The following is a 288,358-nucleotide window of genomic DNA, read 5'->3' as shown; positions in this document are numbered from 1 at the left end:
TTACTGGGTTTTATAAATGTTTTCAATGTTGCAATTCTTTGTGACATATACGACAAAAATCACACTTTTTGCTTAAAAATTTGCTTAAAACTCAACATTCAGAAAACTAAGATCATGGCATCCAGTCCCATCACTTCATGGCAAATAGATGGGGAAACAGTGGAAACAGTGACAGACTTTATCTTTTTTTGGCTCCAAAAGCACTGCAGATGGTGACTGCAGCCATGAAATTAAAAGACGCCTGGTCCTTGGAAGAAGAGCTATGACCAAACTAGACAGCATATTAAAAAGCAGAGACATTACTTTGCTGACAAAGGTCCATCTAGTCAAAGCAATGGTTTTTCCAGGAATCATGTATGGATGTGAGAGTTGAATTATAAAGAAAGCTGAGCACTGAAGAATTGATGCTTTTGAACTGTGGTATTGGAGAAGATTCTTGAGAGTCCCCTGGACTGCAAGGAGATCAAGTCAGTCAATCCTAAAGGAAATCAGTCCTGAATATTCATTGGAAGGACTGATGCTGAAGCTGAAATTCCAATACTTTGGCTACCTGATGCAAAGAACTGACTCATTGGAAAAGACCTTGATGCTGGGAAAGATTGAAGGCAGAAGGAGAAGGGCATGACAGAAGATGAGATGGTTGGATGGCATCACCGACTCGATGGATATGAGTTTGAGCAGGCCCCAGGAGTTGGTGGACAGGGAAGCCTGGCATGTTGCAGTCCAGGGTCAGACACGACTGAGTGACTGAACTGAACTGATGACGATAATTATCCGTGAGTTTCCAGGCAAATGTGTATTAAATCCTGAAAAGCAGCCTAATTCTAAAAGTGATTCATTTTTTTTGTATTTTTCAATTTTTTGATCAAGCAATGCAATAACATAATAAATATGAGTTAACAATACAGACAATAAGCAAAAAATGTATACTGACCATTTCATTATAAAAACTTAAGTATTCTAGAAATCAATTTGGAAAGAGAATATCATGCTTTTCTAACCACAGTCACTTGAATAGATACAGAGTGAAGTGATACTTAAACAGGACAAATTTGCAAATTTGAAGGATTTAATTCATTGCAAATATCAAGTGGCAGTAATTTGAATTCAACCACTAATATAATTTAACACCATTTTGTAAATATTTCAAAATAGCCATTAAAGATGCACACACATATCAAATTCTATCTCCTCACAGTGCAGCTTTGTCTATGTATCTTTCTGAGCCTGATTGAAAGCAAAAAAAACAGTGTTTGACAGAAAAAGTTTAATTTAAATAATTATTCACTTTAACTTGGGATTGAACTAATGAGGGACAGGCTAGTAAGAAAGGAAGAGAATTCTAAAGGACATAAAAACAGCAGATATAAGACTGCCACTACCCCGAGGAAGGACTGAGATAGAGTACCTAAGAGGGGAGCCTCCCTTTTCTGATCTGAAATTCAGACCTCATTAGAGAAGGCACAGGCTTGGATCACTGAAAGACAGAAATGTTCCTGTGATGCTGATCCAGTGGAACCTGCTATATATCCATCTTCTAGAGGGTGCCAGGAAAAGCTGCTTATGGGTTCCTGAGGAAGCAGCCGGCTGCTAGGTGCTGCTTACTTCGTGCACTGTAGAACCTGGGCCCTGGAACAGCTGGCAAGAGTTGCAGGAGCCTGTTGGAGACTAGAGATGGCAACCAAACTATGTCTTTGAAATGAGTATGTAGGATGTTGTTAGTCGTTCAGTTATGTCCAACTCTTTGCAATCGTATGGACTGTAGCCTGCCAGGCTCTTGTGTCCATGGAATTCTCCAGGCAAGAATACTAGAGTGGGTTATCATTCCCTTCTCCAGGGGATCTTCCCTACCCAGGGATCAAACCTGGATCTTCTGCATTGCAGGCAAATTCTTTACCATCTGAGCCAGCAGGGAAACTCAAAGGATTAGAGTTAAGAGCTAAATCTCCATCTGCCAGGATATCTGAATTTGTGTGTGTGTTAGTCGTTCAGTCATATCTGATTCTGAATCTGGAAGCAAAACTCTTTTCCCATAGTGCCTCACTAGTGCCCTCAACTGACAAAGTTTATCATTGTACCGGCTGGTAAAAAGGAAAAAAAAAAAAGAAGGCGGGGGGGGGAGCCATGGCACATTTTCACAAACAAGGAAAAGTGAATTTAGAGCTGAATTAAAACAATTCTTAATTGCAGCACAGGCTACATGGCAAGTAATATAGTGGTGGGCATATGCAACTATAAACAGAGCATACAAGCAGGGTCACATCTCCAGTGAGTGTAGTGCTCAAAGTGGTCCTTACCTACATAGATGACCCCCTAAAATTCTCTTTAATATCTGTTTTTAAAAATACCGGAATATGGAATCGACAAACAGAAGTTCACTTTGTTCTGATATTTTGCCAGCAATAGGGAGAGGAAGTACAGATCAAGAGTGAATACTCAACACCCTTGAATCCAAGGTGAGAGAATTGGAAAATTTGGAGTTGGGGGCACTGCAAGGGAAGTGCATTTATTAATTGGGTATCGATCACAAAAAATAAGGGTTCTGCTGTCTCCATGACTAGAGGCTGTTTTACAATTAGAGCACAGACATACCAAGGTTAGGCTCCTACCTCCCCATAGAGACTGGATGTGAGATGCACTGCCTTCCTTGAGGAATAAATTTCAAAGGGGATGGTTACCAGGTCCTTGAGAAAGACATTTCTATGCTGTCAAACTCTCAGAGACTTTTAAATGACTTACATCTCAAAAGAGAAGAAAAATAATCTAACAGTTAAACATGTTCTAAAGTAAATGCTCTACAAGAAGAAAGAATAGTATGGTAAATACAGATTCACTGTAGTTTTGACACTCTATAATCCACAATACCCAATATATTTTTGCAGAGCGCATGAGAATAGCTTTCAGGGAAACGAAGGAGGAGTTCTGTTAGTACAGATACTAAATAAGAAAAGCCCAAGTTCCCTGTTTACCACATAACTAAAATTCATTAGAGAAGGTCTACTCCCCACGTAATTTACCAATCAGGGTTGTGTTTTCCCCATTTTGTCTTTTCTCCTTCCTTCCTCCCTACCTTCCTTTTTTTTCTCTCTCTCTATCCTTTTTTCCTTTCTTTCAATGCAGCTATGGGTCCATCTATAGAATTATCTAGAAGATTAGATTTATAAAGTTAACCTAAGGAAAATCCCTCCTTATATCTTGTGACCTTTGGTCATAATCTTATAAATAATAATAACAGATCATGTATTTGATGAAAAGCATTTGTATCACTTAGAAAGTCACTGATATTCTCTCTATAACCTGAACAATCAGGCTGTTGCTTTGTCCAAATAATTCATCTAAGTCCTCGACAGATTTTAAGTATCACAAGCAAGTTCCCAAAGAGTATTAAAAAAGAATACATCAAATCATAGGACAGTATCATTTTTACCACTTTTATAATAAGTAACACATGTACCATTATTAAAATCAGGGTTTTAACAAGTCTTATAACACAGTCATATTTAAGTCATAAAATAGTAAAGTGTGATGCGTATCTTGCACCTGGAACTTTTAAATTGCCACATTCAGTTCAGTTCAGTCGCTCAGTCATGTCCGACTCTGCGACCCCATGAATTGCAGCGCGCCAGGCCTCCCTGCCCATCACCAACTCCCGAAGTTCACTCAGACTCACGTCCATTGAGTCAGTGATGCCATCCAGCCATCTCATCCTCGGTCGTCCCCTTTTCCTCCTGCCCCCAATCCCTCCCAGCATCAGAGTCTTTTCCAATGAGTCAGCTCTTTGCATGAGGTGGCCAAAGTACTGGAGTTTCAGCTTTAGCATCATTCCTTCCAAAGAACACCCAGGGCTGATCTCCTTCTGAATGGACTGGTTGGATCTCCTTGCAGTCCAAGGGACTCTCAAGAGTCTTCTCCAACACCACAGTTCAAAAGCATCAATTCTTCAGCACTCAGCTTTCTTCACAGTCCAACTCTCACATCCATACGTAACTACTGGAAAAACTGTAGCCTTGACTAGATGGACGTTTGTTGGCAAAGTAATGTCTCTGCTTTTGAATATGCTATCTAGGTTGGTCATAACTTTTCTTCCAAGGCGTAAGCATCTTTTAATTTCATGGCTGCAACTGGGTCTCACATTTTGGAAGTTTTGTGAATCTGTATTCCCAGTAGTTCTTATTAGATGATAGCAAAGAACTCTGGTTACATTCTAATAGTGGGTATAGTTGTGCAGCAGTTGTAGCCAAAGATGCTGTGGTGTAGGTGCATGGATATTAACATATTGTGTGGGCTGTTGCATTGACATTACCCTTGTAGCCCTGACAACATCACCTAGATTCAACTCCACTACCATTACTGCAGCTGTTATTGGAGTTTAGCTACTCTCCAGACACTCTGGGCACTCAGATGGGCACACAGAAATTCTCAGGTGATTCTCCACTAGCCACAATTCTCATTGGATGAGCGGATAGCTATTAATACATTTCCAAGTTCAAATCCTGTCAGAGAAGAGCTGTTCCACTGATTTACATCCTAGCCAGGTATCCGTTTCTCTTGGTGAGTTTCTTCTCCATAAATTGGAACCTATGTTCCAATTGAAAACATTGTTTTCAATTTTAGCAAATTTTAAAAATAAATGGAGAGGAGAGAATCAGGTGATCTTAAACTTTCTTTTGGTATGCCACCATTCCCCCACTCTGATCCAAGTTTTTTCTTTGGTTTGTTTGTTTTTTAATCATTGATAGGAGAGATGAAAGAGATTCATGTCATTTAGAGACATAAGAGATGAAACAGTAGTCTAGTATTAGCCTCTTAACTACATGGGGAAAAAACTCAGAACTGACACATCCCAGCTACTTAGTGTCAGGACAATATAAAAATAAGGTTTCACACTCCTCAACAAATGTTTACCTACAAGCACTCTAACACTGCTTGTTTTATTAAAATAAGAAGATACAGTTTATGGTTTGGAAAGTTGTCTGTGTGTGGGTGTGCATGCATGTATATTTGTAATTTAAGCAGGAAAACTTAAAAGATGTGGAGATATGGTGAAAGATAGAGGCATCCTGTTGCTTTTAATATCTTTGATGTCTGGTCTTGTCATTGTGACTACAGCTCATATCCTATCCCCTGAAATACAGTCTTCTCTTTATCTGGGTGCATTAAAGTCTCATATTTTTGACTCTTGTTTCTTAGACTTTATACTACTTTCATTGAAGGTATCTTCCTATTCCTTTTTCTTTCTCTTTCATTTAGAGATCAGGAAAGAACATTGTCTGCTTTGATTATCATAGAGAGAAAATTGCATAGAATGCATGCCTTTGCTGTCCTAGAAGCATTTTTAATCTAAACTTTTTTCAGAAAACTGGTTTTCCTAATCATGTGTTTTCCATCTACTTGGAATAATTTAAAGGAGGATATGATTATTTCTCCAATGAAGTAGAAACATCAATTTAAATAAGTAAAATTTATTGACTCCACCAAGTTCTATACATCATTGGGAAGTAATTTTTCTATTGTAACCATGATCATTTTACTAGCTTACATACATGTCCAATTTTATGGACTGACTTGAGCAAGGTTATTCAGCTCCAGAAAATTTATTGCCTCATGGAATTTTAGTCAATTCTTTCTTTATAATGTTTCCTTGTTTGTGTATTTTAATTTTACACTTCCTCAAGAAGTAATAATGTGTCTCTGTCACACAGAAGTTTTCTGCAGATTCTGACAGCATGAGCTACCAGAGACTGAGGGCTTATTTCCGCCCCCCCCCCTTTGGTGTTGAATTTTTTACATATAAATTCATCTAGCCTTCCCACTAATTCAATGAATTAAGCAATATTATTATTTCTATTTGGGCTTCCCGAGGCACTAATAGTAAAGAACCCACCTGCCAATGTAGGAGACTAAAGAGATGTATGTTCAATCCTTAGATCAGGAAGATCCCCTGGAGGAAGGCATGGCAACCCACTCCAGTATTCTTGCCTTGAGAATCCCATGGACAGAAGAGCCTGGCGGCTACAGTCCATGGATTACAAAGAGTTGGACACGACTGAAGTGCTTAGCTCTCATGCACATTATTTCTGTTTATAGTTGAGTGAACTTAAGGAACTAGATAAGATTCCTCTTGAGGTAAATGTTAGAATCAGCATTTTAGATAATATGTCATATTTCTAAATTTCTATACCATGTTTCACATATTATATTTTATATTTTTATGAGATAATCAATCAGGTGTGGCCACAAGAGAAAAGAGACAGGCTCAGGGAAACAATAGTTATTATACTAATTGGTCCTAATAGAGATAAGAGGCATAGCAGGTCTTGCAGAGCCAAATGGAGAGTAATCAGGGTAAGTGGGGGGCAAAAGACAGGAGGAGGAAGTGGTGGGCAGGGAAGAACTTGGGTGCTTAGAACAAGGCTTTAATTGGAATTTCCATAGGAAAGTCATGACAGGGAAGGGTGAACAGGTTAGGATTCACTGCTTTGAAAAACTTTTGTGGGTTTTGAATATAGAGATGATCTCTGTTGCCCCTGGATGTTCAAGGCAGAAAAATACTGCCTCCTGGAGTTTGTGGGCCAGATAAAGGATGAATTCGTTTGCAGACCAAAGATTTGCTGCTGGCTAGGCATTTTGCTGTCACCCAGACAGAGACAGCCTCTTCCCAACCAGAAAGGTTTTCTTAAGATGTCAAAACATAATATGCATAAACACAAAACATAAAATTGTATATATATAATGTATAGAAAACTGTTACATTTTTATATTTATAATATAAAGTATAAATAAATATATTTGTATATTACAGCAGTTATCCCTCTAGTTTCCTATCAAATAAAAATATATAAAATCTCCTTCAGAGTGGTATTCTCTATTCAATGTATTTGCCTATGACAAAAATCATACACAGAATAAAACTTGTGGATGATTTTAAGTTTGTATAATAATTGATTAAAAAGAAAAAAGAGTATCTAAGGTCACCTTAAGTTTTTTGAGTAGATTTCTAAAGAAAAGGAGGGAAATTATAAAAATACTAGAAGTTTGGGTTGGGTGTGAAGCAAGGTAATTTGATCAAAAATATCAGAAGTGATTTTCATTGCCAACAGAAAATACTAAAATGACAGAAAACATCTAGGTTAGACTGAGCTCCATTATAAACAGTAGAGTGGCCCACAGGCAACTCTGTCCTTTTGCATCTGAAACATGATCATAACAAAAATATTTAAGTTACAGGGGTTACCCAGTAGGTCAATTTTTATATGTTACCATCATATCCTAATTTACTGTGCCTTTTATTCAATTGACTTTCCATTTATTGTCTCAACTTTGTTTTCTTTAAGATCTGTAAGGATTTACATCGCCTTCTATCCCATTCTGCTTACATATCCATTTTGAAGCTAATGGGCCAGAATTTTCTCAGTAACTCAAGTTTTCCTCCACTACTGATAAAAGGACACCACTTCCATATAAATTCCAAAACCTGGATAAGAACCTGCACATGGGCCAACCATTTTTTTCTGGAGAGAACAAACCTCCTCACTGTCTCACCTGAGAGTCAATTCCAAGGTTTGTGAGTAGGTATACTTCCTAAACCAGAGTAAATGTGAACCCTGGGAAAAGCTGCCACTTTCTGGAGATTCAAAGTTTCAAACAAAGTAGACAGGGCTATGAGTTTGAGGAGCTAGTCTACGACTTCAATTGTCACAGAGGAATTTCACCTAATCTGAAAGATGTCTGGAGTTTAGAAGTGGATATAGACAAAAAAATTAATGTTGTCATCTGTGGCACCATCTGAGACCACTTCAAAAACTAGTAAGGTCAATGCCCTTAGAATCATAATTTTGATTTCTACAGTTTCTAGGTGAGAAACACTGGACTCATCTTCCTTTTCCATAAATATCCATACTAGCATTTGGAAAAGGTATTCCAAATTTTATTATCATGCTGATTTAAGCTGATTTCCAAATATTTAATGTCATGTGGCCATATTTCCATCCATTTTTTTCATGATCTTCAAGGAATGACAGAGAATTCCCTTCTGCCTTCCGATCCATAATTTGTCTGTGAAGAGGTATCAGGATCAGTGGTGAGGAAAGGATTCATGAGCCTTATGGGATCTACTAACATGTCATATCTGAACCCGGAGACAGTGATTCTGATTGGGATCCCTGGACTAGAGCATGTGCAGTTTTGGATTGGATTTCCCTTCTTTAGTGTGTGCCTGGTGGCTCTGCTGGGGAATGTCATTTTAATAATCATTATTGCAACAGAACGCAGTCTTCACCAACCCATGTACATCTTCTTGGCAGTGTTGGCAGCCACTGACCTAGGACTCTGTGCAGCCATTGCTCCCAAGATGTTGGCTATCTTCTGGTTTGGCTCCCATTCCATGGCTTTTGAGGCTTGCCTCACCCAACTCTTCTTCATCCACGCTTTGCAGGGCATGGAATCTGGCATACTGTTAGCCATGGCCTTTGACCGCTATATTGCCATCTGTGATCCTCTGAGGCATGCATCCATCTTCACACCTCTCTTTCTAGTCCAGATGGTACTGATGGTGGCAATTCGGACAACAGTGCTTGTTGGGATTTTACCCATTCTACTAAAACGACTGCACATTTTCCAATCGGTGGTTATTGCCCATTCCTACTGTGAGCACATGGCTGTGGTCAAGTTGGCTGCGGAAGATGTCCACATTAACAAATCATATGGGCTTTTTGTGGCCTTTGCAATTCTGGGTTTTGACCTGATTTTTGTCTTCATTTCCTACATTCTTATTTTTCGAGCTGTTTCTCATCTTCCTCAGAAGGAGGCAAGACTCAAAGCATTCAATACCTGCACTTCCCATATTGTCATCTTCCTAGAGTTTTATATCCTTGCTTTTTTTTCCTTCTTCAGCCACCGTTTTGGACATGTATCACCCTATACTCATATATTCTTATCTACCATCTATCTGCTTGTTCCCCCTGCCCTTAACCCCATTGTCTATGGTGTGAAGACCACGGAGATCCGCAGACGAGTTGCTCAGATTTGTATTATGGAGCATGACTCCTGGTAGTAATCCAAAAATAATATTATACAGGAAAAAATATATTTTTAGGTTTAAGATGAAAACTTCTTGTACCATGTCTATTTTGATGAGATTTTACATCATAATGATCTCCACTAAAGAATGCATATTCCAAAACAGGAACAATCAGACTATGAGATCAACTTAAGGTGAAAAAAATATATGTATCTCATATCTTCTTACCATCCCTTCATCTCTCCCTTCCTTTCTTCCTTTATCTTTTTGCCTTCCTTCCATCATTCTTTTCTCTTTTTTCCCTTTCTTTTCTTGTTTACAAGGAAACAAGACATAAGATTCCTTGTATCTTCCTGTAATATCAACAGGCAGTTTATCTTTTGGATGTGTAAGATTGACACAGATATATCCATTATTTAAAAAGAATAAATCTAATTTTACTTAAGCTATGCTAAGATAAGAATAAAAGATTTCAGTTCACACGTGAGAAGCAATTACTTTAGATTTTTTTAGGGAATCAGAGAGGATCTCATATAGACAGTCATGGCAAATGTGAGATTTGAATAATGTTTCATTTAAAATGATGAAATTGTGTTAAACATAACTCAGTTTTTAAAACACTATAACTTAGGTAGTTATGGAGGAGTATGTGCAGATTTGTGTGAATCTAACTTCCTTGAGCATTTGACTCATGAAAAGCAGAATCAAATATGCCTTTACCAGTTCTTCAGGCCAGAATACTGGAGTGGGTAGTCATTCCCTTCTCCAGGGGATCTTCCCAACCCAGCGATCAAACCCAGGTCTCCTGCAATGCAGGTGGATTCTTTACCAGCTGAGCTACTAGGGGAGCCCCTCATCAGTGATCAAAATTATACAAATCATTCTACATTATGAAGTTATGTATTAATATCCAAGTAATATGATACTTGACACCATTTAACAGCCCAAACACAGTCCTTTTTATTGGGTAGGTGAATAATTCCTCTTTTCAAAGTTCTCATTGACTAGCATTGCTTGTGATGGTTTTAGAAGGAGTTCATTTTCTGTCTGTATTGTTGCAACTCACTAAGAACTTATTTTTTTCCAAAAGGTCATTAGGAGACCCCAACAAATTTTGAGATGCTGCCCATTAACCTGAGCCAGTTCTGTGATGATGCACATGGAACATTTTCTTTTTTCCCCACTCTTTTTATAGCTACAGCTCAAAAAATATTACAAACCCCCCTAATATTCTGTTTAAGCCATCTCTCCCTTAGTCTCATTTTCACATCGTACCTTCCTGTCCAGTGTCTACAGCTTGAGAGCATATATGCCACCACGTGAACACCAATAAGTCTTAGCTCAGGTTTGTCATCAACCACAGCTGTTTGTCTCCTTCCCCTTGATGACCAAGGTTAAGTTCACTTCAGTTGCTCAGTCATGTCTGAGTCTCTGCAACCCCATGGACTGCAGCACACCAGGCCTCCCTGTCCATTACTAACTCCTGGAGTTTACTCAAACTCATGTCCATTGAGTCGGTGATACCATCTGACCATCTCATCCTCTGTCATCCCCTTCTCCTCCCGCCTTCAATCTTTCCCAGCATCAGGGTCTTTTCAAATGAGTCAGTTCTTTGTATCAGGTGGCCAAAATGTTGGAGTTTCAGCTTCGGCATCAGTCCTCCCAATGAATATTCAGAACTGATTTCCTTTAGGATGGACTGGTTGGATCTCTTTGCAGTCCAAGGACTCTCAAGAGTCCTCTCCAACACCACAGTTCAAAAGCATCAATTCTTCGGCACTCAGCTTTCTTTATAGACCAACTCTCATATCCATACATAACTACTGGAAAAACCATAGCTTTGACTAGATGGACCTTTGTTGGCAAAGTAATATCTTTGTTTTTTAATATGTTGTCTAGGTTGACCATAACTTTTCTTCAAAGGAACAAGTGTCTTTTAATTTCAAGGCTGAAGTCACCATCTGCAGTGATTTTGGAGCCCAAAAAGATAAAGTCTGTCATTGTTTCCACTATTTCCCCATCTATTTCCCATGAAGTCATGGGACCAGATGCCACAGTCTTAGTTTTCTGAATGTTGAGTTTCAAGCCAACTTTTTCATTCTCCTCTTTCACTTTCATCAAGAGGTTCTTTAGTTCTTCTTCACTTTCTGCCATAAGGGTGTTGTCATCTGCATATCTGAGGTTATTGATATTGATCAAGGTAATGACCTATACTATTTCTTAGAGAAGGAATAAAAGATCAAAGTTTTATTACCTCACGATGGGCTCAAACAATAAACAGGTAAGTATGACATTAGAATGGCCCTAACAAGAGTTCTCCCCCAAAGCAAACCAAAGCTAGAATTTTAGTGTATGTGGTATAACTGGGGATTGATACATGAAAAATCTTGCGAGAGAGGAAGCAAGTAAGACAGTGAAGAGAAGAAGCTAATAAAGTAATCATGACTGAGCATATTACTGCTGTAGATTGCCAGGGCTTTTTCCTGCTAGGGGTACAGGAAAAATGTAAGAAACCCACCTACAAATTGTTCCAATGGGGGACCAGAAACATGGGATATTTATTTAACAATCTCCAACTGGTTCCAAATAGGAACAGGAGTATGTCAAGGCTGTATAGTGTCACCCTGCTTATTTAATTTATATGCAGAGTACATCATGAGAAATGCTGGGCTGGAAGAAACACAAGCTGGAATCAAGATTGCTGGGAGAAGTATCAATAACCTCAGATATGCAGATGACACCACCCTTATGGCAAAAAGTGAAGAGGAACTAAAAAGCCTCTTGATGAAAGTGAAAGAGGACAGTGAAAAAGTTGGCTTAAAGCTCAACATTCAGAAAATGAAGATCATGGCATCTGATCCCATCACTTCATGGCAAATAGGTGGGAAACAGTGTCAGACTATTTTTTTGGGCTCCAAAATCACTGCAGATGGTGACTGCAGCCATGAAATTAAAAGACGCTTACTCCTTGGAAGAAAAGGTATGATCAACCTAGGTAGCATATTCAAAAGCAGAGACATAACTTTGCCAACTAAGGTCTGTCTAGTCAAGGCTGTGGTTTTTCCTGTGGTCATGTATGGATGTGAGAGTTGGACTGTGAAGAAGGCTGAGCACCGAAGAACTGATGCTTTTGAACTGTGGTGTTGGAGAAGACTCCTGAGAGTCCCTTCGACTATAAGGAGATCCAACCAGTCCATTCTGAAGGAGATCAGCCCTAGGATTTCTTTGGAGGGAATGATGCTAAAGCTGAAACTCAAATACTTTGGGCACCTCATGCGAAGAGTTGACTCATTGGAAAAGACTGTGATGCTGGGAGGGATTGGGGGCAGGAGAAGAAGGGGACGACAGAGGATGAGATGGCTGGATGGCATCACCGACTCGGTGGACATGAGTTTGGGTAAACTCCAGGAATTGGTGATGGACAGGGAGGCCTGGTGTGCTGCGATTCATGGGGTCACAAAGAGTCAGACACGACTGAGTGACTGAACTGAACTGAACTGAACTGAACTGAACTCTCCATATAAGAAAAACACGGAAGCTTTAAGTATTACCACAAGCTGGGTTGAGTGAAAAGTATCAGAAACGATTGCCAGCAATTAATTTATTTTTATTAGTTCTAAAGACACTGCCATAAAATATAGCATGGAAAGATATCACATTCTACAGAATGTGATTATTGGCAGATGCTGACAATGGTTATAATTATTTTTTGTAGATGAGAATATGAACTGATAAATGAACAGTTTGGGGGGTATTTAATTAGAGAAAAGTGTTTCTTTCTTCTATATAACTTACTATTCCATACCTGTTCCCAATCCACTTTTTTTTCTGGTATACTACCTGGAATGGATTGAGTTTTTTCCACAGTTGAGGATGGTCCAGATTAGAACCTAACCTCTTAAATTAAGAGAGGAGAAAATTGCTGTTGTGCAGAATAAGGTGTGTTGTCTTGGAAAGGAAAAGATGTATTGGTGTGTCCTGGCTCTCTCATCAATTCCTGTATACATAAGTGAAGGTGTATTGACTCCCTTGGAATCTCTATAGAAAAAGCAAACAAACAAACAATTCAAAAAACTGAGAGTAGACGATATGTATGAGATTAATGTGGGAAGAACTGAAAATAATCATTGGAGACAATGCTAAAAATGTTTGGGACCATAACATAGAACCTTTGATAGGGGGTTAATAGTGGTTTTGCATATCTACTGATGATGTAACTGGTGTGTACATCAGATATATGTGCATACAGAAGTTCCTGTGAATGCATGCATATTTCAGGTGAGGTGTATAGATGAATACAAATATGCATATGTTATCATATTCCAGAAAAAAAGGAGCTTATAGACAAATAAGATGATTGCAAGGCTGTATATGAATGAAATAGCATGTCTATTTGTATATATTTATGTGAGTAAATATCATCTGTGTGATATTTATTCTAAACAGATTTGAAGGTGTCTATATTATAAACATTAGAGGTATGAAGATGGGTATGATTTGCATGTATTAGTCCCTTGGTTTATGAATTGGTGTTTAATAATGTTTTTAAAAAAGCTAAGACAAGGGTTTAGAACTGGTTTGCATGAGGTGAAAAGTTCAATTTCTGGGCATGCTATTGCCCTTAAAGAAATGTCAATGTAAGAGGAATAGGGTGGAGAGGGAGGTGAGTTCAGGATGGAAGGGCCATATGTATATCCATGGCTGATTCCTGTCGACATAAGGCAAAAACCATCACAATATTGCAAAGCAATTATCCTTCAAAAATAAATTAATTAAAAATAAAAGTAAAGAGTGCAGACTAAAATTGAACTATAGAACAGATCACAGATGACTAAACGCCAAAGAAACTGGCAGTACAGACTGGCACATATTGTTTGAAGATAAGCATTAAGGAAAACAAACTGAAGAAAGTCTCTTGAGGTGGGAAGAATTTTGACTAAGATCAAGGAAAATGCTTTTTAAGTAGCAGGAGAATGAGCCAAAACAGCAGTAATGTGTTATTTCTTTACAAATAAAGCAGTCAGGTTTGGCTAGACTGATGCCTAGTCAGGGATTTAGTGAAAGTGAAACACCTGGCATGACAGTTTGAAATCAAGTAATGTACAACTTGAATGCCATGCTATGGAGTTAAGCCATTATCTTAAGGAACAGGCTGTTGAAGATTTTAACTGGACAAAATGAGACATCTGTTTGAAAAAGATGACTCCAAATGGGTGCAGAGTTAATGAAAATTTTGAATATGAGAGAAATTGAATATAGGCAGGTTAGTTAGAATTTTCTGCAGAGATTGAAAGTAATGAAAATATAAGACAGAAAAAAAAGACAAAGGAGATGTGCAAAGAAATATTGGTCATTGGTTGGATAACAGGTAGGAAATAGGTAATTCAAAGGTTGTGTATATAATTTAATTCAGGTCAAAAGAACAATAGTGAAGGCTACAGAGGAACAATCTAGCTGATAAGGAGATAAGGAATTATTTTGGAAAGACTTACATTTAAGGTGCATATGAAGAGAAGAGTGGTTCACAACATTGTTGCAATGTTTTCTGGAACACAGCTATAACTCAGGGATTAAGACATAGATCTGGGTGTTCTGGTTTGTGAAAACCTGTGAGGTTGGATAGGTGAAAGGAAAAAAGTGAAGCTAGATAAAAAGATAGCTTCTCTGAGTCATTTAAAAGTTGGTTTATAACATTATATAAGGTGTGCATGTACAATATTATATTTCATGTTCTGTATACACTACAGTGTGCTCACCACTTAATACTTATTTTCTGCCCATCATCATACAGTTGACCTTTGCCCATTTCACCCTTCACCCACCCTTCTTCCTTCTGGTAACCACTACTCTGTTCTCTGTTTTTCTGTTTGTTTTTGTTTTCATTTTATTTACTCATTTATTCATCTATGAATAAATATATTCCTCATATGAATGAAACAATATGGTATTTTTCTTTTTTGTTTGCCTTATTTCACTGAGCATAATACCATCAAGATCCATCCTTGTTGTCACAAATAAAAAGATTTCACCCTTTTTTTTTTTTAAACTGAAAAGTGTTTGACTATAGGTGTGTGTGTACATGTGCATGTGTATATATATATGTATATATATACACACCATATCTTTATCCATTCATCTGTTGATAGACACTTAGGCTGCTTCCATGTCTTGGTTATTGTAAATAATGCTGTGATGAACATGGGATGCATATGTAGCTTTTAATTAGCATCTTCATATTTCTTTGATACTCAGAATGGCTGGACCACATGGCAGATGGCCAACAGGCACATGAAAAGATGTTCAACATCACTAATTCTATGGGGAATATGAGTCAAAACCATAATGAGACACTACCTCATACCAATCAGAATGTATATTACCAAAAGGCAAGAGATAATAAGTGTTGGTGAGGATATGAAGAAAAGATAACACTCATACACTGCTGGTGGGAATGTAAATTGGTGGAACACTATGAAAAATTGTATGGAAATGGAGGTTACTAAAAAAAACTAAGGCTGTCTTTTTTTTTTTTTCCATTTGTAAAATCTATCAAGTCCAATCTACTGTATATTGGTTCTACGTTCTGACACTGAGTAACTCTCTAAGAATGACACTTCTCTATTAAAACCCTTCAGACAAAAAAAGGAGCTCAGTATTTATTGATATGGTCATGGATACTTATACATATTTATTTCAACTAGGATTATTTTCAATGATATATAATTCTGTTGGTGAAATATCTGACAAATAAATGTGGAAGAAAAATCATTATATCAACAAAAACTTTGGATAATTGTTTTTATCCACAGGTCTTAAGATACATGCCTAAATTCATTTTATCTCATTTGAAAAAAATTTTCCAATTTATGTTATGTGATGGAAGTAGATAAACAATAAAATTAATTACAAAATGTTCTTCTGTTTTATTACACATAAGCATTTAGGGAGGATTGCTTGTCATGAAGGTTTCATAACAACTACATTTGATGGAAAGGACATGCCCCTGCTACATTCCCACACTGACCAAGTCCTTCTCTTGCCTTGGTTTATACCTTTCCTCACTAAGCCCAATTCAGACAGGAATTCTCTCTACCTACAACCTAACATGATTTCCAGCTCCATAGGTACCAACATCAATCTCCTTGACAATGGAAGATTCGTAGCACCCACTCCCGCATTTGCTTGGTCCGAGCCCCATAAATCAAAGGGTTGATCATGGGAGGCACCAAGAAGTAGAGATTGTCAATGATAATCTGTAGGTGGGGAGCCATACGATAGCCTAAAATCTGGGCCAAGACAGAAAAGATAACAGGGGAATAAAAGAGAGCAATGACACAAAGATGAGAGCCACATGTGCTGAAAGCTTTGCCCCGTGCCTCCCAAGAGGGTATCCGAAAGACAGCATGAAGGATCAGGCCATATGACAGAATGATAAAAAACAGGTCAAATCCCACAGATGCTACAATAACCATTAGGCCATAGACAATGTGATCAGAGATGTCTCCACAGGCTATTTGCACCACAGCCATGTAGGCACAGTATGAGTATGCAATGATGTGAGTTTGGAAGCTTTCCAGTCTTTTCACCAGGATGGGTGCTGGGGTCAGCACTGCCACTGCCCTTGCCAGGACAGCCAGTGCCATCTTCACAAGCAGGTTGTTACTAAGGACAGTTGTATATCTCAGAGGATGCCAGATAGCCACAAATCTGTCAAAAGCCATAGCCAGAAGGACCCCAGACTCCATGACATAAAATGATGGGATGAAAAACATCTGTGTGAGGCAGGCATTAAAGCTGATTTCCTTGGCATTCATCCAGAAGATACCCAGCATGCGGGGCACAGTGACACTGACAAGAGACAGGTCAACAACTGACAGCATGGCCAAGAGGAGAAACATGGGCTCGTGAAGACTCTTCTCCACCCTGATGATACATAAAACGGTGGCATTGCCAATGACAGCAACAACAAATACCAAGAAAAAAGGCACAGAGAACCAGCCATGGGAAGATTCCAGTCCAGGAATTCCAGCCAGGACAAATACCAAGGGCTGAGGGATGGAGCTGTTGCAAGAGGACATCCCTCGCCAGACCTCCTCAAGGTCTGATTCCTAGAGAGAAAGAAAGGAGGGACATTTTGAAATCACTGCATCATTTGAAGCTAAAATGCTGGGTACTATAGTAATTTATGGCGATAAGCAAAATTTACCAACTAGTGAACAAATAAATGCTGCGGCTAATGGAGTTAAGGAGAGATAATTCTCAGTTACTTTCTCTGCAGGAGAGAGAAGCAGTCTCAGGGAAAAATTCTCAATAAAAACATACCAACTCTGCTGTGTAAATTCTCCTGTTGATCTGAGCCTGTTTAATATTCAATGTATATAAACCTATAGGAGAGTTTTTTTTTTTTTTTCTCTCAGAGAACAGGACCTGAAAGGAGACCCAATATATTCATTACAGGCATGACATGGGGATGTGGATGAGCCAGAAAGCATGGTTTTCACTCAAGAAGTTGAATTGCATCATCTGAAGCTCCTCAGTTCTTGAGACTGGCTTTGGTGCTTTAGAATTCTTCTCTGGAGTGTTTTTTATTTTCACAAATAACCAAGGAAATTTGCTGATCTTATATCTAAAAAATATGGTTTTCCGGAGGAATAACTGATATTTTGAAGGACAAAGGTAGAGTCAAAAATACATCAATAGATAATGATTTCATATTAAAATTATATATATATGTATTTATGTATAGCAACCATATTTAGAAGTTAATGGTAACATATTTCTATATAAATAAGATTCAGTTTAGTTCAGTTCAGTCGCTCAGTTGTGTCCGACTCTTCGCGACCCCATGAATCGCAGCACGCCAGGCCTCCCTGTCTATCACCATCTCCCGGAGTTCACTCAGACTCACGTCCATCGAGTCCCTGATGCCATCCAGCCATCTCATCCTCTGTCGTCCCCTTCTCCTCCTGCCCTCAATCCCTCCCAGCATCAGAGTCTTTTCCAATGAGTCAACTCTTCTCATGAGGTGGCCAAAGTACTGGAGCTTCAGCTTTAGCATCATTCCTTCAAAAGAAATCCCAGGGTTGATCTCCTTCAGAATGGATTGGTTGGATCTCCCTGCAGTCCAAGGGACTCTCAAGAGTCTTCTCCAACACCACAGTTCAAAAGCATCAATTCTTTGGCGCTCAGTCTTCTTCACAGTCCAACTCTCACATCCATACATGACCACAGGAAAAACCACAGCCTTGACTAGATGGACCTTAGTCAGAAAAGTAATGTCTCTGCTTTTCAATATACTATCTAGGATGGTTATAACTTTTCTTCCAAGGAGTAAGCATCTTTTAATTTCATGGCTGCAGTCACCATCTGCAGTGATTTTGGAGCCCCCAAAAATGAAGTCTGACACTGTTTCTACTGTTTCCCCATCTATTTCCCATGAAGTGATGGGACCAGATGCCATGATCTTAGTTTTCTGAATGTTGAGCTTTAAGCCAACTTTTTCGCTCTCCTCTTTCACTTTCATCAAGAGGCTTTTTAGCTCCTCTTCACTTTCTGCCATGAGGGTGGTGTCATCTGCATATCTGAGGTTATTGATATTTCTCCTGGCAATCTTGATTCCAGCTTGTGCTTCTTCTAGTCCAGTGTTTCTCATGATATACTCTGCATAGAAGTTAAATAAGCAGGGTGACAATATACAGCCTTGACATACTTCTTTTCCTATTTGGAACCAGTCTGTTGTTCCATGTCTAGTTCTAACTGTTGCTTCCTGACCTGTGTACAGATTTCTCAAGAGGCAGGTCAGGTGGTCTGGTATTCCAATCTCTTTCAGAATTTTCCACATTTTATTGTGATCCACACAGTCAAAGGCTTTGGAATTGTCAATAAAGCAGAAATAGATGTTATTCTGGAACTCTCTTGCTTTTTCGATGATCCAATACTAAATGTCACTATTAAGGTCTGGACTTCATGTTTCATTAGAAATATTCCAATTATATAGTAGTTATAAAAGGCAATCACAGAAAAAATAGAAGCTTCAACAAACAAACAAACAAATACAGAGATGGAAAAACAAAACACAAAGTCGCTTTAAAAAATTAAAGTACATGGCATGGGGGAGTGGGAGGGAGGTTCTAGAGGAAGGGAAATATGTATATATACAGTCCATGAAATTCTCCAAGCCAGCATACTGGAGTGGGTAGCCTATTCCTTTTCCAGCAGATCTTCCTGACCCAGGAATTGAACCAAGGTCTCCTGCACTGCAGGTCAATTCTTTACTAACTGAGCTATCAGGGAATCCCATGTATACGTATAGCTGATACATACTGAGGCACAGTAGAAGCCAACACAACATTGTAGAACAACTATACCACAATAAAAAAGTACAGTAATATTAATACTGTACCCTTTTTTGTTTTGACACACTTGGATTATTTTTCTTTTTGCCAATTAATTTACTCTAAATACTTAAGACCCCAAAACAGAGTGGCAAAAAGTACACAGCTTTTATACATCATAAATTGAGTTATGAAGATCTAAGTATTTCATGTATCAACCACCTTTGGTAAAAGGCAAGCTACAGCCAAATGACAGGCAGGTCTCCTAGCAGGTAACTTGGTATAGTAAAAATAATAAGGTCTTTAGATAAATGTGGCTGTGATACAATTTCAACCCTGCCACTATTTTTATGTGACTTGACCATAAAGTGTTCAAGGCTTTGAGCCTCTTTCCTCATCTCAAAAATGAGATGAGGTTTACCTTACAAAATTTGCTGTGAGAATTAAGTCCATCATTAAATCCCAACATTGTATAAAATGTACAATGTTTCTGGACTAATTCTTTTAATGTTTCTGTGCTCTACAAATGCAAATTTTCTTCTTTTTCAATAAAGTACAAAGATTAAGTGAGATACACTGAAAATAAAGTCCTTTTTTCTTTGTGGTTTTCTTGGAAAGAACAGAAATGAGGATAATAACTGGTCTTAAATGGATACCATAAGAAGGAATATGTGATGGTCCTGATAAAATATGTAGTTTTATCTTTCATCTTTTTTTCCCCCTTAGAAGTGTATTTATTTTACCATAGCTATTATCACTAGGTTCTAACGAAGCACAAATAATTTGTCAGCCTGTAAAATCCCATTTCCAAGACATCCTTCTAAAAAAACATTTTAGACAAGGTTGGAAGGGCCATAAACTTACATTCAACCTATGTACTTTTTTACCATAGTGTGTTTCCATAAATAACCTTTAATCAGTACTTTATGGATCCTTACCAGAAAGTCATTTCTTCCTGGTCTTAGCAATCCATCTCTAATACAATAGGAGACCTCATCTGAAAGCTTGAGTACTCTAGAAAGCCAGAACCCAGAAACCTGGCAGTGATAATGGAAAAGACAGTATACTTTAAGCACCATGTCAATTTATCAGCATCCAAGAGAAGGTGATTTGAAAGTTTTCATTTTGCTCATGGCCACTGAAGTCAGCATTAAACATTTCATAGAACTGCCCCAAAGTAGCCTCTTGTAACAACTTTTCATAAATCTGTCCAGTTCAATGTGTTCAAAACAAGAACTGCGCATTCTATGTCTCTGCTCAGTGTTACTGGAAAACATCTTTTGAATGTGCATTGGTGGTTTTAAAAATACACAGAGAAAAAAAATTGAAACATACATTTTCCAAGAAAAATGATATTAAAGAGTTTGTCTTTTTTAAAATTGAAGTATAGTTGATTTATATTGTTTAGTTTCAGGTGTACAGCAAAGTGATTCAGTTATATATCTATATATATCCATATATATATAGATATAGATATATCCATTTTTACATATTCCTGTTCCTTATAAGTGAGTTCATTATAGATTATTATAAAATATTAAGCATAGTCCCCCATGATTTTTTGATTCATTACCTGCTATGGGGAAAATATATATATTTAGTGTCACCAGACATAGATACCTGGCCAAATAAAGGAGGCTAAAATATTTTTAAAGGTGCATTTTAGTGCAGCAGGGGAAAGAGACCTACCACAAACTCAAAAGAAAAGACAGCCCTGTGAAATTAAACGCTCACTATCAGCAGGAGTTCTCAGGTAGAATTTAAATGGTCATCTATCAGGAATAGTATAAATAAAAATTATCCATGTGGTGGTGGCATTAGGATATTATTTGAGCTTTAAGTACTGCCAGCAACAACTATGTAAATATTAATCTGAGTAAAGGAAGCATACATTTAGATTTAAAAATTAGGAAGATACTACTTATTATTTTCTAATGAATGTCATTGGGCAATCTAAAGATTACAGAGCTCAACCATAACTGTGCAAGGGTTAGTGACTGTGGTATTTAGATGAAAAGATTTGAGAATCTCTTTATCCTCTATGACTGCGATCTCAGGATTTTGTACTCTTTTTGGTCCCCATTTTTCTCTCTTTTCCTAGCATAGTACCTGTAGATGGTTGAGAATTTGGTCATCGGAGGACTGGGACCAGCAAAGCCACTGTCCTCTTGAGGTGTGAGGAAGATCTGTTGATGTCCAGAATAAGACGACCATCTGAGCTAGAGGCAGATTTATGCTGGTTTGTCCTGGCCCTCCTGAGTCCTTACTGGCCTCTCTGTTAATCAAGGGACATTATTTAGCTTTGCTATTCTGGAGAACAAATCCTAGAGCCAATTAGTGAGGAGAGTACAGATGGATAACAATTGTTCAGAAGCACTGTAAAACTAAATGCCGGTGTGTTGTGGCATGTGGTATGGTGTGGTTTAGGAAGCCCAGGGAGGAGTAAGGATTGAATTATTTAGAATGGAAATTAAAGAACACCTGGGGCAACAACAGGCAGGGTCAAATGTGACTATAATTATATATAAATTACTATGGTTTGCTTCAAAACCAACAGTTTAAATCATTTTAATTTCCAGTGGCACTGGGACCTCCACAGACAAAACTGAAACTGAAATTAGAAGTCTTGATCCCTAGATAAAAAAATGGATCCATAAAAAGCTGGCAAAAAGTATGCAGTAAAGAAAATATTTAATTGACTAAATTAAGACCATTGTTTGGTAAATGAGATATGTGGAAAGAAAAATAACATAGAGAAGTGCGATTCAAGTAGAAGAAAGAGATGAGCTTTATAAAAAAAATTGCACAATACTAGGTTTAGAAGAGACTGAGTTTCAGAAGAACTCTTGGCAGAAGTCAAAATCTCAACTTGAGAGTAAATATAAAAGCGGAAGAAATTGCTAATAACTATTTTGTTGCAGGATGTAGTCAAATGTAAATATCCTGGAGACAATGACTGGGGCGCTGTTTATTCACTATTTCCCCACTGCCTGGCAAATTGTATAAGTCTTCAAATATTTTTTACATCAGTAAGTGCACCACACACACACACACACACACACACACACACACACACACACATAAATACACAACGGTTCTTCATCAATCATCCACTCTAAACTTTAGGCTTAGGGTAAGCAACAGTCATAAAGTGTGTGAGCTTGTCAAAGTCTTCATCAAGCCAAGTCCTAAAGTATATTCAAATCAGTTTAATTCTTTTCATCATGATGACCATCAACATGGATCAAGTTATCATTATACTGTCCTTGAAAACTTATAACCTCCTAAAAGTTTTTCTCTAGTCATTCCTTCTACTCTGTCTCAACCCAGTTGCTTCATTGCAGCCACAATGACCATTTTAAAACACAAACCTGATTATGTCACTCCCATGCTAAAATTTCCTTTTGTTTTTAGGATAAAATTGTGAATTCTCAGCATGCCTACCCCACACTCTCATGATACTCTTAGCTGTCCTCAACACTCTTCATTCCACTCTGTACTCCATCCCATGAATGGACCTCCTTCAGTTCTTCAAATGTAAGATGACTCTGCCTATCTAAATATTTCTCTTAAAATCTACCTTAAATCCACACATGTTCACATATACTGTTCTCTCTCTCTTTAACACCACCCGAACATTTTCTCTTGCTTCCCTCAGCTAGTTATCTCCCATTCAACACTTACATAAATGTCTTGTGAAAGGGAACTTTCCTTGATTCCCCTAGACCAGATCAAAACTGATGTTAGTTGCCTTTATAAAAATCTATGTTTCTACTTGATAGCACTTGATATCCAATGTAGCTATGCATTTGAACATTACTTACTTAAGTCATGTCACCTCAACCAGAATATAAACTCCCTGACACATGGATTTCTTTTCTGCTCACCTCTCATTAGAATCTATCACAACCTGGCACATTTTAGCCACTCCATCAATAACCTTTTGTTGTATGAATATATGAATAAGCTGTATATCTTCTCCCCATTGACTAGAATTTAATGCAGGGATCTTGGCTATATAATTGTGTGATTATCTTATAGACACACGCCCCAGGAAACAAACTCACTCAGAAGGACAGTGTGGATAGTGGAGTACAGTTTATTACACCGGTGGGTCCAAGGCAGAGTTTCTCCTCTTTAGCCAGGGACTCCAACTGACTTTTATGAAAACCTTATATACCTTAAGTGTACTGTGCAAGCCCACATCCCCAAATTCCTTAAACCTAGGCTGGAAAGTGTTAAACGGAGATTCAATCAGGTTACAGCCATGATTCATAATCAGAAGGGTCAGCTGGTTATATATTGTAGCCTACAGCAATGGGAGCCATAGAGATTACGAAGGTGATTGACTAGATAGGGGATTATTATATTCTTTTTGGTGACGGGAAATCTTGGTATGGAATCTGGTGTTGATCAGTCCAGGAGGCCAGTTTGGCTATAGGTATGTTATCCCCATGGCTACCAGGCATGTAGTCCAAAGTTCACTGAAACTGCAAGATGGAATTTCCTTCTTTTTCAAGATGGAGTCAGTTTGGCCTGTTCCTTTCCTCTTTCAATTATTGTTGAACATCTGCAATTTGAGAGCCATTGGTATATAACCTATAAAAGCTAACTGCTTAGTTCATATTTCCCAATCTAACATATAAACAACCTTGTTTAACATATAAAAAATATATTGCCTTGTCAGGAAATATATTTTAATTAGATTCAATGATCCATCATACTAAAAATTTTAATTAAATAAATACAACTTAAAGGTCCAGACTTTGAAATTTACCTTTTGGAAACATCCAACATAATCACAAACAGTCTTTTTTTTTTTAAATTTAAATTTTATTTTTTTACTTTACAATACTGTATTGGTTTTGGCATACATTGACATGAATCCACCACAGGTGTACATGAGTTCCCAACCCTGAACCCCCCTCCCACCACCCTCCCCATAAAGATTAAATTTCCCTAGAGATTCTCTTAAGCCTGGGAGAGATCCCTTTGTCATTGAATTTTTCTCCATTATCTTACAAAAAATATCATTAAAACCTATCTTTATATTTTTAATTCAGTACTTTAATTATAACTATCACAAAACTAGGAGCTCTGAAATATGACAAGTGAATTCTACATCTTATGGCTTCATTGATTAAGAAGCATTCATTGAACACACATGTTCATAGGACACTGAAAGGTGTTAGAGATAAAAAGTAAATAAAGGATAGTCTTTAACCATGGGATTAACTACTTTCATTTTTTAAAAAATATATACTTCATTACTTTATCGACAGGTGATGTTGAGAAAATTACTTAATCTCTCTAAGTCTAAATTCCTCATTTGTGAAATCAGACTAACATTCTGATGATTATGGTGATAATTACATAATTCAAATTACATATATGTGTGTGCAAACATGTATATATATAAATATTGTGTAAATATTAATAAAATATTAATATATATTATATATTATATATATTTATTGCAGTTGTTTTAGTTGCTAAATTGTGTCGGACTCTTTTACAACCCCATGGACTGTAGCCCACCAGGCTCTTCTGTGCATGGGATTTCCCAGGCAAGAATACTGGAGTGGGTTGCCATTTCCTTCTCCAAGGGATCTTCCTGACCCAGGAATTGAACCCACATCATCTTTATTTTTACCACTGAGCCACTAGGGAAGCGTGTGTGTGTGTGTGTGTGTGTGTGTGTGTGTGTGTGTGTGTGTGTGTACATAAATTTAAATGAGACATATATGTCTCACAAAGTCAGGCATTCAATATACAAAAATTATACATGTCTGTATAATCCACAATGTTAACTAATGTATGTTTATTAAAAGCTTACTGTGTGATACTATTTAATGTATCTTACATGCTTTCACTCATTCAATCCTTAAAAGTTTATGGAGATGGCAATGTCGCTATCCCTGTTTTATTATGTAAACAAAGCCCAGAAAGTTTTAGCAAAGTGTCTGGGTACACGAAGATAGCAAGTGGTAAAGCTGAAACATGAACCCAGGCACTCTCATTCTAGGGTCAATGCATTTAACCTCTAACTATACTGTGAGTTGAAGCAGCAAAATTACAACATATCATTTCATTTTTTACAATAATGATAGGGAGAATTTCTGTTTAGTTTGATTCAAGGAAACAATCTTTCTGAGGAGTTTAAACAGGAGCTGTATCTTGAAGGATAACTGAATCCTCTCCAGGTAAGAAAGAGGATGGGACAGAAAGAAACATTCTAAGCAAAAACACAAAGATATGAAGAGAACTACTGTTTGAATAAAAGTGAGAATTTTAATGAATAGTATAAAGAGTATACGCGATATATAAGAAGGATAAGAGAAACAGTAGGAAAGGTAATTCATAAAGCTCTGCTTTGCCATCCTGGAGCTTCATGGGTCTGACACAATTAATTGTTCGTTTTAAATTGTTAGGAGGATAACTATGGTCTCCATGTAGAGAATTTACTGAACATAATAATCAAAAGTTACTTCCTTGAAGATATCAGTGGAAGCTGTTGAAATGATACAATGGAAATGATAAAAGCTTAAATAATGGCATTTAATAGTCAAAGAGGAATGGAGAGGAATGGAGAACTTAGATGTTAACCTCTATGAAGCTCTGAGACTAAAGAGATGGCAAATAGTGAGAAAAGAAAAAAAGTACAAATAATACTTTAGGAGTAGTAAATCACACAGAGAAACCTGGTCAGGGAAGTTCGGCATGTAACTCTAAGTACCTCTGTTACCAAACCAAACTCGAGTCCACTTACACACAAGCAGTAAAGTCAATCTACAGACACCAGGTTGTGGTGAAGAAAGCATTTATTGTAGGGCACCAAACAAGGAGCCTGCGATAGTTAACGTTCAAAACTCCCCAGTGGGTTTCTGCAGACCATTTTTAAAGGCAAGATGAGGGAGAGGAGCTGCAGGGATTTTGGTTAGCTCATGCGCAATTCTCTCATTACTTGATGGTGAGGTAACAGGGCAGTGTCACAAGGGTTAACATTATCAGTCCTCATGCTCCAGTAGGTTTTGGAGGCTAACGCCTGTGGTCATCAAATAGTTAATTTCTTCCATTTGTGGAGTCCGGGGTGGGGGGGGGGGGGCGGTTAACATCAGCAAAGAACTCAGGAAATGTGCATTAGATACTGTTATCTAGGTACTTCTGAGACATCTAAAGTAGAGGATATGGGGGAAGGGTCTACCCCAGAAGGCCCCACAAGGTACTGCTCAGTTACACCTCTAGAGTAATTCCCAATTTTTTGTAAGCCAAGAAGTGAAGGAATGAAAAGTAACAAATATTTAATTTTTTTCCAGTAAATTATTTATATTCCTTTTAATAATTTCATTTTCAATGTCAGTGGTAGTACAATCACTACAAATTTAAATTGAGTTATTTGTAATAATAGACTTTGTCTCTGAACAAGGACTTGTTACATACCAGCATACTTGAATCTAGCTCAGTGGGCTGCCTATGCCCTGGGCAAACTCCAAAGTATGTAACATCAAACATAAAGCAATTTGGTTTTCAGGATAAAGGTTTAGAAATCTCATGTTGGTTCAGGTAAAAAAATAATTGCAGACACATGTTACTCTTGGTGGAGAGAGAATACTCTATGAGCAATACAATGCTTACAGATCTGTGGACCTGATTATTTATAGCAATGTTGAACATTTCCACATTTCTATCTGACAGCTTGTCCAGTTTGTCAATTTGTAGGAATAAAACACAATTACCTGTTGCATTCAGAGGACATCAACCCTGATATATTGCCTCTTCTATGGATATTTACAGTCATAATTAATTTTTTAATCGCCTACACTTTATGTGGAATTCTTTGAGGTTCTCATGGATTTCCTTCTTTTTAAAATCACTCCCTATTTGAAAATAAACTACTACCCCAGTTAACACCACAAAAATTGAAACTGAAGTCACTCAGTCGTGTCCGACTCTTTGCGACCCCGTGGACTGTAGCCCACCAGGCTCCTCCGTCCATGGGATTCTCCAGGCAAGAATACTGGAGCGAGTTGCCATTTCCTTCTCCAGGGGATCTTCCCAACCCTGGGATCGAACCCAGTTCTCCCGCATTGCAGGCAGACGCTTTAACCTCTGAGCTACCAGGGAAGCCTAGCAGCATACCAGGAAATGATCACTAGCAGCACAAAAAGAGGAGAGTCCCTTTAAGTTCATCAGGTTCTAAGTAAGCTCCCCAAAATTCAAAGGCACACAGAATATATTAAGTGTACTAGTTTAATTAAAATTGAGAAATTTCTATCTTGTATGGTCATTCTTCCCCATTAAAATCTGATAAGATGTCTGATACTGTTGCAGGAAGGGGGACCCCTTCCAGGGCCCGAAACTGGGCTCTTGTCTAACACTTGGAAATGAATTGTCCAAGGAGACACATGTCTGACAAAGCAAGAGATTTTATTGGGAAAGGGCACCCGGGTGGAGAGCAGTAGGGTAAGGGAACCCAGGAGAACTGCTCTGCTGTGTGGCTCGCAGTATCGGGTTTTATGGTGATGGGATTAGTTTCCGGTTGGTCTTTGGCCAATCACTCTAATTCAGTCTTTCCTGGTGGTGCACACATCGCTCAGCCAAGATGGATGCTAGAGAGAGGGATTCTGGGAAGTGGACAGACATGCAGTGTCTCCTTTCAACCTTTTCTGAACTCTTCCTGTTGGTGGTGGGTTATTAGTTCCATGGAGAAGGTAATGGCACCCCACTCCAGTACTCTTGCCTGGAAAATCCCATGGACAGGGAAGCCTGGTAGGCTGGAGTCCATGGGGTCGCTAAGAGTCAGACATGACTGAGCGACTTCACTTTCACTTTTCACTTTCATGCATTGGAGAAGAAAATGGCAACCCACTCCAGTCTTCTTGCCTGGAGAATCCCAGGGACTAGGGAGCCTGCTGGGCTTCCGTCTGTGGGGTTGCACAGAGTTGGACACGACTGAAGCGACTTGGCAGTAGCAGTAGCAGTATTAGTTCCATATTCCTTATCAGGATCTCCTGTCATAAAACGACTCATATAAATGGTTACTATGGTGCCTGGCCAGGGTGGGCAGTTTCAATCAGTGTGCTTCCCCTAACAATACCAGTGGAAAAAGGCATCATGTCAGTTATGAAAAAGGGATAAGTCATTTATATTCTTCCCTCCTTATTCTTATACCATCTTTGCAAACAATTTCAATATAATCAAGCAACCTTTACCATTAGAGAACTAAGAACATGGTCTCGAATTTTCTTGGTCCTTATACCATAAACAATGGGGTTAAGAAAAGGTGGTACCAGAAGGTATATATTGGCAATGAAGATATGAATTTGGGGGGCCACATTGTGGCCAAAACGGTGAGTGAGGAAGGTAAAGACAGCTGTGGAGTAGAAAACGAGAATGACACAGACATGGGAGCCACAAGTGCCTAGAGCTTTAAGACTTGCTTCCCGTGATGGAAGACGAAAGACTGCACGAAGGATTAGGACATAAGACACAGCAATGAATAACCCATCACAGGAGCCAATGACAGAGGCCACACTGAGGCTGTAACGCTTGGTGGGCCCTGTGTCCACACACGCCAGCTTCACCACAGCCATGAACTCACAGTAGGTGTGGGCAATGATTCGAGTCCTGCAGTAGGGCAGCTGTCTGAGCAGGATAGGATGTGGGGAAAAGAAGGCCACGCCCCGCAGTACCACAGAAGCTCCCATTTTAGCAATGCGAGTGTGGGTGAGAATGGTGGTGTGGCGCAGTGGATGACAAATGGCCACATAGCGGTCAATGGCCATAGACAAAAAGAAGCCTGATTCCATAGCAGTAAAACTATGAATGAAGAACATTTGGGTCAGGCAGGCATCAAAGGCAATGTCCTGGGCTCCGAGCCAGAAGAGACAGAGCATGCGAGGCAGTGTAGACGTGGAGAGGACCAGGTCGGTGACAGAGAGCATGCACAGAAAGAGAAACATAGGCTTGTGGAGGCTTCGCTCTGTCCTCACCACAGCCAGAATGGTCATATTCCCCACAACAGCCACCACATACATGGAGCAGAAGGGAATCCCAATCCAAACATGCAGTTGCTCTAGTCCTGGGATGCCCATCAGCAAGAAAGTGTCTGGAGATGTTTGGGATTTATTGGCTGGTCCCATTGCTCTGCTGCTTTCTGTCTCTTGCTGATAGAATCCTCCTTTTTACAGCAAAAGCTTTGTGCCAAGATCATCACAACCAAATCTGGCAACAAATGAAAAACAAGTCTGGAAGATCCCAAAGCAGCACATTAGAAAACATCCAAGGTTACACTTCAGGGTGAAAAAATTTAGTAACACTAATTACTAAAATAAAAACCTTGCAACCAGACACAAAGTACTAATCCTAAATCAAGTCATGAATCTCACACATTTAAGAACAAAACAAACTCTAAATCTGTTAACAATCTATGTATAATAAAATTTAATACTACTTTTTTAATACACAATTTGCTTTCAACTTAAGTCAAATTATCCTTTGATAAACAATATCAGGCATTATAAATGGAAAGGATCTAAGATCTCATCTAACCCAACTTTCTTAATATCATTCTGAGATATAATATTCTAGGATATGTCTGAAGTATTCTCTGAGAGTACATACGCTCAGGTATGATTACTCATTTCCTAGTCCATTACACATGTTTCCAGTACTGTCACAGAACCTATCTTCAGGGGGTATGAAACAGTACTGCCCATTCCATGGAGCTCTACAGATTTATCTGTCTTGTACATAAAAGTCTTCACTAAACTTGAGCTTTAACAGTCATACCTTCATTAAGTTCTCTCCTTTTCAGTGAAATAGTCCCAATTGACATATCTGCTTATTTTAAGCTTAATTTTCAAAAATCCTAACTTTCTACCTTAATTCTTCTGTACATGCCCCAATATGCCTTGTTTCTTACTTTGATCACTTATATCTGAACACACTAATCACTACAAAGATCCACGCACTTGGTACCACTTTTGATTCGTACATTATTAGTGTGATTTCAGTTACTATAATTGTTTAAGTGAAATAAGAAGGTAAAACTTAGTGATCCTAACATGAAAATATATATATATTTTCCTGGAATCTTTGTATATGTTCATTTGTAGCTGGAAAAGCAATGTAAGCTAAATATCATTTTTCAACTTTTTTCAGTTAAAACATAGTACCCCAGAGTGTTATGGATAATGCAATAGCCTCACAGAAAGAATGGCTGAGACATCAGAATTCTAACATAACTCTGTATGACTGCAAAGTTCACATTATTTCCATTACACCAAAATCAGTATTTGCTGTCACAGAGGTTAAGTAATAGTAAAATATAACCAACAAAAAATTTTCATAATTTTAAAGTCATATTTGTTAAGACACCTTTGAGCATTTCAACATTTGCCTTTTTCATTAAACTTGATAATCTATAGAGTATTATTTTATATATTACTTTAAATAACCATTGTTTTTATTTTATTATTATTAAGCATCTATCAATATTCACACCCTGAATTAAATGATTATTGTCTATCAATTTTAAAGGTATTTATTCTACATCTACAATGAAGCAATTGAAATCTAATTTTGAAATAAGAATAGACCAATAACAAGATTCTTTTTATCATCCTAGAAAATTGTGTTTAACCACTCTAATATACTCTACATAATATCCATAAATTAGAAATGGATCTGTTGAGATAAATGTAATTACAAATATTGAGTCTTATTTACTTCATAACCTCAGATATGTAGATGACACCACCACGCTTATGGCAGAAAGTGAAAAGGAACTAAAGAGCCTCTTGCTGAAAGTGAAAGTGGAGAGTGAAAAAGTTGGCCTAAATCTCAACATTCAGAAAATGAAGATCATGGCATCCAGTCCCATCACTTCATGGGAAATAGATGGGGAAACAGTAGAAACAGTGTCAGACTTTATTTTGGGGGGCTCCAAAATCACTGCAGATGGTGATTGCAGCCATGAAATTAAAAGACACTTACTCCTTGGAAAAAAAGTTATGACCAACCTAGATAGCATATTCAAAAGCTAAGACATTACGTTGCCAACTAAGGTCCGTCTAGTCAATGCTATGGTTTATCCTGTGGTCATGTATGGATGTGAGAGTTGGACTGTGAAGAAAGCTGAGTGCCGAAGAATTGATGCTTTTGAACTGTGGTGTTGGAGAAGACTCCTGAGAGTCCCTTTGACAGCAAGGAGATCCAACCAGTCCATTCTGAAGGAGATCAGCCCTGGAATTTCTTTGGAAGGAATGATGCTAAAGCTGAAACTCCAGTACTTTGGCCACCTCATGGGAAGAGTTGACTCATTGGAAAAGACTCTGATGCTGGGAGGGATTGGGGGCAGGAGGAGAAGGGGACGATAGAGGATGAGATGGCTGGATGGCATCAGGGACTCGATGGACGTGAGTCTGAGTGAACTCTGGGAGTTGGTGATGGACAGGGAGGCCTGGCGTGCTGCAATTCATGGGGTTGCAAAGAGTCGGACATGACTGAGCAACTGAACTGAACTGAATTTATAGTCTGATCAAGTGTTATCAAAACTGGCATATGACTTACATTACCCAGCAGTTTGGGAGGAACATAGACCTTGTTAAACTGACTATATATTATATTAGAAATATTCCCAGTGTCTTCTGAAAAATTTTCCAGCCTGATCTGAGCTCTGTAAATGATCATTTATATAATACTTTAAATGACCATGATAATTAACTCAGAAGAAATAAAGTTCAATAAATCTTGAAATGTATCACTCATCATGCTGCTGCTGCTGCAGCTAAGTCGCTTCAGTCATGTCCGACTCTGTGTGACCCCATAGACGGCAGCCCACCAGGCTCCCCCGTCCCTGGGATTCTCCAGGCAAGAACACTGGAGTGGGTTGTTATTTCCTTCTCCAATGCATGAAAGTGAAAAGTGAAAGTGAAGTCGCTCAGTCATGTCCGACTCCTAGCAACCCCATGGACTGTAGCCTATCAGGCTCCTCCATCCATGGGATTTTCCAGGCAAGAGTACTGGAGTGGGGTGCCATTGCCTTCTCCGATCACTCATCATAAGTAACAGTTTAACTTGTTCTCATCTTTTATTCCCTTCTGTCTGATTATTTCATTCCTATCACAGGTTCTTCCTATGCCCTTTTATTAAATACATGTATCTCCATAAAAACTTTTAGTTGTGTTCTATATACTGATTATGGGCTTCTCTGGTGGCTCAGATGGTAAAAAAAAAAAAAAAATCCACCTGCAATGTGGGAAACTTGGGTTTGGTCCCTGGGTTGGGAAGATCCCTTGGAGGAGGCAATGGCAATCCACTCCAGCATTCCTGCCTGGAGAATCCCCATGGAGAGAGGAGCCTGGTGGGCTACAGTCCATGGGGTCACATAGAATCAGATATGACTGAGCGACTAAGCACACAGCAGAGCACAGACACTGATTATATTTTTTCTTGGTTTCCTCAACTGTAAAGTGGAGAAAATAAAATGCTGTTAATGCATGTTAACAAATTAGCACATTATCTTACACAGAGCATTTTAAGATACTGTTTCTATACCTCCCATGGGGGTAACAACTAACTTCTAACTATTCCCCAAATACAACATGTTTTTTGGTGAAATTGTGCCTTTTTCACATACTTCTCTGATTGTAATGTTCCTCCCCCTCCTTTTTATTAACTTCCTTTTGCAATCCACTGTTCTTGCAGTATCTAGGTCAAAAGTAATATTCTTCCTCCCACAAACATTTGCCATGACTGATCAACATCTACTGCTGACTGGGAGGAACATGGCTCTTCCTCGCTCAGAGTGGAATCTGACCTCAAAGCTTATCCTGGTCAAGGAATTAAATGCCACTTTAACTCTTATTTGAAGTGTTTATGACCATATTCTCCATATACTTTAGATAATCCACTGAGTTCACTACAGCTTTTTAGTGTTTTACATGTCTACAAGATATACTCTTAACTTTACTAAGAGTATTTTTGAAGAGATGGACATTACCTTTTTGAGGAAGGATCTCATAATTTAAATGCAGATGTTTGAATGTAGTCTCCTTCTCTCTTTTTCTGTCCTGTATCTCTGTCAACTCACCCAAATTAGAAGTTCAGAGTGATCCAGACAGCCATCTTGCATGACAGCAGGTGCTAAGAAGTGTGGTCATTGACTATCAGCTGGATTATACCCAGCATCAAATCCCACTGGATTTAACAGTGTAGGTGGCAGGGGAAACAGTGGTCCTCCAGGATATGGGGCCTTTTCCCAAACTACAAGACTTAAATTACTCTAATTAATATTAACTATCCCATAAGATAACAAATAAGGATATTATTATTTCCCAAAGGTTTTCTGAGTGCTTTGATATGAAATATATTTGTGGGAAAATATTAGGAAATCTCAAAATAATAAGAAAGCATTATGTTCATATACTGAGAGGTCATCACTTTCTGGGCCTATGTTTAATGCTAAAAAACCCTTCTTTCATTGATCTTCAAAACAACCTTTGTAAATAGGAAATTACCACCAAAAAGTCGAGGAAGCAGTGAGACCATTAGATTAAATGATTTAAGTAAAATTTTTACAGCAAATGAAGGGTGACTTTAGGAACTGAATCCAGATATCTCTAGCTCCACATTTTATTTACTTAATCACTATATGACCAAGATTTAAAACTGAAGTATGCCTGAATTAAAGTCTATAACTTCCATGGATTATAACTGATAACATCCCAAAGGACCAACAAGAACCTTTATAGTCTTGTTGGTTCTTGGCATCACTTTCCGCTACACAGCTCATCTTTAAGTTTCCCTGAGTCTCAACCAGTCCAGACTTTCTTTCACTGTCTCCTTTAAGATTCTGATTCATGTTTTTGCTTCTATGTCTGATACTTCCTAGGCCTTTTCATTTCCGATTCATTTCAAGGTTATGACGGAATGTCACTGCTTCAATAAGGACTACTATTCTTTTATACCAAATTATGTTTATATGTTATATTTCTACTGCAACTTCCACTTTCTCATTTATCATATTGGTAAATATTTTTAAATGATTGACGCCAGTCCAGATGTTCAGCATACAATCACACAGGTTGTGATCTAAATAACCACGGGGACACCAATCTCATAGCCTCTGATATGAATGGTCCCTAGGTCAGAAAGGCCCATGTACAGAGGCAATCTTTGGCTTATTTTTATAACAGAGATCTCAAGCTTGCACTTTTCTACAAAGATGGCTAGAGAAAAACATCATCTACAGCCAAGGGACTGGTCTTATTTTGAATTCATATTCACTATATCAAGTAGGCCCCTAATACTACATTTAATTTTGAAGTCTTTTAATTTCTCAGTCTCCTCAAATTGTTTCCTGTATTCGTTTAATCCAAACCTCTGTCACACTGCCCCTAACTTCACTCTTAGATGATAAACTAGATTCCTCTTTCACTGAGAAAAAAGAAGCAAGAGAAGATCCCATCAACACGTTTACCAACATGTCTATCTATTTGTCAACTTCTCCACTTGTGCAATATAGCCTTCCCTGTCTTGCAACTCAACTATTTTGCTTTTGCTTTTTGTTGTTGTTGTTGTTATGCTTTCTCACGGGTAATCATCATTGTCTTTCTGTGGCCTCATAGTGGATGCATGATATCTAAGTCAGGTAAGTTTTTAAGTTGATTTCTGTCACTGATCTGGAAGAGAGTGATAATTAAGGGAAGGATTACAGTGCTAGACTTCAGGTCATGCACAGAGAGCATGCCCAGGAAGAGATATGTGGGTTTATACCAAGTAGGGTCTGTCTTGATGATGAACACAAGCACACATTTCTCAACCTGAACCAAAAGGTAGAAAAACAAGCCTAGGCAGATGGAAAGGAAGACAATGGAAACCTCCAGTCCTGACTTTCTAGGGAGTAGAAAGGTGGTTGGATGAAAACTGATTCTATTAAGAACTAACATCAAAGGAGTTATTTATCCTTCTCTACTCTGAGTTTGAAAGAGATCGTTGCATGCTCAGTTACGTTCAACTCTTTGCAACCCCATGGACTGTGGCCCACCAGGCTCCTCTGTCCATGGAATTTCCTAGGCAAGAATACTGGAATGGGTTGCTATTTCCTTCTCTAGGGGATCTTTCCTGACCCAGGGTTTGAACCCACATCTCTTGAGTCTCCTGCATTGGCAGGCAGATTTTTTTTTTTTAACCACTGTGCCACCTGGGAAGCCCACTCAGAGCTTAAGACTGTTAAAAATCCCAATGTATAAAACTAGAAATTAGTTTTAGTCATGAGATAAAAAGCCGAGTATCCTAATGAATGTACTGAATCTTGACCTCTTATATATAGACGATCTGCAACTTAATAGCTTGACTTACAATTTTTGACTTAACAATAGTGCAAACTGATACACATTCAGTAGAAACAGTACAGTGATTATTGAATTTTGATTTTTTTCCAAAGCTAGCCATATGTAGTAAGATACCCTCCTGCTGCTGGGCAGTACAGTGAGCTGCAGCTCCGTCAACCATGCGATCATGAGAGCAAAAATGTTTACAAGCACTGTACATCCACAAAACCATCCTGTTTTTCACTTTCAGTACAGTATTCAATAAATTACATAAGATATTCAACACTGTGTTATAAAATAGCCTTTGTGTTAAATGTATCTGCCCATCTGTAGGCTAATGTAGGTGTTCTGAGCACATTTCAGGTAAGTGAGGCGAAGCTATGACATTCAGTAGGTTAGGTGTATTATATGCATTTTTTACCTATGCTATTTTTAACTTATGATGGATTTATCAGGATGTAACCCCACCGGAAAATGAGGAAGATATGTATAGGATTCAGAGCAATACGGGTGACTAGCCACGTCTTATCAATCTCAGTTTTGAAAATAAGTGAGTAGTAAACTGAACTCTGGAGAGAAGAAAGGGCAAAATCTCCAAGTGTGTGTGTGTTGGGAGGGTATGACAGGCCCTTAGAATATCATTTATATTAAAATAAGTTCTCCATATATGTGATATGTCTGATGAACAGATTAATATATCATTATGGCTAAAATAGAGCATTTCAGTGTACTAAAAAAGCACTGGTTTTACATATTTATAAATTCTTTGAAGCTCTAGGAGATGGAATAAAGGCATATATTCACATTTTTTCTTTAACAGAGGCAAAATAGTCAGTTAAATATCTTGGTATAACAGTACTTGAGAAATAAATGGAAGAATTCCAAGATTAAAGTATATCTCTTATTTGTATTTCTAAGTTTTATGCCCTTAAGGGGAGACAAAGATATAGATATACAGATATAGCCATATACACATAACCTTTTCTCTGTGGGAAATATACTGAACCTATAAGAACTATTGGATTATGTGTTTTCCTCATTGTTCTTTGTTTCAAACTAAGCGGTCTATCCACATTTCTCATGAGAAGTAACAGGATCTCTGTTTTATGTGAGGAAAGAATGTTGAGAAATTCTAATGGTTCTACTATTTCAGACCTGTAGAATAAGAACTGCCAAACCCAAAAAGAAAATTGTGGAGATTGGACTCATACAATTAGATAAAGTCGAGTGTCTTAAATCCTGAAATACTGATGATCTATGATGTTGTAGCACCACTACCACAATTCTTTCTCATATGCAGCAAGGCTTTTTCACATTTCTCAAATTTTTGTTCAAACCCCGCCACCAGTTGAATGTCCTTTCCCCTCCCCTCTACACAGTCATCATTTTCTGTTCACACTTTTCTCTTTTTCTATGATCTCTTCTCAGAGAAGGCAATGGCACCCCACTCCAGTACTCTTAATTCTACCCACAATGAAATTCACATATGGTGAAATCCTATATCTATGATTGCTAATTTTGATTACAAAACATACTGATTATTATCAATGTTTCCTGAATAGGAATCTTAATCACTGTGTTATTTGGAACAACTGACATAAATTTTAAACATCACAAATTTTAAAATTGAGATTCTAAGATTGAAAGTATTGTCTAAACTTATTTAGAATATTTTTATGTAATCTATGAAATTCTGATCAATTTTAAGGGAAGTGGATATAGAAATTTTGGTGAGTTTAAGAAATCTGCTGACATTTTATGAAATCCAGCCAAAAGATCACAATAGGTCTCCTACTAAAAGCTTCTCTGTAAGGCATACAGTTGATATATTTCTTAGACAACCTCCAGAACAGTGTCCAGAGACTACCATCCCTAAGAACTTCTCATCTGCTAAAATCAGCTTGGGCTGTGCTGTGCTAAGTCACTTCAGTTGTGCCCAACTCTTTACGACCCTACGGGCTGTAGCCTGCCAGGCTACTCTGTCCGTGGGATTCCCCAGGCAAGAACACTGGAGTGGGTTGCCATGCCCTCCTCAGGGGATCTTCCTGACCCAGCCATCAAACCTTCATCTCTTACCTTTCCTGCATTGGCAGGTGGGTTCTTTACCACTAGTGCCACCTGAGAAGCCCTAAAATCACTTTATCTACCTTTTATTAGAAGCACTTAGTTATTACTAAGCAAAACAATAGTGTATGGGATTTGTACCCTTACCCATGCACCTTATTATTTTCTCTTCCTGGTAATCTGGCAGTTTGACAATTATAACTACTAAATATCAAATCTGTAATATATGAACTACATTTTAGCAGTCAGTAGAATTCAAGATATTGTTTATTTTTTTAATATTCCCGGCTCAATCATAATTTCTCTAAAAAGCCGCTGAAGCTCTAACATCAATCTTGACACCTTCACAAAAATTCATGTTTCTGAGTTTATTAAATTATTTTTGTTTCTGCTTGTTTCCCTTGAGGGGAGTACTCATGCCTTCTTAATTAAGTTTATTTAGTTTTTGGGTATTATTAGTACTACTCATTTTTCTCAAGCCTTTAATTTCATTCAATAAGGTCATAGATACAACACTTATCACTGGTTCTAAATATTCACAGCCATATATATATATATAGGACTCAAGATTTTTTCAAAATGTCTGGTCTATAAAATTCAGCATGTAGATCTTAGATAACATTTCCTTTTTTGGAGCGGGTGTGCAGGAAGAGGTGTCTACTTAAGTTTTCTATCCTTCTATCTACTTTTCATTCCCTATTGTACCTACCTCCAAAAGGTACAGATTTAGAATGATTAACAACTCCATCACTAATATTACTAAATAAAAAAGTTACAGTAATGTGTTGAGTTAGAATCTATAGATATTCTACACATCTGGTAAATAACAAATTTCAGGTGGTAAGTGCAAATCAGCTTACGGGAGTGAAAGCAGTTACTTTTTTTCCCTACATCATCTCTTGCAGTTCTATATATCTTGAACTATGTACTTCATTGATCCAACTAAAATCAAGCAACTTTTATACTTAGTACCTTAACAACATGCTCCCGTATTTTCTTGGTCCTTACTCCATACACAATGGGGTTGAGAAAAGGGGGCACCAAAAGATACATATTTGCAATAAAAATATGGATATGTGCAGGTATATTTTTCCCAAAGCGGTGAGTGAAAATGGAAAAGCCAGTTGTGGAGTAAAAGACAAGAATAACACAAACATGGGATCCACATGTGCCCAAAGCCTTAAAGCCAGCTTCTCGAGATGGCAAGCGGAATACAGACTGGAGGATGAAGACATAGGATACAGCAGTAAGAATCGCATCACAGGAGCCAATTATAGAAGCCACACTGAGGCTGTAATGTGAGGTGGCTCCTGTGTCCACACACGCCAGCTTCAGCACAGCCATAAACTCACAGTAGGTGTGGGCAATGATTCGTGTTCTGCAGTAAGGCAGCTGTTTGAGCAGAATGGGGTGTGGAGAAAAGAAGGCAACTCCCCGAATCACCACAATAATACCCATTATAGTGATGCGAGTGTTGGTCAGTATGGTGGTATGGCGCAGTGGATGACAAATGGCCACATAACGGTCAATGGCCATGGTCAGGAAAAAGCCTGATTCCATGGTAGTGAAGCTGTGAATGAAGAACATTTGGGTCAGGCAGGCATCAAAGGCAATGTCATGGGCTCCAAGCCAGAAGAGACAGAGCATGCGAGGCAATGTAGACGTGGAGAGGACCAGGTCAGTGACGGAGAGCATGCACAGAAAGAGGAACATGGGCTCGTGGAGGCTTCGCTCTGCCCTAACCACAGCCAGAATGGTCACATTCCCCACCACCGCCACCACATACATGGAGCAGAAGGGAATCCCAATCCAGACATGCAGGTGCTCCAGTCCTGGGATGCCCATCAGCGAGAAGGTGACAGGAGAGGGATGAGAAGTGTTGAGAGGAGGCATGATGGTTTTTTCTTTGATTGTTATCAGTTCTTCTGAAGATAAAGTTGCCATGCCAAGATGACCACAACCAGAAGCTGAAAACATGGGAGATTTAGTTGAGGAAAACCCTTAATTATCTGTTTCTAAAACAATTCAAATTCATAACCACATGAATTTTAATTCACTAGGATCAGAGAAATAAAATGTGTAATATCATACCAAATATTGTGTTTGCAAATACATAAAGATCATTCATGTGTCATTGCATATTATCATAGGTGCATATAGGTCATCTTATCCATTTATTTCCAACAAAAAGTTTCTCTATCTACTTAATTCAACAACTATTTGTTAAGCAGTTACTGTATAACAAACCATGTCCTAGGCACTGGGTATAAAGTAACACACATCAGATATTCTTCTCAAGGAGATTACACTCTACCAGAAAAACATCACAATAGGATGGTGATGAAAATGTTATATAAGCTGATATCTAAATTTGGGAGCTCACACTCTATCTAGGAAATCAGACATTCTTGGAATGGAAATAGCAAGAAATATTACTGTGAAGCAGGAGCAAACAGACAAGAGTGTCAGTGGTGGGAACTTAAAAATCAAAAGAGAAAGCAGGAGGCGATGAAGGCAATTTTTCCACATCAATGACTTAATCTTCACATCCCCACTGTTCATTTTAGCAAAACATCAATTTTATAAATCACTGTGTTGAGAATATTCTAAAATTATCTGCTTCAGTTTCATCTGTCAAAACTTTATGAAAGATATTTAATTTTCCAATGATTATATGGTTCCAAATTTGTTGTAGATAACCTGACTTGGTGTATTTTCATCTGTCACTCATAAGTTCTCCATACCACCAGTTCCATAGGATTTATATTTCCTTTCCACTTCTTCCTGTGATAGTTGCCTGAAAATTATATTGGTAACATATTCACACTTTTCCAAATGCAGTATCACAATGTGAAAAGTGCACAGTTAATATTTATACTATGGATTTATGACTTGATAAAGTGGAGTCTAAGAAGAGCATGCTCAAATTCCCTAAGGTGAATAATACAAGATATTATTCCTCAGAATGCAGAAGTATCTTCCAAAGCCATCTCGGGTTTTGACTTTCCTCTTCAAGCTGCTCTTATGTCAGTGATAAACAGAAACTATGTTCTTTGGAGCAAGACTCCTTAATCTCTCAGTCAGTATTTCTCTCAAGTGAGAAGACTTTCCATGGCTGAAATTGATTAAGTAGAGACATTGTAAAACTTTTGGGGAGTTACTGAAAATTCTTGTTTCACTAGAAGACCGCATAACTCACAGTCTAGGTGATTTAAGTAGTAGAAATAAACAATCTCCACCTCCTGATTTAAGAGAAAGAAAGTTAAAATGCAGGCAATCAAGCTCCTGGAGTTACATATTAAATCTGGATAACTAAAAATTCATAGGGCTGCATGCAGTAAAAATGTGATATCAGTTGGAGTATTTCCAAATGAGAGAATGATCTTGACACCCTTGGGTTGGCTCTTAAATGACAATAATATATCCCATGCCTCTGGATCTCATTTGTCACACTGCCTATGTGTCTAATATGAAGCCATGGTATATTATGATGTCAGTTTTTTCCTATTTTTTCTACTGTATACCTTTTAAATAAAGACATTATCATATGTCCTTTGGAAAAAGTATAAACAAGGACTATACATATACATACACATGTGAATATATACATATATGTGTATGTGTGTGCTAAATCACTTCAGTCATGTCCAACTCTGTGCCACCCTATGAATTGCAGCCTGCCAGGCTACTCTGGCCATGGGATTCTCCAGGCAAGAATACTGGGGTGGGTTGTCACACCCTCTTCCAGGGGATATTCCCAACCCTAGAGATAAAACTCAGGTTTCTTAAGTCTTCTGCATTGGCAGGCTGGTTCTTTACTAGAGCCACCTGGGAAGCCTATAAATATATATGCACACATATATACATGAAGTATATATATATATATATATATATATATATATGAATATAGATGAATGTCTATTAAGGTTAACGCTATTCAATATTTTCCTATACTCAATATTTCAAACAGGCTATTTCACTGTAGAGATAGGGTCTTTTGTGCTCCTTCATTTATTCCTCCCAAACCCACATTCTAATACAAGCAGAGCTGTTCATACTTGATTAGTAAATTGACCTGCCTGTGTGCATGCTCACTCACTCAGCTGTATCTGACTCTTTGCGACCCCATGGACTTTAGCCCACCAGGCTCCTTTGTTCATGGAATTCTCCAGGCAAGAATACTGGAGTGGGTTGTCATTTCCTCCTCCAGGGGATCTTCAACCCAGGGATCAAACTTGCATATCCGGTGTCTCTTGCATTGGCAGGTGGATTCTTTACCACTGAGCCACCTGGGAAGCTCTCTGTAAACTGACCTAATGATGTCTAAAAGATCAGTTATTGAATGAATCATATTGCTCTATGATTCTCATGGTTCTAGTGGAGGGCTAAGCCTACATGGCAAAGAAGACTTTGGGATCTCCCTCAGATAAAGGTGATGGGTGTGGAGGTGGGGGCTAAGAAGGTTAAGGAAAAGAAGGACTCTTTATATCATTACAAATTATTTTGTTGTAGCGAAACCCTTGGTTACTAGCTATCTGTTCTCCCCCATCTCCCATTAAGGCAGCTACATTGAGTAGTACAGCCATCAGCTCTTGAGGACAAATATGATTTTCTTATGTCTCAAACAAGTTCTTTTGAAGATAATGTGAACTCATAAAGAAGCAAATAACTATCCCTTAATATGCTTACCAAAATCATGTAAACGCACCTAAGTGGTCCAAATACCACTAGCTGAAGAATTGTTTTCTAGGCATCTACATTTACCAAAACTTTGTTCTAGTGAAAAACTCTTGAACTGCACATATGTGGCTTTTTGAATGATTTACCTTATAAAGCACACCATAAAGAAGCAAGTTGTAATGCAGTCAACTATCGAGTGAGATATGAATTCTACAGCAATAACAGCAATAGACCTAATTAAGTTTTGTGCCTAAAGGAAAGTCTCCTTAAGTGGTACCTAGAATGGTATCTAAAGAACATATTACTTCTGGTCTTGGGAACTGATATATATATTTGAAATATATACATGATATATATGTATATACATATATATACACACATCTATAGGCATATGTGTGTATATATAAATATACACAAAACACAGACAAAGGTATAGATAAAGATATAGATATCAAGAGAATAAGAGCACAAAGTTCCATTAGGAAGAGCAATCATAACACAATGAACTGAAAATTTTATGTAATTTGGATTCAATGAGTACACAACAGATGAGATTTTATGGGCAATGAGTACATGAATACATATATTGTATAACCTACAGAGAATTTTATTATCCAATGTTTACAACAATGTCTTTCACTTATTAATATATGTTCTATGCATAAACACAAAATAGAACACTGCAAGAGATGAAAAGTACACACACTGATGGATACACACATCAGTTTTCAAAGTGCTTTTGTCTACAAGCATACATATAATCACTAGGATGACATCTGCTTGAAAATACCAACCTGTGAGTCCAGATGACACAAGGTATTCATTTTCTTGTTACCCATGTTTTATTTTTTGAATGAATTATGCAACATAAAATAATTTAAAAAAGAGAGATAATCCTTACTTCTATGATATCCTTAGAAAAGATCTATGCCTCCTAAAATCCGGCTCTTTCAAAATTTCATCCATTGAGAATAAGTGTGTATTTCCTCTGCTCAAAGACTATTTCTCCTTCTTTGAATTTAGGTCGTTCATAAGATAAGATGGTGTGTTTTATGGAATCTCATGTTTTATAAAGTTATACTAAGATCACCCTTTTCTCCACCCTTCTCTACTTTCATAGCAACCCTAAGTTGCTTGTACAAGAAACTGATTCAGAGCCAACAAGAAACTCAAAGACCTAGCTTTTATATGCAGCAGCCTCAACATAATATTCTCAGAGGATAAGCAAGAATTGCATTTGTCACAAAGGGGTCCCTCTGGAATTAATGCCAGAAGGAAGACTATTTTGTATACTTGAAGTGATTGATAATCTACATAATTTGAGAGCTAGCAGTTTATTTCTGAATTTCCTCAGATTTTAGTGACACGTGTAGCCATTTTTCAAAAATATGATATTATTTTATGTCAACCACTTAACAGGACCTGAAATCCTGAAAAAGGTAAATAATATAGCTTATTCCTTTGATTAACACAGTTTAATTACAACTTGAAACAAGAGTGAGTGATTCGATTTCCTTTGGATATATTCCTAAAAGTGGAGTTACTGAATAATATGGCACTTCTGTGTTTTGCTTTGTTTAAATTTTTGAGGAAACTCCATACTGTGTCCCATCATTATTGCACTAATTTATATTCTCACAAACAGAGTACAGGGATTTCTGTTTCTTCACAGTCTGTCCAGAATTTGTTGCTGTTGTCTTTTTTTCACTCTAACCTTCATAATAGGTGATATCCATTGCGACTTTGATTTGCATTTCCCTTATGATTAGTGATGTTGAACACCTTTTGCATATAAATATTAGTCATTCATGTCTTTTTTGAGAAACATCTCTTCAGGTCACTTGCCTAATTTCTAATGGAGTTACTTTATTGTTGCTGCACTGAGCTACATGAAATATATGAATTCCTCATATATTTTGGATCCAAACCCCTAACAACTCCATGGCTTGCAAATATTTCCTCCCATTCCATAGATTATTGTTTATTCTGTTGATTGTTTCCTTTAACAGGAGAGAATCTTTTTAGTTCCACACAAACCCATTTGATTATTTTTGCTTTGCTGGCTAATTTTTGATGCCATGTCTAAAACATCATTGCTCAGACAAATGTGAAGAAGCCTTTTCCCTCCATTTTCTTCTAGGAGTTTTATGGTTTCAGGTCTTTAATCCATTTTTGTTCATTTTTTGTATGATGCTAGATAGAGCTCTAATTTCATTCTTCTGCATGTGGGTGTCCAGTTTTGTTTTGTTTTGTTTTGTTTTGCTGTTGAAATTAAAAATTTATTTCCAAATGAAAATATGTAGTAGATTTTCAGGATAATTTGTAGCAGTAGCCGTGAAGTTGCTTTTGTAATTCTGTTGTTACTATTCTACATAGTTTTTGCCCAATACCATTTATTGAAGAGAATATCCTCTTTTCCACTGTGTTCTGGCACCCTTGTAGAATGTATGGGTTTATTTCTAGGTTGTGTTCTCTGTTACATTGATCTGCTTTCTCTGACTTTATGCCAGTTCCATACTGCTTTGATTATTATGCTGCTGTGGCTGCTGCTAAGTTGCTTCGGTCATGTCCGACTCTGTGCAACCCCATAGACAGCTGCCTACCAGGCTCCTCCATCCATGGGAGTTTCCAGGCAAGAGTACTGGAGTGGGTTGCCATTGCCTTCTCCATTTGATTACTATAGCTTTGAAATATATTTTGAAACCAGGAAGTGAGATGCCTCCATCTTTGTTCTTACTCAATATTGCTTTGACTATTCGAGATCTTTTGTGATTCCATATGAATTTTTGATTTTTTTTTCTATTTCTGTTTGAATGCCATTAAATTTTCAATAGGGTTTACACTGAATCTGTAGATCACTTTAGACAGTTTGGAAATTTTAACAATACCAATTCTTGTAATCCATGAATGTAATGTCTTTCCAATTACCTGGATCTTCTTTCATTTTTTTCTCAATAGCTTTATAATTTTCAGTGTTCAAGTTTTTTGCCTCTTTGTTTATGTTTGTTCATAACTATTTTATTCTTTCTGTTGGTATTCTGAACAGAATTGTTTTCTCAATTTCCTTTTAGCATTGTTTACTGATTTTGTGCAAAAACAAAATGATTTCTTATACTGATTTTGTGTTGTGCAACTAAATTTATTAATTCTAATAGTTACAATTAATAAACCAGAATACTAAACTATTCACTAGTATCAGGAGTAATCAGTCATACATTCTGCACTTTATTCTTGCCATCTTAATCTTTCTTCAATTGGCTCTCCATCACAGCTGCTAAACTCACTTATCTGCAATGGAAGACTCCATCTCATATTACCCTGAATTTTACTAATAATTTCCCTCAATGCCCAACTTTTTAATGACTCATTTCACACACTTTAAAAAGAAAGAGAAAAGTGGTTTACATTACACTATAGACTAAAGTTGAGGTTAAGTATTCAGATACACACACACACACACACACACACACACATACATATATATGCATTTATTGAGTATTTAATTCAATATATATTCTTCCCAACCTGGAAATGAAGGATTTTTATTTATTTATTTATTTGCCAATTTTGGAACCATCTATTTTCCAATCACACAGAGAGAAAAGATGTATCTAGGGAGCCTCAAGTGTAGGGCTCACAGCAAAGGGCTTGCTGTCTTTTAAAAGACTGTGTTTAAAGGATAAGTAAGTTTCTGTATATATGCACATATATATACAGGGAGGCTGCTTCATTAAAAGATTGTGTCAGAACTGCAGTTCTGACAACAGAGAGCTTGAAACAACTCTCTGTTGTGTAACACCGCTTGAAACAACTGTTTGTGTTCATACTGCAAAATTGAACATGATGGCTCCTTACTCATCACAGCTCCAAGCACCAGGTAAAGAAGATTTCTGCTTAAAGGAACATCAATCCATACACAGGAAACAGGTATAGCCAAACTAAGTATACATTCATGTAGTGACTTAGAAGTTTTAAAGAGTATTACACAGACTATACAGGCCAGACATAAGTAGTAAAAAGACAAAATACCAACAGAGACATGAAGAAATAAGAAGAGGATTCCAGTGTATCCTACTGATCCAAGAAAACGTTGACATTAATTCTTAAATGACTTCACTTTCAACTCTAGTTAATCAATTTTAACTGCAATTAATTCTTTCCTAAAATATTTTTTCCTTCACATCCACATATCAAATACTTTACCATTCAAAATAGATGAGGAATATTGTGAGAAATACGGCTAGAGAAGCAAGATTATATGTGTGTGTGTGTATAAGTGTACATATATATATGAAGGTGTATACAAATATATGCATTTTTATACATATGCATATATACACAAACTAACTTCTCTATCTCCCACAATATTCCCTATCACAATGAACTGTGAAGTGAAGTGAAGTGAAGTCGCTCAGTCGTGTCCGACTCTTTGCGACCCCGTGGACTGTAGCCTGCCAGGCTCCTCTGTCCATGGGATTCTCCAGGCAAGAATACTGGAGTGGGTTACCATTTCCTTCTCCAGGGGATTTTCCCGACCCAGAAATCGAACCCGGGTCTCCTGCATTGGAGGCAGATGCTTTAACCTCTGAGCCACCAGGGAAGCCCACAATGAACTGTAATGACATGAAATGTATGTATGACCTTTGTTTCAAGACTATTCTTTTGCTATGAATCCCTTTGCTTGAATTTCTTCATTATGTTTTTCACTCAGTAAGCGTCAATTTACAATTTACAATTCAAATAAAACCTAAGACAAGGTAAAACTAATCTGTGCTAATAAAAACAAGAATTAATAGTTGCTTGAAGTGAAGAGAGGTTTGGATGATGATTTGGAATGTGGCCTAAGGGAGTCTCTGAATACTGAAAATTTTTCGTACCTAAAAATTAGGTAATGATTACATAGTAGTATACATATATTAAAAGTTCATCATATTGAGAAACAGAATCATTATCCTTTTGATGGACATTTCAGCCATTGGGGTTAGTCTGAAAAAGACTACTACAAAAATTACTATGTAAGACTTACTGTGGACTTATATGTGTTACTTTTTAGTAAACACTATATAGTAGAATTGTTGGGTCATGAAGGAATTTTGTATTTGTTTGAAAGTAAAATTCTAATAGAGACTAAAAAGATTAAACCACATTGATATGAAGCATACAAAGAATATACATATATGTACATACATTTATACATATATACTAGTGTTCAATAATGTAGCTATAAAATGAAAAATCTGTCTTTGTCTTTCTTGCTTTATGCTTTAAAAATGAATATTTTACCATTCTATGTATATGAATGGCTTTAAATTCTTTGTAGAATAATATAATATTAAATGAATAAATATACACATAAATATATACAATGAATAACATTTCTGAAATGTTTTTTGCCTAAAGGAGATTATATTCTTTTAATGGAAAATCTCAAATTAATAAATGCAGATTGGAGAAAGAAGAAAGTGGGGAGGCAAATATTCCAGAAAGAGTGGACAACTGATAAAAACCTTACTCTGAGAAAACAGTGTGATAGGCATAAAAAAGAGAATGAGAAAAAAAAAGAGAGAAAGTGGAAGAAAGGAAGGGAAGACACAAGAAAGAAGTGAAAGACGAGCAATCATAAAGGAGCAAAATGAAAAACAGTCAGAAAGTAGAGAAAAGAAGGTAAGATAATGAGATGGGGAGAAGGGAGAGATGTCAGCCTTTAGAATAAATTCCTAAGGAAACTGAAGAAAAAAGGATAGCAAAAGTAATGAAGATGATAACTATTAGTGCATGAAAGCATTTTCTTCTCCTCATAATTCAAATTGATTTTGTTTGTGTACTGAAGCTGGATAAATAATTCTGAGGCTGGAAAACTACTGACAACTTAATACCCAAAATAAAAACATAAATAATAAACAAAAATGTAATGGCATCATGAGAGGATTGAAAGTGAGTGCAGACAGTTGAGCCTCACTCAGAAGAAAACTACCTAGGTGCACATCCTCATATTTTGGTCACTGTCACTTAAAACCCCACAATCTGCATGCTTGCTACAGAAACGCAATTTGCCATCTTCACATTGCAATCTTAGTTAATTAATGAATTTTGAAGTAAGTGAGTGAACTACTAAAGCTCCAGGTCAGGAAACAGTCTACATTTGCAACCGCTGAGAGGGAAAACCCATTACTGACAGCCTTCTTAGATCCTTATCTCTTCCTTCAGTTCAGTTGCTCAGTCGTGTCTGACTCTTTGTGACCCCATGGACTGCAGTCCCGGAGCTTACTCAAACTCATGTCCATTGAGTCAGTAATGCCATCCAACCATCCTTACCTCTTAACAACTATCAAACTCTTCTGTGACAGTCAGTTAGTATAGTTAGCTTTGAATAAAACATTTTAAAAACCTGACTACTCAGCAAGTCTCCTTTATAATAATGAATAACTTTAATGTTTTTTAAAGATATATCTAAGAGATTCAGAGGGTTATCAGCACATACCAAAGCTCTGTATACCTAAAACAGTAATTCCAAAGAGTACTTTAAGCCTTTAGAACTCTAAGCCCTTAGAGTAAATGGGACAGAAAAGAGCCCAGCAATGACCTGCTGGGCAGTGTGCTCACTCATGCTCAGCCTACTGCTTCGGCTAGAGGGAAACAGCCGAAACATTTTAAAATGCTGTCTTGGTCATTAATTTTTTTGTCCATTGCCATGTCATTTCTGTTCTCTGTGTTTTGAATTTTTCATCAACAAAAAGAGAGTTGGGGAGCTAGATTAATATAATTTAGATTTGAAATAATTTTTCAGATAATTTAGTCTCATCTTGTTATTTATAGTCCTCAAGTAATTTATTATGTATGAAAAATGGTTCCCATGATTCTGGATTCAAGTCACCTGGAGGCCTGTTGACTCTAATGTTCTTCGGCTTCCTGAAAACTAAAAAGAATAATTATGAGCAACAGACCATCTACGTCTGTGGAGATATGGTATATGTTTGAGGGATATGGAAAGTAAGATAATATAGAAAAATTATAAGCCTTGGAAAGGTTTATTATCTTATTAATTTATACAAAATATTAGTCTTCTTTGTGATGGGGCAGAAGATATCCCAATCTCCTTTCTGGCTTCTTGTTTCTATTGGAGATCATCTATTAGCACCTTTTCTTCCTCTTTTTCTCAATAAGTAAGAATTAGAGGATCCTGTGTGTGACTAGATTATTTAAAAGCTATGGTGCACCAGGCTGACCCTGAGTGACGGGATGGAGGGTGGTGGGAGGGGGTTCAGGATGGAGGACACATGTATACCAATGGCTGACTCAGGTGAATGTACAGCAAAAACCACTACAATATTGTAAAGTAATTAGCCTCCAATTAAAACAAACAAACAAACAAAAAGCTAAAGGTCATCAAACCCAAGCCCTTATTGTTTCTCATCCCAACTGTTTTTTTTTTAATTTAAATTTATTTATTTTAATTGGAGGCTAGTTACTTTACAATATTGTATTGGTTTTGCCATACATCAACATGAATCCGCCACGGGTGTACATGTGTTCCCCATCCTGAACCCCCCTCCCACCTCCCTCCCCATCCCATCCCTCTGGGTCATCCCAGTGCACCAGCCCCAAGCATCCTGTATCCTGCATCAAACCTGGACTGGAGATTCGTTTCATATATTATATTATACATGTTTCAATGCCATTCTCCCAAATCATCCCACCCTCTCCCTCTCCCACAGAGTCCAAAAGACTGTTCTATACATCTGTCTCTTTTGCTGTCTCACATACAGGGTTATTATTATCATCTTTCTTCCATATATATGCGTTAATATACTGTATTGGTTTTAATGCAATTTAGATGCATTGGGCTCGCTGCATTTTATTCCTACTAATTCACGAAGCTTGTAAATGAGTAACTATTACAAATACACTTTAAAAAATTATGTGACATTTCCTAACTATATGATACTAAAGATATCACCTTAATATTTTGGCTGTGGTCAATCTTATACATAGGAAGATGAAGAAAGCTCTTAAGCTCTGGAATTTTCATCTTGTGAGTTCTTTTTTTTTTTTTTCCCCCATTTCTATAATCAATGAGTTTTCAGTTGTGTGTTTTGTTTGGCTTCTTCAATATCATTAGCTTGTTTCTTGGTAAAATAACCAGTTTTTTCACAGCTACTATAGATAATATCTGAACTGTGCCAACCACCAATCTATTCTATATATTATCTCATTTAGCACTGAGGTAAGTGAAGTTATTACTCCTTTATAGGCAAGTGAACTCTCATATTCCATAAAATCTTCAGCAAGATTCTATAGTTAAGTGTGGGAGGGTGGGATCTAGGATTAGTAGCCAGGTCATCTGGCATATTTTCAAGCACTTAATTTTTAACTTCTTGTTTCTCAGTCACTCAGTTGTGTCCGACTCTTTGTGACCCCATGGACTGCAGCACACCAGGCTTCCCTGTCCTTCACCATCTCCTGGAGTTTGTTCAAACTCATGTCCGTTGAGTCCATGATACCATCCTACCATCTCGTCCTCTGTCGTCCCTTTCTCCTCCTGCCTTCAATCTTTCCCAGCATCAGGGTCATTTCCAATGAGTTGGCTCTTTGCATCAGGTGGCCAGAGTATAACTGTGTTGACTGTGCTATGCTGTGCTTAGTAGTTCATTCGTGTCAGACTCTTTGTGATCCAATTACTGATAATTAGACAACTAATCTGATAAAAGCATTGCCATCAAGTGGGTGTGACTATTTTTGCCTTTACAATTCAGGCAATTTTTGAATTCAGGAGATACTGATTTATTTGGATTCTGAGATTTCCTTTTCTCTTAGCTTCTATAGTTTCTCACAACTCACACATAATTATTAGCAATATCTTCCATACATTTCATCATTTCTCCCACTACATTCTTCCAAATACCATATATAAATATCAAAGAAAATTATTGGTCACAACATTTATTGCTTTAATCCATATCTTATGACTATTATGACTATAGTACTAATATCAGTACAGTATATAGCATTCATATTGGTGCAGGATCACAAGCAAAGGGATCTCAGTGTACCTCCATCATTCCTCTTTCATTCGTATGAAAATTTTTATACCCCAAATCCCTTTTATACCTCTATGCTGCTGCTGCTGCTGCTAAGTCGCTTCAGTCGTGTTCAACTCTGTGCGACCCCATAGACGGCAGCCCACCAGGCTCCCCTGTCCCTGGTTTTCTCCAGGCAAGAACAGTGGAGTGGGTTGTACATGTGCTTTAACTGACTATGAAACAGCTATTTATATGATCTTTTCAAGAGACTGACACCATAGACAAACAAAAATAGAGACTTCTGCTTCTATTCATAAATGGCTTCCTTTTCCATGGTATATGAATATGACCAGATCAGAGGAAACCTCTTTGTGGAAATAGTTTCAATCAGTTTTTAGGCATGGACAGACAGTAGTAAAATGTGAAATGGTCCAAATATTACAGAATGATTAGTGAAACAGACATTAATAGGAAATAAAAATAAATTTCTTAAATTTGAGATTAGGTTCTTTTAAAAGGGAACACAAGTCAAATATAGAAAAGAGTATAAATCTAGGGAGATACTAAGAGTTGGTCATTATATTCAAAAGTGCTTCAGAATCCAAGCCAAAGCTAATTAACCAGTATACTGTAGAGAGTCATAGTACAATTTGGGGTCACAGTACAGTGTAAAGCTATTAAAAAGAAAAGTAGGATCCCCACTGCATAAAGCAGGATATACAACTAGTTATCTCCTGAACTTTAACTTGTGGAGGAAAAGCATAATATCATTCATCCAGCTATATGATACATGTAAACTAGCTTAGTTCTGCTTTTGACTCAATACTACCCTATTTTTAGCTATTACCCTTCTTGAAATATTTCTCTCTATTCTTTTTTTTTTTTAATTTCCTAAAGCCTCCCTGTAAAAATATCCTCTGTATTTCACCTTCCCTATTCCATGCAATAGTTCTCCTTAAACATAAATGAAAGATAATTTATAGAACCAACAATCCCAGAAGCCTTTAAAAATAGATCACCTTCTCCAAATATTCTCTAAGGGGCATGCTTAATGCCCTGCCAAATAGTGACTTGTTCAGCATCTTGATATTGGAATAAGTGAATGTAAGATAGTTTAACTCACTCCTACCGATACACAATTGAGAACTAATGCCAATGACTTGGGGATAAATAGCATGCTCTCTGGGACCAAGAGTAGACTGCTTAAGGGTGAAGATTCCCAATAGGATTGTGGACTAATGATCATGGGCGACAGCAATAGTACTTTCTGGATCCTTAAGAATCCTAGGGAGAATTTGCATTTACAGCAAAATTGGGTTGGTATCTAGAGATAAAGAAAGAAAGTCTGACAGTTTTGCAAACAGCCCAGACTCTAGGTCAAGGAAAATGCAAGAAGAGTGTTGAGTCATAGTTTCTACTTATACAAATGGTAGGTTAGAAATCCTGAGACTTTTCCCTGTTGTCTCTAGCAAAGGTTTTGTAGGATGGCTTTCTACCGCCATCCTGTCATCCTGCATAGAACCTCTCAATATTCTGGCCTGATTGTCATCTAAAGCACTAAGTTTATTTCTTTAATGTCCAATATGTCTTAATGATAGTGAGGTCAGTGTCCTGTTTCACTTTTCATTCATTCTCTTCTGTAGGTATGAGAATCAGCGGTGAAAAGAGATCACTAACATCCATGGAATCCATGAACATGTCATATACGGACCCCAAAACAGTGACACTGATTGGTATCCCTGGACTGGAGCATGTGCAGTTTTGGATTGGGTTTTCCTTCTTTGCTGTGTGCCTAGTGGCTCTTCTGGGCAACATCATTTTACTGATCATTATCCCTACAGAACGCAGTCTGCACCAGCCCATGTACATCTTCCTGGCAGTGTTGGCAGCCACTGACATAGGACTGTGTGTAGCCATTGCTCCAAAAATGTTGGCTATCTTCTGGTTTGGCTTTTATTCCATGGCCTTTGATGCTTGCTTAGTCCAGCTGTTCTTTATCCATGCCTTGCAGGGTATGGAATCTGGAATCCTGTTGGCAATGGCCTTTGACCGCTATGTTGCCATCTGTGATCCTTTGAGGCACACAACCACCATTACACCTTTCATTCTGGTTAGTATGGTGCTGGCTGTGGCAATCCGAGCAACAGTGCTCGTTGGCATTTTACCCATTTTACTTAAAAGATTGCACTTTTTCCAATCCATTGTAATTGCCCACTCTTACTGTGAGCACATGGCTGTGGTCAAGCTGGCTGCAGAGGACACTCATGTCAATAAAACATGTGGTCTTTTCATAGGTTTCACAATTCTAGGATTTGACATGATTTTCATCCTCATTTCCTATATCCTTATTTTCCAGGCTGTTTTTCGTCTACACCAAAAGGAGGCACGGCTTAAAGCATTCAACACCTGCACAGCTCACATTTTTGTTTTCCTTGAGTTTTATATTCTTGCCTTTTTCTCCTTCTTCAGCCATCGGTTTGGACATGTTGTGCCCTCTACCCACATTCTTCTGTCTACCATCTACCTCCTTGTGCCACCTGCACTCAACCCTATTGTCTATGGTGTGAAAAATAAGGTAATTCGCAAGCGTGTGGCATGGATATTTTTCCTGAATCACTGATAATAGTGGTGATTCATCAAATATTAAGATCATAGGAAGAATATTTTCATTTCCTAAAGATAGAGATGACATTGGCTAAACTCTGTGTATTCATTGTTAAAGACTTCACTTCATCATACTCAAACTTTTAGACATTTATTTCACAAACTACAGATAGAATAAAATAAAATCTATTCAGGTTAATATTGATATTAGTTCTACTTGGTAATTTTATTTCTAATTTCATTTTTATTGCTTCCTTTTAATTTGTATTTAATTTGTAATTATATTATTTACTGATAGGAAAATTCATTAATGTTTTTCAATATTTTCCTTTTGCAATATTTGTATTTTAAACTACAGTTACATCTTAAACCATTTTCTCTGCTGCAGCCCAGAATTTTGACAAAAGTCTTAAAGTGCTGTAATATTCCAGTAACTAATAACAAACTGTCATTCATATCTTCCTGGCTTAAACTTTAAAAACACCAAATCAGAGTCCCTCATTTGGAGGAGCTTCTTGAGTCTACCCGCATTCCTAATATATCTTACTAGATGGGAGCAGAGAATGTTGGTTACAGTCTAGGATAGATACCCTAGCGCAACAGTCACAGCTAAAGGAGCTTTCATCCAGGTGCACAGTTGCTACCACAGACTTTCTACCGGTGCCATTGACATCATTTCTGTTACCCCTAGAGCATCCCTCAAACTGAACTGCCACCTTAACCACTGTAAGCTAGCCTTGAAATATGGCTGCCCTACCAAAACTCCAGTCTTCAAGCAAGCACAGAGAAATTTCTAGGTGATTCTCCATGAGTTGGAGGTTTCCCAGAGTAAGAGACAATCAACCCACAGCTCAGTTTCATTTCCTACAGTTCTGTCTAGCCCTGCGTTCTGGCATCTAGATGTATGTCTAAATTGTTGCATCTCCTAGGAAAGATTCACACAGTCTTAATAATGATAGGAGTCAAAGCCTGTTGACCTTTTCGTATATGGGCTTGCAAGTATTCTCACTCAAGATCAGTCAGGTGGCATGGCTTAGTTTGGCCTGTAGTCATCATTTGTCCCAGTGGCATTGTCATTCATATCAGTTCAGATATGGCTACATTCATGGGTAGGCTCATTTCATGTCCAAAGAGGAGAAGATAAATCTTTCTTCCAATACAGATATAATTTCATTCCAACTTTTATAAATTGTTCTTCTGGATTTGGATCCTTAAATGTGAGCAATAACCCAGATATGGTGATGGAAATTGTGCCATCTTTCTCAGTTTACCAGTTCAATCAGTTGCATACCTAAGGTTACTTTATACCATGGTGTACAGTACTGTTCTGTGCTAGCAAGGCACTCTTCCTGAGCCACGGACACAAAGCTGGCATTCCTGCACTATTCAGATAATCAGTTGCTTCAATCTCATAGTGCAGTTACCTCTTTAACTTGTACTGTTGCAACAAGGCCTTGAACACAAAAAGAACCTTTACATTTCTAGCCATCCTGGGAATGTTCTTAATCTGAATCGATCCATCTAATCTCTTTCTCTAAGCCAGCCATATTGTTAGGTCAACCTATAACTCTGGTTAATGCTCTAAGTATTAAAAAAACATTGTGTTTTCAAATATCCCTGTGAAATGCAATTTACTTTACAACAGTAATATGATCCAATTGAAGATAATGTTATCCAGAATATTCTAGGATCCCTCTGGAATATTTTTTCACAATCCTGAATGTAAAATATATCTTCCTTATACTTCTGAAATAGAGGTGGCACAAGAGCTGCCCCTCAAAAAGTCCCGATGACTTGTATCAGTTAACAAGAACTAACACAAATTATGTCATTCCCTTAACAGATTTTTATTTAAATATGCATTCTGTCTTCTCGGTATAGGGTACTTATATGTAGCTGCACACCTACAATGTAACTCAGCTCCAGTTCCTCAGACAACTGATTAAAACTATGCATCTCTAGTAGACCACACTATGTTCAAACAAAAATTTATACTAATTATGACAAAGTGGTATTGATACAAAGATTTTTTTTAATGACCAATGTAATAAATAAGATGTCTAGAATGGACAGTTGTCTGAATATGACAAATATATCACACAGTTCAATAGAGAATAATGTTCTTTCCTTTTAATATATGCTGTTAAGTTGACTATTCATATTTATTACTCTAAAGTTTAGTTCTAACAACTACACCATATACAAAGAGCATACTGCAGATTTATTTTAGATTTTAATAGAAGGGCCAAATAATAAAGTCATAAGAAGAAAATATGGGAGGGAATGTATCTGTATTATATCAGGGTAAGCAAAGTTTTCTTAAAGAGTATTAAATAGGCCATTGGACTATGTTAAAATTAAGCTTTCTATATTCATCTAAAAGCACTACTAATTAAAGGAGAAAGATACAAGGAGAAGATATAAACATTTAATTGCACTGACTCCATTGATTACTCTGGTGAAAATTGCTAACATAACTATATTCTTCAAACACAAGACTATAGTTATAGCTTCATTTATTTAGGTCTTTTAAAAATTTCTTTCAGCAGTGTTTTGTAGCTTTGAGTATATAAGTTTTACATATATTTCTATCTATTTTTTGAGCTATTATAAAGTACGTGCATCCATGCTAAGTTGTTTCAGTCATGTCTGACTCTGTGCGACCCTATGGATTGCAGCCCATCAGGCTTCTCTGTCCATGGGATTCTTCAGGCAGAATACTGGAGTGGATTGCCATGCCCTCCTCCAGGGGATCTTCCCGACCCAAGGATCGAATCCACATCTCTTGAGTCTCCTGTAATGGCAGCTGGGTTCTTTACCACTAGCGCCACCTGGGAAGGCCATTATAAATGACACTTATTTTTAAATTTTAGTTGCAGTTGTTCATTGACTGAATTTTGTACATGGATCTTGATAAACATTATTTCCAGAAGATTTTCTTAAATTCCTTGGTATTTTCTATGTAAATAGCATGTCACTTGCAAAAAGGGATAATTTTATTTCTTTCCAATCTGAATGTCTTTTTTTTTCTACCCTTAATGAATATACAAAGACTTCAAATATGATATTGGACAGAAGTGGTCAAAATGATCACCCTTACTTTGTTTCTGGTAATAGACACTAATCTTCAACCATCACTTACATTGTTCTTTATCAACTTGAGAAAGTTTGCTTCTATTTCTAGTTAGCTAAAGTTGTTTTTTTTTTTTAAATCATAATTGGATATTAAAATATTTTCAAATGATTTTTGCATGTGTCAATAAAATTATATGACTTTTTCTTGTTACATCTTTTAATATGGTGGGCTTCACTGTTTGAGTGTTCAGTCATGCTTGCATTCTTGAGACAAATCCTACTTTTAGTGACATATTGTTTGTCTTTATTTTGTAGGATTCAATTTACTAATGTATAGTTGAAGATTTTAACATCTATATTCATGAGTATTGATCTATAGCTTCTTTTCTTGTACAATTTCCATCTGGTTGTTATTATGAGCAAGTTTGGCCTCATAAAACAAGTCTGAAAGTTGTTTCCTTTCACTCTTAGCTTCTAGATGATATTGAAAGTAACTGGTGCTATTTCTTCCTTAAATATTTGATAAAATTCACTAAGATATAGATGTAGAAAAAACATTATTTATTTATTCTTGAGTGTATTTTGATAGTTTGTTCCTTCAACAAATTCATCTGTTTCATCTACATTGTCACATTTATGTGCATAGAATTGTTTGCAGTATTCCATTATCTCATTTTGTAATCTATAAGGTCAGTATTGATATGCTTTCTTTATTTTTTAGTTTTGATGTTGGTGATTTCTCTCTGTGTCAAGTAAGTTACAGATTTATGAAAGAAACAGGCTTTGGTTTCATTAATTTTTTTTAATCTTTTGCTTTCAATTCAGTTTTTATTTTAGTATTTCTTTCCTTATATTGTTTTTGATTTATTTTGGCCTCTGTTTTCCATCTTTTTAAGATGGAAACATAATTTAGATAGTTATTTTTTCTAATGTAAAAATTAATGTTATCATTTGCCATTAAGAACTAGCTTACCTACCATAGAAATTCTGGTTTCTTGTATTTTTATTTCATTACATTTGAAATATTTCCTAATTCTCTTTGACACTTCTTCTTTGAGCTATGTATTACTTAGATACTCTAATTTCCAAATATTTTAGTATTATCTTTTTCTTGATATCATATAATTTTGTCATTGGCAATAAGTTTAACTGCATTAGGTCAGAGAATATATCAATGCTTTGAATCATGTGCTAATTTTTCTTAACAAGTGTATGTCCACTTAAAAAGAACATTTATTTTTGGTTGTTATGCAGTCTTTTTATTTCAAATACTTTTGCTCATATTTATTTATTCTCAGTTTTCAGTCAACTACGTTTTCACTTTTGCCTTGGTTTCCGGGAAACTAGACCAGTCAAAGCAACAGCAGCAGTGGAGAAAGCAATATGTGGGCTTTTCTGGACATGCATAGTTGCAGAGGAAATTTGAATATTCTCTAAGAAATGTTCAGGTAGTAAGTAACATAGGGATAATCTCCATAGAATAATAAGAAAATGTGGGAGAAGCCTGAGACATTCTGTTTTTCTAAGAAGATATCTACATTTTATTTTACTTAAAGTATTACCCTTGACTCCAATCATTATATTATCTTTCATATGCCACCTGTTCAGAAATTTTGTTACCTGTGTCTCCAAGATATGTCTAAACCTAATTTCACAAATTCATTTCAACCAACCTTATCCAAACCATTATCATCTCTTCTGAATTGCTGCAATATCCTACTAATGTCTTTATCTCTCAGTTTTCCTCAACTCCTACAAACTTTAACTGATTCTATAAATAGCAGTCAGAGCAACCCCATTAAGATTTAACTTAAATGCTGCCATTACCTTGCTCAAAATCATCTAATTATTTTCCATTTCATTCAACGATCACCCAGAATTCTTAGTACAAGCTATACATGGTTCATGGTACAATACCATATCATTTTCTCTTTTATTTTCTACTGTTTTCCCCACATCACCACTCCTCATCCTGGCCTCACTGTCCCCTCACCCCATGCTTTTCTCGGGTTAAAGTCACCCATGTGAACCTCCGATTTGCACATTAAACTGTCTATTGGGTATTAGCCTTAGAATATTTGACATTCATCTTAATTAACATATCCAAAACTATTTTTCTCCAGTGTTTCCCATATCACTAAGAGTAAATACATCCTTAAAATTGCTTATGATAACATTTCCAAAATTCTTCTCTGTAACTCTTTCATATATCCCATTCAAATCAACAAATGCATTTCACTTTTCTACCAAAATATCCAGAACACATATTTATCTAATAAAATTCTTACAAACTATTATTTACTTCTTGGATATTTGATATAATAATGTAGTATATTATTAGTTCAAAATATTCACTCAACCTGCCTGATAGAGCTGTTGGAGTGTTATTTTTCAATCCTAGTGACATTTGTTTTCATCATGTGATTTGGATTGGCCAATATAAGATTTAACTGCGTTATTTATGAATGAAGATTTATAAGCCATAATTTAGTTTCAGAGTCTCTTTTTCTCTATGACACAATAGCAGTAGTTAATTATAATGGCATCACCTTCACAATAAGTTCCAGACTGAAGCAACAAAACTGAAAAATGAGTGAGAAATATATTTTTGCTGTTATTATTATAAGTCCATGTGAGTTCAGGAATTAATTTTAATATAATATTACTTATATTACAAGTATCAAGTTCATGTTACTTGATACACTAATGATAAATGATCCCCTTTCTCAACCATTTCCGTCTTTAGCCAAAGATCAAAATAACAATCAGAATTATCCTCTGAAAATACAGTTCAAACCTTACCTATTTGAAAACTACCCTGGGTTTCTCATTTTACTCAAAGTAACAGACTAACTCTTATATCTGTTACAAGGGTACACATCCTCTAGACCCCTTTTATGTCTTAGAATATGCTTCTTCCAAGTGATCCCTCCATTGTATATATTTTTTTCTAGTTACCTTAGCTTTCTTACAAATAACAAAAAATGCAAGGTATGTGCAACTTCAGAGTCTTTTATTTTGGGCTTTTGTTTTATTTTGTTTTGCCTGTAACATTCTTCCACAGATATTCAAGAGGTTCATATTCACCAAGCATTGGAACACATTATTGTAAATCACTTGCTCTCCAATTCCTGTGTCTCCTCAAAGACACTCTACATATAGAACACCATAAAGTATCCACTAAAAAACTGTAAGACTAATAATAAATGAAGTCAGTTAAATCAGAGGATGTTAAATCAATATACAAAAATAAGTTACATTTCCAAAAGGTACAAACTAACTATCCAGAAAAGATCTTAAAAATCAACCCCATGAACAACAGTGTCAGCAAATTCCTTGGTGGCTCAGTAGTAAAGAATCCATCTGTCAAGCAAGGAGACACAGGTTCAATCCCTGATTCAGAAAGATCCCACATGCCATGGCACAACTAAGCCTGTGTACCACAACTATTGGGCCAGTGCTCTACAGCCTGGAAGCCTCAGCCACTGAGTCTATGAGCTGCAACTACTGAAGCCTGCAAGCCCTAGAGCCCATGCTACACAGCAAGAGGAGCCACCGCAATGAGAAGCCCATGCACCACAACTAGAGAGTAGCCCCCACTCTCTGCAACTAGAGAAAAGTCTGGGTAGCAATGAAGACCCAACACAGCCAAAAATAAATAAAATTATATATAAAAGCAATAGCATCAAAAACAATAAAATAGTAAGGGATATATGTAACCAAGTATATGAAAGGTAGGTACATTGAAAATTATAAAGCAATGATGAATGAAACTGAAGACCCAAATAAGTGAAAAAAATATCCCATGCTGATAGAATGGAAGAAATAACACTGTTCAAAGATCCATAATATTCAAAGTGATCTCCAAGTAAAATGCAATCTTGCCTTTCAGATTTCCAGTGGAATTTTTACAGAAATAGAAATAAATAATCCTTAAATTTATATGGAAGTGCACAATTTCCTAATATTTCATAATTTATATAAAATTATATATAAAATCAATAGCATCAAAAACAATAGAATAGTAAGGAATATACATAACCAAGTAGATGAAAAAACATCAAAGCACTCTGGAGCAGGAAGAACAAAGCTGGAAGATCATACTGTCTGATTTCAAATATATTACAGAGCTACAATAATCAGAACAGTATAGTACTGGCACAAATCAGAAATACAGACACATGAAAGAGAGCCCAGCAATAAACCCACCCATGTATAGGCAACTGATGTGTGAGAAGAGAATCAAGAACAACATACAATGGGGAAAGCATTATCTTTTCAATAAATGGTTTGGAGAAAGTCTCTTACCTGATCCAGTGGCACTACAGATATGGACCCACTCGCTTAGGGCATTTGCTATCTCTTGCAAAAAAACATCCAATCTTTGCCGGTATTATCTCCAAATCAGCAACTCAGCAGCACCTTCAAAACCTGTTTCATCACTTAGTTAGGCATACAAATTCTGTGTCCTGTGGTATGTAAGAAGACCAGTGGATGCCATGGCCATTGCCCACAGCTTCACCCCATTACTGTAAACTTTGCTTGATGTGATTGTTTGTAAGTTCCTTTTCTCGTATATAAATTATTTTGTGAACACTCAGTTAGCTTTGATGGCTGAGGTCCTGCAAGCAGAGAAGTTAATCTCATAAAGAAAATCGGCTGAATATATGTCAGTTCCAATAATGATGAATTGTAGATCCTTTCAGAATGAAAGAGGTCCAGTGTAACTAACGTGCCATTAAATGTCTGGATGGTCTTCTCAAAGGATGGAATTGTATCAGCTCTGTCTGGAAGGTAGGACATTCTGCAGTAGCAGTAGCAAGAGTAGCCTTTGTATGTGGGAACCCAAGGAATTGAGACCATGCAAAACCTCCATCTCTACTCCCTGGTCTACTGCATACATATGACATTTGTTCTAGCACTGGAGGTAACCAGTGACCGATGATGACTGCCAGTCAATCCATTCCAGTAGCTGTGCCATGTTCCTTCTATCCTCAGTGCTCTCTGCTGAATATTAACGGTAAATGTAAACATCTTTACACTCGTGCCCTCTGCTTTGAGTTAACCACATGTTTCTTTCCCAGATTTCCGTTTCCCAAGGTTCCATTATTTCTCCATCCAGCCTTCTAACCAATTATTCTTTCAAACTTCCCAGGAGTCTGTAGACATTTTTACCTCAGGGCACTTTTTTAACACAAAATGTATGACCAGGAATACCACTTGAAGCTATAACTATTGGGTGCACTTGCTGTAGTCAGATGTTCCAAATGCCAGGTGTATCTCCCTTTATTATTATCTATCAGAGTCACTCTCGATCCTAATAGAGTGGTGCTACAGTACAGAGGCAGTCCATTTCCAGGTTGTACAGATATATGCACTCAGAAAAGTTTGACTTGTTTTCTTTTCCTTCAGCTGGTCACAATAAACCATCCTGAGACAACAGATGTGACTTGGAGAAGTGATGGTACAAAAGTGATAGGTCACAGGGGCAAGTGGGAAACTGGTTTATGGTGATTACTTGTGTCCTCTGGTCCTGCTTGTACCTGGTCCAAAAGGTAGAATTTCCATCTTACAATGAACTGGGATGGGCCATATGACTTAGTTGATATGACAGAATTTAGGTAATAATTTGTAGTCTGGACACAGAATCACATTTCATTCCATGGACAAGTGTCCTGTACCTCTGGTACCTAACAAGGTCAAGTAAAATAACAAAAAAGAAAAATCTGTGTTAATTTCATGTTGCAGTAACTCCTTGTTGGCTAAGGATTCTTTTCCAAATCAGTTTAGAAGTTTCTCCAAATAAATCATAAAATAGTGTCTATTTCCAAAATAAAGCACATGGGAAGGGAGATTCTTTTTCATAATGCCAAGTATGAAATATCTTCTTAAGACTCTCAATCAGACTCATTATGATGGGGGGTGGGGGTGGGAGGTGGAGTGAAGAAAGGGGAAAAAAAATTAGTGAAGGATTTCAAGGAGAAATTAGTAATGGAAAATATAGGGTAGAAACTTGGCTTCCCTACTGCTAAAAAATGATTAAAAAAAAAACAACTAGCATCACAGCAAGAAACATATGAGTGCAGTATATATGGCAAAACTGTTCAATGCATATTTCCACACAGGCCCATACGTTTTTCCAATGAGTCAGCTCTTCGTGTGAGGTGGCCAAAGTACTGGAGTTTCAGCTTTAGCATCATTCCTTCCAAAGAACACCCAGGGCTGATCTCCTTGCAGTCCAAGGGGTTCTCAAAAGTCTTCTCCAACACCACAGTTCTGCAGGAGGAGAAGGGGATGACAGAGGATGAGATGGCTGGATGGCATCACTGACAGGATGGACGTGAGTTTGAGTGAACTCCGGCAGTTGGTGGTGATGGAGAGGGGAGGCCTGGCGTGCTGCAGTTCACGGGGTCGCAAAGAGTCGGACACGACTGAGCAGCTAAACTGAATTGAACCATAAGTTTCTTCAGTAGAACTCACTAAAACCTGATGCATAATGATATTATCTAAAGTCTTGCAACACAGAAGAAGAAATACTCAGGCTCTATGTAAGGAGCAAGAAGGGCAATGCTGTTCTTTGCAGACTGGAGAATACTGCCATAATAAATATTGCCTCCTAGACTAGGCACAGAGAAGGAAATAGCAACCCACTCCAGTATTTTTGCCTAGAGAATCCTGTGGATTGAAGAGCCTCGCGGGCTGCCATCTATGGGGTTGCACAGAGTCCCGCACTACTGAAGCGACTTAGCATGCATGCATGCATTGGAGGAGGAAATGGCAACCCACTCCAGTATTCTTGCCTGGAGAATCCCAGGGACAGAGGAGCCTGGTGGGCTGCTATCTATGGGGTCGCAAGGAGTGCGACAGACTGAAGCGACTTAGCCAGCAGCAGGAGACCAGGCCCTTGCTAGGCTGTGAATATTGGAGAAAGGCTATGAACAGATATGCAGATCACAGGTGCCAGGCATGGAGCTCCTATAGCTCAAATCCCCTCAGTGTCTCCTCAGGTTGGCTTTAATGAGGACCAGATTTTTCCCATGGACAGAGATGAGATTGTGGTTGACACACTAACAACGGACTTTGGGGCAGAGACTTAAGACTCCTTGTCTTCCTTGACCCTGCTGCTGCTGCTGCTAAGTCGCTTTAGTCGTGTCTGACTCTGTGCGACCCCGTAGACGGCAGCCTGACAGGCTCCCCTGTCCCTGGGATTCTCCAGGCAAGAACACTGGAGTGGGTTGCCATTTCCTTCTCCAATGCATGAAAGTGAAAAGTGAAAGTGAAGTCGCTCAGTCGTGTCCAATTCTAGCGACCCCATGGACTGCAGCCTACCAGGCTCCTCCGTCCATGGAATTCTCAAGGCAAAGGACCCTATCTTCTATCAAACACTTTAAAAATATTTAGTCCTTTACATGCTCTTGGATCATACTAGTAGCATAACTATGTCCTTATTCACCCCCTTCCTGAACACAGTAACTTTGCCAAGAGAAAGTTTAACTGAAAGTCTTTCAGTTAAATGGGACCGCCCACAGCCTGTAGAAATTACAAAGGGCCACAGGTGAGGGGAAATGGTTTAGCGAATGGCTGCTTTGCAGAAAATCCAGCGTTCACTTCTAGGAGATTCAAAATTCACCGGCTGACCCTCACCCCTTGTGTGCCCGCTCCTCTGTGACCTCAGATAATAGCCAATGATACTATAGGTGCGGGAAAAGGGTTCTAAGAAAGACGACCAGAAAGGAGAGCTGAGGAAAGAGAGGCAGCTGGTACAGAGAGGTGGGTGGAGGGACAGCAGTGAGGACGAGAGAGTGCCAACGGACAAGGGCAGGCGTGGAGGAAGAGAGTGAGCCAGAAAAGCGGGTGCTCAAGAATAGAAGGGCGAAGAGCCAGGGGTGACAGTGCAGGGCTGGATCTAAGCTGTGGGTATGGAGGGGTGCGATAGGGCTCCAAAAGCCAAGAAAGAGTTGGCTTACAGAGTGGGCGGAATGGATCCTACTCTGTTTCGCCCTCCCTTAGCACTGCTCTCACCTGCCTGCAGCATCCAGCCGCGCTTCCACCGCAGTTAACAACTTTCACGACCCTTTTTTCTTTGCCTCGAAGGCCAGAGGCGTCCCAAGAGCGCTATCGCCAGGCCCCGCCCCTCTATCCTGCCGCACCTCCTCATTGGCGGAGAGGACTGTTTCCGTTAGTCAATCGCGTTAGCCCTAGCACCCGACTCCACCCACTCAGAATCCTGGGCGTACGCAATTGGTCAGAAATGGAAGCTTACTTGCTCTTGGTGCTCCTGCTCCTGGTTCATCTCAGCAATTTGCCTGACAGAGGTAGAAATAGTATTATTACTATTATTATTATTCTCTTCCTGGACTTTGGGAACTCTGTATTGCGCGCAAGGGAAGGGCAATAACCTGTATTCGCCACAGGCAAGAGAGAAGCCCCGTGTTTTTTGGGGTAAAAATTCTGTCGCTTATGCCATGGTTTTACTCAACAACTCTAGAGGTCTACAGTGCCTGTACCTTATTAGAGCTGACCATAAATTCCACATGATATCTTTCCACCACAAATGTTTTAATCCATTAGAGACTGCCAGGTTGTATGTATCACAAACTGCTGGGCTCCGTATGATGCAGCCAAGGCTTGCTTCATAACTTTCCTGCTTTGGAACTAGCACAAAGCTTAAAGTCTTTCCTGTCACTTCATAAATGCTTTGAAGATATAATCCGAAGCGTGGTACATGTTGTTTGTAGTAGATGAAAAGGTGTACCACAAATTGTGCTTTATTTTGGCGATGGGAGGTGTGAGATGCAAACATCCATCCTTTATTTTAAAACACGCCTTTTAAAAAAATGTCTCAGAGCAATAGGCTTTTTACAAATTTACTGAGAAGATAGGTCATTTAATATTTGTAAGGTTTATTTCCCACTGTTCGAAACAAATGTGTCTTACGGAGGCCCAATAAAATTTCCACTATTTTAATGAAATAAAATAAACCAGTTTTATATTCTCCAGAATCTATTGATTGTTCAGGGTCCTTTGAACTGTATCAGAACAGTAGGAGAATTAACAAGTCCTGGGCATGCCTGATTTTTTATGCCACGTTTGTTCTCCCCACCCCACCCCCACCCCCCACCCCCACCCCCCCTCCCCCGTGTATGTGAACTGTTTAACTTTCTTCCTGATAGAATTGGAAAATGATGAATCTGCCAGATCAATGTCCATCTGTTATATACCTGAGGAATCTAGCAAAAACAAACAAACGAAAGAAGAAAAAAAACCTTGTGGCACAGTACTGCAATTGATGCCATTCGTTGGTTGTGTTTTCAGTAGTCCATTAACTCCCTCTCCACCTTCATGGTTTGCTTAAATAGAGACAAAACGTTTATGTTAGAATTGTGTGGGGGCTAGATTGATGAATTAAATGAGGATATGAATAGGGTAATCATTCTTCAACATTTATGTTTGCAGTGAGTAATTTGTTCTCTACCTTTCCTCACAGGAAGCAATGTTGTTTTTATTTACTATCTGCAGAAGGACCGTTGGAAAGTCTCTCACTTAATCTTCTCTTGTACAGTCTCTTACCCACTGTTCAAGAAATGAGTGTGGAGTTTCTGTTATCTGCTACCTGCTACATATGTCGTTTTAAATTATAGTTTTGAGAAGGGAGTAAATGATTACTGGATTTTGTGAATGTGATTGGATTTTGATTCCTCTGTGAATCAAAGTTGAAACAGGCCTCCATTTTAGCCTTTTCCCTGTTTTTTTTTTTTTTTTCCTATTGTAATTGAACTGAACTGAATAAGGGTGTATAATGATACTTTGAGTTTCTGGTATCATGTCAGTTACAAATATCTTTGTAATAAGACTGCACTCCTTTGTAGAAGGACTAGGAGATTCATTTCCGAGAAAACTTGCAATACTATTGTAATATTATTGCTCTTGGAAACACAGCTTCTCTTGTAGTCTCCATCTGGATTCTGGATCTGGAAATTGTCTCAAGTTGAAAACTGAGCTAAGTATTGTGACATTTCCACTGAAATAGTTGCCCTCAGCCTGCTTATGACCTATCTTTGGTTTCTTTTGGTTGTATATATTGAAGATACCCTTTTTTTTTTTTTAGATGACATTTATCTGCCCCCAGGAATGCCATGTTATATTAACCATCTCCATATTTCTTTCTGCATCAGGACCCTTGACCATTACTGTGCCCTTCACTTTCACTACAAAGAAAAATTTACCACCTTGTTTCATGTGACTAAGTTCTATTAAGATAATATTATTTTAGCTTGTATTTCCTAGTTCTATAATAGTACGTAAGGACTTCCGTGGTGGCTTAGCTTCTAAAGAACCCACTTGCCAGTGCAGGAGATACAAGAAACATGGGTTTAATCCCTGAGTTGGAAAGATTCCCCTGGAGAAGGAAATAGCAACCCACTCCAGTATTCTTGCCTGGAAAATTCCATGGAAAAGAGAAGCCTGGCGGGCTACAGTCCATCGGGTCACAAAGAGTCAGATACAACTGAGCAGGCCTACAGTCCTTAATAGTATGTGCCTCCTTTATTCCAGGCTATAGATGCCAGTCATCACTAGAGTCTCAGCGGTGGTAGTCCCTCTCTCATCTGTGTATTACTTCTGGATTCACTTGATAAATCCTCTTTACTGCCTTTCATAAAAAATAATTGGCTACTGTTTATTGGCATTTTATAATTTATCCATTCCATCATATCCAAATCTCTGAGTGTTTTTATACATTTCTATGTTATGTGAGATGATGGCATTTCTAACATCTTTATTTCAGTTAGTAAAATAAAATTGCCAAGAATCAAACTAGCCACATAATAGTATCATTTCAAAGGTTCTTACAAAAAATGTTATATCATAGGGGATTGGTCCTATATCAATAAGGTTTCCCCAACCAACTTTTAATTTGTCCCCCCAATTATTGATATTGTCATTTTCTCTTATTTTTTAAGCAAAAGTTTAAATTTTTTTAGGTATGTCAGCTCAGATATCTTCATTTCTATGACTCACGGTCCCACTCTTGCCCAAATATGGCCCTGAAGTGGCATAGAACACTTAGGTTTGAGAATTTCACCTTCCCTGGCGCTTCACTATTCCTAAGCATTCTTAGCTCTCCAAGTATGGTAATGAAAGTCAGTCATCTTCTTTCAAGGATGTCCTCTGACTTTCCAGCTTTACCTTAAGTTAGTAGATAATAACGTTCTCATTTTATTGTCATTTTTCCATGTCATCAGTGGTCCCCAGGATGGTCACACAATTCTGTGCTCTGAAGAATTATGATTAATGGTTTTGGTTTTTGTAGCCTTCTCCAAATGCATATGTTATGATTCTCTCCTTTGTCCATTTTGTTCCCCAAGCACAGTTCTTCTAATTGTCCTTAACCTATTCTCTACCTTCAGGTCTTTTTACTTTTTTCTTTGCATGAATTTTTCTTTCCCACCTTTTCAAAAAATGTTTTCACTATATTTTAAACCTATTCTGAGAGGGAATATGAATACACCCTCTAGAGAAGAACCCTGTTCTGTTCTTACAGAGCACCTCTTATATTTTTTATATTATTTTTCCATAATGTGAAATTACTTTCTCACTGTGTGTTAAATCACTTATTTTAAGCACCTTATCAAATGTCCCTTCCTTCCAATATACACATTATATAATTCAAGGGGCCTGTGTGCTTCATATTAATCTTGTGTGTTACTGCTCGCATGTCTGTGCCATAGTAGAATTCTAGTATTCATTCACTGAATGAATCTTCTTCAATTAAACACCTGTCTGAATACAGTGTGACTGGTAGCTTAGCTTCCTGACTACTCCGGAATATGTGTTGTCACTGATGTAGGAATAAGTGAAGATAGTTCTTCAATATTAAATAAAATTCACACAAATAAAAACTACCTATAAGAGCTGATCCATGAGTCAAAGCCTCATTTTCTTCTTATGTAGACCTGTGTAAACTCAATATAAGCATAACTATGATGATGGTTCTAAGAATTTATCAGCCCAGATTTTCTAATTGGACCCTTTTCCTTTTCTTTGAATCTATTTTTTATTCACTGACAAATTCTCATCATTTGGTTTGAAAATTAATGAAAATAGATCACAAATGGTAAAATTATTTCCAATTTACTGGATTCCAATTTAAACATTCTTGCTGGATAATGTTTCTTAATTCTAGGCTTAAATGTTAAGTTCTTGATAAATTAACCCCAGTGGAACCAAATTACAACAGGTATTTTTTTAAGTGTTAGAATTATATTCTGAAATAGCTATTATCAATTTTCTCCATTTTACCATTCAGAAAACTGAGGCAGACAGGTGGCATAACTTGATGAGGATCAACACAGCTAGTAAGTGGTTGTTGGAGTCAGCTGAGCAATATCGCTTGAGAGCCAGTTGTTTTAAATGCTACCTTTTATTACCTCTCAGAATTTTAGATATGCTGGTCTTTTCCATCTTAAATAAGACAGTTTGAAATGGACAACAATAAAATAAGTTTAAATAATCAGAAATAGTAGCACAGAGTTACACTTTCATTTTGAGGGAGAAAGTCATAGGACAGTCAATAGAAATGGGTCAGGTAGTACCCAATACCTAATAACCCACTTGCTTAGAAAGAATTAATTAAAAATCAAAGAGAAAAAGTGGCATGACTTTGAATAACTGTAACTGAGAGAGGTACTCAGACTGAGAAGAGGTTGTAAAATATACTACTGTGTCCTGATGACAAAACTATTTGAATCATAATCAGGAAGAGTTTAGATCTTAAGGGAAACATAATTGTAATATATACTCATAATGACTTGGTGTACCCATAATGACTTACAGACCATTAATGAATAATTCTACACAATATTCTATACAAATATGAGTCAATAGTAGCAAGAAAGATTATTTATGAGGAAATGCCAAGAGAGAACATTTCTCTATTTTACAGTATAGTTTGGTAGCAAATAAAATTAGTGTATGAAAGATAGTCAGTTAATGGGAGAGAGAGCTATAGACATTTTCAAAGAATATACTGAATCAACTTGAAACTAAAGAAACAAAAATAGGAAAAATGGTGGGGCAATTATAAAATCATTAAGCATTCTGGAGGAGTATTTGTGGGAATGTATATTACTTAGAAAGTTTCAAAGGATTCTAGCAACATAATTAAATAAGTTAAACATGTAAGAATATGTTACAAAGAGATTACAGGAAAACATGTAAGAATATGTTACAAAGAGATTACAGGAAGGCCTCTGGAAGACATATCATGACAGTTTTTAAAATTTGCATCTGCTTTCTCCGAAGATATTTTGCTAAAAACCATCTCAATTTCCAACGTTATGAAGTTAAAATAATTTCAGTCTTATTGTTGCAGAGATATAGATAGCCCCGTTCACTGAAACCTACAAATGCATGGCAGCTTAATGAAAGTCAGAGGTAGTAAGTCAATAACAACACTTACAGTAAAGCTAATAAGACTGAACAACAGAGTAATCTTATATGAGTGAACATAGTGAATAAGATGACATAATTGTTGAGACATTTCATTACCAAGCAAATATATTAAAAATAAATATCTAAGCTATCATCTAAAGCAAGTTTTTTAAGAATAAGTCTAGTCAGTGCTAATTAATACCTTATATTACAAATAGAAGATGTAGAGATTCAGTCTTCTAGAAAGAGGGTTAATATCTCTTTTCTTCATAAATCTTGGAAAATTTTTACACAAAGAGTTGATTGTCTTAGAATTTGTGAGAAGTCAAAACCTGGAGGTATCGTTCTCTGATCCTCTTGGTTCTTATGCCATAGATCATTGGGTTCACCATGGGTGGAACAAGGACATAGATGTTAGCCACAAAGATGTGAATATGAGGAGCCACATGGTGTCCAAATCTGTGAGTAAGGAAGGAGAAAAAGGCTGGAGTATAGGCCACCAGGATCACACACACATGGGATCCACAAGTGCCCAGGGTCTTGAGCCTAGCAGCTTTGGATGGAAGATGGAAGACAGTGTAAAGGATGACAACATAGGAACAGAGGATTAATATGAAATCTAAACCTCCAGTGAGGAAGGAAGCAGTTAGGCTGTATGTTCTGCAGACCCTGGTCTCTGCACAAGCCAGCTTGATCAGAGCCATAAATTCACAGTAGGTGTGAGGGATGACATTAGTTCTGCAGTAGGGAAGCCACCAAAGCATAAAGGGTTGAGGACAGAAAAGTACGACTCCACGGAAGATGATAGCCAGCCCCACGTTCTGGATGACTCTGTGTGTCAGGATAATGGAATGTCTCAGAGGATTGCAGATTGCCACGTACCTGTCAAAGGCCATGGCCAAGATAAACCCTGAGGCCATGCTGCATAGTGAGTGAATGAGAAATACTTGGACAAGGCAGGCTTCAAAATAGATCTCCCTGTCATGGAACCAAAAAATGCTGAGGATTTTGGGCATAGCAGTAGTGGAAAGGATCAAGTCGGCCACAGAGAGCATACAGAGGAAGAAGTACATGGGTTCATGCAGGTTGGAGTCTGTTCTGATAATAAATAAAATGGAGAAATTTCCCAGGAGAGCAGTTAAATAAATAAGGCAGAAGGGTATTGATATCCAAGTGTGGATGGCCTCCATCCCTGGAATGCCAACGAGAAGAAAGGTATTGGGATGAAAGCTGATGTTGTTTGGCAGTGACATGATGAAAAATACGGGCTGTGTTCAGTTGTAGAATATGTGTATACTTTCATATTCATATGACCATTTATTTACTGATGACTTCATTTATTAATATAAATCTTGAGAATGTTTTAGACTCTCAAAATGATAAATAGGATGTAATTCCTAATTTCAAATTAACATTCTAATGGGGAGAAACTGATATAAACCAGTGATTAATTTCCCATGTGATCAATGTGGTAAAAGGTTTATGAACAAAGAGGTAGAGATATTTATTCTACTTCTGGGAGTCAGAGGATTCACAGACAAGATGTTTAGTCTTGGTTCTGAAGCACTCTGGACCTTTAAGATAAAGAAAAAATTGTAACATAAGTAAATTCACAATCAGATGACTGTAATCTTAACTGTATTAACCCTATTGAAAATTAATTTGTTCAAGACTATTTGTGAAATGGGGCTTCCTCGGTGACTCGGATGGAAAAGAATCCTTTTGCAATGCAAGAGACCTGGGTTTGATCCCTGGGTCAGGAAGATCTCCTGCAAAAGGAAATGGCAACCTACTCCAGTATTCTTGCCTGGGAAATCCCATGGACAGAGGAGCCTGCTGGGCTCTAGTCCATGGAGTCATAAAGAGCTGGACATGACTAAGTGACTAATACTTTCATTTGTGAAATACAGTGCTCCCTCAGTGTGCATGGGGGATTGGTGCCAGGACCCACCATAGATAGTAAAATCCTCAGATGCTCAAATCCCTTAGTCAGCCATCTGTATCCTCAGTTCCACGTCTGTACATGAAACCAACCCTGGATCATGTAGTAGCAGTACATGTATTTATTGAAAAGAATCAGTGTGCAAGTGGACTTGTGCAGTTCAAACTCATATTCAAGTGTCAATTGTCCCTTGAAATGTCAGTGACATTGCAGAATGAAGACAACACAAGACTCTGTCCTAAATTCCGCTTGACTCTCCACTGTGCCACATCAAATAGCATGTGTTGATGAATAATTTTAATTGCACATATTCTAGACTCTTTTTCCACAGAATGAGAACTATAAAAGTGATAGCAGAAGGTTCTAAATTAGGACACATTCTGCATTTGTCTCTTCAGATTATGTTAAAATTAAGAGGCACCTTCCTCCTATGGAAGGTAACTATTTTGAACCAGGTAATAATCATCCGCTTTCAACCAATATCTCATTTCTCCTTCAAACATTGCCTCTTTTCCTCATCCTGTCCATCTGATAATTTCAAACTTCAGAGTTCTGGAGGTATTGTAATTTAGCAATATATAGCTAAATTGTGTCATGCTGACAAGTACCGCTGTTAATTCTGAGGACCGTTTATAGACCAGCTATATAAGAGCAACAGTGGCAGCACATTTACCCATGGAGAGATATAAATCAAAATGAGGAAAAACAGCTGAAAATACAGGGAGTAGAGCCTGCAAAATAATAAGTGCATATTTTATCACTCATATTCCAAGAAGACCAGAGAGCTAATTTAGCAGATAAGTACACTTCTGTTAGGAAATATATAGATGTATAACTTCTCATAATTGTGCTGTTTGCCTAATTCAAATGTAGGCCGGGGAGCTAATAAGGACTAGAAGTCCTAACACCTAGAAAATGACATGGGGGCAGAAATAAACATATCTCTCAGTTTTGGAGTTGGCAACCACTGAAGAGCTTTCTCATTTGAAATTGAATAAGAGAAAAGACAATAAGGGAAATCTAAAATTATTTGCTAATGAAGCTGTAAATTGTCTTAATACATATGGTTTAAGATTTACTTTGAATAATAGCTTTACTTCAGCAAATAAAATTTTAGAAAGTAGATATTAGCATGTAAAGGGTAGGCAAAACACATATATTATTGTGCAGTTAAGTTTCCTCTTCAGGATAGCTCTTCATTTAAAGGGTAAATCAAGTTCAGAGCAACACCCCCTTATGTAATTATAAAATATGAAAACATGCCATCTGCATGGCATAATTCCAATTCTAAAATTTGTAATAAATTCCTGGACTGCATTGTTTTTGTTATATAAATGATAAAATCAAATAACAAAACTTTGAATTAGGAATTTTAAAATAATGCCAGTAATAATTTTGAGTAAACAGGAGAAAATAAATTATGAGAAGAAAGAGAAAAATATAAAAAGTGGGATATAGCAAAGAAGTGAGGAAAAAAAAAAAAAAGTAAGAGCAGGCCTGTACATACTTGCTTAGATTTTTTTTTTTTTTCTTTGTCACATTGCCACTGTAGGAACTGACTTTTCTTCAGTGGATCACAAAGCTCCTTCTTCCACTTAAGCAATAATAATATATACTTAGACTTCATGTGCAGGTAGCATCCCTGTTGCAGAATCTGAAAAGAAAGTAATACTTACACAATTTCTGTCCTCCCAGGTACCTCTCTCTGTAGCACAGCCTAAATTTCTTCAGTCTTATCTCCCAAATAAATAGATTCGATAACACGGCTTATTCTTGAGTTTGTTGTACATACCAAATGCTAATGTGGGTACTTCGCCCTGGAGTTTGATTGAACAGGTCAAGGAGCAGTTACTGTTATGCCTCCTCTTTTCATTGGCATTACTTATCCTTAGAGAACCCCAACTGAAAGCCATGCCTTTCCTAGAGATATGATCAGATAGGAAGACTAAGCTCTTGGAGAAAAGGAAAATCCTAGAGGAGTAAGATCTAGTGGTCAAGGAATATTAGCTTTGATACAAACCATGAATTGACAGAAATAAGGAGAGATGTAATAAAAAATATTTTATAATATCTTGTCAATTCAATGAGGATATTTATTTATAGAAGATACTAATCATCACTCAATCATTTTCTCACCACCTACTATTCTAAACCATTAATTTTAAATTAATTTTAATATCACTGTCATTAAATTTTAATATCACTCTGTTTTCTGATCCCTTTGGCCTTGATGAAAAACCCAGGGCCTCTTGCTCCACAACTCTAGTAATGAATAAAGATGCTGAGGTGGTTGTATTATCCTTCACCCCACCTGTCCTGTATCATCAGAACAGGTTTGTCATAATTCAAATCTACTTCTTCTCAACTAACCTCAATTATATTAATAGTTCTAGGATCACAGGCTCCCAGGAGCTAAGAAAGTGGCCCACGTGTGTGTGGATTCCCTGTGGAGCCTAAGATATACCAGAGTTGAGCTTCTTGAGCAGGGGATTGAGTTATTCTCACACCACTTTCACAAGAGCCAGGAAGATAGGAATAAACAGATAATTTTTTTCCTTGGATTATGTCTCACTGTATAAGTAATTTCATTAGGGATATATTGATTGGTCACAAATACTTAGAGATATGCTTGTTTCACAAAATTCTTTCAAATTTTTGGCAACATTGGCTTTATGTAATAATTTATGACTTATTTGAGTACATGTAATTCCTAATTTCCTCTGAGAAAATATAATGGAAGAGATCTTTCTTAAAAGAAATGATAGAGTTTTCATAATTGTAATTATAATGGTCACAAAATATGTCATTGAATTGTGTTGCATAGTTTACTTAACCATTCTCCAGTTCCTGAATATATGTATTATTTTATTGTTTTACTAACTAGGAAAAATTATCAAGATTAATTCTTCATGTAGTATGATAGAAATAATAAAAAGTTCACAAAACCATGTGCATCTACTGCTCGGAACATTGCTGTGCAGAGAAACTGTGATCTCTAGCTCCATTATCACACATATGGAAATTTTTCACATTCCTAAATTTATTCATAAAAACAACTATGTTAGTCATCAAATCAACTCTTTTATATGTACTAGGACATAGTAATAGTCTAGAGACTAGAAATGTAATAAAGCAGACAAGGTCCTTCATTTTAGGAATATTTGGTGTAGTGGTTAAAATCAACAGTAAACAAATAAGGGAACATAATATTTCAGGAAATAAAAAGTTATTTTCCAACATGAATTTGCTGTCTAGAAAGCTTAGAATTTTTATCTTGAGTTTGATTGCAGTTAATTTCTTTAACATTGCAGTTTTTAAAAAATCTATTTTCTCTTCTATACCATGTGTCCTACAAATTTGATTTTTTGTGTGTTTCCCTAATTCTAGTAATTATCACTCATTTTTAAAGTATTTTCTCCTCTAATTTATTATTTACCTTCTTTTACCTTTCTTGATATATGTATTTTTGGACCTTCTAGTTCACTCCTCCAACTATTCAAATTTTTCCATTTTCTGATGATTATTAATTAGTAATTTCATAATTATTTTATGATCTGTTACCGGACAGTTTTTAGGGGTGTGTGTTTGAAAGTAAAATTGTATAATGTTATGTGCAGTTTCATAAATAGTGACTAGATCAGTTCTACTAGTTGTCTTTTTTCTTCCCAAATACTCTTTAGAATCCTATCAGAAGTAAGTTTCCTATTGCTGCCATAGTAAGTTACCACAGATTTAATGGCTTAAAACAACATAAACTTTTTATTTAATTCTGTATGTTAGAAATTCAACACATATGTCACTGGACTAAAGGTTTCATTCTTTCCCAGAAGTTTTAGGATAGAATCAATTTTATTGACTTTCCAGCTTTTAGAGGCTGCGCCTATTCCTTGGCTCAGAGTCTCCTTGTATCTTCAAGGCTGACAATGGATAATTAAGTTTTTATCACCATGTATCACTAAAACACTGATTTCTCTGCTGCTTCCTACTTCCACTTTTAAGGACCCTTATGACAAACCTAGATAGCATATTTAAAAGCAGAGACATTACTTTGCCAACAAAGGTCCATCTAGTCCAGGCTATAGTTTTTCCTGTGGTCATGTATGGATGTGAGAGTTGGACTGTGAAGAAAGCTGAGTGCTGAAGAATTGATGCTTTTGAACTGTGGTGTTGGAGAAGACTCTTGAGAGTCCCTTGGACTGCGAGGAGATCCAACCAGTCCATTCTGAAGGAGATCAGCCCTGGGATTTCTTTGGAGGGAATGCTGCTGAAGCTGAAACTCCAGTACTTTGGCCACCTCATGTGAAGAGTTGACTCACTGGAAAAGACTCTGATGCTGGGAAGGATTAGGGGCAGGAGGAGAAGGGAACGACAGAGGATGAGATGGCTGGATGGCATCACTGACTCAATGGACATGGGTCTGAGTGAACTCCAGGAGTTGGTGATGGACAGGGAGGCCTGGCGTGCTGCGATTCATGGGGTCGCAAAGAGTCGGACATGACTGAGTGACTGAACTGAACTGAATTAATGATTACATTGGACCTGCCTAGGTAAGCTAGAGCATTCTCTATATTTTAAGATGTGGTGATTATTAGACATCAGTAACTTAAATACCCCTTTGGCATGTGAAGTAACATTAAGTTCCTAGGACTTGGATGTGGATATATTTAGGAAGCCACTATTCTCCCTGCTAAAGGGTTTGCTTTTATTATTTTTTAAAAGTGTGTTTATGTTTTGTCTCAAGTATAGATTTTCAATATGTATGTATATGTATTAATAATTGATATATATAGTATAATATATATAGTATGTTATATATAATGCTATATATTATATAAATATGTATATTACTTATATATATGTGTGTGTAAGTAATTATACAATTTAATGTATAATTGTAACTAGTTATGGGTTTCTCAGGTGGTGCTAGTGGTAAAGAACTTGCCTGCCAATGCAGGAGACTTAGGAGATCTGGGTTCGATCCCTGAGTCGGGAAGATCCCCTGGAGGGGGACATGGCAACCCACTCCAGTATTCTTGCCTGGAGAATCCCATGGACAGAGGAGTCTGGTGGACTAAAGTCCATATATGTATTGATTAATAATTATAATATATAGAGAACCCCAGGGACGGGGGAGCCTGGTGGGCTGCCGTTCGTGTCCAACTCTGTGGGACCCCATAGATGGCAGCCCACTAGGCTCCTCTGTCCCTGGGATTCTCCAGGCAAGAACACTGGAGTGGGTTGTCATTTCCTTCTCCAGTGCATGAAAGTGAAAAGTGAAAGTGAAGTCGCTCAGTCCGGTCCAACTCTTAGCGACCTCATGGACTGGAGTCTACCACGCTCCTCCGTCCATGGGATTTTCTAGGCAAGAGTACTGGAGTGGGGTGCCATTGCCTTCTCTGAGCAGCAGTAGTAGCAGCAGCTAATTATATATATAATTATAACTAATTAATTTATGTATATTTTTTTGTTTCAAAAAGATTCAAATATATGTTTATTTTAGTATCCATTTGACAGAAAATTACTAGTAAACATATATTTATACCACTAAAATGTTTAAGAAGTTAGAGTTAAGTAATGATACCTAATGCTTATAAAAAAGAGTGTCTTCAATTATAATTATCTTTCTTCAATTATATAATTTTCATTTGAAATTTAAGCAATATTCTAGTTTCTTCCTGAATATTTAAATCTTACTTTCTATTTTCTTGAATATTTTTATTCACAGTTATTTTAAAGCCTATCTCAAAATTATATTTTTGAATCCTCTCTGTTTATTCTTGTATTATTATTTTTTAATATTAGTCTTATGTTACATATCTGTGTTTCCTTTTCTGCTTGGTTATGCTACAGCCAAATATTTTCTGTAAAATTAAACTAGAAATAATTTAAGCCTAAGATAATGACATATAATATTACACAAGTTTACAGGATGTGTATACACTTCTGGCAGATGGTTATTGGCACTAATAATCTCATATCTCTTTAATAAAATCAGAATTTGAGTTTACTGACACCCATTTTAGTCCCAAGAACATATCTACTTGTGATTCACCTGTCCATCTAGGGAAGATCCCATAGAGGCCAGGTGTCAGAAGCCACTTAGTTCTAATATCTATTTTAGTTCTGTAGTCCCTTAATTTTATTGTATAGTCTTACTATTCTTAGTTATTTTATTCCTCTAGGGAGTTTTCAGTTGGAACCCTTCAACTTCCCATTGTGTATCTAAATTCAGCAGCCATCAGAGGTAGAGTCAGAGTTTCCTTGCATTTGTCCACTTGTGCCTCCCTTAGGCTTTCTCTGTTCCTGTGGAAATTCCTTCTGTCTCATCCTGAACAACATCCATCCCTTAGGCTCACAGGCCCTTACTCCTTAATGTACCATTAATGGCTCTGATTCCCTCAGGCTTTCAGGGACCCCATATAACCAGGAAAAATGAAAAGCTTCTTTCATCACAGATGTATAAGCTGGAGAGGTTCAATACCCCTTAGAAAACACTATCTCTAACTTGAGTACTTTAAATATGGGCAAAAAACCAAAGCAGTGAAAGTTGTTTAAATGATGAATAAACAGAAGTAGCCAACAGACAGAAGAGTAAGTCTGTTATGGGGCAGAAGGGCAAAGCTGGAAGGCAAAACAGCTATCACTTTGTTGATGGAAAGAAGTGGATAACTGTGGCTCAGGGAAAGAGATTGGTTATGGGTAGTTGGAGATAGGGAATTTGAGTGAGGTGAAAAAGTGATGAATTTTGTAGGAAAAAATTGTATAACGTGATGCAGTAATGTGAGATGAGATGTGTTTGGGTATTTTAGATAAGCAGAAGAGCATATTTGAATAGAATTATGAGAAAGGGCCTTGGGTTATTTTATACAAAAAGAAAGAAGGAAAGAATATAATTTGGGAATAAGAGTGGAAATGAGGTTGAAACTAGTAAACTGTGTAAGAGGCAATCTAGGGGATTTGAGCATGAGGGCACATAATGAATTGAAAGGAGAGCCTGGGCAAAATCACATGTATAATCTACCTCCCTTTTTCTATACATAAGGAAGAAGGATCTTATAAATAATGACAATGGCTTCCCCTTTTTTCAGAGAGAATTAGCAGCAATTTATACATTTTAAACACAGAATCTCTTGATGAAAGTGAAAGAGGAGAGTGAAAAAGTTGGCTTAAAGCTCAACATTCAGAAAACTAAGATCATGGCATCTGGTCCCATCACTTCATGGGAAATAGATGGGGAAACAGTGGAAACAGTGTCAGACTTTATTTTTTGGGGCTCCAAAGTCACTGCAGATGGTGACCGGAGCCATGAAATTAAAAGACGCTTACTCCTTGGAAGAAAAGTTATGACCAACCTAGTTAGCATATTAAAAAGCAGAGACATTACTTTGCCAACAAAGGTCCATCTAGTCAAGGCTATGGTTTTCCCAGTTGTCATGTATGGATGTAAGAGGTGGACTATAAAGAAAGCTGAGTGGAGAAGAATTGATGCTTTGAACTGTGGTGTTGGAGAAGACTCTTGAGAGTCCCTTGGACTGCAAGTTTATCCAACCAGTCCATTCTAAAGGAGATCAGTCCTGGATGTTCATTGGAAGGACTGATGCTAAAGCTGAAACTCCAGTACTTTGGCCACCTCATGCGAAGAGTTGACTCATTGGAAAAGACTCTGATGCTGGGAGGGATTGGGGGAAGGAGGAGAAGGGGACGACAGAGGATGAGATGGCTGGATGGCATCACCAACTCAATGGACCTTGGTTTGGGTAAACTCCAGGAGATGGTGATGGACAGGGAGGCCTGGCGTGCTGCAATTCATGGGGTTGCAAAGAGTCGGACATGACTGAGTAACTGAACTGAACTGAAACACAGAAATGAACTGACTTGCCTGTGTCTCTAAGAATTCATTGCTCTAAGGAAAATTGATTTGAGGAATGACGTAAGAATGGAAGAAATGAGATTAGCTAAGTGGCCAATAAAATAGAAAAGGAATGCTGAGGTAAGCAACAGAAGTGAATAGATTAAACTACTCTGGACCTTGAAATGAGAGGACATGGATCTTAATAATCAAGGACAAAGCTTAGTTTTGCTAGGCTGCTAAGTCACTTCAGTCGTGTCTGACTCTGTGAGTCCCCATTGATGGCAGTCCAACAGCCTCTCCCATCCCTGGGATTCTCCAGGCAAGAATACTGGAGTGGGTTGCCATTGCCTTCTCTGCAAGTTTTTACATTTGATCAATTGTGTAGCATGAGTTACATTTACTATGATGGAAATATTAAGGCTATTGACGAGAGTTCCTTCTTGGCCATGTGATCTTTCTTGTGTTTTTTAGACATAAAACAGAGACATCTGATAGACTATTTGATATCACTCTGGAGATCAGTAGAGAGTTAAGGATAGAGATGTATGATGAAGTTACCAGCAGATAGTTTTTAAAAGCTATTACTGAATAGAATATTTTAGGAAAAAAGTGTAGCTATATATTAGAAATATATATTAGAAATGAAAACAGAAGGAACACTTGGGTACTTTTAGTATTTAGAAATCTGGTACTGGAGTTGGAACCAATGAAGTTTTAAAGAAATAAAGTAGATCAATTAGTAGGGTAGGAGGAAATAAAGCAAGCATGTTTTCAAGAAATAGTATATATGTAAAATATTTTCAGAGGAGAACATAGTCAATAGTTTCACATCCTGCTGAGAGTTATAATGAAAACAGGAACATTTTTTGGATTTGGTGACTAGGGCTTATTGATTAATTTGACTAGAATTGTTGCACTTGGGGAGGATGTTGGGCAGGATGCTAGAGTAATGAGAGTGTATATTTTGTAGACCAAAGCTTCATAAGGTAGCATTCTTGTTCCAGTTCAGTTCAGTACATTTCAGTCACTCAGTCGTGTCTGACTTTTGTGACCCCATGGACTGCAGCACGCCAGGCTTCCCTGTCCAACAACAACTCCCAGAGCTTGCTCAAACTCATGTCCATTGAGTTGAAGATGCCATCCAATCATCTCATCCTCTGCTGTCAACTTCTCCTGCTGCCTTCAGTCTTTCCAAGCATCAGAGTATGTTCCAGTGAGTCTGTTCTTTACATCAGGTGACCAAAGTATTGGAGTTTCAGCTTTGGCCTCAGTCCGTCCAAAGAATATTCGGGACTGATTTCCTTTAGGATAGACTGGTTTAATCTCCTTGCAGTTCAAAGGACTCTCAAGAGTCTTCTCCAATACCACAGTTCAAAAGCATTAATTCTTTAGCACTCAGCATTCTTTATAGTCCAACTCTCACAGGCATGCATGACTACTAGAAAAACCATAGCTTTGAAGAGACAGACCTTTGTTGGCAAATTAATGCCTCTGCTTTTAAATATGCCATCTAGGTTGGTCATAGTTTTTCTTCCAAGGAGCAAGTGTCTTTTAATTTCATGACTGAAGTCACCATCTACAGTGATTTTGGAGCCCCCAAAATAAAATCTGACACTGTTTCCACTGTTTCCTCATCTATTTGCCATGCAATGATGGGACCAGATGCCATGATCTTAGTTTTCTGAATGTTGAGTTTTAAGCCAACTTTTCACTCTTCTCTTTCACTTTCATCAGAGGCTCTTTAGTTCTTAAATTTCTGCCATAGGGGTGGTGTCATCTTCGTATCTGAGGTTATTGATATTTCTCCTGGCAATCTTGATTCCAGCTTGTGCTTCATCCAGCCTGGCATTTTGCATGATGTACTCTGAATATAAGTTAAATAAGAAGGGTGACAATATCCAGCCTTGACATACTCCTTTCCCAATTTGGAACCAGTCTGCTGTTCCATGTTCAGTTCTAACTGTTGCTTCTTGACCTGCATACAGATTTCTCAGGAGGCAGGTAAGATGGTCTGGTATTCCCATCTCTTTAAGAATTTTCCACAGTTTGTTGTGATACACACTGTCAAAGGCTTTGGCATAGTCAATAAAGCAGAAAGAGATGTTTTTCTGGAACTCTCTTGGTTTCTTTTTTTTTTTTTTTTACTGGTTCATCCTTTTTTTTTTTTAAGGACTGTACATTTTATTTTATTTTATTTTACATTGTTGCAACATTTTATTTTAGAGATTATTATTTTTTTTCAGTAGTTACTTTTTTTTTAAATTTTAAAATCTTTAATTCTTACATGTGTTCCCAAACATGAACCCCCCTCCCACCTCCCTCCCCATAACATCTCTGTGGGTCATCCCCATGCACCAGCCCCAAGCATGCTGTATCCTGCATCAGACATAGACTGGCGATTCAATTCTTACATGATAGTATACATGATAGAATGCCATTCTCCCAAATCATCCCACCCTCTCCCTCTCCCTCTGAGTCCAAAAGTCCATTATAAACAGCTGTGTCTTTTTTCCTGTCTTGCATGCAGGGTCGTCATTGCCATCTTTCTAAATTCCATATATATGTGTTAGTATACTGTATTGGTGTTTTTCTTTCTGGCTTACTTCACTCTGTATAATCGGCTCCAGTTTCATCCATCTCATCAGAACTGATTCAAATGAATTCTTTTTAACGGCTGAATAATACTCCATTGTGTATATGTACCACAGCTTTCTTATCCATTCGTCTGCTGATGGACATCTAGGTTGTTTCCATGTCCTGGCTATTATAAACAGTGCTGCGATGAACATTGGGGTACATGTGTCTCTTTCAATTCTGGTTTCCTCGGTGTGTATGCCCAGCAGTGGGATTGCTGGGTCATAAGGGAGTTCTATTTGCAATTTTTAAAGGAATCTCCACACTGTTCTCCATAGTGGCTGTACTAGTTTGCATTCCCACCAACAGTGTAGGAGGGTTCCCTTTTCTCCACACCCTCTCCAGCATTTATCGCTTGCAGATTTTTGGATCGCAGACATTCTGACTGGTGTGAAGTGGTACCTCATTGTGGTTTTGATTTGCATTTCTCTGATAATGAGTGATGTTGAGCATCTTTTCATGTGTTTGTTAGCCATCGGTATGTCTTCTTTGGAGAAATGTCTATTTAGTTCTTTGGCCCATTTTTTGATTGGGTCGTTTATTTTTCTGGAATTGAGCTGCATAAGTTGCTTGTATATTTTTGAGATTAGTTGTTTGTCAGTTGCTTCATTTGCTATTATTTTCTCCCATTCAGAAGGCTGTCTTTTCACCTTGCTTATAGTTTCCTTTGTTGTGCAGAAGCTTTTAATTTTAATTAGATCCCATTTGTTTATTTTTGCTTTTATTTCCAGAATTCTGAGAGGTGGATCATAGAGGATCCTGCTGTGATTTATGTCTGAGAGTGTTTTGCCTATGTTCTCCTCTAGGAGTTTTATAGTTTCTGGTCTTACATTTAGATCTTTAATCCATTTTGAGTTTATTTTTGTGTGTGGTGTTAGAAAGTGATCTAGTTTCATTCTTTTACAAGTGGTTGATCAGTTTTCCCAGCACCACTTGTTAAAGAGATTGTCTTTACTCCATTGTATATTCTTGCCTCCTTTGTCAAAGATAAGGTGTCCATGTGTGTGTGGATTTATCTCTGGGCTTTCTATTTTGTTCCATTGATCTATATGTCTGTCTTTGTGCCAGTACCATAGTGGCTTGATGACTGTGGCTTTGTAGTAGAGCCTGAAGTCAGGCAAGTTGATTCCTCCAGTTCCATTCTTCTTTCTCAAGATTGCTTTGGCAATTTGAGGTTTTTTGTATTTCCATACAAATCTTGAAATTATTTGTTCTAGTTCTGTGAAAAATATGGCTGGCAGCTTGATAGGGATTGCATTGAATTTGTAAATTGCTTTGGGTAGTATACTCATTTTCACTATATTGATTCTTCCGATCCATGAACATGGTATATTTCTCCATCTATTAGTGTCCTCTTTGATTTCTTTCATCAGTGTTTTATAGTTTTCTATATATAGGTCTTTAGTTTCTTTGGGTAGATATATTCCTAAGTATTTTATTCTTTTCATTGCAATGGTGAATGGAATTGTTTCCTTAATTTCTTTTTCTACTTTCTCATTATTGTTGTATAGGAATGCAAGGGATTTCTGTGTGTTGATTTTATATCCTGCAACTTTACTATATTCATTGATGAGCTCTAGTAATTTTCTGGTGGAGTCTTTAGGGTTTTCCATGTAGAGGATCATGTCATCTGCAAACAGTGAGAGTTTTCCTTTTTTTTCCAATTTGGATTCCTTTTATTTCTTTTTCTGCTCTGATTGCTGTGGCCAAAACTTCCAGAACTATGTTGAATAGTAGTGGTGAAAGTGGACACCCTTGTCTTGTTCCTGACTTTAGGGGAAATGCTTTCAATTTTTCACCATTGAGGATAATGTTTGCTGTGGGTTTGTCATATATAGCTTTTATTATGTTGAGGTATGTTCTTTCTATTCCTGCTTTCTGGAGAGTTTTTATCATAAATGGATGTTGAATTTTGTCAAAGGCCTTCTCTACATCTATTGAGATAATCATATGGTTTTTATTTTTCAATTTGTTAATGTGGTGAATTACATTGATTGATTTGTGGATATTGAAGAATCCTTGCATCCCTGGGATAAAGCCCACTTGGTCATGGTGTATGATCTTTTTAATGTGTTGTTGGATTCTGATTGCTAGAATTTTGTTGAGGATTTTTGCATCTATGTTCATCAGTGATATTGGCCTGTAGTTTTCTTTTTTTGTGACATCTTTGTCAGGTTTTGGTATTAGGGTGACGGTGGCCTCATAGAATGAGTTTGGAAGTTTACCTTCCTCTGCAATTTTCTGGAAGAATTTGTGTAGGATAGGTGTTAGCTCTTCTCGAAATTTTTGGTAGAATTCAGCTGTGAAGCTGTCTGGACCTGGGCTTTTGTTTGCTGGAAGATTTCTGATTACAGTTTCAATTTCCGTGCTTGTGATGGGTCTGTTAAGATTTTCTATTTCTTCCTGGTTCAGTTTTGGAAAATTGTACTTTTCTAAGAATTTGTCCATTTCTTCCACATTGTCCATTTTATTGGCATACAACTGCTGATAGTAGTCTCTTATGATCCTTTGGATTTCTGTGTTGTTTGTTGTGATCTCTCCATTTTCATTTCTAATTTTATTGATTTGATTTTTCTCCCTTTGTTTCTTGATGAGTCTGGCTAGTGGTTTGTCAATTTTATTTATCCTTTCAAAGAACCAGCTTTTGGCCTTGTTGATTTTTGCTATGGTCTCTTTTGTTTCTTTAGCATTTATTTCTGCCCTAATTTTTAAGATTTCTTTCCTTCTACTAACTCTGGGGTTCTCCAATTCTTCCTTTTCTAGTTGCTTTAGTTGTAGAGTTAGGTTATTTATTTGACTTTTTTCTTGTTTCTTGAGGTATGCCTGTATTGCTATGAACTTTCCTCTTAGCACTGCTTTTATAGTGTCCCACAGGTTTTGGGTTGTTGTGTTTTCATTTTCATTAGTTTCTATGCATATTTTGATTTCTGTTTTGATTTCTTCTGTGATTTGTTGGTTATTCAGAAGTGTGTTGTTCAACCTCCATATGTTGGAATTTTTAGTAGTTTTTCTCCTGTAATTGAGATCTAATCTTAATGCATTATGGTCAGAAAAGATGCTTGGAATGATTTCGATTTTTTTGAATTTATCAAGTTTAGATTTATGGCCCAGGATGTGATCTATCCTGGAGAAGGTTCCATGAGCACTTGAAAAAAAGGTGAAATTCATTGTTTTGGGGTGAAATGTCCTATAGATATCAATTAGGTCTAATTGATCTAATGTATCATTTAAAGTTTGCGTTTCTTTGTTAATTTTCTGTTTAGTTGATCTGTCCATAGGTGTGAGTGGGGTATTAAAGTCTCCCACTATTATTGTGTTATTGTTGATTTCCCCTTTCATACTTGTTAGCATTTGTCTTACATATTGCGGTGCTCCTATATTGGGTGCATATATATTTATAATTGTTATATCTTCTTCTTGGATTGATCCTTTGATCATTATGTAGTGGCCTTCTTTGTCTCTTTTCACAGCCTTTGTTTTAAAGTCTATTTTATCGGATATGAGTATTGCCACTCCTGCTTTCTTTTGGTCTCTATTTGCGTGGTATATCTTTTTCCAGCCCTGCACTTTCAGTCTGTATGTGTCCCTTGTTTTGAGGTGGGTCTCTTGTAAGCAGCATATAGAGCGGTCTTGTTTTTGTATCCATTCGGCCAGTCTTTGCCTTTTGGTTGGGGCATTCAACCCATTTACGTTTAAGGTAATTATTGATAAGTATGATCCAGTTACCATTTACTTTATTGTTTTGGGTTCGGGTTTATACACCCTTTTCCTGTTTCCTTTCTAGAGAATATCCTTTAGAATTTGTTGGAGAGCTGGTTTGGTGGTGCTGAATTCTCTCAGCTTTTGCTTGTCTGTAAAGCTTTTGATTTCTCCTTCGTATTTGAATGAGATCCTTGCTGGGTACAGTAATCTGGGATGTAGGTTATTGTCTTTCATCACTTTAAGTATGTCTTGCCATTCTCTCCTGGCCTGAAGAGTTTCTATTGAAAGATCAGCTGTTATCCTTATGGGAATCCCCTTGTGTGTTATTTGTTGTTTTTCCCTTGCTGCTTTTAATATTTGTTCTTTGTGTTTGATCTTTGTTAATTTAATTAATATGTGTCTTGGGGTGTTTCTCCTTGGGTTTATCCTATTTGGAACTCTCTGTGTTTCTTGGACTTGGGTGATTATTTCCTTCCCCATTTTAGGGAAGTTTTCAACTATTATCTCCTCAAGGATTTTCTCATGATCTTTCTTTCTGTCTTCTTCTGGGACTCCTATAATTCGAATGTTGGAGCGTTTCATATTGTCCTGGAGGTCTCTGAGATTGTCCTCGTTTCTTTTAATTCGTATTTCTTGTTTCCTCTCTGATTCATTTATTTCTACCATTCTATCTTCTATTTCACTAATCCTATCTTCTGCCTCCGTTATTCTACTATTTGTTGCCTCCAGAGTGTTTCTGATCTCATTTATTGCGTTATTCATTATATTTTGACTCTTTTTTATTTCTTCTAGGTCCTTGTTAAACCTTTCTTGCATCTTCTCAATCCTTGTCTCTAGGCTATTTATCTGTGATTCCATTTTGATTTCAAGATTTTGGATCATTTTCACTATCAATATTTGGAATTCCTTCTCAGGTAGATTCCCTACTTCTTCCTCTTTTGTTTGGTTTGGTGGGCAACTCTCCTGTTCCTTTACCTGCTGAGTATTCCTCTGTCAATCTTCATCTTGGTTATATTGCTGCATTTGGGGTGGCCTTTTTATATTCTGGTAATTTGTGGAGTTCTCTTTATTATGGAGCTTCCTCGCTGTGGGTGGGGTTCTATTAGTGGCTTGTCAAGGTTTCCTGGTTAGGGAGGCTTGTGTTGGAGTTCTGGTGGGTGGAGCTGGGTTTCTTCTCGCTGGAGTGCAGTGGAGTGACCAGTAATGGGTTATGAGACATCAAAGGTTTTGGAATAATTTTGAGCTGCCTGTATACTGAAGCTCAGGGGAGTGTTCCTGTGTTGCTGGAGAATTTGAGTGGTATGTCTTGTTTTGGAACTTGTTGGCCCTTGGGTGGAGCTTGGTTTCAGTGTAGGTATGAAGGCATTTGATGAGCTCCTATTGCTTAATGTTCCCTGAATTCAAGAGTTCTCTAATGTTTTAAGGCTTTGGATTTAAGCCTCCTGCTTCTGGTCTTCACTTTTATTTTTACAGTAGCCTCTAGACTTCTCCATCTATACAGCACCAATGATAAAACATCTAGGTTAAAGATGAAAAGTTTCTCCACATTGAGGGACACTCAGAGAGGTTCACTGAGTTACAAGGAGAAGAGAAGATGGAGGGGGTAGTTAGAGGTAACTGGAATGAGATGCGGTGAGATCAAAAGAGGAGAGAGCAAGCTAGCCAGTAGTCACTTCCTAATGTGCGCTCTATAGTCTGGACCGCTCAGAGGTATTTACGGAGTTATACGGGGAAGAGAGGGAGGAAGTAGACAGAGGTGACCAGGAGGATAAGAGAGAGGAATGAGAAGGAGAGAGACAAATCCTGCCAGTAACCAGTTCCTTAGGTGTTCTCCACCGTCTGGAACACACAGAGATTCACAGAGTTGGATAGAGAAGAGATGGGGGAGAAAAGAGACAGAGGCCACCTGGTGGAGAAAAAGGAGAGTCCAAAGGAGAAGAGAGTGGTCAAGCCAGTAATCTCGCTCTCAGGTAAACTTGGGTAGTGAAGTTTGGGTTTTTAAATGTACAAAATTGACAACAAAAACCTAAGAGCAAAGATTAAAAATCTGTTTTTGAAGACAATGGTCTGCTTTTCTGGTTGCCTGATGTCCTCTGCCAGCCTACAGAAGTTGTTTTGTGGAGTTTGCTCAGCGTGGAAATGTTCTTCTGAGGAATTTGTGAGGGAGAAAGTGGTCTTCCCATCCTATTCCTCCGCCATCTTTATGCTCCTCCACTCTCTTGGTTTCTTGATGATCCAACGTATGTTGACAATTTGACTCTGGTTCCTCTGCCTTTTATAAATCCAGCTTGAACATCTGGAAGTTCATGGTTCATATACTGTTGAAGCCTGGCTTGGAGAATTTTGAGCATTATTTTTCTAGCGTGTAAGATGAGTGCAATTGTGTGGTAGTTTGAGCATTCTTTGGCATTGCCTTTCTTTGGGATTGGAATGAAAACTGACCTTTTCCAGTCCTGTGTCCACTGCTCAGTTTTCCAAATTTGCTGACATATTGAGTGCAGCACTTTCACAGCATCATCATTTAGGATTTGAAATAGCTCAACTGGAATTCTACCACCTCCACTAGCTTTGTTTGTAGCGATGCTTCCTAAGGCCCACCTGACTTCACATTCCAAGATGTCTGGCTCTAGGTGAGTGATCACACCATCATGGTTATCTGAGTCATGAATATCTTTTTTGTATAGTTCTGTGTATTCTTGCCACCTCTTCTTAATATCTTCTGCTTCTGTTAGGTCCATACCCTTTCTGTCCTTTATCGAGCCCATCTTTGCATGAAATATTCTCTTGGTATCTCTAATTTTCTTGACGAGATCTCTAGTCTTCCCCATTCTATTGTTTTCCTCTATTTCTTTGCATTGATCATCGAGGGAGGCTTTCTTTAGAACTGTGCTTTCAGATGCTTATATCTTTCCTTTTCTCCTTTGCCTTTAGCATATCTTCTTTTCTCAGCTATTTGTAAGGCCTCCTCAGACAACCATTTAGCCTTTTTGTATTTATTTTTCTTGGGGATGGTCTTGATCACTGCCTCTGTGTACAAGTGTCACAAACCTCAATCAATAGTACTTCAGTCACTCTATCAGATCTAATCCTTTGAATCTATTTCTCACTTCCACTGTATAATCATAGGATATTTGATTTAGTTCATACCTGAGTGATCTAATGGTTTTTTCTACTTTCTTCAATTTAAGTCTGAATTTGACAATAAGGAGTTCTTGATCTGAGCCACAGTCAGCTCCCAGTCTTGTGCTGACTGTATAGAGCTTCTCCATCTCTGGCACCAAAGAATATAATCAATCTGATTTCTGTTTTGACCATTGCAGAGATTCTCACAACTCTTCCCCCTTCATTCCATTCTCTGTCAAGCAAAATTTTTTTCTTTTAAGGCCTATATCTCTCAGTTTTCTTCTAAGCCACTGTTTTGTTAAAACTCTAAAGGAAAGTGAGAAGACTGCACATTTTCAAGTAAAATTTGGAAACAATTTCAGAAAAAGATAAGTAATTCCTAAGATTACTAAGGGAAACCTTGTAAAACTGTCCTGCAGTCTAAGGAGGAAGGACCTTTTAAAAGGTGGCAAGAATACACACTTCCTAGTGTGCTATGGAAGGTCATTACAGGACAGAACTGAGGCTACTTTCTGAACATAGAGTCAAGATATTTTAGTAAAGTTTTAGAATCAGGGGCTTGGATTCTAAACAAAATTGGTCTTTAGTTTGCTCAATGATGTTTCTGAACCTCAGGTTACTCGTATATAACCAAGTCTCTGTTGATCTCATATTCCAAGGTTCCAATATTATAATAAATATATAAATAATTATGAGTCTAAAAGAACTCTTAGTTATTAGGATGTGATTGTGACTCATGAATACTTAAGTAATTGGATAATAACATCTGTTTTACCTTTTCTATAAGGAGATCTCCATTAATAGCCAACTTACTCTTATGAAAGAAAGATTGAATCATGAGGGAAAATGAGCAAAGGAGCAGGAAAAAAAAAAAAGAAGGACATTAGATTATTGCCATTATAGTGGACCATGGGATCACAGCCTGAGGGTGGGTTAACTTCATTCTAATATCTTAGGGATCATGAGGCTGTGATGGCTGATATTTTCCTGGCTGTCTGAGATGTCTGAAGACTGTGTTCACAGATGGCAACAGTAGAAAACTAGTTGGGACTCCACTGACAATTGAAGGAAGGCTCCAGGATTAACAAAACTGACATAGTTCACAAATCAATTATATCCATGGAACAAATGATAGAAATTTACTTAAAATTCTTGCCTCACTGCAGGGTAGGTGCACATAAATAAACCTTGGTGGAGAATATGAAAGAGAAACCGAACTCCAAATCCCTGAGACTGTGTCAATTCAGTTCAGTTCAGTTGCTCAGTCATGTCCGACTCTTTGCGACCCCATGAATCGCAGCACGCAAGGCCTCCCTGTCCATCACCAACTCCCGGAGTTCACTCAGACTCACGTCCATCGAGTCACTGATGCCATCCAGCCATCTCATCCCCTGTCGTCCCCTTCTCCTCCTGCCCCCAATCCCTCCCAGCATCAGGGTCTTGTCCAATGAGTCAACACTTCGCATGAGGTGGCCAAAGTACTGGAGTTTCAGCTTTAGCATCATTCCTTCCAAAGAAATCTCAGGGCTGATCTTCAGAATGGACTGGTTGGATCTCCTTGCAGTCCAAGGGACTCTCAGGAGTCTTCTCCAATACCACATTCAAAAGCATCAGTTCTTCAGCACTCAGCCTTCTTCACAGTCCAACTCTCACATCCATACATGACCACAGGAAAAACCATAGCCTTGACTAGACGGACCTTAGTCAGCAATGTCTCTGCTTTTGAATATGCTGTCTAGGTTGGTCATAACTTTTCTTCCAAGGAGTAAGTGTCTTTTAATTTCATGGCTGCAGTCACCATCTGCAGTGATTTTGGAGCCCCAAAAAATAAAGTCAGCCACTGTTTCCACTGTTTCCCCATCTATTTGCTATGAAGTGATGGGACTGGATGCCATGATCTTCGTTTTCTGAATGTTGAACTTTAAGCCAACTTTTTTACTCTCCTCTTTCACTTTCATCAAGAGGCTTTTTAGCTCCTCTTCACTTTCTGCCATAAGGGTGGTGTCATCTGCATATCTGAGGTTATTGATATTTCTCCCAGCAATCTTGATTCCAGCTTGTGCTTCTTCCAACCCAGTGTTTCTCATGATGTACACTGCATAGAAGTTAAATAAGCAGGGTGACACTATACAGCCTTGACGTACTCCTTTTCCTATTTGGAACCAGTCTGTTGTTCCATGTCCAGTTCTAACTATTGCTTCCTGACCTGCATACAGGTTTCTCAAGAGGCAGGTCAGGTGGCCTGGTATTCCAATCTCTTTCAGAATTTTCCACATTTTATTGTGATCCACACAGTCAAAGGCTTTGGCATAGTCAATAAAGCAGAAAGAGATGTTTTTCTGGAACTCTCTTGCTTTTTCCATGATCCAGCAGATGTTGGCAATTTGATCTCTGGTCCCTCTGCCTTTTCTGAAACCAGCTTGAACATCAGGAAGTTCACGGTTCACATATTGCTGAAGCCTGGCTTGGAGAATTTTGAGCATTACCTTACTAGCATGTGAGATGAGTGCAATTGTGTGGTAGTTTGAGCATTCTTTGGCATTGCCTTTCTTTGGGATTGGAATGAAAACTGACCTTTTCCAGTCCTGTGGTTACTGCTGAGTTTTCCAAATTTGCTGGCATATTGAGTGCAGCACTTTCACAGCATCATCTTTCAGAATTTGAAACAGCTCAACTGGAATTCCATCACCTCCACTAGCTTTGTTCGTAGTGATGCTTTCTAAGGCCCACTTGACTTCGCATTCCAGGATGTCTGGCTCTAGATGAGTGATCACACCATTGTGATGATCTTGGTCGTGAAGATATTTTTTGTACAGTTCTTCTGTGTATTCTTGCTACCTTTTCTTAATATATTCTGCTTCTGTTAGGTCCATACCATTTCTGTCCTTTATTGAGCCCATCTTGGCATGAAATGTTCTCTTGGTATCTCTAATTTTCTTAAAGAGATCTCTAGTCTTTCCCATTCTGTTCTTTTCCTCTATTTCTTTGCATTGATCACTGAAGAAGGATTTCTTATCTCTTCTTGCTATTCTTTGGAACTCTGCATTCAGGTGCTTCTATCTTTCCTTTTCTCCTTTGTTTTTAACCTCTCTTCTTTTCACAGCTTTTTGTAAGGCCTCCCCAGACAGCCATTTTGCTTTTTTGCATTTCTTTTCCATGGGGATGGTCTTGATGCCTGTCTCCTGTACAATTTCATGAACCTCATTCCTGTGTCAATTAGGTAGGCACTTATTTACCCTTAGATGCTTGGGGACTTCTGGTTCACATTTAAATCAGTTTGAGGGCTGATTTATGTACCTCTCTAATTGATAACCTACTTGCTGCATATGCAGTGTTTTTTCTTTTTTTGAAATATCAATTTTATATCCTGTATGGCTTGATTAGTCTTGTGTGATTTTTTCCATTGGATAAAACAAACTTTATTCATTTATTGCCTAAGCTTTTTCTGACATTCATTCTAAAACACCTCCACCAAGTGTCATTGTCAGAGTGAAATGAATGCTAAATGCATGCTTAACATAGAGAGGTCAGAGTCTGGGAAAATATTCTACCTTTACATCACAATCAAAAATAAAAGTAAATGATACAACTGAAACTAACCTATGAAAATAATAGTAGAAAATGGAGGAGACTATATTATACACTTAGGGGTGGAAAGGACATTCTATGAATCATTCAAAATCCAGAATCAGCAGCCTAAAAGATTGACAGGTAACAGTATAATAATCACAAATCATTTTAAGGATTCAGTTCAGTTCAGTTTAGTCGCTCAGGCATGTCTGACTCTTTGCAATCCCATGAATTGCAGCACGCCAGGCCTCCCTGTCCATCACCAACTCCCGGAGTTTACTCAAACTCACGTCCATCGAGTCTGTAATGCCATCCAGCCATCTCATCCTCTGTCGTTCCCTTCTCCTCCTGCTCCCAATCCCTCCCAGCATCAGGGTCTTGTCCAATGAGTCAACACTTCACATGAGGTGGCCAAAGTACTGGAGTTTCAGCTTTAGCATCATTCTTTCCAGGACTGATCTCCTTTAGAATGGACTGGTTGGATCTCCTTGCAGTCCAAGGGACTCTCAAGAGTCTTCTCCAACACCACAGTTCAAAAGCATCAATTCTTTGGTGCTCAGCTTTCTTTACAGTCCAACCCTCACATCCATAGATGACCACTGGAAATACCATAGCCTTGACTAGACGGACCTTTCTTGACATAGTAATGTCTCTGCTTTTGAATATGCTGTCTAGGTTGGTCATAACTTTCCTTCCAAGGAGTAAGAGTCTTTTAATTTCAGGGCTACAATCACCATCTGCAGTGATTTTGGAGCCCCCCAAAATAAAGTCAGCCACTGTTTCCACTGTTTCCCCATCTATTTCCGATGAAGTGATGGGACCGGATGCCATGATCTTCGTTTTCTGAATGTTGAGCTTTAAGCCAACATTTTCACTCTCCTCTTTCACTTTCACCAATAGGCTTTTTAGTTCCTCTTCACTTTTTGGCATAAGGGTGGTGTCATCTTCATATCTGAGGTGATTGATATTTCTCCCGGCAATCTTGATTCCAGCTTGTGCTTCTTCCAGCCCAGTGTTTCTCATGATGTACTCTGCATATAAGTTTAATAAGCAGGGTGACAATATACAGCCCCAATGTACTCCTTTTCCTATTTGAAACCAGTCTATTGTTTCATGTCCAGTTCTAACTGTTGCTTCCTGACCTGCATATAGGTTTCTCAGGAGGCAGGTCAGGTGGATTAAACAGTAATATATTAACATCATTCAAAGTAATTTATAAATCTGTATGAATAATGCCCCTACAAAGCAAGCATTAAGAAAAAACCTAATATAAAAACATGACCTGCTATCTTCTCAGTGTTGTATGTTTTTTTTCCTTTTAGGAGTTCACACTCTAATGGTAGAAAAATGGCTTCTTGGAACAATGTCATGACAGGCACTAATTCCAGTGTTGGACAGACACCTTCATTCTACCTTTCTGGGATTCCTGGCTACAAGGATGTTCAACACTTTATTTCCATCCCCTTTTGTGTGTTCTATCTGATTGGAATAGGGGGCAACTGTACAGTTCTTCACATCATCCACACTGACAAGAGTCTCCATGAGCCCATGTACTACTTCCTGGCCATGCTGTCCCTCACGGACATGGGCATGTCCATCTCCACCCTGCCCACAGTACTGAGAACCTTCTGGTTTGATGCTAAGGAGATTGAGATGAATACTTGTGTAGCCCAGATGTATTTTATTCATACTTTTTCTCTAATGGAATCAGCTGTGCTCCTAGCCATGGCTTTTGACCGCTATGTTGCCATCTGCGATCCTTTGAGGTATTCCAGTAAACTTACCCCACAACGCACTATCTATATAGGGGTCTTCATCATAATCAGATGCTCCACTGTCCTCCCTGTTGTTCTTGTTCGTATCCCCAGATTTTCTTTCTGTCACTCCCATGTTCTCTCCCACTCCTTCTGTTTACATCAAGATGTCATCCTATTGGCCTGTTCTGACATCTCATTCAATGTTTTGTATGGCTTGTTTGTTGTTGCATTTTATTGGGGTGTAGATTCTCTAGGAATCTTTTTATCTTATACTTTCATCCTCCACTCTGTGTTGCGCATTGCTTCCCGGGGAGGGAAACTCAAAGCCCTCAGTACATGTGTCTCCCATATTTGTGCTGTGCTCATTCTATATGTGCCGATGATAGGGTTGTCCTTAGTGCATCGTTTTGCAAAAGATTCTTCTCCCATTATTCATATTATCATGGCAGATATTTACCTGTTAGTTCCACCGGTTCTCAACCCAATTATTTATAGCATCAAGACAAAGCAGATTCGCCAAGGCTTCCTAGGGATATTATTATCCAAAAGGATACAGCTTGCTCGCACTTAGATTCTCTGATATTTCAACTTTTGCATCCATTGCCTTCATCCTAAAGATTAACCTGTTAGAAATTCTTGGACACATTTGGTATATAATAATTCTATAATAGCTCACAAATTCCACATGTCCCTTCAAGAAAAACATTTCAGTTTCTATCATTATTTCCTAGCTTTGACGCATCTAAAAACCCTTGTGTCAGGAGAATTAATAAGTGGGGTTAATTTTTTCAAATATTTTATGGAGATATTTTCCATTGAAGGGAAGTCCAATTTTCTATGTTATAACTAAAATGGAGAAATTCACTGAATAACTCAATGGTAAAAGACATAATACACAGCAGAATTGATATTGATAACTCATTACATTTTCTTTCCATTATGTCAAAGTAGACTTCACACTCCATATTTTGAGTCAAATTGTAAGCAAGTGGATGTTTAAATTTAGAGATGAAATAAATGAAATTATTGCATTTCTTTATTTCCTTTACTTCTATTGAAATGATTGTCAGAAAAAAATCTGGGCAATGAATAAAGTTAGTTTTCTTCAATGGAGAAAACTAGAAGAGAAATCCAAACTTCACAATAGAGGGAATCTATATTCATGAAATATAGTGAACACATCAAAATCCCTTGATCAGTGTACACTCCTATTAGGTGTAATATCTTATGTACATAACTTTTAACAAAAATAGAGCAAGAGAGAACCCTTCCCCCCATCACCATAAACTATAGTCGTCCAAGGATCTTGCTGTCTTACACAATTCCCTAGGAAATAAGAGGAAACACATTTTCAACACCAAAGATTAAAGTACATATTCTGATGGGAGAATAGAAATGGATCTAAGGTAGTTAGAAAGAGGGCTCAAAGAGAACACATTTGTTTTGTACAAATACTATTTTAAGTCACCCTCAAAGATCCCTCCTTGGTTAAAGAAAGGGAAGCTGAAAAACCTAATAAACGCATTTTTTTTCAGGATTATTTCTAGATACTCTGAACAGAAAGAATACATAAGATAATTTTAAAAATTAAAACTATTAGGAATCATAATTTTAAAAATTCATTTAGAAAGAAAACCAGCTCAGGGAACAGAATAAAAATAAAAATAGAAAACAAACTCTGCAGTTCCAAGTGAATTGAAAACAGAAAAAAAAAAAACTGTGAAAATTATGTTAACATTAAATCAGATATGAATGTAGATTTTATATCAAAGGGATCCACTGAACTGTGTTCAACTGTGTTGAAAAACTAAATATCCAAAGATTTACCTGACACTTTTCCTCTTACACTCGAACAACTGACATTTCTGAGGTGAATCCCCCATTCTGGGAGAAAAAAGACTTTTTCATTTGATTAACCAAAAAATGAACATCAGGCTTCCTGTAAAAAGTGGGAGAAAATTACACATATTAGAACTTCAACATATATTAAGTTGGCCAATAGTGATAGTGATGGTGATAAACACAAAGACAGAGATAGAAAGTAACAGAGGTATATATATGTATATGAGACACCTCTCCTTTGTCTTAATTAAGGTTCTGTCAGGAAAAAATAAAATTGTTCTCAAACTGGATAATATAAAGACTTTGATACAGGCATCAGGGGTCATTGAAAATATGTGGACAAGATTTGGTAAAACCAAGAAGAAATATTTTTAGACATATTTTATAAATATATCATTGATGTAGATAGTACTACAGAAGGGAATTTGATGCCAACGTTAGTCCTGAAGTGGCAAGGGAACAAAATTTTTTACCAGAACATGGAAAGGACAGCATGTGGAGAAGGGCACCCAGCATGAGCTTTCCCTTTCTGTAGAAAGATGCAGTCACCATGAGGAAGCCACAGTGAAGGCTGTTGGGGAGTCAAGGGGGTAAACATTCCAACTGTATGTTCTGGATTCTTGCTTCCTGCGTTTCCATTAGAGATCAAGTCAAACCAGAAGTCAGAGAGCAAAGGGACCTGTTGATTCACCTCACTGTGGTCAAGACAGAACAGAGCAGATCTGGAAAACAGCCTAAGGATGCTCTTCTGCAAGCAGTCTGCCTTTCATATTTGTATCTGCTCTCAGCTACACACGTATAGTTCAGGGTTTGTGGTCTCGGTAGTGCTCTATCTTGTGGCTGTAAACGTGAATATTTGTAAATCATTTTCTTGCCATTAGAGTAAATCATTCAAAATTGAGCTTATGATCTTGGTTGTCAAAGAATTTATCAGTGAGAGATGAAATTGCTTTTTTTTTTAAATTTGTTCCTATGATTTTTACATGAGGAATATACAGACCATACAGTAAAGGAGTATGGTTTCACTGACTAATAACAATCCTCTAAATCTGAGATCTTTGAACATATCCAACTTGGATGATGTCAAAGTGATTTAAATTGTGCTCAGTTATTCAGTTGTGTCCGACTGACTGTTTGCGACTCCATGAACTGTAGCCCACCCAGGCTCATCTGTTCATGGGGTTTTCCAGACAATAATACTGTAGTGGGTTGCCATTTCCTTCTCCAATGATTTAAGTTAATATTACAAACAGCTAAGTGTAAGGATATTTCTGAGGCATCACATGCCAGTGAAGGAAGTAAGTTCTATTCATTTCTCTGGTAATTTCACAACAAGATATTGGAAGATAGAAGTGTGAAGGTTTTTCTAGTGGTGGGATAGAAATAGCCTCTTATTTTCATGAACTGTTATTGGATGGTGAATTTATTTTAATAACTGAGTAAATATTATTTATGAGAATTATTACTTCTGTTGTAGTAATTACTGTTATTTTTCAACTCCTGAAAAAACTAATTGTCAATGAGTATCTTAAATATAACAGTGCAGGAAGATTAGCAAGCTATGACATGTGTAATCAACAATATCTTATTTGAGTGAATCGATGATAGATTTGTTAAGATTTAAATTAGTATTACAAGGTTCAAAATCAGAGTCAAAAAAGATTATCAGTAAAACACATTTTTAAAAGAAATTCCTGTACTAAACAGTTAGAAATCAATATTTTTAAGACAGTTTTATTCACCCTGAGAGGAGATTTCTTATCATTCAGTAGTCCACATGCCAACCCTGCTACATAGCTTAATCACCAGTAGACATTTAGAAGTCAAAATTGTTGACAGACATATGGCCCTTCATTCATTGAATGAAAGCATCTATACATAATCAAATCAAATTTATACAATCCCTTCATTAGTAAAAACTATGGCACAGAGAATCACACTTGGCATTATTGCTTACGATCTTTAAAATGGATTTCTTTCTTCATTGTGCTTTTAAGGTTACAGCAAATTTGAGTGAAAGCTAGAGATTTCCCATATACTCTTTATTACAACAGTTTTGAAGGATGCAATTCACACAAGTAAGTTTCATTTTTATCTAGCATGTGGTAACAGTACCAACTTAGAGCCATTCCCACCTCTATGTCCTGAGTAAGTTGTTCTCGTTGGCTACACCATAGCTAACAACCTTTTACTACTCTACCATATTCTGGATACAAGTTAGTATTTCATCTCAAGTTGCACTACCTACTTTGCTCTGGGCATTGAAGTGATAAATACTTGAGACTCTCTGTAGCCTTCTTGCCTTTGAATTTCCAAACTGCAATATCTGGAATGACACAGGGAGGATTTGGAGAAGGGCTATAAACTAAAATAGTGACAGTGACAGGGTTACAGGCACAGTCTTGCATTTCTCATGTAGACTCATATCTCTAAGGATTAGAGGAAGACTTATTAACTCATGCATCTTGCTTTGAGAATTAAAACAATCTCTCATGCAAAGAAGAACTATTCTACCAAGTAGGTAAGGACTGGGAAAAGAGTGGGAAGTAATAGAAAAACACAAAGTGGGGCTTGAGAGACAAGAGAGAGAAGGGCAGATACCCAAAGTGTGAGAAGAGACACCAAGGGAATGGTTCAAGAAGGAAAAGATTCCTAGTTTATTAGAGGTTATCCTTTCTCCAAATATTTTTATTATTCATACCCTGTGCAAAACATTCAAGCCAGACTCATAGTTTTCAGATGCGACTTGCCTAATATACCCTAGACTTGCATGACACGTGGCCTGCTTTCTGTCGGTGGACATGATTGCTTACACAGGGTGAAGGACTATTATCAGACATAAGAAGAGGAATTCCAGAGTATGAGTGGGATTACACCAGATAATCTTTGAGGTCCCTTCTAATCCTAGTTACCAGTGATTTTTCATATGAAACTCATTATGGTCTAAATTCACATTAAGACCTTCAGATTTATGAGTTTATAAACTAACTCCACAAACTCCATCTTCCTCCTCTGGAGATGTGGAAGATACCACAAGGCAATGTGAATGCATTTAAAATTGTAAGATCAGGAACAATAGGAATTGGATTATCAAAATGAACAGGTGCTACCTAAAGGGGGTTGTGAAATAACAGACCAGATTCTAGTGAATATGGAATATAATGGATATTTATGTCGTGGTAATTTCAGAATGCTAATATGACTCCTCAAATTCCTAGTTCACTGAAGTCCCAAAGATCTCATGCTTACTCTTGGTGAGACTTCTCATCCTATCCTGGACTCAACTTTTTGTGTTGCTTTTTTCAAATTGGGCAGTGAATAAAATGAGAAGTGAATATGTGGTGTCATAATGATCAGAGGAGTTTCTGGATAGAAAAAAAATGATTAAGAGGCAATTCATATCTCTGGCTACACTGAAATTTACTTGATGAAAAGGAAATGAAACTGATAGAATTCACTTTTTACTTCTCAGGCCACCTAAGTCACTTGTGAGATGGTTTTGTTCATGATATCTTCCCCTCAAGGAGGATAATTCATTGTCTCCCCATATATTCCTCCTCCCATTATACTTTAAAAAATTCTTGTTGGTGTTACTGTTGCCATCATCATTGTTGTCATTATCATCATCATCCAGAAGGCTCTTTGATAAGTATTTTACACACAACATATCCTTTACCTTAGCACATCCTTTCAAATTGTTACTTTCTTGAGTTCAGAGAGGAGGTAACTTTGGTACAGAGAGAAGGTGATTTGGTCAAAATTAAACTGAGCACAACACTGAAACCAGAATATAGCTTAGGTTAAAGTGATTGCAGAAGGAGAGAAACAAATTCTAAATAAGGAAGATGTTGAATAACTGTCTCCTTAAAATCTCAATGAAGGGTCAGTAAGACGACCAAAGACATACTCTAGATCAGGTATCTTCCCAGGTTTCAATGAAACTTCATGTTTACTCCTTTTTGATGATTCAAAGAAACCTTATAAAATCAGAAAAAGTGTCTGAATCGAGTGGGCAGTGAAATGAAAACCAGATTTCTAAATTTGGATTATGGTGTAAAAATTGGAAAAGAATCATCAAAAGAAGGGATAATATTGGAAAGTCTGGGCATTAAAGGTAATAATTAGTGCAAGTGTAGACAGGAAGATGAAGTAGATAGGAATTTGGGGAGTTAAATTGCAGGGCTGTAAGAGGTATCAGTTCATACTATGTGTGTGTGTAGAACTTAATTGTAATAAGAGTTAAAAAGCCTGAAATTGTTTCTGTAATGTACGTATTTGGTGACTTGATTATGAATCTTTCATTTCCTAGAAAGTTATTAAACATCCAAGGCAAGATCTTTTGCAGTCAGGGTTTATTTACATGTAACTAGAGGGAGTGCAGTCTTTCCAGGTGACTCAGTGGTAAAGCATCCTCCTACCAATGCAGGAGACACAGATTTGATCCCTAGGTCAGGAAATTCCCTGAAGGGGAACACGGCAACCCACTCCAGTATTCTTGCCTGGAAAATTCCATGGATAGAGCCTGGTATGCTACAGTCCATGAGGTCACAAAAGAGTCGGACATGATTTAGCAACTAAAATAACAGCAAGAGGAGACTGAAAGGATTTGATCTCCCAAAAAAGAAGGTAGACTTTTCAAGATAACATAATGACAATTTATTAATTTACAATTAGAGGCAATCTGTCTCATGGATTAGAATTTTGGTAAGCATGGATGGTTGTCAAAAGGGCAAGTGACTCATCTTACTTCAGAGGCATTGTTGTTGACTACAGAAGTACTGGAATCTAATAGGTGAACATATATTAACTCATTCATCCAAGTAGAAAATATTTAGTGTCAAGATTCGACACAGTAGGCTTTTTTTTTTCTGTCATTCAATCTCTTTTGTTATTTTGTTTTCTCTTGATTTTGCTTTGAATCATAAGTTTCTACTCGATCCTTCCCCAATCCCTATATATCAATTATTTTGGTTTTTTTTTTACAGATAGAGCCTGTCTCTAAATAATAAATCAATTCCTAAACATAGTAGGAAGAAGGTTTGGAATCTTTAAATGCAGAGTCAGTCAATTGTACTTTGCTTATATTACATAGAAAAATTACATATTTATAATTTTTAAAAATCATACATTCTTCTGTCTATCCTAACTTATGTTTAGCTCTTGGGGATAGTAGCCTGAGGCTAAATTGATATTAGAGTTGCTTTTTATTCGGTACCAACCCAGTGGCATCACTTATATATCCAGAGATAGGTTAGTAAGAGCAAAAACTATGCTGATCAATACTTACCTGAATTCTGTAATATGGCTTGCATGGTGTTCTAGTATTACTGAAAAATCTTTCAAGCTAAGACAGGAAAGCCATTTCATGTAAGTCACTGCCAAAGTCTTTTTTTTTTTTTTAAGAAAAAGTTCTAATGTATGACCTGTGACTCTGGTTGAGGATCTTCCTGAAGAAAACTATGAAATTAAAGATGTAGTCTAGAATGGGTTTTGTGCGTACTGTTCTGGGAAGTGTCTTTAGAAGGAGATTATCCATATTCATAGAACATTATAATACATTTGCATTTGAGAAGAAGAAGGGAAGATCCTCATGGTTATAAAAGTGGATGTTTTACTTAATGGACGACACTCAGCAAGGAAATTAAAAAGGACAAAGCAAAACTGTGAGGGTTAATTTAGGAGATATTATAGGGCATCCTGAAGTTTTGTTTTGTTTTTGTGACACAGGTGCTGATCTTCTCCTTTGTTCCCCTTCTGGAGTGTGATTGTGAATCGGGATTGTGGTTTAACAGTAAGCCCTATGGCAACTGCAAATGCCAGCAATATCCTGTCCTCCACCTTCTATCTCACAGGTATCCCTGGATATGAGGAATTTCACCACTGGATTTCCATCCCATTCTGTCTCCTCTGCCTTGTTGGAATCATGGGTAACTGTGCTATCCTACTTATTGTCTGGACAGACCCCAGGCTCCATGAGCCCATGTACTACTTCTTGGCCATGCTTTCTCTCACTGACATGGGCATGTCCTTGCCTGCAATGACATCACTCTTCAGGGTGCTGTGGTCCATATCCAGGGAGATCCAGTTCAACGCTTGTGTAGTCCAAATGTTTTTCATTCACACTTTCTCCTTCACTGAGTCATCTGTGCTCTTGGCCATGGCCCTTGACCGATATGTGGCCATCTGCCACCCACTAAGATACGCTACCATTCTCACTCCAACACTCATCACGAAAATTGGCATTGCAGCCCTGCTTAGAAGTTCCCTTCCTGTGATTCCACTTCTAGCCCGGCTGGCCTTCTTTCCCTTCTGCCATTCTCACATCCTTTCTCATTCTTACTGTCTGCACCAGGATATGATCCGCCTTGCCTGTGCTGACACCAAGTTTAATGTTATATATGGAATGGTTATGATCACTTTGCTGTGGGGAATGGACTCTCTGGGTATTTTTGTGTCTTATGTTTTCATCCTTCACTCAGTATTAAAAATTTCATCTCAGGAGGGGAGATTTAAGGCCCTCAACACATGTGCATCCCACATCTGTGCTGTACTTATTCTTTATGTGCCTATGATTGGGCTCTCTATTGTCCATCGTTTTGCCAAACATTCATCCCCTCTCATCCACATCTTCATGGCTCATATCTACCTGCTAGTTCCACCTGTGCTCAACCCAATCATCTATAGTGTGAAGAACAAGCAGATTCGCCAAGGAATTCTCCACCTGCTTTCCCCCCTAAAACTTAGTTCTTCTGTGATGTAGACATGTCCTCAACCCAGTGATGACATAAATATTAAGTTTGTAAATATATCGTGATTTGTCTTCTCTCTATATTGGCACCAGAGTTACCAATAAAAGATTACTTTAAAAAAAAAAAAAAAGCTGAAATAGCTCTGACAGTACATTGTGAAAATCCTAAAGGAGAGAGTTGATGTCTACTGGATTTATAATAGACTGAATTAACACGAACTTTCTAAATTCCCTCTAAGCATGAATGTGTTGGAGTGGAGTGTGTTGGAAATCACTTCCATCTGTGGTTTCTTATTTGTAATCCTAACCTGATTCAATGCTGATTGTCATGAAGTTTTCCTTGATTATTCTTAACCCATATTTCTTTGCTTCTTGATACACTATTTTTGTCAGGGAATCTTATATTACCTTTCTCATTATGTAAGTGTGTTTGTAAATCTACTTATGCTAACTTTATTAAAGTGGGAAAAAAGCTTACCTTGATGTAAGAGCATATTAGGTTTCAAAAAGAAAATTTTCGAACTTTATGGTCCATCAGCATCATCTTTTAAAATTTTATTCACATGTTCTCTTCTTTCTGAGGACATTTAGTTTCGTCAGGAATAGAAAGGGGCAACATTCATAGTTTTATTTAATTTTTAGAAATAATCTTACTCTTTCAGAAAGCCCAACTCAGTGATTTTTTATGTCCCTGAGATAATATCATGTGAAGCCAGTGATTATATAATCTACTGGATTAGATGTATCTAATAATAATTTAGGATATAGTATTTAAACATAAAAAAATCTAACTCACTGAGATGTGGATACTTATAAGTTTATAGTAGTAGCCAACAGGTAATACAGATCTCAATTTTTATCTAGAACTCTTTTCAATATATAAACTGTCTTCACATTTCTTTGAAATTATTGAATGCATAGCTGTGCATAGAGTTGTATTAACAAACTTGCAAGTTTAATTGAAATGTCTTAGTTCAAATGTCTGTACTTACTGAAAGAGAAGAAGTAAATGAAGCAGAAAAAAAAAAAACTTTAAGAATGCTTTCTAGCTCCCAGTTTTTATATTGGTCTTAATGATAGGTAGTATATTTTCACAAATGTTATTCTGTTACTGTAGGAATTGTGTCTCAAGGATTTTGCTACCTATGAAAATCAACATTATGTTTAGTGTAAAAGAGTCGCTTAATAATTATTTAATGCATAAGTGATATAGAAGTGAGTCAATCATTGAATAAAGACTGACTCATTTGGATTGGATTAAAAAAAAAAACTTGGAGTGAAAAATTTGATCTCTCATGAGCACATATTTCCTAGAATAAAACAGATCTTACTAACTTTAAATTATGATTTCAGAAGTCAGACATATGGAATACACCTATTATTTCCATTAGCTTATATCTTTTCCCTGTTTTTAATTCAGTTATGTCTGTTCCTATTCCTCTTTATCCTATTTCTTAATTCTATTTCTAATTACCCCTCTCCTTCAGCACATTCACCTGGTCTGAAACATCAACAAATAAAAATAAAGACATGTGAACATCAAACTTAGATAATATTCCCTATAGTAAAAAAGTAAAATAAAATTAATATGAAAAATAAAAAATGACAAATAACATTAATTTCAGATGTACAAGCAACATTTAAATATTTATAATCACCCTTCATATGACACCTTCAAATATAAAATGTATTTTTAATATTTTAAATTTATTTTTTTACTTTTACATTTTTTAAAAGATATGCTAATCATATCTTTCCTAATGCTTCTGCTCCAGAAAATGAAACATTTTAAATTTTTTGCTTAACATATATTCAAACCATTGCATCTTAAATTTTGCATTTTGCCAGTAAAATTATTTTAAATGAACATCTACATAACATAATCTAAGTTTTAAATTTACAAAATATGATCCTCTATACTAACTCTTGGAGAAGGAAATGGCAACCCACTCCAATATTCTTGCCTGGAAAATCCCATGGACAGAGGAGCATGGCAGGCTACAGTTCATGGGGTCGCAAAAAGTCAGATATGACTGAATGACTGAGCACATTTTAATTCTTACAGTGTATCATTAGTTACATGATTTTCATAAAATATATTTTACAAAAAAACATTTAGAAGTACCTATTCTCAAAATTAAGATAATTCTTCCTAGAAGAATTTAGTTGGTGTAGAGGTGTTATTTTATTTATTTTTATTTTAAAATTAATTTATTTATTTATTTTAACTGGAGGACAATTACTTTACAATATTGTAGTGGTTTTTGCCATACATTGACATGAATCAGCCATGGATTTACATGTGTCCCCCCACCCTGAATCCCCCTCCCACTCCTTCCCCACCCTATCCCTCTGGGTTGTCCCAGAGCACCAGCTTTGAGTGCCCTGCTTCAAGCATAGAACTTACACTGGTCATCTATTTTACTTATGGTTAATACAAATGTTTCAATGGTCTTCTCTCATGTCATCCCACACTTACCTTCTCCCACACAGCCCCAAAGCCTGTCTTTACATCTATGTCTCTTTTGCTGTCTTGCATATAGGGTCACCATTACTATCTTTCAAAATTCCATATATATGTGTTAATATACTGTTTGGTGTTTCTCTTTCTGGCTTACTTCACTCTGTATGGGCTTCCCTTATGGTTCAGCTGGTAAAGAATCCGCCTGCAATGCAGGAGATGTGGGTTCGATCCCTGGGTTGGGGAGATCCCCTGGAGAAGGGAAGGGTTACCCACTCAAGTGTTCTGATCTGGAGAATTCCATGGACTATACAATCCATGGAGTCGCAAAGAGTCGGACACGACACTCTGTATAACAGGCTCCAGTTTCATCCGCCTCATTAAAACTGACTCAAATTTGTTCATTTTTATAGCTGAGTAATATTCCATTGTGCATATGTATCACAGCTTCCTTATCCATTCATCTGCGGATGGACATCTAGGTTGCTTCCATGTCCTAGCTATTGTAAACAGTGCTGTGTTGAACATTGGGGTACATGTGTCTCTTTCAATTCCAGTTTCATTGGTGTGTATGCCCAGCAGTAGGATTGCCAGGTCATATGGCAGTTCTATTTCCAGTTCTTTAAGGAATCTCCACACTGTTATTCATAGTGGCTGCATTAGTTTGCATTCCCACCAACAATGTAAGAGGGTTCCCTTTTCTCCACACCCTCTTCAGCATGTATTGCTTGTAGACATTTTGATGGCAGTCATTCTGACCAGGGTGAGATGGTCCCTCATGGTGGTTTTGATTTGCATTTCTCTGATAATGAGTGATGTTGAACATCTTTTCATGTGTTTCTTAGCCATCTGTATGTCTCCTTTGGAGAAAAGTCTGTTTAGTTCTTTGGCCCATTTTTTGATTGGGTCATTTATTTTTCTTGTTTTGAGCTACATGAGTTGCTTATACGTTTTGGAAATTAATTCTTTGTCAGTTGCTTCATTTGCTATTATTTTCTCCCATTCTGAAGGCTGCCTTTTCACCTTGCTTATATTTCCCTTTGTTGTGCAGAAGCTTTTAATTTTAATTAGGTCCCATTTGTTTATTTTTGCTTTTATTTCCAATATTCTGGGAGATGGATCATAAAGGATCTTTCTGTGACTTATGTCAGAGAGTGTTCTGCCTATGTTTTCCTCTAGGAGTTTTATAGTTCCTGGTCTTACATTTAGATCTTTAATCCATTTTGAGTTTATTTTTGCATATGGTTCTTTTACAGGTGGTTGACCAGTTTTCCCAGCACCACGTGTTAAAGAGATTATTGTTTCTCTAGTGTATATTTTTTTGCCTTCTTTGTCAAAGATATGGTGTCCATAGCTCTGTGGACTTATCTCTGGGCTTTCTATTTTGTTCCACTGATCTATATTTCTCTCTTTGTGCCAGTACCATACTGTCTTGATGACTGTAGCTTTTTAGTATAGTCTGAAGTCAGGAAGGTTTCCTCCAGTTCCATTCTTCTTTCTCAGAATTGCTTTGGCTATTTGAGGCATTTTATGTTTCCATACAAATTGTGAAATTATTTGTTCTAGTTCTGTGAAAAATACCATTGTTAGCTTGATAGGGATTGCATTGAATCTATAGATTGCTTTGGGTAGTATATTTATTTTCACTATATTGATTCTTCCAATCCATAAACATGGTATATTTCTTCATCTGTTTGTGTCATCTTTGATTTCTTTCATCAGTGTTTTATAGTTTTTCCTATATATGTTTTTTTTTGTTTCTTTAAGTAAATTTATTCCTAAGTATTTTATTCTTTTCATTTATAATTTGTATTTATATTGGAGTATATTTGATTAATAATGTTGTGATAGTTTCAGATGTACAGCAAAGTAATTCAATTATACAGACACGTGTATCTGTTCTTTTTAAAATTATTTTTTCTATTAGGTTTCCATAGAGTATTAACCAGAGGTCCCTGTGTTATACTGGGTTATCTATTTTAAAAATAGCACTGTGTACATGTCAATCCCAAACTCCCACTCTCCCCCAACTTGTAACAATGAGTTTGTTCTCTAAGTCTGTGTGTCTGTTTTCTGTTTTGTAAATAAGTTCATTTGTATTTTTTTATTCTGCATGAAAGCAATATCATATATTTGCCTTTGTCTGATTTACTTCATTTAGTACAATAATCTCCAAGTCCATCTAAGTTGCTGCAAATGGCATTATTTTGTTATTTTAATGGCTGAATAATATTCCATTTTATGTATGTACAGCATCTTCTTTATCCATTCATCTGCCTATGGACATAATTGTTAATAGTGCTGCAGTGAACATTGGGGTTCATGTATCCTTTCAAACCATGTTTTTCTCCAGGTGTTTGCCCAGGAGTAGAATTGTTGAATCAGAGATGAGTGTTGGCTATACAAATGAATGAATGACTGAACAAATGAATAGATGCCACAGTTATATTATGAACTGAGACGGGAAGCATTTTTCTGTCCAGTACAGCCTTCCAGCAAGTAGCTAGCTCTCTTAAAGTGAAAGCCCTCCTACTCTTGCCTAGAATTATGATAATATGATATAAGCATCTATCCCAATTTTACATAGACTTATAAGTTGAGACACTCTTACACATATTGTTTTGCTTCATTAAGCCATGAGTATTTGCTTGTCCTCTAAAAGTATTGTCTGCCTATCTGAAAAATCTGTAAGATATCCAGAAGACCAAATAATAATTCATTTTTTTCCAGTCTCCTATCACTAGGAAAAATGCAATACAATTATTTTCATGATGTCAAATGTTATTCTTTGGATTATACATTCTTTGGATTATGCATTTCATCTTTATTTGCAGAAAGCCCTTTGTGGCAAAACACAGAAAATTTAAAAAGCACAAAATCAGAATAGAGAATAACAACCCTCACCATTTAAGTGTTTAGTGTTTTCTTTTATACATGCATTGTTCCAAAATATGTCATTAGCACACTTAGTCATTCAGTCATTTGATTGAATAACTTAAACCATAAAAGCATTATCCTTTAAAAAAAAAATACAGTGTGGATAACCACCTCATTACCCAGAAAGTCTAGAAAAACCCATGTGCATTTATAAAGAGAATAATAGTACATATATTTTTAAGACACCCAATTAATTTAATTCAACCCCTTGACCATATATAGGTTTCTATTATATTCATCATGCACTTTTTTACTGTCTAATGCCAGAGAAATATTTTAGCTCTTTTATAAATGAAGAGGTAAATGTTTTATAGTGGAGATAAGAAATTACATTATAGGAATTATGACAAATAAGTTTATAAATGATAAGTCTTGTCCCATGAACCATAGAATGCAATTTACAACAAAATGTGGTGTGAGAAAAGTTAAGTTAGGAAAATGCAAGTGCTTACATAAAAAAATGCCAGATGAATCCAGTGAACATAATCCTGATCATTACCACATTTCCTTTTCTTTGGAATTTGTCCTGACATAATTTCACCCCCATTAAATCAGAAGAAGGAATAAAATATATTGATTCAAATTAGCAATCTGACCCAATATAGAGCAGTTAAACTCCTTGTCCAACAATCATTGTAGCTGAGATCAGATAGGGTCACCAAATCTAAAAAGTTCATCTTTTCCTGCTGTTGAGGTCCTATGGCAGCCTGGCTCTTTTTCCTACCTAAGTTGTAGACATCCAGATTATCTTTTGTTGTCATGACATTTGCAGAATATTTCAATGAAGTGTCCTGCTTTGCGGGGGTTGGATAGGCTAGCCAGGTGGCATGCTTCCCTAGTAGCTCAGACAGTAAAGAATCGACCTGCAATGCAGGAGACCTGGATTCAATCCCTTGGTTAGGAAGATTCCCTGGAGGAGGGCATGGCAACCCACTCCAGTATTCTTGCCTGGAGAATCCCCATGGACAGAGGAGCCTGGTGGGCTACAGTCGCAAAGAGTTGGACACAAGTTACTAAGCACAGTAACAGAACTGAGCTTGAGTCATTCCTAGCCCTTAGGTTATAGACTCTATGTTCCTCAACAGTTTAAGTCCTTAATAAGTCCCTCTGATTGGCTACTCCATAGCTAACATTCTTTATTGAGTGCAAGCATGCCTGTCAGTCATTCATGCTTATCTGACTCTGATAGCTCATGGTGAAGGATTCCTGATCTCCAAAGAAGATTTAGCTTCGGGACCAGGTTTGATTATTCAAGAGCTTTTCTGTAGCAGAGTTTTATTAAATTATAAAAGGGGATAGAGAAAGCTTCTGACATAGACATCAGAAAGGGGATGTAGAGTGCCCCCCTTGATAGTCTTAGCAAGGGAGTTATATACTTTTTCAATTGGTTATTACAGTAAATCAAAAGAATGTCTCAAGGTTGTAAAGGTCTTACCAGACCCAATTCCACAATTTGCACTTTAATATAACAGAATTAGAACTAACAATAGAAAGATCTTACCAGACCCACTCCCACCATATACATTTTAAAATGACAGGCTTAGTCAGAAGGGTCTTAAGAAGGAAAAACATGTCCTCGAGCAAGATACATTGTTATATTGACTAAAACAAAACAATGTAGAAAAAATGTTTGTCCTTTTTTCCTCCTTGAGAACTCCAGACCCCTGTCTCCTCTTTGAAAGCCCCAGACCCCTCTCTCCTCCTCAGGGACCCTGGACTTCTTATCAACCTACCTAGAAATTGATTCTCTCAACTCTTTGTGACTGTATGCACTGTAGCCCACCAGTCTCCTCTGTCCATGGAATTTTCTAGGTAAGAATGAAGTGGGTTGCCATTTCCTAACTTGGGGATCTCCCTGACCCAGCAACAAACCTACGTTTCCTGTGCCTCCTGCATTAGCAGACAGATTCCTTACCACTGAGCCACCTGGGAAGCCCAGCATCTTTATTACCTTGCCATATTCTGAATACAAGATAGTATTTCATTACATGCACACTACCACATTTGTTCCAGACATTGAGGTAATAAATATTTGGAAACTTTCTATAACCTCCTGCCTTTGCATTCCCAAACTGCATTATAGGAAATGGAAAACAGAGAATTTGGGGAAGGGCCCTAAAGTAAAATAGTGGTGGAGACAGGGTTACAGGCATGGTCCTGCATTTCTTATGGGGACTCACATCTCTAAGGACTGGAGGAACACTTATTAACTCATCCTTCTTTCCTTGAGAATTAGAGCAGTCACTCATGACAAGAGCAACTATTCTGTCATTAGGTGAGGATTGGGAGAAGTAAAACTGGGAAGTAATAGGAAAATACAGAGGGGGCTTGAGAAATCAAAGAGAGCCGGGCAGACACCCAAAGTGTGAGAAGAAGGACCAGGGGAATGGTTTGAGATGGAAGAGGTTCTCAGGTTATTAGAGGGCATACTTTCTCCAAATCTTTATTGTCCCTACCCATAGACAGAAGATTCAAGCCAGACATAGGTTTTTCAGATAGAACTTGCCTAATATACCCTAGATTTTCATGGCAAGTATTCCCCTGTCTGTCAGTGCACATGACTGTTTACAAAGCATAAAGGAATATTACCAGACATAACAGAAGAGGAACCCAGAATAAGAGTGGGATTACAGCAGATAACATTTCAGGTCCCTTCTAATCCCATGTATCAGTGATTTTTAACATGATATTAATTATTAATTATGTTCTAAACCTTAAGACCTTCAGATTGTTTATTTTTTTAACTAATTCCAGACTCCACCCTCCTCTTCTGGGGATGTAGAAGATATCAAAAGGCAATGTGAATGAATTTGAAACTATAGCATCAGGACCAGTAGATACTGGATTGTCTAATCAAGCAGGTGCTGCAACATGGGGGCTGTGAAAAAAATAGATGGACCATATACTAGTGAATATGGAGAATAATGAATATATATGTTGCAGTAACATCAGAATGCTAATGGATTGCTCAGATTCCTATTTCACTGAAGTCCCAAAGATCTCATTTTAATTCTTGGTGAGATTTCTCATTCTATTTTGGACTCTTTTGTCCCCCAAAAGTGGTGCTGAATAAAATGGAAAGTATATATGTAGTGTCATCATATTGATCAGAGGAATTTCTGGGTAGAAAAATATTAAGGAGCAATTCATATCTCTGGCTATACTGAATATTTAGTTGATAAAAAGGAATGAAACTGATAGAGTTCACTTTCTACTTCTCAGACCATCTAGGTTACTTTTAACATAGCCATTCATGGTGTTTCCTCTAGAGGAGGATACTTCATAGTCTCCCCTTGTCTTCCTCCTCTCATTATACTTGAAACAGTAGTTGGTGTTATTGTTATTGTTGTCATCATCATTGTTCTCATTTTCATCACTATCATCATCATAGAAAAGGCTCTATGCCAACAATTTTACACACATTATTTCCTTCACCTTAGCACATCCCATCAAATTATTATTATCTTCAGTTTATGAAGGAGACAACTCCTCTCCAGAAGAGAGAGAGAAAAAGAAGTAATTTGGTCTAAATTAAAGTGAGTAAGCTTTGAAACCAGAATATAACTTAAGTTAATGTGATTGCAGAGCCAGGGAAATAGATTCTACATAAGAGAGATGTTAGATATCAGTCTCCTTTCAACTTCAGAAGAAAGTCAATTATATGATGGAAAATGACCTCTAGTTTAGATATCTTCCAGTTTTAATGAAATTTCATGTTTACTTTTTGGCAATGGGAGAGAACATTTATAAAATTGGAAAAATGGTTTGAATTGACTAAGCAGTAAGATAAAAAGAACCAGATTTTTAAAATTTGATTATAGGATAGAAATTAGAAAAGAATCATCAAAAAAAAAAGGATAATATTGGGCACTCTGAGCATTGAAAATAATAATCACTGAAATTTTGGACAGGAAGGTGAGGTGATAGACAGGAATTGGAGAAGTTAAATAGCAGGGCCATAAGAAGTATCAGTTCATACAGTATGTCAATAGAACTAAGTGTAATATGAACAGTCAGGAAGACTGAATTTGTTTCTGGAATTTACTTATTTGATGTCTTGATTATGGATCTTGTATTTCTTAGAAAATTATTAAACAACTGGGGGAAACATCTTCTGTAATCAAGCATATTACATGGAACTAGAGGAGGTTGAGGGGATTTCATGTTGCAGAATGTCAAAGAAGACTTTTCAAGACAGAAGATGCTGATTTATTAGTTTACAGTGGAAGGTAATTTGTCCCATAGACTAAATTCTTAAACCAATATTTTGGTGAGCATGGAGGCTGGGCAGTTGATGAGCAAGTGGAGTTTAAGAAATGGCTCACCTTTCTTAATAATGTCTTTCTTGACCACAGAAGAAATCCTGGAATCTAGAGGGGGAAAATATATTTTCTCACTTGAGCAGAAGAGCTTTAGTGTGAAAGTCAGATGCCAGTAGGCATTTTTGTGCATTTTACTTTTGTTGTTGTTTTTTCTCTTGTTTTTGCTTTGAAGGATAAATTTCTACTCTCTCAACAACCCCTATATCTTTTGTTTTGTAGTTTTGGTAGAAAGAATCAATCTTTAAATAATTAATTAGTTCTGAAACATAACAGGAAGAATGTTTTGAATCTTTTAAATCAGATTTAAAATCAGTTATAGTTTGCTTAACATCACATATAAAAATTATATATTTTATAATTATAAATTTTAAAATCTACACATTCTACTAAATCATCTTAAGGTATATTTGCCTCAAGGAAATACTGATCCAGGAACATATTGATATCAGAGTTGATTCTCTGTGCTACCATTCCCTTGTTATCAATTATCTAGGTGGCACTAGTGTTACAGAACCTGCCTGCCAAATTAGGAGACCTAAGAGTCGTGGGTTCGATCTGTGGGTCAAGAAGATCTTCTGGAGAAGGATATGACAACCCACTCCAGTATTCTTGCCTGGAAAATCACCTGGACAGATGAGACTGGCAGGTCCCAGTCCATAGGGTCGCAAAAAGTAGGACATGCCTGAAACAACTTAGCACTCATACGTGGATGTCATCACTGTGGTATCAGTTAGGTAGTCGGAGATATGTTTAGTAAGAATAAAAAACATGCTGACCAAATCGTGCCTGAATACTGTAGAGATGCCTTGCATAATATTCTAGTATTGCTGAAAAAGCTATCAAGCTCAGACAAAGACATTCATATAAGTCATTGCAGGAGTCTTTTTTTTTTTTTTTTTTCCCCCAAAGCAGACTAATATAAGACCAGTAACTCTGGTCAAGATAGTTCTAAAGAAAAGTATTAATTAATAATGTAATCTACAGTGGTTTTCTGTGTGCTGCTCTGGGGAGTAGTGTTTTCAGAAGGAGTTTGTGCTTGTTCAGACAGCATGTTAATAGTTCTGCATCTGAGGAGAAGGGAAAGTCCTTATGGTTATAAAAGTGGATGTTTTTCTTAACTGACGACATTGAGCAACAAAATAAATCTGCTGCTGATGCTAAATCGCTTCAATAGTGTCCAACTCTGTGCGACCCCATAGACAGCCTCCTACCAGGCTCCTCTGTCCCTGGGTTTCTCCAAGAACACTGGAGTGGGTTGCCATTTCCTTCTCCAATGCATGAAAGTGAAAAGTGAAAGTGAAGTCGCTCAGTCATGTCCAACTCATAGCGACCTCATGGACTGCAGCCTACCAGTCTCCTCCATCCATGGGATTTTCCAGGCAAGAGTACTGGAGTGGGGTGCCATTGCCTTCTCCAGAGGGTAAATCTAGGAGTGATTATAGGACAGACTGAAGTTTTGTTTTGTTTTTGTGACACAGGTGCTGATCTTCTCATTTGTTCCCCTTCTGGAGTGTGATTGTGAATCGGGATTGTGGTTTAACAGTAAGCCCTATGGCAACTGCAAACTCCAGCAATATCCTGTCCTCCACCTTCTATCTCACAGGTATCCCTGGATATGAGGAATTTCACCACTGGATTTCCATCTCATTCTGTCTCCTCTACCTTGCTGGAATCATGGGTAACTGTACTATCCTACTTATTGTCTGGACAGACCCCAGGCTCCATGAGCCCATGTACTACTTCTTGGCCATGCTTTCTCTCACTGACATGGGCATGTCCTTGCCCACAATGATATCACTCTTCAGGGTGCTGTGGTCCATATCCAGGGAGATCCAGTTCAACACTTGTGCAGTCCAAATGTTTTTCATTCACACTTTCTCCTTCACTGAGTCATCTGTGCTCTTGGCCATGGCCCTTGACCGATATGTGGCCATCTGCCACCCACTAAGATACGCTACCATTCTCACTCCAACACTCACGAAAATTGGCATTGCAGCTCTGCTTAGAAGTGCCTTTGCCATGATTCCACTTCTAGCCCAGCCGGCTTTCTTTCCCTGCTGCCACTCTCACATCCTTTCTCATTCTTACTGTCTGCACCAGGACGTGATCCGCCTTGCTTGTGCTGACACTAAGTTTAATGTTATTTATGGGTTAGTTGTGATCACTTTGCTGTGGGGAATGGACTCTCTGGGTATTTTTGTGTCTTATGTTTTCATCCTTCACTCAGTATTAAAAATTTCATCTCAAGAGGGGAGATTTAAGGCCCTCAACACATGTGCATCCCACATCTGTGCTGTACTTATTCTTTATGTGCCTATGATTGGGCTCTCTATTGTCCATCATTTTGCCAAAGACTCATCCTCTCTCATCCACATCTTCATGGCTCATATCTACCTGCTAGTTCCACCTGTGCTCAACCCAATAATCTATAGTGTGAAGACAAAGCAGATCCACCAAGGAATTCTCCACCTGCTTTTCCCCCTAAGAATCAGTTCTTCTGTGATGTAGGTTTGTCCTCAAGGCAACAATGGCATCAATATTTTTTTTTATTTTTTATTTTTGACATCAATATTAAGTTTGTAAATATTTTCTACATGCTGTGTTGGCACCAGAGTTGCCAATAAAATATTACTGAAAAGGACAGAAGTAAACTTGACATTACATCATGCAGATGTCCTAAAGTAGAGAGTTGGTGTCCCCTGGGATTATACAGACTGACTTAACACGTGTTCCCTAAATCTCCTCTAGGCATGAATATGTTGGAATGCAATGTGTTAGATACCATTTAAATCTCTTGTCTCTCATTTCTAATCTTAACCCTGATTCATGGTTTCCTGTCCATGAAGATTTCCTTGATTATTCTAAACCCATATTTCTATGCTTCTTGACATACTGCGTTTTTCTGGGAATCTTACATTACCTTTCTTGTTATAAGTGTGTTTGTAAATCTTCTGAAGTTACCTTTATTAAATATGGTAATGATCATATCTTGATATAAAATATATTATATCTCACAGCATTTTATCTATCTTCATGGTGCATCAGCAGCATCTTTTAAAATTTTATACACATGCTCTATATTTTCTCAAGAAATTGAATTTCACAAGGTATAGAAAAGGGCAACTTTCAGAGTTTTTTTTTTAACTCAATTTTTAGAAATAATTTTAATCTTATAGAAAGTTGAAACTCAGTAGTTTTTGAAATCCCTGAGATGTCTTATGAAGCCAGTAATTATAAAAAATCTAACTAACTGAAGTGTAGCTACTTATGTTTGTGACAGTAAGAATCATAAAATATAAACCTTACTTTTTCTACAATTCTTTTGGCATATAAACTGTCTTTTCATATTATTCAAATGATCTAGTGCAAGGCTATGCATAGAATTGTATAAGAAACTTGCAATTCTAGTTGAAATTTCTTAATTCACATCTACACTTGTTCAAAAATAAATGAAGAAGAAAAAACATTTAAAGATTTATAACTTTATGTATGCTGATCTTAATAATACATTATAAGTTTTCACAAATCTTATTCTATCTACACTAGGAACTGCGTCTCATGCAGCTTGCTACCTTTAAGAACCAACACTATGTTTATTTAAATTATGCACTTAATAATTATTGAGTGCATAAGTGAAAAGAAATGAATCAGTCATTGGATAAAGAATGACTAGTTTTATTGGATTAAAAAAAATCTTAGAGAAAGAGATTTCACCTGTCATAAGCCCACATTTCACATGACAAAAAAGGTATTACTATTAACTTAAAATTGCCATTTCAAATGTCAAACATGTGAACGACATCTAGGACTTCCCATGACTTATTTCTGTTCCCTATTTTTAATTCAGTTATATCTGTTCCCTTCCCTCTTATCCTATTTCTTGACTCTACTTCTAAATATTTTTCTCCTTTAGCACTTCCACTTTGACCAAAGGGATATCAAGTAAAAATAAAGCAAGATATATGAACATGAAATTTAGATAATATTTCCTACAGTAAATAAGTAAAATAAAGTTAATAGAAATAAATTTTGAAAGACAATGTGAACATTATCATTTACTGTATACCATATAAGTAGCACTTAACTATGGAGAAGGCAATGGCAACCCATTCCATTCTTGCGTGGAGAGTCCCATGGACACAGGAGCCTGGTGGGCTGCAGTCTATGGAGTCACAAAGAGTTGGACACAACTGAGTGACTTCCCTTTCACTTTTCACTTTCATGCATTGGAGAAGGAAATGGCAACCCACTCCAGTGTTCTTGCCTGGAGAATCCGAGGGACAGCGGAGCCTGGTGGGCTTCCATCTATAGGGTCACACAGAGTCGGTCACCACTGAAGCGACTTGGCAGCAGCAGCAGCAGCAGCACTTAACAATAGCTATTCTATAAAACCTTCAAATTCAAAATATATTTTTAGTGTCTGCTTGCTGAATACATCATAATGCTTCTGCTCCAAAAAATGAAGTTTTATCATTTTTTTAGCTAACAAATATATTCAAACTATTGAATCTTAGATTTTGCATTTCACACAAATACAAAAATATACAAATGAATATGTAAATATACAGGCCAACTTTTGAGTTTACAAATTGTTGTCTTCTATATATTTCTTAAGATATATTATTAGAGATGATTTATATTTATAAAGGGGGCTTCCCGTGTAGCTCAGATGGTAAAAAATCTGCCTTCAATGCAGGAGATCCAGGTTTGATCCCTGGGTTGGGAAGATCCCTAGAAAAGGGAATGGCAACCCATTCCAGTATTCTTGCCAGCAAAATACCAGGGAGAGAGGAGCCTGGCAGGCTATAGTCCATGGGGTTGCAAAGAGTTGCACATGACTGAGCACTCAACACACATATTCATAAAGTGTACTTTACTAAACACAGTCAAAAAAACACATATTATCAAAATTAAGATAACTCTCCCTATATAGTCATTGAATACATGATTTATTGAATATACAAATGAATGGATATCACGTTTTTCTTATGAATTGAGAACAGAAGCACTATCTTGTTTTTAAAAGTTTAACAAAAGCTAGAGCCCCAGCAAGTAGACAGTGTTATTGAAAGAGGAAGGCCTCTTGTTCTTCCCCGAATTCACAATAATACGATTTAAGCATCTATCTCATTTGCACCTGGACTTATAAATAGACACTCTTACTCATATTGTAATAAATAGTAATATTCAGTTACTAAGTTTTCTCTGACTCTTTGTGACCCAATGGACTGTAGCACACCAGGCCTCCCTGTCCCTCACCATCTCCCAGGGTTGACTTAAGTTCATGTGCATTGAATGGGTAATGCTATCCAACCATCACATCTCATGAAACTTTGTCAGCAAAGTGATGGCTTTGCTTTTTGTGTTGTTTGATGAAGTCATGAGTATTTATTTGCCTTCTAAAAGCCTTCTCTGCCTACCTGAAGAATGTGTAAATATCCAGAAGGCCAAATAATAATTCATCTTTGTGTTCCAATCCCCTATTATTAGGCAAAAATGCAATGCAATTGCTTTCATTATGTCAAATGTTAACCTTTGTGCTATACATTGATCATCTTTGTGCTGAGTGATCACACCATCATGGTTATCTGTGTCATTAAGATCTTTTTTGTATAGATCTTTTGTGTATTCTTGCCATAAAGAAGGCTGAGAACCAAAGAATTGCTGCTTTCAAAATGTGGTGTTGGGAAGACTCTTGAGAGTCCCTTGGACTGCAAGGAGATCAAACCAGTCAATCCTAAAGGAAATCATCCCTGAATATTCATTGGAAGGACTGATACTGAAGCTGAAGCTCCAATACTTTGGCCACCTGATGGAAAGAGCCAACTCACTGGAAAAGACCCTGATGCTGGGAAAGTTTGAAGGCAGGAGGAGAAGGGGACAACAGGAGATGAGATGGTTGGATGGCGTCACTGACTCAAAGGACATGAGATTGAGCAAACTCTAGAAGGTGGTGAAGGACAGGAAGCCTGGCATACTGCAGTCCATGGAGTTGCAAAGAGTCAGGCATGACTGAGCGACTGAACAACAACTGCTGCAGGAAACACCTTGTGGCAAAACATGATAGCAAGCAAAAAATCAGAGCAGAGGGAGTCAGAATCCATTTCACCATCTAAGTGTTTAGCATTTTCATCTATATAAAATATTGCTGCAAAATATTTCATTAGTACACTTAGTCATTTAATCATTCAACTGAATAACTTTTAAAACATAATTTCCTTTTAAAAACCTAAATATGGATAATTACATGATTATACAGATAATTTATAAACAGCCTCTATAAACAGCCATACATATTTATAAAAAGAATTATAACAATATAAATATTTTTAAGACAGTCAAATTACTTCAACCATTTGACCATGTATGTGTTTCTATTATGTTCATGATGCACTTCTGTACTGTTTGATGCCAGAGAAGTATTTTAGCTCCTTTGTAAATCAAGAGGTGGATATTTCCTAGTGGAGATAAGGAATTACACTGCAGTAATTATGTTATGAAAGTTCATAGATGATTAAGTTTGTCCTAGTACTATGGAATGCAGTTAGCAAGACTATTTAGTGTAGGAAGAGCTAAACTAGGATGATTGCATGTGCTAACAGAAACGTGCCAAATGAATCCAGTAAACAGAATCCTGACCACTTATCATATTTCCCTTTTCTTCAGTATTTCCCTGACATAATTTTATCCCCATTAAATCAGAATAAGAAATACAACAGATTGATCCAGGTTTAGTTATTGATCCTATTAGGGAAATCATATATTTTGTCCCACAGTCATTGTAACTGAGACCAGGTATGTGTGATTAGTTGCTCAGTCATGTCTGACTCCTTGCAACCCCATGGACTATAGCCCACTATGCTCCTCTGTCCATGGGGATCTCCAGGCAAGAATACTTGAGTGGATTGCCATGTCCTCCTCCTGGGGATTTTCATAACGCAGGAATCAAACGGGTTCTCCTGCATTGCAGGAAGATTCTTTACCAGCTGAAGCCCAAATTCAGTTAAGAAGCCATCCATTCCTGCTGGTGAGGTCTAATAGCAGCCTGACTTTAGTCCCACCTGAGAAATAGAGACTCAATTATCCTTGGCTGTCATGGCATCCACAGAATGTCACCATGAAATATCCTGCTCTTTGTTTCCTTTATCTAACAAAAAGTAATTTCTCTTATTTGTCACCAAAAGAATCTTTATACACTAAAGTATTGAAGAGATAAGAAGTTCATATTTGTGAAAGCTGAAGGAAAGTTTTTTGAGAGGAAAGGAAATGAATATTTTAGTTGTAGGTCATATATAATACAAAGGGATATATTGGGGGTTGTTGCATAAAATCATTAGCAGTTATTTTTGATTAGTTAAGATACTTATCCATTCAACAAATATTTATTAATTATTTGTATATTTTGGAGTCTTCCTTTGTGGCTCAGCTGGTAAAGAATCCACCTGCCATGCAGGAGACCTGGGTTTGATCCCTGGGTTGAGAAGATACCCTGGAGAAGAGAAAGGCTACCTATTCAAGTAGTCTGGCCTGGAGAATTCCATGGACTGTATAGTCCATGGGGTCCCAAAGAGTTGGACACGACTGAGTCACTTTCACTTTCTTTCTTTTGTATTTTGTGCCCTGCAGATGTTATGGTAAGAATGGAATCAGAACTAATTCCTAAGTATATGTAGTTTATATATTGTCCTGTCTATAGCAAACTGAAGTAGAAGAGACATGGTTTATTACCAAAAGGATATTTAAATGTCATATGCAACTACAGTGGCACATTACCTTAGTATGTTGAAATAATTCTCAGTGGTACTTGAGCAGTTCCTTGTTTGCATCCTTTTTACCCAATATCAGGAAGATAACATTTAGAAATACAATTTTTTAAAGCTTTATTCATTGCATAGATGTTGCAGGAATAAATCTGTCCAGATTTATTTAGACTTGGTATTTAAACCTGTATCTCAATTATGGACTCCCCTGTTCCTTGTTGCTTTATTACTCTTGGATCATTTAGGTTGGGCACAGAGTCATAGCACTCACATCCTTATCTATTTTGCCTTTACCCCATAAACAATGGGGTTCATGGTAAGTGGCACCAGTAAGTAGAGATTTGCCAGGAGGATAAGGACATGCCTGGGTACATGGTGTCCAAAGCGATGGGTAAAGAAGGAAAAGAAGGCCAGAGTGTAGAATATCAGGATGACACATGTATGGGCCCCACAAGTTCCAAAGGCCTTTGTGCAGGCTTCCCTAGAAGGCAGTCAGAAAACTGTTCTCAAGATTAACCAGTAGGACAGGGAGATAAGGACAAAATCCAGTCCTGTGGTGAGGAGAGCAGCAGGGAGCCCATACAAGCTATTAGGGACAATGCTATTGCAAGCCAATTTGGCAATGCCCATGTTCTCACTGTAAGTCTGGCAGGTGACGTTGCTCTGGCAGAAGTGCAGCCGGATAATGAACAGGATGCCAGGGATGACCACAGCCACACTTTGAGCCACCAGAGCCAGACCCACTTTGCTAATGAGAGAGCCTGTAAGTAGGGTAGTATAATGGAGTAATGCACAGATCCACATAGCAGTCAAAAGCCATGGCCAGTAGGACAGCAGATTCAGAGAGAAACAGAGCGTGAACAAAAAACATCTGCATGAGACAGGCAGGAAATATGGATATGGAACAGCCCTGCCAGGAGATAAGCATTTGGGGCACCGTGACAGTACAAAGGAGAACATCACTGAGTGCTAGCATGGCCAGGAAGAGATATATGGGTTCATGGAGGCTTCTGTCTCAGATCACCATCGCCATAATCAGGCCATTGCCTGTCATAGCTAAAATGTACACAAAGCTGAAAGGGATGGAAATCCAGATTTGGAAATCTTCTAATCCTGGGACACCAATCATCAAGAAGGCAGTGAGGGGAGTAGATATATAGTTTGATGTTGTTGTAGAGAAGTGGCAGAAGTCTTTTATGTGAAAAACAGAAGGAAAAGAACCAGAGTAAATAACATCAAAAAAGATTTATTCCTTCAGCTTAGTTAAATCTGAACCATTAATTTTGGCGTGATAATGGATGAAAGCAAAGTATTCAAAGAAAATAAATGATCATCAGCAAATCAGTTCATTTTTATGGAACAACTTTTTCTCTGTGAAAAAATTTTGTGAATCAAAAAAGAGTTGAGTTGAATTTTTGTAATGCCAGTTGTTATAACTACATAATTTATGCATGTATTTTGAACCTATAACAGTTCTGTGTATATAGTGTTTCCCTCTAATTTGGTAATAAATTCTTAAATACTGAAAAGATAATTGTTCTCTCTCCTTTGTCTTGGTGACACTGAATAGAAGATTGGAGAGAATTAATATTCTGTTCTTCAGTGGACAAATTTAATGGGAGGAGATGTGTTGGATGGTAGACTGATAAAGAATTGAAGGTAGCATGAAAATTTGAATTCTGGATTTCCATCCTGAGGGAATGAGATATTTCCTTTGGTTTAAGTTTTCCCACAATTAAAAAAAAAAAAAAAAAAAAAAAGATTTACTCAGCTGTCCTTCATCTGAACTCTTGAAGATAATGTTCATATTAACATGACATTTAAACTGCTGTGCAAAAATTATAGTGCTATCCATACCATCATAACACTAGCTCTCAAGGATCAAGAAATGGAGTCAGAGAACACAAACAAAACTCAGAGTACTGAATGATCTTACTAGAGCAAGTAGATCACTGAAAAAAGTCAAAGCCCACTGTTATTCAGTACCTATTATTTCTAAATTTCTAATTTCTAAAGAGTAGAGTGACTGCAATTTTTTATTCACAAATAAAAGATTAAGATATAATTTCAGCTACTTTTCTTTAGTAGCAGCAGTTCTTGCTCTTAATATATCAAAAATTATAAAATAGATTTTAAAAAATCCCTCATTTGAAATTATCCATTATTCAGACCCACAGAACATAAATTCAGTTGGTCATGTTTGTAGCCCAAAGCGGTACATTTGGTAAAACATCATATATATAAATCAACACTTTCTGACTGCAACTTTTAGCATGTTTAAAGTGATGAATAATAAACAATATTTCATCTAAAAAGAACAACAACAACAGTAAAAATCTGGAATCTGCCCACGCTTCACTCTCGTGTGAAGCTGTCACACGATTTAGCAGATGGAAAGCTACCCTGCATTTCAAGATACCTGACAATCCTCTCTTGAGTTAACTGAAATCCTTTTCATACTACCGCAATCCTTATGAAGGAAGTAGGGCACATTATCAAATTTTCAACATAAATTTATCCTCCTCTCTCTTTCTCTCCCTCCTTTCATGAAATTCAGGTGAGGAAGAAAAAACAAAACTTCTCATCAAGAGGCAAACACACAGATTAGGTAAAGGAGCTTTTAATGAAAACTCCAAGAAAGGATATTTTGAATGGTTATTTCATTAAAACTATGGAGGTATATCCATAATTTTATTAACTTCACTAGACTGAAGCTTTCCTTAGATTTTGCAGCTATGTCCTAGTAGTGCCTGGCTTTGCTGTATAACACACTCAGAAAATATCAGCACGTTTACATGGAAGACATATCAGATACCAGCTTAAGAATGGACAGTACAACAGAACTGGTAAAAATAATAATTTCAAATTTGTATCAAACCTTATTATGTGCTAAGTGTTTCCCTAAAATCTGTTCTAACCACTTTACATGGATTGTCTAATTTAATGGTCACAAATACCCAATAAACTAGTTATTATTGGTGTCCCAGTATTACACAGAACAGAACTCAGACATTAAGTTCTGAGTTAAGCCTGCTTTAAAATCCAGGGATCCTAATGACAGAATTCACAGTTACAACCATGAAACTGTTCTAATTTACCTTTTAGATGCATGGTTTTTCTAATGATTGGAGCATAAAAAAAAGACAGTCTTAAATTTCCTCTTTGTATATTCACAGTGATATTGCCAGGTCATAGACAAAAAGAAATGTCTAGCTTATAAGGATACAGCAAAATAAATATATTTATAGGTTTATCTATATTGTGCATAGATATCCATGAAAACAGACCAGGGAATAACCTCTGGGCTGAGAAGTCTTATGGGTATTTTACATGTTTAGTGACTCCTTTTATAACTGAAACCCACAGTCAGTATTTGGATTAGTTGACAAAGTTTTCCTTTCATACTTGGGAAATTAGGTTTCCCAGTTTTAAACTGCATCTGATGATTTTCCACCCCAGAGCCACTTCTGAGCAACAGCACTGCCATATTGCCAGCTTAATATACAAGCCTGAAATAATACAAAAAAAAAAAAAAAAACAAAAAAAAAAAACCCAAAAGCAAAAAACACAGGGGGTTTCCTATTGCTTGACTTCTCTGCAACCTAAGCTTCCCTGGGGCTTCCCTGGTGTCTCAGCTGGTAAAAAATCCTCCTTCAATGCAGGAGATCTGGATTCTATCCCTGGGTTGGGAAGATCCTCTAGAGAAAGGAATGGATACCCACTCCAGTATTCTGGCCTGGAGAATTCCATGGCATTGTCCATGGAGTTGCAAAAAGTTAGGCGCAAGGGTTTCTCTGGTGGCTCAGCTGGTAAAGCATCCTCCTGCAATGTGGGAGACCTGGGTTTGATCCCTGGATTGGGAAGACCCCTGGAGAAGAGAATGGCTACCCACTCCAGTATTCTGGCCTGGAAAATTTCATGGATTATATATAGTCCATGGGGTTGCAAAGAGTCCGACACGACTGAGTGACTTTTGCTTTCATTACTTTCATAACAAAGACAGAATATATGTCTGTACATTACCACTTGTTCTTTGTCGGGATGTGTTAACATTTCACTGAGGTGAAAGTATGACAGAATATTTGAAGAACTCTCCCTTTTCAAATGAAGCTTTTAAAAATTCACATATATTACCTTATAGAGCAGTTTTAGATTTTCAGAAAATATGAGAAGCTGCAGTGTTTATGTATGTCCCCCATATCCCAACCACCCAGCTCTGCCTTAATCTTAACCTCTTACATTAGTGTGATACATTTGTTAAATTGAAGAGCCAATATAGACACTTTATTAACTACAATCTATAGTTCATACATTAGGATTCACTCTTTGTGTTATATATTCTATGAGTCTTGACAAATGTATACTGACATGCATCTGCCATTACATCATCATACTAAATAGTTTCACTGCCCTACGGATCCCCTGTGTTCTACCTATTTATCCTTCCTTCCCTTTAACCCCTCTGACAACCACTGATCTGACAACCACATCTTTTTCATTCACTATGGATTTTTTTCCCCCACAATGTCCTGTAGTTGATTGGAATCATGCTGTACTGTAGGCTTTTCACATAGGCTTCTTTCACTTAGCAATATACACTTGAGTTTCTCCCATACCTTTTATGGCTTAATTAACTCACTTATTTTTATTCCTGAATGACATTCCATTGTATTGGTATACTACAATTTATCCATGTATCTAGAGAAAAATATCTTGTCTTCATTTCTTTAAAAAATCTTGTGTACGGAATATCCTTTGTAGATAGATAAGTAGGAGAAGAAGAGATTGCACCTATCTGGTTTGGGAACTGACCTCAACTTATTGCACTTTAATAGAAGTTTCATTATTAGTTTCAGCCTGTTTGCTCCCGGTGTTCTATGAAGAGACTATGTTTTGGAATGAAAGAATGGAATGAAAGAATGTGTTTGTGTGTGCTCAATTGTGTCCTACTCTTTGTGACACCACGGACTGTAGCCCACCAGGCCCCTCTGTCCATGGGACTTTGCTGGTGAGAATACTGGAGTGAGTTGCCATTTCCTTCTCCAAGAATGTGAGGCAAATACTCTAATCATAGCTGTAGGTCTGAGAATGGATAGTCCTCTGAGGCTTAATTTTATCTTCTGTAAATGGGGTATACTAAACCATATCCATTTGAGGCTATACTCACAATATGACAAATGTGAAACATTTAGCAAAGTATACAGATGCATTGTAATTTGTTAACAAAATATAACTTTGTTTTTTTCTTATTATTCTTAATAGCCTAGCAAGCCATATTTTTAATCCACAGATTTGTTAATCCTTGCAGCTAGATAATATAATGTCATCTAGGCCAGTAAGTGAGGACAACAGAAGGCTGCATTTTATCTATTATGAGAAAGTAATTGGCTGGGCAGTTGGTTATTTTCAGCCTCTCTAAGATATCTGGACAACTCGCAAATATCTGAGACTTGACTCTTGGAACCATGTACAACGTGGTCTTGTCTATAAACTAACTCAGAGGTGCTTGTTTCTGAGATGATCCTGAATATCAAGTTCATCCAGATCCATTAGTTTGAGGACTGCAGGCACTCTTAGCTGGGTTCTCTACTCAGAATCTCTAAGGCTGCTGTCAGTATGTCTGCTGGGCTGCGTTTTCATCTACAGAGCCTACTTTTCTTCTTCCCTTCCTCCTTCACTTCCCTCATTTCTTTTATTTCTTTCGCTAACTTTAAAATTCCCTTTCATATGCCAGACAGAATGATACATGGTGGTCTGTTCCATCATACATCTGACAGACCCTCCCTGACTAACCTTCAAGGCTAATTAAAACCGTTACAATTTATATCCTTTATAGAATTTACTTTTATATGCAACTCATCAGTATTTGATATTTATTTCTCTACTTTCTATTTCCAAAGACATAAGAAGCTATCCCTGAAGCACTTTTTCCCCTACAGCAGTATATAGGAATACAGTAAGTATTCAATACATATACTATTTCCCTGCTGAGAGCTGACTATGCTATGAATATGTCTATGAATTTTTATGCCCTTTTGAACATGAAAGTTTAAACCATGTCCATCCTTTCTCAGAATATCTTGTGGTGTGCTAAGAGAAAATATGGCATGATTTATACACTTAATACATTTTTAAAAATTCTCAAAGTGTTGTTAAATTTCACTCAAATCTTTAAAAATCATTATAAATAAATGGCATTAAAATCCATTAATCCAAATTTCCCAAAGAATGCAAAAGAACAAATGATCAAATGGAGACTCTTTACATCATAGGTCATTAGGAAAATACACATATAAATCACAGTGAGATACTACTTCATACCCATTAGAATGCCTATACATTCTACATTCTAATGTAGAATGTACATTCTAATGTATATTCTAATGTACCAATACAAAAAAGTATTGGTAACTGTGAAAAAAACTGAAACACTAATTGCTGCTATGAGTATAGAAGAGTGAAGCCAACTTGGAAAAATACACTGACAGTTTCAAAAAATATTAAACAGAGTGATCACACAGTTCACAATTCCACCTCTAGGTATCTAACCAAGAGAAATTAAAAGATACATTCACATGAACTTGGGTATTAATTTTACTAGGAGTATTATTCATAATAGTCCCAATAGAGAAGTGACCCAATTGTCCATCAACTGGTGAATGGATAAATAAGATGTGGTCTATCCCCCAAATTAAATGCTTCTTGTTGATATAAAAAAGAACAAAGTATTAACATATATTATAACATGGATGAACCTCAAATACATTACAGTAGGTAAAAGAAGCTAGAGACCAAAGACCAGCTGTTATATGCTTTTATTTATATGAAATATCCAGTAAGGATAATATATAGAGTCAGAAAGTAGATAAGGTTACCTAGGCTTGAGGACGAGAATGGAAAGTTACTGCTAATGGACAAGTGGTTCATTTTGGGAATGATGGAAATATCTTAAAATTAGTGTGGTAACAGTTGAATATTTACATAGATTCTTAATTATTTCTTTAAGTTAAATTCCTAAGAAGTGAACTCTGGGTCAAATGTCTGTATTTTTGAAGACTTTGGACACATGGTGCCAAATTCTTCTCCAGAAGTGTTGCCTCCAGGGCTACTGCCCCCATCAGCTCACTTGTGTGGGATTTTTGTAAACAAGTAAGTATGCATTATCATATAATGGACATTAGGCAAGACAGAGGAGAAGGAAATGGCAACCCACTCCAGTATTCTTGCCTTGAGAATCCTGTGGACAGAGGAGCCTGGTGGGCTGCTGTCCATGGGGTTGCACAGAGTTAGACACTACTGAAGCGACTTAGCATGCATTCATGCACTGGAAAAGGAAATGGCAACCCACTCCAGTATTCTTACCTGGAGAATCCTAGGGACAGAGGAGCCTGGTGGGCTGCCGTCTATGGGGTCACTCAGTCAGACATGACTGAAGTTACTTAGCAGCAGCAATAGTTGAATAAGTCTTTCAGTAAAGTAAAATGCATCAAAATATACAATTAAAATGGATGTATCTTGTGGCACAGGTGTCTCAATCTTGTTGTCCAGTAGTGTCTGACTTTTTGCAATCCCATGAGAGTCACCCGGCTCCTCTGTCCTCCATTGTCTCTTAGAGTTTTCTCAGATTCATGTCCATTGAGTCAGTGATGCTATAGAAGGAGCAAGTGTCTTTCAATATAATAGCTATAGTCACTGTCCACAGTGATTCTGGAGCCCCCCAAAATAAAATCTGTACAACTTCCACTTTTTCCCCTTCTATTTGCCATGAAGTGATGGGACCAGATACCATGATCTTTATCGTGTCCATCCTTGCATGAAATTTTCCTTTGATATCCCAAGTTTTCTTGAGGAGATCTCTAGTCTTTCCCATTCTATTGTTTTCCTCTATTTCTTTGCACTGTTCACTTAAGAAGGCCTTCTAAGAAGGCCTCTCTTCTTTCTATTCTCTGGAACTCTGCATTCTTTTGTGTATATCTTTCTCTCTCTTCCCTGCTTTTCACTTCTGTTTTCTCAACTGTTTATAAAACCTCCTCAGACAATCACTTTGCCCTCTTGCATTTCTTTTTATTTCATGTTCTATTGGTCACTGCCTCCTATACAGTGCTTTGAACTGCTGTCCATTGTCCTTTAGGCACTCTATCTACCAGATCTAACCCTTTAAATCTACTCATCACTTCTACTGTATAATCATAAAGGATTTTATATAGGTCATACCTGAATGACCTTGTGGTTTTCTCTACTTTCTTAAATTTAAGCCTGATTTTTGCAATAAGTAGCTAATGATCTGAGCCACAGTCAGCTCCAGGTCTTGTTTTTGCTGATTGTATAGAGCTTCTAAATCTTGGAGTGCAACAATATAATCAATCTGAATAAAGCAGTTTTAAAACTTAGTGGAGAAGACATCAGTTCAGTTCCGTTCAGTTCAGTGGCTCAGTCGTGTCTGACTCTTTGAGACCCCATGAACCGCAGCACACCAGGCCTCCCTGTCCATCATCAACTCCTAGAGTTCACTCAGACTCACATCCATCGAGTCAGTGACGCCATCCAGCCATCTCATCCTCTGTTGTCCCCTTCTCCTCCTGTCCCCAATCCCTCCCAGAATCAGAGTCTTTTCCAATGAGTCAATTCTTCACATGAGGTGGCCAAAGTACTGGAGTTTCAGCTTCAGCATCATTCCTTCCAAAGAAATCCCAGGGCTGATCTTCAGAATGGACTGGTTGGATCTCCTTGCAGTCCAAGGGACTCTCAAGAGTCTTCTCCAACACCACAGTTCAAACGCATCAATTCTTCGACGCTCAGCCTTCTTCACAGTCCACCTCTCACATAGGAAATATATAATCAACGTTGCCATTATTGACAATAAAATTGTGTTTCATTTATAAAATTTGCAAAGTAGAAAGCTACTAGATAGTAGCTATCCAAAAAATATCTAGTGCTAAACAAATAAGGAAGCAGAATAGATATAAGTACTGATTAATACACAAATGATAATAACATAGAGATGCTAATGCACTAAGATGTTATCAACTATCATATATGAATGTATAAAACTGAGAAAAGAAAGTTGCTGCTGGTGCTGCTGCTGCTGCTAAGTCGCTTCAGTCGTGTCCGACTCTGTGCGACCCCACAGACAGCAGCCCACCAGGCTCCCCTGTCCCTGGGATTTTCCAGGCAAGAACACTGGAGTGGGTTGCCATTTCCTTCTCCAATGCATGAAAGTGAAAAGTGAAAGTGAAGTCGCTCAGTCATGTCCGACTCTTAGCAACCCCATGGACTGTAGCCTACCAGGCTCCTCCATCCATGGGGTTTTCCAGGCAAGAGTACTGGAGTGGGCTGCCATCGCCTTCTCCGGAGAAGAAAGTTAAGAGATGTTATAGAGATGTTATCTTAATAGTGATTTTAAACAAAAGGATCCCTGAGTTGGGAAGATCCCCTGGAGGAGGAAATGGCAACCTACTCCAGTAGTCTTGCCTGGGAAATCCTTCTGTTCATGGCCTAACAGAGTCAGACACAACCAAACAACTAACACTTTCCCTTTCAGATGTCATCTAAGTCAGAGAACAGTAATAACCATTCTTGCATAAATACCTCACTTAGGGAACAGAATAATTTCCATTTGTTTACACAGTGATAAAGGGGTACTGATTTGATAATTGCAAAATTTTAAGGGTTCCTTCTTGCTAACAAGCACAAGATGGCAGTGTTCCCTCATGTATGGATCTCAAATGATACAATGGCTAAGTTTTTTCCTTCTAGTTTTTTTTTTTTTTTGCGATATAGTTGACATACATGCCTGCCTGCTCAGTCATGTCCAATTCTTTGCAACTTCATGGACTGTAGCCAGCCAGTCTCCTCTATCCATGACATTTCTCAGGCAAAAATACTGGCATGGGTTGTCATTCCCTTCTCCAGGGAATCTTCCTGATGCAGAGATTGAACCCGCTTCTCCTGTGTCTTCTGCATTGGAAGCAGGTATTCTCTATGACCGGCATAATCTCCAGGACCTGCCCAGTTCTATGTCTATTTTTTAGTTCTGTAGTCCCCTTATTTTATTTTATAGTCTTCATATTCATAGTTCTTGTATTCCACCAAGTATTCGTTCAGTTGTAACCCTCCTGTCTCTCATTGTTTATCTAAACTCAGCAGCCAGAAGAGGTAGAGTCAGGATTTCCTTTAATTTGTCTCTGTTAGGCGTTCTTCTGTTCCTGTGAAAAATGCTGCTGTCTCATCCTGAACACCACTGCCTGAACTTAAATCTAGAATTTACTACATAAGAATGAATCCTGTGATTTGGGCATTTACTTATCTTTTCAATTTTATAGCTCCCTCATAGCATTGATAGCATTGAAGATTTCATTTGTTAATCTGTGCTCTTAATTTTCAATTATACATTTTTCATTTGAATGTTTAAAAAATATTCCAGTTTTTAAATCATATTTAATATTTAAATCATACTTTCTGTTTTTTTCAGTATGTTTATTCATAATTATTTTATTGTTTTTTATTTTTTAATATAAATATAAATTTATTTATTTTAATTGGAGGCTAATTACTTTACAATATTGTATTGGTTTTGCCATACATCAACATGAATCTGCCACAGGTGTACTCATGTTACCCATCCTGAACCCCCCTCCCACCTCCCTCCCCATACTGTCCCTCTGGGTCATCCCAGTGCACCAGCCCCGAGCATCCTGTATCATGCATTGAACATGGACTGGTGATCTGTTTCACATATGATAATATACATGTTTCAATGCCATTCTCCCAAATCAACCCACCCTCGCCCTCTCCCACAGAGTCCAAAAGACTGTTCTATACATCTCTGTCTCTTTTGCTGTCTCACTTACAGGGTTATCATTACCATCACTCTAAATTGCATATATATGCGTTAGTATACTGTATTGGTATTTTTCTTTCTGGCTTACTTCATTCTGTATAATAGGCTCCAGTTTCATCCACCTCATTAGAACTGATTCAAATGTATTCTTTTTAATGGCTAATACTCCATTGTGTATATGTACCACAGCTTTCTTACCCATTCATCTGCTGATGGACATCTAGATTGCTTCCATGTCCTGGCTATTATAAACAGTGCTGCAATGAACATTGGGGTACATGTGTCTCTTTCAATTCTGGTTTCCTCAGTGTGTATGCCCAGCAGTGGTGTTGCTGGGTCATATGGCAGTTCTATTTCCAGTTTTTTAAGGAATCTCCCCACTGTTCTCCATAGTGGCTGTACTAGTTTGCATTCCCACAAACAGTGTTTAAGAGGGTTCCCTCTTCTCCACACCCTCTCCAGCATTTATTGCTCATAGACTTTTGGATAGCAGCCATTCTGACCGCCATGAGATGGTACCTCATTATGGTTTTGATTTTCATTTCTCTGATAATGAGTGATGTTGAGCATCTTTTCATGTGTTTGTTAGCCATCTGTATGTCTTCTTTGGAGAAATGTCTATTTAGTTCTTTGGCCCATTTTTTGATTGGGTCGTTTATTTTTCTGGAATTGAGCTGCAGGAGTTGCTTGTATATTTTTGAGATTAGTTGTTTGTCAGTTTCTTCATTTGCTATTATTTTCTCCCATTCAGAAGGCTGTCTTTTCACCTTGCTTATATTTTCCTTTGTTGTGCAGAAGCTTTTAATTTTAATTAGATCCCATTTGTTTATTTTTGCTTTTATTCCCAATATTCTGCGAAGTGGGTCATAGAGGATCCTGCTGTGATGTATGTTGGAGAGTGTTTTGCCTATTTTTTCCTCTAGGAGTTTTATAGTTTCTGGTCTTATGTTAGATCTTTAATCCATTTTGAGTTTATTTTTGTATATGGTGTTGGAATGTGTTCTAGTTTCATTCTTTTACAAGTGGTTGACCAGTTTTCCCAGCACCACTTGTTAAGGAGGTTGTCTTTTCTTCATTGTATATTCTTGGCTCCTTTGTAAAGATAAGGGGTCCATAGGTGTGTGGACTTATCTCTGGGCTTTCTATTTTGTTCCATTGATCTATATTTCTGTCTTTGTGCCAGTACCATACTGTCTTGATGACTGTGGCTTTGTAGTAGAACCTGAAGTCAGACAGATTGATTCCTCCAGTTCCATTCTTCTTTCTCAAGATTGCTTTTGCTATACAAGGTTTTTTGTATTTCCATACAAATTGTGAAAATATTTGTTCTAGCTCTGTGAGAAATACTGTTGGTAGCTTGATAGGGATTGCATTGAATCTATAGATTGTTTGGGGGGTAGTATACTCATTTTCACTATATTGATTCTTCCAATCCATGAACATGGTATATTTCTTTATCTATTTGTGTCCTCTTTGATTTTGTTCACCAGTGTTTTATAGTTTTATATATATAGGTCTTTTTTTGCTTTAGGTAGATATATTCCTAAGTATTTTATTCTTTTCGTTGCAATGGTGAATGGAATTGTTTCCTTAATTTCTCTTTCTGTTTTCTCATTGTTAGTGTATAGGAATGCAAGGGATTTCTGTGTGTTAATTTTACATCCTGCCACTTTACTATATTCATTGATTAGCTCTAGTAGTTTTCTGGTGGAGTCTTTAGGGTTTTCTATGTAGAGGATCATGTCATCTGCAAACAGTGAGAGTTTTACTTCTTCTTTTGCAATTTGGATTCCTTTTTTTTTTTTTCTGCTCCAATTGCTGTGGCCAAAACTTCCAAAACTATGTTGAATAGTAGTGGTGAGAGTGGGCACCCTTGTCTTATTCCTGACTTTAGGGGAAATGCTTTCAGTTTTTCACCATGGAGGATAATGTTTGCTGTGGGTTTGTCATATATCGTTTTTATTATGTTGAGGTGTGTTCCTTCTATTCATGCTTTCTGGAGGGTTTTTATCATAAATGGATGTTGAATTTTGTCAAAGGCCTTCTCTGCATCTATTGAGACAATCATATGGCTTTTATTTTTCATTGTGTTAATTTGGTATATTACATTGATTGATTTGTGGATATTGAAGAATCCTTGCATCCCTGGGATAAAGCCCACTTGGTCATGGTGTATGATCTTTTTAATGTGTTGTTGGATTCTGATTGCTAGAATTTTGTTAAGGACTTTTGCATCTATGTTCATTAATGATATTGGCCTGTAGGTTTCTTTCCTTGTGGCATCTTTGTCAGGTTTTGGTATTAGGGTGATGGTGGCCTCATAGAATGAGTTTGGAAGTTTACCTTCCTCTGCAATTTTCTGGAAGAGTTTGTGTAGGATAGGTGTTAGCTCTTCTCGAAATTTTCGGTAGAATTCAGCTGTGAAGCCGTCTGGACCTGGGCTTTTGTTTGCTGGAAGATTTCTGATTACAGTTTTAATTTCCATGCTTGTGATTTAATTGTTTTAAAGCCTATCTAAAAATTTTATTTTTGGACCCTTTATGTTTATCCTTGAATTATTATTATTTTTAATATTAATCTTATAACACATATACTTGTTTCTTTTTCTGCTTGGTTATTCTATGGCCAAATATTTCATGTAAAAATAAACTAGAAATAATTTAAGTTTAGGATAATGTTGTATAATATTATACAAGTTTGCAGGATATGTATACACTTCTGGTAGATGGGTATTGGCACTGATAATCTCATATCTCTTTAATAAAATCAGAATTTGAGGTTATTTTCACCTATGTTAGCCCCTCTAAAAACTAATCTATTTGTGAATCACCCGTACATCTGGGGAAGATCCCATATGGTCTGGGTATTCTCTAGGACCTGGGTAATCTCTAGCACCTGTCCAATACTAATATCTATTTTAGTTCTGAAGTCCCTTTATTTTATTGTGTAGTTTTAGTATTCATTGTTCTTTTTTTCCACCAAGGAGTTTTTCAGCTGGAACCCTCCAACCTCCCATTTTGTATCTAAACTCAGCAGCCATCAGAATTAGAGTCAGAGTTTCCTTGCATTTGTCCACTTGTACCTCCCTTAGGCTTTCTCTGTTCCTGTGGAAATTCCTGCTATCTCATCCTGAACAACATCCCTCCCTTAGGCTCACAGCTCCCTACTCCTTAATGTACCACTAGTTTCTGTGATTCCCTCAGGCTTCCAGAGACCAATAAAACCAGGAAAAATGAAGAGCTTCTTTTATCACAGATGTATAAGCAGGAAACATTCTATACTCCTTAGAAAACACTATTTCCAACTTGAGCACTTTAACTATGAGCAAGAAAGCAAAGTGGCAAAAGTTAATCAAGTGACATAGAACACAAGTGGCCTACAGATAGGAGTAAGTCCATTATGGGGGAGGAAAGCAGATCTGGGAGGGAAAATCACTCTCAATTTCTCAGTGGAAAGAAGGGAAGAAACTGTGGGTCAAAAGTAAAAGATTGGCTTTGGGTAGTTGGAGATAGAGAATTTGAATGAAGTGAAAAAGTAGTGAATTTTGCAGGGAAAATATATATCATGTGATGCAATAATATGAGATGAAATGTGCTTTGTTATTTTAAATACTTTGGAAAAGAGTATTTGCATAGAGTGGTGAGGAAAGAAACTTGATTATAAAAATTGAAAGAAGGAAAGAAGGTCTGCAGTTTAGTGAACAGGAGTGGCAATGAGGTCAGAAGTAGTAAAATATGTAAGAGGCAATCTAGGGAATCTCATTCAAATGAGAATCTCATTCTCATTTGAGAATGAGAATGCAAAGATGGACAGGAAAGGGAGCAAGGGAAAAATCACATGTATAATCCACCTGTCTTTTTCCATACACAGGGAAGAAGGAGCTTATAAGTACTGAAATGGCTTCCCTTTCATTCAGAGATCACTAGGTCATTTAACATATTTTAAACACAGAAATGAACAGACTTGTTTATGTCTTTAAGAATTCACTGCTCTAAGGAGAATTAGTTTGAGGGGAAAATGTCACAAAAGTGGAAAGTATTAGATGAGGTAAGTGGCTAATAAAATAGTTTAGAAGAGAAATCATGATAGTGGTAAACAGCAGAAGTGAATAAGTTAAAATATTTTGGGCATCGAAACAAAAGGACATGTTACTGGATTAAAATAACAAAGGACAATACATGTTGATCTTATATAAATATTTAGTGGTTTAAATAAGATAATAAATACACAAATCATTTTGAGATTCTAACAGTTCTCTTAGATATTAGGACCTGAATATGATTTATGAATGAAACTTAAGGAATTTAATAATAGTGTCTGTTTTTCTTAAGCTATGAAAAGATTTGTGTCAATAAGAGACATCTCTACTCATGAAATTAAAAGATGTTTGTTCCTTGGAAGAAAAGTGATGACCAAACTAGACAGCATATTAAAAACCAGAGATAGAGAATTTGAATGAAGTGAAAAAGTAGTGAATTTTGCAGGGAAAAAAATACATCATGTGATGCAATAATATGAGATGAAATGTGTTTCATCTCAAAGACTAACAGTAATACACTGCAATGCAGCAAGAGTTTTATTTAAGTGAATTTTTATCATTTGTTCCACTGATAATAATTGACATGAGAGTTATCTCAGTTTGTTGATCAATCCCTTTCATTGTCGCTGGAACTCATAAGTTTTCTGATGTTGCCATCTGTGGACATTGACACAAATACTCTTTTCTAAGTATTCTCCATTACTTTACCAACAAGGTCCGCCTAGTCAAAGTTGTGCTTTTTCCAGTAGTCATGTATGGATGTGAGAGTTGGACTATAAAGGAAGCCGAGAGCCAAAGAATTGACGCTTTTGAACTGTGGTGTTGGAGAAGACTCTTGAGAGTCCCTTGGACAGCAAGGAGATCCAACCAGTCCATCCTAAAGCTCAATCCTGAATATCCATTGGAAGGACTGATGCTGAAGCTGAAACTCCAATACTTTGGCCACCTGATGTGAAGAACTGACTCATTGGAAAAGACCCTGATGCTGGAAAAGATTGAAGGCAGGAGGAGAAGGGGACGACAGAGCATGAGATGGTCAGATGGCATCACCAACTCAATGGACATGAGTTTGAGTAGGCTCCAGAAGTTGGCGATGGACAGGGAAACCTGACACACTTCAGTCCATGAGGTCGCAGAGAGTCAGACACGATTGAATGACTGAACTGAACTGAACTGCTCATGAAAAAGTCATTGAATCATGCAGAAAAAAGCCCAGATGATTAAATTTCAGGGGATTTGGTAGTAGACCTAAGATGGTATATGGCTGCTGTGACAGACAGCCTGGCAGTAAACATATAGACTAGCTAAGCACTGATGTATTTAAATGTCTGAGGGAACTGATTTTTTGTTTATTTTAATATCATTGTGACATTAGAAATAGCACATGATGTCAGGCATATGACTGAATCTTCAAACACTGACCAATCCAGTCACATAACTGCAGCAACCATGTAGATGAGTTAGCGATTGTTCTGGGAAATCACCATCCGCATGAGCAGAACCCTAAAACTGATATTCATTAAAGCTATTATTGTACTTATGGAGTATTGGGCAAACCATTAGAGTCTCTAAGCCTTCATTTACTTACTTATCTATAACGTTTCTTTCTGTTCACATCACTGAGATACTTTATGGTACAAATGTGATTATCAAAATGTAAAAACTCAAAATAAAGGAGGACTGTGGTAAGCATTTTTATAAATAATTTAATTGTCTATACAATGTTGTGGGACAAGGCTTGTTATCTTTTTCAATGAAATACATTAAAACAATGAGCAAAGGAGCAAAACAAAAATATCAAGAGAATGGCACTATGTTACTGCAATTATAGTGCACCACTGAATCGCAGTCTGTGGGTGAGTTAATTTCATTCTAATATCTAGGGATGATGAGACTGTGATGGTTGATATTTTTCTTGTAGCTGTAAGAGATGGCCAAAGGCCATGTCCACAGATGGCAAACCAGAAAACTTATGAGTTCCAGTGACAATGAAAGGGATCTATCAACAAACTGACATAACTCTCATATCAATTATTATCAGTGGAACAAATGACAGAAATTCACTTAACTAAAACTCTTGCTGCATTGCAGGTTATTACTGTTAGTCTTTGCAACCCCATGGACTGTACCTCTGTCCATGGAATTCTCCAGGCAAGAATACTGGAGTGAGTTGCCATTCCATTCTCCAAGGGATTTTCCTGACATCCTGACCCAGGGATTGAACCAGGGTCTCCCACACTGCAAGCAGATTCTTTACCACCTGAGTGATCATTTCGGGATAAGTACATAAAGAAACCTTGGTGGAGAATATGAAAGAGAAACCAAATTCCGAATACTCTAGACTGTAAATTAGGTCAACCCTATTTACCCTTGGATGCTTTTGTATCTGATTCCCATTTAAACCAGTTTGAGGGCCAGTCTGTGTGCCTCTTTCAACTATTCACACTTGCTACACAGCTCATATCTTATAATGTTACCTGATTATTCTTGTGGGTTTTATCTATTGGTTAAAACTAAATCCATGCATTCATTGCCTTAACTTTTTCTGTCATACATTATAAAATGTTTCCACCTAGTATCCTTGTCAGAGAAAATGAATGCTTTAAGGCTGTGTGTTATTCTTTTTAGGAGTTCACATTGTTATGGTAGAAAAATGGCTCCGTGGGACAGTCTCATGACAACCTCTAATTTGAGTATTGAACAATTGGCTTCATTCTACCTCTCTGGGATTCCTGGGTACGAGGATGTTCAACACTTTATTTCCATCCCCTTTTGTGTGTTCTATCTGATTGGAATAGGGGGCAACTGTACAGTTCTTCACATCATCCACACTGACAAGAGTCTCCATGAGCCCATGTACTACTTCCTGGCCATGCTGTCCCTCACAGATATGGGCATGTCCATCTCCACCCTGCCCACAGTACTGAGAATCTTCTGGTTTGATGCTAAACAGATTGAGATGAATATTTGTATAGCCCAGATGTATTTTATTCACACTTTTTCTCTAATGGAATCAGCTGTGCTCCTAGCCATGGTTTTTGACCGCTGTGTTGCCATCAGTGATCCTTTGAGGTATTCCAGTAAACTTACCCCACAATGCGTTGTCTGCATAGGGGTCTTCATCATAATCAGATGCTCCACTGTCCTCCCTGTTGTTCTTGTTCGTATCCCCACATTTTCTTTCTGTCACTCCCACGTTCTCTCTCACTCCTGCTTACATCAAGATGTCATCCTATTGGCCTGTTCTGACATCTCATTCAATGTTTTGTATGGCTTGTTTGTTGTTGCATTTTATTGGGGTGTAGATTCTCTAGGAATCTTTTTGTCTTATACTTTCATCCTCCACTCTGTGTTGTGCATTGCATCCCGGGGAGGGAAACTCAAAGCCCTCAGTACATGTGTCTCCCATATTTGTGCTGTGCTCGTTCTATATGTGCCAATGATAGGTTTGTCCTCAGTGCATCGTTTTGCAAAACATTTCTCTTCCATTATTCATATTACCATGGCAGAACCTGTTAGTTCCACTGGTTCTCAACCCAATTATTTATAGCATCAAGACAAAGCAGATTCACCAAGGCTTGCTAAGGATATTATTATTCAAAAGGATCGGGCTTACTCACACTTAGAAGATATATGATCCCCTTTCAACCTTTACATTCATTTTCTTCATCCTGAAGATAACCTGTCAGAAATTCTTAGACACATTTTGTACATATAGTTCCATGATAGTCAATAAATTCTACATGTCACCTCAAGAAAAAAATTGTACTTATTTCTATCATTACTTCCTTGCTTTAAATCATCTCAAAATCTTTGTGTCAGGAGATTTAGTAAGAGGGAATTTATTTCATTCAGCTATTTTATGGTGATATTTTCCATTTAGATTTTTAAGACAAGATCAAGTTTCCATGTTAAAACAAAGACAGAAAAGTTAACTATTCAAAGGTAAAAGAGATAATATATAGTAGAGTTGGTGCTGATAGCTAGGTACATTTTGTTTCCATTGAGGCAAATTAGGCCTCATTCTACATATTTTAAGTCACATAATAATCAAATAAATGTTTGATTTTAGAGATTGGATAAATGAAAATATTGCATTAGTCTCCTTTACATCTACTCAAATGATTGTCAGAAAAAAGCTAGACAGTAAATGCATAGACTTACTTTTCATCAGTGGAGAAAACTCACAAGACAAATCCAGACTTCATACAAATGGGGCTCTCATGAAATGGGGTAGAGAAAAAGTAAAAATCCTTTGATCAATGTACACTCCTATTAAGTCTATTATAACATGTGTAGACTGGTTCCAAATAGGAAAAGTAGTGCGTCAAGGCTGTATATGGTCACCCTGCTTATTTAACTTATATGCAGACTACATCATGAGAAACACTGGGCTGGAGGAAGCACAAGGTGGAATCAAGATTGCCGGGAGAAATATCAATAACCTCAGATATGCAGATGACACCACTGTTATTGCAGAAAGTGTAGAAGAATTAAAGAACCTCTTGATGAAAGTGAAAGAGGAGAGTGCAAAATTTGGCTTAAAGCTCAACATTCAGAAAAATAATGAAAGGTTGTTGTTGACTCACGACACCAGGATTCTTGGCCCCTGGAGGAGAAGAATTCAATCCAGGGCCAGAGACGAGGCTTGATCGCTCAGAGGTTTTGTGTAATAAAGTTTTATCAAAGTATAAAGGAGATAGAGAAAGCTTCTGACATAGGCGTCAGAAAGGGGCAGAAAGAGTACCCCCCTGCTAGTCTTTAGCTGGATGTTATATAGTCACTAGCAGTTTGTTCATGAAAGAAAGGAATGTCTCAAAACTCAGAATGGCACTAGGCCCCTCACCCATAAGATGCACTTTGGGATAATCTTGGCACCAAATGGTTTATCTTGGGCCATAAAATGATTAACTTGAATCTTGAAGAATGGCAGATCACCATACAAATTGTTTCATTTACATAGATTAGAGGAACAATATCTGAGTATAACATAGTGGTTTGTCAAGTAGGTTCTGAACCAAAAGGCAAACGACTTGAAAACAGAGTTTGGGGTAAATGTATAGTACATTAACATAGCTTAAGATAAACATTTCCATAAGAAAAAGGAATTGGTTAACTTCAAGTGAAAACAGGTGTCACTATGGCAACACAGAATTTTAAGAGAAACCTCCTTTTAAATTTGTATAGAGAAGGAAAAAATATCACTAGTTTGTTTCCTCCTGCCACTTAAGAGAGATAAAAATGTCTGACACTCTCAGGCTATTTCCTCCGTTTGGAGATCCCTGGCCTTCCTGCCTGTTGCCCTGTCACTAAGATCATGGCATCTGGTCCCATCACTTCATGGCAAATAGATGGGGAAACAGTGGAAACAGTGGTTGATTTTATTTTTGGGGGCTCCAAAATCACTGCATATGGTGATTGCAGCCATGAAATTAAAAGATGCTTACTCCTTGGAAGGAATGTTATGACCAACCTAGATAGCATATTCAAAAGCAGAGATGTTACTTTGCCAACAAATGTCCATCTAGTCAAGGCTATGGTTTTTACATTGGTCATGTATGGATGTGAGAGTCGGACTGTTAATAAAGCTGAGTGCTGAAGAATTGATGCTTTTGAACTGTGGTGTTGGAGAAGACTGTTGAAAGTCCATTGGACTGCAAGGAGATCCAACCAGTCCATTCTGAAGGAGATCAGTCCTGGGTGTTCATTGGAAGGACTTATGTTGAAGCTGAAACTCCAGTACTTTGGCCACCTCATGTGAAGAGTTGAGTCATTGGAAAAGACCCTGATGCTGGGAGGGATTGGGGTCAGGAGGAGAACGGGACAACAAAGGATGAGATGGTTGGATGGAATCACCAACTCGATAGACCTGGGTTTGGGTGGACTCCGGGATTTGGTGATGGAGAGGGAGGCCTGGTGTGCTGCAGTTCATGGCGTTGCAAAGAGTCAGACATGACTGAGCGACTGAACTGAACTGAACTGAACTGAACATGTACAGAACTTTGAACAAAAATAAAACAAGAGAGATTCCCTCCAGATCACCATGAATTGTAACTTCCTACCACCCTTTCTGTCTCTCACAATTCCCTAGAAAATAAGAAGAAAGACATTTTCAACAGCTAAGCTTAAAGTACACATTTTAATGAAAGAATAGAAATGGATCTAAGACAAGTAGAGAATGTAAAGAGAATCCTAACTAATAATTTTTGTACAAACACTATTTTAAATCACCCCAACATCCCCCTTTGTTAAATTATGGGAAGCCAAAAATCATAAGTAAATATTTTATGCAGGGGTATGGCTGGAATATTCATTGGAAGAACTGATGCTGAAGCTGAAGCTCCAATACTTTGGCCACCTGATGGAAAGAGCTGACTCATTAGAAAAGACCCTGATGCTGGGAAAAGTTGAAGATAGGAGAAGGGGACGACAAAGGATGACATGGTTGGATGGCATCACCAACTCAACTGACATAAGTTTGAGCGAATTCCAAGAGATAGTGAAGGCCAGGGAAGCCTGCAGTCCATGAAGTTAAAAAGAGTCGAACACAACTGGGTGACTGAACAACAATGGCTAGATAATTGAAAAGCAGAAAAATATAGAAAGTAACTTTAAAACTATACAGTACCATAGTTTTCAAAAATTCTTATAAAAAATAAACTAAACTCAGGAAACAGAATTAAAATAGACAACAAACTCTACAGTTCCAAATGAATTCAAAACAGAAAAAATTCTGCCAAAATATACCTTAAAATTAAATCAAATAAGACAATTTTTTTTTTTACCAACGTGGGTCACTGAACGCTGGAGAACACCAAAAATAATTTTTTAAAATGTGCTATTAAGAGTTACACATGATGATAGCATTATTTCTTCATCCTAACTATGTGCAGTCTGAGCTCCAGGGCAAACCTGTCATATGTGCATTGCTATTAAGGAAACTTTTAACTTCTCTTTCTGAAAGAGTCTTCTTTTCTCCTTTATATCTAGGCTTACTTGCACTCTGTCATCTCCTTACTCTTCATTAGTCACAGTTTTTTCTCCTTGTTATATGTAAAAAAACTAAATATGCAAAGATGTACCTTAAGCTTTCTCTCTTACACTTGGGAAACTGATGTTTTTGAATTGAATCCCCCCATTTTGGAAGAAGAAACAAAGTTTTGGTCTGATTAACCAAAAAAATGAACATTAAACTTCTTATTAAAAATGATAACTGCATGTATTAAAGCTTGAATATATAATAAGCTTGTAGATAGTCATGATGATAAACCAGAGACAGAGATAGAAATTGACAGAAGGTGTACACATATGTATAAAGTAGAAATTTTTCCTTTGTGTTAATTAAGGTTCTATTAGGGGAAGAAAAATCATTCTCAAACTGCATAAGGACTTTGATAAAGGCCTCAGGGGGTCATTGAAAATATGTGTGCAGGATTTATGAAAACCAAAAAGAAATATTTATCTGTATGTCTTATATAGATGATATATATATTATAGTATTACAGAAGGGAATTTGCTACCAACACTAGTCCTAAAGTGTCAAGGAAAAAAAAAGTATTTTCCAAAATATGGAAGGGACAGGAAGGATATAGAGAAGGACACTCAGCGTGAGTTTTCCCTTTCCCTAGAGAGATGCAGCCACCATGAGGAAGCCACAGTTAGGGTTGGTGGAGAATCAAGGTAGTAAACCCTCCAGCTGTATGTTTTTCTGTATTCCTGTTTTTTGCCATTTCTGTTGTTGATCAAATTTGTATCTACTCTTGGGCTTTGTGGTCTAGGTAGTGCTCTCTATATACCCATTAATGTGAACATTTGCCCATTACCTTCTCATCATCAGAATGAATCATTCATAACTGAGCTTACACATAGATTGCCAAAGAATTCAGCAATGAGAGGTTGAAATTGCTTTTTTATATCCCTCTATTTTATACATGAGAAATATAAAGACCTCATGATAAAGTAATGTGGTTGCACTGACTAATAATCCTCTGAATTTGGAATCTTTTGTCATATCAAGCTTAGATGATGTCAAAGTGATTTAAGTTCATATTTAAAAAGTAAGTATACAGAAAAGTATAAGGCATCTGGTGCCAGTGAAATCAAGTAAATTCAAATCTTTTCCTGGAAATTTCAGAAAGAGATGTGTTAATTTGGAGTTGCGAAGGGTTTCCAGTGGTATGATAGAAATAGCAAGTATTTTCATAGACTATTAGTAGATGGTGAATTTCTTAATAAGTAATTTTTCATTATGAGAGCTATTGCTTCTATTGACATAATTACTTCTATTTTCAATTCCTTAAAGAGCCAGTTCTCAATGGGTATCTTAAATACTGGGAGATTACTGAGCCATGACATATGTGCAATCTACAATATCTTAGTTGAGCAAATCAGTGATAGTGTTAAGACTTAAAATTAAAACAATATTGCCAGTCTCAAAACCAGAATTGCAAAGATTAACAGTAGAACACATTTTCAAAAGAGTTCCTGCACTAAACATTTAACAGTCAGTATTGTTGGTGGACACAGTTTTATTCACCCTGAGTAGTCCACATGCCAACCCTGCTCCATGGTATAATCACCAACAAACATTTAGAAGTCAATATTGTTGACAGACATACAGAACCTTAATCATTGAGTGAATGCTTCGCTTCATAGTCTGATCCAATGTATATAATCTATTCAGCAGGAAGAACTTAATGACACAGTGAAGAAAGTACCACTCCAGAGAATCAAGATTTGAGTGATCACATTGACTTTATTGTTTATGATCTTTCAAATACACTTTATTTTTTATTGTAATTTTAAGAGTACAGCAAAATTGAGTGGAAGTTAATAGACATTTCTCACATATTCCATATTGTAATACTTTTGAGGGAGTTGACTCACATAAGTGTTTCATTTTTATCCAGTATTTGGTAACAGAACTGAACTAGAGTCATTCCCAGCCTTTAAGTTGTAGACTCTATGTCCCTCAACAGTTTAAGTCCTTAATAAGTCCTTCTCATTGGCTACTCCATAGCTAACATTCTTTATCACATGCATGCGTGCCTGTCAGTGACTCATTTTATCTGCCTCTTTGTGACTCTGTGTGCTATAGCCCTCCAGGCTCCTCTGTCCATGGAATTTTCCAGGAAAGAATATAAGTGGGTTGTCATTTCCTACTCCAGAGGATCTCCCAAACCCAGAAATTGAACCTGCATCTCCTGTATTGGCCAGTGGATTCTTTACCACTGAGCCACCTGGGAAGCCCAACAACTTTATTAGCCAGCCATATTCTGGATACAAGCTACTATTTCATCACATGTGCACTACCACATTTGTTCCATATATCGAGGTGATCAATATTTGAGACTCTCTATAGCCTTCATGGTTCTTTGCCTATAGCTCAAATGGTAAAGAATGTGCCTGCAATGCAGGATACCAGGATTCTATTCCTGGGTTGGGAAGTTCCTCTGGAGAAGAGAATGGCTATCTACTTCAGTATTCTTGCCTATAGAATCCCATGGCCAGAGAAGCCTGGCAGGCTACAGTCCCAGGGGTCACAAAGAATGGGACATGACTGAGCAAGTGAACTGAACTGATAATGCAGTTTGGGAATGCAAAGGCAAGAAGGCTATGTGTGTGTTAGTTGCTCACTCATGTCCAACTCTTTGCATCCCCATGGACTGTGCACTCCAGGCTTCCCTGTCCATCACCAACTCCCGTAGCTTGCTCAAAGTCATGTCCATTGAGTAGGTGATGGCATCAAACCATCTCATCCTCTGCCATCCCCTTCTTCTCCTGCCTTCAATCTTTACTAGCATAGGGTCTTTTCCAATGAGTCAGTTCTTCACATCAGGTGGCCAAAGTATTGGAGCTTCAGCTTCAGCATCTGTCCTTCCAATGAATATTCAGGACTGATTTAGGGAATGGAAAACAGAAGATTTGGAGAAGGGCCATAAACTACAAGGGTGGCACAAACAGGGTTACAGGTGCAGTCTTGGATTTCTCATGGTGATTCACATCCCTAAGGACTGGAGGAACACTTATTAACTCACCCTTCTTTCCTTGAGAATTAGAGCAGTCACTCATGACAAGAGCAACTATTCTACCAAGTAGGTAATGACTGGGAAAAGTAAGACTGGGAGGTAATAGGAAAATACAGAGGGGGTCTGAGAAATCAAAGAGAGCAGGGCAGAAACCCAAAGTGTGAGAAGAAGGACCAGGGGAATTGTTTGAGAAGGAAGAGGTTCTTGGGTTATTAGAGTACATATTTCTCCAATCTTTATTGTCCATACCCATAGACAGAGGATTCAAGTCATACATAGGTTTTTTAGATAGAACTTGCCTAATATACCCTAGACTTTCATGGCAAGTAATCCCCTGTCTGTCAGTAGACATGACTGTTTACACAGCATAAAGGAATATTACCAGACATAACAGAAGAGGAATCCAGAATAAGAGTGGGATTACAGCAGATAACATTTCAGGTCCCTTCTAATCCCATGTATCAGTGATTTTTAACATGATATTAACTTAATTAAAAACTTTAAATTAAAAAAAAGTTTTTAATTAAAAACTTCCCTGGTGGCTCAGATGGTAAAGCGTCTTGCCTACAATGAGGGGGACCCAGGTTTGATCCCTGGGTCGGGAAGATCCTCTGGAGAAGGGAATGGCACCCTACTCTAGTACTCTTGCCTGGAAAATCCCATGGACAGAGGAGTGTGGTAGGCTACAGTCCATGGGGTTGCAAAGAGTCAGACACGACTGAATGACTTCACTTGCTCTATTAATTATGTTCTAAACCTTAAGACTTATAGATTTTTTAATTTATTACCTAACTCCACTGACCTCCTTCTCTGGGGATGTGGAAGATATCAAAAGCTATGTGAATGAATTTGAAATTGCAGTATCAGGACAAAGAAGTATTGGATTGTCAAGTCAAATGGGAGCTAAAACATGGAGGCTGTGAAATAATAGATGGACCAAATACTAGTGAATTTGGAGAGTAATGAATATTTATGTTGGGGTAACAGAATGCTAATGTGGCTGATCATATTCCAGTTCACTGAAGTCCCCAAAATCTCATTCTTACTCTTGGTGAGATTTCTCATTCTATTTTGGACTCTTCTTACCACCCCCCAATATTGGCACTGATTAAAATGAAATGTATATATGTAGTTTCATCATGATGATCAGAGGAATTTCTGGGTAGAAAAAAATACTAAGGAGCAATTCATATTTCTTGCTATACTGAAATTTTAGTGGAAGAAAAGGAGATTAAACTGATACAGTTCATTTTCTACTTCTCAGAGCATCTAGGTCGCATGTAAGATGGCGACTCATGGTGTTTCCTCTAGAGGAGAATAGTTAATAGTCTCCTCTTTTCTTCCTCCTCTCATTATACATCAATCATTGTTGGTGTTATTGTTATCATCATCATTGTTGATGTTATCATCATTGTTCTCATTTTCATCACTATCATCATCACAGAAAAAGCTCTGTACCAAGTATTTTACACACAATATTACCTTCACCTTAGCACATCCCATCAAACTATTAGTATCTTCAGTTTACAGAGGAGGCAACTTTGGTACAGAGAAAAAAGAGTCATTTCATCTAAATTAAAATGAGTAAGCTTTGAAACCAGAATATAACTTAAGTTACTGTGATTGCAGAACCAGAGAAACAGACTCCACATAAGGGAGATGTTAGATTTCTGTCTCTTTAAAACCTCAGAAAAAAAGTCAGTGATATGATGAAAGATGACCTCTAGATCAGGTATCTTCCAGTTTTCAATCAAACTTCATGTTTACTACTTCATGTCAATGGGAGAGAACATTTATAAAATAAGAAAAATGGTCTGAGTTGACTAAGCAGTGAGATAAAAACCAGATTTTTAAATTTTGATTATAGAATAGAAATTGGAAAAGAATCAACAAAAAGAAGGGAAGTATTGGAAAATCTGAGCATTGAAAGTAATAATCAGTGAAATTTTGGACAGGAAGGTGAGGAGATAGACAGGAATTTGAGAAGTTAAATAGCAGGGCCATAAGAAGTATCAGTTCATACAGTAACTGAGTAGAACTTAAGTGTAATATGAACAGTCAGGAAGATTGAATTTGTTTCTAGAATGTACTTATTTGATGTCTTGATTATGGATCTTGCATTTCTTAGAAAATTATTAAACAATTTGGGGAATATCTTCTGTAATCAAGGTTATTTACATGGAACTAGAGGAGACTGAGGGGATTTCATTTCCCAGAACATCAAACAAGACTTTCCAAGACAGAAGATGCTGATTTATTAGTTTACAGTGGAAGGTAATTTGTCCCATAGACTTTATTTATTTATTTTTAAAATTTTTATTTTTACTTTATTTTACTTTACAATACTGTATTGGTTTTGCCATACATTGACATGAATCCACCACGGGTGTACATGCGTTCCCAAACATGAACCCCCCTCCCACCTCCCTCCCCATAACATCTCTCTGGGTCATCACCGTGCACCAGCCCCAAGCATACTGTATCCTGCATCGGACATAGACTGGTGATTCGATTCTTACATGATAGTATACATGTTTCAATGCTATTCTCCCAAATCATCCCACCCTCTCCCTCTCCCTCTGAGTCCAAAAGTCCGTTAATAATACACATCTGTGTCTTTTTTGCTGTCTTGCATACAGGGTCGTCATTGCCATCTTTCTAAATTCCATATACATGTGTTAGTATATGGTATTGGTGTTTTCCTTTCTGGCTTACTTCACTCTGTATAATCGGCTCCAGTTTCATCCATCTCATCAGAACTGGTTCAAATGTATTCTTTTTAACGGCTGAGTAATACTCCATTGTGTAGGTACAGGTCCCATAGACTTTAAACTCTTAAACCAATATTTTGGTGAGCATGGAGGCTGGGCAGTTGATGAGCAAGTGGGTTTTGAGAAGTGGCTCACCTTTCTTAATACAGAGATGTCTTTCTTGACCACAGAAGAAATCCTGGAATCTAGTGGGGGAAGATATATTTTCTCATTTGAGCATAAAAGTTTTAGTGTGAAGGTCAGATGCAAGTAGGCATTTTTTGTGCATTTTACTTTTGTTGTTGTTGTTGTTGTTATCTCTTATTTTTGCTTTGATGGATAAATTTCCAATCCCTCAACAATCCCTATAACTATTGTTTTGCGATTTTTAGTAGGAAAAAAGTCTCTAAATGATTAATCAGTTCTGTAACGTAAGAGGAAGAATGTTCAGAATCTTTCAAATCAGATTCAAAATAAATTATAGTTTGCTTAACATTCCATAAATTATATATTTTATAATTAAAAAAATTAAAATCCACATATTCTTCTAAATCATCTTAACCTGTATTCACCTCTGGGGGATGCTCATCCCAGAACATATTGATATTAGAGTTGACTCTATGTAGCTATAATCCCTAGGCGGCACTAGTGATAAAGAACCCATCGGCCAATGCAGGAGACTTAAGAGAGGTGGGTTCTATATCTAGATAAAGAAGATCCCCTGGAGGGGGAAATGGCAACCAACTCCAGTATTCTTGCCTGGAAAATCCCATGGACAGAGGAGCCTGCCTGGTTCCCAGTCCATAGGGTCTCAAAAAGTTGGACCTGACTAAAGCAACTTAGCATGCATATGTGGATACCATACCTGTGGTATCAATTATGTAGTCAAACTTATGTTTAGTAAGAATAAGAGCCATCCTGACCAAATCTTGCCTGAATACTGTAATGATGCCTTGCATGATATTCAAGTATTGCTGAAAATCTATCAAGCTCAGATGAAGACATTCATACAAGTCATTGTCTCTCTCTCTCTCTCTTTAGTCTTTAAGTCATGTCCAACTTTTGCAACCCCATGGACTGTAACCAGCCAGGCTCCTCTGTCCATGGGATTCTCCAGGCAAGAATACTGGAGTATTATAGAAAGTCTTTTTTTTAATTTTTTTTACATGGCTAGGATAAGACCAGTGGACTTCCCTGGTGGCTCAGATGGTAAAGAATCTGTCTGCTCTGTGGGGGACTTGGGTTTGATACCTGGGTTGGAAAGATCCCTTTTGGCACGGTAACCCACTCTAGTATTCTTGCCTGGAGAATCCCCATGGACAGAGGAGCCTGGAGGGCTACAGTCCGTGTAGTCCCAGAGTCGGATAGGACTGAGCGATGAAGCACAGCATAGCACATAAGACCAGTAACGCTGGCCAAGATTGTTCTGAAGAAAAGTATAAAATTAATAATGTAATTTTCAATGATTTTGTGTGTGCTGCTCTGGGGGCAGTGTCTTTAGAAGGAAATTGTGTATATTTAGACAGCTTGTTAATAGTTCTTCATCTGAGGAGAAGGGAAAGTCCTTATAGTTATAAAAGTGAATGTTTTTCTTAATTGATGACGCTCATCAATGAAATGAAGAAAAATAAAGCAAAACTATGAGGGTGAATCTAGGAGATATTATAGGACCCTCTGAAGTTTTGTTTTGTTTTTGTGACACAGGTGCTGATCTTCTCCTTTGTTCCCCTTCTGGAGTGTGATTGTGAATCGGGATTGTGGTTTAACAGTAAGCCCTATGGCAACTGCAAACGCCAGCAATATCCTGTCCTCCACCTTCTATCTCACAGGTATCCCTGGATATGAGGAATTTCACCACTGGATTTCCATCCCATTCTGTCTCCTCTACCTTGCTGGAATCATGGGTAACTGTACTATCCTACATATTGTCCGGACAGACCCCAGGCTCCATGAGCCCATGTACTACTTCTTGGCCATGCTTTCTCTCACTGACATGGGCATGTCCTTGCCCACAATGATATCACTCTTCAGGGTGCTGTGGTCCATATCCAGGGAGATCCAGTTCAACACTTGTGTAGTCCAAATGTTTTTCATTCATACTTTCTCCTTCACTGAGTCATCTGTGCTCTTGGCCATGGCCCTTGACCGATATGTGGCCATCTGCCACCCACTAAGATACGCTACCATTCTCACTCCAACACTCATCACGAAAATTGGCATTGCAGCCCTGCTTAGAAGTGCCTTTGCCATGATTCCACTTCTAGCCCGGCTGGCTTTCTTTCCCTTCTGCCACTCTCACATCCTTTCTCATTCTTATTGTCTACATCAGGACATCATCCGCCTTGCTTGTGCTGACACTAAGTTTAATGTTATTTATGGGTTAGTTCTGATCATTTTGCTGTGGGGAATGGACTCTCTGGGTATTTTTGTGTCTTATGTTTTCATCCTTCACTCAGTATTAAAAATTTCATCTCAGGAGGGGAGATTTAAGGCCCTCAACACATGTGCATCCCACATCTGTGCTGTACTTATTCTTTATGTGCCTATGATTGGGCTCTCTATTGTCCATCGTTTTGCTAAACACTCATCCCCTCTCATCCACATCTTCATGGCTCATATCTACCTGCTAGTTCCACCTGTGCTCAACCCAATCATCTATAGTGTGAAGACCAAGCAGATCTGCCAAGGAATTCTCCACCTGCTTTTCCCCCTAAGAATCAGTTCTTCTTTGATGTAGACATGTCCTCAAGTCAATGATGGCATCAACCTTATGTGTGAAAATATATAGTGAATATCTACACTCTATGTTGGAACCAGAGTTACCAATAAAAGATTAGTTTATAAAGAGAAATAGAACTGACAGTAGATATAAAAGAGAGAATTGATGTCTACTGGAATTATAAATCCTGACTTAGCATGTGCTTCATAAATCTCCTTTAAGTATGAAATTGTTGGAGTGAAGTTTTAGAAATCATTTCCATCTATTTTCTCTCATTTCTAATCCTAACTGTGATTCAAGGTTACCCATCCATGACATTTTCCTTGAGTATTCTAAATGCTTTTTGTTTTTTTTTGCTTCTTGACATACTGTATTTGTCCATGATTATTATGTTACATTTCTCATAAGTGTGTTTATAAATCTGCTGAAGTTACCTTTATTAAAGTTTGAAAAAATCATATGTTGATGTAAGAGCTTATTAGAACTCACAGCGTTTTATTTATCTTCATGGTGCATCAGTAGCATATTTTAAAATTTTATACACATGTTCAGTCTTTTCTGAGGAAATTTAGTTTCACCAGAAACAGAAACAGTCAACCTTTGTAGTCTGTTTTTACTTAATTTTCAGAAATAATTTTAATCTTATAGAAAGCCGCAACTCAGAACCTTTTGAAATTCCTGAGATAATGTCTTGTGAAGTCAGTGTTTATAATCCATGGATTAAATTATTCTAAGAATAATTTAGGATATAATATTCAAATGTAAAAATTCTAAGTCACTAATGCATAGCCACTTACATTTGTGATAGCAAGAAACAAAATATAAATCCTTTTGTCCAGAACTCTTTTAGCATACAAACTCTTTTCATATAACTCAAACAATCTAGTTTCATGTGTACATAGAGTTGCATAAAAACCTTACACTTCTCGTTGAAATTTCTTAATTCACATGTCTACACTTTTTCAAAGACAAGTAAATTAAGGAGAAAAAAAGGATTTTAAGAATGCTTTATAACTTTCAGTATGTATATTGGTTTTAATAATAAGTAATATGTTTTCTCAAATCTTACTCTACTGTAAGAACTGTGTCTCATGCAGCTTGCTACTTGTGAGAATGAACACTAGTTTAGTTAAATTATGCACTTAATAATTATTGAATGCATAATTGATTAAGAAATGAATCATTCATTGGATATAGAATAACTAGTTCTTTTGTATTTTTAAAAATGTCTTGGAGAGAAAGATTTCACTTGTCATGAGCCCACATTTCATATAACCAAAGAGGTATTATTAACTTAAAATTATATTACAAATGTCAAGCATGTGAAGGACATCTTCACATGACTTATTTTTTTTGCCTAGTTTAAATTCAATTATGTCGGTTCCCATCCCTCCTTATCCTATTTCTTAATTCTATTTCTAATTACCCTTCTCCTTCAGCATATTCACTTTGACCAAAAGGATATCAAGTAAAAATAAAGCAAGATATATGAACATTGGACTTAGTTAATATTTCCTGAAGTAGATAAGAAAAAATTAATAGAAATAAATTTTCAAAGAAAATGTGAACATTATCATCTTCTGTATGTCAAATAAATAGCATTTGACTATAGCCATTCTATAAAACCTTCAAATTCAAAATATATTTTTAGTGTCTGCTTGCTGAACACATCTATTTTAATGCTTGTGCTCCAAAAAATAAAAAAAAAAATTATCATGTTTTTGGCCAACAGAAATATGTTTAAACTATTGAATGTTAGATTTTTCATTTCACTCACAAAAAATATATATAAGTGAATATCTAAATATGCAAGACAACTTTTGACTTTACGTATTATTATCCTCTAATGTTTCTTAAGATGTATTATGAGTTACATTATATTCATAAAGTATACTTTACTAAAAACATTCAGAAAACTCATAGTCTCAAAATTAAGGTAGGCTCTTCCAGTGAATATAGTCAATGAAGACATGAGTGACTGAATAAACAAATGAATAAATAGCATTTTGTATTATGCTATGAGTGCAAGTTTGTATAATGAATTGAGAACAGAAATATTATCTTGTTTTTAAAAATTTAATGAAAGCTGAAGTCCTAGCAAATAGTGCTATTGAAAGAGGAAGGCCTCTTGTTCTTCACTAAATTCACAATAATATGATCTAAGCATCTATCTTATTTGTACATGGGTTTATAAATTGAGACACTCTTACTCATATTGTTATATATAGTAATGTTCAGTTGCTAAGTTGAGTGTGACTCTTTGTGACCCCATGGACTACAGCATGCCAGGCCTTCCTGTTCCTCACCATCTCCCGGAGTTTGTCCAAGTTCATGTCCATGGAAAAGGTAACACCATCCAACCATCTCATGCTCTGCTGCCCTTTTCTCCTTCTGATTTCAATCATTCCTAGCATCAGGGTCTTTTCCAATGAGTTGGCTGTTTAATCAGGTGGCCAACGTATTGAAGCTTCAGCTTCAGCATCAGTCCTTCCAATGAGTTATTCAGGGTTGATTTCCCTTAGGATTGAACTGATTTGATCTCCCTGCAGCCCAAGGGATTCTTAAGAGTCTTCTCCAGCACCAAATTTGAAAAGATCAATTCTTCACTGTTCAGTCTTCTTTAAGGTCCAACTCTAACACCCATACATGACTACTAGAAAAACCATCACTTTGATTATATGGACCTTTGTTGGCAAAGTGATGTCTTTGCTTTTTATTGTTTGATAAAGTCATGGGTATTTATTTGCCTTCTAAAAGCATTCTCTGCCTACCTGAAGAATCTATAAGATATCTAGAAGGCCAAATAATAATTTATCATTGTGTTCCAATCCCCTATCATTAGGCAAAAATGCAATGATATTGTTTTCATTGTGTCAAATGTTAATCTTTGGACTATGCATTGATCATCTTTATGCTGCAGAAAGCCCTTTGTAGCAAAGCATGATAGCAAGCAAAAATCAGAGCAGAGTATGTCAGTATCCACTTTACCATCTAAGTATTTAGCTTTTTTTTCTATGTAAAATGTCACTGCAAAATATTTCATTAGCATGCTTAGTCTTTCACTCATTCAATTGAATAAATATGAAAACATAATTTCCTTTTAAAAAAACGTATATCATGGATAAGTATGTGATTACACAGAATATCTAGAAGCAACCATATATATTTATAAAAAGAATTATAACAATATAAATATTTTCAAGACAGTCAAATTGCTTCAACCACTTGACCATGTATATATTTCTATTATGTTCATGATGTACTTTTTTACTGTTTGATGCCAAAGAAATATTTTAGCTCCTGTATAAATCAAGAGATGAATATTTTCTAGTGGAGATAAGGAATTACTTTGCAGTAATTATGTTACGAGAGTTCATAGATGATAAAATTTGTCCTAGTACTATGGAATGCAGTTAGCAAGAATATTTAGTGTAGGAAGAGCTGTTTAGTGTAGGACAATGGCATGTGCTAAATATAAACACACCAAATGAAACCAGTGAACAGAATCCAGACCACTTATCATACTTTCCTTTCCTTCAGAATTGCCCTGACACAATTTCATCCCCCTTAAATCAGAATAGAGGGATATAACAGTTTGGTCCAGGTTGAACAATCTGACCCAATATAGGGAAATTATGCATCTTATCCCACAGTCATTGTAGCTAAGACCAGATAGTGTCACCAGATTCAATAAATAAGTCATCCACTCCTCCTGGTGAGGTCTTATAGCAGGCTGACTTTAATCCTACCTGAGATATAGATATTCAGATTACCCTTGGCTGTCATGACATCCATAGAATGTTACCATGAAATATCCTGCTTTTTGTTTTCTTTATCTAACCAAAGGTAATTTCTATTGTTTGTCACCAAAAGAATCTTTAATACACTAAGGTATTGAAAGAGATAAGAAATTCATATTTTGTGGAAGCAAAAGGAAATTTTTTGAGAGGAAAGGAAATGAAATATTCAAATTGTAGGTCATATATAATGCATAAGGTATATTGGGGGTTTGTTACATAAATTCATTAGCATTTTTATTAATTAAGATGCTTATCCATTCAACAAATGTTTATTAATTATGTGTATGTTTTGGGCCCTGTGGATGTTATGGTAAGAATGGAATCAAAACAAATTCGTGAATATATAGAGTTTACATTTTGTCCTATCCATAGTAAATTGATGTAGAAGAGGCATTGTTTATTATCCAAAGGATATTTACATGTTCTATGTAGCTACAGTGGCACATTACCTTAATTTGTTCAGATAATTCTTGGTGGTACTTGAGCAGTACCTTGTTAGCTTCCTTTTAACCCAATATCAGGGAGATGACATTTAGAAATACAAAATTTTAAAGCCTTATTCATTGCATAGATGTTGCAGGAATAAATCTGTCCAGATTTATTTAGACTTGGTATTTAACCCTGATTCTCAGTCCTGGACTCCCCTGTTCCTTGTTGCTTTATTACTCTTGGATCATTTAGGTTGGGCACAGAGTCCTAGCACTCGCATCCTGATCTCTTTTGTCTTTACCCCATAAACAATGGGGTTCATGGTAGGTGGCACCAGTAAGTACAGATTTGCCAGGAGGATAAGGACATGCCTGGGCACATGGTGTCCAAAGCGATGGGTAAAGAAGGAAAAGAAGGCCAGAGTGTAGAATATCAGGATGACACATGTATGGGCTCCACAAGTTCCAAAGGCCTTTGTCCGGGCTTCCCTAGAAGGCAGTCGGAAGACTGTTCTCAAGATTAACCAGTAGGACAGGGAGATAAGGACGAAGTCCAGTCCTGTGGTGAGGAGAGCAGCAGTGAGCCCATAAATGCTATTAGGGACAATGCTATTGCAAGCCAATTTGGCAATGCCCATGTTCTCACAGTAAGTATGGTGAATGACGTTGCTCTGGCAGAAGTGCAGGCGGAAAATGAGTAGGACACCAGGGGTGACCACAGCCACACTTCGAGCCACCAGAGCCAGGACCACTTTGCTAATGAGAGAGCCTGTAAGTAGGGTAGTATAATGGAGTGGTGCACAGATAGCCACATAGCGGTCAAAAGCCATGGCCAGTAGGACAGCAGATTCAGAGAGAAATAGAGCATGAACGAAAAACATCTGTGTGAGACAGGCAGGAAATGTCGATATGGAAGGGCCCTGCCAAAAGATAAGAAGCATTTTGGGCACCGTGACAGTACAAAGTAGGACATCATTGAGAGCTAGCATGGCCAAGAAGAGATACATGGGTTCATGGAGGCTTCTGTCCCAGATAACCATCGCCATAACCAGGCCATTCCCTGTTACAGCCAAAAGGTACATGAAGCTGAAAGGGATGGAAATCCAGACTTGGAAGTCTTCTAATCCTGGGACACCAGTGAGCAAGAAGGCAGTGAGGGGAGTGGATGTATAGTTTGATGTTGTTCTAAAGAAGTGGCCAAAATCTATTACGTGAAAAACAGAAGGAAAAGAGCCAGAGTAAATAATAGTAAAAAAAGAGCACTTTTTCCCTCAACTGAGTCAAGTCTTAAGTACTAATTTTAGTATTGTAAAGTAGAAGAACGTGGTCTAAGAAAAGTTACTGAATAACTGAATGATCATTGGCAAAGTGCTCCCTTTTTATGGGAAAACTTTTTATCTCTGAAAACTTTGTGAATAAGAAATGTTGAGATGAAATTTTTAGTTTTTGTAATGCCAGTGGTTATAACTGTATGATTTATGCATATGTCTTTTGAACCTTTAAGAGTTCTATATATATAGTGTTTCTCTCTAATTTGATAATAAATTCTTAAAACTGAAAAGGTTATTTTTCTCTCTCCTTTGTCTTGGTAGAAATGAAGATTGGAGAGAATTAATATTCCATTGTTCAGTGGACAGATTGACTGGGAGGAGATGGAATGATGGTCTGACATAGAATTGGAGGCAGCATAAAATGTTGAATTCTTGTTTCAATACTTAGGGGGTGAGATATTTTCTTTGGTCTAAATTTTTTTTACAATAAAGAAAAAATAGTTTTACTCATCTGCCCCTCATCTAAACTCTTGAAGACAATGTTCAAATTAACATGACATTTAAACTGTTGTACAAAAATTATAATATTAAACATACCATCATTTAAGACTAATTCTCAGGGATCATGAAATAGAATCAGTGAACACAAAATTCAGAATATTACAGAATGTTCTCATTCAGAACAAGAAAATCACTGAAAAATGTCAAGGCCCAATGTTATTCACTATCTGTTACTGAAAAAATTTTTGAAAGAACAGAGTGACTGCAATTTTTATATTCACTAACAAAAGAATAAGATCAAATTTCAGCAACTTTTTCTCAATAGCAGCAATTCTTTTCAATATATCAAAAATTATAAAATATTTTCTGAAAAAAAAAACCCTTCAAATTAAAAATTATCCATGTTTCAAGCCCATATAAAACATAAATTTAGTCAGTCATATTGCCAGTCAAAATTAATATTTTTGGTAAAGGCATCATATATATAAATTCACAATATTTGACTGAAACTTAGCATGTTTCAAAGTTATGAATAATAAATATTATTTCATCTAAAAAGAACAATACAAATTTTGGAATTCACAATCTTTACTTTTCATGTGAGATCATCACACCATCTAGCAAATGGAAAACCACTCTTCATTTCAAGATATCTAGCAGTACTCCCTTAAGTTAACTGAAGTCCTTTTCAAATTATACCAATACTTATCAAAGAATTAAGGCACATTACCAAATTATCAACACAAACTGATCCTTATTTCTCTCTCTCCCACACCTTTCATGAAATTCCAGTAGGAAGAAAAAAAAAACAAAATTCCTCATCAAGAAGCAAACCCATAGAATAAGTAAAAGAACTTTTACTGAAAACTCTGAGAGGTTTTTAAATGTCTATTCATTAAAAATATGGAGGTATAGCCACAATATTATTAATGTTGCTAAACTGAAGTCTTGTTTCATTTATCTGAATGTCTCCCCAAGTATGGCCTGGCTTTACTGTAAAGCAGGCACATGGAAAATGTTAGCAGGTTTACCTGGAAGACATATCAGATATCAGCACTGGAATGGACAATAAAATAGTAATGGTAAAAATAATAATCGCAAGTATTTACAGTCCTTAAAATGTGCTCAGCATTTTCCTAAATTCTATTCTAACCACTTTAAATGAATTATCCAATTTAACAGTCACAACTATCATATAAAGTAGTCATTTTAGCATCACAGCTTTACACAGAAAGGAACTTAGTCTTTGAAGGACTTTCTCAAGGTCACATTACATACATGATGAGTATGGAAAGCCTGCTTTAAAATTCAGGCCTGCAGAACCCACAGTTATAAGCTTGAAACTGTTCTAATTTACCTTTTAGATGCATGCTTTTTCTAAACCCTTAGACCCTAAAAAGGAAGATCTTGAATTCCCACAGTGACGTTCCCAGGTTATAGGCAAAAAGTCATGCCTAGCTAATAGGGGTGTAGAAAGATATATGTTTATAGATGCATCTGTATTGTACATAGATGTCCATGAAAAACAGCCTAGGGAATAACCTCTGGGCTGAGAAATCTTTTGGGTATATTACATGCTGAGCAACTGCTTTTATAACAGAGACCTACAGTCAACATTTGGATTAGCTGACTAAATTTATCTTTCATAGTTCATAATTGGATTTTCCAGTTTTAAATTTCATTTGATAGTTTTCCATCCCAGAACAGCTTGTTAGCAACAACTCTGCACTTTTTCCAGCTCATTATGCAAACCTGTTAGTGTAAGTCAGTCATGTCCTTCTCTTTGTGACCGCACAGACTGTAGCCTCCCAGGCTCCTCTGTCCATGGAGTATTCCAGGCAAGAATACTGGAGTAGGTAGCCATTCCCTTCTCCAGGGGATCTTTCTGACCCAGGAATAAAACCTGGGTCTCTTGCATTGCAGGCAGATTCTTTACCATCTGAGCCACCAGGGAAGCCCATACTATAAAATATTAAGAATTTTCCTATATCGTGACTTCTTTTCAACATGACCATCTATTGTGACAAACTATTGAGACTATTTGAAAATATGTCAGCATATTACCAATTGTCCGTTATTGAAATATGTTAAAGTTTCAATGAGAGAAAAATGTGATAATATTTGGAGGACTCTCACTTTTGAAATGAAGCTTGTAAAAATTAACATATATTACATTATAGACTGGGCTTCCCTGGTGGCTCAGCGGTTAAAGTGTCAGCCTGCAATGCAGGAGACCCGGGTTCGATCCCTGGGTCGGGAAGATCCCCTGGAGAAGGAAATGGCAACCCACTCCACTATTCTTGCCTGGAGAATCCCAGGGAGAGAGGAGCCTGGTAGGCTACAGTCCACAGGGTTGCAAAGAGTTGGACATGACTGAGCTACTTCACTTTCACATTATAGAACAGATTTATATTTAAAGAAAAAATGAGAAGGTACAGAGTTTATATATCCCTTTAACTCTACCCACCCAATTTTGTCTTAATATTAACCTTTTGCACTAGTGTAATATATTTGTTACAATTGATGAGGCAATGTTGGTACTTTATTAAGTACACTCCATAGTTTAGTTCTTCAGTCTTTTATTGTACATCTTTTGAGCTTTGACAAACAACATGCATCTACCATTACAGCATCATACACAATAGTATCATTGCTCTACAGATTCCCTGTATTCCACCTATTTATTTCTCCTTCCCTTTAAGCCTTCTGACAACCACTGATCTTTTTCTGTGTCTATAGCTTTTTGTTTCCCAAATGTCATGCAGTTGGTTGGAATCATACAGTACTGTAGCCCTTTAATATTGACTTCTTCCATTCCCATATACACTTTAGTTTCTCTCATACCTTTCTGTGGCTTAATAGCTCAGTTATTTTGATTCCTGTATACCATTCCATTGTATTGGTGTACCACAGTTTATCCATTCATTTAGAGTAGAACATATTTTCTACTTATTTTCTTTAAAAATTTATTTTAAAAATATTCCATTTTCCATTTTTTAAAAATATTGTGTGAGAAATTTAATCTGTAGGTCGACAAGGAAGGAAAAGGACAGATTGCATCTATTTGGTTTGGAAACTGACTTCAACTTACTGCACTTTTATAAAAGTTTCATTGTTAGTTTCAGCCTGTTTCCACATGGTAATCTATGAAGAGACTATGTTGTGAAATGGAAGTAGCAAATACTATGGTCATAATTCTATGACTAACAATGGATAGTCCTCTGAGACTTAATTTCATCCTCTGTAAATTGTGTATAATAAGCCAGACCCACTTTGGGGCCATATTCACAAGATATCAGATGTGAACCACTTAGCAACATATGCAGATGCATAGCATTAGTTAACAAAATATAAATCTGTGGTTTTTCAAATTTTTTCTTTGATATCCTAGCAAGCCATGTATCTAAGTCATCATCTTCTTAACCCTTGCAGCTAGATAATATAATGTTAGCTAGGCCAGTAAGTGAGGACAGCAGAAGGCTGCATTGTATCTATTATGAGAAAGCAGTTGGTTGGGCACTTGTTTACTTTGATACTCTCTAAGATATCTGGACAACTTGCAAATATCTGAGTCTTGACCCTGGGAACTATGTACAATGCAGTCGTGTCCACAAATCAACTCCAATGTACTTGTTTCTGAGATAATCCTGAATAACAAGTTCATTCAGATCCAAGACTCTGATGATTGCAGGCACTCTTAGCTGGGTTCTCTACTCAAAATCTCTAAAGCTGCTATCAGTTTGTCTGCTGGGCTGCATTTTCATTTACTGACTGTATCTACTTTTCTTTTTCCCTCCTCCCTCCTCCTTCCTCTGCTTTTATTTATGTCTTCTATCAAATATTATAAACTTAGAAACTTCAAATTTAATCAGTAAGGTCTTTGGAGTTATTGTACACATATTTCATTTATAATCAATAGGCAATACTGGATTCATTGTATGGACTATGCATTGGGCATTTGTTTTTATCATTTGTACATTTATTTATGTAATTGATATTAATCATCTATCTGAACTAGGTTGTTATGCTATAACAACCCTCAAAAGAGATATGTCTGCTTGTATCATAGAGGATTGATAGCAGTCTGGTGAATACTTAAGTGAAATACTCTTCCCTTATCAGGGATAAGAGGCTTGTTATTAATGTTGCTGCTGTTGTTGTTCGGACATTCAGTTGTGTCTGACTCTTTGTGACCCCATGGACTGCAGCAAGCCATGTTTCCCTGTCCTTCACCATTTCCCAGACCAGGCTACAGCCCGTGGGTTTGTAAAAGAGTTAGATATGACTGAGCATCTAAATAACAACAACAAATATGTACAGTAGAATCATGCTCATTGTTAGTCACTAAGTCAAGTCCATAGATGTGGCTCATGGGCTTAGCTGCCCCCTGGAATGTGGAGTTTTCCTGGATCAGGGATCTAATGTGTGTCTCTGAGCACAACGGAGCCTGTGCTGTAGAGCCTGTGCTGTAGAGCCTGGGAGCCACAACTACCAACCCCATGTGCCGCAATGACTAAAGCCCAAGAAAATAGGTTGATTGGTTCAAAGACATTTAGCATTACATACACGATAGTCGTGATTATCCTCCAGAAAACTTTCTAAAATCTTTTCTGGAATGTGTATTAGCAAAACTTAGTCTATCACCTCTCTTTCATGTGCAAGACATGTAAGTTCTTTAATATCAAGTGTTTATTAAAAAAATAAAGTTACAAAAATATTGGTCAAATTGTAAGTTTTTACACACATGGGAACTAGCATTATTATTATTTTTTAATTTTTATTTTTACTTTATTTTACTTTACAATACTGTATTGGTTTTAGCATACATTGACATGAATCTGCCACGGGTGTACATGAGCTCCCAAACATGAACCCCCCCTCCCACCTCCCACCCCACATCATCTCTCCGGATCATCCCCGTGCACCAGTCCCAAGCTTCCTGCATCCTGCATCAAACATAGACTGGTGATTCATTTCTTACATGATAGTATACATGTTTCAATGCCATTCTCCCAAATCATCCCAACCTCCCCCTCTCCCTCAGAGTCCAAAAGTCTGCTCTACACATCTGTGTCTCTTTTGCTGTCTTGCATACAGGGTCATCATTACCATCTTTCTAAATTCCATATATATGTGTTAGTATACTGTATTGGTGTTTTTCTTTCAGGCTTACTTCACTCTGTATAATCAGCTCCAGTTTCATCCATCTCAATAGAACTGATTCACATGTATTCTTTTTAATGGCTGAGTAATACTCCATTGTGTATATGTACCAAAACTTTCTTATCCATTCATCTGCTGACGGACATCTAGGTTGTTTCCATGTCCTGGCTATTATAAACAGTGCTGCAATGAACATTGGGGTACATATGTCTCTTTCTATTCTGGTTTCCTTGGTGTGTATGCCCAGCAGTGGGACTGCTGGGTCATAAGGGAGTTCTATTTGCAATTTCTTAAGGAATCTCCACACTGTCCTCCATAGTGGCTGTGCCAGTTTACATTCCCACCAACAGTGTAAGAGAGTTCCCTTTTCTCCACAGCTTCTCCAGCATTTATTGCTTGTAGACTTTTGGGTCACAGCCATTCTGACTGGTGTGAAGTGGTACCTCATTGTGGTCTTAATTTGCAGTTCTCTAATAATGAGTGACGTTGAGCATCTTTTCATGTGTTTGTTAGCCATCAGAATGTCTTCTTTGGAGAAATGTCTATTTAGTTCTTTGGCCCATTTTTTGAATGGGTCGTTTATTTTTCTGGAATTGAGCTGCATCAGTTGCTTGTATATTTTTGAGATTAGTTGTTTGTCAATTGCTTCATTTGCTATTATTTTCTCCCATTCAGAAGGCTTTTTCACCTTGCTTATAGTTTCCTTTCTTGTGCTGAAGCTTTTAATTTTAATTAGATCCCATTGTTTATTTTTGCTTTTATTTCCAGTATTCTGGGAGGTGGATCATAGAGGATCCTGCTGTGATTTATGTCAGAGAGTGTTTTTCCTATGTTCTCCTCTAGGAGTTTTATAGTTTCTAGTCTTATATTTAGATCTTTAATCCATTTTGAGTTTATTTTTGTGTGTGGTGTTAGAAAGTGATCTAGTTTCATTCTTTCATGAGTGGTTGACCAGTTTTCCCAGCACCACTTGTTAAAGAGATTGTCTTTACTCCATTGTATATTCTTGTCTCCTTTGTCAAAGATAAGGTGTCCATATGTGTGTTGATTTATCTCTGGGCTTTCTATTTTGTTCCATTGATCTATATTTCTGTCTTTGTGCCAGTACCATAGTGGCTTGATGACTGTGGCTTTGTAGTAGAGCCTGAAGTCAGGCAAGTTGATTCCTCCAGTTCCATTCTTCTTTCTCAAGATTGCTTTGGCTATTCGAGGTTTTTTGTATTTCCATACAAATCTTGAAATTATTTGTTCTAGTTCTGTGAAAAATACCGCTGGTAGTTTGATAGGGATTCCATGGAATCTGTAGATTACTTTTTGTAATATACTCATTTTCACTACATTGATTCTTCCGATCCATGAACATGGTATATTTCTCCATCTATTAGTGTCCTCTTTGATTTCTTTCATCAGTGTTTTATAGTTTTCTATATATAGGTCTTTAGTTTCTTTAGGTAGATATATTCCTAAGTATTTTATTCATTTCGTTGCAATGGTGAATGGAGTTGTTTCCTTAATTTCTTTTTCTACTTTCTCATTATTGGTGTATAGGAATGCAAGGGATTTCTGTGTGTTGATTTTATATCCTGCAACTTTACTATATTCATTGATGAGCTCTAGTAATTTTCTGGTGGAGTCTTTAGGGTTTTCCATGTAGAGGATCATGTCATCTGCAAACAGTGAGAGTTTGACTTCTTCTTTTCCAATTTGGATTCCTTTTATTTCTTTTTCTGCTCTGATTGCTGTGGCCAAAACTTCCAGAACTATGTTTAATAGTAGTGGTGAAAGTGGGCACCTTTGTCTTGTTCCTGACTTTAGGGGAAATGCTTTCAATTTTTCACCATTGAGGATAATGTTTGCTGTGGGTTTGTCATATATCGTTTTTATTATGTTGAGGTATATTCCTTCTATTCCTGCTTTCTGGAGGGTTTTTATCATAAATGGATGTTGAATTTTGTCAAAGGCCTTCTCTGCATCTATTGAGATAATCATATGGCTTTTATTTTTCAATTTGTTAATGTGGTGAATTACATTGATTGATTTGCGGATATTGAAGAATCCTTGCATCCCTGGGATAAAGCCCACTTGGTCATGGTGTATGATCTTTTTAATGTGTTGTTGGATTCTGATTGCTAGAATTTTGTTGAGGATTTTGCATCTATGTTCATCAGTGATATTGGCCTGTAATTTTCTTTTTTTGTGTGTGGCATCTTTGTCAGGTTTTGGTATTAGGGTGATGCCTTAAAATATTCTTACTGATATAGTAAAATCCAAAGTTTGTATTACATTTTCACGGAAAACCACTTCTTCATTCTACTTCAAATCTACCGGATCTTTACACTGTAGATGATTGGATTCATCAGGGGTGGAAAGAGAATATAAATGTTGCCCATAAGGACATGAACTAAAGGTGAGAGATGATTTGTAAAACAGCATACCATGGTAAGACCAATGATGGGAATATAAAAAACCAGGACATCACCGATGTGGAGACAGGTATGCAAAGCCTTGAGTCTCTCTTTTTGAGATGCTATTTCCAGCACTGTATGCAAGATGAAAACTTAGGAGACAAGAATAAGGACAGCATCCAACAACATGATACAAATCACCAGAGCCAGGGCTTAGACATTGTTGAAGCAGATGTCTGAGCAGGCCAGCTGGAGTAGGTCCTGATACAATCAGAACGAGTGAAAGAGAATGTGGGGTTGGCAGTAAGGAAAGAACTTCAAATGAATGATGATGGGAAGAATGGACAAAGCACTTCTCATCAAAATAGCATAAAGTGAATGATCCTTCTATTATTCAAGATTGATGTTTATCTCAGAGGACTGCAAATTGCTATAAAGCAATCAAAGGCCATGGCAAGAAGGACTCCAGGCTCTGTGTCAGAAAGTCCATGAACAAAATAAGTTTGGGCAATGCAGGCATCTAGGGCAGTCTCCTGGCTGAGCCCCCAAAGGATCCCCAGCACTGTGTGCACTGTGTGCACTGTGGTCAGTGAGGGCCAGCATGGCCAGGAAGTAGAACATGGGCTCATGCAGGCTCTGCTCAGTATAGATCACATGCAGCACAAGGCAGTTTCTGAGGGAAACCACAGCATAGATCAAGGAAAAGGAAACTGAAAACCAGGGACAGTACTGCTCTAGGTCAGGTAACCCTGCAAGAATGAATATCGAGGAGTTGATAATGAAAGCAAAGAAGCAGACATGAATATTTGAAGGTAATTTCCAAAATAAGATAAATGTTTGTTTACAGTTTTGTTTAAACTGTCTGTTGCCTTTGAGAACAGTCAGATATAACAGAGCTACTTGGAATGTAGCACAGGTAAAGCTAATTGTAGATCTCCAGAGAAACTGTATACTATAGAAGGAACTCCAGCACAAGACGACTTCACAGGGAACTTCCTTGGTATTAGTCTCAGAAGTTATAGAAAGTGAAGTCAAAGTGAAGTTGCTCAGTTGTGTCCGACTCTTTGCGACCCCATGGACTATAGCCTACCACACTCCTCTGTCCATGGGATTTTCCAGGAAAGAGTACTGGAGTTGGTTGCCATTTCCTTCTCCAGAGGATCTTCCCAACCCAGGGATCGAACCCAGGTTTCCCACATTGTAGGCAGATGCTTTACTGTCTGAGCCACCAGGGAAGTCCGAGGTTATAGAAGCAAATCAAAGTCCTGACTGTTTTAGATAAACTCAATTTATGGACAAACTTCATTCCCTTTCAGTCTCTCTGAGCCACTGGCAGCACACACACCACACCAGCTTGCAGTGACTACAGTTATTTAGAGCACTGTGTTGTCCTGCTCTGCTGCTCCTCAGAGGCATCTGCACACTCTCATCCCTAGTCCTTGAGCCCAGGCAGTCAGAATGCTCAGGTTTATGAGGAAGGAACGTAGAGGACTGATTGTGTGGGTGGAGTGAACCCAGGCTCCTGGGAGACCACTGTTCTCTCGGGTGGATGATGCAAGTGAGAGATTCTGTGTGGTCTCTTCCAAGCTAATATTTAATATTTCCCAGGATTGTGAGGGATGGGTGAATAACAGCATTTTCCCCAGAGTTCACAAGTCTTTTCTAGTCTTAGAGAAAGACTCACTGCACTAAGGAGAAGGCAAAACACGACCATTCAATGGGAAAATAGTGTCTCAGAATTCTGAAGAATTTTTACCTTCATTTCAGTCTGAAATCAACACAAATGTTTACAGAGGCCCATTTCTCCTAAATTTTACTTTCAGTTTTCACTGAATTCCTCAGTAAAAATTTCTTTCTTTTCTGAATCCCTGTGAAAGTAAAAGCCACTCAGTCATTTCCGACTCTTTGTGACCCCATGGACTGAATTCTCCAGGCCAGAATACTGGAGTGGGTAGCCTTTCCCTTCTCCAGAGGATCTTCCCAAACCAGAGATCAAACCCAGGTCTCCTGCATTGCAGGCAGATTGTTTACCAGCTGAGCCTCCCTGAGAAATGTATTTCCTGTCTGACAGAAATAATATAAAGAGCTTGTATAAAAAAATATTTTTTAAAATGCTGTAAAACATGCCATATTTTAAATCATTCACTTATTTATTGGTTCTACATAGTTAATTATGCATTTACATGTAAAATACTTAAATATTTCTCTTCTTTGTATGTGTAATTATTGGCAAATACTAGGTATGAAAACTTTGATAACTATTTTTATTTAAATTTATTTTTTTTCCTCGAAGACATATTCACTTAGCCTTTTTTATGGAAAAAATTCAAGTATAGCATAAAAAATATTTTCTCAATATATTTGAGAACAAATTTGCTATCTGATATTTCATAACTCCCAAATTCTGTAGTGTATTTTTTCTGCAAACAAAGATATCCTCCTAGGTAACTATATAATCATCAAATAATGAAATTAACATTGGCAGTTTAGTACCATGGAATTTTAAGAACCCATGCAACTTTTTTCAATTGCACCCTTAGGATAATTTATAATAAAAACAACAGTAACAAAAGAAATTCAGAATTATCTGTGACATTAATAAGCCTGTCTTGAGACTCTTGCCAGTGGCTCTTGTTCAGTTCAGTAGCTCAGATCTGTCTGGATCTTTGTGACCCCATGAACTGCAGCATGCCAGTCCTCCCTGTCCATCACCAACTCCTGGAGCTTGCTCAAACTCATCTCCATCTCTGGACATAGCTGGTCTTTTATTTTCAAATTTCTAAGCAGAGATTTGTATAAATGTTGAAACATAACTCTTCAAGTGTGAGTTTAAACTCAGACTAAAATATCTTAGAATTAAAATGAAGCTTTTAGACCTTTGACATTCACCAGTATCTTATTAATGAGGTTCAAGTAACTGTGAAAAGATAAGAACTTGTCAAGGAATCATGTCATGGGAGCCTCATTGTACACCATAATTTGGGACCAGAACCACTATCATCCATTCTTCCTTATATTTCCCCTCTGGACCTCAAGGATCTTTTAGCAGCCATTCATGTATCTTCTACTCTGGACTTCTTCTTCCCAGAACCCAGTAGAAAATTATGCTGTTTTAAAGTATTTCTCAACCCCTCTTCAACAAAAACCAAGTCAGAAACTTTCTAGAAAACTCAAATGATCAAATAGCTGGTAAGAACAATTGAATTTTGAAGATTCACAAAATTCAACATTCAGAGTCTGGGGGCTTTTGTTGTTGTTACTCATTAGTTTTGTTTTCTTCAGCCATTGACTTAGAGTTGAAAGTTGTAGTGAAAACTAAAGTGTCTGGTGATACATATTCTTGTATTCAACTGCTTTCCAATAATATTCCCCTGATGTATACTGCTACTCTTCTGAAGATAGCTATATACAGGTGTAATCTTTCGAAGTTGTATTTCACTTTACTGTAAAATCATGCTTTTATCTGTAAGATCCCCTCAACTCTGTAAAATTGGGATATCAAATTTTATTATGCCTGGTTTCCAGATAAATATATAGCATCTTCGAGAAGGGAAAATAATAACTTGCCTGAATACTCTTATTTATAATGATAAAGAGTGAATGCAGGACTGGCACACAGTTTTTGCTGATTTTGTCAGTCAGTTTCTGAGTGTTTTAGCATATGGTAAATACACAAATAATAAAGAAAAAGGAAAAAACAGGGTAAGTACTCTGCTGTGGTAAAGAAAACTTTGAGTATTTAGAGGCCTGTGTGTGTGCTTAGTCACTCAGTTGTGTCTGACTCTTTGTGACCTAATGGACTGCAGCCCATCAGTCTCCTCTGTCCATGGATATTCTCCAGGCAAGAATACTGGAGTGGGTTGCCATGCCCTCCTCCAGGGGATCCTCCCATCTCAGGGATCGAACCCTGGTCTCCCACACTGCAGGCAGATTCTTTATCGTCTGAGCCACCAGGGAAGCCCATTTAGAGGTCCAGTATGTCTTCCATCAGTGTATCTGCAAAGGTTAAAGTCTCCCTTGAAATCTTGATTTTTAAAAAATTTCCAATATGAGGCGGCTTCAGGTGTTCCCTTATCTGCAATGAAATAGTCTTAAACCCAGACTTTTGTTTAAATATATTTTTAAGAAAGTAATAACTGTTGAAGACCATTATTTATAGATATTCACATTATGCCTGTCTTTAAAATAGATAAAATTGTTGCTACAGTGATGTGTCTTGAACAAGATAGATGCAAATAGAGCTAAATATTACGAAGAAAATGTGTCTTGATAGAAGACCTAGAACAGGATAATGTTTTACATCAAGTGTTCTGGGGATAATTCCCAAGGAAGAAACAACTGGAATAAGATCAGAATGAAAGTAAGAAAGCTGCTATTTGAATGTGTGAGTGTGTGTGTGACTATGAGTAAATTGCCTGTGCTTGTGTGTGTGTCTCTCTGTGTGAATGTGTTTATGTGTTTGTGTGTGTAGAATGGGGGTGGGCGAATAGATAAGCATCAAGCAAAGTAAAGGACCTACCCAGTGTAGCTGAGAGATAGAAATCTTCTATAGCTGGTATATGGTTGCCAGCAAGGTAATGGTAGATAGAATCCAAATCCTAAGCAATCACCAAGAAAAATTGATTCATCTTTAATGCCTGAATTCTGCATCAGCACCTACTACTTGGGGCTTCTCAGGTGACTCACTGGTAAAGAATCTGTCTACCAACGCAGGAGACACAGGTTTTATCCCTGGGTTGAGAAGATCCTCTAGAGAAGGTAATAGCAACCCACTCCAGTATTCTTGCCTGGAAAATCCCATGAACAGAGGAGTCTGAGAGGCTATAGTCCATGGAGTCACAAAGATTCAGACATGACTTACCAACTAAGTATGCACACATTCTTAATATCTATGCAGTTCTGATCCTTACAGAGAATACTCTTTATGTAGTGAAATACATTGTTGCTCTCTAAATGACAATTAAATTGAGTCAAGGAACATAGGGAAAGGCTAAGAGTTGAGACAAGGCTTGTAACCCCAAGTCTTAAGGTAATGTAGAAAAACTCTTTCCACAAAGCTAAGTTTTGAGACAAGATGGTAGAGAATCTGGCTGCAATGCAGGAGACCCTGGTTCAATTCCTGGGATGGGAAGATCCTCTAGAGAAGGGAAAGGCTACCCACTCCAATATTCTGACCTGGAGAATTCCATGGACTATATAGTCCATGGGGTCACAAAGAGTCAGACATGACTGAGCAACTTTCACTCACTATGGGTAAAATAGATAGCTAGGGGGAAGCTGCTGTATAGCACAGTGAGCTCAGCTTGCTGCTCTTTGATGGTCTAGAGGAGTTGAATGCAGGGGTGGGAGGGATGTTCAAGAGAGGGGGGATATATGTATATAGCTGATTTGTTGTATAGCAGAAACTAACACAACACTGTAAAGCAATTATACTCCAGTTAAATTTTTTAAATATATATATAATTATGTTTTTAATTCCTTTGGCTATATACCTAGAAGTGAGATTACTGGATCATATGATAGTTCTAGTTTTAATTTTTAAGGAATCTCTATATTGTTTTCCATAATGGCTACACTAATTTACATTTCTACCCATAGTGTACACAGTTCCCATTTTCTCTACCCTTTAGCCATTTCTTTTTTATAATAACCATTTTAACCAGTGTGAGGTAATATCTTATTGTAATTGTGGTTCGCATTTCCCTGATGATTTCAGTGATTTCAGCTGATTTCAGTGATCCATCCCACTTTCTCATATCATCAGTGGGAAATATTCAGTTTCTATTTTCCTAATTTTTAATGCTTTTCTCAATTTAGAAAAAAAAAAAAAAAAAGGCCATCTTATAGCCACTGTATATATGGCCAAACCTGGAACAAGTCAGAAATACAAGTCAGAAATCAAAATTGGGTTTTGATTATTTTTGGATAAATTTATTATCCTAAAGTTATATTTAAAATGGTTGGATGGCATCACCGACCTGATGGACATGAGTTTGAACAAGCTCCAGGAGTTGGTGATGGATAGGGAAAGCTGGCATGCTTCAATCAATGGGGTTGTAAAGAGTTGGATGTGACTGAGCGACTGAACTAAGTTATATCACCTTCCTATTGAGAGAATTAAGGAATGAGAGAATAATCTTAGGCATCAGTACCCCTCATGCCTATGCACAATGTTACTCAATGCATACTTTCCTCATTGTGAATTAGATCTTCCACCCTAATGGGGTACCAGTTAATACTCAGGTGTATCAGCAGATCTGAAGATAAGGTACAACAAAACAGTCATGCAAAACTATGCAGAGAAAAGGAATGATATATCATTGAATGTGTATGTGTATGGGAGAGGGGAAGGACCTGGCTTAACTTCCATCCTGTATTTCTTTTCTGGTCTGACATTCTATTACTCAGCTAGTCAGGCTGCATCTCTGAAGTTGTCTTTCACAGACTGCCTTTGTGTAATTAAACTAATAGGTTGCTTAATTTTGATTTATCTATATCTTTATTATTTTCAACCAAAATTCTAAAGCAATAGACCTCATTCCCAGGTAATCCACAATATCTCTTTTTACTTCATAAACGTAGACATGTTATAGATATAAAATAAAGATAAATTTGTATCTCTGGTAAAGGGAAGGGAAGGGCAACCATTGTGAAATATACCCATAGGCCTCTCCATAACACATCATTTCAAGGGAAAGACTGCCAGAAATCTTTATCCGAATTTGGGGAAGAGAATTCCTCTCCTCTCCAGCTCCTACAGTCTTCCTATGTCATCTAAAGGTTATGGTTGAGTAGACTGAGGATGTGCAGTCAGGGAAGGACAAGGGAGCCTGATGAGGGCAAAACCAAAACATAAATCCTTGTGAAGGTCATACCTTGGTTCATGTCCTTGATTGAATTTATTTCTAGGCATTTTATTATTTTCATATGGGATTAAAGTAGAATTACCTTCCTAGGTTCCTCTTCAAACTTTTGTTGCTGGTGTATTGAGACACAACTGATTTTTTAGTGTTAATCTTATGATCGCTACTTTGCAGAAAGTATTAGCTCTAGTAGCTTTCTTGTGGATTCTTTTTTCTCTATTTAGAATTATGTTTCAATGCCATTCTCCCAAATCATCCCACCCTGTATACTATCATGTAAGAAATGAATCCCCAGTCTATGTTCGATGCAGGATACAGGATGCTTGGGGCTGGTGCACGGGGATGATCCAGAGAGATGATATGGGATGGGAGGGGGGTTCATGTTTGGGAACTCATGTACACCCGTGGCAGATTCATATCAATGTATGGCAAAACCAATACAGTATTGTAAAGTAAAATAAAGTAAAAATAAAAATTAAAAAAATATATATACAAATAATAAAAAAAGAGAACAGGGAACTATAGTCAATATCTTGTAATAACCCATAATGGAAAATAATCTGAAAAGTAATATATGTGTATATGTATGACTGAATCACCTTACTGTATACTTAACACATTGTAAGTCAACTATACTTCAATAAAATATATATATTAAAAGGAAAAAAAAGAATTATGTTGTCTGTGGATTAATATAGCTTTACTTCTTCCTTTCCAATTAGGATGTTTTACTCCTTTTTCTTTTCTAATTTTCCTGGCAAGAATTTCTTGTACAGTGTTGAGAAGCTGTAGTGAAAATGGGCATTCTAGTCTTAATTTTGATCTTAGGTGGAAAGCTTTCAGTATTTCATCATTGAGTATGATGTTAGCTATTCTTGTTTTTCAGTTGCTAAGTCATGTCCAACTCTTTGCAACCCTATGAACTCCAGCACACCAGGCTTCTCCATCGCTATCTCCCTGAGTTTTTTCAAACTCATGTCCATTGAGTCAGTGATGCCATCTGACATCTATCCTCTGTTGCCTCGTTCTCCTCTTGCCCTCAGTTTTTCCCAGCATCAGGGTCTTTTCCAATGAGTCAGTTCTTCGCATCAGGTGGCCAAAGTATTGGAGCTTCAACTTTAGCATCAGTCCTTCCAATGAATACTCAGGGTTGATTTCTTTAGGATTGACTGGTTTGATCTCCTTGCTGTCCAAGAGACTCTCAAGAATCTTCTCCAATGCCAAAGTTTAAAAGCATCAATTATTCAGCACCCAGCCTTCTTTATGGTCCTACTCTTACATCCATACATGACTGCTGGAAAAACCATAGTTTTGACTATGCAGATCTTTGTTAGAAAAGTGATGTCTCTGCTTTTTAAAATATTGTCTAGGTTTGATATAGCTATTCTTCCAAGGAGCAAGTGTCTTTTAATTTGGGGGCTGCAGCTTCCCTCATAGCTCAGTTAGTAAAAAATCTGCCTACTATGAAGAAGACCTGGGTTTCATTCCTGGGTTGGGAAGATCGCCTGGAGAAGGAAATGACAACCCATTACAGTATTCTTGCCTGGAGAATCCCATGGACAAAGAAGCCTGGCAGGCTACAGTCCATGGGTTTGCAAGAGTTAGACATGACTTACTGACTAAACCAGTCACTATATGCATTGATTTTGGAGCCCAAGAAAACAAAATCTGACACTATTTCCAAATTTTCCATGGTGGACAGTGACAACTTGATGGTGGATGGGCCCCAGGGTAGCCAGCAACTCCTGGGCAATGGATCGGTTTGAGGATGTCCAATGGCAGAGGTGAGGCCAGGGTACCCTCTATTCCTGGGCATCATCCAATTTCAGTTCCAGCCTTCTCTGGGCCCCCTTCCCAGCCACACCAGAAGGGCCTCTACCTTGACCCCTGGCCACACATTGACCGACTCCTGATGGCCAGTGAAAGTTTAAATGCTCAGTGAGGACCAGCAGTGGGACAGCCAGGGCGCCAGGCATGTCATCCAGCTATGCTGAGCAGCTGAAGGGCATGTCCCTGCTAGTTAAGGCCTGAAAAATTGTGGTCCACTGGAGAAGGAAATGGAAAACCACTTCAATATTCGTGCCTTGAGAACCCCATGAGCAGTATGAAAGGGCAAAAAGATATGACAGTGAAAGATGAACCCCCAGTTTGGTAGGTGCCTAGTATTCTACTAGGGTAGAGTGGAGAAGTAGCTGCAGAAAGAATGAAGAGACTGAGCCAAAGCAGAAATGACACCCAGATGTGGTTGTATCTGGCAGTGAAAGTCCAATGCTATAAGAGCAATATTACATAGAAACCTGGAATATAAGGTCCATGAATCAAGGTAAATGGGATGTGGTTAGACAGAAGATGGCAAGAATGAACATTGACATTTTAGGAATCAGTGAACCAAAATGGACAGGAATTGGAGAATTTGATTCAGATGACCATTATATCTACTACTGTGGGGAAGAGTCCCTTAGAAGGAATGGACTGGCCCTCATACTCAAGAGTCTGAAATGCAGTACTTGGGTGCAATCTCAAAAATGGCAGAATGATCTTGGTTTGTTTCTCATGCAATCCATTCAACATAATAGTAATCCAAGTCTGTGCCCAACCTCTAATGCTGAAGAAGCAGAAGTTGAATGACTCTGTGAAGACCTACAAGACCTCCTAGAACTAACAGCAAAACAAGATGTCCTTTACATCATAGGGGACTGGAATACAGAAGTAGGAAGTCAAAAATATAACTGGAATAACAGACAAGTTTGGCTTTGAAGTATAAAATTAATCAGGGCAAAGGCTAACAGAGTTTTGCCAAGAGAACAAGCTGGTCATAGCAAACACCTTCTTCCAACAACACAAGAGACAACTGTACACATGGACATCACCAGATGGTCAGTACTGAAATCAGATTGATTATATTCTTTGCAGCCGAAGATGGAGAAGCTCTATATAGTCAGCAAAAACAAGACCAGGAGCTGACTGTGGCTCAGATCATCAGCTCCTTTTTGCAAAATGTAGGCTCAAATTAAAGCATGTAGGGAAACCCCCTAGGCCATTCTGTTATGAACTAAATCAAATCCCTTAACAATTATACAGTGGTGGTGACAAATAGATTCAAAGAACTAGATCTGGTAGATAGAGTGCCTGAAGAACTAAGGACAGAGCTTCATAACCTTGTACAGGAGGTGATGATCAAAACCATCCCCAAGGAAAAGAAGTGCAAGGAAATGTGATAGTCTGAGAAGGCCTTACAGGTAACTGAGAAAAGAAGAGAAGTGAAAGGCAAAGGAAAAAGAGAAAGATACACCCAGCTGAATGCAGAGTTCCAGAGAACAGAAAGCCTTCATAAGTAGATGCACAGTATTCTACTAGGGCAGAGTGGAGAAACAGCTGTATGAAGAATGAAAAACCTGAGCCAAAGCGGAAATGGCATCAAATTGTGGTTGTATTTGGGTGTCTTCTTAGGTGACTAGTGCAAAGAAATAGAAGAAAACAGCAGAACGAGAAAGACTAGGTATCTCTTTGAGAAAACTGGAGTTACCTAGGGAATATTTCATACAAAGATAGGCACAGTAAAGGACAAAAATGGCAAGGACTTAACAGAAGCAGAAGAGATTAAGATAAGGTGGCAACAATGCACAGAACTGTACAAAAAAAAATCTGTTAATGATGTTGGCTACAGGTTTTTCATAAATAGTGAGGGTCAGAGAAGCCTGCCATGCTACAGTTCATGGGATCGCAAAGAGGTGAACACTACTTATCGACTGAAAAACAATAATAACAGCAACAGGTTTTTCATAGATGACCTTTATTATGTTGAAAAAAATCCCTCTATCCTTAGTTTTGTGAAAGTGATAAATGTTACTTTCATAAAAGTTTTGGTTTTGTCCAGGTATTTTTGGGTATCAATTGAGGTGAGCACAGGTGATTTGTTGTTATTGTTATGTTGTACTTATGTAATTATGTTACACTGATTGATTTTCTTATGTTGAGCTACCCTTTTATTCCTCAGATAAATACTATTTAGTCACAGTGTGCAATCTTTTTTAATATACTGTTGGCTTCAGATTGTATTTTGTTAAGGATTCTTGTATCTATGTTCATAAGTTTTCTAATTTTTTTTTTGTAATGTTTTGTCTGGCTTTATTAAATGAGTTAAGACATGTTTCCTCTTCTAATTTTTGAAAGCATTTGAGAGAATTCAGCAAAATACTTTTTAAAAACATTGAATTCATTCAAATTTACCTCATTACAAATCCCAGTTATGCCACGTTCTAACGATGTATTCAGTGACCAAATATGTCTAAGCTTATATTGCTTACCTAAAATTAAAAAAAAATTAAAATTTTAACATATGACAAATATGAGATATTTATAAAGTATTCAATACATTTTCTATATTTCTTTAATTGCTTAATAATTGATGATTAGCTCTCAGAGTTTTATCAGATAATTCATGTGACAGGCAGTTCCAAGAGATACCAGTCATTATTTTTTCAACAATTAATTTGTTCATTTTTTATATTCCAATCATGGGGAATATAGCAATGATGTTATCTTCATTAGATAGTCTGCAGCAGTTCTCTTCCATGTAAGTAACTAAAAAAAATTTTTTTTTAATTGATGTTAAATGTTTTCTCTGTCCATTTAAGCACAGTTGGGGCTAATTAGGACATAGCTCAGCCAGCCAGGGCTCCACGTCCGGAATCGTGTCTCTCTTAAGGACCTGGCCCTGCAGCTGCTGCACAAGAAGATCCAGGTGGGCCAGCACGGGCACTCGTCCGAAGCATACGCCGTGACAGCCATGGAGCTCTACCGGCTGGTGGAGGTGCAGTGGGAGCAGCAGGTGGCCAGCAGCCTCCGAGCGCCCCCTGAGGACAGAGAGCCCGACAGCAGCACGGACGTGGAGCAGTACATGCAGGACCAGTACTGGCTGGAGGACCCGGCCCAGGGCACCAGCGGAGACACGGGGGAGGCGCCGGGCCAAACGGAATGAGGGAGGAGAAGCTCCCCTGGGAAGCGGGGATCAGGCGAGGGCCTGGGGCAGGATGCTTGGCTGCCCCGGGGTCTGAAGAGTCGGACCGCCTGCCCACAGTACAGCCCTCTCCTCTCCAGGGCTGCTGTCAGCCCTTCCTCCCCAACTCCTGTGGTTGCTAATGGCACTTTATGGACGCCGTGAAAATGGCAGGTGGGCTAGAACCCAGCAGAAGTAGGGAATGCGCCAACAGATGACATCAGGCCGCCCCCACCCTCATGCTTTGCTCTCTAAAGGGATCAGGTCTCCCTCCTTGGGGGTGGTGGGTAGGGGTGTCAATATTCCAGAGCTCCCTTATCTCCACCCAGTGACCTGGGGCAAAGTGTTCTTCCTGTTGTCACCAGCTACCTCTTTCTCCAGAGTCACTTTCTAGAGAATAAATATGCCCTGAGGCTATACGGTTAAGGACGGTAAAGCGTCTGTCTGCAATGCAGGAGACCCAGGTTCGATCCCTGGTTTGGGAAGATCCCTTGGAGAAAGAAATGGCAGCCCACTCCAGTATTCTTGCCTGGAAAATCCCATGGATGGCAGAGCCTGGTAGGCTACTGTCCATGGGGTCACAAAGAGTTGGACACAACTGAGTGACTTCACTTTCATAAGACATAGCAAATTCCTAGTTGAGGTTTAAAATATAGCTTCTTAATTTTTCCAACAAACATGTATATTTTACAATCATCTTATATACTTTCTTTCTACTTCATATAGTTATTATTCTCAAACTTCTAATAGTTTATGAATAAGAATAACCAATGGATCTTGCAAGATGAAATTTCAGACCTGCCCTGTGCCTATGGCACCTGGAGAAAAGGAAAAGCATAAAAAATTTGCAGAGAAAATATTTTGTATATTGGGAAGATAGAGAGTTTGTCTCATACTGAGGAGAGATAAATGTTACCCTCTGTCGAGAGCTCCCCTACAGCTACTTCTTACTCTCTTCCTTTATACAATTTCCTACAAAGAGTGCTCTGTGTCACAGCTTCCCAAAGGGCAACTCAACACGCATTGGCTAATTCCTTACAGCTTAGCTTGGGCAGCTCTTGTCAACATGTCTTGAGTTCCCTTTGCTTCTTTGATCTTGCATTTGGAAATCCTGAGAATATATACTACATCTTATTCCACCTGGAGAGAACTGACTAAAAATTTTTTTGCAAAAGTATGTTTGAAGGGAATCTAAATATCTGTACCATATACACCTGCTGTTTTTGTTATATAGATGTGGGTATATAATGAATACTTTGCATACTCTAGTAAATCAGTTGCATGCATGCTGTCATAGCCAACTCTTTGCAACCCCATGGACTGCAGTCCACCAGGTTTCTAAACCCATGGGATTTTCCAGGGAAGAATGCTGGAGTGGATTGCCATTTCCTACTCCAGGAGATCCATGTCCTGCTCCAGGATGGAACCCATGTCTCTTGCATCTCTTGGACTGGCAGGCAGATTTTTTACCACTGTGCCACTGGGGAAGCCAAATACATCAATTCAGTTCAGTTCAGCTCAGTCGCTCAGTTGTCTCTAATCCGTTGCGACCTCATGGACTGCAGCACACCAGGCTTCCAATCCATCACCAACTCCCAGAGCTTGCTCAAACTTATGTCCATCAAGTTGGGGATACATCTAACCATCTCATCCTCTGTCCTTCCCTTCTCCTCCTGCCTTCAATCTTTCCTAGCATCAGGGTCTTTTCTAGTGAGTCAGTTCTTCACATCAGGTGGCCAAAGTATTGGAGCTTCAGCTTCAGCATCAGTCCTTCCAAAGGATATTCAGGACTGATTGACTGGTTGGATCTCCTTGCAGTCCAAGGGACTCTCAAGAGTCTTCTCTAACACCACAGTTCAAAAACATCAATTCTTTGGTGCTCAGCTTTCTTTATGGTCCAACTCTCACATCCATACATGACTACTGGATAAACCATAGCTTAGGCTATATGGACCTTTGTTGCCAAAGTAATGCTTCTGCTTTTTAATATGCTTTCTACGCTGGTCATAACTTTTCTTCCAAGGAGCAAGCGTCTTTTAATTTCCTGGCTGTAGTCACCATCTGCAGTGATTTTGGAGCCCAAGAAAGTAAAGTCTGTCACTGTTTCCATTGTCTCCCCATCTATTTGCCGCGAATTGATGGGACCAGATGCCATGATCTTCATTTTTTGAATGTAGACTTTTAACCCAGCTTTTTGCTCTGGTTTTTCACTTTCATCGAAAGGCTCTTTAGTTCCTCTTCACTTTCTGCCATAAGGATGGTATCATCTGCATATCTGAGGTTATTGATATTTCTCCCAGCGATCTTGATTGCAGCTTGTGCTTCATCCAGCCTGGCATTTCACATGATATACTCTGCATATAAGTTAAATAAACAAGGTGACACTATAGAGCTTTGAAGTACTCCTTTCCCAATTTGGAACCAGTCTGTTGTATCATATCTGGTTCTAGCTGTTTCTTCTTGACCTGCATACAGGTTTCTCAGGAGGCAGGTAAGGTGGTCTAGTATTCTCATCTCTTTCAGAATTTTCCACAGTTTGCTGTGATCCACACTGCTTTAGTGTAGTCAGTGAAGCTAAAGTAGATATTTTTCTGGAATTCTCTTGCTTTTTCTGTGATCCAATGGATGTTGACAATTTGATATCTGGTTCCTCTGCCCTTTCTAAATCCAGCTTGAACATCTGGAGTTCTTGGTTCACGTACTGTTGAAGCTTGGGTTGGAGAATTTTGAGCATTACTTTGCTAGCATGCAAGATGAGTGAACATTATTTGTCATTGCCATTCTTTGGGATTGGAATAAAAACTTATCTTTTCCAGTCCTTTGGCAACTGCTGAGTTTTCCAAATTTTCTGGCATATTGAGTGCAGTGAGTGTACTGTGTACATAAATTGCAGAATGACTATTATCATGGTGTATCATAAAAAATGGCAAAATAATACCACTTCTCAGGTGAATCTCACTTCTCTGCTTCCCATTTTCAGTTCAAATAGTGACTAATAAGCTGAAATTTCACAGTTCATGACATGAAAATACCTTTATTATTAGAAGATTTGCAGTTATAATTAGCAACAATTTGAACCATGATTTTTCTCCAGGTCTCCCTCATTCCCTAATTTATTGATCATAAAAAAACTAGTTTCTGAGAATTTTTTTTCATGATTAAGAGGATATTTACCTATTAGATCATTAATGAGGTCCTAAAAGTGGCAAAAAACACTTCAGGGTAAAGTGCCCATAGCAACATTTATCATATAACCATTACTATGAATACTTTTGCTTTTAAAAATGTTTGATGAAAGCTTAATTTATTAAAATTATATGTTATGAGCCTTCTGAAGGAACAATCTACTTACTTTCATTCTCATTATTCAAAAATGGGGTTATAACTCTGGCCAAACATATTTGCTGTTTAAAAGCAGAATATTGAAACCATCTTTGAAATTAATATTGAGAAATAGAGGGAAACAGCAAAATCCTGAAATGCCCTAAAAAGGAAACTAAGAAGTACTCCTATGCTTGATTTTCCCGTATCTAGAATTACATTTATTGCCTTATGAATACTTCATTATTTCCAGTCTTCCTCAAAAATATAACCCAGGCATTCATTTATCCTTTAATTCAATAAATACAGCCAAACACCTAATAAATAGAAAGTGCTATGTTGAAGAAAGGGGATGTAATTGTCAACAATAAATGAATTCATTCCCTCATGAAGATTATATTTAATGGAGATTTTCCAAAATACTTCTAATATCACTGAATTCCAAACATACCCATAACCCTATGTGCGCCAAATTCTCCTAAACTCCCAGGAAAAGCTTTTTTTTTATGTCCTTTTTTTTTTTTTTGATACATTTATAAAGTTTGGAAGTAATTCTTTACAGTCCCTTTTCCATTTAGAATGGCAATTCTCCCCTTGAGCCTTAAATTTTATGAACTTTTCTTCTAAAACAGAGGCTGAACTTTGTTTAATGAAAACCAAGTCACTGATGTGGTTATTTCTTCCCATGACTGAGAACTTTCTGTGGAAGTCGTTGTGTGTCTCATCCCTGTCTTCTCCCCATTATGGGACTTACTTTATGTTCAGTGGCTCATTAGAAAACTATGATGGAGTCTTGCATGCTTTTTCCCTCTCTACCAAAGACTTAACGATCCTGAGCATCTCTGATGTTGGTCCCATCTGAGCGGAAGAGGTGCAGCATCCTCAGTCGGATCTGCCTGGTCTTAATGGCATAAACCACTGGGTTGAGCACTGGAGGTGTGAGAAAGTGCAGATAAGAGAGCAGCACATGGCTGGAAGGGGAGGCTCGTCTGCCAAATCTGTGGATCATGGACAGGCCAATCATAGGTGTGTAGAAGAGCAGCACAGCACAGATGTGGGAGACACAAGTGTTGAGGGCTTTGAGGCGCTCGGCCTTGGATGCAATGGACAACACTGTCTGGAGGATGAGCCCATAGGACAGGACAATGAGCACAGAGTCCACCCCCAGTGTGGACAGCACCACAAAGAGACCGTAGACGCTGTTGATGTGGGTGTCAGCACAGGCCAGCTTCATGACGTCTGGGTGCAGGCAGTAGGAGTGGGACAGCAGGCGAGTCCTGCAGTAAGGCAGCTGCTTCAGCATGATGGGGGCTGGGATGTGGAGACCGATGCTGCGTACCACAATGGCCAGGCCCAGCCTGGCAATCCTGGGACTCGTGAGCATGGTACCATAGTGCAGGGGCTTGCTGATGGCTACAAAACGGTCAAAAGCCATGGCCAGCAGCACAGAGGACTCCATGATTGAGAAGGTGTGGATGAAGAAGAGCTGGGCCAGACACACGTCCAGGGCCACCTCCCTGACTCCCAGCATGTAGATGGAGAGCATGGTGGGCAGGGTGGAGGCAGACAGCCCCAGGTCGGTCATAGCCAACATGGACAGGAAGTAGTACATGGGCTGGTGCAGGGAGGGCTCTGACCTCACCACCCACAGGATCAGGCTGTTTCCTGCCAGAGCAGCCACATACATGGCACACAGAGGAATGGAAAGCCACCTGTGCACAGCTTCAAGGCCTGGCAGACCTGTGAGGAAGAAGGAGGTGCCAGTGTGGTTGGAGTCTGCCATGGTGACCTGAGGGGTGGAACTCCAAAAGCACAATCACATGTCCTAGAATTAAAAGATTACTGGGTCAGAACCTGTTCTATAAATTAATACATTGAAAAGATTCCCCAAAATGATTCTGTGATAATTACAGCCTTTTAATTTTTCCAAGTATTTCTCCTATTTCATAGATCAGAAACCCTTAAAAAACAAAAGTGAGTTTGAATTATTAGAAGAAATCATGCATATGTAGTAAGATTGGCTCTGGAGCCAGACAACAAAATTTAACCCTAAATCAGAATTTGAATCATGGTTCTTAAAAGGGAGTGAGACCATATTGATTCTAACTCTACATTATACATACTGGGAAATTAAATCCAGGATCCAGTGTAGTCAGTGTGTCTGATCTAAAAGCAGAGTTCAGTTTCCTCACTCCTTGTCAGGATCTCCTTCACATACTTTTCAGGAAGTACTTCTTTAATAAGGTGAACAGGAGAATTTTGCAGAGAGATACTTTCATACATACTAAAACATGGTTTCCTTTAACACATTAACACACCCATGTGAGCACACAAATGAAGCCTTTCTACATGCAATCTAAAATGCCAAGTTATGGACATTTATCCAAATATGATTCTTTGTCTAATGCCTATGATTCACTGTCTTATATGCATAAGTATAATATATAAATAGAATGATTCCTAACTCACTGCATATTGAGCAGGCACTTTAAAGATCATCAGTAAACTATTCAGCATTATATTTATGAAATTATAGGAACTAGAAAAAGACATTGTTTGCCAATAAATCAGAATTTAGCTCCACTTAAAAAGTAATTTCTGGAGGAGTACAAAAATCTGAGAGTAGATCTTTTGTTTTCTCTGTGTTCTCTCCCTTGAATTTTGGCCACTGTGTCACTCCGTGCCATCTCAACCACCTTTCTGTACTTTGCCCATTATGAGTTCCTTTTTGAGAATACAGTGAAAGAGAACTCAATTAGAAAGTTTTTTCACTTTCCTTCCTAATCATAAACAAAGGGAGATTACTGCAGTTTTCCAGAAATATAAAACATTAAAGAATCACAATGAAAAGGGTAATTTAATTTTGAGCAATCTTACTAAATCTTATACTCAGATGCTTTTTTTTCAGATGGTATTGGTATTTTTCCTTTATCACATTTCATTTTATATGCCAGGAGAAATACAATCCAGTATTACTCTCTCTTTGAAAAGGAGGTCTGCATGTTTGTGAATTCTTTCACTTTTTCTTCTTCAGGTAAAAATATGTAGTTCATTACCTTTTTATTTCATTTAAAGTACTTTACAGAACATTGTCATATATACCATTTTAAAGCAATTTAAACTTCAGAACGTAGCAAATCAGTTTTTCCAGACAAAGCAACTTAATCATGAAGAATTCAAATACTTAACTGTCCTAAGTTTACATAGATAATAAAAGGAGGGAGGCTTTCCTCATGGCTCAGGGGTAAAGAGTCCATCTGCCAATGCAGGGGACACGGGTTTGATTCCTGGTCCAGGAAGTTGCCACATGCTACGGAGCAACTAGGTCCGTGCACCACAACTCCTGAGCCTGTACTCTAGAGACCAGGAATCACAATTACTGAGCCCAGCCCACATACTGCAACTACTGAAGCCAGCCTGCTCTAGAGCCCATGCTCTACAGCAAGAGAAGCTGCTGTGGTGAGAAGCCTGCACACTGCAGCTGGAGAGTAGCCCCAGTTTGCTGCAACTAGAGAAAGCCCATGCAGCAACAAAGGCCCAACACAGCCATAAAGGAATAAATAGAATTATTTTAAAAATAAATAAGTGAAAGGAGGATCCAGGACTGGAAGTGATTCTTTCTGACTCAGTGCTTTTTACTCTGAATATTGTTGCTTGGAAGACAAATGCCAGTCAAACAGACTTGAGGTACTCACAAACCTTATCTTCAAATCAAAGTAAACTAAAAACTCTCATGAATTCCTGTTTTTTTAAAGTTCCTTCATAATGGCCCCTTCAGGTTTGTCTATTGTAAGCTACTTTCTTACCACCAGATGAGATGCCTTCATTTTCAGTCAGTAATCAAACTGTCTGAGGCAATGTTCAAGATTCAGGAAATAGAATGATGAAAAAAAATAAAATCTCAATAAAAAGAGATGCATGAGTCAATATTATTTCAAATAGGTGAAGAAGATAAAACAATGTGGAAAGAGAAGGGGGTGTTACTTTAGACTTCCCGATTAGGTTGAAGTTCTCTGAGGAGGGGGCAATTGAAGAAAGCAGAAGGATGAAAAGGAACAAAAAAGTTGGAGATTTTTGTGTATGTGATTAAGTGGTTGGATTGTTGTTGTTGTTGTTGTTCAGTCACTCAGTCATGTCCTACTCTTTGTGGCCCCGTGGATTGCAGCATGCCAGTCTTTCCTGTCCTATACAGATGTATCAAGGAATACCTTATGTTACTAGCACACAGGTTAACTAGGAGGTAGATATCTACGATAGATGTAATTGCAACAGAAATAAGAGAGTTAGGCGAATCTTCTAGAACCGATACCATCACTTAAGAAAACTGTATTCCATTTGCTGGGACTTCAGTGATCAGGGTGGTATTATCTTCTGTGCTGAATATATAGCAAATGGCTCTGAAAGTGTGGACCCTGGGTTAGCGGTATCATCTGCATGAGAAACTGTAATAAGTAAAAATTATTAGGTCCCACCCAAGTCTACTGAATGATGGTTTCTCAGGAAGAAGCCCAGAATTAAGGTGCTTTAACCAATTCTCCAGGTAATTCTGATGCAAACCGAAGTCTGAGAGTCACTGTGGGACATTCTTAGAAATAGTATTGCTTAGTAAACAGATGAGTGCAGTGCTCTTGAAGTCCCACTAAAACAAAAAAGTGGGGGAAAATCAAAAGGCATGAGTTAAGAGAAAAGGAACACTCAGACAAAGAAAGAAACCTTGCATCTTAGGGCTAAACTCTGAGATGGGATCAAAAAAGACAGTCACAAACTCAGAGTGTTTTAGTAGGATGTACCAAATGAGTTTACCATAGATCATTACAGATTAAAGAAACATGTAGAGATTATAATAAATAAGGATACTGTTTAAAAAAAAAAATTTTCAGGACTTCCCGGATGGTTCACTAGGTAAAGAATCTGTTTGAAAAGTATCACATTGTTAATAAGGTAATCTGTCCACTAAATTCTGTTGCTGTAGGAACGTGGACATGCTTTTTTATCCTTTTTACATACAGATTTATGAAATTTCTAGTCAGTTACTGAATTCTCATCCTATCTTCACCCTGGGGTTTCTTCAAAGTTAGAGAAGAATCTTTAACATTTCTTCAACAGACTGAAAGACCCTTTGCTTTACTCACAGGTTTTACATGTATAGGTAAAAGTACAATGAATGTCTCTAAAATAAGCAGATTCAGGGTTCCTGGCATTATTTCACTTACTTAGTCTTTGCGAAAATGGAGCTCTGAAAGAAGACATTGAGATGCACATATATGTAGTGTGTATTATTACTTTTTATGTTTTGTACGAAATTGACTGCCTAGAAGAGGGAAAGTTTTGTTTGTGTGTGTGTGTATTCATGTGTATGTGACAATTTTTCTTGTTTTAATTTAAAAAAAAAAGTATTTGCTAAGTGAAGGGATTTCATTGTAAGAAGCAGAATAATATGGTTGAAAAGTCTGGATACTTGCCTCTGGTTCAGGCTCCAGCAATAAAACAGTAAATAAATAAACAAACAAAGCAACTTCAACAAAACTTGGACTTAACAAGAGCTGTTTCCGTGAGAGTTAAGGATGCACTGTGAGCTTCTTCCTTATAGGAATTCCTCCTTTTGTTTTGTCCACAGATTTCCAACTAGGAGAAAACCTGTGGCATCAAGGTACAAAGTGGGAAGCCACACTGGATTTTCTAACACCAATATTTATTTTCTTCTGCAGGCACATTAAAGTGAAAATCTTGCTCAGTCATGTCTGACTCTTTGCGACCCCATGGCCTATACAGTTCATGGAATTCTTCAGGCCAGAATACTGAAGTTGGTAGCCTTTCCCTTCTCCAGGGCACTTTCCCATCCCAGGGACTGGGTCTGCAGCATCACAGGCAGATTCTTTACCAGCTGAGCCACAGGGAATGACCATAGAATCCTTAGGCACGTTAGAATTCAGATCAACAGCATTGAGAGAGAATATTCTGCCATGATAGTAATAGGGAATAATCAGAGAATAGACTTTGTGTTCATAAAGGATTCTCCTCTCACACTGTATACACACACTCACATATACTATGCTAATTTCACTTCTCCCATCATCTAAAGAATGGAAACGGGTGAATTGTACTAATTCTCACAGTGTGTCAATCTGATAGTTTTACTTGCAGATAAACTAAGACAGTGGATAGAAGAGTTCCTAGTAGCCTATAAAATATTTAGAAAGTAAATAATAACTGTGAATATTGTCCATCCTTTAACTTAGAAAATTTACTTACCATATTCAAAATCCAAGGCACTTTTCAATGCTGATTCTTCAGAGATTTAGACAAAATTCCAAGTAATCTTGATCACTTTAGGCTTATCAATTCACATCTTTTTGTTCACTTCCATCTTGCAAGGAGAAATAAACCATCTTTTCAAACTGTCTTCACAAACCAGCAATCCCCATACCATTCTGTTCCTTAAACTTTTCCTCACTTTAGCTTATCTCCCTTAAGGAGCATAGAATCCATCTGCCTAGAAATTCAGGTACACACATATCAGGCTGTATTTAAGACAGTGGGGGCTTTTGAAAATAAGTTACCAGCTCCTACTTGCCATTTAATTAGTTCTATCTGTTATGACAATACTTTTGAGAGATGCTTTAGAAAACCTATCCAATAGCTCTTGATAGTATCTGAAGATGAAGAGCCCCTTTTCTTCCTCTAAATCTTCAACATAATATCCTTTTCCAGGGTCTTAATTCAAAACATATTAACAAGTCCTTAAACTAGCACTAATAAGGAAACTTGGCAAACTGGTTTTTTTTTCTTCTTTCCACTCCAAACCCCATAGATTGTTTACTTACCCAGAAGGAGATAAGATCTGAGAACATTTCCCACCCCTCTCCTGGGTACATTCCTGAATTTTCTCCCTTGATGAACACTCTAGGCTTTGGGGAAGCAATTGCTTTTAACCATGTCACTCCCCAAACAAGTTTTGTAATGGGCCAAAGACTCTGTTGTGATTGGAAGTTCTTTGGACCTGCCAACGCTGAATTTTTCAGTTACTGTGTCCCTGATTATTCCAATTAAAAAGCAATTGGTCTTTTTGAGAGTACAAGCTTCAACATCAGAAAGGCCTGAGTTGAAAAAGTCTTTACTGGTAATTGTCTAAGATGTGCAGGCTCTTTTGGGCCTCATTTCTCATGTCCCTAAAATATAACATTACTACTACTGGGAAGTAACAGATATATGATTAACATCAATGGCCCTAGGGTTAAACTGTCTAGGATTGAATCTCAACTCTGTCGCTTAATAGCTCAAAATATTTGGGTATGTCATTTAATCTCTCATTGACTCAGTTTCCTTATCCATGAAATTGGAATAGTGAAAAGAGCTAATTCACCGTATTTTTGAGGATTAAACCAGGTACTCCATTAAAAAATTTAAGACAATGCTTGTTGTTACTCAAATATTTGAATAATTATCTCTTATTTTAATATTATTATTATTTTATAATACTATAGTGAGTTTTTAATATAATAATATATACAAATCACTAGTAAGTTATTTTAAAAGCACATAATAAACATGAAATAAATTATATGATAATGATGGTCATACAAATGCAGCAAAGAAACTTTCTATTGTTGCCACAGAAATTTTAAAGTTCAATAAAATGAAAGACTTTCCAACTTTGAGGACATGTCAATTTAACATGAGTTAAATAGAAATTAGAAATTTAGCCAGAGCATTGAAAACCAAGACAATTAATGCTACTATGAAATAATGTTTTGTAAAGTTCTTTGTTTCACAGTATAGGCAAAATAAAATGAAAGCTTAATTTTTGTAGACACACTTACTTGTCAAATGCCTGAGTATGAATGCAGAAAAATAGAGAGGCTTGAAAAATTTTCCACTTCAATTTCCACCTTCATGTTATATGTCATAAAGAAACAGTGGATATTAAACATATTCCAACTAATAAATAAATAACTCTAACTCTGGGCAAGATATGTAAAATATATCAAATCTTGAAAAACAAGCAGGAAGATCTTTGATTTCTTGTGATAAAGGAAACAAGATGTGAAATTCATATCCATCTGGGCTTTCTGCCTGACTGTGTTTTACAAGCTCAGACAGGGAAATTGAATGCAAATTTACAGCAGTTCTCTTCCTAATGGAGGAAAGTATTAGCCTGTGAGTGACAGACTTACTTGACCTAATGTTACCTAGTGTTACCAAATCCAAGCTCCTTCTGCTTACCACATATGAAAGTGAAAGTTGTTCAGTCTTGTCCAACTCTTTGGGACCCTATGGACTATACAGTCAGTCCATGGAATTATCTGGACCAGATTACTAGAGTGAGTAGCCTTTCCCTTCTCCAGGAGATCTTCCCAACCCAGGGATGAACCAACGTCTCCTGCATTGCAGATCGATTCTTTACCAGCTGAGCCACAAGGGAAGCCCAAAAATACTGAAGTGGGTAGCCTATTCCTTCTCCAGGGGCTCTTTCCAACCCAGGGATCGAACCAGGGTATCCTGCATTGCAGGCGGATTCTTTACCAACTAAGCTATCAGGGAATCTCAGCACATGAGAAATCAATAAATCTGAGAGACTAGGTGTTGAAGCAAGGAATACGACCTTATATAGGAAGCTAGCTGCTGTAGAAGATGGCAGACTACTGTCTACAAATAACATCTTATTGGGGTCTGGATGCCAGATTCTTTAATATAACACAGATGCGGGGGGAGGGGAAGGTGACGAAGTAAAAGGAGAAGGTCATTAATCTCACAAATGTCTCCTGCAATGGCCAGTCTCAGGGGAGTGATGTGTTAATTTCTTCCTTCCTGTAGATATCTACATGTGGACAGGGTCCTGAACAAAGGCATTTTGGTTTGACATTCATAGAGGGGCAGGATTCCCTATGGCAGGCCATTATGTATAGACAATATCATTTTAGTGAACAAAAGCAATGGTAAGCAAAGATTAAAATGAAAGAAATGGATACAATACACAGTCAAAATTTGCTCTTCCCTATATCACTAGTACAGATTATGTTTGTAATAGAGCAGTTCTATCAAAGAAGTTAACTTAAGATTTACTTTTGAAAGAAAGAAACCGTGACACCAGAGCAAATCAGTTTCTCTAGCTTTGACTTGTCTATGAAGGCCTAGTCAGTTCTCATAAAAACGGCCTTGCAGGATGACAACTTTGCTTACTTTAAAAATCTCCTTAAAATTCAGTTGTACATGGTATTCAACATTCAAAGACTATAACACGATAGTTTATGAAGACTCAGAATACCTCATGTCTTTATTAGAAAGTGAGGAGCAGTGCTTTCATTATATTCAGAGGGCTGAAGAATATTGGAGTCTGTATCTGCTTTTCATACCTCATGAAGCTTAAAGAAACACTGATCTGCATAATATTCACATTTTAATACATTTCATCTTATTATGATAATTAATGTATTTATTCCTTCAAAATGCACTTCAATTTTTTGAAATATTCTACTTGGCTTACATGAACCAGTGTAACTCACATCTTGAGTTAGTATGCAAATCATAAGAAAAACATATTTTGATTTCACATATTTGTCAAATTTTCAGACAGTACAACAAAGCAAGGCTCTCTAGCTTAATTTTGTATGGTTCTAGGTTTTTAGTTGGAAGGCATCATTAGATGTCATTTTGGAATCCTACTCTTCTAATTTGCTTGCTTTTACATGAAAATGATATTCTCAGGAGGCTGTCAGTTTCCTCTGCAATAATCTGAGTAGTCTGCAGACTGATAATGACTTCAAATAAGAAACATATTTGTTGGTTAGTTTGTTTTTCGTTAAGCAGGCACTGTTAAGCGGCTGGAAAAAAACCATAATGTATTTTGGTCAGTGTTTCTGACTAATTAATTGAAAGATTATGAAAAGTACTCTTTGCCTCCTCTCTGAGAAATCTTCAGTAAGCAGGCTGGTAATCATAACTAGGATTTCAACCCTGAGGCTCAGAATTTACTGGGTTGGAGCACCTTCAGAATGCGTGCTCGAATCTCTTTGGCTCTGACAGTGTAGACAATTGGGTTGAGCATTGGAGGTACAAGAAAGTGCAAATAGGAGAGAAGCATGTATATCTGAGCTGGCAGCTTCCTTTTGCCAAAGTGATGGATCACAGACAGGCTGACCAGTGGTGTATAAAATAACAGTACAGCACAAATATGGGAAATACAAGTATTGAGGGCTTTCAGTCGTCCAGCATTGGAAGCAATGTTCAATACTGCCTTCAAAATCATCACATAGGAGAGGAGAATGAGGACCGCATCCACACCCAATGTGGAGAGCATCACAAAGAGCCCAAGGCCACTGTTCACAACTGTGCTGGAACTGGCCAGCCTCAGAACATCAGGGTGAACACAGTAGGAATGTGACAGTGCATTCACAGGTGGGAACCGCAGTCTTCCAAGGAGGACAGGCAGGGGCAGGTGGAGGGCAGCACTACGGGTCACACTGGCCAGCCCAATGGCCCCGATGCGCTTGGCTGTCAGGATGGTGGCATAGCGTAAGGGCTCTCGGATAGCCACACAGCGGTCAAAAGCCATGGCCAACAGCACAGCTGACTCAATTACTGAGCATGTGTGGATGAAGAAGAGTTGCACAAAGCAGGTTGCAGCTCCCACCTTCCTCTGGCCCAGGAGAAAAACAGCTGCCATGGAAGGCAGTGTGGAAACTGTGAGGCCCAGGTCAGCCACTGAGAGCATGGAGAGGAAGAGGTACATGGGAGTGTGGAGGCTGGGAACAGACTTGACCTTGTGCAGTATGGTGGTGTTGCCCAGCAAAGAGAGAACATAGATGAAGCAGACAGGAACAGCTGTCCAGCAGTGAGCAGCCTCCAGTCCCGGGAAATCCATCAGTATGAAGAAGAAACTGCTGGCATTATTGTTGATAGGAACTGCCATATCTCTGAGAGAATTTTGCCCTTTAACAATTGTGGAAGCAACAAAATATTATTCTTTCATAGCATTTTCTATCATCTTATCCCATATGGTACCCCTGGCCCATGCCTACAGTAATACTGCTCTGGTCACAATACTGAATCATATTCCTGCAAAAATTTCCCTACGACAGGATTGCCTAGTCTCAGGGTTCTAATGCCTGATCTTCTGAGGTGGAAGTGATGTAATAGTATTGGAAATAAAGTTCTCAATAAATGTAATGCACTTGAGTCATCCCTGAACCACCCACCCACCCTCCTGGTCTGGGAGGCAAAAAATTGTCTTCCGGGCAAACCATCCTTGACGCCAAAAAGGTTGTTGACTTCTGCCTGGGGATTAATGCTGTGCTCTCTTCTTGGTGGCTTGTCCTAGTTGTCAGGATCAAATTTGGCCCTTCACATATAGAAAATTCCTTCCTCATATGAAGATGTTCCAAGGTATAAAAAACGCAAAGGGGAACTCTGTATTGAGAGCACAGTCCATGTGCCTAATCTAAAACAGTTTTTATAATATAATAGGGTTGTAAGGAAACCAAGATTCAGATAATTGTATCTAATGAATGCTCAGGGGTTAGGAAATAATGTATATAAAAATGTTAATATGAACTCTGAACTCCTGATATTACCAGATATATATTTTGCTTTGGCAGTCAGGACATCAAAAGTAACATCTGTGACAGGAAGACACCAAGAAGGGTTTGAGCTTGATGTGTTTGTTTACTGGACTCAAGTCTCTTCTCAATCCTACTTCTAGCTCTCTAAAAATATCTGAATAGCTGGTGCAGACATGTGAGAAAAAGAAGCTGAAGACTCGATAGTATTTGTTGTTGGAGATACAATATATTCTCAGTGGTCTTACACAATTACTGAGTTCCTGCTATGTACTCAGTTTAAGTCATAGACTGATATATGATATGTAATTGTGTTTTTGAAGGTCCTGTAACCCATGGGTCACCAGAGAACACGTTCACAAACTAGTTCACCAACTAGGGCACTGACCATGAGACAGATAAAGAATCCCAACTGTGAATCTGCATCCTGCTTTCCATGACTCCCCTTCTTAATGATTCTGGGTCTCTTGAGGGCAATTATTAAAGAAAGGACTAAAGTGAAAAATCTGAATTTATGGAGTTCTAAAGAAACTTTGTTGACATTGAATGGTGAGTCTCTTTGTTGGCATCCTCTTGGGAAGTCATGTATGTGGCAGTTATGACCAGTTTTTGTGATCCCATGGACTGTAGCCCACATAGCTCCTCTGTCCAGGCAAGAATAGCCATTCCTTTCTCCAGGGAATCTTCCCCACCCAGGAACTGAACCCAAGTCTCCTTCATTGCCAGCAGATTCTTCCACCGTCTGAGCCGCCAGGGAAGCCCTAACTAATCTTCATGATATTCTAATTATTTTTCATAAACTGACTGTAATGTTGCCAGATAAAGTAATAAAAGACACCTACAATCCCCATTCCACATGTTATCTGTTAGTCTAAAGAGAAACTCAAGAAGAATTTCTGTGGAGGGTGAGCAACAATGGTCAGAACCAAAACAAGTTGGGTAATTTAATAATAAATATCGGCAGCAATTATAGGACAAATGGTGAAGGAGGCAGTGACAGCTCTTCACTTTCATGCATTGGAGAAGGAAATGGCAACCCACTCAGTGTTCCTGCCTGGAGAATCCCAGAGACAGGGGAGCCTGGTGGGCTGCTGTCTATGGGGTCGCAGAGAGTCAGACACGACTGAAGTGACTTAGTAGCAGCAGTAGCAGCAGTGAAGGAGGATGAAGAATATGAAGAAGAAGAAGAAAAAGAAGGAAAAGGAGAAGAGCCATCTGTAAAGACAGCAAAAAGCAGAAGCAGGACTATCATATTTGAGAGGGATCTCTGATCCAAAGAAGAATACTGGAATTTTATGTGAGAACACTAATTTGAGATGTGAGGGCAGATTAGTCCTAGGAATCATCTATATTGTTCCAAAAACACTCTCTGAGTTGTAGTTCCAGAGGGAGAGGTGGGCAATAAGTATTCTTTGTATCCATCAAACGGCCCCTAACTAATTGTATTTATACACTGTTCATCACAGTATATTTTCAACAGAGAGGAAAAGCACCCACCTCAAAATGTAATAAAATGAAATTCCTATAAGTATAGATAATAAAAGTAAAAAAAAACACCCTGAAATTCAGCATTATTATTTGTGGGAGAATATTTTATTCAGGCTTCCATAACCTCTTATAAATATTAGAAACTGTTCAACAAAATGTCATAACCACTTTATAATGATGAGACAGATAAAGATGAAACTGTAGTGTGAATACAATATAGGCTTCCCAGGTGGTTCAGTGCTAAAGAAACTGCCTGCAAAACAGGAGATGCGGGTTTGATCCTTGAATCAGAAGATCCCTTGGAGAAGGAAATGCCAACCCACTTCAGTATTTTTGTCTGGGAATTCCCATGGACAGAGGAGCCTGGCAGGCTACAGAGCAGGGGGTCACAAAAAGTCAGACACGATTTAGAGACTACAATACCAACAATATCAAATGAATAAAATAGATTTTGTAACATCGCTGAAAGGAATGGAAAACTTTATGTCTCAGAAAGCAAATTCATTTTATTGTGATACTTAAGTAATTATGGAAATGTACCTTCCTGTATTGGTTCTGATGCATGAAGGAGAAGGGTTCTAAGCCCTCACTAAATAACTGAGTCTAGATTTTCCCTGTGTTGAAATATTCCAGTCTGCATTCTTGTCTGGTAAAGTGAGACACCTGGATATTTCCTTCTCTCCCATAGCCTTAAAGGATTTTTGAATATTAACATTTAGTAAGGACAAACTATACATTTCTGACACATGTATACATAGAGAAGAGACACACATTACAAAATGTCTGGATTTGTTCACAAAGAAATGCTAAAATGACAGGAGATAACACAGAATGGAAGAGAACACCTCTGGACAATGGCCAGAGCTTCCAGCGTAAGGCAATACTCTGGATAATGTTTCCTTCAACAGTTTCATCTTTAACTGTCTCATTGTTATAAAGTGGTTATGACATTTTGTTGAACATTCTCTAATATTTATAGGAGGTTACGGAAATATGAATTTTAAAATTCTTTTTTCAAAAATGTACAACTTTCTGAGAAACATTTCTATGTTGTCCAGATGCTAGCGGGCTCTGTGGCCATACCGATCTTTAAAGGTGTTAATGCTGCTTTAGAACACCAAGTTGCACAGAGTCCTGGAGTTACTTGCACTGACTTGAGGAATGCTATATAAACTAAATCATTTCAGTTCTTTAAAGTATAAATACACACCTATTATGCTTTAAAAAAATCTTATAGATTTAATATTATCAGTCCCTTCTACCATTCGTTTTCAGACTATTTCTTCATTGTAAGAGCTTCACTGGTAAATACTTGCTATCACCTCTGTTACAATGCAGTGTGAGAAACCGTATTTCCAGTTTTTATTCTCTCCCTTTCTTCCTTCCCTGCTTCCCAGCCTTCTTGCCTTTCTTTCTGTTTTCATTATTTCTTTCTTTTCTTTCTTACATTAATTATTATCAATTATCTAATGTATGTTTTACATAAATGAAATTTATCTTACAGTTAATCTTAAAAAAATCGACTGATTTTTGGATGGGAAAGAGGAGTCAGAGATGGTTTCCCAAAACTATACAATGTATCATATAAGAGGATAAGAGATACTAGATACCTCCAACAAATGTCCACCCTGCCTCAGGAATTCTCACAGTCAAGTTTGCAACCAGATCTAGCATAGCTCATGACTTCTCTTGACTTCCATCCCAAGTATACAGACAGCGTGCTTTGCATTAAACTCGCCCAAGGTGTTTCTATCACTCACCAGACTCCGAGGCAGGGACACAACCTCTGCGGATCATGGTGCAGCTGGAGCCTCCTGAGGCTCCCTGTCTTGATCATAATACCAAGTGAGCAGGTTTACAAAGCACTGGTTCTGGCTCTCCCTGGAGGCTTATATCCAGTCCCTAAGGTATAGGGTCTCAGAGAAGCATCAGGTGTGCATATACCAGACAGAGCTGTCCATTGCTAATTTTTGCGGATCTTTGCCAGATCTCCAAATGATCTATGGTATAAGCTTAGAACACACAACCAGTTCTGCTTCAGGCTTCCTTTCTTCTGTTTCCAGCCTAAGCTCTTCTTAAGTCCATAGAGATCAAAATCATCACACTGATCATAGCTATTCTGTCCCCAGAAACATCTTGCATTGTATTTAGATACCAGGGCATACAATCCTTTATATCCTCCAGTTCAGTTCAGTCACTTAGTCGTGTCTGATTCTTCGCGACCCCATGAATAGACCAGGCAGCACACCAGGCTTCCCTGTCCATCACCAACACCCAGAATTTACCCAAACTCATTTCCACCGAGTCGGTGATGCCATCCAGCCATCTCATCCTCTGTCGTCCCCTTCTCCTCCTGTCCCCAATCCCTCCCAGCATCAGGGTCTTTTCCAATGAGTCAGTTCTTGGCATAAGGTGGCCAAAGTATTGGAGTTTCAGCTTCAGCATCAGTCCTTTTAATTAACATGCAGGACTGATCTCCTTTAGGATGGACTGGTTAGACCTCCTTTCAGTCCAAGGGACTCTCAAGAGTCTTCTCCAATACCACAGTTGAAAAGCATCAATTCTTTGGTGCTCAGCTTTCTTCACAGTCCAACTCTCACATCCATACATGACCACTGGAAAAACCATAGCCTTGACTAGTCGGACCTTGTTGCCAATGTAACGTCTCTGCTTTTGAATATGTTCTATAGATTGGTCATAACTTTCCTTCCACGGAGTAAGCGTCTTTTAATTTCATGGCTGCAATCACCATCTGCAGTGATTTTGGAGCCCAAAAATATAAAGTCAGCCACTGCTTCCACTATTTCCCCATCTATTTCCCATGAAGTGATGGGACCGGAATGCCATGATCTTCATTTTCTGAATGTTGAGCTTTAGGCCAACTTTTTCATTCTCTGCTTTCACTTTCATCAAGAGGCTTTTTAGTTCCTCTTCACTTTCTGCCATAAGGGTGGTGTCATCTGCATATCTGAGGTTATTGATATTTCTCCCACCAATCTTGATTCCAGCTTGTGTTTCTTCCAGTCCAGTGTTTCTCAGGATGTACTCTGCATAGAAGTTAAACAAGCAGGGTGACAATATACAGTACTCCTTTTGCTATTTGGAACCAGTCTGTTGTTCCATGTCCAGTTCTAACTGTTGCTTCCTGACATACCTATAGGTTTCTCAAGAGGCAGGTTAGGTGGTCTGGTATTCTCATCTCTTTCAGAATTTTCCACAGTTAATTGTGATCCACACAGTCAAAGGCTTTGGCATAGTCAATAAAGCAGAAATAGATATATCCTCCAACTCTTCTCCAAATCCAGAGGATGGTTTCCTTAAGTTGTAAATATCTTGGTTGTAAATATATTGAGAGTTGAATCTCTAGAGCGTTATTTCCATGAGTGATAATGTTAATAGATTCCCTCCAAGATAAGTTGGTTTTGCACAGATTGATCTTTGTTACAATAATTTCTTTGTATTGCCTCTTCACCCCCTTCCTGTCCCTGGGATGAATTTCGGATTGAGGAGGGCAACATTTGTACTCAGAGACTGGTCAGAAAATGCAGTGAGCAGAATTTTCCAGAGAGACCAGTGAATAACCCAAATAGAGAGGTGCTGGAAGAGCTGAGAAAGCACAGATATCTAAGAAGTCAGCAGTTGATAGTATCAAATATTGACCAGAGGTCCAGGAATGAGGAGACAGGATTTGAACTAGGTTATTTAATTTGGTATTAATAATTTAGAATTCATTGGGGACCTTTGCCCAAGCAGTTTCAACGTAGAAATAAAGACAAAATTTGATTGCAAATGGAGTTGATAAAATGATTTTTACTTCAGTTTAAATACAAATAAACTATGCTGTTTCGGGATGCACACTTATATAATCACAATAAAAAGAAAAATAATGAACTGAACACTGTAAAAGTCAGAATAGCGATTTAATGTGGTGACAGTTGTAAGGTTATGTTCAGGAAAGACTGAAGAGGAAATTTGGGTTTCATTTCTTTATTTAGGTGATATTTATGTGGCTGTCCAATTTGACAAAAATTTGTTAAATTGTTCATTTATTTCCATGAAGGTTTTAAACTCCAACAAAATGTATTTTAAAATAATTTGAGAATAAGACTATTAAGACCATTTATGCATTTTTTTTCAAGTAGCTTAATTTTGAGCCAGAGCGAAAATTTAGGTTAAGTACTGAGTGATAGCCATATCTGATGGAGAGTCTTAATAATGTATTTTAAAACTGTTGCTGAGCAGCTAGTGGAAAAGCAGTCACCGGAGATAATTATTTCTAGTTAAAGAAGCACAGGATACACATGCTTGGTAAGGTAGATGTGTTCATTTCCTATTGTTGCTAAATCAAATCACCACAAACTCATGGCTTAAAATAGCACAACGTTTCTCTCTGGAAATTAAAACATCCAAAATGAATCTTCCTGGGCTAAAATCAAGGTATCTGCTGGACAAGTTCTTTCTGAAGGATATGGAGAGGAATCTGTTGTCTTGCCTTTCTCAGAACCAAGCAGATGTTTGCATTCCTTGGCATTAGAGGAATGAGATGGCCTCATTCCTCTACCTTCAAAGCCATCAACATAGTGTCTTCTCTTCTGACAGCCTGCCTCCCCTTTACAAAAATTTTGTGGTTGCCTCAGGTCCACTCAGAAAATTCAGGTTGATGTCCTCATCTCAAAATCCTTAGTTTAATTACATCTGCAAAGTTCGTTTTGCCACATAAGGTAATATATTCATTCACAGGTTAAATGTAGGGATATTTGATGAGCCAGAATTCAGCCTACTGTTTGAGGAGAAAAAACATAGAATGAAAGTAAAAATTTGGTTGAAACACCAGAATATAGGTTAAAAAGAATTTTATGCACTGAGTGCAGTAAATCAGACAGAGAAGGAGAAATATCATATTTGTTCAGTCATTCAATCATGCCTGACTCTTTGTGATCCCATGAACTGTAGCATTTCAGCTTTCCTTGTCCTTCACTATCTCCCAGAGCTTGCTCAAACTCATGTCCATCAAATTGGTGATGTCATCCAACCATCTTGTCCTCCGTCATCACCTTCTCCTCCTGCCTTCTATCTTTCCCAACATCAGGGTCTTTTCCAATGAGTAGACTCTTTCCATCAGGTGGCCAAAGTATTGACGCTTGAGCTTCAGCATCAGTATTTCCAGTGAATATTCAGGATTGATTTCCTTTAGAATTGACTGGTTTGATTCACTTACAGTTCAAGGGTCTGTCAAGAGTTTTCTCCAACAGAACAGTTGAAAAGCATCCTATTCTTTGGTGCTCATCTTCCTTTTTGGTCCAAATCTCAACTCTCATCATATGACATCCTTTATATGTGGAATCTAAAAAGAATTGATGCAATTGAACTTACAAAAGAGAAAGGGACTCAAAGACTTAGAGAATGAATTTATGGTTGCCAGGGGGAAGGATGAGAGGAAGGGATAGTTAGGGAGTTTGGGATGGACAGGTATACACTACTGTATTTAAAATGGATAACCAACAAGGACCTACTGTATAGCGCAGGGAGCTCTGCTCAATGTTATGTAGCAGCTTGGATGAGAGGGGAGTCTAGGGGAGAATAGATACATGTATATGTATGACTGAGTCCCTTTGCTGTTCACCTGAAACTGTCACAACATTTTTTGTAATTGGCTATGCCCCAATACAAAACAAAAAGGTAAAAATAATTTAAAAAGGAATTTTATGCTGCCATATGAGAATTAAAGTCAAGAGATGATATGAGTCTGACATACATAAGGGTAGCTGCTGCTGCTGCTGCTAAGTCACTTCAGTCATGTCCGACTCTGTGCGACCCCATAGATGGCAGCCCACCAGGCTCCCCCGTCCCTGGGATTCTCCAGGCAAGAACACTGGAGTGGGTTGCCATTTCCTTCTCCAGTGTAGGAAAGTGAGAATTGAAAGTGAAGTCTCTCAGTTGTGTCCGATTCTTTGCAACACCATGGACTGCAGCTCACCAGGCTCCTCCGTCCATGGGATTTTCCAGGCAAGTGTACTGGAGGGGGGTGCCATTGCCTTCTCCCATAAGGGTAGCAGGTATAGTGAAATTTCTCCATAAGTTTCCATGCAGATATTGTGTTTGAGTCTGAGGATATTAAGGAAATGAAAGAATATGTAGAGTTCTAGAAGCCTATTCTATCCTACTAAATGTAATATTTGGAGTAAAAAAAGGCAAGAGTAACTGGAAGAGCTAAATCTCTGGAGCTCTTTCTTATATTCTGAACAACAAACAAAAGCTCACAACTATGAAAATGAATATATTCAAGTTGCATATAATAATATTGGCAAATCTCAAAGACAATTGTGTTAAAAAATTTGGTGACTTTTATGAAGAGCATTTTAAACATGTTATGATGCTTTTGAACTGTGGTGTTGGAGAAGACTCTTGAGAGTCCCTTGGACTGCAAGGAGATCCAACCAATCCATTCTGAAGGAGATCAGCCCTGAGATTTCTTTGGAAGGAATGATGCTAAAGCTGAAACTCCAATACTTTGGCCACCTCATGCGAAGAGTTGACTCATTGGGAAAGACTCTGATGCTGGGAGGGATTGGGGGGCAGGAGGAGAAGGGGACGACAGAGGATGAGATGGCTGGATGGCATCACCGACTCGATGGACATGAGTCTGAGTGAACTCCGGGAGTTGGTGATGGACAGGGAGGCCTGGCGTGCTGTGATTCATGAGGTCGCAAAGAGTCGGACATGACTGAGTGACTGAACTGAACTGATATACCATGTGTATGCTTATTATATATACAATGCATATGCTTATTATATACACATACATATTAATTAAATATAGTCTTTCTAGGTGACTCAGACATTGAAGAACTTGCCTTTAATACAGGAGACCTGGATTCAATCCCCACATTGGGAAGGTCCCCTAGAGAAGGAAATGGCAACCCACTCCAGTATTCTTGCCAGGAGAATCCCATGAATAGAGGATTCTGGCAGGATATAGTCCATAGGGTCACAAAGAGTCAGCTGGACATGACTGAATGATTAATACTTTCACTTTCAATGAGAAAGGGAAAAGTAATCAACAAACTGCAATTTGTGTGGTTACTTTTTGGGAACTGAGTTGGAGGTCTGATTCAGCAAGGAATCTTTCCCTTTATTATAACTCCTTTTATTTTAAAAGTTTGGATTCAATTGTGGCAAAAAATTATAATTCAGAAGAATCAAATAAAAAAATATATGGAGGTTTGTTGCATCATTTTCTGCATTTTTGCATGCTTGAAATATTTTCTAATAATAATAATAATATGTAAACAAGAGAAAAAGAGGATTGGATTGAGGGCAAAATTGAACATCTCAGATAATATTAAGATAAATACATTTCAAAGTAATGATAGTTTGATATTCTTTGAATATAGGAGATTACAATTTTTCTTTGATATTGGAAAGTAGAATTTGATGGCATATCTAGATATAGACATTTTTATGCAAGTGAAAGTGAAGAGTTGCTAACATTTGATAGTAAACTGTGGATTATGAAAAAAGTCATAGTTTCAAATATATACATTTAAGGCACCAAATGGCCAAATAAATTTAATATTATTAATTTGTAGCTATTACAATATGAAAGAATCTAGTGTTACTCTTAATTAGAATTAAAACATACAGGTATTAAGAGTAGAAAATATAAAGATATTTAAAATGGTTCCAAAGTTGAGAAATGCAAAATATAAAAAAACAAGAAAGAAAGGATACTGATGGAGCTTTTTTAGGAGTATGTATGATCCAGAGTGAATATGAAAGATGAAAAAAACTGGGACCAGAGAAAAGGGTAAAGTCCAGATGCTATGAAGTTAAGGAGTGCATGTGCTTGAAAGATAGAATATAATAACAAAAATTGATATACTGGATTTGAGGATTACACTCATTTTTAATGATGATGATATTTTACTTGTAATCAAAATATTGATAATAATGAGTTTTGTAATACATTGGTGACATTGCAAATTTTAAGCAAAGTGGAGAAATAAAATAATTAGGGATTGCATAAGTTATTTAAATTGGAAAGTATAATTACTTATGAAATTATATATTAATTCAAAAATTTGGGAGGATTTCTTTGGATTACACTTTAAGATGGATTAGTGACCAAACCCAAATCCCAAGTGTTGCATTATAAATGTAGACTTTGAGTCAGTTTTTTACAAAAATGTGAAAGAAGATAGTCAAGTGGTGTGAGTAACTAAGAAGGGAATTTTATCTACCTTTTAACTAAGACCTAAATTATTTTGGAGGATTATTTGAATTTAATTTATTTTCTCACTATAAGTCAGATATAGTCTCTCTATCTTCATATTCAAAACATTTCAAATTAGAATTTCACATTTTTAAGTGCTTTAAGTATACAGTTCAGTGATAATAAGTATATTCCCAATGTGAACTAATAAATTTCCATATTCTAAGTTTAATATAAATTGGATCATATTGTTGAAACTAAGTTTGTGTGCCTGATGCACAGTGAGACCAAGAAAACTGCAGCACCAGATCCTGGAGCAAAGTCATTAGCCAAGTAGGCACCAACTTTGAAGTTGGGAAACACACAGACCAGGGTCTCCTGCATTGCAGGTGGATTCTTTACCAACTGAGTTATTAGGGAAGCCCATGGGAAACACAGGCTTATCTCAAATCCATTTTGCTGGCTGGCCCAGGACCAAAATTTTTAAAGGCAAAAAGTGTAGGGGAGAGGTTCTTAAGATACGTGTTCAGCTTATGGACCTTCTGATTGGTTGGTGGTGTTGCAACACCATGCTCTTTCTGGAATATCAATCATTAACTTCTGGTTCCAATCATGCTCCCAGAGGTCAGCATGTAGTCACGTCTTCCACCTGCAGGGGGAGCAGGTCTGGGTCAAGAATAATCAAGTGGGTTGCCATTTCCTTCTCCAGGGGATCTTCCAGACCGAGGGATGGAACCTGTGTCTCCTGCATTGGCAGGCAGATTCTTTACTGCTGAGCCACTAAGGAAGCCTTGGTTTCTATAGAACTGCTCAAAGGTGTGCATCAGATTGTTATCTGTATCCCTTCAGAAGGAACTAGGAGTCCTGTGACTATTGTCCTAATCAGTAACTGCTTGAGTCTTCTAATCCAAGAAGGCCTAAGAGACTGAAGTCTTTTATTTTTCTTTCTTTCTTTTTTCTTTCTGTAAACAGGAAATGGAGCCGTTTTGTTTTGTTTTTTATCCAAGAGGGCTTCCTCAGGGTCCTGCTCAGTTTCAATCACACAGTGTTTCTTCTCCTATATCTGGCTTATTTCTTGCAGCATAAAGTTTTCAAGGTTCATCTATGTTACAGAATGTAACAGAATTTTATTCCGTTTCTTAATTGGATAACATCCCATTTCTTATGTATACCACAGTTTGTTTAACATTCATCAGTTGATGAACATTTGTGATGTTTCTACCATTTGGCCTTTGAGAATGATACTGCAATGAACATTCACATATGAGTGTCATTTGAATATTTGTTTTTTAAGTTCTTTCAAGTACCTGAATGGAATGGTTGGAACTCATGGAAATTCTGTTTAACTTTTTGAGGAACCATTGACCTCTTTTCCACAGTAGCTGCACTATTTTATATTCCCTCTGGCAAGATTCTAGGATTTCAATATTTCCATATTCTGGAAATGTATCTTTCAGAGACATACTACAAAATATAATGAAACACAAGTTAGTCAGAATTATAGTTCAATTTGGTTAAATATAGATTTTGATGAGTTTTTTTCTTTATGTTCATTACCTAATCTGCAGTATAAAGGTTCATACTTTTAACATATATGATCTCCCTATATAGGAAAGACTCTTTTTATTGACAGAATAACCTTCTATGGTGATGTTGACTTTATTATGTTTTTGATTATTAAAAAGATTCCTCATTTAGAAAACAGCTAAGGTTATTTATAGTCAGTTACATTCTATTTTTTAAAATTTTATTGGCATTTGCAAATAAATAAACAAGTATTCTCAAGTACCTAGGATCCTATGTTAAATGTACAGATATTTTACAACTTTTGACTTTTGCCTTCCCAAAATTGAATCCTAAAAGTAAAATAAAATTAAAGCAGTCAAAAAAAAATTTCAGAGTATCTTTCTTCTTAAAACAATCTTTCAGATTTCCCATTGGCCACTGGAAAATCACAAAGATTTGTTATTTCACCTTATAAAAAGAGAGGTGCTATAAGTATTTAAGTTTATTTGGTATGTTATGATGGATGGATTCAATAGGAAGAATTGTCAGATTAGAAGAGATGCTCTGTTTTCCCTAGGTTAAATTGGTACAATTAAAATGTTGTTGGTATAAATATCTCACAAGTTATATTCTCTTTGTATGGTATTTCCTAGAGATTTGTTAATGTCTTGCTCTTCATAATCCATATCTATTTGTCAGAAACCTAAAGGAGCTTTGCCTGATAGAAGGAAACTAGTGTATTAATAGTAACTTAATTTATTTTAAAAAAAATATTTACTTGGTCATGACCTACTTCTTTAATTTGAATGTAGCAATAGTTTTCTGTTAGCAGTTTAATGAAAATGCAGGCATTTAGTACCTATAAAACTATTCTGAAACTCTGAACTTCTATGTCTTGGATATGTATTTAATAAATTTTTGTAAATTATACATATTTATGTCTCAGTATAATATTGTTACAGCTCAAGATTTCTTTCTCAATGAAGATTACATTCATTCATTTTTATAAATTAGATATTATACTTTCTTTGAAAATAGGCAAAATTATTATCCATATAGACATTTGGTCTAGTATTTTATTGTTGTTCAATCTCTAAGTCATGTCCATCTCTGTGACCCCATGGACAGCAGTGTGCCAGGCTTCACTGTTCTTCACTATCTCCTGGAGTTTGCTCAGACTCATACCCATTGTTTCTTTGTTTTTTCTTAACTTGACTTTATTATATTTGTTTTGAATGCCACAGGAACTAACAAACTCCTTGTCTTATCATGACCTCTTATCTGATCTTTCTCTTTTGAAAAATGTCAGTAATAAAATGAACATAGACATTTTAAGTATTTCATTATTTGCAAATGGTTTTGTTGTTTTGGTTGTTGTTTTATTCTGGCACTTCCCTGGCGAGCTCTTGAAATAAGCCGCAGGACAGATGGCTTCTTCTTCAACTAAAAAAGACTGTCTCAGAGCTCCTATGAATAACTGTGAGTGCACGCTTAGCCACTCAGTGTGTCTGACTTTTTGTGACCCCATGGACTGCAGTCCACCAGGTTTTTCTGTCCATATGATTCCCCAGGCAAGAACACTGGAGTGGGTTGCCATTTCTTTCTCCAGGGGATCTTCCAGACCCAAAAATCAAACCCCTATCTCCTATGTTGGCAGGCAAATACTTTACAACTGAGCCAACTGGGAAGCCCATGAATAACTGTACCAATTATTAATTCTTGGGTAGAGAGTTCTGATGACATTACTTAAACAATTTTGAGATTTTACTGATGGACTGAATAACAATCTCCAGAACATTAGTAGTGCAGATGGAGCCATGAGTTTGCCAAGCCAAGTTCCAGCAGAATGAGAATTAATTACATGGGACTAATTACACTGGTGAGGGATGATTTTAGATTTTTCTTCAAATATTGTTGATGTTTCATAATTTGGTATTCTGGATATATACTAAAATCTTTTCTTTCTTCTCAAGCTATCTGAAAGTCATACTAATTTAGTAGATTCAATTTTTGTAAGCTGAAATTCAATATTTATAAATGATATCTTATTCTCTATGCCTAACTCCTCCAGATTTTGGGAAATCTTAGTAAGTGTTCAAAGGTGTGTCTCTTGATATCCCAATAAGGACATGGACCTATCTTTCCATGTGTCCTCATTCTAACTTGTACTATCTGCCACCAAACCTCCTTAAATTACTGGAGAATTATTTGTTTACAATATTATTTCCCCTGATGAATTAAACTTTCACACTGAGAAAGAGATATTCCAATTTGGTTTCGTAATACTTTGACTAGGGATTAGCTCAGCATAGGTAAATAAATATGATTTAAATGAATGACTCTGTAAGGGAGAAATAAAATATGGGTAATTTGCATTTACCCATTACCCATTTACCCATCTCCTTTCCATCCTAACATCATAAGAAACTGTTAATATGGTACAGAGAAGTGAAGTGAAAGTGGCTCAGTCGTGTCCGACTCTTTATAACTTCATGGATTGTAGAATGCCAGGCTTCTCTGTCCATAGAATTCTCTAGGTCAGAATACTGGAGTCGGTAGCCATTCCCTTCTCCAGGAGATCTTCCCAACCCAGGGATTGAACACAGTTCTCCCACATTGCAGGCAGATTCTTTACCATCTGAGCCATCAGGGAATCCCCAGTGTGGTACAGCTTGATGGAAAATATTAGCATGTGAGGGACAGACTTACTTGACCTGATAATGTTTATTTTGGCAAAGATCAGTTCCATCAGAGAAGTTAGCTAATGATTTAGTCCAGAAAGAAAGAGACTCTGACAAAGTAAATCAATTTCTCTAGCTTTGACTTGTTTATAAAATCCAGTCAGTTCTCATAAAAATGGTCTTATAGGATGACAACTTTGCTTATTTTTTTAAATCTTCCTTAAATTTCAGAGACAATCCACTTATACATGGTATTCATCATTCAAAGATTATAACATGATAGTTTCTGAGGGCACAAAATGTCCTATGTCTCCATAAGGAAGTGAGGAGCAGTGCTTTAACTACATTCAAAGGGCTGGAAAATATTAGAGGCTGTGCCTGCTTTTCAGATGTACTGGAGTTTAAAGAAATTCTGAGCTGCATAATATTCACATTGTGATACACTTCACTTTATTATGATAACGAACACATTTATTTCTTAAGTACACTTCAATTTTTGAAGAATTCCACTGGGTTTACATTTTCCAGTGTAACTCATCTCTCTATTTAGTATGCAGATCATAAGAAAAACATTTTGATTTCACTTTTTTACAGATTTTTAGACAGTAAACCAAATGAGGTCCTCTTGAGTTTAATTTTGTGATTCTAGATTTTTAGTTGGGAGAAATCTTAGATGCAATTTTTGAATCCTATCTAATTTGCTTGCTTTTACATGAAAATGATACTCTCAGGAGGCTGTCAGTTTCCTCTATAACAATCTTGAGTTTTTTAACAGACTGGTAATGACTTTCTCAAACAAGAAGCATATTCTTTTTTTCATTAAGCAGGCACTGTTTTGATGGCTAGAAAAACATTATGATGTATTTCAGTTAGTGTTTTTCAAAAACTAATTGATAGGCCAGATGGAAGGAATTCTCTGCCTCCTCTCTGAGAAATCTTCAGTCAGCAGGCTGGCTGTCATAACCAGTATTTTATCCCTGAGGCTCAGAACTTTCTGCATTGAAACATCTTCAGAATGCATACTCGAATCTCTTTGGCTCTGACAGTGTAGACAATTGGGTTGAGCATTGGAGGTACAAGAAAGTGCAAATAGGACAGAAGCATGAATATCTGAGCTGGCAGCTTCTTTTTCCCAAAGCGATGGAACATGGACAGGCTGATCTGTGGGGTATAAAATAATAATGAAACACAAATGTGGGAAATGCAAGTGTTGAAAGCTTTGAATCTCTCAGCATTGGAAGCAATGTTCAATACTGCCCTCAAACTCATCACATAGGAGAGGAGAATGAGGACCGCATCCACACCCAATGTGGAGAGCATCACAAAGAGCCCAAGGCCACTGTTCACAACTGTGCTGGAACTGGCCAGCCTCAGAACATCAGGGTGAACACAGTAGGAATGTGACAGTGCATTCACAGGTGGGAACCGCAGTCTTCCAAGGAGGACAGGCAGGGGCAGGTGGAGGGCAGCACTACGGGTCACACTGGCCAGCCCAATGGCCCCGATGCGCTTGGCTGTCAGGATGGTGGCATAGCGTAAGGGCTCTCGGATAGCCACACAGCGGTCAAAAGCCATGGCCAACAGCACAGCTGACTCAATTACTGAGCATGTGTGGATGAAGAAGAGCTGTACAAAGCAGGTTGCAGCTCCCACCTTCCTCTGGCCCAGGAGAAAAACAGCTGCCATGGAAGGCAGTGTGGAAACTGTGAGGCCCAGGTCAGCCACTGAGAGCATGGAGAGGAAGAGGTACATGGGAGTGTGGAGGCTGGGAACAGACTTGACCATGTGCAGTACGGTGGTGTTGCCCAGCAAAGAGAGAACATAGATGAAGCAGACAGGAACAGCTGTCCAGCAGTGAGCAGCCTCCAGTCCCGGGAAATCCATCAGTATGAAGAAGAAACTGCTGGCATTATTGTTGATAGGAACTGCCATATCTCTGAGAGATTTTTGCCCTTTAGAAGTTATGGAGACAGCAAAAAGTTACTCTTTTATAGCATTTCCTATCATCTCATCCCATATGGCACCCCTGGCCCATGCCTTCAGATAAATATTGCTCTTTTTTTCTCCTCACAATACTGAATCCTATTCCTTTAGACATTACCCTAGGGTATAATGCTACACTCTCTTTTGGGTGGCTTGTCCTAGTTTACAGAAGCAAATTAGGCCTTTTGTTTCTAGAAAATTTCTTTCTCATAGGCAGATATTTTAATGAATAAAAAAGGCAAAGTGAAACTCTGTATTGAAAATGCAGTGTCCTTGTACATAATCTAAATCAGTTTTTGTACCATAATAATAGGGTTCTAAAGAAACCGAGATTTGGATAATTGTATTCAATGACTTCTTGGTAGTTAGAAAACAAAGTGTATAAGAATGTTAACAGTAAGTCTGAACTCCTGATATAACCAGATCTATCTTTTGCTCTGGCAGTTGGGACATCAGAACTAATATCTGTGACAAATACTAGGAAGAGTTTGAGTTTTATCTGTATTTTTCCTGGATTTATGTCCCTTCTTAATCCTAGTTACAGAAGTTTAAAAAATATTTGAATATCTGGTACAGATCTGTGAAAGAAGGAAGGTCAAAACTAGATAATATTTGTCATTAGAAATACAGTATAATCTCAATGCCATGCACAATTACTGAGTTCCTGCTATGTACTCAGTTTAAATAATATACTTACAGATGATGTATAGCTTATGTTTCTGAAGGTCCACTAACCCATGGGTCAACAGAGAACACATCCATAAACTAATTCATGAGGGCACTGACTATGGGACACATAAAGGATTCCAACCCTCTATCTGCATCCTGCTCTCCATGACTCACCTTTTTAATGATCCTGATTCCCTCATGGACAATTAATAATGAAAGGAATAAAGTGTGGAATCTGAGTTCAGCGAGTTCAAATGATACTTTGTTCACATTGAATGATGCTTCTGTTTGTCAACATCTCCTTGGGCAGTCTTATGTATGTGGCAGTTATGAACAGTTAATCTTCATTTTAGTCTAATTCTTTTTCATAAACCAACTATAATGCTGCTATATAGACTCATGAAGAATGCCTGCAGTCCCCATTTCACATGTTAACTCTTAGTCTAAGAAAAATCCAGAAAAGATATTCTATGAAAGGTGAGCGATGTTGTCAAACCCAAAATAAGGCATGGCAATTGAATAGTAAAATCATATTGGCACTGATGGTAGGATAAGTAGTGGATGAAGAAGGAGAAGAAGAAGGAGAAGAAGGAGAAACACCTATAAGAAAAGCAAAGATGGCAGGTGTCATGCTATTATATTTGAGAAAAGAAGGATCTGCAATAGAAAAAGGAAAGCTGTTTTTTAAATCTTTTTTTATAGATAAACTACTGAAATGTGAGGGGGTGGGGTGAGTGCTATGATTTATCTATATTGTCCTAATAAAATTTTTCTGAGTTGTGGTTACAGAGGGAGAGATGGGCAATGAGTAGACTTAGTATCCATCCACCTGTTTTGACAAATTTTACTTTTTAATTAATTAATTTATATTTCAGTATAGTTGCTTTACAATGTTGTGTTAGCTTCTACTGGACAGTAAAATGAACAAGGCGTACATATAAATATACATATATCTCCCTGCCTTTTGGATTTGCTTCCCATGGAGAACACCACAGTGCATTGAGTAGAATTCCCTGCGCTACACATGCTTTTAATTACAGTGTGTTTAAAATCACAGATACACTAGGAATGCAGAGAATTACCAGAGAAGGGAATGTATGAAAGAAAACCAGCAATGAGTACTGCATTTGGTTAGTGGTGTGAACTAGTTCTTCCAGCATAATTCAGTGATTATTATGGGTCCGCCACATAGCTGGGCTTTGCAGAGAGTATATATGGTATATATGAAGCCAAATTCTGAGGAAGTATAGTTATACAAGGGCTTCCCTGGTAGCTCAGCTGGAAAAGAATCTGCCTGCAATGCAGGAGACCCCAGTTCAATTCCTGGTCAGGAAGATCCCCTGGAGGAGGGATAGTCTACCCATTCCAATATTCTTATCTGGAGAATTCCATGGACAGAGGAGACTGGTGGTCTACAGTCCACGGGGTCCCAAAGAGTCGGACATGACTGAGCACACACACACACACACACGCACACACACACACACACACACACACAAGGAACAGTCATACAGTTTTAGAATTCATTTACACGTGGAGAAGAGAGATACACTAAAAATGTCTGGACTGTCTCACAAAGAAACGCTAAAATGAGAGGAGTTACCAGGCAATGGAAGACAGAGCATATCTGGACAAAGGTCAGAGCTTGCAAAACAAACCAATGCATGCTTCTCTCTGGATAACCCATAGTTTCTTCTTTAAGTATCTCATCATTATAAACCAAAGGGTTATGACATTTTATTGATCTGTGTCTAATAGTTATAGAAAATAGTGTAAGTCAAATTCCAAAAGTCTTTTTTTTTTTTTTTTTTTGAATGTACAACTTTCTGAGAAATGTTGCTACAATGCCAATATGCTAAGTGGCTTTCTGGCCATACAGATCTTTAAAGGTGTTAGTGCTGCTTCAGAGCACTAAAGCTGCACAGAGTCCTGGAGTTTCATGCTCTGCCCTGAGAAATGCTACCTAAACTAAATCATATCAGTTCTTCAGAGCATAAATGCAGAGCTACTGTGCTTTTTAAACATCTTACCATATAGATTTAACATTATCAGTTCTTTAAACTATTTCTTTTAAGACAAGACCTCTACATAGCTCTCCATCATGAGGGCTTCATTGATAAATACATTGTGTCACCTCTATTACAATGTAGTGTGAGACTTCTAAACCATATTTCCAGTTTTTCTTCTTTGCCTCCTTCCTTCTTCCTCATTGCATGCTCAGTAGCTTCAGTCATGTCTGACTTTTGCAACCCTGTGGACTGTAGCCCACCAGGCTCCTCTGTCCACGAGGATTCTCCAGGCAAGAATACTGGAATGGTTGCCATGCCCCCTGCCAGCGGATCTTCCCAATTCAGGATCAAACCCACGTGTCCTGCATCTCCTGTATCACAGGCAGATTCTTCACCCACTGAACCACCTGGAAAGCCCCCCTCCCTGCCTCCTTGCCTTCCTTTTCTTTTCTTTTAGGTATTACTTCTTCCTTACATTAATTATGGACTTGCAGTTGATCTTAAACTAAATGGCAAGAATTGAGTGATTATTGGGTGAGGAAAGAGGGGCCAGGGATGGTTTCCCAAAGATATAGAATGTATCATACATGAGAAAAAGAGATGTTGTATACCTCCAACAAATGTCCATCCTGCCTCAGAAATCTTCACAATTGAGTTTGCAACCATATTGAGGATAGCCCATGACTTCTCTTGACTGCCATTCCCAATATACGTACAGTGTGATTTGAGCTAAATTAGCTCAAGGTTTTTTGCTCACTCACCTGACCCCAGTGCAGGGGCACAACTTCTGCAAATCAAGTGCAGCTGGGACCTTGTATGGCTCCCGCCTTGAGCATAGTTTCAGGTGAGCAGGTTTAAAAGCACTGATTCTGGCTCTCCCTGGAGGCTTACATTCAGCCCCTGTGGTAGAGGTTCTCAGAGAAGCGTCATGTGTGCATGTGGCAGACAGAACTGTCCATTGCTAATTTTTGTGAATCTTTGCCAGCTCTCCAAAGGATGTATGGTATAAGATTAGCACACACAGTCACCTCTGCTTCAGGCTTACTTTCTTAACTCCATATGGATGAAAGTCATAGCTTTCTGGCCCCAGAAATATCTGACATCATATTTAGATCCAGGTGGTGCAAGTGGTAAAGATCCTACCTGCCAATACAGGAGACATAAGCAATGCAGGTTTGATACCTGGGTTAGGAAGATCCCCTTGAGGAGGAGGGTATGGCAAACCACTCTGTCCAGGATTTGTGCCTGGAGAATCACATGGACAGAGGAGCCTGGCAAGCTACAGTCTGTGCAAGAGTCGATACTCCGGAAGCAACTTAGCATATACATTTTAGATCTGCAGTATATACAATCCTTTATATTTTCCAACCCACCTCCTCCAAATCCAGATAATATTTTCTCAAGTTATAAATATCTAGAAAGGTGAGAGTTGAATATCTAGAGCATTACTTCCATAAGTGATAATCTTAACATATATCCTCCAAGATAAATTCATTTAGTACTGCTTGATCTTTGATAAAATAATATACAGTTTACTGTTCCACTATGAGTTCCCTATCCTCTTCCCTTCTTCCTAAAAGTGAGTTCTTTATTTTTCCTGAGAAATGATTATGATGGTGGAGGAGATTAAAAGGATTCACCAGGAGCATGTGAAATGGGGTCTGGGTTTTGTTTTAAAGGAGAGAGATATAAGATACAGATCCTGGTCACAGAATGTGTGGAGCTATACAGAAGTGGTCTGGGAAGTAATGTAGGGACCAAATTGGACATGATATAGTGATATAGAGGGGCCATCTCAAGAGTCCTACACCCACACCCTAGTTCAGTGATTCACTAAAACACTTGTGCAACTCACCATAAAGCTGGTCTTGTGGCTGAGATTTAATGTAGCAAGGGACACTCTGTAGGACAGCAAGAAAAGGATATACTTTGGTGAAGGCTGGAAAGGTCTCATGCATGAGTGCTCAGCTGCTTCAGTCCTGTCTGACTCTTTGCAACCCTATGGATTGTAACCTCCCAGGCTCCCCTGTCCATGGGATTCTCCAGGCAAGAATACTGGAATGGATTGCCATGCTCTCCTCCAGAGGATGTTTCTGACCCAGGGATTGAACCTGTATCTCTTATGTATCCTGCATTGGCAGGCGGGTTCTTGATCACTACCACCACCAGGGAAGCCTAGAGAGGTCACATAAGAGTCTTCTCAGTGTTCCTATTTCTTGAAGGATCAGTCTAGCAGCAAATATCAGAGACATATGAGAAATGTCTCTATCCAGGTAAGCCTGGAGCGAGAGAGCTCTTCAAAGTTTCTGGTTATATGACCCCAAAGCAACAAGTACACATAATAAATTTTATGTTAATCTTAAACATGCTGCCAATCTGGTTCATCCTGGGTTACTACTTTGGGCATAGATAATGATCTATTACTCAATAACTATATGAACATTTCAGAGGGTTAGTTCTCAGAGTTTGGTCAAGGGCCATGAATTAACATGGCTTTTCAATTCAAAGCTAGATGGGTACTATTATGGGCCCCTAAATAAAGAGGAACATATTTAAAGAAGAGAGTATAGCAGAAACAATTATAGTAACTTGCTAGATATCATCAGAAGGGTAAATAGGAAGGTTATTTATTTCAGAGCATAGAATATATAATCAGAAATGAACATTTTGAGCTAGAAAATTATCAATAAATAATAGTGGTAGTTGCGAGCAAAGAGAAACCTGCAAGGGAAGAGAAATGATGGAATAGCTTAAATACATGTGCAGTATAATCATGCTTAGATTTTTCAGTTCTGTTTGGAGTGGTTTGAGCATGCAGACAAAGAAACCAACCAGTGGAATGGTTCTAAATTGAGGCAACTTTTTCCTATCAAAATTGAGGCATGAGCAATGGAAATGTAGAAGTGAAGATTTATGGAAAAATATTAAGAAAGTAAATCTACAATATTAGTAAGTGATTGGAAATTATGGGAAAATGAGGATCATCTAGGGCCAATAGTTCATATAGTTTGACTGGAGTGAAGAAGAGAACAGACATGCCATTCACCTAAATGGAAGACTCTAAAGCTGGAGCAGGAGGAAGTAGCAGTTGAGGATGGAGCAGCAGAGAATAAATTCTATCTTGGGCTTATGGAATTTAAGATTTCTGTATAGCAGATGCATATAATTATCCCCACATCAAGTGTCAATTTGTGTGTAGCCTAGTAGAGAGAGGTGCTTAGAATTGAAAAAAGCAACATTTGTATTTGTAGACTGACCAGAAAATGCAGTGAGTAGATTTATCCAGAGAGACAAGAGAATAATCAGCATAGAGAAGTGTTGGAGTTGCTGAGAAAGCACAGATATCTAAGAACAAGTCAACAGTCAATCTTGTCAAATACTGATGAGTGAATATTCTTATTTTCAGGGCAGTGATTATTTGTACAGGTTCAGGAGGTGTCTGTCTTCTTTGTGTTGTTGTTGTTGTTGAGTTGCTAAGTCACATCTGACTCTTTGTGACCCTGTGGACTGCAGCACACCAGGCTTCCCTGTCCTTCACTATCCCCCAGATTTGCTCAAACTCATGTCCATTGAGTCAGTGATGCCATCCAACCATCTCATTCTCTGTTGCCCCCTTCTCCTCCTGCCCTCAATATTTTTCAGCCTCAAGGTCTTTTTCAGTGAGTCAGCTCTTTGTACCAGGTGGCTAAAGTATTGGAGCCTCAACTTTAGCATCAGTCCTTCCAATGAATATTCATGGTTGATTTCCTTAGGATTGACTGGTTTGATCTCCCTGTAGTCCAAGGGACTTTCAAGAGTCTTCTCCAACACCACAGTTCAAAAGTATCAATTCTTTGGTGCTCAGCCTTCTTTAGTCCTACTCTCACATCTGTACATGACTACTGGAAAAACCGTAGCTTTGACTATATGCACCTTTGTCTGAGAAGTGGTGTCTCTGCTTTTTAATATGCTGTCTAGGTTTGTCATAGCTTTTCTTCCACAATGCAAGTGTTTATTTTAATTTCATGGCTGCAGTTACTGTTTGCAGTGATTTTGGAGCCCAAGAAAGTAAAATCTATCACTGTTTCCACTTTTTCTCCATTTGCCATGAAGTGAGGGGACCAGATGCCATGATCTTCATTTTTTGAATGTTGAGGGGTTGTGTGTGTGTGTGTGTGTGTGCGTGTGTGTAATAAAGTTTTATTAAAGTATAAAGGAGATAGAGAAAGCTTCTGACATAGGCATCAGAAGGGGGCAGAAAGTGTACCCGCTTGTTAGTGTTCAGTCCAGTTCAGTTCAGTCGCTCAGTCATGTCCGACTCTTTGCGACCCCATGAATCACAGCACACCAGGCCTCCCTGTCCATCTCTAACTCCCAGAGTTCACTCAGACTCACATCCATCGAGTCCTTGATGCCATCCAGCCATCTCATCCTCGGTCATCCCCTTCTCCTCCTGCCCCCAATCCCTCCCAGCATCAGAGTCTTTTCCAATGAGTCAACTATTCACATGAGGTGGCCAAAGTACTGGAGCTTCAGCTTTAGCATCATTCCTTCCAAAGAAATCCCAGGGTTGATCTCCTTCAGAATGGACTGGTTGGATCTTAGCAATGAGTTTATATACTCTCCAATGAATCCAAAGAATGTCTGCAGGTTGTAAAGACCTCACCAGACCTACACCCATAATTTACATTTTAAGAGAACAGAATTAGCCAGAAGGTTTAATCCAGAGACTGTCCTCAGGCAGAATACATTATTGTTATATAATCCTAAGGAATGTAGAGAAGGAAAAAAAGTTTGCCCTTCCTTCCTCCTTGAGAATTCCAGACCCTTCTCTCCTTGGGGACCCCTAGACTTCTTATCAACCTGCCTAGGAAATGACTGTCTCATTCCTCCCTTTTCTTTTAGGAGAATTATGTTGCCTAGGGAAAAGGGGCATCGTTCTTGTTCCATAACTGCTTCCGAGCTGAGAAGGGGCATTGTCCCTAAATTGGTGAGGCAACATATTCTCCTAATGTTGAGTTTTAAACAAGCTTTTTCACTCTCCTCTTTCACCCTCATCAAGAGGCTCTTTATTTCCTCTTCACTTTCTGCCATTAAAGTGATATCATCTGCCTATCTGAGGTTATTGATGTCTTTCTTGGCAATCTTGATTCTAGCCTGTGCTTCATCCAGTCCAACATTTCATATTATGTACTCTGCATAGAAATTAAACAAGCAGGGTGACAATATATAGTTTTGATGTACTCCTTTTCCAATTTGGAACCAATCGGTTGTTCCATGTCCAGTTCTAACTGTTGTTTCTTGTCCTGTATATAGGTTTCTCAGGGGACAAGTAAGGTAGTCTGGAATTCCCATCTCTTTCAGAACTTTCCAGTTTGTTGTGATCTCACATGCTAGTAAAGTAATGCTCAAAATTCTCCAAGTCAGGCTGCAGCAAAACATGAACCATGAACTTTCAGGTGTTCAAGCTGGTTTTAGAAAAGGCAGAGGAACCAGAGATCAAATTGCCAACATCCGCTGGATCATGGAGAAAGCAAGAGAGTTCCAGAAAAAACATCTATTTCTGCTTTATTGACTATGCCAAAGCCTTTGACTGTGTGGATCACAATAAACTGTGGAAAATTCTGAAAGAGATGGGAATACCAGACCAACTGACCAGCCTCTTGAGAAACCTATATGCAGGTCAGGAAGCAACAGTTAGAACTGGACATGGAACAATAGACTGGTTGCAAATAGGAAAAGGAGTACGTCAAGGATGTAAATTGTCACCCTGCTTATTTAACTTCTATGCAGAGTACATCATGAAAAACACTGGGCTGGAGGAAGCACAAGCTGGAGGAAATCAAGACTGCTGGCAGAAATATCAATAATCTTAGATATACAGATGATACCACCCTATGAAGAAAGTGAAGAGGAACTAAAGAGCCTCTTGATAAAAGTGAAAGAGTGAAAACATTGGCTTAAATCTCAACATTCAGAAAACGAAGATCATGGCATCTGATCCCATCACTTCATGGCAAATAGATGGGGAAACAGTGGAAAACAGTGGCTGACTTTATTTTTCTGGGCTCCAAAATCACTGCAGATGGTGATTGCAGCCATGATATTAAAAGATGCTTACTCCTTGGAAGGAAAGTTATGACCAACCTAGACAGCATATTAAAAAGCAGAGATGTTACTTTGTCAACAAAGGTCTGTCTAGTCAAAGGTATGGTTTTTCCAATATGGATGTGAGAGTTGGACTATAAAGAAAGCTGAGTGCTGAAGAATTGATGCTTTTGAACTGTGGTGTTGGAAAAGACTCTTGAGAGTCCCTTGAACTGCAACCAGTTCATCCTAAAGGAGATCAGTCCTGGATGTTCATTGGTAGGACTGATCTTGAAGCTGAAACTCCAATACCTGATGGGAAGAGTTGACTCACAGGAAAAGACCTTGATGCTGGGAAAGATTGAGGGCATGAGGAGAAGGGGATGACAGAAGATGAGATGGTTGGATGGCATCACCGACTCAAAGGACATGGGTTTGAGTGGACTCCGGGAGTTGGTGATGGCCAGGGAGGCCTGGCGTGCTGTGGTTCATGGGGTCACAAAGAGTCGGACACGACTGAGCAACTGAACTGAACTGAACACTGTCAAGGCTTTTGTGTAGTCAATGAAACAATAGTAGATTTTTTTTTTCTGGAATTCCCTTTTTTTTTTCTATGATCCAACAGATGTTAGCAATTTGATCTCTAGTTCCTCTGCTTTTTCTAAATCCAGCTTGTATATCTGGAAGTTCTCGGTTCATGTACTGTTGAAGCCTAGCTTGAGAATTTTGAAAATGACCTTACTAGCACGAGAAATGAGTTTGAAAATTCTTTGGCATTGCCTTTTTTTAGAATTGGAATGAAAACTGACCTTTTCCAGTCCTATACCCACTTCTGAGTTTTCCAAATTTGCTGACATATACAGTATAGGACTTTAACAACATCATCTTTTAGAATTTGAAATAGCTCAGCTGGAATTCCATCACCTCCATCAGCTTCTTCTTTTTTATTTACTATGATATAAGTTTGAGGGCAGGAGGAGAAGGGGACAACAGAGGATGAGATGGTTGGATGGCATCACCGACTGAATGGACATGAGTTTGGGTGAATTCTGGGAGTTGGTGATGGACAGGGAGGCCTGTCATGCTGCGGTTCATGGGGTCACAAAGAGTCAGACACAACTGAGTGACTGAACTGAACTGAACTGAATTGGAAATATTGGTAATGAAATCACCCCCTTACTAAAATATCATATTTGAAATAATTCTCATTTAATCAGATATGAAAAGAAGCTTTTAAGAAACTTTAGGTAGCCAGTGCTTGCAAAGGTATCTTACATTAGTTGGCAGGTGTCTCAACATACAGAGTTTCTAGCCTAACCTGTGTTTTAAGGAATTTTACTGTCTCTCAAACATTGAAATCTTAAGGTATTTGGGGGATTGCAAGAAAAGAGTAATTTACCAATTTTACTTATACTGTAGGTAGAACCTGATGACAAATTCTTATCTTGTTTATCTTGGTTATCTAGCATCAGTATAGCAGATAAAGAGAATTTCAAAAGTCCAACCTGAAATTACTTCTGATAACTTCCATTAAAGCAGTTTTAAAAGATACATATAATAAATTAATACTCTTGATGCAATTTTGAAAATAATTAGGCCACATCTAATGTGACAATTCTTACTGTACAATCAAGAATTTTTTTGTTGTTTTTGATCAAAAAGAAAGAGACTAAAATTTTTGTATAATTGACTTTATTATCATTTTGAAACAATTTTCTGTTATTTGAGTTCTTGTGTTAATTTTACCTTGCCATTTTGTCCCCACCAGAGTTAACCCTCCCAATTTCACTTCACATAACTACACTACATCCTAAGCTTCTACTTACCTGATCTAATCAATCAATGCTGCTTTATGAGATGTCTTAAACTTAATTATCATGAATAGTGAAAATTCAAGAAAGAGAGAATTTTACATGTGTAGAAAATCTGGATTGAAATACTGAAGTAGTTAATGGAACTGTTATATGATAATGATAAAGAAACATGGGACAAGGGGTAATGAAAAAAAAAAAAGTGTCTTTTATAGAACTGAAGAAAAACACAAAAAATTGTAAACAACTTCCAAAATTTGAAATGAAAGTAATCATCAATTCATAAAGTAATTGGGCACAGAAAACTATCATGATAAATTAAACCAAAGGCTGGTGCTGAAAGGGAGAATTATGGCCAGTATAAGTTGTGAAAATAAAACACATTCAGCCCTTTTACTTGCCTCCTTATGTATATAGCACTGAAGAAAAGTCACTTCAGCTGGAAGAGTTGGGATAGTGACTATTGACTTGTATCTGTTTTCCAAAATTCATGTTATAAATCTGGCTCAGGATTCTTCAGGTCTTTTTTTGATGAAGAGTTTTAAGATTTTATCTTGGACCTGCTTGATTTTCTCCTCATAGACGATGCGGTTCATCACAGGAGGAATGAGCAAATGCATGTTGGCCATGAGTACAAAGATGTTTCAGAAAGTCTTGGGCCAAACTGGTAAAGTATAGACAAGCAGATCATAGGTGTGAAGAAGAGGGCTACAGTAGAGAGGTGGGAAATACAGGTGTTGAGAGTTTTGAGGTAGCAATCATGGGATAAAACACTCAGGGTGGTTTTCAGAATCAACAGGTAAGAAAGGACAAAATCAATGCCCATGTTGGAAAGCACCATAAAGAGTTCAACAATGCTATTGACCCTAGTGCTAGAGCAAGAAAGCTTTAGAATATCAGAATGCAGGCAGTAGGAATGAGAAAGTACATTAAAATGACCCAAGTACAGCCTCCTCAAGAGGGTAGGAAGGGGTACTTGGGCATCGTGGCTCGCCCTACAATGGCCAAACCTATCCTCGCAATTACACTGCTGGTGAGAATGGAAGAATAGTGCAGTGGATGAGAAATGGCCACATAGTGGTCAAAGGCCATTGCCAGTATGATTACTGACTCAAAATCCAGCAAAGTGTGAGTAAAAGACATTTGGGTGAAGCAAGCATATAAGGTGAGTTCTCTAGCATCCAGCCAGAAGATCCTCAGCATTGTGGAGAAGGTGAAGAGGGACAGACCCAAATCAGAGGCAGCTAGCATGACCAGGAAGAGGTACATAGGCACATGGAGGGCATGTTCCTTCCAGATAGCTGTCATGATGGTCTCATTGCCCACCAGGGTTACCAAGAACATGGCACAGAAAGGTAAGGAGATCCAGATGTGAACAGCTTCCAGCCCAGGTATGCCTGTCACCTGGAAGGTGGAGAATGTGGAGGTGGTGCTGTTGATGCCAGAACTGCATGTCTTTCCTAAAATGAAATGCATTGCCTCCACAGATGTTAAAATTTTATTTAAGCATTTGACTACTTATAATACTGCTTCTTTTAAGCTGGCCCTGATATGTGTCTAATATGAGAGTAAATGATGTTTCCCAATAGAGAGCATTTGAGGCTTTGGACTAGAAAGCGAGACTTTGTTTTCATCAATTTCCACAGATACTGTACTTTATTGAATAAAAATGAGAAAAATACACTTGATACTTACTGTACCTAAGCCATTTAATTGATATAATGACATTTTAAAGTAATATGCCAAAATAATGCCCTTTAAATAACTTTTTTTATTTTATGCAAATTCATACCTGTAATTTAAATTACCATAGTATATCATTCTAGGGTATTTATTACTGCCTTTGTCAGCCATGATACATATTAGATGCTGCTGCTGCTGCTAAGTCACTTCAATCATGTCTGACTCTGTGCGACCTCATAGATGGCAGCCCACCAGGCTCCTCCATCCCTGAGATTCTCCAGACAAGAATACTGGAGTGGGTTGTCATTTCCTTCTCCAATGCATGCATGCATATTAAGTTGCCTCAGTCATGTCTGACTCTGTGCAGCCCCATAGACAGCAACCCACCAGTCTCCTCTTTCCATAGGACTCTCTAGGAAAGAATACTGGAGTGGGTTGCCATTTCCTTCTCCAACATATTAGATAGTGCTACTCAAGCTAAGGGGGCTTCTCTGGTGGCTCACTGGTAAATAATCCACCTGCCAATGGAGGACACGTGGGTTTGATCCCTGGGTTAGGAAGATCTCTTGAAGAAGGAAATGAAAATGATCAGTATGGACACGTGGGTTTGATCCCTGGGTTAGGAAGATCTCTTGAAGAAGGAAATGAAATGATCAGTATTCTTGCCTGGCAAATCCCATGGCCAGAGAAGCCTCGTGGGCTAGAGTTCATGGGATTACAAAGAGCTGGACAGGAGTTAGCAACTAAGCAACAGCTGCTGCTGCTATGTCACTTCAGTCGTGTCCGACTCTGTGTGACCAAATAGATGGCAGCCCACCAGGCTCCTCCGTCCCTGGGATTCTCAAGGCAAGAACACTGGAGTGGGTTGCCATTTCCTTTTCCAGTGCATGAAAGTGAAAAGTGAAAGTGAAGTCACTCAGTCGTGTCCGACTCTTTGAGACCCCGTGGACTGCAGCCCACCACGCTCCTCCGTCCATGGGATTTTCTAGGCAAGAGTACTGGAGTGGGGTGCCATTGCCTTCTCTTAAGCAACAGCAACAAGTCAAATTGAAGTTCATGGATGCATTTTATATCCTATTTCTTCTGCAATGAGAACAGTGTTGAGATTTAAGCTGAACGTTTGGAAACTTTTGCATTAATCTGACAAAATTTGCTTCTTGAATTTAATAATAACATTATTTTAGTATCCAATAATAACAATTGTCCTTTCCCCAATAAGGTAGCAAGTAAAGAATCTGCGTGCAATTCAGGAGATACAGGAGATGCAGTTTCTATCGCTGAGTCGCCAAGATTGCCTGGAAGAGAAAAATGGCATCCCACTCCAGTATTCTTGCCTGAAAAATCCCATGGACAGAGGAGCCTGGTGGGCTACAGTCCAAAGCACACCACATATTTTTGAATTCATATTATATGTTTTAAGATATGAAACCAAATTGAATATATATAGAAATTGCCTTAGACTTATGAAATGATAAACTATATATACTTTCCTGTCATTATTCCACACCCTATCCATATACACACAACTCATTTTTCACAAGTGCAAACACACAACTGAATGTTAAGGGAGTTTCGTTATGTTGTTTAAAAATAAACTTTTAGGCTAGCAAAACCCACAGTTCATCAACATTGATGTTTAAATTTTCATGGATTCAGCTAGGAATATTGTAATTATAGCAGTAGACGCTCCTTATGATGAGTCACACCAGGGATTTAAAAGCTATTTTCATGTGTTTTTTATCATTTACTTTTTTACATACAAAGTCACCCTTTCTCCTCATATCAACCAAATTATTGCTATATTTGAAGAAATAAAAATTAAAATAAATTAATTTATTTACCTTATATCAGACAGTAAATAGGCGGTCTGTGTTTCAAAGGTCATTTATGATGCAGAGCTTTTTTTCCCTTCTATCAAAATATACTTTAAAATAACATCAGTGTTATCATTGGTGTAGATCTGAATGTTATTCGTAAAGTATCTCCTCCCTGATTGCAGAGTATTTATTTTTCTCTTTTGTGGAGAAGAAATAATTATAAGGGAATCAGTGAAAATGTAGGCTGATAAGCTGTCTCCATTGCTTCTTCTCAAGCTGAGGCTTTTTATGGCCATCCTGACACTGTGGAATTGAAGCCACTAACGTATGTAAAATAAAGTATCAAAACCGCTGAGAAACGTGTATCATCCAAAAAGAAGGAACAGCTTGCCATTTTTAAAGGTACTTTTGTTGCTGTTTGTCTAATTAAAGGTAGCCATATTGAAATTTACATTATATTCATAAACTCTTAACTCATTAAATTTTCTTCATCTCTTAGAGTAATATAAATAAGTAATTTCCTTTCCACTCAAAGTTGTTAAAGACCCATGACCTTTGGAAAAAGTGTAAGTTAAAGAAAAAAACTGGGTACAAGGCAGAGATTTCCCATATAAGTTCTTCCTAAAATGCAAGGACAAATTCTTTGATGAGATGTTCACATTTATAGAGTTTGATCACTTCCAAAAAAAGAAGTATTTCTTATTCCTATATTTTATTATTTTGCTCATTTATCAGATATATCAAGGCCTAGCACAGAGAAGACATTAAATTTTATATTGATACTTACAAATTCAGAAATATATTGCTCACCATACGTATTGAACACTTGTGTGCCTTAGTGTCTTAATAATATGACTGTTTTTGAGACATTGCAGTGAACAACGACTGTATGAAATAGCATTACAGAATTCATGAATAAATTTAACCTCTTGGGAGCTGTTGAGAACTAAAAATATACAAAATCTTGGAACTGGACTAGACAACATATACCATCCAACTCCGTCTCTACTAAATGTAAAAACTTTTTTTCCTGCCAGTGAAATAATAAACAGAACGGAGTACACCCACACCCACATAGATTGTATCCAGATTAAGAACTTAGAATACTTGTGTCAACTTTCTTATTTGTTCAAGAAAATTCTTGCCCCCAAAGCTAAAGATGTAAAGCAATAAATACATCACCATTCATTTCATTGAATTCCTGAATATAAATTTATTCAAATACTTAATATGCTTTTCTGGATGAGTGAAAATTAGTTGAAAATGATAAATTTCTCACATAGAAGAACAGCTTTAAAAAAAAAAAGAAAGAAAGAAAAACAGCTTAGATCACTTAGACAACAGCTAATTAATTTATCAAGATGACCTTTAACGTCCAGAGCACATCCTATTCACCAAGTCTAAGCTGTTATGCCATAAACTTTATCCACTGCCTTTCAGTTCCCACATTAAAAGGAATATCTCAGATCTTGACCTCGATTCCCAACCCCTACAAATATCTGAACCTGACCACCTTCTAAATTTACTCATGAAACTGTGTTTAAAAAACTGTTCCCTTACTCAAACTGGGGCTCAGTAACCAGCTAGAGGGGTGTAATGAGGAGGGAGGGAGAGGGATATTTAGGTGGGAGGGGGACATGGGTTAACCTATGGCTGATACATATTGATGTTTGGTAGAAACCAACACAATACTGTAAAGCAATTATCCTTCAATTAAAAATAATTTTTTTAAAAGTGTTCTCTCTTAGTGCAGTTACCAAATTATGGATCTAATTTATATTTGCCTTCCTACTGTGGTTCAAAAGCCATAACTCTTGAGTCACTTGTTTAGGTATCTCTGTGATGTAATAAATAGTAGGTTAAATCTCATGTGTGCAAGGTCCAGTTTCTTTGCATTTAGTTCCTGATAATGAAAATATTTGTTTTATTATAAATGAGGAACACTTGTTTTTAAGTAAACTTTTCATACTTTAATGAATTAGAATGCTTTCCCTTGTTGCAAAGTTGCTTTATTAAGAATACAGAAAATGGGGACTTCCCTGGTGGTCCAGTGGTTAAGAATCCACCTTGCAATGCAGGAGACGTGGATTCAATTGCTAGTTGGAGAAGTAAGACCCCACATATTGTAGAGCAACTAAACCCAAGAGCCACAACCACTGAACCCACTCACTCTGGAGCCCACACAACACAGTTAGGGAATCTGTGCAACACAAGGAAGATCCCATATGTTACAACTAAGACCCAACCCAGCCAAATAAATAAATTAATATTTTAAAAAAGAAAAAAGAAAATTATTTGCTCTAGCTTGGTTATGTTCATCACTTTGATGTTTGGGTTCCACATAGGTGAAGAAAACCTTCTTGCCCCTATTTATGCATGTGATTCTCTACTTAAACATAAAAAAGTTCCATTTTTAAAACAATTTGTGATGGGTAATGAAAAGCGGATATTGTACAATAGTGTAGAAGAGAAGATATCATGGAACAAGCAAAATGAACCACCACCTACCACACCAAAGGCCAGTCTTTATCCAAAGAAGGTAAAATTGTGTATGTGGCGGAATTGGAAGGGAGTCCTCTATTATGCGCTCCTTCCAGAAAACCAAACAGTGGTAGTTATGATTCATTCAAATTCACCAGACATTGCAACTTCAGGTTTCCATTTATTTTGGTCTTTACAAAATTCTCATTGTGAAAAAAAAAATAATAATTTCAAATCCTGGGAAACTAGAAAAGGCACCTGGAACAGCTCTTTACTCAAAAAGATAAAACATTTTGGAAACATAGAATTATCAAGTTGCCTGAAAAATGGTAGAAGCTAGTAGAACAAAATAGTAAATATGTTGTTCAATAAAGTTCTTGGTGAAAATGAAAAATGTGTCTTTTTACTTAAAATCTGAAGGAACTTTTTGACCAACCCAATGTGATAAAATGTCACAAATCAATAATTAGAAAATAAATACCATAAAATGGCAAAAAAAAAAAAAAAATCCACAAAATTTTACCAAAGAAAAGGTGTAACTGCAGAACAATCACCAAGCTGGTCGTATCCTGTTTCTAACAAGATGATGATTTGTTTTTTCTGACTCAACAGAGTAAAACCTTAAGTCATGCAGCCATAGGATGAGCAAGAGAAGAAAATTTTGACCTCAAACACGTAGAACCAAAGTTTCTTCTGCAAGGAGTCAAAGAACTGGAACATGGCCTGAATATGAACACAGAAACCCTTCCAGCAGCAAAGGGTCCGTTGTCCGGGAAGATTCTGGGTCAGAGCCCCTTTACCACCATTACCATAAATGCAAGGTCCCAGAGCCCTTCAATCAGAACTTGCTCAACCAATACTTCTCCATACCTGTCCTCCTCCCCTAAATCTGAAAGTTTGACTTCTGATGGAGCCTTGTCTCATGTCTCCTTTGGGGTTGACCACTCAATAAAGCATTCTCTTTCCTCAACACATGGTACTGTAGTATTGGCTTCTATTAGCCCTTTGCTCAGTAGCAAAGGTACCAAGAGAAAATAAGATATGAAAAAAATACTCAATGTTTTAGTCATTAAGGAGATACAAATTAAAACTGATACCTCTTTGCAGTGCTCAGATTTACTTTTTAAGTAAAATCTCAAAAGAATTTGGAGCACCTCTCACTCGTACATATCTATGATAAGAATGCAACATGGTATGTCAGAAATAGTATCCTTACTCACTGGTATTTAACCAAATCAAATCAAATCATATTCACTGATACACCTGTTACTCAAATATTCATAACTGCCCCAACTCAAAGCAATGCAAATGTCTATCAAATGGTGAATGAATCAACAAATCATTTTGTAGCTAATATTGTAATGTTATTGGGTATGAGAAAAAAATCAGTGAATTTCCTAAATGTGCAACAACATGGATGAATTTTAAGAGCATAATGCTAAGTGAAGAAAGAAAAATAGAATAGCTATATAGTGTAGAATTCCATTGTATGATATTCTGAAAACACTAAAGCTGTAGAGATAGAAATGAAAGAAGTGGTTTCCAAAGCCAAGAGTCTGTGGGGGAATGGGTTCCTCAAAGCAGCACTTGGGGCATTTTTGGTGTGATTAAAATATATATTTGAACTTACTGATGTTTATGTGAAAGTATACATATTTGTTAAGGGTCAGAATTGTGTACCTACAAATACTGAGATTTAATATATTTAATTTATATCTCAATAAACTGTTCTTAAAAGAGATAATAACTTTGAGTTTTATCATACAGTGTTCCCCAGATAATCTTAAATGCAAATATTTTGTCACAATTGAGGCAGAATCAAGACAAGGCTATGAAGATGCAAAATGATTGCGAGGGCTATTATGAAGGGGGTTCTGGTTAAGCATGCTCCCTAATCAAATATGTACATGGACTCATATTTTGAAAAATAATTGACATGCCTCTATTTTATAATATAAAAGAAGACCTAGACTTCCCTGGTGGTACAGTGGAGAGGAAGCTCTGCCAATGCAGGGACACAGGTTCAATCCCTGTTCTGGGAAGATTCCGCATGCCTCAGAGCATCTAAGCCAGTATACCACCACGATCTAGAGAGCTCGCGATCTGCAACTGCTGAAGCCCTCATGCTGCAATGACTGAAGGCCATGTGCTTAGAGCCCATGCTCTGCAGCAAGAGAAGGCATCTCTGAGAAACTCATGCACCACAACGAAGAGGGTGACCACCGCTCGCTGCAACTAAAGAAAACCTGCAAGCAGCCACGAAGGCCCAGCACAGCCAAAAATTAATTAATCAGTTTTTTAAAAAAGTGTACCTAAGGTGAAGCATCCATTTTAATCTTTTGAAATGCCTGGTTAGACAATTCACAAAAGAAAATGCACAAATGTCCAGTAATATATACAAAACATTCCTACCTTCACTAATAATCAATGTAACAATATAAATTAAGGGGATAACACTGTAGTTTTTTCATGATAGAAAATTTAAGGGTTTGACAAATATGAAAGAAAGTAGACAAATATTTATACTTCTGTACATACTATATTTTAATGTTTTTTAAAATTAGCTAACATTTTTTAAAGGAAAGTTGACAAGAATTGAATTTATAAAATAGATATATTTTGGCCTAGCAATTTAATGTGAACATTTTATCCCATAGAAACATACGAAAAGTGCACACAAATTATATGTACCAAGATGGCATAATTATTCATATTGGTGAACTAGAAACAATTTAAAATTCAGGAAAATAGTTAATGGGTTATATTACTTTCCTGTTATTCAATATTTAGTATCTTTTAAAAACTCACAGGGACTTTTTATAGTCAGGAAATACATCTATAATAAGTTCTTGAGAAAAGAGAAAAACAAGTTTTAGTAGAATACAAACTGATGTCCTGTACTAAATTACTTTAATATATTTTATTATCTACTCAGGAAAATAAATTTAGAGAGTTTTATTTTGTTACTTCTGGGGAAAATAATTGATGTTTTTGCCCCAAACTTACATGAAGCAACTCTGCATATTTTAAATTTTGACAATGTACAAGTGCATATTTGTATGGAATACTTTTAGACAGTTATTATTTTTTATATTATCGAAGTATAGGTGATTTACAATGTTGTGTTAATTTCTGCTGAACAGCCAACTGATTTAATTATATATATATATACACTAACATATATATATATACTAATATTGTTTCCATTATGATTTACCACAGGATATTGATTATAGCTCCTTGTGCTTTACAGTAGGATGTTATTGTTTATCCATCCTATATATAATAATTTGCATCTACAAATCCCAAACTCCCCATCCTTCCCTCCCCCATGCCACCCCATTGGCAACCACAGGTCTGTTCTCTGTGTCTGTGAGTCTGTTCCGTTTCTTAGATATTTTATTTGTGTCATGTTTTAGATTCCATATATAAGTGATATCGTGTGGTGTTTGTATTTCTTTTTCTGACTTACTTTGCTTAGTATGATAATCTTTAGGTCTATCCATGTTGCTGCAAATGGCATTATTTTGTTCTTTCTTAAGGTTGAGTAATATTCTGTGTGTGGGTGGGTATCACATCTTTATCCATTCATCAATCAATGTACATTTAGGTAAATGGTGATGCTATAAACAGGGATGCATGTTTCTTTTCAAATTATAGTTTTGTGTGGGTATATATATACTCAAGAGTAGAATTGCTGGATCTTATGGCTAAAGCTGAAACTCCAGTACTTTGGCCACCTCATGCGAAGAGTTGACTCATTGGAAAAGACTCTGATGCTGGGAGGGATTGGGGGCAGGAGGAGAAGGGGACGACCGAGGATGAGATGGCTGGATGGCATCACTGACTCGATGGACGTGAGTCTGAGTGAACTCCAGGAGTTGGTGATGGACAGGGAGGCCTGGCGTGCTGCGATTCATGGGGTCGCAAAAAGTTGGACATGACTGAGTGACTGAACTGAACTGAACTGATGGCAACTCTATTTTCAGTTTTTTGAGGAACCTCCATATTGTTTTCCATAATGACTGCACCAATTTACATTCTCATCCACAGTGTAAGAGGGTTCCCTTTATACTCTCCTGCATTTATTATTTGTAGACTTTTTAATGTTGGCCATTCTGACTGGGGTGTGGTGGTACTTCAGTTTAGTTTTGATTTGCACTTTAACAAATTATGTTGATGAGCATATTTTCATGCGCGTACTGACCACCTGTATGTCTTCTTTGGAGAGATGTCTGTTTAGGTCTTATGCTCATTTTTTGATTGGGTTGTTTGTTTTTTTGTTATTGAATTGTAAGAGCCATTTCTATATTTGGGGATTGAAGCCCTTGTTTGTCACATCATTCGCAAGTATTTTCTCCCAGTCCATAGGTTGTCTTTTCACTTTGTCTATGGTTTCCTTGCTGTGCAAAAACTTGTAAGTTTGATTAGGTTCTATTTGTTTATTTTTACTTGTATATCTATTGCCATGGGAAACTGATCTAAGAAAATATTGGGACAATTTACAGCACAGAATGCTTTGCCTATGTTCTTTTCTAGGAGCTTTATGGTGTCATGGTCTTATATTTAAGTCTCTAATCCATTTTGAATTTATTTTTGTGTATGATATGGCAATGTGTTCTAATTTCATTGCTTTCTATGCAACTGTGCAACTTCCCCAACATGACTTGCTGAAGAGACTGCCTTTTTCTCATTGCATATTCTTTAGGCATTTATTATTTTATTTACTAAAGAGCTTACTGTTTCAGAAACAGTAAATATCATACAGTTCTATTTGTATGCTGTCATTCCAATTTGTTCTTTATACAATATAGAAAGAAATGGCTCAGACCCAATGGGTTCCAATAAAATGAGAGCTTTTGGTTTCTTCAGTACAGAAGGTGCTCTATGATGTATAATATTTAAGACATGGTCTCTTGTTTCTCAAAGATCTCTTGGGGTGAAAATAAATTTAAGCCCTTGGCTCAGGAAGTTGGGAATTCCCAGGGCTTTTTAAATTTTAGCAGAGGTTTAGGCACCTAGGAGACCTTCTCTTGGTTTGTAAAGTGCCGTTCAACAACCCAGTACTAGACGTAAGGCCCTCCTTCTTCATACAGAACATCCTCTGGGGTTCCATGCCTTACAGGGAGTCCTGCCACCAGGTACATCCAAAAGTGAAAAAGTCATTCATTGCACAGTAAGTAAAGTACTTCAGACATAAATAATATGAGCTACAATTGTAAACTTGAGGATATCCATTCAAGTAAATTAGTACAACAATAACCATCTTTCCAGGATAAAGGGACCAACAGGAATGGCTAGTGTTGATGAGTTAGGATGTGTGGGATTAAATTGTTTGGAGAATCCTTCATTTGATAATCAGTAAATTTTAAAGTTAAATAATTGGTTTAATTTTGTTTTCTCCTAATTAATAATTACTATACTCATGACCAATTTAAAGAATATTTGTTAATGCTATGTGTGCATATGTGTTACATAAACTACATTTTTAGATTTCCAAATTTTAAGAACTGTGTTTCTTGTTTTGATAGCTTTCCCTGAGTCCTGAGACCAGAGTCTCATAAATATAATTTGCAGACATGCATTAAATTTAACTAAATCAGCATGTTTTATTTTTAGGTGCTGAACCATGAAGAACATAAGTGCTTTTGCAAATTTTGGACGTTTTTCTTTGTCCTCTCCACCTGACCCCATTAAACAAAACAGTTTTGTTATTTTTTTTTCCACTCTAAATTGAGCTTGTGCTCACTAGAAGTATTTGTCATCGTTTTTTTTTTTTTTTTACAAGTTCCAAGATATTTGAATGAGAATTTGTGCTTTAGAAAAATAGTCATTCAAAATCACACTTAGTTTTCCAGATTAAAAAAATTAAGAATTGATCCAGGTGAAGAACTGTTCTGCTAGTATTTTGAAACAGTAATAAAATTTGACAGCCATAATATTTTTTATCCAAGTTCTCTTTAAAATCTCTGTAATTTTAATGATGTTATTCTTTCACATAGACAATATATCTGGTTTTATCCCAACTGATGCTTCTTCAGACTTCCTATATTCCAACTTATCAGAAAAGCCTTTCTCTAGATTCCCAAGTTAAAATATATATAGTGATCTAGATATAGATGTAAACTTGGTGTGTAACTCTAAATCAGACCTTGGCATATTATAATAACTTTTATGTAAACTTTGTTTTCCAATTGTGTTGGTGTTATTATAAGCTCTCTTCTGTTTTATGTTTAATCTTTCTAAGTACCCATTAAAATAGGTATAATTGCACATATTTTGACAAGTAATATTAGTTCTCAGAAAGATTGAATTACCCTTGGGATGATATGGGGAAAAATATGATAAAGCTAATTTTTAAATCATAATGGTGAAATTTCTTTCATGATACTGGTTTATTTCTCACACATGTCTGACTCTCTAATGTTTAGAACAGTACCTGACCCAAGCAGGGCTTCTCATTAAAAACCGCATGATTGGTACAAGGAGGTATAACATAACAAAACAACATGACATAACAAAATATAAATGGGAAAGCTGGCAAAATAGAATTTTCCTTTCAGAAGCTGTTATAAGGATGGGTTTAGAACCAAGTTTTTTCTTTGACCAAAATAAATAAAGAAACAAATTCAAAAAATAGACAAAACATGACTAAAAGCTGAAATCAAAAGGATTATATTCTGTTAGCTGTTTGAAGCTCAGGTTATGATAAAGCAAGAAGATTTTATGCTAATAACAAAGATATATGCATGGCATATGTATTTGAATGAGTGTGTTTATAAATGTAGGATATTTTTATAACAAGATGCATTATGTGATTTTTACCTGCTTCTACCTGGGCATTAGTCATTTTTACTTGTATAAGGTAGAATGTTTAAAATCAAAGTGCCACTTCTTAAAACTTTGTGTAAGAACTTGGCTTCTAGTTGGGCTTTGAAGAGGAAAATGAACACACACACATAAAACACTCAACATTCATATATTATTTTGATGTACAATCTTTTATATATAGTAAGTACTTTGCTTATAGAAATTCAAGTACTAGGATCTAGGAAATATGTTCTGGTTTCAGCACTGCAGTGAGCATCAGAAGTTCCTTAATTTTTTTTCTAAAAATTTCCCACCTTTCTTCCCTCCACCTCCCTTCCTTCTTTCCACCCTCTCTCCGTTCTTTTCTTCTGTTTTTCTTTCCACCTGTATCACTGTCTTATTCTGCCATTCTTGCTGCTTCTGCTGCTTTTTTACTTTATCCAACACATGTTTAAGCTGCTATGTATTGAGCTGGAACATTGGCTTGTTAAACTACAATTTCTTCCCAATTAGTATTTTCTTATCAAATCACCATGGGATTTTATTTTATAATGTCTACAATTTACTTATGTATATATTTGTTTTGAACTGAATACTATAAAAGCTCAAAAACAAATGCTGACTAACTTTTAGGCAATATGCAGTGTGCTTTTGCTCTGCCTTATATAATTAATCCTCATAGCAACATTTAATATAGCATCTTTATTACAAATTTATTAAAATGAAAGCTGAGAATTATTGAAATTGAACAACTTGGCTCAGTCATTTTGTTAAGCCACTCATTTAGAAAAAAAAATTATCATAATAAGCAAAATATTTTCAGAAAAAAAATCTCACTAGAGAAAGAGGCATGTGATCTCAAATACTTGCAGATTAGTTAATAGGGCAGAAATACAAGAAATACTTTCTAGAAGACACAGTATCTGAGATTAATTTTTCAGGACTAAATAGAAATTCACTGGGTATGTAAGAGAGAGGGAGGAGCGAGTGATCCAGCCAGAGGGCTTGTCTTGAGCAAAGGTTTAAAGACACAGAATGATAATGCATAAGGCTAGGGCTCCCAGCACCTTCAGAATTATTGCAACAAAATACAGAGCATAGGGATGTCATTTATATTAGTGATGAACTTAGAGAACCATGCACATCTGTTTTGTAAATGTATTGTGCCTCATAATAAAGAAGCAAAGGAAATTAAGTTTATTTTGTTGCTTATGAGAAAATATTTAAAAGGGTACAGTGTAGTCTTGTTGACATTTTAGAAACTATGAAAAGTGTAGGAACAATGTTTTAAAGGAGAAATACTAGGGGGAGAGCTTTCAGATAAGAAATTACTAGTTTGTTTAAGGTAAAGAGCAATGTTATGAGTTAATAACAGTAGCCTTGAGTTGAGACCTGGGTTCAATTCCTGGGTTGGGAAGATCCCCTGGAGAAGGAAATGGCAACCCACTCCAATACTCTTGCCTGGAAAATCCCATGGATGGAGGAGCCTGGCAGGCTACAGTCTGTGGGGTCACAAAAGTCAGACACGACTAAGCAACTTCACTATCACTTTTTAAACAGCATTTATATCTGTCTTGTGCATGCTCAGTCATGTCCGACTCTCTGTGACCTCATGGATTGTAGCCCACCAGTCTCCCTTGTCCAGCAGATTCTTCAGGCAAGAATACTGGAGTAGGTTGCCCTGCCCTTATCCAGGAGATCTTCCCAACCCAGGGATTGAACCAGCTCCCTTGAGTCTCCTGTATTTTCAAGCAGGTTCTTTACCATCTGTGCCACCTGGGAAGCCTATGTATAGACATATCTGTAGGTATACATACAGATGTATATAGATCTATATATATGAAGTGAAAAAACTGAAAGTGTTACTTGCTCAGTCATGTCCAACTGTTTGTGACCCCATGGACTGGAGCTTGCCAGGCTCCTCTGTCTGTGGAATTTTCCAGGCAATAATACTGAAGTAGGCTGCCGTTTTCCCCTCCAGGGGATCTTCCTGACCCAGGGATGGAACCTGGGTGTCCTACATTGCAAGTGGCTTCTTTTATATAGGGAGGCATTTTTTTTTAGTGATTTCCCATTAGAACCTTAGAGACAGTAGATACTGATATCCTCATTACACAAAGAGGGAAGTAAGCACAGAAAGGCAACAGCCAAAGGCAAATGACCTGTTCGAATGGCGCCATCTATTGAACTCGACAGTCTGGCTCCCGACTTTGCTTTTCACAGCGACATTACCAACAGTAAAATAAACTGGCATTATGTTTACAATAGTCTCATCAACACTAGGGCTTACCAGGTGGCACCGTGGTAAAGAATCCACCTGTAATACAGGAGTCACAAGAGAGGCGGGTTTGATCTCTCTGTTAAAAAGATCCCCTGGAGGAGGGAAATGGCAACTCACTCCAATATTCTTGCCTGGAAAATTCCGTGGATAGAAGAGCCTGACAGGCTACAGTCCATGAGGTCACAAAAATGTCAGACATGACTGAACACATAGTCCATCAATAATATTTTTGAATAAAATAATGAAAAAGCTGTATGGGTTGGAAAGGGTTAAATTAACTCATGCTTAGGGCATATATTTGAATTTCCTGTGGAGCAACTGGCTACATATGTCTTTGTATCAGTTGAACACATGGTCAGAAAAGGTATCTGGATTGAGTATGAAAATTTGAAAGTTAATTGGAGACTTTAGAATATTCAAATTGCTCAGAAATTTTACATAAACCATAACATAAGGGAAAAAGCATAAATGTAAGCTGAAGAGTAACATAGAAATACTCTAAGTTTCTAAGGAAGAAAATAATATAGAGATTTAGAGCCCTCTGAAATGGAGAAAAAATGAAAGTCACTGCTCACAACAATGGATAGAGTTAATTTGTTTTTCTATGTAGTTTGTGGACCACTTAGAGGGAATCAAATAGGTGAATGTATAAAACAAAATAGCCTGATACCCATCCCAGATATTAATCAATTTCTAGTAATGGAGATCAAATTATTTCACAAACTACAGTGACATTTCCTTTTTGAATTGACTGAAAGGAAAGAATTAGGGAAGATATCCCTAAAGAGATACATTTTAATGAATTATAATTTGATGAGTTTTAAATAACATGTAAAATCATGTGGTTAGTACATCAGCCATGATATGGAACATTTTGCTCTTCCAAAAAGTCATTTCCTGCCTATTTGTACTCAGTCTTTTTATACTTCCTTTTCGTCTCTAAAATCTCTGATCAACTATCACTGATTTTGGCTTTTCTAAAATTTCATACAAATGAGATCATACAATATGTGGTGGTTTGTATTTGCTTTCTTTCACAGAGCACAAATGACCCATTCAGCTATTGCCTCTATCAGGAATTATTCCCTTTTCAAATTAAATCTTATGGATCTTTGCAATATGTGCATCCATTCAACACTGGGTGTATGTTTGGTTTCTTTCCTTTTTTTTCTTGCTATTATGAATAAGCTTATTTGATTATGTACAAATCTTTGTATGGATATGTGTTTTATTTCTCTTGGGCAAATTCTTAGAAGTGAAATTGCTGGGTTCTGTTAAATGTTTGATAAGCATGCATGTGGCTTTATGTGAAACTGCCAAGCTGATATCCAAAGAGGCTCTGTACCATTTGTATCCCATCAGAATTTCAGTTGTTCCATATGCTCACCAACACAGTATTTTCAGATATTTTTAATTCTACCCATTCTAATGGTATCTTATTGTACTTCTCATTTACATTTTCTAAATAAATAAAGATGTTGAACGTTTTTTCATGTGCTTAGTTGCCATTCGTAATATCAAGAGGAATAATTATGAAGTTATAAACTCAATTTTGAGTTCTTCATGTCTTAATTTTGTAACTCTATGTATAGGCAATCAGTTTGCTTTTAATCAGATTTCCTGACACATAATCTCTCTTTTATAGAGTGAGAAGCAGAAGCATCTTGGACTTCAGTCTGACCTACACCTTTCCATGTGGTCTTTTAATCACACTGTTTCTAATTGGCCCACCTTCTCCTTCATTGGTGTACCTGGTCTGGAGGCTGCCCAAATATGGATTTCCATTCCCTTCTGTCTCCTGTATGTCCTAGCCCTTATGGGAAATGCTCTTCTGCTTATCCTAGTTAAAACAGAATGTAATCTTCATGAACCTCAGTTCTATTTTTTGGCTGTGCTGGCCCTTACTGACCTAGGCCTTTCATTGTCTACAATGCCTAGTGTCTTGGCTATCTTCTGGTTCAATGCCCACTACATCGGCCTGGATGCCTGCTTAACGCAGATGTTCTTCATCCACACCCTTTCCTCAGTAGAATCAGGTGTCCTGGTAGCCATGGCTTTTGACCGCTTGGTAGCTATCTGTGCTCCACTGCACTACGCCAGGATCCTGACCCACTCTACTGTCGCCTGTCTTAGTGGAGCTGCTGTCATACGTGGTGCCACCCTGGTGGCCCCTCTGCCTTTCCTCCTCAGGACCTTTCCTTTTCGTGGGGCCAATATCCTCTCACACTCTTATTGCTACTACCCTGATATGCTGAACTTGGCCTGTGGGGACGTCACTTTTAGCGGTGTCTATGGATTGGTGTTTGTACTCTTCACATTTGCAGTAGACGTTGTCTTCATCTTAGTTTCATACATGAAGATCTTGGCCACTGTTCTAAAGCTGGAGAATCGAGGCAGAAACTGGAAATCACTGCATACCTGTGCCTGTCACCTATGCGCAGTATTTGTGTTTTACCTGCCCCTTATCAGCGTGGCAGTGCTGCATCGCTACACCCAGAACACTTCCCCAGTTCTGTTTACCAGCATGAGTAACGCCTACCTCCTCATGACACCACTGCTCAACCCCCTTGTCTACAGTCTCAAATCCAGGCAGATCCAGGCTGCTCTGCGCAAGCGATTTGGGGTGCAACGTATCATTGCTGGAAAATGACATTTTTCTCTATATCAGAAGAGTGCTGTTCAGGATCTGCTATGTGCCAAATAGTATGATAGGCACCATGAATTCAAAAATAAAAAGACTCAGGCCTTTCCCTCAAGCTAATCTAACTATGGAGGGAAAGAGAAGCAGAGGGCTTAAATAAATGATCACAATTGATCGTGAGTGATGACTGTTTGGTAGTGGTAAGGAGAAATGGCAATAGAAACTCAAGTTCAGTGTTTTTGGTGTATGAGTTGGATGAAATCATGTATTCACAACTGCTAAATTGAAGTGTATGATGCTGGATTTTAAAAGATCAAAGAGGGGCTGATTTTACTGAGAAAACAAGATTTCACCTGATTCAATTTCACCTAATTTCCCACGTTGTTTAAGTTGAAGTATTGTAAAATTTTAAATTGGTGATAAATTTGTGACTATATGCTTACTATTTTTGACCATTTCTTGGAGCTGGAATACTAGTTGATATCTCAATCTGATGGTTTTTAACAAAAAAATAAAGGAACTGTATGAAAAGAAATAATATATAAGAATGTGAGAAAAGGTTATTCTTACTCATCCTGCTATTCCATTCAGAATTCATACTTTATTGGATTTTGTTTGGTTTCCCACTCCATACTGAGAATATATAGGGTTACACTTTGGCTTCTGAAACAAGGATTCAACTCCTTTCTCTAACTTTCTAAGAGGAAAAATGAATTATTCTCTTGGGATCAAGTCTTGAGGTTAGTCATAAACAAATGAAGACTTGTCCTGCTTTCTGTCTTGTCAATTCAGTCGCTCAGTCATGTCCAACTCTTTGCGACCCCATGAATTGCAGCACACCAGGCTTCTCTATCCATCACCAACTCCTGGAGTTCACTCAGACTCACGTCCATTGAGTCCATGATGCCATCCAGCCATCTCATCCTCTGTCGTCCCTGTCTCCTCTTGCCCCCAATCCCTCCCAGCATCAGAGTCTTTTCCAATGAGTCAACTCTTCGCATGAGGTGGCCAAAGTACTGGAGTTTCAGCTTTAGCATCATTCCTTCCCAAGAAATCCCAGGGCTGATCTTCAGAATGGACTGGCTGGATCTCCTTGCAGTGCAAGGCACTCTCAAGAGTCTTCTCCAACACCACAGTTCAAAAGCATCAATTCTTCAGCGCTCAGCTTTTTTCACAGTCCAACTCTCACATCCATACATGACCACTGGAAAAACCATAGCCTTGACTAAATGGACCTTTGTTAGCAAAGTAATGTCTCTGCTTTTGAATATGCTATCTAGGTTGGTCATAACTTTCCTTCCAAGGAGTAAGCATCTTTTAATTTCATGGCTGCAGTCACCATCTGCAGTGATTTTGGAGCCCCAAAAAATAAAGTCTGACACTGTTTCCCCATCTATTACCCATGAAATCATGGGACCAGATGCCATGATCTTCATTTTCTGAATGTTGAGCTTTAGGCCAACTTTTTCACTCTCCTCTTTGACTTTCATCAAGAGGCTTTTTAGTTCCTCTTCACTTTCTAGCTTAGGAAACAAATAAAATACTTAATTGTCAATGGCAATGAATAAATATACAATAGCTTTAGCAAGAATTTCAAACTAATTTATGGAAGTTCTAAGTAAATTTCAAAATGATCTCTAAAGTAATAAAAATATTTTTCAGATTTGTCTAGGATATTTAGTAAGGCATCAGAGTCATACAGAAGGCAAAACTACAATATTCATATAGCTTCCATTCTATTAATGGAAATCATGGAACAGCAGCAGGTCATGCACCTAAATATAATTAATGAATTGGAGACTTGGTTTAAATTATGTAAATTAGAAGGAAAGTAAGCCAGTGAAAACTGGGTTTATTAGAAACTTCTGCCTGCAAGACTGAAAAGATCACAAAAAGAAAGACCATGGAAGCTTAATATCGATCTCAATTTCAAAAGCATTCATCTACCTGAAATCTGTCATATATTAACAGAATAGAGGGAGTAAAATATATTTAAATGTGTAATCTTTGATCTGACTGAGAGGTTATTTGAGAAATATCGTGAGTACCTTCAAAACATAAAATGAAAATCTGATTCTTAGTATGTTTCTACAAGTTGTAAAATCTGATTTAATATTTCTCTTTATTGAGTCTTTCCACTCAAAAGCATTTTAACTTTAACAGTCTTAAATATGATGATAGAGAAATGGGGATCATTTCTCAGCATTGTTCCATTTTTTGAAGACTGCAGGTAAATTTCCTTTGAGGAATTCCTCACCTCTCTGTACAGCTTGAATGAGACCAATAATAACAATATTCTAATAAATCCCTCTCCTGACCTTTCAACTGCAGAGATTAAAAACTGAAGAAAAAAATTCTCCCCCTTTACATAGTATGCTATAAAGAGTTTAAGATTGCTATTTCTACTGGACAGTGAAAGGAGACAAAACCATTTACAGAATATCTTCCCCAGTTATGTGATTATCTACATTAGGGGAAAAAATGAGTGTAAAACAAGATAAAAGCAGATATGAAAGATTGCTTCAGAAAGAAAAAGGGACATAATGACATTGAGTGCTAAAACTTGGGTCCCTAAGATCCTTTAATTTAATCTGTGCCCCATTCTGATATTTCAGTTTATTTATAAATTGCTTTATGTGTAAGTTAAATAATTAAGCAATTAATGGTATGTTCTGTCTTAATGGCATGTTGTTGCTTTAAAGTATGACAATTTTATTCCTGTGTTGTCTCACTCACTATGTACTAATAATTTAAATGAGAGCATTTTATCTGATTAATTTGTCCCCTAATGTGTGGCATATAGTGGATGCCAAGAATAGCTATGTAAATATACAAAATAAAGGGGAACATGAGAAAGTGTAAGAAACAAAGGACAAGAAGTGATAAGTAAAAACAATTACGCATGACTATTGAATCAATAGATTCATGAATTAATGTTCACATAGTTAATTAAAAGTGAATGGAATAATAATATTAAGCTCTACTCTTTGATAGTTAGTTTTCAGGAATCATTAGCATAAATAAATAACTTAATACCTGTCTTTGACTTGAGGTGACAATACTGAGCAGATAAATAAATTATATACAGTTATAAAACAGGCAACCTAGTCTGAATTCTTGTAAACATTTACAAATACATACATTTTATATTTCAACATATGAAACATATATTAAAATGAACTTCTAAATATGTCTTTGAACTTCAGAGCAACTGTATTATTTGCTGGTCATCTTTGATATCACCATCTGAGCAATAAAGATTTTATTCTTTTATATTTATCTTTAAATCCTGCTTGACCTTTGTCCTTATCATATTTTTAGCTTCTAATATAATGGTTAATATTTATTGAACATTTATTATATACCAGATATTGTGGTAAGCATATTCAATAAGTTATGTGTAGCATAGCAAATTTCTTCTTGCAATGTTCTTAGAAAATAGATACCAGTATCAACTCCTTTTCAGTTGAGGCACATTAATGGTCATTCACCACGTTCCCTGGATACATCAGTTCAGTTCAGTTCAGTTCAGTTCAGTTCAGTTGCTCAGTCGTGTCCGACTCTTTGTGACCCCATGAATCGCAGCACGCCAGGCCTCCCTGTCCATCACCATCTCCAAGAGTTCGCTCAGACTCATGTCCATCGAGTCCGTGATGCTATCCAGCCATCTCATCCTCGGTCGTCCCCTTCTCCTCCTGCCCCCAATCCCTCCCAGCATCAGAGTCTTTTCCAATGAGTCAACTCTTCGCATGAGGTGGCCAAAGTATTGGAGTTTCACCTTTAGCATCATTCCTTTAAATCCCAGGGCTGATCTCCTTCAGAATGGACTGGTTGGATCTCCTTGCAGTCCAAGGGACTCTCAAGAGTCTTCTCCAACACCACAGTTCAAAAGCATCAATTCTTCGGCGCTCAGCCTTCTTCACAGTCCAACTCTCACATCCATACATGACCACAGGTAAAACCATAGCCTTGACTAGATGGACCTTAGTCAGGAAAGTAATGTCTCTGCTTTTGAATATACTATCTAGGTTGGTTATAACTTTTTTTGCAAGGAGTAAGCGTCTTTTAATTTCATGGCTGCAGTCACCACCTGCAGTGATTTTGGAGCCCAAAAATACAAAGTCTGACACTGTTTCCACTGTTTCCCCATCTATTTCCCATGAAGTGATGGGACCAGATGCCATGATCTTCGTTTTCTGAATGTTGAGCTTTAGGCCAACTTTTTCACTCTCCTCTTTCACTTTCATCAAGAGGCTTTTTAGCTCCTCTTCACTTTCTGCCATAAGGGTGGTGTCATCTGCATATCTGAGGTTCTTGATATTTCTCCCGGCAATCTTGATTCCAGCTTGTGTTTCTTCCACTCCAGCATTTCTCATGATGTACTCTGCATATAAGTTAAATAAGCAGGGTGACAATATACAGCCTTGACATACTCCTTTTCCTATTTGGAACCAGTCTGTTGTTCCATGTCCAGTTCTAACTGTTGCTTCCTGACCTGCATACAGATTTCTCAAGAGGCAGGTCAGGTGGTCTGGTATTCCCATCTCTTTCAGAATTTTCCACAGTTTATTGTGATCCATACAGTGAAAGGCTTTGGCATAGTCAATAAAGCAGAAATCCATAGCAAATAAATTATAGATTTCTGATTTTACTTTAATTGATACATGCTTATCCTCAAATTAATGTGAAATCCAATTTAATACAACATGAGTAAATTAAGTATGATTACATAGATGGCAAATTTTAGGTACAGAAGCTTTGTTATATTTTTGCTTTAATCTCTTATTGTATTTTTGTATCTGATGAAGTTTAGGTTAATGTGGTTTCAGGAAAAATGATAAAATAGATTTCAATAAAAAATATTAAAATAAAACCTCTTGTTTCCCCTTTGGACTATTTCCCTTTATAATATCTCAAACCCACCAAAGATAATAACTCTCTGTATAATAATATAAATATCTTACTTTTAACCAAATTTGAGCCATATAACTGTATATGAGGGATTCTCATATAGAAAATATTTGTCAAATTGTTTAGATTGAAATGGAGCTCCTGGATAAGTGATGTGAACTTTAGGGATACATAAACTTTAGAGCAACATAAGGTGAAGGTGAAGGTGAAGGAACCTTTAGAAATATATTCCTTGATCTAATATTTAGAACTAAAAGGAATCTCCTACTTCCAAAAAGATTGTAATAAAATTACACAAAATGAAAGTGTTAGTGGCTCAGTTGTGTCTGACTCTGTGTGATCCCATGGACTGGAGCTTTCCAGGCTCCTCTGTCCATGGAATTATCCAGGCAAGGATACTGGAATGGGTTGCTATGCCCTTCTCCAATGGATTTTCCTGACCCAGTGTTTGAACCTGGGTCTCCTGCTTTGCAGGCAGATTCTTTACCATTTTAAGTCACCTAGGAAGCAAAATCACACAGAAAAATCCAAAGGGAGGACTTCAACACACAAGAAATAAATGTCTATTCCTGTTTCTTTTTACAATATTCCTGACCTTTTGATCATTTACTCAAAATATTTCTACTCTGTTCTGTCTTGTCTTAAATTTGAGCAGTCTACCTAGTGCACTTCAATCTGTTTTGTTTTCACACTAAACCAATGGGTTAAGGACAGGTATGAGAAAAAGGAAAATATTGGACATGATGATGTGGGGGAGAGGGGAGTGGTACCTGCCTATTCTGTGGATCAAGGCTAAGGCAATAAGTAGGAAGTAGAAAATGAAGACAGTGAGACAGTGGGAGACACAAGTGTTGAGCACCTTAAGGCTTCATCCTTCCCTGGAAGCTATTTCCAGAACTGTCTTCAAGATTAGAGCATAAGACAGAACAATAAAGACAGAGTCAACCCCAAAGGAGCAGAATACCAAGGCCAGCCCATAGGTGAGGTTCACATGAACAGACCGACATGCCAGCTTCATCACATCAGTGTAGAAGCAGAATGATTAGGACAGAACAATATTCCTACAGAAGGGAAGCTGTTGGAGCAGAATGGGTAAGGGGATCATCAGTGCTACCCCTCGAGCCACAGCAGCCAGGCCCATCTGAGGAATAGGGGAGGGAGTCAGGACTATGATGTAGCATAGAGGGTTGCATATGGCCACAAAATGGTCAAAGGCCATAGCCAGCAGCATGGCTGACTCCGTGGAAGAGAAGGTGTGGATGAAGAACATCTGAGCCAGGCAACCATGGAACTCAGTCTCTTGATGGTTGAAAATAAAGACTTTAAGAACAGTGGGCAGTGTAGACTGACATGTCTATGTCAATGGTGGCTAACAAGGACAAGAATACATATTGAGGCTCATGAAGGCTGGGAGTCTTGTGCACTATGTGAAAGATGATGCTGTTCCCCAGGATGGCAGTCACATATATGATGCTCAGTGGGATGGAGATCTAGTTATATGATGCCTCCAGCCCTGGGATTCCTGACAGAAGGAATAAGGGTGTTTGATGGTGGGTGCTGTTGAGCATAGACATGATGGTGAAACCTGAAAAAAGAGAGTATGTGTAGAAAGTCAAGCAGTAAAGTTAACTCAGTTTCATTCCGTAGTTGAAGACAGAATTTAGAGGCAGAGGAAGGTAAATTCTGTTGTATGAAGAGAAGATTGCAAAGGGTTAAATTTAGTTTAATTAAAAAAGCCTATGTAGTATTTTTAGGTAATTCATAAATGTTTTATGAGTATAATTGTTGATGCATTGGTAGCATCCAAAGACTGCCAGGTAAACTATGCCAAAGGATTTTAAACAGAAAGATCCCACAGAACAAATGCAAGATTCACAAATGACAAGATTAATTTATTCTTTTTAAAACATGCAGTGGGGGACTTTCTTGGTGGTTCAGTGGTTAAGACTTTGCCTTCTAACTCAGGGGGTGAAGTTTCAGTACCTGGCTGACGTGCTGGGATCCAACATGCCTTGTGGCAAAAATCAAAACAAAACAAAAACAAAACATGAGTAATATTGTAACAAATTCAAAAAATACTTTAAAAATAGTATGAGTGAATGAGTGAAGTCACTCAGTCGTGTCCGACTCTTTGCGACCCCATGGACTGTAGCCTACCAGGCTCCTCTGTCCATGGAATTTTCCAGGCAATAGTACTGGAGTGGATTGCCATTTCCTTCTCCAGGGGATCTTCCCGACCCCGGGATCGAACCCAGGTCTCCCAGATTGTAGACAGACACTTTACCGTCTGAGCCACCAGGGAATCAAACAAAATTCATTTATAAAATAAAATAAAACAAAACAATGCATTGGAAACGAGGGTAAAGATGGGATTTATTAACACATTTAAAACAGTGTATAAATGAGAAGGAAAGCTTGCAGTACCTGAATGCTGGATTATGCAATATTCATATGTCCTGTCTCTCTGCTGATGGTGTTATAAAGACGAGGAGAGGTCTGAGCAAGGTAACTCCACAAGTGAAAAATCCTTGGAGCCAGCATTCATGCTCACTCTATCAGGCACACAATAGCAGGTATGTATGGCCACAGCTTTAATTTTTCACTAATAAGCCTGCCCAACATGCATAAATCCTTCCCGTATTTCTTGGGCTGAGAACATGGGGATCAGAGCAAAACCATAATAGATGTTATTAATGGGTGACTGACTTAGATATTTATAAAATAACTGTCATTCTAGGCATGGCATTATCATACCTCTGATTTTTTCTATTCATTTTCTATCTAGAAATAACATGTTTGTTCTATCATATATTTCTTATACTCTGTATTTAGCATATCCTAACATGACCTGTCAATAACCTCAGATATGCAGATGACACCACTCTTATGGCAGAAAGTGAAGAGGAAAAAAAAGCCTCTTGATGAAAGTGAAAGAGGAGAGTGAAAAAGTGAGCTTAAAGCTCAGCATTCAGAAAATGAAGATCATGGCATCTGGTCCCATCACTTCATGGGAAATCGATGGGGAAACAGTAGAAACAGTGTCAGACTTTATTTTCTTGGGCTCCAAAATCACTGCAGATGGCAACTGCAGCCATGAAATTAAAAGACGCTTACTCCTTGGAAGGAAAGTTATGACCAACCTAGATAGCATATTGAAAAGCAGAGACATTACTTTGCCAACTAAGGTCCATCTAGTCAAGGCTATGGTTTTTCCAATGGTCATGTATGGATGTGAGAGTTGGACTGAAGAAAGGTGAGTGCCGAAGAATTGATGCTTTTGAACTGTGGTGTTGGAGAAGACTCTTGAGAGTCCCTTGGACTGCAAGGAGATCCAACCAGTCCATTCTGAAGGAGATCAGCCCTGGGATTTCTTTGGAAGGAATGATGCTGAAGCTGAAACTCCAGTACTTTGGCCACCTCATGCAAAGAGTTGACTCATTGGAAAAGACTCTGATGCTGGGAGGGACTGGGGGCAGGAGTAGAAGGGGACGACAGAGGATGAGATGGCTGGATGGCATCAAGGACTCGATGGACGTGAGTTTGAGTGAACTCCAGGAGTTGGTGATGGACAGGGAGGCCTGGCGTGCTGTGATTCATGGGGTCACAAAGGATCGGATACGACTGAGCGACTGAACTGAACTGAACTGAACGTGACCTACAACTTAGCCACTATCTCTATTTACTATAACTTATTAACATTGCCTACATCTTATCAGCTACTTATTTGTTCTTCATAATAGTACTTAACAAATACCATACATTCTACCTAAATCTCAAAAGGACTATTTTTTTCAATTTGTATGATTAATGCAGATCATAACTTTTATCCACTCCACCGTCTTCTTTTCTGTACTTGGATTGAATATTCTCCAATCATACAACAAATATTTATGGCTTCTTCTGGGATATGAAAGTTCTTGCTGGAAAAGAGAGAGAAGCAATTTGTATAAACAAGAAAAACAATAGAGAAAGATTGGCATAGACAAATTGACAAAAGAGAAATAAATTAGCAACTGTTTGTGTCCAAAACTCTTTCAAATATGTGCAATAAGAGACAAAACAATAGAAACTGAGTAACACAGAGTTACCAAATATTTATTAAGCACTTACTTAATTTGTACCATCAAATTTGACAGGATCTCTAGGTGATACAAATGATATGCAACTTATGCTCCCTTCTCTAAAGTTCCTTGGAGAGTATGACATAGTTGGTAGAAGAAGAATTAATTCAAAACTAGGAACAAAGAAAGACATAAAATGATCTCTCACTGTGTTATTTACAGAACTTTAATCAGTAGTTTTTCCTCAATCATTATTTTATTTGATAATGACTTCACTCCAACAAAGAGGAAGCCAGGTTTATTGTTTCAAAGCCAAAAACAAAAATGAAAACAAAGGAAAACAAAAACTAAAATCTTCTTAACAGACTTGTGTGTGCTTAGTCAAAGAGTCGTGTCCAACTCTTTGTGATCCCATGAGCAGTAGTCCACTAGGTTCCTCTGTCCATGAGATTCTCCAGGCAAAAATACTGGAGTGGGTTTCCATTTCCTTCTCCATAGCAGACTTAGGGGATAAACAAATTCCCAAGGCCATGTGACTGAGTCAGTCAGTATTAAAACCTAAATTTTCTGTCCTGATACTCTGTTCTTCCAATAACACCCTTGTTAAGTTATAAAAAATAAATACAAATAGTAGGCAGACAGTGAAAGGGTACTAAATGAGGAGTTGTAGAGTCATAGAAGAATTCAAGGAGAGAATCAAATATGAGCTTGTATTTGGGTGATGAAAAATTTTAATTGGAACAAGTGAAATCACTTGTTCCAGGCTGACTAATTCCAGGCTCACTGACTTATAAGAGCAAAGATGTAACCAAAAGCAAAACTGAAGAAGAAAAAATAGCAAAAGTATGGACATCAGAATAAGACTAATTAGGGCAGGGCACAAGGAATATGCTTCTGAATGATATGAAGAGTTGAAAAAGAAACAAAAATAAAATAAGATAGAATAGACAGTATAGATTCTTGTTAGAAATCATAGGTCAGTGTAAAGAGGATGTGGTATAATTAGGGGTTTACTGAGTATCAGAATGCAAAATAATTTGTGCTAAAGACAGTTTGGATTTACTGCAAACTTCTTGGCTACTTTTATACCCACTAAGAGGTCAAGTGGTGAGACCCTACACAAATGTATTTGATCCACCAGAGAGAGACAAAGACAAGGGTACTTTTAAGTGGAGGAAAAACAAACCAAGCAACAAAAACGAACAGGATTCAATTGACAATATAAAGGGGAAGAAGTTCCATGTCTCTCATTTTACACCAAGATTTTGAGCCTGGTTTCTGGGCTTAGAGAATGACATAAAAGGACATTTTAGGCAGTTCATGAACAAGAACTAAACTTTCTCAGAGAGAGGGTTTGAATAAAAAAATGTCCATTTTAAAAACATTGTATCAGTCATTTATTTTCCAGCATTATCTCTAATGCCTTATTGACAGTTAGAAGGACTGGACTGGGCAGAAGTAAAACTTGTTTACGGAAAAAGGGACAGCACTCACAGAGGTCATAGCTATATTCAAGGAGGGGAAATTCCCTCCCCCAACCCCTTGATTCCGGGGTTCTTTTTGCTATTCTAATAAATAAATGTTGACAAGTCAGATTAACAAGGAAAAAATTAATTTAGCATGCATAGAGGTCTAATAGATATGGGGCATAAGAAGTGGCCACGGCGGCAGCTTTTATACTTTTTAAACAGAGAAACAATACCTATGAGAGGAATTGACAGGGCAAAGAAATTCAGCCTTGACTGCTTAATTAGTGAAGAATCTAAACAGAGTTTGGACTTGGGATAGCAAATTAAAAAGGAAGTGGAAAGTTTCATTAGCATAGGCTTCTCACCCTGAATCCCTGTCTCTGGTGATAGAATATCTCCCGTGGTAAGGGAAGGGTACCTTTCACATGAGAGACTTTCCTGCTTTCAGGGGCAGAGAGAAAGGTTTTCTTACACTGGCTGTTTTTCAAGTAACTTTAATTCAAAATAATCAATATGTCATTGTGCCATATTTTTGGGAGGTCTGCCCTGAGAGCTAGCACTAAAATTAGAAATAAATGATGTGTATAATGGAATGGCTAGTCAAGAGAGTTAGGGCTAAAAGATGCTTAGTAGACATAGTTTTCAGGAATTTGGAGAAGGAAAAAGAGCAATAGTAATCAACTATTTCTATTAAGAAATAATAGTAATAAGTTAAAAGATTAAAAGACAGCTGAATACCAACTCTCCCAGGAATCAAAAAATGAGAGGGTTTCAGTTATTATTGAAGGCACATATTGTATAATTGAAGCTGAGGAACTGAGAAATCCCCTGTATTGTAGCTGACGGTTAGAAAGATTGTTGGTAAAAAGTGGTTTTAGACTACAGCATCAGGAATCAAGTATGGAAGGCGGTGTCTAGAAGTGAATGGGTAGTGCAAAACTGGTGGTGGAAAAATGTAAGCTATAAAGTATAAGTTACAGCAAAAGCAGTACTAGCTTTTTGCAAGATCAGTTCAGTTCAGTCACTCTGTTGTATCTGACTCTTTGCAACTCCATGGACTGCAGCATGCAAGGCTTCCCTGTCCATCACCAATTCCCGGAGCTTGCTCAAACTCATGTCCATTGAGTCAGTGAGGCCATCCAAACATCTCATCCTCTGTCGTCCACTTCTCCTCCTGCCTTCAATCTTTCCCAGCATCTGGGTCTTTCCCAATGAGTCAGTTTTGCAAGATAGCAGGAATAAAAAAGACAATTTGAAATAGGGTTTAAGAGCGTAAGCTCTAAAATCAGAAATCCCCAAATCAGACTCCTGCTCCCACCACCCCTATAATATATTAGATTTGTGATCTTGGTTAGCAGCTTAACCATTTTGTTCCTCAGTAAAATGAACCAGAGGGATCCTATCATACTGCCACTAAAGTAAGACTTTAAGCAGATAAGCATAGAGTCCACTGTTGGAAGCTGAGTGCTGTAAGAAAGAAGGAAGGTGAATAGGGCTTAGAAGGAAAGAGGGGGATTTGAAAAGCAAGGACATCTTCCTTTCAAAGCCCTAGCTTTATAAAGTCCTTCCACTGTAGAATACAAAAGGACAACTGCACTGTTAAAGTTCACAACTCTGTCACTTGTAATGCTGCACAATACACACATAGGAGGGCTTGCTCTTTCTCCTAAAGTATACTTTCAGAAAATATATAGTGTATCACATAATTTCCCTTGGGGAACCTGAAATAAAGAAGAAGATTAGGTACAGAATCTTATTTTTTCTAGGTCATCTTAGAGCTGTGGAGCATTGGTCTCTCTGAACTAGTTCTGGGGCAGGAAGACAGGAAGGACTTTACTTGCTGCTGGAAGTGCAAAATGCCTCCATAGACCCAGTACAAGGAGCAATAAGACTAAACTACCTAGTAACTCTCATCTTATATGTTATCCTCAAATATCCCTACAAAATAAAGACTGTGAGAATCTGCCTCCCTTCATAATAGAGTGTAGGTACTCTTGCCTGGAAAATCCCATGGACGGAGGAGCCTGGTGGGCTGCAGTCCATGGGGTCGCTAAGAGTCAGACATGACTGAGCGACTTCACTTTCACTTTTCCTTTCATGCACTGGAGAAGGAAATGGCAACCCACTCCAGTGTTCTTGCCTGCAGAATCCCAGGGACGGGGGAGCCTGGTGGGCTGCCGTCTATGGGATTGCACAGAGTCAGACACGACTGAAGTGACTTAGCAGCAGCAGTACTATAGTAAATTATTTCTGTTACATTTAATATTTAGATAACTTTGTATCTGTTCCTTCCATGGTAGAGGATTAATGCAGGCAAATACAAAAAAATTTGAGAAAAGGATAAAGTGAATAATGGAGCTTGTGGAAATGGAGATGTTCAAAAAATAGGAAGGATATCAGCTTCAAAACAGTACTTCAGGATATGGGAAGACATGAAAAATAAAGTCTAACATGGTAATCATGAGAGGAAGCACACTACAAGGGCATAAGCATTATTAGTGGTTCATTGACCTTAAATTCAGCCACTATGAGGACACTTTTCCTTTCAGCTTTAACCAACCTTTTCCTGTGAAGTTCCTCTGAGTTATAATAAATTACTGCTTTCAGGTCTTCACACTTAAAGTTTAGTCAGAAAAGTCTTAGGTTACATTTGGGGCCACAGCACCTATGACAGGGCGGCTGAACTCTGGACAATGGTTGGAGCATTTATCCACATACTGCAGTGTTTTGGCACTGCCGGGGCATGTTTCAGGTGGAAAAGTTTAGTTAAAAAGCCATCTGGCTCTTCCAAATCCCTTAAGGATTGGCCAGGTCTTACAATGTCTTAGGAGATCACAGATTTCCTCAGAGAATAAGGTTTGGGCACTAAAAGTGAAAAGAAATCAGGCCAGAAAAAAACATTCTTTCATTTTCTTTATACAGAGAAAACAGTTTCAGGGTCCAAACATTCCTGTGAAGAGATAATGAAAGTAGCTAGATCACAATAAGATTTAATGTTGTGTCTGAGTGTGTGCATGTGTCTGAGAGTGTATGCCAGTGTGAATGGAATAGTATGAGGAGAAGAGATTAGGACTTATTATTTTTAGTTAAAAATATGTTTTTCAAGAACCTTCTTTAAAAATGTCAATCTCAATTATACTCAATGTGAAATATACTGTCACACATTTAAGACAATACGAGTTGAGCCAGATCAGTTTTCACGGAAAAATTTAAAGCATGCGAGTTAGTTTTCTTTTGGATAGATTAAAGAATTCAAGATTGTTGAAAGAAGATCCCCCCAAACAGACAAAAATATACCAATTCAGTTACTGATGAGTTTTCCTTTAGAGCCATACACACATAGGCTGTTAGAACAAAAATGAATTGAAGATTATCATAGATTTCTCATTTATAGATATGAGTCCCTGAGGAATGGATAAATATATGGTACATACATAAAGTGGAATATTACTTTGCCATTAAAATGAGTGAAATAGAGATTGTCAAGCTGAGTGAAGTAAACTAAAGTGAAATATCATATAATATCCTTATATGCAGAATCTAGAAAGAAATGATACAAATGAACTTATTTACAAAACAGAAATTGACTTACAGACTTAGAGAATGAATTTATGATTATGCAGGCTGGGAAGGAAGGCAAAAGGACAGTTACAGAGGATCAACATGTACACACTGCTATATTTAAAATGGGTAAACAACAAGGACCTATAGTATAGTACAAGGAACTCTGCTCAATATTATGTAACAATCAAATGGGAAAAGAATTTTTAAAAGAATGGATACATATATACATATAACTGAATCACTTTTGCTGTACATCTAAAACTATCATAACATTGTTAATCAACTACACCTCAATGTAAAATGAACAATGCAAAGATGTAGAGGAAAACAATAGAATGGGAAGGACTAGAGCTCTCCAAGAATACTAGAGATACCAAAGGAATATTTTATGCAAAGATAGGCACAATAAAGGACAGAAATGTTATGGACCTAACAGAAGCAGAAGATACTAAGAAGAGGTGGCAAGAATACACAGAAACTATACAAAAAAACCACAATGCTGTGATCACTCACCTAGAGCCAGACATCCTGGAATATGAAGTCAAGTGGGCCTTAGGTAGCATCACTATGAACAAAGCTAGTGAGGTGATGGATTCCAGCTGAGCTATTTCAGATTCTAAAAGATGATGTTATTAAAGTGCTACACTCAACATGCCATAAAATTTGGAAAACTCAGCAAGGGCCACAGGACTGGAAAAGGTCAGTTTTTGTTCCAATCCCAAAGACAGGTAATGCCAAAGGATGTTCAAACTACTGCATAATTGCTCTCATCTAACACACTAGCAAAGTAATGCTCAAAATTCTCCAAGCTAGGCTTCAACAGTTTGTGAACCAAGAAATCCCAGATGTTGAAGCTGATTTTAGAAAAGGCAGAGGAACCAGAGATCAAATTGCCAACATCCATTGGATCATAGAGAAAGCAAGAGAATTCCAGAAAAGTACCTGCTTCATTGACTATGCTAAAGTCTTTGACTGTGTGGATCACAACAAACTGTGGTAAATTCTTCAAGAGATGGGAATACCAGACCACTTTACTTGCCTCCTAAGAAACCTGTATGCAGGTCAAACAGCAACAGTTAGAACCAGACATGGAACAATAGACTGGTTTCAAGTTGGAAAAGGAGTATGTCAAGGAAGTATATTGTCACCCTGCTTATTTAACTTATATGCAGAGTACATCGTGTGAAAAGCCAGGCTGGATGAAGCACAAGCTGCAATCAAGATTGTTGGGAGAAATATCAATAACCTCAGATATGCAGATGACACCACCCTTAAGGTAGAAAGTGAAGAAAAACTAAAGAGCCTCTTGATGGAAATGAAAAGAGGAGAGTAAAAATGCTGGCTTAAAACTCAACATTCAAAAAATGAAGATCATGGCATCTGATCCCATCACTTCATGGCAAATAGATGGGGAAACAGTGGGAACAGTGACAGACTATATTTTGGGGGGCTCCAAAATCACTGCAGATGTTGATTGCAACCATAAAATTAAAAGACACTTGCTCCTTGGAAAAAAAGCTATGACCAACCTAGATAGCATATTAAAAACAGAGACATTCCTTTGCCAACAAAGGTCCATATAGTCAAAGCTATTGTTTTTCCAGAAGTCATGTATGGATGTGAGAGTTGGACCATAAAGAAGGCTGAGTGACAAAGGACTGATGCTTTTGAACTGTGGTGTTGGAGAAGACTCTTGAGAGTCCCTTGGACAGCAAGGAGATCACACCAGTCAATCCTAAAGGAAATCAATCATAAATATACATTGGAAGGACTTATGGTGAAGCTAATGCTCCGGTTTTTTGGCCACCTGATGATAAGAGCTGACTCATTAGAAAAGCCTCTGATCTGGGAACGGATTGAACTCAGGAGAAGTGGATGAAAGAAAATGAGATAGTTGGATGGCGTCACCGATTCAATGGACATGAGTTTTGACTAAGCTCCAGGTGATGGTGAAGGACAGGGAGGCCTTGCATGCTGCAATCCATCCAGTTGCGAAAAGTCAGACATGACTGACCAACTGAGCAACAACATAAAAACACAAAATTGTGAACTTGCTAAATGTAAAAAAAAAAAAAAAAAGAATTGTCCATGCTCATGAAATATATTTGTAGTATATTTAAAAATATAAGTCCAAGTTTTTTGGCTGAGTTTACAGAATCACTGAGTTCAATAATAAAAGCCAAAATTTTGTAGCCAAACTGCCTGGGGTCAAAGCTCCACTAAACTTGGGCATTTTGGTATCCTTTAACAAATTAATGAAATGTGCCTTTGTTTGCTTATCTATAAAATGGGTATTTATGAGTAGTAATGCATTACTATATATAAAGAGTATAGTGTATTTGGCAAATGGCAATCCACTCCAGTATTCTTGCCTGGAAAGTTCCACAGACAGAGGAGCCTGGTGAGCTACAGTCCATGGGGTCACAAAGAATCAGATAAGAAAGAGCATGCATGCATGTTATCTGAGCCCAGTGACCATGAAATACAGCTGTTAATCTAAAATAATAAAGTAACCAGTTATCTTACTAGCAAAGCAGGTTTATTCAGAAGCAGCAAAGAACTGCAATTTGGTTATATGGAATTAAGGGCTTTCCAGGTGGCTCAGTGGTAAAGACTCCTCCTGCCAATGTAATAGATACAGGAGAACATGGGTTTGATCCCTGGGTTGGGATGATTCCCTGGAATAGGAAATGGCACCCTGTTCCCCTATTGTTGCCTGGAAAATTCAATGGACAGAGAAGCCTGGAGGGCTACAGTCCCTGGAGTTGCAAAGAATCGGACACACACACATGACAGCACACATATGCACTTGAAATTATGGCAAACAACATGCAATCCCCATAAAGCATAAGAGAGGAAACTTTTATAGAGAACGGGAAGTTGGGGGCAGGGCGGGGTGTATTAAAAACAAAATAACATTGGACGAAATGGAATTTGCAGTATAGAAGCTTTTTATTGGCTAAATGGTAACGGTCTTCATTGACTGAGCTATTGCCAGGGAAGGAGAAAATATTTCTTCTTCCTGTTAATAATGAATTACTGTCACTTCCTGCCAGATACACAAAGCATATATTCAGGTCAGGATCTGTATTGACATCAAGCATGAGAGCTGCCCCTTTGGCTTTCCAACTGCATTTTTGTGAGGTTTCCCATGATTAATTTGCACATAGCAAAGTTTAAGAGTTCTCTAACTTTTTTAGTCTTGGAAGCAGCTTACTGCAAGGAACCACCCTTCCCCGTACAACATAGATGAGCTTTAGTGATGCCCTTTTCCATACATGTGACAAGGCCATACACAGACCATTTAAATTCCCTTTTTTTTAATCTCATAAATGATAGCTGAGCTATTTTGTTTCCACTGATCAATTTTTCCTCCCAATAATCCTTTAAAATAAGTACAGAGTTTGTTTCATATTTTAAAATGTCCTGACATAGGTCAAAGACTATAAAGGTGTTACTTATGGCATTTTTTACTATGTGATATTATTAGAATCTTTAAAAACTAGGCTCACAGACTTTTAAAGTAAATTTATTTATTTATTTTTAATTGAAGGACACTTGTTTCACAATATTGTATTGGTCTCTGCCATACATCAACATGAATCAGCCAGAGGTACCCATATGTCCCCGCCCTCTTAAACCTCCCTGGCACCATCTCTTCCCACCACTCTAGGTTGCTCACAGACTTTTAACTTAACACTTTAAATGTAAGAAATGAATCACCAGTCCAGGTTCGATGCAGGATACAGTATGCTTGGGGCTGGTGCACTGGGATGACCCAGAGGGATGGTATAGGGAGGGAGGTGGGAGGGTGGTTCAGGATTGGGAACACGTGTACACCTGTGGTAGATTCATGTTGATGTATGGCAAAACCGATACAATATAGTAAAGTAAAAAAATTTTTAATTAATTTTAAAAAAAGATTTTAAATGAAAATGTATGGTATTATAAGTAACATAACTAAAATTTTAGATGGGCAAATATGAAACAACATAACAGGTTTATTAAAAGTCTAGAACATTTGAAAGTGTATGAATCACTCAAAATCTCCCCACTCCTAACACAATTATTATCACACTTGATATCATCCCCCATCCTTTTGTAGATAGTTTAGTTTATTATAGTTTCAATCATATACAGTTTTAAGCATTCTTCAAAAACTTATAACTATTCATTAGAGTAAATATGTAATTCATATTCCACAATATCATTTTAAAGCCTACAATTCATGGTTTTCAATATTTTCAAAAAGCTAAGTGAACATTTGAAGTAACCCTTAAATACAGACTCCCTACTGCAACAGCAAATGAAGATAGGAATTGATAGGTTTTTGTCTGCTTTTGAAGGGACAAAGGATTCTGCTTTCCCCATAAATGAGATATAAACAAAACAGTATATCACCAAAGACTTGAGTTATAACTCCTTAAATTCCAGTTGGAGGTCCAATTCTTGTGTACTAAAGCAATTTGGAGAATGAAAAGAGATAAAATTCTCTCAGTTCAGTTCAGCTCAGTCGCTCAATTGTGTCCAACTCTTTGCGACCCCATGAATCGTAGCACACCAGACCTCCCTGTCCATCACCATCTCCCGGAGTTCACGCAGACTCACGTCCATCGAGTCTGTGATGCCATCCAGCCATCTCATCCTCTGTCGTCCCCTTCTCCTCCCGCCCCCAATCCCTCCCAGCATCAGAGTCTTTTCCAATGAGTCAACTCTTCGCATGAGGTAAATTCCATTAAAAAAGTACAGAGGAAATGTTTGGATCATCACAAACCCAAAAACTCAACCAAACAAGAAAAAATATGTATTACATGGCTTCTCAGTTTCTCGAATGGAAAAATGTAAGAACAATTAAAATTAAAACTTTTATCTAAGATGACTAATACAATATACATATACAAACAAAAAAAAAACAAACTTTTAAAAGACAGAAGACAAAAACCAAGTTTCTAATCCCAGTATTTGGCCAGGGTTGTGTGCATGGTGTTGAAGCATTTATCCTCTCATAATAATAAATGGAATTTAGTAATAATCTGAGCATATCTTTATAAAGCCTCACATTTTAATATTTTAATTATCATTTACTTCTTTATTGGCCTGTAAATGACTGACTGGAGTGGAAAAAGTAGTATTTTTGACATAAAACAATAAGACATCCAGTTGTTTCTTAGAACAGTATATGTATCACTTAACTAGGGTCTTTCCTGGTGGCTCATGGTAAAGAATCTGCCTGCCGTGCAGGAGACAGGAGTTCAGTCCCTGGGTTGGGAAGATCTCCTGGAGATGGGCGTGGCAACCCACTCCAGTATTCTTGCCTGGAGAATCCCATGGACAGATGAGCCTGGAAGGCTACAGTACAGAGGATTGCAGAGACAGTCACAACTGAGCGACTTAGCATGCACTTAATTAGGCATATTTGCTTGCCTAGCAAACAATTATTATTTTGTCAAGAATTTCTCCAAGGCCCTTACCTCACAGTATCTGTCAATTCTAATCTATTTTATCATGAATCTTGCTCCATTTTAATCTCTAGATTATGTCTACATTTAAATCATTATTACTTTTAGATAGAGCTAAATCAGATTTATCTAGGGATTAATTATCTTCTATGAGGATCTTATATCACAATTACTGTGCAATGTGAAGGAAAGTTTTTAAAGTGCAGGTGAAATCATCCCTTTTTCTTGCACTCCAACAATATGACTGATGTATTTTTGTCTGCCTCAAATTTGGACATTGACTTTATCTGTATTTTATAATTTATTTTATATAAAATTTCTATTTGAATATATCCATTTTTGTTGTTGAAGAAGCATGAACTTTATTATGACTCTGTTGCTGTCTGCCAATCGTGCCCTTGATTCTATTTTTTAGGCATTTCATTTTTTTCTTCTTTTTGAAAATTACAAAACAAATTTTCCTGATCGTATTGAACTATAATTGACATATAACATTCTGCAAGTATAAGGCATATAATGTATGTATTTGATACACTTATATATTGCAAAATTATTACATAGTAAAGCGTTAGTTAATACCATCAGTCAGTTCAATTCAGTCACCCAGTCGTGTTTGACTCTTTGTGACCCCATGGACTGCAGCATGCCAGGGCACCCTGTCCATCACCAACTCCTGGAGTTTACTCAACTCATGTGTATTGAGTCAGTGATGCCATCCAACCATCTCATCCTTTGTTGTCCTATTCTCCTCCTGCCTTCATTCTTTCCCAGAGTCAGGATCTTTTCAAATGAGTCAATTCTTTGCATGAGGTAGCCAAATTATTAGAGTCTCAGTTTCAGTCCTTCAAATGAATATTCAGGACTGATTTCTTTTAGGATGGACTGGTTGGATATCTTTGCAGTCCAAGGGACTCTCAAGAGTCTTCTCCAACACCATAATTCAAAAGCATCAATTCTTTGGCTCTCAGCTTTCTTTATAGTCCAACTCTCCATCAATACATGACTACCGGATAAACCATAGCTTTGACTAGATGAACCTTTGTTGACTAAATAATGTCTCTGCTTTTTAATATGCTGTCTGGGTTGGTCATAACTTTTCTAAGAAGCAAGCGTCTTTTAATTTCATGGCTGCATTCACAATCTGCAAGTGATTTTGGAGCTGAAAAAAATAAAGTCTGTCACTGTTTCCACTGTTTCCCCACCTATTTGCCATGAAGTGATGGGACCAGATGCCATGATCTTAGTTTTCTGAATGTTGAGTTTTAAACCAACTTTTTGACTCTCTTCTTTCACTTTCATCAAGAGGCTCTTTAGTTCTTCTTCGCTTTCTGCCATAAGCATTGTGTCATCTGGGTATCTGAGGCCATTGATATTTCTCCCAGAGATCTTTAATCCAGTTTGTGCTTCTTCCAGCCCAGTATTTCTCATGATATACTCTTCATATAAGTTAAATAAACAGGGTGACAATATACATCCTTGATGTACTCCTCTCTTGATTTGGAACCTGTCTGTTGTTCCATGCCCAGGTCTAACCGTTACTTCTTGACCTGCATACAGATTTCTCAGGAGGCAGGTCAGGCAGTCTGATATTCCCATCTCTTAAAGAATTTTCTACAGTTTGTTGTGATCTATGCAGTCACATAATTATCATTTCCTTTTTGTGGTGGAAACCCTTAAAATGTATTCTAAGCAATTTTCAAGTATATAGTGCATTATTGTTAACTACAGTCACTGTGTTATACATTAGATACCCAGAATTTACTCATTTCATCACTAGAAGTTTGTATACTCTGACGAAAGTTTTCCTATTTCCTCATCTCCCCAGTCCCTGCCAAGTACCATTCTACTCTCTGTTTTTATCAGTTTAGCATTTTTTATGTAACTCATATTTGATTACGTGAGCAAGTTTTTCCTGCACTTGAATATCTTGTGCACTGTGAATCTTATCTGTTTTGTTTTTAGACTATAAACCAAGGGGTTGAGAACAGGAGTCAAGAAGAGGAAGAGGTTGGCCATGGTGACATGAAGAAGAGGAGATGTGAATGTACCAAACCTATGAATTACAGCCAACACAATGAGTGGCACATAAAAGATGCAGACAGTGAAAATGTGGGAAACACAAGTATTAAGTGCCTTGAGCTGACCATCTTTGGAGGCAATATCCAGCACTGTTTTCAAAATTAGGCTGTATGAAATGACAATGAACATAGAGTCAACTCCAAAGGAGCACAGGACAAGGGACAACCCATAAATGATGTTGACTGTGATAGGGCCACAAGCCAGCTTCATAACATCAGGGTGGTAGCAATAACAATGTGATAGAATGACATCCTTGCAGAAGGGCAATCGCTTGAGCAGAACTGGCAAAGGTACCATCAACACCACACCCCTAATCATGGCTGCAAGCCCCATCCCCGTAATCCAAGAACGGGTTAAGACTACTGTGTAGTGCAGTGGGTTGCGAATAGCTACAAATCTATCAAAGGCCATGGCCAGCAGGATGGCTGACTCCATGGAGGAGAAGGTGTGGATAAAAAACATCTGCATTAGGCAGGAGTGGAACTCAATCTCTCTGTGATTCAGGAGGAAGACACTGAGTACTGTAGGCAGAGTTGATAAAGACAGACCCACATCTGTGGCTGCCAGCATAGACAGGAAGATGTACTGAGGTTCGTGAAGGCTGGAGGTGGTTTTGATAATGAAGAGGATAGTACTGTTTCCTAGGAGGGCAGTTAGGTACATGATACACAGTGGGATAGAGATCCATATTTGCACAGCTTCCAGTCCAGGAATGCCTGTTAAAAAAAGAGTGGGTGGCTGGAACCAGCTACTGTTTATAAGCTCCATAAAGATATTTTTTGGGGGGAGGGGGGAGGTGGGCACAGCCCAGATCAGTTTCTAAATGTTTCTACTGGGAGAAATACACAGATTTTTAAGATAGAATATAATGCATCTAACTCTTGTGGGGCAGCATTATTAATTCTAGCCATCTTTACATCAAGGAATGGATCCTTAGAATGTTTTCAACTCTATCTGAATAACTACTCAGAGTTAAGACAATGGATAACTGCTATTAAAATGTAAGATCTGCTAGAATTATTTTAGTCTAGAAAACTTCAGTCATTAATTAAGTGGCAATGAAAATTAAGAGTATTATTTTCTATTTTTATCCCAATGCTTAGAAAAATTTCATTCTTGGATTCTGTTTCTTAATATATCCACTTATGTTGAATATATTTACTTTGGCTAAGATGACTCTGAAAGAAGTTTCTGCACTTTCTCTACATCGATGTCACACCTATTAATATTCAGGCATCTGGGGACTCCCTTGGAGGTCCAGTGGTTAAGATCCTATGCATCCACGGCAAGGGTGCATATTCAATCTCTGGTGGGAGAACTAGGATCCCACATGCCATGCAGCATGGCCACAAAAAAAAAAAAAAAAAAAATCAAGCATCTTGAAACCTGAACATTTTTCCTGTTAATTATACCTGTAGAAATAAAGCATAAGATATTTCAATAAACCACATAAACCTCAAGCTATTTAAATAAATACTTCAAATGATACTGTTCATTTTCTTTTTTTTCTTTTTTTCTTTTTTTTACTTTAATTTCTAGGTTGTTTGACATGTTCTTTTAAAATGATATGTTGATTTTCCAAAATATGAGAGAGTGATAAAACCATCAAATGAGTATTGTCGTTACTTTTAAATTGGTGCCAGAATAGTATCAAACATTAACAAATAATTTCTTGAATAAAATCTGAAATATCTCTATTTTAAAACACATATATAATATATTGTGTGTGTGTGCTTAGTTGCTCAGTCGTGTCTGACTCTTTGCGACCCTGTGGACCATAGTCTGCCAGGCTCCTCTGTCCGTGGGGATTCTCCAGGCAAGAATAATGGAGTGGGTCACTATGCCCTCCTCATATAGTATAGTAGGAAATAATAAATATCCACATTTCAATAAATATCTTAAACATGGCATAACTGGAGGAAATGGTGTTAATATTTATGTGCTTATCCTCCAAAGATAAGTAGAAAGAGATTATATATGATTGCTTAAATACAGTTATATTTAACTGTTTTGTTTAAATTTGGAAGCAGAAGCAAAATAGTGAGTTAACTACATTTGGATATTGAGGGAGATTGTAAGGGAGCTAATATGATTGACCTTATCTGGAAAAATATGAAATCAATACACACTCTTTAATAAAATCATATTACTTAAAAGTGTAGCCAAAACTAAAACACCAGAAACAATTTTTTTTTTAATTAATGAAGGGTTCCTTTTGGAAGAAAAGGAGAGGGTGCACTGGGATAAAACAATATTCTGTTTTTGTCCTCAGGAAAAATTAGTACTATAGTGCTGTTTTAAAATCATGTAGATATAAACAAACAAAATTATATTTTTATAGATGTAAATACATCTTTGAAGAGCAGATCCAAGATGAATCACAATGTATACATTTCCATCCACTGATGTATCAAGACCTATACTTATACAGTCAGTCATCCAGCCTACAGTCAGCCACCCATTCATGTATTCTTAGCAATGACGTCTTCCATATTCTACTACATTCTCTCTTACTATGCGTAGTAAAGAGTGTTCTACAAAGCGTATGTTTTCAGACAGGGACTGAGTCTATCATAAAGAGAGCCCTAGTAGAAAAGTTGACTTCTTAGGGACTTAGAAGTTTAAGTTTTATATAATTTTTTAAGTGTCAGAGTCACTCACGTTTAAAAAAGAGAAGAAGAAAGCCATGGTTCGTAAGAGTCGGACCTCAATCATACCACAGATACTATCCACACACAGTCATTCAACACACTGCATCTCACAGCACTAAGATGTGAGATTCTCTTATAACATTCTAAGCTGCCCCAACATACTCTGCATCTCATTTAAACATATGCAAAGATATATATTATTAGCAAATGGAGAAGGAAATGGCACCCCACTCCAGTATTCTTGGCTGGAACATCCCATTGGGCAGAGGAGCCTGGTAGGCTGCAATTCATGGGGTCACATAGAGTCAGACATGATTTAGCAACTGGGCATGCATGCACAGTACTAGCAGTAGCAGACATGGATATTAAAATAGTTATAACTGTATTCTGCATGCCAAATTAAGTAGAGACAGTGGAGTAATACTGAGTCTGAACTACTGTATATAGTGGAGAGTTATATTCGGTAACGCTGTACTTTCTCCAGTACAGATTTCCTCCTCACTCAAGATGGGCTCTGACATCCTGTGTGCTGCTCCCCCGTCGCGTGGAGGACGCCTCACCCAACTTGGGTTCCAGCACTTTGTGTCAGGCTCCCATGTCCCAGTGCGAGAACATCCTTCTTAGCTCACACAGGTCCACATTTCATTTTGGGACACCTCTCGCAGGTATAAACCCTTCCCACTTTGCTCAGGCTCTGGCGCTCATCACTTGAACTACATTTACAATCCAACTTCCTGCTGGGCTGATACCGTCCCTTCCACTCCCATCTGAACATCATTATCATTCTCTCTTGCTCTGACATCCCATGCTGGTCTACCTCTCACAAACCACCGTCCTCACAACTGTCAGGATCAAGCGCCTTGTTTAGGCGCATTAGCCATACCCACTCCCCACCCCATACACAGTGAAGATGTCTACATCTGTGCTTCAACCAACAGTTATAGGACATAATCATTCAGGATGAGAAATAAAAGGAAGGGAAGGAAAGGGAAACAAAAGAGAAAGGGGAAGGTGAAGAGCCAAATTTGTTTATATTAAACTCAGTATGTTTAATTTTATTACCCATGTTTTGTTTTTTTTTTTTACATGTGTCTTTCTTTTTTTTTATTTATTTTTTTTACATCATACCTGTTCTATTTTTTTTTTTTTAGTTTTTTATTTTTTTAATTTTAAAATCTTTAATTCTTACATGTGTTCCCAAACATGAACCCGCCTCCCACCTCCCTCCCCATAACATCTGTCTGGGTCATCCCCATGCACCTACCCATGTTTTGCTTTTCCCCGTGATGTGGAGCCTGCAGGATCTTCGTTCCCAGACCAGGGATTGAACCCACACCCCCTGTAGTGGATGTGCAGAGTCATAACCACTCGACTGCCAGAGAAATCCCATTCTTATTCAGTTTACATATTAAGTTGATTTTGATTTGAAAAGTAACTTTATATACTTTGACAGTCAATCCATCATGTGATGGGCATGTTGCCAATATATTACATCTGAGAATTACATCTTTCAAATTAACATGTTAGTTGTGTTGACTTGAGCCAAACATGAATTTTAATATATCTCTAGTATTTTTTAAAATTAGAACTTCTGGGTTTATATTATGAAAAGAAAGGAATTTCTAACAGTTATAAAACTATATTCCAACACAGTGCACTGATTTTATAAGTAACTTTGATGTTCAGAATTTTTATTAATATTGATACTAAAAGTTAATCCATGCCTTCTACATATATTCTTGCCTGGCAAATCCCGTGGACATAATCTCCCACTTAAGGGTAGATCATGTATTTTGAGTTAAAGAAAGCCTGTGTTAAACTTAAACATTCTTGCTATGAAACAACTCAAAATTGAATCCTTATATTCAAACATTTTCCTTCTAAAAACTTCACTACACTGAAAGGAAAAATCAACATAAAACAGTGTCATGACTGCTTATACTTTCTTGGATCCTGAAATGTACCCACTGCTGAATTTTCTGTAGCTTGTATCTTTTGTCTAAGTAAAACAACAACAACAAAAACATTAGTGTCATCAATCCACTCGTTGCCTTGGTTTTATAGCTTTACTGACTTGCTAATGATTTCAGTGAAGGTCCAGTGTTGACTATACTGCTAACAGAACTTGGTTTTAAGACCATTCTTCTCATCTTGGCACTCAACTAACAAGTTTAGAGCAGTACTCACAGCTCTTTTCAACCACCTTCAGTGAGACACATAAGGGTCCCTGCTTCACATGGACAGCTTATGGAAGTGGGAAATTCAGCAGATGCCTTTCAAGATACTCTAGCTAGACATATCACATGCCACTTATAGTCTAAGGCACTGCTCTGGGTCAACACAATGCTGCCTGCAAATCAATTTTATTTAAAATTTCTCATTTGAAACTGAGCCATTTGTATTTAGTGCCTCCCTTTAAATATTTTAGGTGTTTATCAGCATGTTCACCAACTCTACGAATGAATACTAGATAAGAGGAGAGCACTGAGCTTCATCTTCTTCCATATTTCATTTCTTACTAAACTTCACACCATTACTGCTTACAGGAAGGGCTTTTATTTTTTCTTTGTATCTTATAAGCATTTCCCAATCTAGTAACCACTGGAGAAGGCAATGGCACCTCACTCCAGTACTCTTGCCTGGAAAATCCCATGGACGGAGGAGCCTGATGGGCTGCCGTCTATGGGGTCGCACAGAGTCGGACACGACTGAAGTGACTTAGCAGCAGCAGCAGCATCTAGTAACCACTCTGTCCCTGTGCTTTGTTCTAAGGGACATATACTCTACTCTTCCCTGGGAAATTAATCCACATGACTTTAGTATAGAAGTACACAAACAAACAACAGAAAAGAAAATATACACCAGTATTTTAAAATTCTTTAGTATTTGACCTACCTTTTTAGAAGTTCAACATATCTAGACTTTCATTATAAAGCCTCCTTGGAAGTTTGAAATTTGATGGAAGGCTTCTGTGAGGACCTCCATTGTGCTAAGAAAAGTGTTCTGCTTGGTTCTGTACTTTACCCAAATACATATATCCTGAAGGCACAATATGAAGGGATATTTGGACTCAATTATCAAGAAGATCAGACATTGTCGATTCAGAGCTTTCTCTGTCCCTAATTAAACCTAATCTGTCTTCTCAATAGCCTTATCTCATTTCTGACAGTGTTCAATACCAGCAGGGCACTGGCCAAGCAGATCATCCTTGTATCTGACCTTACTATACAGAAGAATTTTACTGTTCAGGGAATTTCTGGTTCTTTCTAGAGGCTAGTATAAACCTCATAGCATTGGTTTCATCAGGGCCTCTCCTAGGAAAGAGAAGGTCATAGGAAAGTATATTTAATTGGTGTAGGGCTCTGTCAGGATAAAGAGTTTTATTGTTTGATTAAAAATGTAATGCAAAATCCAACATGAGGCATAGTTACTTCTCAATGAACATTTAGAATAATGGGTAGAGAAGAAGTATTTATATATTGCTTATTGTCCAAATCAATGCATGTGAAGATTTTTTATAGTGTTTAAGCTCTAGTTTTTTCTTCTTCTGGTCTAAGAACTATCTGTTTGTGTTCTTTGCTGTAACATGCCATATCCCTTGCTGATTTCATGTCTACCACCATGAGAGAAAGAAAATGCGCATGCATGTGTTCTAAGTCACTTTAGTTATGTCTAAGTCTTTGCGACTGTGTGGACTGTAGCCTGCCAATCTCCTCTGTCCATGGGATTCTCCAGGCAAAAATACTGGAGTGGGTTTCCGTGCTCTCCTCCAGGGAATCTTCCTGTCTCAGGAATTGAACACGTGTCTCTTAAGTCTCCTGCATTGGCAGGCATGTTCTTTACCACTAGTACCACCTAGGAAGCCCTCAAAAGAATAATTAGCCACACAGTTAAAACTGTAAATGCCATAGTTCTTTAAGAATTTCATTGTATTGATGAACTGTAGATCTTGCTGCCCTTTCAGTTCCCTAAAACCATGAGTTCATGTTGGCTAAGTCGTTAATGATGAACTTGCATTATCTATTGTGTTGCTGGGGTATATTGGATTACTGAGGGCAAACCACAGGTGGACATCAGAGAGAACCAAGGATAGAGTTATGCACAAGCCAGAAACAACCTCTGTCTAATTACACCAGGGTGATACTATATAGAGAAATATAGATAGATCTGATAGATCTATTATCACATTTTTTATCCCATTCCTTTCAAATTGGAGTCTTTCTTTTTAATATTGCAATTCTGGTTGAGATGGGTCCATGATGGGGTATTGGATCTCTGCCATAGAGTGTAACTATAATCCATACATTCCAATACCATTTGCATAGTATCTTCCATATAGAAATAATAAGCTATGCCTAGACAGTTTCTGACTTTAAATTAATGATTTTGGTTCTGTTGGAAAAGCACTTCTTTTGGTTGGTCACTCTAAAATTTTAATGACAATGTTGTCTAAGAAAAGCATGGGATTGGACAAAGCAAACCTACGTTCAGCTTTTAGCTCAATTTCTTTCTTATATGTGCAGATGAACTTTCAGGACTTCAATGCCCTCATCTAGTCACTGGAAACATAATAATATCAGGAGTCATTGTGTTTTTAAAAGTACTGATACATCAGAAATATGTTTTAAACTTGCTAAGTACTATGGCAATAGTAGCGGAAATTAAAGGCTAATTTCCCCCCACATACATATCTCTCTTCCTAAACTAAACAGTTAGCAGGGTTTGAGGAGTATATATTGCTTTGAAAGTGAAAAGGTTAGTAGCTCAGTCATGTCTGCCTCTTTGTGATCCCATGGACTATAGCCTATGAGGCTCCTTTGTCCATGGGATTTCTCAGGCAAGAATACTAGAGTGGGTAGCCATTCCTTTCTCCAGGGAATCTTCCCTAACCAAGGACTGAACCCAGGTCTTCTACACTCCAGGAAGATTCTATACTATCTGAGCCACCAGGGAAGCCCCATATATTGCTTTACATATTGCTGTTGTTCTGTCACCCATTCATGTCCGACTCTTTGTGACCCCATGGACTGCAACACTCCAGGCCTCCCTGGCCTTCACCATCTCTCCAAGTTTGCCCAAGTACCTATTAATATATTTGACTCCTCTTTACTAAGAAAAAAGTCTTAGAAATATTTGATTGCTCTACCCCTCCATGGATTTTTTAATGTTTCTTGAGAGACAGCAAATTCCTAAGAATTGAGTTCCTTCAACACTAAAAAATAGACCTTCCAATTTTCACAACAGCTCATGCATTTAATAAATGGAAACCTTGACAACATCCTATATTTCTATGATTTTTTTTGTGTGTCTTTCAGGGCAGTCTGTGTATGGGTTGCTACTGTTAATACAGTTGCTGTTAATTCCTCAGGGTTGTCTAAGAAGTATGATCTTCCCATAAGCCTATTTATTCATTCAATGCGTCTTTCTTGGCCTTAATAAAAGGATCAAAAACTCAGAAGACCACAGGTACTTTTCTGTATTCTCAAATTCTCTTGGGTTTTAGTTCTCCTGGGATAGATAAAGCTATAGAACCAGCCTCTGAGTCAACATTGGAACCTAGATCAAGGACAGACAGCCTGTCTTATGGGATGTCTGTAAGTCTGTGGCTGGGTAATGAGGGCCTGGCGTCCAATATTGGACAGTAGGTGACTGCTTGATGGATTCCAAAGGGATCATATGAGTCTCAGATATCGTACTAGTCTCACTCCTAGTCCAAAGGACCTGTGATTATTTTCCTGCTGTATCTGCTTACCTTATAGCACCTGCCCAGGGCCTTAGAGTGGAGGCATGTCCAATGCTTGTGAAATGATATTTGTTAATAATGAGAATCTCTGGCTACCTGGCTGAACCATGACCTTTCAAGTTAATGAAGGGTTCATTAAGGGTGATTTATAACTTTTGAAACAGCCAGTCTTTATAAGGAAGAAATTTTTCAGGATTTAAAAGTTGGGATAAATCTAAAGTCAGGAACATCAGAAGAAAAGGGCCTGGTGTTTTTCTTTCTCTGACTGTAGTCAGTCACAGATTCTTGAGATTCTTTTTATTTTTTCACATTCTATCTCACAGGTTTCTGTGTGGTTTCTTTATTTATGTTCCGCTTGCTGGTTAAAACTCTCTTTGGAACAGTTTATTGCAGAAGGAGTTTGTCTCATTTTATCTAAAACAGAAAAGGAGTCAAGATACAAGGCTAGATGTAGTGGGTGGGGAAGCCCGTTTCACAGAACTGGAAGAACTGGCATCTCAGGAGGCTCTGATAGTGGTTTTTATAGACTGAGGCTTCCCCCCCCCCCCCCCCCCCGATGGGGAATTGTATTCTTATCTATTTGGAACAAGATGGAATTAGGATGGTAAAAACAACAAAAATAGTAAATTATGACTTAAATCACAAGCTGAGAATATGAGAAAGAAAGATATAAGTGGTTGGGAATAAGAAGAAAAAAAATTTCAAAGACGAGCATTTAGTGTAACTTCCTTCTTGGTAAGTAACAAACCCACGAGGTCTGCTGCGTAAACATGTGTCTGACAAAGTTCCAAGGTCTCTCAGATCAGCTGGCTCGCAGTTTATGGCATCTCCTTCTTCCACAGTTCCTCAATATGATCCCACTGCTGCAGTAAGAAGTTGCTTTGAGTGAGGTAACCAGTGAGTACTGGGGAGAAGGGAAATAATATAAATTATAATGGAAAATATTGAGGTTCTAAAAGATCTTTAGAATAGAACTGAATGGCTGAAGGCTTCTTTTTGAAGCCTAGACAGTGAGCTATGAGGATCATGGTATCTCTACTTATCTTAGAAACTGGTTGAATTGATATCTAAGCTGGTTTTCAAAATCAGCTCATTTCTGTGTCTTTATGGATTTACTTTAATATATTAGTACACGTTCACTTAAAAGATGAATGTACTTCTGGAAGGAAAGTGGATAGAGTGAGTGTAAGAGAAAAAAAAATATGAATGAGGAATATAATTTCAGACCTATAGTTAGGGAGAAAAGAGGTTAGGAAGATCCAGGACAGAATTTTGTGTTTGATTAGTGTCAGATGAATAGGAAAGAAATTCATCCCTCCCCCACCCCTTCTCTGACCAATCCTCCTTTTTCTCTTTTGGTCCCTTGGGATCCCATTTACCTTTGGGAACCACCTGTACATTAATTCATCATTTCCTTCAATTGCCAGCCAACTATGCTGTCTTATGATTAGCTCTCCTCTTTCTCTTAAATTTTCTTGATTCTGAAAAATTGAACTTTCCTGAAGAATCAGTTGACTAATCCTGCTATAAAATATTTCTCTCCTCTCACCTCGATAGCCTTCACTTCTGTTGGACAATGGCTTATTCATTTGTTTTCTGTTCTATACACCTTTTGTTTTCAATAGTATCTCTCTCTGTCTCTCTCTCTTTCTCTCTCCCTCTCTATTTTTGTCTGTATGAGTTTTGACAGTAACTCTAATAAGCATATTGTTGTTGTTGCTTTATCATTCAGTAATGTCCAGCTCATTTGTGAACCCATGAATTATAGCCAGCCAAGTGCCTCTTACTATGGGATTTCCCAGTCTAGAATACTGGAGTGGGTTGCCATTTCCTTCTCCAGGGGATCTTCCTGACCCAGGAATTGAATCCACATCTCCATCATTGGCAGGTGGATTCTACTGCTGAGCCATCAGAGAAGTCCCCTAATAAGATATTTATTATAAATATCTGGATCAAATGTGAGTCTTTTGAAAATTTTCCATATACCCCATATTCTTCTGACTCCATTTTGCCTCAAGGAAAAAAGCAGAACACTCATATGGTAGCTTGAATGATTTGTTGTTTTTCTGTGATGGGAACTTAATTGCAAAAGATGTTCGCTTTCTTGCTTCAAATTCTTTACCGTGAGACTCCATTGACTTTAAGCATCATATTTATTTCTTCTGTTCAAAAGAAAACTTCCTAGTATCTTTTGATACTTCTAGTTACTATTTTCCTTTCCTCGGCCCCAGTCTTCTCAAGTTGCCTACCACTGCTGTTTTCAGCTGTTACACATCTAATGTCTTGCGTTCTGTGATCAGACTTTATCCTCACTAATTTCTTGAAATTGTACTAGATGCTAGTGAAAGCCCAATGGTTTCACTAGTGAAGGTCTAGTGTTTCATCTGACATTCTACTTTCAACACAACAGTCTGGAGGTGGCACTGAACAATAAGAGCGATAACAATAATAGTAACAGCAATAATGATAACACTGTAAATAATAAGATTAGCATTGGAGAAAAGACTCAGAACCGTGCAAATGTAGTACGAAGACAGGGGTATAATGGGGTCAAGGAAATCAAAGGAGAAGAAAGGTTAAAGAAGGGATTGCTCACAAGTGGGAAATGAAGTTTAGATTTCTGTATCTAGAAGGGAATCATCTATGAGTTAATTTGATTCTAATCTAGAACATATGGAGAGTTCAGTGTGGTGAAATGCTTCTACCAAGATCTCAGTCTGTTTATGGCATAACTGAGGCAAGCTCAGCTAGAGCCTCATACCTAGACCAGTTCTCTTTCCAGGGTACTAGGCAAGTTTGAGTCAGTCAGTCACATTGATTTCCTCAGTCATTCCATAGACATGTTAAATATTAATACTTTCAGAACATTTGTATTAACTTTCTCTGAATTCTGCATCCCCTAGCTTATTCCCTTTATTGGTTAGAGGTATCATTATTCGTCCCAGAACAATATGTCTCAAAATATTTTACTGCCTTTCACTTATCCCTCATATAGCCTATCACCCTACAGTCTGTTTTTTTCATTTTTTCTTGACGTATTTCTTCTCTATACCCTGTTTTCACTGTTAAGGCTACATTCGTGGCTGCCTTGATCTGCTGGAAAAGTTTCCTAGAGCAACTCTAGAGAGCTATCTTCCTTCATTTCAATAAATTTCACCAACTTTTAAAGTATATTTACTCAACAAAAATGTGTTATACTGGATGCTGAAGATATACTCATAGCTACATGGAAATAGAAATGTATTAGTGAACAATATTGCAAAGTTTCTAAGTAAGAATTGTTTAGCTATGCTACTGGGAGATAGGAGGTTTAAAAAAAGAACTTCCCACCAGCAAAGGCTTCTCTGAAAAATAAATCTTAATTTTTTTTATCATATTATATTGTTCTTAAAACTTTGCTAAAATATTAGAGACTCAGTAAATACTGTTGACTAATAAATTAGTTCTTCGTGTGACAAACTAAACTCAAAGCCATGAAGCCATTAGCTTGACTTTTAAAATTCTGTATCTTCAAAACACAATCTACTTGCTCAGTCATATTTCTTATATCTCTAAGCTCTCAATAAGCTAGATGATCTTATTTTTACAGTGATTTAAATACCTTACTTTAGCTTTTTGTTTGTCTTTTCTGTTCTTTCCTGACGTGTTTTGTTTTTGAGAAATCGACTAATGACCACACTTCCATGAATCTTTTCATTATCTCTCTAGTGAAGGTTAGGCTTCTTTGTGTCATACACATGTGATTGAATATCTCAAATTATTTTATCCTGATATTCTTTGAAGGGAGGTGTTTTGTTGTCCACATTTCATGACCTTCACAAGGGTAGGAATCCTTGAAATAGAAAATATTTGTGATCTTTATTTGAGTCCTTCCTCAGTGAGGTATTAAATACAGAGTGAGCTTAAAGAAGTATTCATTAACTTATTTAATGCTTGTGTGTTTAATTCTTGAGTGCTTGAAACTCATTTTCTATTTTGTTATATACAAGCTTTTTTTTTTTTCTTTTCTCTGGAAATAGTATTCAAATTTGAGCTGAAAAAAGAAGAATAGAAGGAAAGGACAGATATATGAATATAAGCTGGGAGAAATAAACGGGAAAAGAGAAAAAAAAGTGAGGTAGGCAAGTGAGATTGGAGGGAGGAAGATAATGTATGTGAGTGATGAGAGGGCATATGTTCTGTGTTAGAATGATGATTTATCAGTCCTTGCTTTGCACAGGATTAGTTCACCTGAAATGCATGCATCCTGGGACCGTACAAGAGAGAACATGGTTTCAATATGCACACTCTTAAGGTAGAAAAACGCTGTTCAAAGTAAGGCCTGTCTGCACTTATATTACTCTAAGTTCTTCTCATTTGATAATGAAAGTCTTCATATTAAATCATAAGAATAATGATTGTTACTGAACTCCCTAAAAGGCCACACCAGTATTCTGAACACTTTTTCTTTAGCTCTAGGAAAAAAAAAAAAAAAAAGTGTCTATTAATCACCAGGAGTGACTAGTCAGACAAGAAGGAAAACTGATGATACTCAAGAGCTTATAAAGAAGTTTTCTTGTATGATGCTAAGTCAATAAATATAATGTATTGGTCACAGTGCCTAAATGAAATTATAAGCCCATTCAATGTTTATTATTATTGCTATTTTCATTATCAATACCAATAGCATTATCTCTATTAAGTCATGGTAACTTTCATGTCAGTGAAGTCTATTTGGCTTATCACCCTTGAATCATTACTTATTACCATCCTTTTTTAAGGCAGTTAAATTACTGCAATGCCGAGAGTCACACTTAATCTGATAAAATAGCCCTGATACTTCATTCTCATTCTCTTTCTCTCTCCCTCACCCTATTTCAGGGTTCAGCATCAGAGGACAGAGTAAAAGATGACAACCTCTTCAAACTACACTAACCCTAGAGACATTTGGTACACCATGATTGGGATCCCAGGACTGGAAGATGCACACACGTGGATCTCCATCCCCATTTGTTCCATGTACATAGTCGCTGTTGTAGGAAATAGCCTCTTACTATTTCTGATCTTCACTGAGCACAGTCTTCATGAACCCATGTACCTTTTCCTCTCCATGTTAGCCTTGGAAGATATTTTTCTTTCCACTGTCACCACACCCAAGATGTTAGCAATCTTCTGGTTCCAAGAAGGGGGTATATCTTTTGGTAGCTGTGTGTCCCAGATGTTTTTCCTCCACTTCATCTTTGTGGCAGAGTCTGCCATATTGCTGGCCATGGCATTTGATCGCTATGTAGCCATCTGTTATCCACTAAGATATACTACCATTCTACCACCCTCAGTCACTGGAAAAATAGGCATTGCTTCTATAATTAGGAGTTTCCTCATCTGTTTCCCCTTGGTTTTTCTGGTTTATCGGCTTACTTACTGTGGAAGGAACATTATTCATCACTCATACTGTGAACATATGGGCATTGCCAGGCTTGCCTGTGATAGCATCCAAGTCAACATCTACTATGGGGTGATTGTGGCTCTGTTTTCCACATGCCTGGATGTGGTGCTTATCATCATCTCTTATGCCCTAATACTGTGTACTGTGTTTAGAATTCCTTCCCAAGATACCCGGCTCAAGGCTCTGGGTACTTGTGGCTCCCATGTCTGTGTTATATTACTATTCTATACCCCAGCCTTTTTTTCATTCTTTGCTCACCGATTTGGGGGCCATAGTATACCACTCCATATACATATCCTTCTTGCCAATCTTTATGTGGTGGTACCACCCTCTCTCAACCCCATCATTTATGGAGTTAAGACCAAGCAAATTCAGGAGAAATTTATCCAGATCTTTTCTTTGAGCAAGAAATTTTGCTGATGTAGATTAAACAGCATAGTTCTTTAATTCTTTATGTAACTCCACTAATTGAAGAGTACCTACAATTATATTGTATATCATATCATGCCAGAATTAAGAGAGAACAATAGCATTAAGATTTGAGTAAATCAGATTATGTTAAAACCTTGTTTCACTGTTTTTGTTCAGGACATTGTCAGACCATGGACATTTTAGAGTCTGTGTAATAATGAGTTTTGTTACAAGTTTAAAGCAAAGAAATTCAATAGCTAATTTCAAATTTATGTTAACATAGATAAGCAGGAGAACTGAAGACACAGCCCACCCACACACACTAAAAAAAATGAAAAAATAAATCTCAAATCAACTTATCAGGGTTTTAGTTTATTCTCCTATAATATGACCTCTGTAAATCAGAGAAAATAGTACTCACGTACTTAGCATCCTGATGTATTAGCTGAGCATTTGGGCTCTAAGTTCAAGTCTGGAATTTCAGATGTATGGCCTTGGCAGAGTGCATTTACTCTTTCTGGAATTTTGTACACTTATCTTTATAATAGTCTCAAAATATTGTGAAACTTATAAGGTTGTTAAAATTATTAAGTAAATTGATTTATATAAAGCTTCTATAATACTGCATAGCATGTAATGAAGATGAAGGAAGGTTGTCTGTTGTTACTATTACCAGTTATACTACTGTAATCAGTCTGCATCCTACATACACTGGACCTGCAGGACAGAGAAAGGAATCTCCTTTATATTTCCTCCTTATGTGTAATACACATTGGTCAGTCGTCTCCAGCTCCACGACCCCATGGACTGTAACCTACCAGGCTCCTTTGGCCATGGGATTCTCTAGGAAAGAATACTGGATTGGATTGCTATGCCCTCCCCAAAGGGATCTTCCTGACCCAGGGATTGAGCCCCCCTCTGATATCTCCTGCACTGATCAGAGGGTTCTTTACCACTAGTGCCACTTGGGAAGCCCATATTTCCTCTTTCCTAAGTATAATTTCAGGCATTATGGGACATAATGATTTTAGGTGATCTTGAGGCATCAAGCTATTTTAATTTTTCACTCTGGAGACAGGAGAAAAATTTACCAGAGGTAGAAATTTACAGATTATTAGCATGTGTGTGTGCTAAGTTGCTTCAGTTGTGCCTGACTCTGCGACCCTATAGACTCTAGCTCACCAGGCTCCTCTGTCCATGGGTATTCTCCAGGCAAGAAAACTGGAGTGGGTTGCCATGCCCTCCTCCAGGGGATCTACCCTACCCATGGATCCAGCCCGTGTCTCTGTCTCCTGCATTTGCAGGTGGGTTCCTTACCACTAACACCATACATTAGTAAAAGCACTGGAATGAATCAAAAATCTGCATCTGCTCCTCAAATGAATGTCAAAGCTCCTCTTGATCATTTTATAATCATACTATAGACTGCATTTATTTTACCATAGTGGTAATAATTATTACTCTTACTAGCAACAGTAAAAGGTATTCATCAGGGAAGAAAAGAAACAGTGAGATGTCTGAGAACATAAATGATTTATAAAATAATAAATAATAAAGAATATTTTACATGTTCACTTGTACAAGTAATAATGAAAACTCTTGAACATGTTAATGTCTTCACAGCATTGATGACAAAAATGAAAACTAGAAATATAAATGTACAGGCTGAATGTATTGCAATACATTTTAAAATTTTGGTATAATTATTAGTGAATATGTTACTACAAAATGCTAATATGGAAATAAGCTTAAAACATTTTAAAGAGTAATTACAGGTTGCAGAACAATACATATCAGATGATCTTAAGTAAGGGAATGTACACCCATATATTAATGTATGGAATCTTACACACAAGTGTATTTGCATAGAAATTCTGGTAGAATATATAGAATTCTCCTGATAGTGTGTATATTTTTAAAAGAACATTTAAATTAAACTAATTATAAATAATTAAATTATATCTACTGATTCCTGTACAAGATGAGATATTTAGCATTAGCATGACTTTATATTATTCTACCTCCCCTGCAGCTATCCCTATTATTTTCTTAATTGCTTAAGTATCCAGAATTTATATTTAATTACTTTAATTGTCTCTTGAAATTATTCTTTGTTTTTTACTCTGATGGAGGATATTCTGAGCATTTTTGTAGTAGGATTTTTATGTAAGTAAAAATAGAATTTCTATTTTATTTTACAACTTAGCAGTGAGGAAAAGAAATCTAAGTTTATCATGACTTCCAGATTTTTATATGATTACTGATTAATTGTATTGTTTTGGATTCTTTCTGTATTTACTATTTTGCTTAAATTCTGTGCTGTTTCCCCTAGATATTGAAAGAAAAAAAGAGTATACAGAAGTGATTTTGGCAATTTTTGTTTCCCATACATGTATAAACATCAAATTTTTAAAATAGTTTAAGCTTATTAAGTATATTATACTCAGAAAAGCTTTCAATTCTTTCTCTTCTGTAGAAGAAAAACTCTGTAAGTTCTATCTTTAAAGTTCATTTTTAAACTTTTAAAATCATAATGTGAGTGTATTCATGTACAATCAACTATAGTGATTGTGAACTCTTATATTTTCATAAATGCTAGTTGGCCTAAATATTGCTTTAGGATTTGAAATTTGATTCATTGTTCTGTTGATACCTGTTGACAAAGGATAACTTTATTATTTTATTGCTGGATATCACACATATCTCCTTGAAATTTACAAGAATGAGAGTATGAACTGACTTTTTAAAAGATTAATATAACTTACAAACTTAATCAAAATTATCAGGAAATAGAAAATATACAATTACAAAATAAAAATTAACTTCATTATATTTAATAACTAAGACAAATGAGAAAACCCCTTGCTATGTACAAACTACTGAAGCTTATTTTGAAAGAAATAGATAACCTGAGTACTCTCATAACTACTTGAGAAATTGTAGTGTGAAACCTTGCAAGAAGGAATTTTCCAGACCCAGATGAATTTGCTAGATGAATACGACCAAACATTTAGAAGGAAAATAATATGGATTTCATAAAAACTTTTATCAGAAAATGGTAAAGGATAGAGCCCATCTCAAATTATTTAATAAGAGCAGCTCTATGCTGCTATATAATTGAGAGTATGCAAGATAAAGAAATCACTACAATATTTTTATAAAGAAAATCCCCTCTCTTTCCACAGATATTTGTTTTTCCCTCAGCTGTCTATATTTAAAGCCACACTAATCCTGGGATCTTTTTCTTCTGTGGATCAGCATCATGGAGCATTCCCATATTTACAATTCTTGGACATGCCTTCCTTTGGAGTTAAGTACCTCACAAGCTCTGTTCACCTCCTCATACATTAGTTCACAAATTTAAGTTCTAGCCATGTCAGTCTTACACAGTGATAGCAAGTACCTTTTCACAGGGGCTTATTGGAAAAGACTCTGATGCTGGGCAAGATTGAAGGCAAGAAGAGAAGGGGATGACAGAGGATGAGATGGTTGGATGGCATCACCAACTCAATGGACATGAGTTTGAGCAAGCTCTGGGAATTGGTGATGGACAGGGAGGTCTGGTGTGCTGCAGTCCATGGTGTCTCAGAAAGTCAGACATGACTGAGTGACTGAAATGAATTGAACTTTCAAGTGGTGATAGTGGTAAAGAATCCCCCAGTCAAAAGTCTGTTCTATACATCTGTGTCTTTTTTGCTGTCTTGCATACAGGGTTATCATTACCATCTTTCTAAATTCCCTATATATGTGTTAGTATGCTGTATTGGTGTTTTTCTTTCTGGCTTACTTCACTCTGTATAATAGGCTCCAGTTTCATCCACCTCATTAGAATTGATTCAAATGTATTGTTTTTAATGGCTGAGTAATACTCCATTGTGTATATGTACCACAGCTTTCTTATCCATTCATCTGCTGATGAACATCTAGGTTGCTCCCATGTCCTGGCTATTATAAACAATGATTGGGAACTCATGTACACTTGTGGCAGATTCATGTTGATGTATGGTAAAACCAATACATTATTGTAAAATAAAGTGAAAAAAAAAGAATCCCCCAGTCAATGCAGGACATGCAAAAGAAGTGTACTGGATCTCTGGGTCAGGAAGATCCCTTGGAAGAGGTCATGGCAACCCACTCCAGTATTCTTGCCTGGAGAATGCCCATGGATAGAGGACCCTGGTGAGCTAGAGTCCATAAGGTCACAAAGAGTTGGATACAACTGAAGCAACTCAGCAGGCACAAACTCCAAGATCTCATAAATATCAGTATTTTTGAAGATTAAAAGAAACAGATAAAGCATGGGTCACTGTCTAATACTGTGTATTTGGCACAGTGTGACTCTGGTTGTTCTCTTTAAATTGATAATAGCCCACAGGAACTCTTTAGCAACCTCCAGGTTATAGAGAAGCTAAAAAAATCTGAAAATATGCTGGTCCTGGTAAGATAATAAGAGTAAAAAGAGAAGTAAATGTATTTTAATTATAATGTAGGACCAGGTTGAAGAAACAGACTACTAGTTACAAAGGCAATAATTCTAAAGAGCTATTCTAATATCCAACCACATATTTTTAAAAACAATGGGGTTGGGATTGTTTGCAAAATTGCCTTGAAGCCATAGACACAGAGAGGGCTGTGAGAACTAATGATGCAATGAGAGAATCAATGAGGCCTCAGAGTGGATCCAGCAAGTGCAACGATTTACCATTCCAAGAGGAAAGCACCAGCCCTATAAAATTCAGCAAGAGTTTAGAAAAAATAAAAGTTCTTCACAGAGACAAGGCCAGTTAATGTGCTCTGGACCTATGTGTCTTTTTGCAGGAGCTAATGACTAAGAATCATCTCTTTTCCTTGCTAAGGAGTCTTAATGCAACATTTAAAAAAATTCCTAGATATCTGAATATCATGTTACTTAAAATGAACTTTAGAATGTGCATCTGGGTAATTTACTAGCAGTCAAGCTTTGAGACTCAGTACTTTCACTGCTGAGTCAGGGAATTAAGTTAATTAATTAATTAACTCCTGGTCAGGGAATTAAGATCCTGCCACAAGCAGCATAGAGTGAAAAAATAAATTAATTAGTACATCTGATAAAAGAATGTGTATCTGACATATTAGGCAGAAACTGAAGAAATGTATATCACAAAGTGAAGTGAAGAAGTGAAATGAAGTCGCTCAGTCGTGTCCAACTCTTTGCGACCCCAGGGGCTGTAGCCTACCAGGCTCCTCTGTCCATGGAATTTTCCAGGCAATAGTCCTGGAGTGGATTGCCATTTCCTTTTCCAGGGGATCTTCCCAACCCAGGGATCGAACCCGGGTTTCCCACATTGTAGACAGACGCTTTACTGTCTGAGTCACCGAAAGAAACTCTTAATAAAGGAGTCAGGAAAGTGTAATTGTGATTAGCAATTATAACTTAAAATAGTGCAGAGAATATATAGAATCATAGTAAAACTTAAGAATGAGAAAGAATAAGGGTTTAAATACTGTTATTAAGAGTGAAGTTAAAAAAAATAAAAGTGCAGTCATTTTCACGCAATTAATTGGAATTGCTAGTTTGAAGCATTAGGACACAGTGTAGGCTTGTGACTAAAGAGGACAATCTCTGGAGTCAGATTTCTAATAATCAAATCTTGGTTCCATTGCTTCTAGGTATAAAATCTTAGGGAGCTTATTTTGTAAGTGTGGATATTTTGTTAAATTGAGGAAATATTAAGGCACTTATAACAATATCTGGAACGCAATAAGTGTCCAGTAAATGTCAATAGGGACTAACAGAGTTTTGCCAAGAGAACGTACTGGTCATAATAAATACACTCTTCCAACAATGCAAGAGACAGTTCTACACATGGACTTCACCAGATGGTCAATATCAAAATCAGATTGATTGTATTATTTACAGCCAATAGGAGAGGTTCTCTACAGTGAGCAAAAACAAGATCAAGAGCTGACTGTCGCTCAGCTCATGAACACCTTATTGCCAAATTCAGACTCAAAATAAAGAAAGTAGGGAATTAGACCATTCAGGTATGACCTAAATAAAATCTTTTATGATTATATACTGGAAGTGACAAATAGATTCAAGGGATTAGATCTGATAGACAGAGTGCCTGAACAATTATGAACAGAGGTTTGTAACATTGTACAGGAGATGGTGATCAAAACCATCCCCAAGAAAAAGAATGCAAAAAGGAAAAATGGTTCTCTGAGGAGTCCCTACAAACAGCTGAGAAAAGAAGAGAAGCTAAAGGCAAAGGAGAAAAGGAAAGATATATCTGAATGCAGAGTTTCAAAGAATAGCAAGGAGAGATAAGAAAGCCTTCCTAAGTGATCAATGCGAAGAAGTAGAGGAGAACAATAGAATGGGAAAGACTAGAGATCCCTTCAAGAAAATTAGAGACACCAAGGGATCATTTCATGCAAAGATGGGCATAATAAGAAACAGAAAAGATATGGACCTAACAGAAGCAGAAGATATTAAGAAGAGGGGGCAAGGATACACAGAAGAACTATACAAAAAAGATATTCATGATCTAAATAACCATGATGGTGTGATCACTCACCTAGGGTCAGACATCCTGGAGTCTGAGCACAAGTAGGCCTTAGGAAATATCACCAGAACCAAAACTATTGGAGGTGATGGAATTCCAGTTGAGCTATTTCAAATCCTAAAAGGTGATGCTGTAAGTGCTGCATTCAATATGCCAGCAAATTTGGAAAACTCAGCAGTGGCCACAGGACAGGTCAGTTTTCATTCCTGTCTCAAAGAAAAGCGATGCCAAAGAATGTTCAAACTACCACACAATTGTGGTGGACTCTCAAGCTAGCAACATAAAGCTCAAAATTCACCAAACTAGGCTTCAACAGTATGTGAAACGAGAATTTCCAGATGTTCAAGCTGGATTTAGAAAAGGCAGAGGAACCAGAGATCAAGTTGCCAAAATCTGTTGGATCATAGAGAAAGCAGGAGAATTCCAGAAAAACATCTACTTCTGCTTCATTGACTACACTGAAGCCTTTGACTATGTGGATCACAACAAACTGAAAAATTCTGAAAGAGATGGGAATACCAGACCACCTTACCTGCCTCCTGAGAAATCTATGTGCGCATTCAGTTCAGTTCAGTCACTCAGTCGTGTCTGACTCTTTGCGACCCCAAGAACTGTAGCACGCCAGGCCTCCCTGTCCATCACCTACTCCTGGAGTTCACTCAGACTCACATCCATTGAGTCCATGATGCCATCCAGCCATCTCATCCTCTGTTGTCCCCTTCTCCTCCTGCCCCCAATCCATCCCAGCATCAGAGTCTTTTCCAATGAGTCAACTCTTCGCATGAGGTGGCCAAAGTACTGGAGTTTCAGCTTTAGCATCATTCCTTCCAAAGAAATCCCAGGGTTGATCTCCTTCACAATGGACTGGTTGGATCTCCTTGCAGTCCGAGGGACTCTCAAGAGTCTTCTCCAACACCACAGTTCAAAAGCATCAATTCTTCGGTGCTCAGCCTTCTTCACAGTCCAACTCTCACATCCATACATGACCACAGGGAAAACCATAGCCTTGACTAGACAGACCTTAGTCGGCAAAGTAATGTCTCTGCTTTTGAATATGCTATCTAGGTTGGTCATAACTTTTCTTCCCAGGAGTAAGTGTCTTTTAATTTCATGGCTGCAGTCAACATCTGCAGTGATTGTGGAGCCAAAAAAAATAAAGTCTGACACTGTTTCCACTGTTTCTCCATTTATTTCCCATGAAGTGATGGGACCAGATGCCATGATCTTCATTTTCTTAATGCTGAGATTTAAGCCAACTTTTTCCCTCTCCTCTTTCACTTTCCTCAAGAGGCTTTTTAGTTCCTCTTCCCTTTCTGCCATAAGGGTGGTGTCATCTGCATATCTGAGGTTCTTGATATTTCTCCCAGCAATCTTGATTTCAGCTTGTGCTTCTTCCAGCCCAGCATTTCTCATGGTGTACTCTGCATATAAGGTAAATAAGCAGGGTGACAATATACAGCCTTGAAGTACTCCTTTTCCTATTTGGAACCAGTCTGTTGTTCCATGTCCAGTTCTAACTGTTGCTTCCTGACCTGCATACAGATTTCTCAAGAGGCAGGTCAAGTGGTCTGGTATTCCCATCTCTCTCAGAATTTTCCACAGTTTATTGTGATCCACACAGTCAAAGGCTTTGGCATAGTCAATAAAGCACAAATAGATGTTTTTCTGGAACTCTCTTGCTTTTTCCATGATCCAGCGGATGTTGGCAATTTGATCTCTGGTTCCTCTGCCTTTTCTAAAACCAGCTTGAACATCAGGAAGTTCACAGTTCATGTATTGCTGAAGCCTGGCTTGGAGCATTAAGAAACAAAATTAGAAGTGGACACGGAACAACAGACTGGTTCTCAATTGGGGAAAGGAGTACGTCAAGGCTGTATATTGTCACCCTGGTTATTTAACTTATTTGCAGAATACATCATGTGAAATGCCACGCTGGATGAAACACAAGCTGGAATCAAGATTGCAGAGAGAAATATCAGTAACCTCAGATATGCAGATGATATCACCTTTATGGCGGAAAGCAAAGAGCCTCTTGATGAAAGTGAAAGAGAAGAGTGAAAAAACTGGCTTAAAACTCAACATTCAAAAAAACTAAGATCATGGCATTTGGTCCCATCTGTACATGACAAACAGATAGGGAAACAATGGAAACAGTGAGAGACATTATTTTCTTGGGCTCCAAAATCACTGCAGATGGTGACTGCAGCCATGAAATTAAAAGATGCTTGTTCTTTGAAAAAAAAGCTATGACAAACCTAGACAGCATATTAAAAAACAGAGACATTAGTTTACCGACAAAGGTCCATGTAGTCACAGCTATGGTTTTTCCAGTAGTAATGTATGGATGTGAGAGTTGGACTATAAAGAAAGCTGAGGGCTGAAGAATTGATGCTTTTGAACTGTAGTGTTGGAGAAGACTCTTGAGAGTCCATTGGACTTCAGGGAGATCCAAGCAGTCCATCCTAAAGGAAATCAGTCCTGAATATTTATTGAAGGACTGATGCTGAAGCTGATGCTCAAGTACTTTGGCCACCTGATGCAAAGAACTAACTTATTAGAAAAGATCCTGATGCTGGGAAAGATTAAAGGCCAGAGGGGAAGGGGACACCAGAGGATGAGATGGTTGGATGGCATCACTGACTCGATGGACATGAGTTTGAGCAAGTTCTGAGAGTTAGTGACAGACAGGGAAGCCCTCATGCTGCAGTCCATGGGGTCACAAAGAGTCAGACCCAACTGCGTGACTGAACTGAACTGAAGGGTCAATAATCACTTACAAATATAATAGTAAAATTTAGTTTGCACTTTTGCAGTGTCATGTTGGTGTTGGGACTTGATTCAAATATAGTACTGTGGAAAAAAATGTTTAACTTATGCCAAAAATGTATTAGCATTATTTTATCACAAGTAGAATTTGCTAAAATTCAGATATATTATCGTAAGAAAATAATTAGTTGAAACCATTCAGAGTATGTATATATATGTGTGTATGTATATATTTGTGTATATATGTGTGTGCATATATATATATATAATATTCTGCCTTTTGGATATTATTGATTTTTCTTTTCTTTCACTAGCATCTTACTATTATCAACTACTTCTGTTAGAGGGTACCAGCTAGAACAAAGACAGAAAGTAAAGAGTTTGGGATGTAGAGGAAATTTCTTTTAGATATTAAAACAAAAGAAGAGTAATGGAACCCCTTTCAGCACAAGCTGGAGAAGAGAAACACACATAAGCAAAGAGAATTGAAAAGATATAATCTTTAAGGTCTCAGGTTCAGCTGCATTCTTTGGCACTCATTTACAGTGTCAGGGCATGAGAAGCTAGAAACCCAGTGTGTTTTGAGGGAAAAGTTAAAAGCGGAAGGATATTAATAACCTACTACTTGTTTATCTCCTGAGGGAGATTTCCATGCAAACTATCTCATGCCATCATCAGAGAGCAGCATTAGGGTAAAAATTAGCACATGGTATATTCAGTGAGGGAACCAGTTTCTTGCTCTTCCACAATGCAGCACATGGATCTAGGTGTTCTTTACAGCATTGTGGGGGACACAAAAATCATGGTGAATGCTGACTAGCAGAGTTGTCAAGGGAACTATTATGCCTAGGAAAAAATGATTCTGTAACCAAAGGTTAAAAAAAAAAGAAACCAAAAACTTAGAGTCAGGGAAATAAGAGGAAATGTGTCAGTTTTCAGGGTTTGTAGACTAAGAGCCATTTACAGTTGGATTACTAACTAGATTGAAGAGAAAATCAGTCAAAATGCAATAGAGGGTGAGAAAAATCCGCATTCCATACAGACATACAGAGTGAGGAAGTAAGATAAGATTCATTTAGCAAGGGTCTGCCAAGTGTTACAGACTTAGAAAAGAGGCCTATCCAGTTCTTGAGTGCAGGGCCATGTCAGCTTCTCCTTTAATGTAGTGATGAGGGGTTTGTAGAGAAGTGACAGTTAGTGGCAGAGACCTGTGAAAGAAAGAAATTTCCTGGCAGAGAATATCAGTTTCTAATTGACAGAAAATATGACACAACAGCAAATATATTTTTTAAACTCAAAAACTTTAATTCACATTTTAAGTGGAAGAACCATTGGCTCTCTGAGAGCAGATAAGACTAAAAATAAACTAAACTCATCACACGTTATTATTTGAGTATAAAATATAAAACCTTTTACATTAGAATTTTATATATCATAATACTGGCTGATGAAAGAATGGCCTACTAAATGATTGTTTCAAGTGCTAATGCATTTGAAAACTTATATTTACAGCAACACACAATTTAAAATTTTTAATTCACACCATGAACACCACCAACAATAAAAACAAATAGAATGATGGGGAGATAACTGCAATGTAAAACGGTACAGTAATGGCAGTGGTAAAAGTGCTGTGAAACTAAAGTGCCCCACAATTATTTTCTACTTTTTAAAAATCCCTTTACTTCAATTTCCTCATCTGCAAAATTAACTGATTATGATTTACCCATGGACTGGCTCTAAAGATCAACAGTGAGAATCATTACTGTGTCCTTCCACAGTGCCTGGCATATAATAGGAATCTGATAAATATAAGCTAATTATTATTTTATGACCATTATACTTGTTATTGTGATGATTAAAAATAAACTCTAACAATATTAGGGAGTCGCTTTTAAAATTGCATGGTGTAGCTGTTTATAACTGCTTCATTCAAAATCAAAACTATAAAATGCTAACCCAATCAATTAATGAATAGTTTTCCCTATGTAGTACAATGGAATAAAACTCAAATATAAAAATGAGCTGTGGATGCAGGCAACAACTGCAAGGTGAATCTCAAAAGTATTATTGCAAGTGAAAGGATCTGGACAAAAAGATTGCATTACTTATGATTCAATTTACGGGATCTTCTCTAAAAGCTTCTTCCCAGGTGGCTCAGTGGTAAAGAAAGAATCTGTCTGCCAATTCAGGAGACACAGAAGATGAGGGTTTAATCCCTGGTCAGGAAGATTTCCTGGAGTAGGAAATGAACCCACTCCAGTACTCTTGCCAGGATCATCCCATGGACAGAGCAGCCTGGTATGCTACAGTCTATGGGGTTACAAAAGAGCTAGACACAATTGAGCACACAAGTAGGGGCTCTCTTAAAAGCAAAACCTACGATAGAAATTAGTTTGGAGGCAGTGGAGAATTGGGGGCTGTGGGAGAAGAGTGACTGCAAAGAGATAAAAGGCACTTGTGGGGTGATGAAAATATTCCATATCTTGATTGATTGTGGTGGTGATTTCATGACTGTAAATATTTTTGAGAATTTATCAGATGGTGCATGTACATCTAAACAGAGTGAACTACTATTTGAAAGTATGCATTAACAAAACATGCCCTAAACTTATCAAGTAGATTATATAAATATCCTTGCAACAATAATGTTTTAAGGAAATTTACACATACCAAGAGTCCAAATGTGTGCATTATTTTGCTATCCATGATTTATTTGTGGTTTTGCTCACTTTTATTTTATAAAAGTTTTATGATGGTTGTGGAACCATTTAACAAACTTCATGTTGAAAAGTACAGAGGGGAGATAGGAAAGAAAGATTTTTCATGTGATTTGAAAATAAAACAGAGAATATATTCAATCACATCACCTGCTACCACCTAAAATTTGATGTATCATTTAATCTTTGTGTTTTTTAAACTACAAATCATATATGTATTAGAAAATAGCATCTACCACAGAGTCTTGATGGGGAGATAAATTAGAAACATTTTTCTTTGATCACAGTAACATTCTCTCCTCATTGGATTTAAATGATCTATGGGTTCATAGGAAACATTTTCAAATGGTTTTCAAGTGGAGTAGCTATTTGCTATTGTTCCTTGGATTAAGAAAATAAAACAAATCGCAAACATCTATTTTTTTTTCTACTCTGGCAGTTACTGATTGTCTCTATCTCCAGTTCAGTAGGGTGAGAGTGAGGAAGATTGGCTGATGGGCAAAGAGTATCAAGATTAATACTGGCTTGCTTATTTCATTGCTTTTTAAATTTATTCAAAAAGGTCAAATTCTCTATTATGCTTATTTAGTTACATTGCCATGGGACTAAATTGGGAAAATGGGTAGACAATAAACAAGAATGTAGTTTAGAGTAGGGAGAATTGGAGTAAAATAATTTTTGGTCCTTAAGTAATTACTTGGGGGATTTTAACTAGCAAAATGTACCTTTTTATAATGAATGACTCCCAAACTGACCATAGTGAGATGAATTTTAATAGCTAATCTGCCTCAGACCTTATTATGATTCAGAAGCTATTATATATGTATTTTCAGATATTCAAAAATCATTGACAGCATAACTCATGTCAATTTCACTAATATGATAGTTTCAAGGAAAATGTAGATAAGAGTGTAAAATGGAAAGCCTCATTCAAATGAAAGTCATTAAACATATTTTAATTATTCACTGACTCTTACCCTTTTGAACTCCTTTGCTGACTTTTAAATGCATTCACATTTGATATTAAGACTTACATTTTTTCAAGTAAAACAGTCTCTGGACTCTTCTTCGTATTTGCTGGGTCTTGATACTATAAATAATGGGATTCATCAAGGGTGGGAAAAGGATATAGACATTGCCCATGAGAACATGAACCCAGGGTGAGAGGTGTCTGCCAAAACGATGAACCATGGTCAGACCAATGATTGGGATGTAGAAAACCAAAACAGCACAGATGTGAGATACACAGGTCTGCAAAGACTTGATTCTCTCTTCTCGTGATGCAATTGCTAAGACTGCATGCAAGATCATGATATAGGAGATAATGATGAGCACTGCATCCAACAACAAGTTGCTGATCACCAGGGCCAGACCATAGATGCTATTGAAGTGGATGTCTGAACAGGCCATTCGAATTAAGTCTTGGTGCAGGCAGAAAGAGTGAGAAAGGATGTGGGGGTGACAATAATTTAAGAACTTTAGGCGAATAATGACTGGAGGTATGAGCATAGAACTCCTACATAAGATTGCCACTCCAATCTTCATGATTTTGTCATTAGTTAGGATGGAGGAATAGCGTAATGGGTTGCAAATGGCAATATAGCGGTCAAAAGCCATAGTAAGGAGGACAGAGGACTCCATGAAGGACAGACCATGGATGAAATAGGACTGGGCAATGCAGGAATCCAGGCTGATCTCTTGAATGACCCCCCATAAGATTCCCAGCACTGTGTGCACGGTGGACAGCCCCACACACAGGTCAGTGAGGGCCAGCATGGCCAGGAAGTAGAACATGGGCTGGTGCAGACTCGGCTCAGTCCTGATCACGTGGAGCACCATGCAGTTCCCCAGGAAAACCATAGCATAAATGGAGGCAAAAGGGACGGAGAGCCAGAGATAGTCAACTTCTAAGCCAGGAAAACCAGTGAGAGTAAATCTGGAACTATTGAAGTTGAAGATAGAGGTAGCAGACATTAATAGAGGATTAAAAATATTTCTAGAGAGGTGTTAAAAATTAGATCACTTTATGACCCTTTAATTTCTAGTAATGTTTGTCTGCTTTTGAGAAAAAAATATAATACAGTTTCCTCAACTATCATGAACTCAGCAAAGTAGAGGCCTGATTCATTATTCTTTAGGTCAAGAACCAGTTGTCTAAACATAGCTATTCCAGTGCTAGTGACAAAGAATGTCAGAAGACTAGAGGGTTTTATGCAGAAACAATAATGTTAATAGGCTCATGGGACTCAGTTGGGGATACACTTCTGGGGTCTCTGTTTATTTCGAAAGGAAGATAATATATGACCACAGGAGCATACTGCTGCCATGACTGGCAGCACCACTGGGAAAATATGAAATGCATGTGTAATTTTTCTCTTGGGTAGAACAGCTGATCATTTGACTATCACCAAAGTATCATAAGATCCCAAAGGAGATAGACTTGTTAAAGTAACCTAACTTTGCATAAAATAAAGTTAGCCAAAATAAATCTAACAAAATAAGTGGAATCAGAATTGTTGTGTGGTGGATTCCACACTGCTTAGCTTCTAATAAATTATTTACTGATTTTAGTTGTACTTTATTTTTCTTCTCTATGTTCATGTATCTCTTTATCCTATTAAAAGCTTTCTAACATTTCTGACATTCTCAATACTTTTACATTTAATGTCTTTCTATAAAATATAAGTCATGCATTTTAGACTGTAAAGTCCAAAGCCTGCATTTGATCTTGAGTAATAGCTGGGCACGAAATAGCTAGATCATATGGTAGATATTTAGCACTTTGGCAAGAATAGAATGGAATGAAATATTTGAGTATTCTAAGGAAAAAAACTGTCTAAATTTCTACATGTAGTGACATTATCCTTGAAAAGTGAAAGATAAATATTTTCTTAGGTGTGCAGAAACAGAGATCAACAGGTAATAAACTGACACTGCAAGAATTACTTTAAAAAGTTTCTCAGAGTAATGAAAAATGATATTGTCAGAATTTAGATCCACATTAAAAAAGTATCAGAAATGGAATAATGAAGCTAATAGATACTTTATTTTTATTTTTAATTGATATAATAGATGACCACTTATTCAAAGAAATAGTTGTAAGAATTTATTTTATGATTATATGGGTAAGTGAATGATTAGCAGCAATGTTATAAAACATAGGAAAGAGAAATTGGGAGTTGGAAATATTCTAATGTAAGTTAGCTTCGGTACTCATAAAGTGGCATGTTGTTGAGTCGCTAAGTCATGTCTGACTCTTCTTCAACCCCATAGACTATAGCCTGCCAGGTTCCCCCATCCATGAGATTTCCTACGCAAGAATACTGGAGTGAGTTGCCATTTCCTTCTCCAGGGAATCTTCCAGACCCAGGGACTAAACCTGCACCTCCTGCATAGCAGGCAGATTCTCTACTGCTGTGCCACCAGGGAAGCACATAAAGTGATATATTATTGTTTAAAAGTGAACTTGGATTAGGCACTCACTAAACAAGAATGAAAAATAGGTAAAATTGATATGCAAGCAAATAAAAAAGAATCATCTAATGTGTTCAATTAAAACTAGGGAAGGGGAAAAAAGAGAGGAAGAAGGGAACAAAAATAAGAAAGAAGAGAAAAGTAGAACAAGTATAACTTATAGAAAACAATACCAAACATGGCTGATTTTAATCCAATTAAATCAAAGATCACTTTAGGTGTGAAACATCAGAATATAGGGATAACTTGTCAGAGCGGATTTTAAAAACATATAATTATATATTGTCTACATGATACCACTTTAATGGCACAGGTTAAAAAAATTGTGTGAACACTGATAAAAAGAAATCTGAATTAAATACATTGTTTTCAGACAAACTGATTTCAGAACAATGAAAACTATCATGATGAAGCAGAACATGACATAGTAAAAAGAAAGGGGGGCGGCAATTTTTACCCAAAATTATTCAGAGCTTTTGTGGTTATTTGTGGACATGCTCAGAGAGGGATAAAATTGAGTCTCCTGATGTAAATACATGTCCCTGATGTAATACTCTCTTTTCTTGGTTCAGCCCTCATACTGTAAATAATCTTCTTCATGATCTATTTTGTGCCATCATTTAAACATTTTTGTACTTTTGATGATAAATTTGCTGCTTGAAATGCCTCCAAACAGTGCTGTCTAGTATAACAGCAAGAAGGCTGGGATGTGCCTTACAGAGAAAATGTGTGTGTTACACAATCTTTCTTCAAGTGTGTTTCATACTGCTGTTGTTAGTTCAAAGTCAATGAATCCAGGATAGACTACATCCAGGAAAAAAAAAAAAAAGAGAGACAATACCTGCATCTGTATATGAGGGCCCTCCAGAAACAGCTATAATAACATCTGTAGTACATCATGAAGCTTGAAGAAAATGGAATAACAACTAAATTTGTGGATTCATGAGATGACAGCTGACAAAAAATTCATAGTGGACATCATTGTTGAGTGATTGAAAGCCAAAGAAATTAATGGTCAAGATTTCAGGCTTTGAAAAATGTTA

General features: G+C 37.5%; 17 protein-coding genes and 6 pseudogenes across 17 annotated transcripts; 9 read left to right on the top strand and 14 right to left on the bottom strand.

Moving 5' to 3' along the window:
* The first annotated feature begins 8,095 nt into the window (after positions 1-8,095).
* Positions 8,096-9,052, top strand: LOC128059890 (olfactory receptor 52A1-like). Its single transcript, XM_052652155.1, has one exon. It carries the CDS (start codon positions 8,096-8,098, stop codon positions 9,050-9,052), a length of 957 nt encoding a protein of 318 aa, XP_052508115.1.
* A 7,100-nt stretch (positions 9,053-16,152) lies between these two features.
* On the bottom strand, positions 16,153-17,097 carry LOC128061018 (olfactory receptor 52K1-like). Its single transcript, XM_052653377.1, has one exon. It carries the CDS (start codon positions 17,095-17,097, stop codon positions 16,153-16,155), a length of 945 nt encoding a protein of 314 aa, XP_052509337.1.
* Positions 17,098-28,550: 11,453 nt separating this feature from the next.
* Positions 28,551-29,495, bottom strand: LOC128060852 (olfactory receptor 52P1-like). Its single transcript, XM_052653218.1, has one exon. The coding sequence runs from the start codon at positions 29,493-29,495 to the stop codon at positions 28,551-28,553; it is 945 nt and encodes a 314-aa protein (XP_052509178.1).
* Positions 29,496-38,702: 9,207 nt separating this feature from the next.
* On the bottom strand, positions 38,703-39,647 carry LOC128060928 (olfactory receptor 52M1-like). The gene has a single exon (XM_052653290.1). The coding sequence runs from the start codon at positions 39,645-39,647 to the stop codon at positions 38,703-38,705; it is 945 nt and encodes a 314-aa protein (XP_052509250.1).
* Positions 39,648-53,132: 13,485 nt separating this feature from the next.
* Positions 53,133-54,074, top strand: LOC128060617 (olfactory receptor 52A1-like). The gene has a single exon (XM_052653001.1). The coding sequence runs from the start codon at positions 53,136-53,138 to the stop codon at positions 54,072-54,074; it is 939 nt and encodes a 312-aa protein (XP_052508961.1). The 5' UTR covers positions 53,133-53,135.
* A 16,798-nt stretch (positions 54,075-70,872) lies between these two features.
* LOC128060687 (olfactory receptor 52D1-like) lies at positions 70,873-71,817 on the bottom strand. The gene has a single exon (XM_052653063.1). It carries the CDS (start codon positions 71,815-71,817, stop codon positions 70,873-70,875), a length of 945 nt encoding a protein of 314 aa, XP_052509023.1.
* Positions 71,818-94,755: 22,938 nt separating this feature from the next.
* LOC128060863 (olfactory receptor 51G1-like) lies at positions 94,756-95,639 on the top strand (annotated as a pseudogene).
* A 7,147-nt stretch (positions 95,640-102,786) lies between these two features.
* Positions 102,787-103,746, top strand: LOC128060903 (olfactory receptor 51L1-like). The gene has a single exon (XM_052653262.1). It carries the CDS (start codon positions 102,787-102,789, stop codon positions 103,744-103,746), a length of 960 nt encoding a protein of 319 aa, XP_052509222.1.
* An 11,259-nt stretch (positions 103,747-115,005) lies between these two features.
* Positions 115,006-115,886, top strand: LOC128060894 (olfactory receptor 51G2-like; annotated as a pseudogene).
* A 5,595-nt stretch (positions 115,887-121,481) lies between these two features.
* LOC128059889 (olfactory receptor 52B2-like) lies at positions 121,482-122,343 on the bottom strand (annotated as a pseudogene).
* Positions 122,344-138,767: 16,424 nt separating this feature from the next.
* LOC128060884 (olfactory receptor 51G1-like) lies at positions 138,768-139,643 on the top strand. Its single transcript, XM_052653243.1, has one exon. The coding sequence runs from the start codon at positions 138,768-138,770 to the stop codon at positions 139,641-139,643; it is 876 nt and encodes a 291-aa protein (XP_052509203.1).
* Positions 139,644-150,648: 11,005 nt separating this feature from the next.
* On the top strand, positions 150,649-151,608 carry LOC128060874 (olfactory receptor 51L1-like). Its single transcript, XM_052653234.1, has one exon. It carries the CDS (start codon positions 150,649-150,651, stop codon positions 151,606-151,608), a length of 960 nt encoding a protein of 319 aa, XP_052509194.1.
* Positions 151,609-153,606: 1,998 nt separating this feature from the next.
* LOC128059888 (olfactory receptor 52Z1P-like) lies at positions 153,607-160,728 on the bottom strand. Its single transcript, XM_052652153.1, has 3 exons — positions 160,682-160,728; positions 156,094-157,003; positions 153,607-153,651 (listed from the first exon to the last, which is right to left on the bottom strand). The coding sequence occupies exons 1-3, from the start codon at positions 160,726-160,728 to the stop codon at positions 153,607-153,609; spliced, it is 1,002 nt and encodes a 333-aa protein (XP_052508113.1).
* A 4,304-nt stretch (positions 160,729-165,032) lies between these two features.
* On the bottom strand, positions 165,033-176,796 carry LOC128059887 (olfactory receptor 51V1-like; annotated as a pseudogene).
* Positions 176,797-181,164: 4,368 nt separating this feature from the next.
* LOC128060605 (olfactory receptor 51G2-like) lies at positions 181,165-182,124 on the bottom strand. The gene has a single exon (XM_052652993.1). It carries the CDS (start codon positions 182,122-182,124, stop codon positions 181,165-181,167), a length of 960 nt encoding a protein of 319 aa, XP_052508953.1.
* Positions 182,125-190,302: 8,178 nt separating this feature from the next.
* Positions 190,303-191,250, bottom strand: LOC128059886 (olfactory receptor 51G1-like). The gene has a single exon (XM_052652152.1). It carries the CDS (start codon positions 191,248-191,250, stop codon positions 190,303-190,305), a length of 948 nt encoding a protein of 315 aa, XP_052508112.1.
* Positions 191,251-206,767: 15,517 nt separating this feature from the next.
* LOC128059884 (olfactory receptor 51G2-like) lies at positions 206,768-207,715 on the bottom strand. Its single transcript, XM_052652151.1, has one exon. The coding sequence runs from the start codon at positions 207,713-207,715 to the stop codon at positions 206,768-206,770; it is 948 nt and encodes a 315-aa protein (XP_052508111.1).
* Positions 207,716-218,827: 11,112 nt separating this feature from the next.
* LOC128059883 (olfactory receptor 51G2-like) lies at positions 218,828-219,797 on the bottom strand (annotated as a pseudogene).
* Positions 219,798-235,086: 15,289 nt separating this feature from the next.
* Positions 235,087-236,043, top strand: LOC128061020 (olfactory receptor 51H1-like). The gene has a single exon (XM_052653379.1). It carries the CDS (start codon positions 235,087-235,089, stop codon positions 236,041-236,043), a length of 957 nt encoding a protein of 318 aa, XP_052509339.1.
* A 5,593-nt stretch (positions 236,044-241,636) lies between these two features.
* Positions 241,637-242,519, bottom strand: LOC128061025 (olfactory receptor 51I2-like; annotated as a pseudogene).
* Positions 242,520-257,391: 14,872 nt separating this feature from the next.
* LOC128059882 (olfactory receptor 51A4-like) lies at positions 257,392-258,345 on the bottom strand. The gene has a single exon (XM_052652150.1). The coding sequence runs from the start codon at positions 258,343-258,345 to the stop codon at positions 257,392-257,394; it is 954 nt and encodes a 317-aa protein (XP_052508110.1).
* Positions 258,346-270,859: 12,514 nt separating this feature from the next.
* LOC128060391 (olfactory receptor 52Z1P-like) lies at positions 270,860-271,816 on the top strand. Its single transcript, XM_052652793.1, has one exon. It carries the CDS (start codon positions 270,860-270,862, stop codon positions 271,814-271,816), a length of 957 nt encoding a protein of 318 aa, XP_052508753.1.
* A 13,048-nt stretch (positions 271,817-284,864) lies between these two features.
* Positions 284,865-285,815, bottom strand: LOC128060801 (olfactory receptor 51V1-like). Its single transcript, XM_052653175.1, has one exon. The coding sequence runs from the start codon at positions 285,813-285,815 to the stop codon at positions 284,865-284,867; it is 951 nt and encodes a 316-aa protein (XP_052509135.1).
* Positions 285,816-288,358: the final 2,543 nt, after the last annotated feature.

This window comes from Budorcas taxicolor, chromosome 15 (assembly GCF_023091745.1).
Source record: "Budorcas taxicolor isolate Tak-1 chromosome 15, Takin1.1, whole genome shotgun sequence".
NCBI lineage: Eukaryota > Metazoa > Chordata > Mammalia > Artiodactyla > Bovidae > Budorcas > Budorcas taxicolor.
The sequence above is the reverse complement of the archived record's forward strand: the minus strand, read 5'-3'. Positions and strand labels throughout refer to the sequence as shown.

Coding starts and splice junctions, on each gene's coding strand:
- LOC128059890 (XM_052652155.1), top strand. CDS start 8,096: ATGAGCCTTATGGGATCTACTAACATGTCATATCTGAACCCGGAGACA.
- LOC128061018 (XM_052653377.1), bottom strand. CDS start 17,097: ATGTCCTCTTGCAACAGCTCCATCCCTCAGCCCTTGGTATTTGTCCTG.
- LOC128060852 (XM_052653218.1), bottom strand. CDS start 29,495: ATGGGACCAGCCAATAAATCCCAAACATCTCCAGACACTTTCTTGCTG.
- LOC128060928 (XM_052653290.1), bottom strand. CDS start 39,647: ATGCCTCCTCTCAACACTTCTCATCCCTCTCCTGTCACCTTCTCGCTG.
- LOC128060617 (XM_052653001.1), top strand. CDS start 53,136: ATGGAATCCATGAACATGTCATATACGGACCCCAAAACAGTGACACTG.
- LOC128060687 (XM_052653063.1), bottom strand. CDS start 71,817: ATGTCACTGCCAAACAACATCAGCTTTCATCCCAATACCTTTCTTCTC.
- LOC128060903 (XM_052653262.1), top strand. CDS start 102,787: ATGGCAACTGCAAATGCCAGCAATATCCTGTCCTCCACCTTCTATCTC.
- LOC128060884 (XM_052653243.1), top strand. CDS start 138,768: ATGACAACCTCTAATTTGAGTATTGAACAATTGGCTTCATTCTACCTC.
- LOC128060874 (XM_052653234.1), top strand. CDS start 150,649: ATGGCAACTGCAAACGCCAGCAATATCCTGTCCTCCACCTTCTATCTC.
- LOC128059888 (XM_052652153.1), bottom strand. CDS start 160,728: ATGTGGAAACAGGCTGAAACTAACAATGAAACTTTTATAAAAGTGCA. Junction 157,004..160,681: donor GAAACTTTTATAAAAGTGCA/GTAAGTTGAAGT, acceptor CCACTTCTTTAG/AACAACATCAAACTATACAT. Junction 153,652..156,093: donor CAAAAGAGATCAGGATGCGA/GTGCTAGGACTC, acceptor TTTAAAAACAAG/ATAATATTTCTGTTCTCAAT.
- LOC128060605 (XM_052652993.1), bottom strand. CDS start 182,124: ATGGCAGACTCCAACCACACTGGCACCTCCTTCTTCCTCACAGGTCTG.
- LOC128059886 (XM_052652152.1), bottom strand. CDS start 191,250: ATGGCAGTTCCTATCAACAATAATGCCAGCAGTTTCTTCTTCATACTG.
- LOC128059884 (XM_052652151.1), bottom strand. CDS start 207,715: ATGGCAGTTCCTATCAACAATAATGCCAGCAGTTTCTTCTTCATACTG.
- LOC128061020 (XM_052653379.1), top strand. CDS start 235,087: ATGTGGTCTTTTAATCACACTGTTTCTAATTGGCCCACCTTCTCCTTC.
- LOC128059882 (XM_052652150.1), bottom strand. CDS start 258,345: ATGGAGCTTATAAACAGTAGCTGGTTCCAGCCACCCACTCTTTTTTTA.
- LOC128060391 (XM_052652793.1), top strand. CDS start 270,860: ATGACAACCTCTTCAAACTACACTAACCCTAGAGACATTTGGTACACC.
- LOC128060801 (XM_052653175.1), bottom strand. CDS start 285,815: ATGTCTGCTACCTCTATCTTCAACTTCAATAGTTCCAGATTTACTCTC.